This window comes from Patiria miniata, unplaced genomic scaffold (assembly GCF_015706575.1).
Source record: "Patiria miniata isolate m_02_andy unplaced genomic scaffold, ASM1570657v1 HiC_scaffold_2, whole genome shotgun sequence".
Classification (NCBI taxonomy): Eukaryota; Metazoa; Echinodermata; class Asteroidea; order Valvatida; family Asterinidae; genus Patiria; species Patiria miniata.
The window spans coordinates 11,713,807-11,974,737 of NW_024037058.1; the positions used below are offsets into that span (position 1 = coordinate 11,713,807).

At 39.9% G+C, this 260,931-nt stretch overlaps 6 protein-coding genes and 1 pseudogene across 12 annotated transcripts; 3 read left to right on the forward strand and 4 right to left on the reverse strand.

The window, feature by feature from the left end:
- Positions 1-1,166: 1,166 nt before the first annotated feature.
- LOC119726517 (pseudouridylate synthase 7 homolog) lies at positions 1,167-77,787 on the forward strand. 2 transcript variants are annotated; one of them, XM_038198239.1, is made up of 18 exons: positions 1,167-1,292; positions 3,575-4,412; positions 5,115-5,202; positions 5,914-6,012; positions 7,214-7,361; positions 23,937-24,051; positions 25,040-25,117; positions 48,063-48,128; positions 52,098-52,160; positions 53,273-53,398; positions 56,168-56,229; positions 57,541-57,698; positions 59,880-60,018; positions 61,613-61,732; positions 71,792-71,861; positions 73,152-73,211; positions 75,230-75,321; positions 76,185-77,787. In XM_038198239.1, exons 2-18 carry the CDS (start codon positions 3,592-3,594, stop codon positions 76,361-76,363), a joined length of 2,484 nt encoding a protein of 827 aa, XP_038054167.1. In that variant the 5' UTR covers positions 1,167-1,292; positions 3,575-3,591; the 3' UTR covers positions 76,364-77,787. The 2 variants fall into 2 exon arrangements, with proteins under 2 accessions (XP_038054167.1, XP_038054168.1); XM_038198240.1 differs by having other exon boundaries at positions 7,229-7,361.
- Positions 28,025-38,804, reverse strand: LOC119726516 (leucine-rich repeats and immunoglobulin-like domains protein 3). The gene is made up of 2 exons (XM_038198238.1): positions 34,824-38,804; positions 28,025-30,594 (listed from the first exon to the last, which is right to left on the reverse strand). Exon 1 carries the CDS (start codon positions 37,932-37,934, stop codon positions 34,872-34,874), a length of 3,063 nt encoding a protein of 1,020 aa, XP_038054166.1. The 5' UTR covers positions 37,935-38,804; the 3' UTR covers positions 28,025-30,594; positions 34,824-34,871.
- Positions 77,788-79,458: 1,671 nt separating the features above from the next.
- Positions 79,459-81,257, forward strand: LOC119726518. Of its 2 annotated transcripts, none has more exons than XM_038198242.1 (2): positions 79,459-79,600; positions 80,266-81,257. In XM_038198242.1, exon 2 carries the CDS (start codon positions 80,284-80,286, stop codon positions 80,806-80,808), a length of 525 nt encoding a protein of 174 aa, XP_038054170.1. In that variant the 5' UTR covers positions 79,459-79,600; positions 80,266-80,283; the 3' UTR covers positions 80,809-81,257. The 2 variants fall into 2 exon arrangements, with proteins under 2 accessions (XP_038054170.1, XP_038054171.1); XM_038198243.1 differs by lacking the exon at positions 79,459-79,600 and adding an exon at positions 79,888-79,971.
- Positions 81,258-83,364: 2,107 nt separating this feature from the next.
- On the forward strand, positions 83,365-145,606 carry LOC119726519. 3 transcript variants are annotated; one of them, XM_038198244.1, is made up of 49 exons: positions 83,365-83,476; positions 84,414-84,648; positions 85,321-85,393; positions 86,478-86,588; positions 86,995-87,119; positions 88,432-88,615; positions 89,530-89,932; positions 92,968-93,080; positions 94,232-94,357; positions 94,902-94,984; positions 95,624-95,735; positions 96,416-96,561; positions 97,777-98,050; positions 98,948-99,045; positions 99,948-100,046; positions 100,968-101,105; positions 102,953-103,067; positions 103,926-104,042; positions 106,270-106,470; positions 107,440-107,552; positions 108,043-108,133; positions 109,156-109,293; positions 110,306-110,452; positions 110,983-111,042; positions 112,533-112,687; positions 113,284-113,377; positions 114,681-114,826; positions 115,540-115,714; positions 116,667-116,764; positions 117,458-117,661; positions 118,711-118,932; positions 119,852-119,975; positions 120,880-121,145; positions 122,320-122,409; positions 122,792-123,033; positions 123,945-124,113; positions 124,989-125,052; positions 125,974-126,198; positions 127,080-127,328; positions 129,555-129,654; positions 130,349-130,505; positions 131,811-131,908; positions 133,126-133,274; positions 134,035-134,205; positions 136,197-136,292; positions 136,586-136,829; positions 139,472-139,498; positions 142,897-143,102; positions 144,381-145,606. In XM_038198244.1, the coding sequence occupies exons 2-49, from the start codon at positions 84,509-84,511 to the stop codon at positions 144,501-144,503; spliced, it is 7,101 nt and encodes a 2,366-aa protein (XP_038054172.1). In that variant the 5' UTR covers positions 83,365-83,476; positions 84,414-84,508; the 3' UTR covers positions 144,504-145,606. The 3 variants fall into 3 exon arrangements, with proteins under 3 accessions (XP_038054172.1, XP_038054174.1, XP_038054173.1); XM_038198246.1 differs by having other exon boundaries at positions 89,530-89,764; XM_038198245.1 differs by lacking the exon at positions 139,472-139,498.
- Positions 145,321-155,093, reverse strand: LOC119726520 (annotated as a pseudogene).
- Positions 155,094-159,888: 4,795 nt separating this feature from the next.
- LOC119726362 (scavenger receptor cysteine-rich type 1 protein M130-like) lies at positions 159,889-207,729 on the reverse strand. Its single transcript, XM_038198018.1, has 9 exons — positions 207,570-207,729; positions 200,140-200,201; positions 198,304-198,366; positions 197,460-197,573; positions 195,194-195,399; positions 194,106-194,238; positions 193,370-193,699; positions 161,285-161,596; positions 159,889-160,848 (listed from the first exon to the last, which is right to left on the reverse strand). The coding sequence occupies exons 2-9, from the start codon at positions 200,186-200,188 to the stop codon at positions 160,814-160,816; spliced, it is 1,242 nt and encodes a 413-aa protein (XP_038053946.1). The 5' UTR covers positions 200,189-200,201; positions 207,570-207,729; the 3' UTR covers positions 159,889-160,813.
- Positions 207,730-220,739: 13,010 nt separating this feature from the next.
- On the reverse strand, positions 220,740-235,512 carry LOC119726521 (scavenger receptor cysteine-rich domain superfamily protein-like). Of its 3 annotated transcripts, XM_038198247.1 has the most exons (10): positions 235,225-235,512; positions 234,655-234,707; positions 228,939-229,000; positions 227,046-227,108; positions 226,155-226,268; positions 224,376-224,581; positions 223,306-223,438; positions 222,564-222,893; positions 221,638-221,949; positions 220,740-221,190 (listed from the first exon to the last, which is right to left on the reverse strand). In XM_038198247.1, the coding sequence occupies exons 3-10, from the start codon at positions 228,985-228,987 to the stop codon at positions 221,156-221,158; spliced, it is 1,242 nt and encodes a 413-aa protein (XP_038054175.1). In that variant the 5' UTR covers positions 228,988-229,000; positions 234,655-234,707; positions 235,225-235,512; the 3' UTR covers positions 220,740-221,155. The 3 variants fall into 3 exon arrangements, with proteins under 3 accessions (XP_038054175.1, XP_038054176.1, XP_038054177.1); XM_038198248.1 differs by lacking the exon at positions 234,655-234,707; XM_038198249.1 differs by lacking the exons at positions 234,655-234,707; positions 235,225-235,512 and adding an exon at positions 232,450-232,835.
- Positions 235,513-260,931: the final 25,419 nt, after the last annotated feature.

The following is a 260,931-nucleotide window of genomic DNA, read 5'->3' on the forward strand; positions in this document are numbered from 1 at the left end:
GGCATGCAAATCGTCATTTGACCGGCGAAGCCAATTTTGGACCGATTTACTGGCCTGCACAAAATGCTGCAGCTATGGGTGCAGCCTTAACCCTTTGAAAATTCCCAGACACTTGTGCTAAGTACCCATACTTCAAAATTCTTTTACAAATACACAGATCTCTCACAGATTTTTTTAAGTTGCACTGAAAAATGATGATCAACATGTCAACCTTCATTTTTTTTTGTAAGTTAAAATTGACTTTTGGAGATATTTTCACCCAAAGAAGACAACCCATATCCCTCCTCAACATTGAAAAATAGCGCCACTTTCGAGCCCAATTGCATCCAAAATGCTCAGATTTGGGAACCCTAATTTTATGGATTTCAGCGAGAACTCTCTATTAAGACTATTTTGCTTATATAACTTTTATTCATGAGGATATATCGGCGGATTTAGGCCTACTATTTTACCGGTACGGTGTGCACCTGTACCCCTAGGTTCACAGATTTATGGGGAAATATGTTATTTTCATATGGTGAGGCTAGGTACTAATAACAGACCGACCATAGCCTTGTCCGAAATGAAGTGTGCCCATAGGAATGTTCTTTCAGATAATGGTATGGTCTTTCAGATAAGGTATTACAAATTTGCACTTTTTTTTATTTCTGGATGGAATTTGTGTTTATAAATCAAAAATGTGAACAAGTTTATGGGGAAAATAATATTTCAGTTTGATGAGGCTGCTGGGCAGTGGGCACTAATAATGCCGAACCGATTTAGCCTTATCCAAAATAAAATGTGCCCATAGGAATGGTATTTCAGATAGTGTGCTAAAATGTGCAAGTGTTTTGTTTATTTCTGGGGCCGGGGGAATTTTTGTTTTAAAGGTAGAACACGATTAAAACTTTGTACAAGTTTTAATGGAAAGATTTAGCCTTTTCCAAAATAAAGTGTGTCCAGTGGTATGGCATTTCACATGATGTACTAAAAACTTGCACTTTGTTTATTTCTGGGGAAGTTTTTGTTTTAAAGGAACGTGTTGATAAAAACTGTGCACATGCAGGGAAATATCCGAAAATATCGATCCCCCTTTGGTGCATGTATTTTAGATTTAATGAGATCGAGGCCAGCTTGAGCCAGATTCCATTCTCCATGGATCAGTGGAGGTTTTAGTCTGGTCTCTAGACTTCGCACTAGGTAAAGCAATCGAATGGTTCTGTTGACCTATCTAATAAATGTTCCAATTGAAACGTGTGAACGATCAAGAAATCGAGAAGCCACGTGAAGTTGAATCTACTTTTGTTGTTGTGGTATAGTATTATTATTAGTATCAATTATAAACTTTACAAGCCCACAACGTATATTTCCACTCTCCTCTAGGTGAATGGCAGATGCAATGTATTACTAACATGACAAAGGAAGAAATGTTGCAACCTGACGCCACTTACGTGTAGGCCTACGTGATTGCTTGCTTGCGTACAAAAAGTCAATAGGCCTACTCCAATAGTCACTGATCAGTGATCAGGATAGGCCTAGTCATCATGCTAGTGGAGATTTACTCCTAGAACTACGAGGCTCCACTCGGAGCCTCATAGTTCTAGGAGTAAGTGGAGATGAGTCAAGACAATTTTCTAAGTGCACAATTTTGTACCATGGACATAATGGAGGAATTGTACATTGTTGAATTTCCGGAAACAGGACAACTTGTACGCGAACCAACTCTTACGCGAGACAACTCGTACGCGGATTACTCAACTCGTACGCGAGACAACTCGTACGCCAGCCAACTCGTACACAAGACAACTTGTACGCGGGCCAACTCGTACGCGAATCAACTCGTACGCCAGCTAACTCGTACGCGGACCGAAATAAACAAATTTAAATTGAACGATGTTTACGATCGCCTAAAGTTTACCCCAAAACACATGCCATAGTTAACGATTTATCACAGTACGATTGTGTAACTGAATGACTGTGATTGTAGCCATATGTTTTTTCAACAATTTAAATTAATAAATGCCACGATGTACATGTGTACAAGTTCAAAAGTTTCAATGATACGAAAAAACATGATCCATTTTAATTGCGACCGATGTGTAGTGCAATGCCGTGGCATGCGCTTCCAACCACGCAGCTAGTGTGGAGAATTTTGTCAAGACATACAACGATTTGATTTACACATAGCGCGGGGCGAATGTCAGACAAGTCTACCGTTGAGACAACTCGACTCGGGACAAGCAGGCCTGGGGACAAGTCGACCGTTGAGACAACTCGACCGTTAAGACAAGTCGACCGTTGAGACAACTCGACTCGGGATAACTCGACCGTTGAGACAGCTCAACTTAATGGAAATGTATACACGTGGAGCGGAAAAAGTTGCATAAATCTGTGGCAAGACCAGTCCTGGGCGCGGGGCGGGCATACTCGATGCACAGAGGGCGCTCCGATCCGGTGGCCGTCGCGTCGGGCCGGCGCGCCCCGCCCGCAAGGACCGGGCCCAGCCCGGCATGCGGGCATGTTGAATGGCGCGGCAAGTGGGCGCACAGGCCCGGCACAAACGATGTCACCGTGCACGGTACGGCCACATTGACCGACCGGGGATGGGATAAGTGGGCGCACAAGCCCGGCAAAAACGATTGTACATAGCTCCCAAAACGGCGATCAGCCGCCGTCAAAATCCCTGGTTCTATCCCCAAAACTAGGCTCAAAAACATGCGAGTCGACTTGTCTTTCCATTTATCGCACATACGGTCAAGTTTCTCAACGGTTGAGTTGTCTCAACGATCGACTTGTCCCGAGTCGAGTTGTCTCAACGGTCGACTTGTCTGACCCCCCGCGGGGCCACTATAGCAATGTATTGTTGGAAGTCTACAAATGCAGCGGACATACGATTTAAATTCTCACTAGCGTACGGTGTGAGCAAGGATCGGACATCGACAGTGTGCGAGTAGTCCGGGAAAACAAATCATAACTTTCTTTTTATGAGCAAAAAAAGCTGATATAAAAATAAACTAATTGGGACCACTCAGTAACATTAAATTATCCCCTTAACTTCAGAAAAAAAGAATGTGCCGGACAACTGACCGACCCTAATTTCCTACACGCCCGAACCTATGGTTTCAGTAAAATCCCTTGTGCCACGGCTGCTAGTCTATCACGCGTACGAGTTGGCTCGCGTACAAGTTGGTCCGTGTACGAGTTGTGATGCGTACGAGTTGGTTGCGTACGAGTTGGCTCGTGTGAATTTCCTTACAAATCCACGCAAAACGTCGAAATGGTTGATCCATAACTCTGAAATTCTTTAGGACCATTGACATTTAGATCATGGGCCAACTTTTTGGGGGGGAAATCTGAGTTTTTACTCACCAGCCTTGCGTCTCCGATCCGACAAATGCATGGGTCATGTTCATGTGTGTGTTTACGTACGTTGCTAGTGCACTGATCTTCGCGTGACCTCAGCAGGTAAATCCCTTCCTATCCCACACCGATTTCCTGAAAGCTGGATCTACCCCCTGATGCTCGTACAAACAAGACAAAAAATTGAAAGTTGTTCATGACGATACAAGTATTTGTTTTCCTTTTGTATTGTTAGAAGCAACAGTCTGAAGCATGGCAGAGAGGCAGTCCATAAAGCGAGATCGTTCTGAGGAAGACGGGGCGTCAGAAGCAGAGGCTAAGTCGGGGCAGAGTGGTGGAAACCCGGCAAGCAAACGAGTCAGAGTTACAGAGGATCCGGAGCGCAAAGGATCACCTGTAGCTGACTCAACAACCACTAGCGTCCTTGATGATGAGGTGGTTCTCAGAGAAGAATCGGTAGCTGGAGATGGCCAAGCATCTTCTCTGCACACGAATAAGTCTGAGCCTGACGAACATGTACAAGAAGGGGAAGATCATCCAAGTAGCACCAGTGGGAATCAGGCACATGCATCAAACAAGATCTGGACTGGCACCGGTTGCAGTGTAGGAGATTCTATGTCTGCTGAGAACTGCCATCCGATGATCCAAAGCTACGGACATTGTGAGACTTCTGAGGCTGTGGCTAGATTACCAGTTGAGGGAGACCAAAGTGGTGGACCATGTTTAGGATCCAGCAAGAGTACAGCTGAATATGGTACAGAGAGACCCATGGAGGTTGCAGGTAGTAGCAGGCTCATCGATGCTCAGAGTGATGCACAAGCTCCTGTCTCCTCTAGGGATAGCATGAGCCCAGTCGTCAGGGATCCAGGACCTGAAGGAACCTCACAACCTCTCCAGGAAGTCTCTTGTGAAGGGGACTCTGCTGAAACTGTGGATGGACAAGGGGATGCTGATAATGTCCAGGCAGACACTGCCACTGAGAAAGAACCACTGAAGGGTCTGCGGGAGACTGATGTGGGCATTGTGGAATACATCAGCAAGCACAAAGGCTTCCATGGGGTCATCAAGCATAGGTTTGTAACTTGTTTGCATCCTGAGAACCATAATGATTAATACAAAACTTTTGCTAGCGCAAGCCTACCCTTAATGAATGAACACTTCCTGGCTGTCATTCTAACAATACACGCTGACCAATCATTTTACAACTTTTGGTCAGGCAACCACAGCAACTCAGTTAAACTCTATAAAAAGCATTGTGAGAAATATACCAAAGATGGGGGGGGGGTGAGGTGGACTCATGGCCAGTACAGGAATGGCCTGTACCTTATATACATGTAGGACTAGATTTTTCATGCAAATTGAACTTTGAAGTCAAACAAATTGAATTAGCTCTCGTTGTTCAGAGCTGGCCATTCATGCACTGGTGTTGGTAGCTGAATGCATCAAGTGCACCAGTTCTTTTCCACTTGATGCACTGAGTTGCATCTGGAATGGTAAGAATTAAGATAAATAACATCACTTTCCAGAACACCAACAGACATTTTCCATAACTCTCAAGTTGCTGAACTACCGGTAACTTATTACATGATACAAAAGTGGGCAATTTGACGTTGCATGTACGTTTAGACTCAGCAGCCTTCATGCTGTGCCTCACTGCATGTACATACATGTAGGAGTGACAGCTCCTTAATCTTTCCCCTGCTGTTTGTTCTCTATGTCCTCATGGATGTTTGCATTTTTCATTGACAGACATGTTGGTTTTATTTTTCCCAAAGGTATCAGGACTTTCTTGTGAATGAAGTGAACCAGGAAGGCCAAATAGTACATCTGACAGACATGTCATGCCCAGATCCTAAAGTAAAAGTAAGCCTTTCCTTCATCTACACATGCCGATCCAGCCGCACTTTCATGGATGAACAGGTGTACATGTATATGTACATGTATGTACTATGTGATGTGATAAAATGCAGAGCACTTGCATCATGTTGTGTAGACCTCAACATGTAGATTGTGACGGATTGACAGGTGTTGATTGACAGGTGCCTTGGCAGGGCGATGACAATCTTGATCTATAGTGCTGTAGATGAGGTACATACATGTACATGTACAGGTACTTGGTCACGGGTCCTCACACGTCTGTAACAAGTGAAGCACAAGTCATAAAGTCCCAAGTCAACTCATACAGTGTGTAAAGTACTCAGGTTTTTTTTTTTTGCAAAGGCAATTCTTTGTTATTGTTCATCTAAGTTGTCTGTGACTTGACTATTGGCTTGACTTGTGATTTAATTGTGATGCATGTATCTATCACAAGTGCATGTACCTTGACTACATGTACATTGTGTTGGATTAAGACTACTGAAGAGCAGCGTCATATGAACAGATAAAACTCAGACAACATTTCTGATGATTTTCAGACCACAGACATGACAGACTCAGTTCTGTTCCAGGATGCCTTTTTTTATGGTCTGTTTCTCATTATTACCATTGTGTATTTTCATGACAGCATAATTTTGAAAACACGTATTAATAGCATCACATTTGTTTTGTTTTGCTTTTTTTCTTCACGAACTGCAGATTCCCATCAATGCAGATGAAGTTCTATCGGCTCATGATCAGCAAAGATTACGGGAATTAGTAGAAACAACTGACAAGAAGGCCTCCCACTGCATAGAGGTATCGATGGCATGCTTGCACTCTCAGAAAATGTTAAAAAATTTTAATATACAAATACAGCATGGTTTGAGGGGAAGAAGTGGGAATTACTGGTCCTGAGGTGAAGGTCAGCTTGACTACCTCCCGACGCGAAGCAGAGGGAGGTAGTCAAGCTGACCTACACCGAGGGACCAGTATTTCTAACTACTTTCCAGAAATAAACCATGCTGTGTTTGTTTTACTACACCTCATAATTATTTAGTAGCCTCACTGCCATGTCGATAATGGCCTTCCTAGATTTTGCATCATTATTCAGCACAATTGAAGTTCTTCGTCACAGTATGAAATAGTCTGGTGCCAACACTCTTTAAAGTGTTTTTACTGCAGCAGTAACAAGGATAACAACAACAGACTGGTTCTGTAAAGATTACATGCCATAGACTAAGAGGCGGGTACCAGAGGGAACTTTTGGTGCTTGCAGAAAAAATTACCGCACGGCAGCGAGCTGGATACTCACCGGGATGACGTCACCTGGGCGCGTATCAATTTTACTTCCCGGACGCGCAGCGGAATCGGCCAATGATGCGCTCCAATTTAATCATGAATATTTATGAGGTGTAGTAATATACACTACTTAGAGTGCTTCATATTTATTTCGTAAACTAAATAATTTTGGAAGGAGAACAATGGCCCCTTTCACTTGCAGTTCCAACATACATTCTTTGAATGATCATATTTTTTTATTTATTTAAAGTTCTTATGGAGAAGGGGGTTGGGTGGGGGGTGTCTTGAAAGTGGTTTGGGGTGGGGAGAGATAGAATGCTATCACAGATTATAAATAATACTGCATTTGTGGAACTTTCCCCAGTCCAAGGCTTGAAGATGGATACATACCATGCCTCTGCTGGATTTGGGCTCATGTGAAAACTTAATTTTCTATTTTTAAATTTATGTCAGTGATACTGAAGTATACATCAACATGTACACCCTTTACTACACAAGACAGTCCTTTGAATGCGGGATTTACAATATTTTGCAATTTCCTTTAATAGTTTACCAATTTTAATAAATAGTGGTTTTTAAATTGGTACATTTGAACATGTATACACACATTCTATTCTAGCCTTTAATACAATGTAAATAAATGTCCCACTACGTAAAACCGAGTGCGCACCATGCATGATTTATGGAGTCAAAACAAAACATTTTAGTTATCTTTTAGCTGTCTGGTTTACAGGTTCAAGATTATGACAAGGAAAAGCGGCGGAAAGTCCATGAGCTCATCAGGCAGGACTATGAGACTCTAGAGAGCTGCACGCTGGATGGCAATGGCAAAAAGGTCATCAAGGTCACCAAGATCACTCGTGGAGGTAAGGCTGCATCAGAATGAAATGGCTACGGCTTGCGAAAACACTTGCTTATGAAAGCAGCCGAAGCCACTTCATACATGCATAGACATCAGGCAACTTCCCATAGGCTCATGTGTAATTTCATGCCGTAGCCAAGTAATTTGGACACGGTGTTAGTGTTTATGCTGTAGGCCGTAGTCATGTACATGTATCGTTTCGGTTTGCAGTAACACCATGTGGTAATAACTACTGCTTAGAAGATATTAGTTCTGAAAAGAACTTGTCCTGCTTATCATCAACTTTGCTAAGTAGTTTTTTGTTCTGTGCTCCTTGCATCGGCATCTGTGCACCTGCACCTGCATCTGTGCACCTGCACTTGCATCTGTACACCTCAGGCACCTGCATGAACACTCTACAGACTTGTTAGTGGCTGCAGTCTCCTGACGATGACTAGAGCAGGCTATTCGAAACGTTGACGATGACTAGAGCAGGCTAGTCGAAACGTTGAGACCAAAGACAAGTTCGTTTAGAACTTACAGCAGGACTGTTCTTAACAGAACAAAAAACTACTTAGCAAAGTTGATAATAAGCAGGACAAGTTCTTTTCAGAACTAATATCTTCTAAGCAGTAGTTATTACCACATGGTGTTACCGCAAACCGAAACGATACCGATACCCCACCATGCGAAGCCTCAAATCTTATATCATGTACATGTAATTTGGACACGGACTATTAAGACTGTCCTTTGACATACACAGAATATATCGTACAATTGGTGTGTGACCCCCAAAGGAACTGTCTGTGTGGGACATACCACATGTGTACAGTTTGCGTGAGTATAGCAAAAAGTAGGTCCGATGACTCATTTCATTCTGAAATTTTCAGCAGCCACTAACAAATCTGTAGAGTGTTCATGCAGGTGCCTGAGGTGTACAGATGCAAGTGCAGGTGCACAGATGCAAGTGCAGGTGCACAGATGCCGATACAAGGTGCACAGATGTTGGTACAAGGTGTGCAGGTGTCAGGTGTTCAGCGGTAGTGTTATGCTCATTAGTAGTCTCTGTCACCTTCATGTGGTCTTGGCCCCAGGCTGGATTTGGATTTATTTCCCTAATACATCCTGTTCCTAGCATGGTAAAGCCACCCTGGCAGTAGCTATTAACCAGATCAATCAAATCTAGTCTTGGGAACTTTGGCACCGCTGTTAAGAAAATTCTGAGCATTCAATTTTCATCTATAACACATCCTGGTATACATGTACCGGTAGGTACCTACCGATTTACATCGACATTTAAAGAAAAAAAACAACCTGTGGTGTCACATGAGTTGTGACGACGTCATCATCATGGTGCCACTTCAGTTATCACCTATAACCCATCCCTGTCTATGCACATACAAAGTTTCAACCCAATGGGACTTGCTCTTCCGAAGATATACATGTAGGGCCCCGGAAATGCAGGTATATTTTGGTGTCACATGACACACAATGACGTCGTCAGTTTATCAAGCATTAACGTTTGCCTGTACCCGTTTATTTTATCCTGCTCGTACATTGTTCAAGGATAATAGAGATACAGTGTTTTACAAGAAGCTACGTACCAAGGAGCTGCATGTGCTAGCACCTTCCCTTTGACCAGGTTTTGTTTTAGATTAAAAAAAAGAAAGGTTTATATTTTTTTCACGCTAGTCAGTAAAGACTATGGGGTGTCAAACAGAACCAGCAAAGGTTTGTTGGATCTTGGATAGGATTTCTCCTAAATACATGTACTCCATATTAGTTGGCCAGCAAAAATGTGGAAAAGTTCTCTAGAAAATAATTCATGGCATTTATTGGTAGTAGCTGGCATCCATGCTAGATCAATTCTTTTTAGAACATCATAATCATAATACGTGTACGTGACCAAAATGCGCATCAACTCTTAATACAGCGCGCGCTATATATACGTGTACGTGTAGAACGTTTGTATCATACACGGCCATCTTCGAGAGACCGGGGCGAATTGGTCAATATGCAAAGTCTGCTGTGTGACGTGTGTATGGATATCCGCTATCCAGTCTTTATATAGAGATCAGTGGACACACCCTGAGACTTATCATGGAATATGAATACTGCCCTCAGTTGATCAGATGAGGAAATGGATTTGGTGCAGTCAGATGACACAGTTTTTGGAATGTGCTCAATAAGTCTATTATGACCATTATATTTGGTAAAAAAAATCGGAGAATATATACAGTTTTTCTGTCAGTTGAATGAGCACATAATATTACGTAGTTATTTGTTGGACATGTTAGATAAGGACATTAAATGGAAAATTTACATGTAACCACAGATCAAAGGATAGCATTACTGTATGCATTTCTTTCTATATAGTGTGCACTCATGTAATTACATGTACATGTAACACTTGAACAGTATAAATAATACTCTTTTTCAATTTGGCTATTGTACATGTAGGAAAATGAGGGGTTGACTGTTAAACATATCGTCGGCTGCACCACGAACCGACGTATCGCATTTTTTTGTGTTTCGAGAAAAAAACGATTTAAAGTTGGTCATTATTTTGTAGGCTCATTCCATATACTCCCTGTGTAAGAATTCAAACTGTTTCGTTTTTGCGAGTAAATTATAGATTGAACTTTATTGTATGCAATCTGTGTGCATCTGAGTTCCTTTTTTGAGAAATTCAGTTCCAGAGTTATTTGTCATTTCGTGAAACAGATTTTTATCATGTTTATTCTATGTCATACAACGCGCTTAATAATGGCCGTGTGCCAGATACGGAGATACGTCGGTTCGTGAAACGCTAAATTCCAATTTTTCAAGTCAACGCGCCTTTGTGACGTCATAGCACTATGAGAATTAGCGTGTAAAGTGGCGTATCGGGATACGCCACTTCGTGGTGCAGCATTTTTCATTTTTTAGAGATACGCCACACAGTCTAATTAGTAATTAGCGTTCTTAGTTAATTAGAACTCCGATCGGAATAAAACTTTCTGAGAATGAGCACTTTGATGAAATAATAACGTTAATGACAAAAACTCAATTTGGCAAAAAATCGAGATACGCCGGTTCGTGGTGCGACCGACGATATGTACCATGAGTCAATGTATGTATACATGTTGCAAATATTTGAAAGAAAAACAAACAAAAACCAAACAAACAAACCAGACATTTACAGTATGTATGCTGGTACCTGTACCTTTACATATGCACATAAAACTCATACCAGTTCTCACATCTCTGTATATGTACCTGTACACATACCGGTATCTGTACATGAAAAGCATTTAGCCATAAGAGCCAGAAACAGTTCTTCTCATGCAATTAGTCATAGGAATCCTTGACCTTTTAAGTATGACTGAGAAACAAGTATGCACTTTTCATCAAACGGGCTTTGCATAATACGTGCATCTTATAGCCTATCGCAGTATACTTATTTAAAAGTTCTTACTGCAATGTTGTACTCAACAACTCAAGTCTTAATTATAAAAAAGCTCTTCCACTTCAGTGTGTCTTGTCCACAATTATGTTTGCTCTCCAGTTCACGTTCACTTTTCATGTGAACGTGGTGATATCAAACACTGACTAGTCAAGTCACAGACTCCCGTGTTGGAATTTACCCAATAGTTTTCTCCATGGTCGATTTAAACCAGAGATGGTCAAAATTTTTCATTTTATTACAAGTACCGGTATTATGGTCATCAATTCGTAATATTTTCAATTTATAAGCAGACACAAAATTTTGTGAAGTATTACAGTACACTACATGAATCAAGTTAAACGTATTCTCTACACAACAGTACAAGTTGTTCCTTCAAAGGCTGAGACAAAATGTACAGTGTATGTACCTGCATCTTAAAAATAAATAAATAAAGAGCCATGAATATATATGAGGCCCTTGAGAATTTTAAGCCTGTGGTCTTCAGATGTACCGTGCCGTACCGTCCATTTGCAGTTTTTATTACACATTTCAGAGTTAAACAGGGCCACTCCAACAGGACCAAGCCCTCGCCACAATTCATCTAAAAGTCAACCGCACATGTCGCAAGTCATCCAGTTGCAAGTCAAGTATCAATCAATTCAAATGAGTTCAGACAATGGCATTCTGTTTGTCATTGTTTGTCCAATACTTGTGACCGGAAGAAGCGTATCAAATTTGACATGTGATTTATGGTACTTTCAACCGTACTTGTGATTTGGATTGCGATTGTCTTAATCTATCTGCATGGGCGTCGCGAGGGGGGGGGGGCAAGGGGGGGGGGCACCCCCCCTGGAAAAGCAAGAAAAAAGAAAAAAGAAAAGAAAAGAAAAAGAGGCGCAAAGACAAAGTGGTGTAAATTTAATGAGTTGGGGGGGGGGGGCAAAATATCCCTGCCCCCGTCTAAAACTGATAAATCGAGAATGTGTTGAGAAATACAATCATTTTTTGGCCAAAATTTTTTTTTGCCCCCCTCTAGAAAAAATCCTGGCGACGCCCATGTCTATCTGTGAATTGAAGAAAAAAAATACCTTAACTCTCCTACCAACATACATTCTGTGCCAAGTAGTCCTTTCAGTCCAAATCAATCAAGTGACTGTTTTCAACAGTTAAGAATTCCTAGCCTACATAAAGCAATTTTATTGACTGGCCGTGACTGTTTATGCAACTCGATGCAGGTTTGCTTTGGATGTGGGTAATCGATAAAGCCAGCTGTGCCCACAACTTGCCTGCTTTGTCTGATCATGTTCTGTTGACTGAGTGTGACAAGTCACTACAGTGTTTGCTTGATATGATCTGACTGCTGGTGACTAGCCTGTGTTAAAGGTATAGCAGGGGCAGTGGATGGTAATTTTGACCGTCTGTGACTGTAGCTGGAGGGTTAAGTTTGAAAACGCACTACTATTTGCTCAATACGGTTTCAAAAAGGAAACTTTGTGAGTTTTTACAATTTATTGACATAACTCATTGGTTGTACAACAGAGTAGGGTTGAGAATACAGCGTACACATACAATGTGCACATTGCTGTGAGGTTGCTTGGTACCAGTGTTGTAGTCGAGACCGGATAGTCCGAGACCGAGACCAAGACCGAGACCTGAAGTTGCGAGACCAAGACCAAGACCGAGACCAGCCCCTTCAAGGCGGACCGAGACCGAGACCGAAATGGTCCGAGACCGAGACCGAGACCGAGACCGCGGATAATAAATAACAATAATCTAAATAAAAAAACAAGTCACTAATTACAGCTGAACAGTCTGTCCTTGAGATGATGATGTTGATGGGGATGTGAAGGAAGTGATTGAAAGCTAGGAATCACTTGTACCTGCTTAATTGTGTCATGCGAGTGCTCTTCATGTTTGCTTCATACCATAAATTACAACATGGCAACATATTTTGTTATTGTCAAAATCAATTAAAAAAAGAGAAACAACCTAATTTAAAGAAGGCGAAAACCTCATTTGATGAACTCGATATATTTTTTTTATAATATGCTTTTTTAAAAGCATATTTTTTTAAATATAATATTGTTTAACTACTATAAAGTGTCAATCTGATGAAGAAACTCTAACTTAGGAGCATGGCAATTTGTACTAGTTTTTTGCGATGTTGAAACTTGACAAAAGTAAAAAGTTAAAGGTGGATGTTTCATCTGTTATAGGAACTAAACTAAACTGTTACAGGACCCTAAACTCCACAGCCACCCCTTGGTTTCAGCAATGACTACTAACAGATATTTAAAAGCAGCTTTAATTTTACATTGGACCTCCTTGTAAACCTGATGAAAAAATAATTTGGAGCAAGAAAATATTGATTTATTTTTTAAAATTTCAGTCATGGAATATAGACTTGTACATGTAGACCCAAAAATTGAGAGGTGGTCGCCAGAGAGGCCTGGCTTAGGCTGAAATGTAATGCCACTTTATTTGTGTATAATGTCAATACCATTACATATACTATAGAAGATTGATGAACCATATTTGCCTGATCTATCTTCTGTTAATCTGCCCGCCGTCATCATCACCTATTTGAGAATGAGGCCGACACAATAGAAGGGCGCTGTCACAAACTGAATGTGGTGGGCGAGATGTACTTTAAGGATTCATGGCTGCGTGCGCACGCCTATTTGTGTTTTGTACCAGCGTATCACCCGCATCGGCTACTATGCCGGGCGATAATACTTGAATATTTTAGTAATTTACAAGTACAACATATTGCCAATATTTCACTCTTGGTTATTGTGATGGCCGTAAACAGCTTTTAGCGATTAATGGAACAAAAGTCTTCTCGACTCATGCAAACGCAACTGACATTTAGAAAGGAGACGAGGCTGGCAAATAGACTCTATTTTTGTGTGACTACGGCAGTAGCTCAACATGTTTATCACAGATGAAAAGATGAAAACATGGCAAGTCAAAAATAAAGTGACAGTATGATAAAAAAAGAAAAAAAGAAATGGCACCCTCCATATTTAAAAAAAAAATATATAATTTGGATAAAGAACATGTTATTGAGTAGTAACTCTGAAAATTTGCATTCTCTATTCCCAAGTCGTGCCTATTTTAATAAAGAGGTCACAAAATTCAGCTGTCCACCACTAATAGCAGTTTAACGGTCTACGAATTGATGAATATCCATTAATAAATATAATGAAAAAAAAAAACACGTTTTCCCGCCTCCACGAATATAGTAAAAATTGAAAAGGAAAATAGAAAAAAAATCACCAATATTTCTGGGGAAAAAAAGTTTAATTGTTTCCCATATTCAAAACAAAAAATCTGACGTAAAAATTATGCTTCAATTTTGATTCATAAGATTTTAATCTCAGTTGTATTTGGAATCAATGAGGATGGCTATAAAGTGCTTGTTTCAACAAACCATCCCACAGTAAAAACAAGAAACAAGAAAAGGAGCAATGGTTGTTGGACTATGCCTCACTCACTAGAAAGTGAAGAGAGACATGTCTATCATCATTACACTGCAGTCACATTTGCCCTCAACTGATTCCCTACTTTATCCTAAACTGGGGCCGGGGCGAAATCCGCCCCCTCACTTTTTGGCTGGTCTCGACTCGAGACCAGCCAAAATATCGAGACCAAAGGGGACCGAGACCAAGACCGAGACCACAGCTCCCGAGACCGAGACCGAGACCGAGACCAGCAAAAAGTGGTCTCGAGACCGAGACCGAGACCGGTCTCGAGACCTACAGCACTGCTTGGTACAGCACACCATCTCAAAATTCAGAAGGTACATGTATTTTGGGAACAGATTGAAACACTCTAGTTCTGTTGTGAAGCTACATTTGTACCTTGACAAAAGAAATATCTTTTTCACTGCAATTTGGACCGAAATACTGCAGTGTTTATAGAAATGTACATTTACGTATACATTAAGCTTGCATGATACGTTAACCTTAACTAAGAATTTCTTAAAACTGTTATGATTTCACGTAATTTGTTGACTTTATATACACAAAAACTCAAACCACATAAAAAATACATTTGTATGCATTTTTATATCGTAATTACAGATTAATTACAGTGTTGACTGTTACAGTTTTCACTTAATTTTGTTGACTTTATACATGTGCACAAAAACTCAACATAGACAAACATATCTTTTAATGCATTTTTATATTGTAATTACAGATTAATTACAGTTCACCGAAAAACTTTGTTGACTTTACACACAATGTTCATACATGTACAGAAAAACGCAAAGCACAGAAAAAAATACATTAATTATTATGCATTTCTATAAACATACTAATGACTACTGCAGCAAATTGCACTGATAACACATGTACATTTACATCATGTACATGTTCAATAAATTGACTGAATATCTACAATGTACGCTTTGGATTCAATTAATGTATTTACTCAAATAATTAAGAAAACGTAGTTTTTTTGTTTACTTTTTATCCCACTCATGTTAAAACTAGCGGCTACAACTGTATACAGCATTTCAAGAGAAGAATGTCTTGACCTCAGTTTTACCACAGTTTTTATTCGTTCTAATGTGTGCCTCATTATCCAACCATTTTTTTCGTCATCATATTATGTACATGTAAGAAGGAGGAATTTTACAAGGGACATGTACATGTACATGTGTAGAAATGTATACTGCAATGTATATATGTTATATGTTGAAAAACTCTGCCTTCTCCAGACCTTAACCCTAACAGAACTCAATCCATCAAACCCAAACAGCATGTTTTGTTGGCATCTGTCAGGATGGCTACAGTACCCCTAAACTGACAGTCTTTTTACATTGGGTTGACCCACCTCCAGAATTAAAGTCAGAAATATGTGTGTGCAGTTTCCGGTGTTGGAATTTGCTAGGATGGGTATGGTTCCTGGTAAATCATGCCAGGGATGAGTTAGGGTTAATACATGTCCATTTGTAGTTGGTAATGCATTCTTCTTTAGGTTCACAAAAGTACCCGGTAGGCCTATACTGTGCAAGTACATATCGGTACATACTGTATGTATGTTGTTATTTTTAATGGAGAGCGCTCTTGTGATTGTAGGACGTGTCTAGAAAATCTCTCTCTAAATTACTGCATTTTTCGGGATATTTGTACCTTTTCCCTCCAATTTTTTCGACTCAAATACTTTACTCTTTGCTGCTTACCAGGTTCTATTTATATTTGACCAAGATTTGATGGGTCATATAAGCCCTAGGCTTCTATTTGACCCTCAATTACAAGCAAGATTACAAGCAAGAATGGAAAGAATAACAATTCTGGAATAAAACAATCTTAAATGAAGATTGTTTTTTTCATATGATACACATGTCCCACCAAATGAGTCATTGTTAAGGTTTTTGTGAGCCTTAGCAAGTAGAAACACTTAGCAAGCAGAAAAAAACTTGTAATTGACCATCTTCAGAGTTACCAAAAGTCTTGGAAAAAAATGTAAAAAGTGAAATGGTAAAAAAAGAGAGCATAACTACATTAAGAGTGTAATGGGGTACCTAAATGTGACCCGCTCTGCAAAAATGAGTCACATGTCTCCAAAGCCACTTTTGAGCTAAAGGTCTTTGAAAGAATGTTGCACAGTGTTTAAGCAATTGGAATCCTCAACAGTTTGGTTTGATGAAAATGGGCATTGTGTAGAATTTAAAATGTTGAGGATTCCAATTGCTTAAACACTGTGCAACATTCTTTCAAAGACCTTTAGCTCAAAAGTGGCTTTGGAGACATGTGACTCATTTTTGCAGAGCGGTTTACAAATGTAAGACGGATCATTGAGCCTTTCTCCATGATGACTTGACCTATCAATGCCCAACAAAATTCCAAAATCCGTGTACCAGCGTACAGTTATATTGCATCTGTACCTGAAAATGTACATTTTTTAATGTGGCATTGAGGAGTTGCGCATGTTGCTGCACATGGCAGGGCATCAATGGATTGTATATTATTAGTGAAGCCTTTCTTACATTTAACCCAAAATATTTCCTTTTATCTCCTTGGCAATATGCCCATTCATGTTAAAGTTACTCGTAGAATCCCTGAAATCTTTACTGATTGTCCACAAATGTCCTCTGCGATTCCGAGGTGAATGATGAACTGCTGCTACGTGGCAACATGTCTTTGAAGTTGCATTTTTTGTTGTGCCCTTTACACAGCAGCAGCAGAAGCAGCAATGCAGAGTAGACAACACCAGCAGTTTGAGTTCCCTCCGAAATGGTTTGTGCGAAATGCTGTAAATCAGGCAGTTGAGGAGGCTGTTCCACAGGCCAAAGTTTAGGGTGCTGTAGTAGAGCACATCACTGACCTCCATTAAGTTCACATAGGCCATAAAACTGACCACCACAAACGGCAACCAGGTGACGTAGAATCCACTGTAGACAGATATGGATATTTTAGCCAAGGTGCGTTCGCTAAGGCGTCGGCTACGCCGCATGGACGACTGGTGCCTGCTCAGGATCTTGTCCCTTTGGAAGATGTGCCGCACGATGCACATGTAGCAGTAAAGCGACAGAAACATATTCGGTATGATGATGATTGTCATGATGTACAGGCAAGTGTACAGCACATTCTTGAAATCGTTTTCACAGTTCTGCTCGGGGTTGTCACTGGTAGCCAAGAACAGAGGGATATAGACAGGAACAAAGAGAAGAGTGCTCAGCACCCAGACAGCAACCACGGCTTGCTTGGCCCTGCTGCGGGTGATCAGCTTGTGGTAGTGGAAAGGTTTCACAACGGCAATGTAGCGCTCGATGCTGATGATGCTGAGAGTGAGAACTGAGACCATCAGGGCTATGGCTGGCATGTGGACCACCAGCAGACAGAGCCAATTGCTCATGTCGTACAGCTCCATGCCGACGATGCCCTCCAAGTGCAGGACGAACCACATCAGGCCGACCAGTAGATCGGCTACGGCCAGGGACTGCAGGAACAGCTGCATCTTGGTCAGTGAGCTCTGTATGCGCACGAACACAGCCAAGACCAGCACGTTACTGGTGATGATCATGAAGCTGGTGAACACCAGGATGAATCGGGAGATGAACGGCAACGGTTGAAAGTCTTCACCGTTTTCATACTCCATGCCACTTTCTGACGTTAAGTTATCATTGGTATCCATGCCTCGCTGTGGCATTTACTATCTCACCAGTTCTAACCTGCTGGAGAAGAGGAATTTCCCAATTAGGTTCTTATCGGTAATGGCCTTAATGCAGTTCCAGTCCTACATGTACGTCTAAGGCAGTTTGTGCGATGTAACATCATTCCAAACTAAAGATCTGCGTGATTCATCGGCAGAATTAAAGATATTAGACCAAATTTAAAAAAAGACGTCAATACAATAATTGATTTTTGTTTGCTCGCTTTTGCATACCGGTATATCTGGACCTGAACTTGTCCTTATCAGGTTTGGAATGCTCCAATCATATCACGATGGTTTTAAGACCAGCAATTTAATCAAAACCAATAAAATCAAGGTTGCAGTGTTACTGTGTATTGTGATTGCTGCATGCTGCATGTTTGTTTTTGATTTATTGGTTTTTTTTTTTTTTTTCACTTTTAAGCAAATAAAAGTACTCGTTGAGGGAATGAAAATTTCAGTTGCGGCATAAACTGCTGAAACAGTGCACATCCATGCAAATTAAATACATTTACATGTCTTGTTGCATGCGTGATAACCACCAAATGGAGGTGGTTGCACAGTATTGAGCAGAAGCAGAAGCAGTACACAGTAAAGAAGCATGGAAGCTCATTACTAATAATCTCCAAACTTGGTAAAAGATGGTTTTACATCTTCTGTTTTGAATTGAATGATGCTCAATACCCCATGCTCTACAAAAAATTGATTTCTTTTTTTCTCCTAAGAAATTTTCAGTGTGTACATGTTGTACGTACATATGTACCCGATATGTATGTTTTGCTTTAAAATTTTTTGCTTTAAAGGCTTTTTGGGTGTGGCACCTTAAAAAATAGATTTTTAAATTGAATTGATAATTTTCTAGCATTACATTAGTCATGTTAGTTATGAGCTTTCCAATTAGACATCGCATGGAAGAATCGGCCCATGACAAGTTATCAATTAATTATTTTCATCTTTTGCATTTAAAGCGGGATGCTCCTAGTTCACTCTAATAGTGTGCACAATTTCTGAACTGGAGCGGCATTTAAAACTACATGTACTTTAAAAAAAAAAACTGTTTAAAGGCCTGCACAAACAAACAAGCGAATTTATTTGTTACAGGACATTATATTCCTTTAAATTCCGTTAGGAAAAGAAAATCAAAATTTTGAAAAAGCATGTATACCAACTTTAACAACAAATCTACTATATTCTGCTGTTCGGTGTCGGCGACCCTCTGGAAAAAAAAGGGGCTTTCATTTTGCACACAAATGAACCCGCCCTGCGAGCAGCGAGTGCTGAATTTACATGTTTGGCAGCCAATAATTCAAATTTTGTGAAGAAGTAATTCAATAACTTAATGATGGTGGATTTCTTCGTTCAATTTCTCATTCCAAAGTGAATAACTTTAATATTGCTAAGAAAATAGCAAGTGAAAAAAACTCCCTTATATGTCTTTCGAGGTGCAACTCAAAAATAGCATGGGGAACGGTGCATCATGGGAAAAGGTTGGCACTTGTTTATAAACCATGGGCAAATTGCAAAAAAACACACCAGTAACCCGGTTACTTTCTATTTTTTAGCTCTGGCAGGAGCTTCTACATGTCACTTCGTGGTTGGTCGGTAGGTCCGTCCCCAGAAAATTGACCAAAAAACGAGTCCCTTAAAGGGAATATACATCATTTGCTTTTGCTGTAATTTTCAGAAATGGATGGAATTGTGGGGTTGGAAATATATAGCAAATGTAGTTACACTGACTTTTTTTGAGGTTTTGGGTTTGAAAATGCTATAAAAACCAAGAAAAGCAATCATTTTCCTGTAGTCTGGTTCCCTGACTCCATATAAGAAAAAACAGAGCAATTTATATACATTGGGGAATTGTAAGGTCAGGGAACCAGTCTAGCTGGCTCGTACCCGTTCATAGGTTTGTAATCGATTGCAAACAAGTGCGATGGTCAATTGGAGCCAGTATTTGAAAAAAAGCCAGTTTTTTCCAACGCTCATCGGCCGATCAGCGTTGGAAATTGATACAAAAATACCACTTTTCTTGAAAATGACAGTATACCAGGTGCCATGATTTTACAGGATGCTTTCCACTGTCATTCACTAACAGTCCAGCAAGGTATTTCAAAATGATTTGGTAGTTTTATTTTTTTGATGTTTGCAAATGTTGTATTTTCCCTTTAAGCTTCCCATAAAATATAACCACCAATTGGCCAAAAAATTTACCACATGCAATGCCGTCATCAGTAAATGCACTATTAGTGAAAGTTTTCAGAACACGCCCCTTTGTCTCGATTGATACGCATGCGCGTCTATTTTGCATATGGAGTGAGACATTCCAGAACCGAGCCAGAGCTTATTGTGCACTCGCGCTTGTTTTTAAATGGTCCCACAAAATTAAGATACGATCATACCAGCAGTGTTCAAGTTCCAAGTTTAAATTTACAAACCTTTTGTACATGCAATGTAAGTACCTTTCTTTGCTACACCCTTTACATGCATGTTTCACTCACCAGTTGATGCCAATATCATATGTAGCTGATGTACATATATCACAATTGTCCCGCTGATCTCCTTGGTCTAACGTGCTGTTCAATTGGTCTATAAAGTTGACAGTGTAGCACACACACATAAAGCACTTGCGTACCAGTACATCTAGCACTGTTCAGCTAAAGGCTTCAAATCAAGTTTTCCATGTGAAGAACAAGTTGCGGACAAAACAAAAGTGCCTTCAAGTAGGCCCGCTGTTAGCAAAACTTGGATGGCAAATGACATCGGTATCTGGGCAGTGATGATCTTTTAATACCAGTTCGTCTGACTGTTATAACATAAAAGACACGACTCTTACTTTACTTGGCAATGGATATATAACAATCAATCATGCAGTCCACATATCCATGGCAACAGGTGCCCGATGTGCTATTAGCAAATTTACTTTCTACTGTACATCACCTGCTTGGAATTTGGCGGGAAAGGTAGTTGCTCCCTGTGAAATATGCATGTTTATCCTTTCCACACTGTGTGCACTCATGTGTGCCAAGTTTCCTTCCACTCAGCTAGCCTCATAGAATAATGTATTAGTAATATTATCCACAAGGTTGAGTTGTGCTATGAATTTTTCAGAATAGATGCAATCATGATGCAATTACCGTCTCGCCATAGCATCACTTTGTGCTGAATTTGTCACGGAGCTCAGTTCGCTGAGGGATTAACCAACCGTAGTGGCTGGTGTTAATATGGGACAGGTTTCTTGGCAACTTAGGCTGTAGTAATCACCTTGAAAAAGAGGTGTTTTGATTGGCTGATTTGATCGTGTTGTGCGTGACTGTTGGCAAAGATATGGATCTCACTCTTTCTGTTGTTTTTCTGTAAGTTACCATTGATACAACTTGAACCAGGTTTCTGGAGCTCGAAGTCTTCCAACAAATTGTATTTGTTATCTCTTAATTTTTTTCCCCAGTTTTGTATGATTTGTACGTATTTTAACCAAAGAAAGCAATTTTTTTCTCCTAATTTTGGTGCCCTAAACCTTCCTTAAAATCCTTTTTTTTGGGGGGGGGAGATGATTTTTCACTTTTATTAATGCACAAAAACATCCACCTGATTCATTGTCAAGCCTCAAATAATTCATCACCTGTAAGTTATTATGAAGAGTTATTTTGTTGTTCAATGTTTCCTTGTATATAGCTGGAAAATTAAAATTAATATATATGAGATTGCATAAATTGAGAGTAGCACACCGGCAATATGTAAAAAGCAACTTAATAAACACATGAGTCAGTATGATCAAGACCCAAATTAAAGAAAATGTAAAAAAAATATGAGGCAAATTATCAAAACTAGTGCAAATGAGATATGTTATGGGCTGCTACTTTGGACATATGGGTGAATGTTTTATGAATCATTATCATGGTACCATTTTGAAGAAAAGTGCTAGCAAAGAACACGTGCTAAAAACACTCTGACCACGGTTCCATGGTTCCATAGATATGTAACTAAGAAAAGACAGGATAACATCAGTTAGGGACACAGAAATAAAAAGATAAAAAATAAATTCATGAAAATAACCAAATAAAACAAGTAATGTTATTAATACATTGATTAATTAATTACCAGGAGAAAAGATGACTACATAAAAAGGAACTAAGAATGATGATAACAGTACTGGGGAGAGGTGAATTGCAAAAAGTAAAACATTCAATAAATACATCCAAATGTTACAAAGAAATACCAACTTCCTTTGTGTACATTAACTACTGGTGCTAGAAAGAGCACGGGACACCTGCTTATGGAAAGAATGACGGGATGGTGCACCGAACACATCACAATTTCCCATGGAGCCCACTGTAGGTGGTAGAAATCCTAGAAAATATGAAAACATTTATTGCAATTCAACACAATTCATATTAAATTAAAGCTATGTATGCTAAACATTTCAATTACAATTAACACTGAGTATTGCCAGATTTAATGCAGAAAGCATTTAATCAACAACAGCCAATGTTGACATGTGTCCCAAATTCATGAAATGACCCATAAGGCCAGTTCTTTTCAGTAAATTGATTCCTAAGGCCAAAAAAAAAAAATAAAAAAAATAGTCGGTCTCGGGTCAGTGTGTCCGTAGATTTTAATCAAGCGCGTTAATTTTTTTTTTTTTCAAATTTTCCGCTGTTTGTTTTTAAAACATTTTGGAGGCAAAATCCAAGTCCTAAAAGTTGCCTTGGGTGTAAGGAAAATGTGAAGGAAAGCATTTTGTGTTTAGGGTTAATGAGGGGCAACAAGCAGATGTGGAGGCCATATGCACCAAGGCATGGGGAGAGCATCTACATTTATTTGGTAAATGAGGGGCACCAAGGAATGGGGAAGGGCACAAAGGCAAATGATGGAGGGCACAAATAAAGGCAAATGATGGAGGGCATCAAGGTATATGAGGACACAAAAAGCAAAGTACATCTACCGGTAGTACCCACCTTGTCTGTACAGTCCAAGCTTGTAAAAAGAAAGGGGAAAAAATGCATTGCCACATCAATTCCGGAACTTTGGTCTGACCAGAGACCGGCTTTTTTTTTTTTTTTGGTCTAACCAGGCCAAAGTGGATTTGATTCTTGGCATTTTAATGGATTTTCAATTTACATGTAGGAAGTGATTGTCATTGTGCTAGAGATGTAAGATTGATCTGACGTCTATGCATTAACCACTTATAAATGTAGCACCAAATCAGAGTGCTCCAATTTCCAGGATTGGTCTGGTCGACCTGTGTTACTTGACAATTGAATGGAAGTGGTGGAGGTGGAAATATTAGGCCCTTGTTAATGAAAATGGATAAGGTTGTTTCACTTTTTTATTCACTTTTTAGGTGGGACAATGTGGGAGGGGTAATGGGTGATTTGAAACAAGAACTGGAATGACTTTATAATTAGAATAGATTGCTGACTGTAATCATTTGATGCGATACAATTCATATTGATCTATAAATGCGTCAAAAGAACAAGTAACTAGATAGCACTCAGAGAGTGCAAACCTCTGCCGAGGCTAATTAATTCCCCAGCATATTGTCTTGTACACCCAAAATAAAATACTGGCATAAATGGTGAAGAATGCTTAAGAAAAATCCTGGATCCAGACCCAGATCCGGATCCCTTCCAAAATCTAATCCATTTGTACTTGTACTAAGGACCACCCCTAAAAGATTTTTTCATGCAAATCTGTCCAAAAACCATGATAACTCTTTGAGTTATCTTGTTAACAGACCAACCAACGCTGATGAAAAAAATAACCTCCTTGGCGGAGGTAATAAGTGGGGAATTTGAGGAGGCTTCTGCGATACAATGCACAAGTATTGTTGCCTCATGTTACTGTTTTTAAACCAAAACATCAGAAAGAAAATTGGCACATGCCCACTGGATCTTCATGTACATGTATAAAGAACGGTACGGTACATTTTACTTGTAGATGTATGTCCATGTTTCTTCTATTGCGAGAGATTTGAATAGAATTTGTTCCCTTTTGTTTTTGTTTGACTCTCAGGAAGGAAGCAGCGAAGCAACTGGGACAAAAGTCGTCCAAACTACTGCCGTTTTGTCATGCACAAGGAGAACATGGAAGTGAACGATTCACTAACGCTCATCAGCAAATACTCACAGTGAGTGTACTTTTTGAGTTTTTTTTTTAATTAAAATAAATGTGCATGTATTGTCAACACAGGGCCAACCAGGTACTTTTTAAAGAAAAGGGCCAACAATTTGTTTCTTGAAGTTTTGCAGAAATTATTGTGGGACTGAGTATACAGGGTGAGTTAAAAAAAACCGAAACCCAAATGGCAGGACTAATTATTGAATAAAGTTTCGCCTGTAGCACTTTCAAAATCTAGGATATGAAAACCCAATTGATAAGCTTTCTTTTAGTATAAGATCATTTAAATCACTCATGTACTTTTCAAGTTACAGAATTTTGACCACAAAAACTGTTTTTAAGTTCTGTCCACGGATCACAAAAAAGTCAGTGTTCTTTCAGCAAAACAAAAACAGTTCTCATATGGATGTATGTGAATTGTTTTCGTTTTGCTGAAAGAACAATTACCTAAAGTTTCTCTGTGATCCGTGGACAGAACTTTAAAATGGTGTTTGTGTTCAAAATTCCGGAACTTGAAAAGTACATGAGTTTGATTTGAATGATTCTTGTACATGTTGTACTAAAAGAAAGCTTATTAATTGGGCTTTCATATCCTAGATTTTGAAAGTACATGAGTGATATGAATGATTCTTGTACTAAAAGAAAGCTTATCACTTGAGCTTTCATATCCTAGATTTTGAAAGTGCTACATTGTACAGGCAAAACTTTATTCAAAAATTAGTCCTGCCATTTGGGTTTCGTTTTTTTTTACTCGCCCTGTATTTTCTGATTTGTCCATTTGAGCAAAAAAAGTTAAAGTCAATATTTGGAACATTTTAAAATCTGAGGCCTGGTTCCATACTGCATGTAAATGTTAAAAGTCCTTTGGATTTTGACATCACAAAACATTCACCGCAAAAGTCTCCAGAATGCCTAGCGACGTGAATGTGCTTGAAATGTGATAATTGCGAATAGGTAATACAATGTTTGATCCACTCTTGTCTTACTGTATCCCATAGTGTCAAGCACCAGTCCTTCGGCTTTTCGGGAACCAAAGACAAGAGAGCAGTCACGGTGCAAGAGGTCACTGTTTGGAGGTAATTGTTTTTGGCAGCGATAAAAAAACCTAGAAATGTGTTTGTCACATGGACAAAACACAGTTGTTTTGGCTGTTTAAAGTAACTCTGTGACATGTGATGACGTCTTCATGACGTCACTTTAAAATTTATCTGTAACACATGGTTCTAGTTTAGGTAAACATGTATCAAGTTACAACCAAATAGGACCTATAGTTCCATGACGTCATATGACTTGTGATGATGTCATCATGACGCCACTGAAAATTTCACCTGCAACAGATCCCTGTCTATGTACCAAGTTTTAACTCATTCTGATAGTTTCAACTCGGAAACGCATTGTGGACATCTCTATTTTCAGATAAAGATACAGTAGATAATAAATGCCATTTCAGCATTCCTAGTCGACACACCTGTTACACGCTAATATGGAGTTCATTGGGCTAGAAAAAAATTAGCTAGTTTTCATTGCGCGCATTGTAAATGGCCATAAGATGTAAATTTAAGACTGGAGGATTATTAAAGCAGTCCACATACATGTACATGTACAATGTACATGTGTAGGCATTATACACCATGTGGTGTACATGTACGTTAACATAAGCTTGAGAATCAGCATCAATTGAGTGCTTTGTACATTTTCATGTACAAGTGTATGTCGGGGATTGTGGGAAAACAATTCACACACATGTGATTTGTTTTCGTTTTTGCTGAAAGAGCACTTACCTTTTGGTGATCCGTGGGCAAAACTTTAAAACGATGGATGTGTTTGAAATTCCGTAACTTGAAAAGTACATGAGGGATTTGAATGATTCTTGTATTAAAAGAAAGCTTATAATTGGGCTTTGATATCCTACATATTGAAAGTGCTACATGCAGAATTTCACTGAAACAATGGTCCCAACATTTTGGTTTCATTTTTTATTTTAATCACCCTATATATAGGATGTAACTGCTAATGTGTTAGGGTTAGCACAAAAAAAGTAATGCTTAAGGTAGCACAGCTTTTCCGCAGTGTCATGAAATTGGATGTAGTAGATGAGAAGTCTATAAATGAACCATCATGGACTGGTCATCATGGGTCATCTGTCCGGCCAGAGGAAGGGTCATCCCAGGTTGTCACTGATAAGAATGGTCAACCCTTTAATAATCAAAATTTCCCATTTCCTGATTTCTCTAGACAGGCTGTGAACTTTTCAATGGATCATAATCGCAAGGGGGATGCTTCAGTCATTACAAGGCTATGATTGGATTGTTTTATTACTCACAAATTAAATTTGCAAATCGACTAGAAAGAAATAGTTGACATGTATCAGCTGACTGGCTAATTGTCGCCTATCAAGGGCGGATCCAGAACACAATTTTTTTTTTGGGGGGGGGGCCTAAAAAAGAATTTGGTCCCCAAAAAAGTGGGTCAAAAAACTTACATGGGGTTTGGTGGTGCGATCTGAGGCAATTTCTGACCACTTTTGACCAATTTCGCTCAGAGGAAAAGATGGTGGTATACGCGACATCACTACAAAAATATTGGGTTGGGGGTATGGCCCCCGTTGGCCCCCCCCCCCCCCCCCCCCCCCCGGATCTGCCGTTGCCCCTATCAACTGCACAGTGCCCGAAGAAAGCGTGAGTAATTCAAATTGCGTGCTCCCATGCATGCAAGTACTGTGCGATTGGTATTCCCTGCTAGTCGTTTTGGGCAGTGTGACATTGTCACTCGGCAATTTCCACTCGCGTTCTCTTTATATTAGCAACTTTTCAAACTGCAGCATTTTTCATAAACAGTTGTCAATGATGGACGATTTACAGTCTTTGGTAGCAAACGGGGTATCAAATGTAGCTAAAATAATTCCCCAAAGGTCTATATAAATTGTGTTATCATAAGACGATCAGATTCAAAATTATGACCCCTCCAATGAGTGTGGACTCTCTTTTTTTGCCGTGTTTATTACATTTCCATTGTAGGCTGTTCATTTATAACATTTATATTTTTTTAAGACAATCAGTCAATATCACCAGTTTTGAGTTTTATATCGTAATGACTTCCTTTGCGTATGGTCCCATAGCAGTGAATTGTTTTAAATAACTTCAATCAAACGATGAACAAATGAAAACAATCATTAATGTTTGAAACATGGCACCTACATGTTATGATCAGCTCAATTTCAGTATTGGGTGCATTCGAGTAGCTCACCTGGATCGACTCGGGTTAGCCCCGTGCCGTTCGATTAGCTGTGACGTCATGGCTCACCCGGGTCAGCCACCACAGACCCTACTCGTGGAGCAGAGTCTGTGGTGGGAATACGTCACAGGCATGCATTGTTCATTCTAAGAAACGGACAAATACATGTATGGCGGCCGGACAGCCGATATCTCAAGTGGACCCAAAAACAACTTTATTTGAAGTCCAAAGGTACTTATTCATTGAGTTCATTGGGACATTAGAGGCTATAGTTCCAGAGTTCCAGCCCAACTTTTTCAAGTCTTGCAATTGACTGAAAAGCAGTAAATCTCAAACTAAGACCTAGTCCAAAAAAGGGTGTTTTGTCAGTGCAGTGGCTACGGCCATGGCTACGGCCGTCACGTGAGGTCGTGATGGCCTGCGGTTGAGCGTTTGATTAGCCAGGCTGTCGTGGCTATAACCCATCTGCCTTTACCCGAATCGATCCTGGTGAGCTACTCGAATGCACCAATTCTTTCAATATAAATTTAATTCTCCATAAGAGGGATACACTCCATACCATTTACATTTTCAAAGTGCATGATAATAACTCACATGCTATTCATGTACTGACATGTACAAATATATGTAACTTATATATGCAACAATCCAATATGGAAGGAAGTCATTTGTGCCGTTCCTTGTTTCAGGGGTGTGAAATCTCAGCTTTAAAGCTAATTTCAGCTTTTTTTGTTTTGGATTTCAGCTTTTTTTCCCTCACTTGCTGTGTACAAAGGTATAGGAGATTTCCAAAGTTCAGCTTTTTTAACACTTTTTTCAGGTGTTTTCAGCTCTTTTTTATCAGTGGTCACTCTCACCCCCGTTGTTTACTCCTTATGACGTTAAACCGGACTATACATGTTTATGTACCAAATTAAATGTAACTTACACATACATACAACCATAGATAAAACTGTACAGTAGTGTTCAGCTATATGTTTATGCTCAGCAGGCAGTCTGTTTAAGTGCCGAAATATACAAGCATGGAATTTAATACACCTTGATATAATATTTATAGAAAGTAAGCAAATATTTTAACAGGTTTATTACAGAACCTACTCCTGGCAGGCTGAATCAATTCTTCATGAATATTTACAAATATTTCCCTTTCGTGGCAACCAGACAAATTCACTTGAGGCCAGCCTTTGTAAATCGATGCCTGTGTTGTATGAAATGCAAAATGGAACACATGTCTTTACACTGTAGCATTAAAACCATTAACAAAGAAAACAGGCTTCTTTTAAAACGTTTTCACAAAGTATTTTGTCATTAACACGTTTTGTCATTTACACGTATACAGCTGAATGTACCGGTGGTTAACCAAATTCCCATAAAACCAGAAAAATGACATGTATTCAATAGTATGACTGGAAGTTACTACAAGCAAATAGCGTGCAACTCACACCACATTCTTAAGCACTGAGATATCCTTACTGTGCGACATTTTGATTCATTTACTTTAATTTTTATTTTTGGACGAATGGAATCCTAGGGAGAGAGAGATGGAGGGAGTGATTCCCTGTTTGCAGGTAACGTATTAAGAAGTGAACCCTAAACCCTAAATTGCTACCCACGAGTACCTGATTCTACTCGTGCCAGGACGAGTACCGTACTCAAATAGATGAAAAACCACAAGTAGCATAAAGTACTCGCGAGTACTCGAGTACTCGAGTAATGGAGTTACTCGCCCAGCTGTAATTACAGAGTTACAACCCTCACAAATGTGCCTTAATTCCAGCTCCTGGTTTTGATTTGTGCTGGACTCATTAGATGCCGTCTGGCCCCATGCTCTACTGTACATGGGGCTTAATGGCCAACTATGTTTTGTGTTGGATTTTGGTGGTTTCAGGAAGGTAACCAAAAAAATAATTTTCAGAGAGTTAGTACATGTAGACACAAGAACGTACATAAGCGCTGTTCATCAGCCAATAATGCATCACTCTGCCAGTGCCTGAATCCATGTGTCATACAAATGTATGTATTACATGCACTGCTGTATGGTCTTCAACACAGCTGATGCATTTGGCAAGGTGCCTGTGTAAATCATTCATCGACTACACACATGTAGTTATTGATTGCTAAAGTCAAAATTTCCGCCAGACGGTGTTAATAGCTTCATGCAGTGGGAACCCATTGTTCACCTATATTGACTTAATTCAATGAACCAATCAGGAGTGAAATACGACAGGCCATATCCAGCTGTACAGACATGCAAATTTGCATTAATGACAAATTTCCTATATTATTCATTTTAAAAGGATTAGTGTGTCATGTTTAAGTGTTAAACTGATAACTTCCAGGCACTGGGTAAACAACATGTAGAAGCAGTTATAAGCTGATTGACGTAATTGCATCAGGGCCAGTACATGTGTGGCATGCATGTGACCTGATGACTGCACAGAATCGAAGCATTTACTTGTGGCTGCACTGGAAAATTTGGAACCCTACTCGGCTGTCAGAATATAAAATTTACATTTAAATTGAAATTTAAAATTACATTAAAAAACCAGGCCAACTATAGAAAATATCCTCTTTTATGTGTAACCTATCTTTTTGCACCAGTTTTATAATTCATGTAATTTGTAACAGGATTTAATCTTATAATTACGACGTTCTGCTTTGAATATCAACTCTCTTTCCTCAAATTGTGACATTATAGATCAATTGTTCTCTAAATTGCTGTCATAACCACATTTCAGGTGTGTTGCCCTTCTTCGCTACATCACACCTTTATACACACATTGAATGAATCACCATTTTGGGGTGACAACGGCACCACGATAAATAGGTTAACTTCCTTTGACCCTAGTTAGGGGCAGGCCAAGGTGTGCCCGTGGCCCTTTGTGATGAGCTGTCCAGGAAATGAGGCCGGTCTTCCCCAGCACCATCCAGCTGAGACCTGCCTCAGGATGCAGCACTTGTGGATAGTTGTTGTGAAGTGTCTGGGTTTAATAGGTCGGACGCCCGTATACTAAAGGAAACCGACTCACCAGTTGTCTACTGGTTTAAAACAAGTGCGATTGCACAATAATTAAGCTCTGGCTGTCTTACATGAAAGTCTATAACATTGACCGAAGATTGAACGATTGAAGACGTCAGACGTTTGTTGTTGGAAACATTCAGTCTCATTTCCACAAATTGTGACAGCAGATTATACAAGGGATGATGCATCAGATCCATTAAACGCAGGCATTACAATGTAGGTGTCACTGCCCATTTGTCTCTCAGTTTTCATCTTGAGAATTGATGCTGCAGCAATATTGGGAGCATCCGGAGAAATCTAGAAATGGCATAGATGAAATAATAGATGGTGGTTATACATGCAGTGTGCGTTTCAACCATTAGAAAATGGACATGTAACGCACGTAGCATTCCTTCCCATTGGGAAAACAGTATGTGTGTACCAAAAAGTGTATTTACATGGACTTCATCAAAATGATTTAAATGATTCTATCTATTATGATTATGATTCTATTATGATTCTTTTTATATATCGTTTTTGTACCGGTAGTTGAAAATGAGAAAATAACCAAATCATCCCCCTTTACATAATACAATCCACATCACAGTGAGCAATTGATTTTGCCTTTGAGAGAAGACCCTTTAATACGGGACATGTGATTGCGATTTGCACAAAGTCTACATCTGGTCACTCCAGTCGATGGAAAAATTGCTACATGTTTTAATTTCATTAAAAATCGGCCGTGGGACTGAAAAATTGAGGGCCTTTTTTTCATCGACTGTACATGAACATGTTGCCCTTAATCTTGTTCAGTGCACAAAACTATGTTTTGCAAGCAGTATGAGTTGAAACTGTTTCATAATGTACTCTGTGGTTCATTGATCTTGTTTTCATTTTTTTTCTGGGACTGGGAGTCATGACCATTAAAACTTGGCTATTAGCCACACAGTTACATGTAAATCTTTCTGGCCTTCTCGCTTATTCCTCTGTTTAAAGTGTGTGACTGAAGAAATAGACCTGTTATCAGAACAACAAGTAGATGTACATTCTTAAATCTGTTCAACAACTGGGTTTCATTTGTGGCACCTCAGTCTGAGAAATGTGTGCATACATGTACATTGTAAGTGTGCTTTGTTTTAATTTACAATTTCCTCATCATGTACAAATGTACACCATGCAAAAGTACTCTGTCAGTGGTTACAAGGGGGGAGTTGGGGTAGACCACTTGAAGGGACATTCAAAAGTATTGTATACAATTATGCCTGGCGCTCACGCGAAGATGCTATGGCTTTGTGTGCATTCCAAATAAAATAACTCGTGCGTACCTTGCGCCTTGTGGTCAACAAATGCATCTACATGTATTGTCTGTGCACGGAGTCCACTGTGAGTAATCGACATGCTGTAATAAGTTTGGTATTCCAACTGCGCATGCACACAATGATATGGGTCACAGGTATTAAATTCAGGATAATCGAATGCGCATCGAAGGCGTATGAATGCGCAGGGAGACGGGCGCAGGAAGCTTGCATGTTAATTACGAGCAGAATGGGTGTTTGCGTGAATCGCGCGACATCACGTCAGCGATTTTTTCCCGAATGACCTTTGACCTAGGCTAATACCGAACTAGCTTATTGACTAATATAACAGTGATGAGCTGAGTCCATCATAAGACCGGTCTTGAAGTAATCACTAGTCCTTACACAAGTTTAGTCACAGGTAAACAGGGGATGAACAGTAACAAAAGATTGCCTCTATCATGTTTATCACAGCTCATTTGAATAGCTTGTGACCTGACTTGAAATTGAAGGACTTATGAGGACTTTTGATGAACTTGACATCAACACTGACTGATAATGGTACCTGTGTAGAACAAATTTGTTCTTGCACATACATACATGTACCGTACATATATTTATATTAGCAATTTGGGCAATTCACAATGCATCGCGCCACCAAGAGTTTGCCACGGAGAGTTCATTTTTCCAAGTGCATTGTGGGAGATGGTCGACAAATTCGCAGCGCGGGACATTTGAAATGTTTTCCTGTCAGTACACTGCCAAAAATATATTTCTTATTTTGAGAAAAAAAAACTTAAAACAAGTTATTTTTTCTAGGGAGTGACACAAGAAAATATTTCTAAAAGGCCAATTCTTGTTTTAAGAAACTTGTTATTAGATTTTTTTTCTAGTGTTCTTGATTTAGGATAAATAATTTTCTTAACTTTTGTCAAAATAAGAAAAAAAATTCTAAACTTTTCTCAGTTATGTTTCTTATTTTAAAAAAAACTGCAAGAAAATTTTTCTTGTTACAATTTTCTAGGGAGTGGCACAAGAAAACCTCTTTCCTTTTCTTGAATCAAGAATATAACCCCTTCATATTGCAAAAAAAAATCTAGTTTTTTTTCTTGTTTCTTACTCAACTTTTGTCAAATTAAGAATATTTTTTTCTAAACTTTTCTCAGTTATGTTTCTTATTTTAAGAAAAACTGCAAGAAAATGTTTCTTGTTACAATTTTCTAGGGAGTGACACAAGAAAACCTCTTTCCTTTTCTTGAATCAAGAATATAACCCCTTCATATTGCAAAAAAAATCTAGTTTTTTTTTCTTGTTACTTTCTCAACTTTTAAATTTTTTTCTAAAGTTTTCTCAGTATGTTTTTTATTTTAAGAAAAACTGCAAGAAAATTTATATTGCTCAATCCACCTGAAATCAACTTTTCTCAGTTATGTTTCTTATTTTAAGAAAACCTGCAAGGACAATTTTCTTGTTACCATTTTCTAGGATTAGGAATGACACAAGAAAACCTTTTTCCTTTTCTTGAATCAAGACAATTAACTCCTAGCTGGAATTGTAATCTTGGGTGTTTTTTTTGTTTCTGCTGAGGTTTTCTTGGATTCCAAAAGAAAAGACATCATAAATCTTAGTACAAATTAATGAGAATTGTTTTCCTACTACAAGAAAACAACTTCAAGGCAAAGGTATGCATTCATCATAGCAGCAATGGATGCCATGAAGACATTGTGTTAATATTTAACAAATAAAAGTCCTTTGTTTCAGGCTTACCTTTTTTAATCACCCTGTATAGTTTGCTCATTTCAATAATACTATTTTCACCTTACATTACAACTTTATTTAAAAATTTTGTCACTGTCATAACTAGGCCAATATACATTTTTATTGGTGAACTTCAAACCTAGTTTTGAGCATTATTCTCCAAACTTAGATTTGCTTCTCGGGCAGAGCCTAATCGCCAAACTCAGATTCACTTCTAACATGGAGGAATAAGAACATCTAAAAATCAATTGTCATATCAGTGACTGCCACTTTATATGTTACTTTCTATAAAAGAAAAGGAATTGCTATCTCACTCATGCTTAGTGGGTTATGTGTGCAATGTTCAACATGTATTACAGTATGCATACATTTGCAACTACCGATCCGAAACTTACACAACTTTCAATCTTTTCAATCCTTAAACATCTTCAACAATAAAGTTCATACAAATAGCCATCCTTAATCTATGATAATTAAGTTAAAACATGACAATAAAACTAACATTTGTACATACCTCTGGCAGAATAAAAATGATGGAAATGATAAGTGAATGTTCAGGCCTGACAGCTGAAACAATACACTTTTAAATTTCAGTTGGCTACTCCCCCAACAGCGCCCTCTGTTGTTCTGGCCAAAGTCATACAATTTTAATTTCATTCAAGAAAAGTTTTCTTAAAATGAGAAAGTATTTTTTTGTACAATGCATCAACAAAGAACACTTGGCAAGAATAAATTTCTTGAAGTGTAGCATTTTTTGAAGACAAGAATTGTTTTTATTAACAGGAAATATTTTCTTAAAATAAGAAAATAGTTTGCAAATATGAGAAAAACACAGTTCGTAGTTCTTAAACAAATTTCTTATGTAAGAAATTTTCTTAAAATTAGAAAATGTTCTTGTAATGAGAATAATTTTGAGAAAAAAAATCTTAAAAAAAGATATAATTTCTTCAAGTATATTTTATTAAATATTTTAAGAAGTATTTTCTTGCCCATTTTCTTTTTTCTTACAAATTATCTTAAATCTAGAATATTTTTCTAATTTCAAGAAAAGTTTTCTTAAGTAAGAAAATATTTTTGGCAGTGTAGTTTTGTAAGCATATGATTCAAGTATCTGTTTGCTCTTTTCTTTTCTTTTTATTAATACGGTGTTGTTTGTATATAAGGCGGCAGAACGCTATGCCCCAATCTATAACAAATTAGCTCAAGCTGTCTACTGACACTCGTTCATATGGGCCATGTTTTGTCAACTGTAAACTTGAAAAATTGACTCTCCACGGCAAACTCTTGGTGGTGCACTGCATTGTGAATCGCCCGAATTCTTGTCTAATTTCACCCTTTGCAAAAGTGTGCCTATAATTTTCCACAGTACCTTCCCTCTATAGTGACCTCTTCTGAACTCTCGCTTGTTCTTAGAGTACATTATAAATTGTACAAAGACAATATCTAAGTTCACCACTGATTTATTGTTTGTGACATATCATACATGTACTGTACCTGGTTGTTTCTGCTGAGAAGCATCTCGCCATATATCCAACAGCCAACTCACATTTGTGTGTCCTGTATCTTAAGAGTTTTCCTCTTGTTGCCTTTGGGGAATAATTCAGGCTCCCCAGGCACAAAGTCCCTCAATGGTGCATCTCCTAGATGCAGGCTTTGTCTGGAGTCCATAGGATTCATGTACATTTGTCTATCAGGCAAGCCCTGGAGATCAATCAGCATGACATCGTCTGAGTTGCGGTAAAAAGAGGATTGATGAGATGGCATAGTAGTGCGCATGCTTTTTCGAAACACCTCTGCAACGGAGCTTGAGGGGCTCATGTTGGATTGCATCATTGGCTCATCGTAGGCATCTTTGTTGTGTCTCCTCTCTTGGATCTTCTGGTAGCCATATCCCATCAGGATGAGAAGGACAACAACTGCTAAGCAGCTTCCGCCAATGGTCAGAAATTGAGTGTTGAATATTGAATTTGTCCGCTGTGCAGCCTTCTGCGTTTCTGCCCAGATGCAGTCGTTGTCGCCGACTGTGCTCTCGCCACCTTGGTTGAAGGCCACCACGCAGATCTTGTACGACACGCCGGTCTCCAGGCCCTCCATTGTGTAACTCTGTACCGTCGGGTGTATAGGCACGCTTTTGACTACTGTCCGCTCACCTACAATACTGTAGAGAACACGGTAGCCTTGCACGTTTTGCATATCGGACCCCTCCCAGGTTAGACTGATATAATTCTTATTTGAAGCAATGACTGTCACCTCTTTGGGCATGTCAGGTTTCCGGTATTGGCAGAAATTGCCCCCATAGTTCTTTCGGCATATGCAGCCTGCCTGTCGCACTACATTCTGCTTTTCAAACTCACTGCTTTCCCGACTGACTATGCTGGTACTCTCCGTGCTTTGCTCGTTGGGCTCTTCACTGCAAGATCCCTCATTTTGGCAAGGGTTTGGGTTGCATGTGGTAACTGTCTCATTTTCTGTTCCTGGACCTTGCCCAGGCCACTCTTCATGTGGTGTCAGGTTTAAAGTAGTAGTTCCATCATCAGAATTGTCTGTGACTGGATCAATCCTTGGAGTTGTCACAGGAGTTGCAGGTATTCGCTCCAAGACCTTAATATTATAGACTATTGTGTCGGCACCAACTGTGTTTGTTGATTTGCATTTGTATGAACCAGCATCTTTCCTCTGGATGTTGTACAGAATGAGTGTGCCATAGTGGTTGGTCAGAGCCCGCACCGTCTGGTTCATGAGTGGAGGGAAGGATGGAGCATCCTCCTCATGCTGATCAGGGAACACCCATGTTAGGGTTGCAACCGCTGTGGGGATGAGATGGCAGTGAAGGTAGACATCCTCGCCAATGAACTTGGTGAAGTTTGCTATTTTCGGTTCAGTTGATATCCTTGGATACACACACTGGAATGGGTTCCTGGGACCGTTAATCATATCAATGAGGCGCCTGTTGTTGTACACTTGTGGGGCATAGCAGTAGACTTCATTTGCACGTTCCACATTCTGCCAGTTCTGTTGAAACCACTTTGCAAAGCTGATCAGATGACAGTCGCAACTGAGGAAATTACTGACGACGGTCATTCGGTCGATGCTGTCCATTGCACGCACGGCACCTTCCTCAATGGTATGTATCTGGTTGTGGTCGAGTGTGATGGAACGCAGTTGCGTCCTCCAGGAGAATATGCCGTTTCGCACAACTGGGATGTTGTTATTGTCAAGGCGCACCTCTTGTAGTTGTGGCATATTTGTAAAGGCGCCGTCCTCAAGCTCATCGATCACATTGTTTTGCAGGTGTAAAGTTGTGAGAGCATAGAAATTGGTGCCGTAAAATGGTGCATTGTTTATAGATTTGATTTCATTGTTAGACAAATCCAAGGTGGTTAGGGTCCACAGTGAACTGAAGGAATTTGGCTGAAGGGTGGCAATATGGTTTTCGGGAAGCTCTAGGATTTGCAGACTCGAGAGGTCTCGAAAGAGTGTCGCGGATATCTCGGGTAACCTGCTCTGTTTTATCTTAAGTGATTGCATTTTTCTCAAACCAGCAAAAAGGCCCTGTGGAACATGCTGCGCGTTGCTGATTTTTAAAGTTTCAAGGTTGTGCAGTCCATACAGCAGCCCAAATGGAAATGTCCCAATATGTGTATTGTCTGAGATATCCAAGATCCGGAGATTGTAAAGTCCTTGGAAGAGTGTAGAAGGGAGGTTGCGCAGGTTATTGGCATTCAAGTACAGATTTTCCAAGGAACTCAATCCGTGGAATGTCTCCCGGCTCAAATGATTGAGTGTATTCCCATGGAGGTCAATGGTCCTGATGTTGTACATTGCATTGAACACTCCTGGATAGAGATTCTGGAGTAAATTGTTGTTGAGTGATAGAACTTCCAGGAAAGACAAGCCATTGAAAACTTGAGAGGGAAGGTAGGAAATAATGTTGTCATTCAAGTGGAGGGTCCTAAGTTGCGGCAATTGATAGAATGAGCCAATGTTTACCTCACCGATGCGATTTTCCTGGAGGTTCAAGAACTGCAGATTTGGAAGTCCCTGCAAGGAGTTTGTGTACAACCCTTGGATGCGATTCTTCGCGAGATCCAGAATGCCCAGGCTGGTCAAGTTGGAGATGGCCTCGGGGACATAGACCAGTTTGTTGCTGGTCAGGATCAAGTGGTTCAAGTTCATGATGAAGCGGAAGGCCCTCGGCGTGATGTACGTGATGTCGTTCCAGCCAAGGTTGATGAAGGACAGCTTGGTGTTTTTGCGGACGTCATCGAAATACACACCGCTCAGGTGGTTGTGGGATATGTCCAGGTAGAGCAAGTCGTACAAGTAGTCAATATTATCAGAGATGTTGATGATACCATTGTGGCTCAAAAGGAGGACCTGTGTGTCACGGGGGATATTGGAAGGCACATCATTCACATTTCGGTATCTGCAGTCCACCTGCTTGTATACCCCCGGTCCCAGGGCGTACGTCAGCTCTGGAGTTGACAGCCGTGCACAGATACAAGGACAGTACCGTTGACCTGGCCATATTTGACCAAGGACAGTTGACACTAGGCCAAGTATCAAAAGTGCAACGGACAGACTCAAGTCTGTGAGCTTCGCCATTTCTTGGCTTTTGTCTTTCAAATGAACTGTCTGAAGTCTCTCCTAAATATTAGCTGCTTTTCCTTTGTAATAGTAGTTTCCTGTTCAATAGCAGTAATGACTTGTCAGAGTACAAGGCCTTTTTGGTGAGTCATCCACTGTAAGGTTGAGTTGACAGCTTGTCTGGGTTTGCCATTTGGATGAACGCCGAACTGCAAGAGAAAGAAAGTCACATTCTTATTTGTATGTACTAAAATTGTTTGACAAATCATATATTAAATGTAAAACATGTTTACATGTATATTCACTCAACAAATTAGAGGGACTACCAAATTGCCTTGTGCCCATAATAATTTGGTGTAATGTTTTCTTTAAGTTTTAGACAAAAGAGACTTTGTCAGTACATGTTAGACATGATTACTGAGAAAGGATTTGGCTTTTTGATGTTTTTTCTTTATAAATTGTTTTTAAGTGGAGAAAATAAGTATTAAACAAAAATAACAGCAATAAAAAGGCACTTGAAGCGAACTTTTTTTTCTGTGGAAGGCACTTCTGTTCATACACATTTAAATTTATATGCATTTTCCAGTAGGTGTGTTCACTCTAAGGACTGCAAGACAATGAGAGAACAATAGATTCTTTGTTGTCCTCGAACGTACACATTGATTCTTGAGAATGGTCCTCGAATGTAAGTCTGTGTACTTATATGGGAGAGTGTTGTACATTGTAATACAGGAACCGAGGGAAACACAATGCATTGTCCTCAAAGGCAGAGGTGAAGTACAACCAGCGACTGTACTAGTACTGTGTATTGGCACGCTGACTGTTGCGAGACTAAGGTCGCACAGTGCCATCTACTGCATGGAGTTTGTTGACCATGACTTCTTTTACTGACCTCTGCTGTTGACGTGCATAGAGCCCAATGACTAAGAGGGGGTTAAAATCCAGGTTTAAAGGCTTACAGATGTAGCATCCTTCCCAAGAAGCAACTCTCAAATCTCCATGTATATTTGGTGCAGCATTTATATAGCTCTCTCATTGGAAGCATTCTATTTATGTTGGGAATGTCTGATAAATGTACATGTACATTTATGTGATGACCATTTGGTGCTGTACATCAGTCTATATGAGTACTGCTGCTAGAGTTCAAAAGATTATGTGTCTCATCTGCTGGGCTTTAAGTTTGCTAAACGTTGTAATTAACATCCCAACTGATCTGAAGGCTGCCAAAGTTGGCTGGGGAATTTCACGTCATTGCTTAACTAAAGCCAGGAAAGGACTGTTGACACCCAAATACCTCGTACCTTGAACCCAAGACAATTCAAGGACTTCGTCCTCACACACAAGTGCAAATTAAATGATAAAACCACCACAGATGCGGATGAACAGTATTGACAGCACCACATCCTATTCAAAGCTGCAGTGGCTTTAGAGCTTCTCATCGCTGACCATCAGAAACATTTTGAGAAAGGAAGATTGTGCAGTTGTGCACAAAAATACGGAAATAGCCAGCTTGGTTATGTGCTATTTGGCTTATTTGCACACTATTCTGTAATATAGTGTTTATAATCATTGGATTTTAACAGCGTCCCCATTGAAAGTATGGTACGAGCCCCCCCCCCCCCCCCCCCCCCCTCGCCCCACCAATTGATTTTCAGAGGCCAAGTGTCCGGAGAAAAAAAACTGTCTACATTTCAATTTTTTTTGCTGATGATTACCCCCCCCCTCCCCCCTGCGAAATTTCCTGGATCCGCCCCTGCAAGTGCGCATGTTTGGAACATTTTCAACACTGCGCAATGCTAGCTTGATTGCGTAAAATATGCAGTTGCAGTTCTTCTAGAGAGATGGCCTCTTTTGTGAGCTAAAGGCTACAGCACCAAACCACGTGGTCCATCTCTAGGCATAGGAAGACCAGCCCAAAATGTGTCACACCCCACCTCCCAGATGGCATGCTTAGTTTTATGTGCGTGTACATGTAGCTTTCCTTCATCTAACATTCTCAATGGAAACCTTAACTTTTTTTGTAATGTGCTTATGATGATTGAATGTGATTGTAAAAAAAATGCCAGGAAGGAACACTAAGTTAATTAGTATTTCTTGGCCAACTGCATTTGGAGGAAGTCTTCATACTGGTGTTTGTGAGATACTACATTCACCTCGGTTTTTTTTTTTTTTTAACTTCAGCCATAGAGTAGAATACGTGAACATTTTTAGTGACTAGACAATGTTAATGAGAAAAGACAATACCGGTACATCTTCACGCACTGTACTTGACAACCTTACATGTATGTATACATAGGTCAGAGTTAAAGTCAGCTGTGCTTACTGGTATTGGTAAAAGCTTCTGACAGTCGGCTAATAAATACCACATCCTGGTTGTTAGCTTATTGAAGGTGTTGTTTAGTGGTCAACCGGCTTTGCGAAGGAAGGAAAGATCAAGCTTGTCGAGGAGGTCCCTCGAATGCAAGCTTTGCCCTTGAGCATGAGTGAGAACACTGATACTACACAAAGGTTCTAGGTCAAGAAATGAAGTGGTAAGAGGATATAGACCTAGGAGAGAATGGAGCTTTGTACCATTTTGACCATTGCCAGACAGGCCAAGATCTTATACATACGGTACCTATTGACCTTTTGTAGTTACTTCCTTTCTGCTACGAACGCCATGTTGTTTACATCATTCTTCAGTGTTCGTTTGCTCTTTGCACTGTCACCGTAATTTCACAGTAATAATGTCGGCCGATAAAACAGGTCGCCTCCAAAGATGAGGTTTCTTTTTTGTTCCAAAGACGACATCAGATATATATGTTTGTTATACATGTAACTAGAGTTTGTATTAACAAGAGCCAAAACCTGGACCATGAAGAAAGAGCTTCAAGATCGCCTTAATGGTACATGGCTTCTTATGAGGATGCAAAACATCTCATGGCGTGAGCACAAGACCAAAGAACAGATTTACAGAGACATTAGACCTATCGTGCTGAAGGTCATATCTGACGTAATATTTTGGAGACTTCCGCGCCCTAGATAGAGGATCAAGACTTTTCAACTATGTTTACATGATTGGCAGAGACAATCAATAAATTGAGGACTTTCCATACGTAATGAGGGATCAAGACACCTGGCGTGGCATTGTGAATGTGATCTCGGTTACGACCGCTAGATGATGATGATAATTAACAAGACTTGTCCATGGTCAGCTGGTCAGCATGTTAGACGGTTCAGCATGGTCAGCCAGGGGCAAGGAGACCGGAAACAACTTGGCCAGTCGGGGGTCAAGAAGGAAATTGCAAACAGCCCTTATGAATCATTTCTTGCTTAAACAGCTTATAACCTGTCATCCGGATCTCGACGCCTGAGGCCACTCTGAAAGAGGGACGTGGTGCGTAACTTCATCATGACCTAGCAAATTTGTCTGTTATACCCTCACCATCACAACCTGCAAGAAATCGGACATTTTTTTGTGATAATAAGCTTGATTTCAGCTGAGTGGAAACTGGTGCCACAGTACCTCATATACCCTCATCAGTTGGCTGTCATGATTCAGCCACAGCTTCCTCCGTAGTTCTCACATGTGCAATGCCCGAACACACTCCACAACCAACCAGTTGATTCATAAAACTCAGGAAATTCATCATAACTTTCTCCAAGACACAGGAATTGCACATACATGTAGAAACAATCTGCGAAGACTTTGCCGGGGGGGGGGGGGGGGGGGGGGGTGCAGTTACACTGTATTGTGGAAAGTGTACTCCTTACAAGTAGTGGAGCTGCCAAAATCATGATCACTTGCAAGTGTGAAAACATTGTTTTCAGACTCATTTAGACCCTAAATTTGAGTGCACCACATGAGTTTGACAACCTTGGCTTTGACGAGTAGTATTCACTTGTGGGAAAATAATTGAGTGTTGGCATACAGATGTACCTGTACATGTATATATGCCATCGCCCAGATGTTATGTACAAGTTCAAATGTTGTAGAGATTAGACACGTTAGAGAGTATATTTCCTTTGTGGGCTGCATTTTTTTCACGTACATATAAGTACCTTTTTGAAGAAAAACAGAAATACACTGTGTAATGTTGCTGGCTGCTGTCTTGTATTTCATTTCATTTTTTTTTCATTTCAGAAACATTTATTTCCACATGAATAAGCACTTTAGAAAACAAAACAATTGTTACATAAAAACTACTAAGTGGAGGCATTACACAAGAAGCTGGAGCTTATAAACGGAATGCCTTAAACACAACAAAAAACACTTTGCATGACTTTACCTGCACTACTGCAGGAATGTACATGTACATGCCATATTAGGCAACCAAATAATAAATGTATACATATATAGGCACACTACTTGTACATGTACATGTACATGTACATAGATGTCATAGATGTACATGTGTATAGATGTCATAGATGTAATAGATGTACATGTGTATAGATGTCATAGATGTACAGTACATAGATGTACATGTACATGTGTATGTACTTCTATATTGTACTTTGTGTTTGAGGCACGTTCAACCTATGTAAAAAATATGATGCCATAAAAACAAAAAAAATGATTTCCTATGCAGACAGACTTGATACGTCGAGTACTCTATCCCAGACCTCATGCTGGATGGGTGGACAACTTGATGACGTGGAATGTTCTCTCAGCTCATGATCTATTAAGGTCGCTAGACTGCTGAGAATCCAAATTTCCACCATTTGGAGGTTTATCATGTTTATAATCGACCCATGTATGACCACGGAGCACAGCCTTACTTTCTTCCTTTGATCATCTAATACACTTCTTTATTGTGTTTCAGTTGAAAACTAAGCTATATTACTAAAGCCTGCTAGGACTGCGGAGAATCCAAATCAACAATGTTTTTCATTGCCAATCCATAGAAACGGCCCTCTACGGGCCAAATGGCTCTTGGCTAAATACCAGGACATATTTCATGTATTTACATGATTTAGAAACAAAACAAATTTAAATGTTTAATAATAATAATAATAGTTTGGGAGGCTAATCATACTCGCAGCTGAGAAGCTAAATTGCAAAGGGCGCGGCTACAACGTGGTCGAGCCGCTGGCGGCGCCTCCAGCAACTAGCCACATCGACCCATGTACATGTATGACCACGGAGCACAGCCTGAGATCGAAAGTGTTTTATTTTTCCGGAGGAAGGAAAACCGGAGAGCCCGGGAAAATACCCTGATGGCAGAGGAAAGAACCAAGTCTACTCACATACATGTATGACATGTATGGTCCGCAGATTGGATTCGAACCGGGGCCACAGTAGTGAGAGGCGAGCACTTTACGCACAAGCCACCCATGCCAATGGCCTTGGGAATGAAAGAATAAAAAAAATGGATTCCATCTTATGTTCATACTTTCAGCTTTAAAAATATGCCATACATGTACATTAGCCAGACCTTACTGAATGCCTAACTGTTGCCTACCTGGTGTTTGACACAATGTATATAATCCATAAAATCCAATAGTCACAGCATAGCTAATGGCAAACACTGGTTGCAATATAAGTCTTCCAATTTTCAGGTTTGTAAAGTCTTTCCAGTCAGGCAGGCTCGTCTCTTACAAGCACAAGAGCGCGACTACATGGCCTCATCAGTATAGACTCCAGCTCTCTCAGACCTGCTGGTTTGCCATATCGCAAGGGCGGTAATGTGAGGATGAATCATCAGGCTATATATGCTCACCGATACAAAAACTACACTTCCCCTTACAAACTCTGGGGCAGGGTCTAAAACTCCTGGCTCATGAACTTGTGGAAGGGTTCAACTTCTGGTTTCAGGTGAAGTTGGGTTTGAAATCCATTTAAACATTCTGTAGCGAAGATCAGTCAAGGTTTGACTCTTCAAAAGATTTGTGTGTATCCTCAGCTAAGATTATTGTTCAGAATGGCTTTTGGGGGAAAAAAAACAGGCTTGTGATCGTTGATCTTAGCTTGACGCGATTAGTCACATTTTTGTTCGGGTATATGGTTGGCCATAAGGCTCTAAAATAGAACCTGACTTTTGTTGTATATGTGGGGGCGACCTCATGGGACTTGTCAGCCCAGGGTTTGAGCCTGGAAGCCCCGATGGATGGCAAGGAAGTCAGGGAAATTGGCTGATTGGCCGTGATGTGGAGATAGCGCCCCTAGATTTTATTTACCATGACCTGCTCCTGGGAATACAATTTGGCTGTTAGCTGGAGTGGGTATAGTTTATTCACTAGTTGGCCATATTAAATTGAAAGCGAGGCAAACTTTTTGATTTTTGGAACTTGCGAATAGAAATGAAAGTAATGAAATAAAGTTAATTACAAATTAATCGCATTCTGCTCTGATGAGTAATTTAAAGTTTGTGATTAGTTCTACGCTAAGGTAATACATTGCTTTTTCTGTTATTTTCAGAAATGGAGGGATTTGGAGGTTAGTATTTTATAGCAAACACTGTGTGCTCAGTGTTGTGTCGAGTGATGGTGAGAAAAAAATCACTCGGTGGGACTCAAACCCACGACCTCCTGCTTGCTAGTGCAGACGTCTTACCACTCCACCACCGAGCTTGCCGGGGTTGGCTGGCTGGTTCGCATCTGCAATAGCAGTGGGCATCGCAACTAAACTATTCATAAGATGGAATTTACGTAGGGGTGATGTAAATTCAATAATGGGTTTTGCCCTTCACCGATGTATTTTATAAACACTGTATACTCGAGTGTTGTGAGGAACAATCGCTTGGTGGAACTCAAACCCACGACCTCCTGCTTGCTAGTGCAGACGTCTTGCCACTCGACCACTGTGCTTGCCGTGGTTGGCTGGCTGGTTAGAATCTGTAGCAGTGGGTACCGCAACTAAACTATTCATAAGATGGAATTTGTGTTGTTATTATAGTGGTGTTCCCTAACGTGGCGCACTTTGACGTTTACATTGACTTTCCTCATAAAGTGCTGCCAAACTTCTTTGTTGACAAACTTCAAATTCATTTACCTTATTAATGCTTGCTATGTAACCTCTGTGAACAATTTCAGTGTCATGAAATTAAATCCGGAATTCAAAACGCTGGCATCCGGAATTTGGGCACAAAATGGCTGGGTGTTCCCTAACGTGGCGCGCTTGAATAAATCTTGGAAAATTCCAAATTAAATTTGAAGAATTTCTGTAAGGTTGATAAATTCTGATAAACCATTATGATCTCCACTTATATACCCAAGTAGAAGTTTGTCACAAAGTTGTTTTCTTATTTTTTGGGGTCATTTTCAAAGGGTTCACTGCACTTCGAAATAAAATCGGAAAATCACGCCGAAATACATTTTTCTTCTAACTTTGTAACAGGTGGATTAACTCGCAGATTTTGAACGGGAGTGTTTAGAAATTGATGAAATTTCATTTTCTGTGAAATTTCAGTTTCTGTGAAATTTCAGTTTCTGTGAAATTTCAGTTAAAACTTGTGCTGTAGCTAGGCGCTACAGGCAAAAAATCAAAGTGCGCCACACTAGGGGCTGCGCCACGTTGGGGTACATCAACAATATTGGTATCTTTACCAAACTTTCAAATCTTATTGGCACATACATGTAATATGACCATGGCATCATTGAAATCTCAGAGTACGTGTAGAAGTTGTGTGATTTCAGGTGGATTGAGCAATATGAATTAATGGAAACAGTCAGCATTCAATACATGCATGCAGACTCACTGTTGGCGTGCTTTTTAAAGTTGCTTTGCCATGCACACATCTTGTATCAATAACTACTTAAACCGATGAGTAAATGCAGCTGAAAGTAGGAAGGAGGGGATGATTAGGTCACAGTTGTGAATTGATTGATGTCAGATTCATGTGACCCAGCACTGGGGCCAGCAGTCAGATTGCCACTTTAAGTTTCATCGTTCTCATTAAAGGTGTATTTTTAAGTTTAAACTACAATTCTCATTATTACTTTTGAGCTGATTGGCTTAAAATAAGGTTTACAATTTCGCATTTGCAATAAACGACGCGACTTGATTCTTTCATCATTTTCTTTGTTGACCAACCACCAAGTGATATGTAGCAGCTCCTGCCAGAGCTTAAACAGAAAAAGAATCTGAAACCTTGAACAGATTCTTAAACCATTATACAGGGTGAGTAAAAAAAACCAAAACCCACATGTTGGGACCAATTTTTTGTGAAGTTTTGCATGTAGCACTTTCAAAATCTAGAAAATTCATAAGCTTTCTTTTAGTACAAGAATCATTCAAATCACTCATGTACTTTTTAATTTACGGAATTGTTAAACACAACCACTATTTGAAAGTTTTGTCCACGGATCACAAGAAGGTAAGTGTTCTTTCAGCAAAACGAATCACAAATCACATACATGTAGGGATGCGTGTGTGAACTGTTTTCGTTCTGCTGAAAGAACGCACACTTTTTTGTGATCCGTGAACAGAAATTTAAAACGGTGGCTGTCTTTTATAATTCCGTAAATTGAAAAGTACATGAGTGATTAGATTGATTCTTGTACTAAAAGACAGCTTATGAATTGGGCTTTCATATCCTAGATTTTGAAAGTGCTACATGCAGAAATTCACTAAAACAATAGTCCCAACAATTGGGTTTTGCTGTTTTTTGACTCACCCTGTATTAAAAGCCCTGACTATTTTTCACTTGAACTTTTCCTTTTTTCTTTGGACTTGTTGGAGGTCACTGTTTCAGTTTTTCTTAGATTAACTTGTGAACACCTCTTTTGATAAGTAAATTAGCTGACAAGGAAACATGGCAATGAGGATAACAAAACAAAAAGCTCTAGGCAAAAATAAGTCTTGAGTTTTCAATAACTTGAATATTGACGTCAATTAAACATCTGGCTTTATGATTTTTTTCTAAATTGGATTTTCCTGTGTCAAAATGGCGATTCTATCAAGGATGTTTCTGTCTGACCCCCTTCTTCTGACCCACCTAAACATGACAAAACTGGGTATAATTGATTGCAAATTAACTGTGTGGCATTTACACATAGTACGTATAAACTTGTACCGGTATGTACCACTAGATTAGGCAAAAACCTTCCGGCTTTTGCTTCCAGGGTTGAAGTCTGGAGGGGCCTGTGAGTCAGGCAGATTGAATGAAAACACAAAATGCTTAGAGATTTAGATTCATCAAGCGAATTCCGGAAAGTGTTTTAGTCAGCACAAATGTAGACTTACCAACAAATGTAGACAGATGAGTGCCATTAATTTGTGCTATGGACTCTGTGTACACCCCCCCCCCCCCCCACCAACGGCATTGCTAAGACGCTCACGCAAAGGTGTTAGTGGAATTACAGAACCATGTTCATATAACTCAAACCAGCATACGCAAGTGGTGTGTCCCTGCCCCTTGGGCTGTCTAAAGTTGTCGCGGAGCAACATTTACTGTTCATGAATGGAGTCTGTATTACCGCACAGCAGTATGGAAATAATACAAAGTTTATTTTTGCTGGTTTTATATTTATTAAATTCTTCCTTGGAGTGCTGTGGTCCAGTATATTTACAGTGTTCGACCGGTACATGGGTTCGAACCCTGATGGGGAACATGGTGCGTGTGTCCTTTGGCAAGACACTTGACTACAATTGTCTCTCACCACTCAGGAGTAAATGGGTACCTGAGGGTATACTAGGGTAGAGACCAGATTGCGTTGATTCGGCTACAAAAAAGTGGTCTCATGGCCTGATGAACAGGGGTAATAATAACTGTGAAGGGCTTTGAGACCTAGCTTTGCTGGAAAGTGCTACGTGTATATAAGAAACACACACATAACATTGTTATAGTGACACACATTATGTATTTTTTTTACCAATTTGTTTGTGCTGAAATATTTTAAGCTGAAAAAAAATTCATGTAATGACTTGATATTACTTTCAACCCAAGTTCTGAACCAAAATTTACAAGGTTCATTTGGGCCACTATAGATCTAGACTCAAAGCAAGTTTAAGAATAAAATCATGATAGGCACACTGTGTCATTGATGAGTACCTATATGTGTGTACATGTTCATGTTCATGAAGCTTTAGGAGTAATCCACGCCCTTCCTTTTGGCAAATTAATGATGCACTTTGGACAGTTTATAGATTCCCTGAACGTGACTCGGTCTCAAGACTCTAAATTGCATGTTTCCTTTTGTACTTTGTTTCCCACCCTTGTTCAGGGTTGAGGCTGAGAGGCTGTGCCGGCTGAACAGTGTCTTACGGGGCATCCGGTTGGGCAACTTCAGGTGAGTGTCAGAACCAATTACTCTACCTCACACACATTCATGATCGAGAGCCGAATATCTCACTGGTCCATTCACCATCACGTGCCAGATGCTATTTTTGCTGTTTACCAAGCGCGTGCGCGTGCGAGTATTCACGCACACAGTAAATACGCACATGTAGTACTTTGTGTGCGCTTTACGAAGCAATCGTGGAACTGTCGCACGGGTGTAGTACGCATGCGCAAACATTGCCCTAGCTACGCATGAAATGATGGCTGCACACAAAAATGGTACTTAGCGTTTTCTTGGGCTTAAGGATGTCAAACTGGAGAATATCGTGGACAATAAAGATGCCTCCTCTACTAATCAGTAGTCCACAATTAATGTGGTATAAACTCTTAGAAGTTACTGTATTGCAAAAGAAGTGAACTTTTCAGAGGTTGGGCAGTATTGTTCTCCGAAGATTTTATGCCGAGCTGCGTACTGCTGCAACGGAACATTCGGTAACTATATATAGGAGGTATAGTAAAACAAATATAACATGGAATATTTCGGGTGGATAGTCGATATTAGCTCCCCGATTTGAAGTTGACAACCTAATGCCCTCGGCTTCGCCTCGGGAACTAGTTTGTCAACTTCCAATACCTCGGGGAGCTAAAATTGACTATCCACCCTCAAACCATGTTATGTGTATAATGTGTTATTAGGTAGTCTTTGCTCAAGACTGGATTTCAGAATAAGTTCCTCTAATGCAGCCAGTCCATCCCTGGCATGCACAGCCAGGCTGCTGTGAGTCAAACAAATCTGGAAATTTAGGCACTCGGACTTAACAAAGTCCAAATGAACTACCTGTATGCTACTGTAAATGGGTGTGCTTGAGGTACATGTTATGTATGCTTTAAATTTCTGAGTTCCAGGTGCCAAAATTCCCAATCTAGACCAGATTTGATTAATCTTGTTGATAGTACCCTATGCCAAAGTCTTGGTTTCAAGAGTTCAAGACGTCCTAGTGGTGCGATGTTTTAGCACTCACTAAGCGGGCATCTTATTACACACGTCAAAAATAAGCCACAAACGACCTTTGGGAATCTAGTATTTTCTGCTCGGGAAATTTCCTAGCAGAATTGTCTGTGCATTTGCTGCATGACGTAGCATGTCTGGTTGCTGTACTGCAGTTTTCAAAGCTACGTGTTTAATACAGCAAGCATCGTTGGATCAGAAAGGTCGGTCTGTGTGGATGAAGCCATCAGTTTTGTAGCAAAGAAACTGGACCTTGAAAAGCTAAAATAATAATCATTAAATTGGTGCTCTTCCTCCATTTGAACGTGGCCATGATTCGACTGATCCGTACGGTCGACATGTGCTTACATGTGATGTCAATGTCATGTTCATGTACATTATATAACCTGACAAACTGTTTTCAGAACAATTCTTTTGTTTCCACTGGTACGCATGCACTGTTATTTTGCATATTTAGTCCTGCCCTATTGCAGTGCAAGATTCCTAAGATGTTCTTTGGTTCTTTGTGTGCAGTTCGTCGACCGAGTCAGGTTTCTGGATGGCCCTATGGGACCGGGAACGTACATGTACATGCTGCTGCGCGCGGACTTCTATTGTGAATTACCCCGCTAAGAACATCTTGCATCAAGACCACCTCTACCACTGTGGTCACTTTGCTGCATTACCTTCAAAGTCTTACGATGTTCACCCATTTCACAATAGCACTCCAGTGTTGCACCTATATGGTGTATGGCACACTGGTTTATGGCTATCCGCTCCGTTCACAAGTACCCCCTTACTGGCAAACAAAGTACAGTTGGGGGTGACCGACCGATGCCTGACTGAGATTTTACCGCGTTGCGCGGCCGTACCACTGCGTGTACATAGTACAAATCCCCTGGTGTACATTGCGTCACACACAAGGAATGGTGCGTGTTAACCAGCTAAATGTCCCGCCCATGGGACATCCTTGCTAGGTAAAAGGGCGCCCTCTTTCATTGGCACACGGAGCTCATAGCCCCCCTTGACCAAAGATATTGACTAATTGGGGAACCGCCAACATAGGGCTAGATAGCTCAGTTGGTCAGCACACCAGAAGGGTTATCTGGAGGTGGCAGGTTCAAGCCCCGCTTCAGTAAATTTCTTTGTTCATCTTTTCAATTGTTATAATTCGTCTAGTCACTTTCCTTGTGTGGCTCATTTGAAAATTCGTAATAAAAAGCCGTATTCTCTCCGAGTAATCCCGTTTGCTAATTCCCAGGTCTGTACCGTGACTTAATTTGGGCTTGATCCCTGGCTGCATGGCATACTGGTTTATGGCTTCTGACTAGCGTCCCTTGATATTGACTAATTGGGAAACCGGGGGCTGAATAGCTCAGTTGGTAAAAGCACCGGAATTAATGGTTATCAGGAGGTCGGAATTTCAACCTCTGCTCCAGTCAATTCTTTCCTTAAGATTTTAACAAAGTTTGATGTTTGCAACTACCAAAATATCAGTTCTGCATGACTCTAGCTTATTGCAGTTACATGTATTCAAGTCCCTTGACTAGAAAGTGGGTGTCACCATAAGAATTGATATACATGTGTACACTGCCTCTGGTGCAATGTGTCTGTCATGGCCTCTGACTAATCAGTGTCTGTTTCCTAAACTTGGTCATTTAAGTCTGGATGTTCAAGGCTGAATTACCCATAAGCTTGCTCAACAGTGTAGCTCATAGTGCAGGTCACTGAAAATAGTTTGGGGATCATTCACTACCGGTATACTTACTGTCCTTATTGTTATAAACAGTACTAACCCAACCCATCCCTTTTCATCAGTCATGTCAGTGGCAAAAGTGTGTGTCCGAATGGGTGAAGCATGAGTAAAGTACATGTACTGTACATGTAATGAATGACAGTAGATGGCCGTTGCCATTCAGAAAAAAAAACACATGCACAATGTGAATGTACTGTACATACAATGTACATGTATACTGCTGTTCAAATGGCAAATTGCACGATTTGAAGGTGACATCATCTGATCAATAAAAACAAAGACACGGTTTGTCTTGCGACATCATAACAAGAGCCAGGATTTAATTTGATATGTCATAGATCAAGCTCCTGCTTAAATTGCATTGATCAAACGTTGAGTGCATCACATCACTGTCAGTCGAATACTGGGGGATTTAAAATAGGCTGTCTTTCACCACTTCCCTTGCCATGCATTTGTATGTACAGTACAATGTATCAATCACCTCCAGTCAAAGCATACTTGTAGCTACATTCTTATCACCGCATAAAAAGACAGTCCACACTCATTGGAGGGGTCACATTTTTGAACCTGATCATCTTATGATAACGTCATCTATATAGACCTTTGGGGAATGTTGTTAGCTAAAATTTGATACCCTGTTTGCTACCAAAGACTGTAAATTGTCCAAGATTGGCAACGGTTAAATGAAAAAAGATTTAAAGATTATGCGTGGACTAATTAAATTGCTAAGCGTAACTTCACGTGCCCCTAACTGACCCCTATCGACTGCACATTGCCTAAACAAAGTGCGGGTAATTTAATTTCACGTGCACCGTGCGATCGGTATTCCCCGCTAGTCGTTTCGGGCAGTGTGACATTGTCACGCAGCAAATTTCCACTCGTTTACTCTTTCAATTTGCAACTTTTCAAGCTGCATCATTTTTCATAAACTGTTTGGTAGCAAACAGGGTATCAAAATGTAGCTAACGACATTCCCCCAAGGTCTATATAAATGATGTTATCATAGATAATCAGATTCAAAATTATGACCCCTGCAATATGAGTGTAGACTGTCTTTTTGTGCTGTGTTTGTATCAAATAAACAAGGGAACTGTTAAAAGCACTTGATTGATTTTGATTTCTGTGATGACTTAGCTGGGAGGGTTTTTATGCCATGTGTTCTTGTTGTGCACTGAGCTGACTTTGTGCCAAACATATCTTTCATATATATGTTGCTGCTTTGTTTGTGTTTTCAGATATGTGAAGGAACCGTTGACCCTGGGTGATCATTCAGGCAACCATTTTGTGATTGTTTTACGGTAAGGCGATGGGAATGAAATGTTCTCTCAGTGATTTACTGATATGTTCATATGCATGTACCTCATAATGTTAACTTGTTTATGTATAGTTTCAATTCATTGTGCCCTTTCTGTCAACACTTGAGTGTATATAAAAGAAAGTTTACAACATCCAGATCAGCTTTTCTCTATTCTGCCTTTGGTACAATCACCTAGCATGCATTGTACAGCTACACTAAAGGGCAAATTTGCAAAGGCATTTTTATAAGGGTCATTCTATAAAGTTAGGGTCCAAAGTGTGACATTTTTCCTGTACCTATTTATAATTTGCCATTCAAGCATCCTTAACCCTAACCCCCTAGTAGTTCATCAGGATTACCCTGCTAAATCCAACGGACTAAGTCCAACCAGAGTTTCCTGCTCAATCCACTGTGCCTTATTTTCAGTTGTCTGCTGAATCCAACAGAGTCCAACCTGGCGTTATAATGCGGTTCAGTTGCCTGCTGAATCCAACATTTTGCATCAGGAATGTACACCGTGGGTTTACTGCTCGATCCCACAGGCTCCATCGGGTATATGATTTAGTTGGATCCTGTTGGATTCAGCATTAAGAAAGACTTCAAAGATATTTTTACGAATTGTTGTTATTCACGATCACTCTTGGAAGACTGTTGCTTTCAGACTTATAAAATCAGAGATGTCAGATGCAATGAGGACAGGAACAAATTGACAGATCCATCATTGATATATCAATAGCAGTTATATATAACTGCTATTGCATATCTGGACATGGGCACAGAAGACCCTAATCATTCAGAACCTGAAATAATAGACACAAAAACTTGCCTGACACATAATTACCACATTAATTGTCTCATGCATGAACACAGCAAACACATAAAGTTGTTGATTAAATGTACAAGGTCCAATTTTTGAACTTTGGGCCCAGGGTTCCCCTAACATGTAAACCATGGGGAAATTTGGAAACACACTTTTTTTTTTCAACTTCAAATCCTTACCGTAAGACAGGAATTTGTATCCTGCGTAAGAGTTCACAATAGTGCATCTAGCTAAGCATATTTCAACCCCATTGTGTTTGGATTTTACATGTGTATGTTTTCTGATGTTTGCAGAGATGTTAATGTGTCTCAAGAGGAGATTGACCAAGCACTCACTTCCATGCGGGACGTGGGTTTCATCAACTACTATGGCATGCAACGCTTCGGCAACTCCCAAGTGGCCACACATTTGGTTGGAAGGTGGGTAGATATATACCAGAAGCAGGTCTACTCAGACCTAAACCAACTCGGATCCAAAGCAACTCGGACTTTAAGCAACTCAGACCCAAAGCAACTCAGACCGAGACCAACTGGGACCTGGACCAATTAACTCGGACTTAGGCCAACTCAAAACCCAGAACACAGAGACCTGGGCCTAATCGGACTCAAACCACGGCGGACCCAAGCCTTTTGGACCAATACCAAGTCAGACCAACAGTAGTCTTACTCAGCCCCAAACCAACCCAGACCCAAACAATCCGAAATGTACAAAGACCACCTCGGTCCGAGATCAAATCGGACCCAGATCAGAATAGAAACAGACCAACTTGGACACAGACCAGCTCTGAATGAGACCATCTTAAACCAGACCATCTGAGACCCAGAACATGTATATTGGAACCAACCATAACCAACTCTTCACTGTACATGCTTGTCTTCAAAGCAAGCTGCCTGAAACATGTGTGTATGCATGTATCTTACAACTTGTTGTTGGTGACTGAATAACTAACCTACATGTAGTGTGTGAGAGGAATTTCAAATAAGCAGAGGTTGTCAATTTGGGTTTTAATGATGTGTCTGTAAAATGTGTTACATGTACATGATGTAACAACACCCTCTTTTTCCTTAATAAACATATTACCATGTACGGATACTTTAGCACACACAAACACATGGGTGAATTTGTCTTACATCTTTTGTTCAGAGGTCCACACAGTGTCTTCAATGCCTGCCCACATATTCTTGTTCCATAACTGTGGAGGCTACACAGGCATTGTCCCATGGTACTATATACCGACGACACTATGGGGACAGCAGAAAGTCCCCATAACTCGGTCCCTAACAATAAAACCTTCCCCATAACGCAGTGACACACACCATGAAAAGGAAGAGGCAATCCATGATCGGCCAAATAGTGAGTACGTTGTTAAGACACATCAACAGCCTAAATTTATCATAACAGGCTTAATTTTATTGTGTTCCACAAAGAGGAAATGATGATTTATTCGGAAATCCCTGCACCTGAGGAAGCATTGCTTCCAGTTTTGATGACCACGGGTATCAAAATTAGAACTTTTGTCACATCTGGTCTTCGGGAACAGATGGTTTCTTGCACAATCACAGCCACCTGTTAAGGAGCTGATCTTAGATGATAACTGCAAGGCTGACAAATGCCAACGCTGTCAAAGGCATCTGTTGTTCTACTCAAGATGGATGGAACTTTGTCATTCCGTAGTGCTTAATACTGCGGAGTAAGGAAGGGATGGTGCATGTACATAAGGGAGGAACCCCTGTGTGGTACCTCTTTCTTCAGTGTTGGCCACCCAAGCGCTAGTCCAAATTAGTGTTGTGCAGACCCGACCTGAAACCGACTTAAGCTCAGATCGGGTCGTTTGTCCATCATTTCAGTCTGGTCCGGGGTCAGTTTCAGTGTTGCGTTTGCGATTTTCGAGTCGGGTCGGTTAAGCCATTTTGGAATGGCTTAAACCGGAGTAAACTGAAACAAACCAGAAAAAAAAAATGAAACAGTTTGGAACTTCACACGGTGCAATATTTATTGCAGAGTCGCTGTGCCCGGTACGACCAAAATGGTTTGCTGTATGGTATGATTCAGTTACTGAGAGATGACGATTAAGCTCAGGCACAAATAGTGTTCACAGTTGCCCTAGCCAGATATCAGGTTTTTTTATTTCTTAATTTTTGTCGGGTTGGTTGAGTTAGTTTTGGGGAGTTCAGATCGGTTTCGTGTTTCGGATCGGTTTGGCCTGGTCAACCAGACCCGATGCACAACTCTTATTCAAATCCAGGCTCTAGCAATAGATTAGATGAACAGTTACCCCCTCAACAGTGATGAAGAGGCACAACAAGTATGAGTACAACAATGTCATTGCCACTATGCATATGGGGTTTGCAAAGAAAAGTGGACACTAATACCGGATGTGCATAATTTAGCATAGGAACATGTATTGTGTCATGTACATGTACACTGGATGCTGGAGCTCTTGTAATGTATGTTATTAAATGCCGTCTAGCATTCCTAGTAAACAGTAAATAGATAACACAGTGCCAAGAAGATGAAAATGCAAACTGATTTCCCCAACCTATAGACACTGTACACTCATGATGGCCTCTCTTCAATGGTTAAACCATTGTGCATGCTAGTGTACAAAGCAACTTGGCCCAATTGCATGGCGCTGCATAATAATAGTTAGCAGAAACGTTGTGTTTACTGTAGCAGAAAATTGTGATAACCTTAAGCATTATTTCATGGCGTGGTTGTGCTGAAAGTTGCGCATGCATGGAGATTTCTATTGTTGTGTCACTGATTTCGGCAACTTTTTCCTCTGGGGTAAAGAGTGCTTTTGCTGTGCTTACTTCTAACGATCTCCATGAAAGAGACTGAGGCTGTGATGACAGAAAATGGGGTGCTTATAATTAGCAGCATCATGAAGTTATGTCCTGGCCTGTGACAGATGATCTGACCAATGGCTAGCACAATGCTTCCACCATTGAAGGGGGCCTTTGTGATAGTATGGATAGGGTGCCCCGATTGGTCTGTATCCAACCCCACCCTCCCTACTCAACCTTTGGTACCTTTCCAGCTCCCACAGAAAATGAACTGCAAGTTTTCCGAATTTTGTTTGCAAGTACTTTGTCTTATAATGACATTAACACTGGATGCCTTGATAAAGAAAGTTCGGACATATTCAAACATGTTTTATTGACAGTTCACCTCCCATTTCCTAACAGGGCTGTTCTCCTGAGCAAGTGGCAGGAGGCTGTGGATCTGATACTGAAACCGAGAGAAGGAAGTGAGTTTATACTGAGATTAAAGTTGGACCTTGGACTTGCGTGCAATGGTACTCAGAATTAATTGCAGTAACAGTGATACAGAAATATCAAGCCAACTCATCATCACCCATATCCCACTCAGAGTGGCTGCTTTGCTGTGTCAGTATGTCAGCGTGTTGTACAATATGGATTTCAGAAACTTTAAACAAAACTGCAACAGTCATAACACATGAGATTTAGACAGATTGAATCATCATTCATACATACCTAAGACAGTTTATCCATTCCTAGTGGTTGAGAGCCCGTCACGTGGCCGGTCTTAAATGGATGATAAAGACATGGCTAGCTGGTTTTAAAGACTTTTCCAGTGTCACATAAAATTTGGACTCCTAAAAAGCCAATGCCTCTTTCCGTTTTATCGAACCTTCACTATTAATCCTCACGTAGGCATGTGCAATACTACCAGTGAGTCAGAATTTTATAGTTCTAAATGTACAACGCAACGCCACAGGTGCATTCTGCGCGACATCGCGCGCGGCGAGCGTGGCAATCTCCATAAAAGGATGTGTTTACATCTTACTCGCCAGCTGGACACTCCATTATTTAGCTAGAGGTGTGTTTAAAAAAACATGAACTGAATTTGTTGAACAAAATCGGTTAAGACCGCTTGGAGTCTTATCAGCATCCAGACTCCAAGCAGTCTTAAACAGAGTGATTAAAACGTCCAAAGCATTGAAATTTCCAAGCATTTTTTTAAGCAAACTTAATCAATTGTTTAGCTTGGCAATTTTCAAATCACACACACTCATCAGCTGTTCAACTCTTTGTCGCAGGCTATAAAATCTTTAAATTATAAAATTACATCGTCTGTACCAAATTCTAGAATTCCACAAATTTGCAACAAAATCACAAGCAAGCTGTTCACAATTCCAAAATAACAGATAAGACACATATATTACTCCAAGTCAATTTATGAATTGTATGTATACTGTTAACGTACAGCATTTATAAAATTAATAATTGGTTATGACTTTATTTACAAAGGCTTGCATACAAAGGATTTTTTACAAAAAATGACCCTGTGAGAAGGTGCATTGATATCTATCTGACGAGTGCTCTCTTAAGCGTAGTCCATCATCAAGACCACAGCAAAACCTGTAACAGCAAAGACACTTGCAGGATGACCGACACGAAATGTTAGCTGTTGGGATCAATTCACTATTATGTAAAATTTAAAACAGACGCCTGTCGCACACAAAAACACGCCCACTGCAAAGAAACCTTAACGTTGACGAAATTCACCTGTTGCCTTGTTACTGTTGTACCATCAGACACCCAAGACAACAGGTGGCGGCAGCTGTGGATGGACACGAGAGATGCCAAGGCCGTGATGGACATCCTGCCCAAGCACAAGACCATCTCCATCGAGATGCAGCTCCTGAAGGCGCTCAAGGAGTCCAGCAACAACTACCGCCAGAGCTTGCTATGTGTAAGGTCGGGTCCATGGCTTTAACCAGAGTTTGCCATCAGATAAGCCAGTTCGGTATTCAACTGCGCATGCACACAGTGATATGGGTCACAGGTCATTCGGGATATTCGGAAGCTCATCGGCGCATGCATCACGCAAGGAGACGTTCGCATGACGCACGCGCATTATACTTAGGAGCAGAATGGCGTTAGCGTTACATCGCATAACATCACATAACATTGTGTCAGTGATTTTATCCCGGATGACCTTTGACCTGGACTAATTCGTCAAGATACCGATGTGGCGTATATCAAGTGCTTCGTAATAACGTTGCGAATCTCTTGTCTGGAATAACATGTAAAAATGTACATGTATGTTGTCTGTCTTCGACAATTCATTGGGCCCTTCCAAGTGCCATGGGGGAACAACATGCACTTCTCTCCGTACAACACTAGATGCACTAGCACGATATGTGACGGAGGGACCCCCCCCCCCCCCCCCTTTGTGTTGGTCATTGTGTTACCAGAATCTCAGGAATTCTTTTGAGATATCTAGTGCTAGTTAACAACAGTCTAGGGTTTGCATAGGGTATAGGGAGATTGAGGGGGGGTACCCCTTCGTCTCATATCGTGTTGGGTATAACTAGATGTTTCATCAACACGGGTATTGTAGCAAGTGCACACATACAGAACTTTAGTCTAACATTTAAACATAGTTAAATTAGTCAAAACAATGGGGCAGGGCATGATGGATAAGTCTTAACAACTGCAGTGGCGTAGTCTTGGCCCAAGACGTCAGTCATGAAGAGCGATAGTAACAATGTTGTGTGGAACCTTGCATATTTGATTTCTTACATTCTCTCACTAACGTCTTGGTCATTTAATTCGTAGCAAGAGGGGTGTTGCCATTTTATGTAAATAGGACCGCCTGTATAAATATGAACAAAACGGCAGTTCCCATTCACCGCACGTATCGCGAATGTTTACAGACGTACGTCGGGCGAGCCATCGAATCATTTTCTCGTTCCCTAGGAAAGCGATGATGCTGTGTCACCGTATAGCCCGTCAGTGTTTACAACCGTCTGGCGAGCCATTGAATCATTTTCTAGAAAAACAGAAAAAGTTAAACCGTTGATACGAACTGGCCAAGACGTTAGTGCGAGTAGGCCCGCTGGTTTAATTGTTGTGCCATTAAAGGGCCCACTATGCACCTTCCACTATCAATCACTAGCGCCTTGGGCCAAGACTACAGTGGCAAATGCTGGAAATAAATCATAAATATAGTGAATATCCTAGAAACTAGTGATTTCATGAAAGAAATACTACTCTTCTTTCTACCAGTGTCTCATGAGTGAAATGAACAAACGGTACGAACACATTATTTTGAAAATTAAAAAAACAAACAAACAAGTTTGTTCAGCCCCATCGCCAGGTCCGCTTATGGCTTTTGCCGATTGGGGGGGGGGGGGGAGTTGCTCGGGGGGAGTTGCTCGGGGGATTTTGCCCCCCCCCCCCCTTAGCGACGGGCCTGAGTTTGTCTCACTGTCGCTTGTTGTCTTCTCCAGGAAACCCTTGCAATGCCAAGAGCTTGGTTTTTTCAAATGTAAATTGAATCTAGGCTCTTTGAGTTGTAAACATTGCAAGTCTGTTACTGGTGCTCACTTGATTCAATCACATGTCTTTCCATCAAGTCTAGTCACAAGCTACTTTGAATGGACAACGTGTTTGACAAAGGCACTTCATGTTTATTGTTCCTACATGTATATACTTGCACTTGCAACTGGACATGTGAAAGGACTTGTGTGATTTACTTGAGACAAGGATCCTCTACACAAGGATAAACGACTCATCTGAGCTTTTGTACAAAATATACGGAACGGTTGTCTAGGGGCGTGGTATGCCGCGTCCGCGCATAGAACGATGGATAGAACATGTAGAATAATGTGTGCGCGCCATGATCGCCGACAGCTGGCGTCCTGACAGAAATTTAACCGCCGAAAGACTACAGTCGCACGCCGAGTCTCGCGCTCCTCGCATGCACAACACGCAAGTGTCATATCACGCCTCTAACCAGAAATTGGGGAAGTCGTTTATCCTTGTGTAGAGGATCCGTGCTTGAGACATATGAGTTGCGTGGACTTGAGATGGACTCGTGCTTCCACGCTGTATCTTACTTGATGGCTTTTCTGTTCTTACCACACAGATTCCCCGCAATGTCAGGTTGCTGTATGTTCACAGCTACCAGAGCTATGTATGGAATGTGCTGACTACGCGCCGCATACAGAAATATGGGTTGAAGGTCATTCCAGGAGACCTGGTCCTGTCAAAGGAAGACAAATCAGGTAAGAGCTGGTCTACTTAACCCATACAAATCAGGTAAGAGCTGGTCTACTTAACCCATACACAACGTTAGACACCTGTTGCGTGGAGTGCTGTGGCCTCGTGGTCTGGAGCATTGAATTCTTGGTACGCGGGTTATTCTGCAGGTTGTGGGTTCGAGTCCAGCCTGCGGCTATGGAGCATGTGTCCTCAGGCAAGGTACTTTGTCACTCATAGCTTCTCTCCACCCAGGAGTAAATGGGTACCTGTGAGGGCAGAGATGGTTAGTGTGATTGAATTAGCTTCCTTGCACCTACATGTAACAGGCAGCATCCAGCTGTATACTCCCCAGGGAGCTGAAATTGTATTTGAAATGTTTCATTGGCCCAATGACAATGAGCAGGGGTAATAATAATGTAAAGCATTCTGATCATAATCTCTATACAAAAACCTGTTATTATTATACGACTAAATGGCTGTTATTATTATACGACTAAATGGTACTTTGGCAATCATCGGATATTGTCACCGCCACCCTTTATAGGCAAAATGTTACCGTTGCAATAAGGTTATATTTGTTGCTCATTGTCTAACTAGTAAACATACCGAAACTCATGGAAAAAGGATGAGGGAATATTGGGTTAGGGCACATGTAAATTTGTGCACAAGTCTATGGGAATGTCTCCAAATGTCTTCCCAAATGTCCAGTCCAAGGTATTATTACTCATTGTTTGCATGTCACACCTTCTGCAATTCGAAAGAGCATTTAAGTACACTTTTACAAAACATTGCTTAGTAAAATTAGGTTACCGGCCAAAACTCCATGTGATGTACATTGCTTGTGACTGGTATTTAGCTGTTGTTTACTTAGCATAACAATCGCATGGAGTTTTGGCCGGTAACCTGATTTTATTAAGCAAGACGTTTTTGTGCTTAAGCAAATTTTGTGCTTAAGCAGCTCTATGAAATTGGCCCCAGCTGTACATGTACATTCAAGAGTACTGTACATGTACCATAAAGTAATGGCTTTTGATGAGGGTGGCTAAATAGCAGTACACTGTGTGTCAAGATCATATTGCAATAATCTTGTCATTTAACAGTCTTTGGATGCAAATCGTGAATGAAGAAAAGTAGATTTAAAAGGGGTTTACAATTCCGCTAACAGTTTTGAGGCTTGTGTTTGTACAAAAGATGAAAATAGAAAAAAGATTTGTCAATATTGTTGTTGTACACTCTGTCATAATTTCCACACGTACCTTTTATAAGTATACATGTATAAGCAATCTAAACACCCCCAAAAACGAAACTTCACACGCATTAGAGGCGTCAAAATTTGGAATCTGATCATCTTATGAGCTCTTATGACAAGCTCATCAGACAATTATCTTCCAAATTACGAGTGTGGACTTTCTTTTCTTAATCTTGGGGATGTTTAGTAATGTTTTGCTCCATAGTGCTTTAAAACTAGATGGGCCGGAAAAAAGAACAAAGCTGCAAATCTCACACTCACTGAATTCCTTCCCCTGATCTGTGCGTTGACTCAGGTAACTAACCAAATTTACAACATATCTGCAAGTGCCTTATTCCTCCACATTTGTTTCAATTTTGTCCCTGTAGTTGATGAGAGTGAGCACTTGCAGTCAGCAGTAGTCGACGGCGGTAACTTGGATAGCTACTCCATCCATGACATTGTGCTCCCGTTACCTGGTTACGCCGTGAACTATCCGCAGAATGAAGGTGAGTAACGTCCTGTGTGGCAATTAAAACCTGTTGGCATTTATATTAAACTGGGTCAAGTCGGTAATAGGACTTGATAATGATCAGGAGTTTCAATTCATTATTTCCTGCATTTTATTTGAAGGGACAAGAATTCCATTTGTAGTTCGAAGGATTTGAAATTTATCTCCTGGGGCACGGGCCTTGCCAGACCAATTTGATTTGTTGATGAGGGGGTTGGGACAACAAATGTGCGGACATTCCAAGGTGGGTAGTATTATTAGGTGCATAACCAGGTTGCATTTTCTGGGTGAAAACTGCACTGAATTTCAAACTATGGGGTGGAGTTTCAGAAGTGGAAGCGAGGCAGATATTCCATGTAGGCGGGAGTAAACGGCATTGAGCACAATGTTGAACTGTCCATGGTGGAATCTTTTGTCAACATTTCCCCTGAAATTACACTTAAGCTTCCTTGCATTGTGAGCTTGTTGTGAAATAAGTCAGTTACAAATTGAGTTCCAATTTTACTATAGCCCTAACAGTCCTGAATCCTCCAATTTTAATACGATTGTGTACACCCCCTAGGGAGTTAGGGTTAAAAAAGTGTCTTTCTATTCTGCTGTCCTTTTTCCCCCTTCAATTTGAAGCATGAACGGTCATTGCCAATGTACACTTAAAGAGGAAGGCCAAGTTCACTGCCCCATGAACCTAGACAGGGAACTATATAGAAAAAGTCTGTTACAGATGCATGTACATGTACTGGCACAATTGAAGTGACCATGTCTCAGTAACCCTAACCTCCCCAACTCCATCAAAATCCATCCCCCATTTTGGTGGATTTTGGGGGACTTGGTCCGGAAAGAATGTTGCAACCTGACGCTGCTTTTTTTCTTCATATATCATCTCAATGAAGGTCAGTCATTGCAAAAAAATAATGAAAAGACATGAATCTGGGACTGAGAAACATTTCCAATTTTGTTAGGAAATACTTAAAAAAATTGTCTTGACTCTCCATGGACTTTGTACACAACCGCTGATGTAGTGTCAGGTTGCAACACTCATTCCCTTGGTCCTGCAGGCCTGGTTTGACTAAATATTAATGGAGTATGATGGACTTGGTCCTGAAGGCCTGGTTTGACTCAGTATTAATAGAGTATGATGGACGTGGTCTTGGAGGCCTAAAGCAAAGCATACATTGGAAGCATTGTGATTGATGGATTTTGGCGGACTTGGTCCGTACTTGGTAAGTGAAAGACGGTAGGAGTTATGCTTAATTAACCTCCCTCTCTGGCTGGCAAATTCAACAAAGCGAACTCAGCAGTCCAAATAAATCAAGTGACTGTTTTATACTGTTGATTGGTCCCCTCTCACATAAAGCAGGATTGACTGGTTGTGATTGTTATGAAACTTGATACAGTTATGATTTGGCTGTAAAAGATCGATAAGCCAGCTGTAACTACTATTTACCAGGTTTTGTCTGCTGATGGAATTTGACTAGTCACTGTGCCTACAAGAAATACGATCTGACTGTTGGTGACATGTCTGTGTGTAAGGCATGCAAGGGGAAGTGGATTGAGTTTTTGATTGTCTGTGACTGATCAAGCAGAAAGAGGTTTTTATGAAATACAAAGAAGTGCAGTTTACAAATGACGGGTAACTTGCATCCTGAACAGTTGTTTGAAGTTTGATCCATTTTACAATTGATTCCCCCATCGAAAGTAGCACCACTACAGACTTCCTTATCATGACAGTTTAACAAAAACATTTGTCAGGCAGTGATACCTAGTTTCGAAATACTTTGACACATCTAACTAGCATTGTCAATGGTTGGAAATTCTCTAGGGTCCCTTGATATGAGTCAGCCCATGTTTCTCAAGGGACCCCGGTAAAATCAACATTCCCTGGGGACACAACATCTGGTCATCAGGTTTTTCCCAGGGTAGTTTTTATTTTATCAAACCGCATCATCCAGGTCATGCATACAGTTACTCTTTTGTGGAGGAAGGAAATCTTCAAATAGCTGCAGAAACCTTTATAGTACCAGGTGGCTTCAGAAATAGAAATCAAGTTCAGATCCAATAAGGGGATGTGTTTTTGATTCTGACCTGTTTGTAATATTGAATTTGGATAAAATGCGAGTTCCTTAGCATACACAACTTAACAAAATATGTCAGCTTCGCACTTTTATACAAGCTACTCAGTCTTAAGGTTGCTTCGGCCGATTGGCAACTTAATATGTAATACTTTATTGTGATGAAACAAGCTCAAATTGTCGTTACACGGACCTTTTGATTTTCCCGGATAAATCCTTTCAACACTACTACCGGTACATGTATTTATAAACTTGTTTTAAAGGCATATACAGTGTCACTGATTTGCACAGGCATTCAGATTGCCATTAAATTCAACCCAAGCACAATCTTAGGTTTAACGTGAAGTATGTTTTGGTTTCTGTACCATCAATCTCAACATCACTCAGAACTGGTGCATTATTGTAAATATACACAACGTACAGAGTCATTTCCACAATGCATAGTGAAGTAGAATTGGGTGAAAGGTTCAAGTTGTGATAACACACTGCTCGGTCCCACCAGGGCGCATACATGTACGTGTATGTGTTGTGCAATAGCCCTGCTTTGCCATAATAGTGCCTAAAGCTCCCTTGATTCTTGAAACAATAAACCCGCCAAAGTGGAAACAGAAAACGAAACACATTTTGTGTTTGGATGGGGTCATTTTGTCAGGTTCCATTATACTGAAGGCACTGGTGCTAAAAAGAAGGTTGTACCGTATGTAGTGGTAATAATTGGAGCAACTTTTTTTCTGCAACTTAGTTACCGGTAATCTAAATTAGTATGGATTGTATTCCCCCAAACAAAGTTACAGTAAGAAAAAGAGAAAAGTATTAATGAACGGTAGAGAGTAATTAACGCCTCAAAGGGAACAATAAGTATGTTTTAATCTGTTGATTACTAAAATACTCCTTGCAACTTACAATGTATACTCTTAGAAACTTTACTTACAATCTCATCGAGATTTCCAAGTCAATTTGTCATCAATGATAACACCTAAAAATCTAAACGGATCTACCTTCTTTACAGTTGTTTTATCCAGTAGAATATTTAAGTTTGATGAATTTTTCTGTTTTATTTCCCTGTTTCTGAAGATCACATAATTACATTTAGAAAGTGAAAAAAATAAACGGTTGGCTTTTAAAGGGAATATACACCAATTGCAAACATCGAAAAACAAAACCACCAAATTATCACAAAATACCTTACTGGACTGCCAGTAAATGACAGTCTTAAGCATCCTGTAAAATCAGGGCACCTGGTGTGTTGACATTTTTAAGAAAGAATGGTCGACCAATCAGCGTTGGGAAAAACTGAATATTTTTTGGTTCAATTCTGCTCCCAGTTTATCATATTTAGTCAGTCTACATTTTCTTTGCAATCGATTACACACCTTGAACAGAGACAGGCCAAGTGGACTGATTCCTTGACGTCACAATTCCCGAGGTCTAAAATTGCTCCATTATTTTCATCTTTAGTGGGTCAGGGAACCAGACTACCAGAATATGTTTTTTTTACCTATTTCTTCCCGCTTCTACTAACCCAAAACATCAAATAAGCAAGGACGGATCCAGAAGACAATTTTTTAGGGGGCCAACCCCCCCAAAAAGTGGGTCAAAAAATTACGGCGTGGGGTTCGGGGCCCGCTTAAGGGCCCCGAAAACTTTTTGGATTCTAGATGCTCTGTGGTGCGATCTGAGGCAATTTCTGACCACTTTTACCAATGTTTTTTTGAGGAAAAGATGGTGGTATACTCATTGCCTGCCTTTATTGCGACGTCACATAAAAAAAAAAATTGGTTTCGTTTTTTTTTGGGGGGGGGCATGGCCCCCTTTGGCCCCCCCTGGATCCGCCCTTGCAAACAAGTCAGTGTAACAATATTGCTGTAAGATACTAACCCCCTATAAAAATCCATCCATTTCTGAATATTACAACAAAAGCAAATGTTCTATAGTCCCTTTAACCAATAACAGATACTGATCTGTTTGTTGATTGACAATATTAGAGGGAAATAAGATCTTTGTTACAATAGAATAAACTAGCTACTTCCGCATACATGTATATGATATAAATGATAACAATTTTGATTATTGAATTATCATCAAGTTAGATTAAATAGAGCACAGGTCCCAGCAGAGAGCCCTGGGGTATTCCGCATAAGATATTTCTAAAAATCAGACAGGCAAATTTCGGAACCATACTGTTTGATATGATACTAATTCCTATTTAAGTAGCATTTGTAGACGTTATATATGAGTTGTCAGGGGTAAAAAAAAAGTTTTAGTGTAACTTGAGAATTGTATTCATGTAGCAAGATTAATAGATTTTTTTGTTGATCGTTTTTCCAAAGGTGATGTAGAGAACTTTATGATCTGAGAGCGACGTCAACGTTGTTGCTAAACTCTGCCTCATCGTGTCTGTAAAATATAGGAGAAAATACTTTTTATGACGTAGGATATATTAATGTTGAATTTTCCCATTTATTGTTATCATTTAGTCATACGGGAAATCTAAAATATTTTGTTCCAATTTCTTGGCTTAATGTATAAACCTTTCTTCGTTCTCAGAATGAACAGAATTCCTGAATTGTAAGGTCATGTCATAGTTTGCTATCCTGTGGATGCAGGTGTTATAACTGACTAACATTTTATGCAATAAGACACATCCTTTTTTTCAAATTCCCTTCAAAACAATAGTTCACAAAATAACATTCATTTGACCAGTCATGCAAACTCTGCAATACAAATTATTTACAAATTTTTAGCTAAAACTTTGATTTTTGCCTAAGTATAAATGTTGTTATAAAAGGCTCATCAGAATTCGACATTTAAAGGTAGAGTACATCACTTGCAGCCAGGGTAAGCCTTAAGGATTTTTTTTTGTATAGCAAAACTGCTATGCAAATTTTGATTTGCATAGCAGTTTACCAATTTTGCATAGCAGTTTTGTTATACTCAAATTTAGCCTCGGCTTTGCAATTACTATTTACCTGTCAGTGTCAGACTGTACAAATTACAAAGCAATAAAGAAGTAACTTATGTTAAGCTGTGAACTTAATGACTCATCAGTTGTCTGTTTATTTCAGGAGTTGCATGCTTGCTGGAATAACTTTCGAGTGAAAAAGCAATTTATTAACCCGGGCCATTCCTGGCCCGGGTCTAGATCCGCCTGTCAATTATTGGCAGTGTTTGCCTTGATACCGGTAGTTTTCGTAGTAGCCATATTTTCATCAATATGCTACACAGCGCACAAACGACAACACAGCTGGGATTTTCACGTTTTTAGTTCCCACGAATCCCACGTGCGTATCAAGTGATTTTCTTGAAGGGGTAAACCCGTTTTCCGTGTCGGCAAAATGTTTAAGATAAACCGACAAATATCTAAAGAATAGTGATGAGAAAAGGGCTCGATTTACCTGGGTGCACGCATGCACCAGTGCATGTACATGTAGATTTTAGCTTGTGCACGTAGCTTTTTCACTGAGCATGCACGACGTGCATGTAACTTTTTTAGCCACCAAAATACTCATTTCATGCATATATTTACCAGTGAGTGAGAATAAGAATAAAGTTTGTTGAATAATTGACCAGATAGTGTACAAACGTGTTATTTCTTTTATAAATCCATAGATTATTCCTCGCACAGTCGCAGCAGATTCAAAGTTACGAGGTAAAATCTCGACGTACGTCCTGCAACCTCCTCCGATCATGCACGTGATTTACCACGTGATAGATGCTGCGGATAATTTGGTATCGCACTGACGCTCCGGGCATTCCTTATGTCCGGATCATAAGTGCGATTCCAAATTATTAGCTGCGTTTGTCACGTGGTCTCGTTATTGGCCCATCAGACGCCGCCTGTTTACAAACTAAACACGTACAGATTTTATACAGCTGAACAAAATTGACGTTCTTTTTCAGTATTTAAGCTTAACTAAATCAAAACATGATGGATGTTTACCATGTCCGATAGTTGTGTAATTCAGTGGACCGAAATTTGGTGGCAAGTACACTTTGTGTCAACTTTTCATGATCAAAATGTTGTATAGCAGTTTTGCGATGCACTTTAAAAATTGCGTCGCAGTCGGCCTCCAATGTGTCGCAAATTGCGATGCGATACCGCTTATTGCGGACCCTGCTTGCAGCTATCCAAAAAGTAACTGACGAAATTATTAATGAAAATACTTACTTACTACTTACTACAAGCGTGCAGACAAACAGGTTTGGGGCCATTTTATTTTGGCCATTTTTTTAATGGAAATGACCATCATGTCTTCATTTTAATAGCGTAAAGCTAAATATTTTCAGTGTCATTTGCACCATATGCCACTAAGACCTTGTAGTTCAGGAATATCTTTAAATAATTTCAAAATGTCTCTCCAATTTAGAGAAATCTGCATTTGAAATAGTCTAAACTTTGGGATTATACACCTCACTGCATGTAGGTACACGGTACCAGTTTCGGGCAGGCGTTGAGATTTCAAATTCCGTCACAACACAGTTACAAAGTGACAGTTTTTTTATATCCTAGGGTCAGTTATTGTTCTGTTTCAAGTCGATCCTTTGCCTTGTGAATGACTGCTGCATGGTACAGTGTACATGTATTAGGCGAGTTTAATCTCAACTGTTTTGGGATAATAGGGGAACAGGACGATGTGAAAAAGTTACGGCCATCTTCACAGACCAGACGGCTGGAAAAACTATACAGTTGTTACCCCAGCGTGAAATGTCAAATTCTGATGTACTCTTTGTGCCTTGGGTTTCCCAGGCTAGTGTGTATTGTTCATAACACTGTTAATAAACTTTCTATTCAATTAAAAACGTTAACCTACCTGATGACTAAAGCTCTTCCCGCTTCCACACACTTCCATACTTTGCGCGGACGAACGTCAGATCCCCTGTCGTAGCCCGTATGATGATGAAGCTAGTATCTGAGACAGCGGTGATGTGGGCATCAGCAAATTCTCTGAAACTACCATCTTGTTTCAAGCCATAAGCGCTGACACTTACAGTTCCACTGCCTGTTGAGAAACGGAAATAGTCTCTGCTTTCAATGATCGTTTGGCTCGTTCCACCTCCGGGGTGTGTAAGACGAACCTTGACTGGTTGTGGGGTGTCATTTGCGATATGCGTGTTGTCTTCCGACTTCACACCACTGACAACAATAAGGATAACACATATGGCTGTTTTTACTTTTGCTGCCATTGTACTTAATGGTTAATTGTTAATTCCAGTGATTAACGTAAAGTTGACGGGAATGTATGGATCTGATATGGTTTGAGCTCTCTGATGTTGGCCTTTTATATCGGAACTGATTGAAGAGAAAGTGAAAGGGTGTAAATGAAAATGAAATTTGAAACGTTGACAATGCATTTCACGTGACACTGTCATATTCAGGGGAAAAAAATCAACTGTAGGCGTACATGTAGGTGAGCTGCCTTATCACACGAAGATAAGTGTGATCACACATGTCACATGATGATAACATGGGGATTTTGCTCATTTAAAAGAAATAATCATTTTTTGGCCACTGCTCTCTCAAACATGGTCCCATCGTGACCTGTTTTCACTTTTTACCATCTTGATAGAATGGGTAAAGAAGAAGAAAACATGGTTGGTCCCAAGCTTATCCACATTTGTGTTATCGGGGGTATATTGCTTTGAGGACACCCCCACGCCTGTGACTTTGCCCTATTTGAGGACAGAAATGAGTTCAAAAATTCATAATCATTCTTAAGATACACTCTTTCTTTGTCATTTAAAAACTGCCTGATGAGACCACACACTTTGATTTGAGTGGTAGATAAACTTTCTGTCTTGAAAGTTGGGCTCACTATAGCCATTTTTGCTAAACCTACCCCTAAATAACTCTGTATTACGGCTGTGTGGGATGATCACAAGAGGATGATACTAATTATATCTGAGGTGACCAGTGTTGACGTCCATTTGGGTTTCCAGCTCTTGCCTCCAAGTTGATTGAGGACTAAGATACATTCATCAGGCTGGGCTGAGCTAATCCAGGCAAGGTCGAAGGAGAGCCCATCTCAGTGTCCACATTCATAGCCAAGGTTTAGGGCAATTTATAGGGCTCAGCTCTACGTCAAAGGGGCTTCTCCAGCCTTGATAAGTAAATCCTAGTAAGCATACTTGAACGGTGCAAGACAGCCCTTTTCTAGGATCACAGCCACTGTCTATGTCCATCCAGGGATCAACACTGCGCCAAACTGGCTACACCTACTATGGACAAAACCCTGGTAATCACACCAAGGCAGTAAATGATGTTAGATGCTACTGGCAGTTTTAATTGATGTGGATGTCTGGCTAATTGAACACCAGATAAGAAGGTCCATGATGCCCATGGCTGACCTTAATGCATCAGTTGCTGGCTCGGACTTGACCTGATTTTTTTATGAGTCTGCTTGTCCTTCATATGTACTTGTCTAGTCGTGGCCTACATGCATGTACCGGTACATGTAGGAACAGTGGTCACACATTCATGAACTGCAGTGTCTCTCTATAATTAGATTGTCGGGAAAAACAGCATACACAGTTGTGAAGTATCCTTTACAAACTGTTGAACCCCAAGGCAGACTCTAGGTAGGTGCTAGGCACTCTTTGGTTGCAGACCAGTAAATAAACTGCCATAGACCCCAATGATAAATGCCCCCACTTCAGAAATTCAGGAAAAATACTAACAACTCTCCAAGGTGTTCAAGACACACATCAAATTAAAGCTTATTTCATCATCTTTCATATTCTATTCAATATTCTGATGACTTTAAGGAGAAATTTCCATCCGAAGATGATCACCATGTAAAATAGTCCTGAAGCGCATCGCCATTTTGAAAAATGATGTATACACTCCACTGCAAAATAGAGCGCTTTTAGGGCCCCAATTTCATCCAAATTGCACAGAGCTACCGGTACAAGCTCACAGTCCTGGGCACGGCTTCCAACCATAGTTTTTACAAACCCGCAAGTTCATGGCCCGAAATATGCTCAAATACCAAAGAATTTGAGGGCATGCAAATCGTGGCATGCAAATTTTGGACCGATTTACTGGCCTGCAACCCTAGAGACCGATATCTATAGCAATCTAGTACTTTTTAGTGCAGACATACCAGTAGTATACTGTATCAAAATGTATTTCTGACTGAACGAAACAACATTGCCAGAGGTCACTCGGAGCTACATTTGGGATAAAACTTGAATAAAACTTGGCAGTGCGTTTTACATACATTATACCATTCATCTAAAGTTAAAACAAGTTCTTCAAGACTACTTAAGTTTGCAGTGTTGTAAAATTAAAGAACTACATATTCCATTTTGCAGAGTCTTGTAAAATTTAAGAATTATTCCATTTTGCAGAGTCTTGTAGAATTTAAGATTTATTCCATTTTGCAGAGTGTTGTAGAATTTAAGAATTATTCCATTTTGCAGAGTGTTGTAGAATTTAAGAATTATTCCATTTTGCAGAGTGTTGTAGAATTTAAGAATTATTCCATTTTGCAGAGTGTTGTAGAATTTAAGAATTATTCCATTTTGCAGAGTTTTGTAAAATTTAAGTATTATTCCATTTTGCAGAGAGTTGTAAAATTAAAGAATTATTCAGAAACCATACATTCAAGTATTCAAATATTTCATTTAGGAGGTATTTTTGAAAAAAAAAGCTTGTTTTAAGTTCATCTACATAATTACCAGGAAACAATTGTTCTCAAACAGTAACTGTAGTTGTGACTGTCAAACTGTTTATATTGCCAATAAAATATATTAAGTACCGATGCACAATGAATCACACTCAGCATAGTGCCACTCTTTTAACAGTTGCTGCCAGTCGTAAAGCCGAAAAAACACCGCCTTGTGTTTTTCAGAAAGGAAATGCCAACATGAAGATTGTGAACAATTAGGCCCTATCATTGGATGTGACAATCGCTGATAGACAGAGAGACATGTATGACTACAAGGATATCATTAACTTTGTCTAATAAACATGCTATGATTCCTTGCAGTGGGCGACTGGTACCAGGAGCTGCTGCACAGCGACGGCCTTGACATTAAGAAAATGAGACATCAAATCAAGTAAGTCCTTCATCTGTTCATGCACATCAGTCTGCAATGATCAGAGGGACATCTTATTAACAACCATGTGGAAATGAGTCTGCATGCCAGGGACAGTTGATACTTGGGGGTATCAACAGGATGTTCAGTTGGTTTAGCCTTACTTTTTTGGTAAAATAAAATGGTAAATTAAAAGGTCAAAAGATGAATAAACACATACTTTCTTTGTGTACATCTGCATGTACTTAGCCCACAAAAGTAAACACCGGGAATCTAGCTTTTAGGAAAGGGGGGATTTATATGAAGGGGGGGGGGGGGCCTTGGGTCAATGCATCCCGAAAGTGCATCCAGAAAATTTCGAAATTTAGAATGCTTTCTCCTGCAGTTTAAAGCAGTTTAAGAATAATTTTAGGAATTAGTGTTCCCTTTGTTATTGTTTGTCCCATTTTACATGTATGATTTTTATTTCAAAATGTCTATTAATCTTTGACAGATTTCGAATCTTTTTCAAAGGCTGGGGCTCAAGAAATAAATATTGTTGCACCCGCTCTCTGTCTCTTCCCATATTTTGTGTTCATTGCAAATTTGGGTTTGGGTTACCTTTTTTGTATCAATTTCCAACGCTGGATAGCTGTTACGTTGAGGTTTCTGTCTAAAATAACATTACAGTTTTTCTCATGAATATGGACATTTGCATCGGCATAGAAATCTCAAATGCCCCAGTATACCTTTTGAAATGGTCAAATGAAATATGAAAATAGGGCAAATTGGGCCAAAAAAAGATACATTTTCAAAGATTGCATGTTTAATAAAAATAACTTACATTATATGGGCCCTTTAAAGTTTAAAGAACAATGCCAACAAATGTGTTGGTTGTGGGCTTTGCCAGATGTTGACCTTTGACCCAAATGTAACTGCACTGACAATATATGACAAAATACATTTCCAGTTTGCCTGTTGGAATGATGTTTTTCCCTTTCCCGTCAGGATGTTCACCGATGTTGCAGTGTCCTCTGCTCCTGTCACAGCTGGAAAAAATCCATCTCCTGTTGCATATATAGAGTTTATATTTTCACTATTTAGTCAGCATCTTTTCTGGTTTTCATCCTCTTCTCAACCATTTTGAGAGGTTTAAAGGAGTTAAAATTGCTGAAAGACAAATCCATAAAATAGGATCAGCACATCCACCCCCCCCCTCCTTTTTCTATCTTCCAACACTCATTCCTAGATCTCCCTGGGCGTAGCAGTGATTATGTTCTATTTGATTGGACGACTAATTGAACTTTCCGTCCTGTTTCCTTCTCTCCCCAGGGACTTCTCATTATCTGGAACATACAGGAAGATGCTGGTCAAGCCAGCCAATGTTTCCTGGTAAGCGCCAAGCCTTGTTATATAAGTTTCCTCCCATTGAATGTCAATCTCACTCTGTTGTGCCAGTTATGCCATCTTGTGCAGGTTTCTCCAATGGGTCACACTCTAGTTGCACATACATGTAGTGCAAGTGGTTTTGTCTTCTGAAGAACAGGTGAAGTGGGTTCACGCACAGTGACCAACTACATATGTTTGTTTGTTATTTGTTTGTTTGTTTGTTTATTCGGCAATTCGCCAGGATTACCCAGAGGGGTCCCTCGGTAGAAGATGTGGAAGGAAATTACAGTTTTAGTAGCGGGAGGAAAACCCCAGAATGATATTCTAGGGAAACCTACGAAATCAAGTAGGATCTGAAAACCAAATCCACATGTTGGCCCAGCTGGGATTTAAATCTGGGCGACAGCAGTGGAAGGCGAGGAAAGTACCACCAGCTGAACCTGATCCCCCATCAGTGTAATCAGTGTGATAATTAGTACAGTAATATGTGTACATGCAAACCTCTGACATGGTTCATTGCAAAAGTTCTTATAACTTGTAATGTTAAAGCTATAGTCCATCATTTGCAGCTATCCAAAAAGTGACTGACGTAATTAGTGTTGAAAAACATACTCAGTTGAAAGATAGTAAGGGGACTAAACTTCTTGTGAAATTATTCTTTCTGGCATGCTGTCATTTTGAAGAAATCAGCAAAAGAAGGCCTTTCTTAAGACACACCATAGGAAATTCAAATTAGTAGTTCGTTTGTTATTCGGCGAAGCACGGGCAAGCAGTGGCACGACGCACATGCGCGCACTGTTGCTTTAATTTGTCGGATCAGTGCGCGACATCGCGTAGCTGCATTCGACTCGGTGAGAACGTGTCTCGAACGCTGAATTCAGGCCCAATTCAAAACATGATTCAGCAACTTTTGATTTGAAATTGAGATCCTAGAATACTCTTTTTCTCCGAATATACGGCTGAAGCTGAGCTGAAAGTTTATCAGGTTAGTTGTTCAGCATCCTTCTTCAGATTTCGAGTACGTTTGTTGCTTCAAACGAACAAAATGCACAAAATTTCAAATCAAACGAACAAAAAGCACCAATTCCATATGATGGACTTTACCTTTATAGATGGAGAAATTTCATTGGTTAGAATATAACATAGTGTGTTTCAGATCGACGTGCTTGTATGACCACTGAATGGACTTGTCAAAAAAAGGGGGGAAAAGGAGAAGACTCATGTACCCAGGGTAAACTTTGAAACAGCCAACTTACTCTGGAAAGCTCGGACAAGTGTGTACATTTGCCTGCAATTGGGGACCCCCTATTGTCCCTCTTTTGTTTGTACTCTAACGTTTTAGGAAGGCCTCCCATATGTTTTTACATGAATCCAAATTGGGGACCTCTCGGGAATTGGGGACCCTATTGTCCTCTGTTGTTCAACGTCCCCTATTGAATGCAGAAACAAACTCAGTGATGGAAGGGTTGACACTTCTGCACCAATTATCAGGATGTCATGGGTTCGAGTCCAACCTGAGCCAACTTTGGAGTTGTATTAAAGGAATGTACATCATTGGCTTTTGCTGTAATTTTCAGAAACAAACTATATTGGGGATTAGGATAATAGATCAAATATTGTTACACTGACATGTTTGAAGTTTTGTGTTCGAAAATGCTGGAAAAACCAAAAATGTTCAAGTAGTCTGGTTCCCTGACTCCACTAAAGATGAAATGGATCAAAAATGCCGGAAAATTGTAAGGTAAGGGAACCAGTCGACCGACCACCGTTAAAAATGTATACAAAAGTACCATTTTTCCTGAAAACGACTTCACACCAGGTGCCATAATTTTACAGGATGCTTTAGACTGTCATTTACCAACATCCTAGTAAGGCATTTCGTAACAACTCGTTAGTTTAATTTTTCGATGTTTGCAAATGTTGTTTTTTCCCTTTAAGAAACTGAAGCTGAAGCCGCATACCAATCCTTGGGTAAAGGAAATCCCCATAGTTTACTACATGAGATGATTATTCTGTTTCAGGTCAGTCGTACCATACAGCGATGCCACCATCCCATTAGTGCAGTCAGACTTGGACAGACTGGAAGGCAAAGAACCACGAGCAGTTGAATCAGGTCAGTGATGATTCATTGGTCATGAGACCCGGCCACTAACTTCCTCAACACTCCCCGAAAAAAACGCCTTCGGTTTATTAGGGAAACCCTGCTTTAATCTTGATACGATAAAAATAGAAATGCCGCAGGGAAAGATGAAAAGATCAGTTTTCGTTCAATGTGTCAAGCTGTGAATGGACGTGTCTGCAAAAAAATCGGGGGCCAATCTCTTCATAGATTTCCAAGTACAGAATAAAAAAGTAAAAGTAATCTATTGTAAGCCAATATGGCCAATTAATTGGGCCAGCATTACACGTATCTCCAGTTGTCTTGGCATGAAACATCTACTCCTGTTCCCCTGGATGGGATTCCAGTCCATTGCAGGTTACTCCCCAGCTAATGCCAGTACTTATTCATACTCCTGGGTGGAGAGAGAGATCGAGGCAAGTGTGGTTAAAGTGTTTTGCCTGAATATACAACATGTGGCCAGCAGCTGGAGTCAAAAGCCTGATGACCCTCTGATCATGAGCCAGGAACCCTAACACCAAGGCCCCCCAGCACAAAATAAGCCTACAATTATCTGCTCAGCCTATGACAATTTACCCATTCCTATTGGTCGAGAGCCCGTCATGTGGCTGGTCTTAAACGATTGATAAAACACCGGCTGGCTGGTCTTCAAAACTTTTCCAGTGTCACATGAAATTTGGAATCTATGAAATCCGGTCCATTTCACCCCTTATTGGTCCATTTCGAGATATGATGGACACAAAAGGAGGGCGCTATTTGGATTGGTTAGACTAATTTGTTTTTACCAAAATTTACCAACTCCAGTGTCAGTCATAAAAAAAAGTTTTATACTTTGTATGTTTTGTCCCATTTATCAGATGGCAAACTCAGCGCCCTGAGACTAGAGTTCACCTTGTCCAGCTCCTGTTATGCGACCATGGCAATCAGAGAGGTCCTTAAAATTGACACCTCGGCGGCTCACCAGTCCACTCTGAATCCTGTCCAACAGACAGAACCGAGCAACACCTCCGTTGATATGGCAGAGGCTGATGTGTGATGACAAAAATATTTAGTTTAAGAATCTATGCATGGAATGATAGAAGATGCATTAAAAAGGGTAACCCAAACATACACAATGTATCTATTTAGCATGACAAATCGTCAATGACACCACGAAGTAACACTCAAGTGGACTTGAGTTTGCACCACGAGTGGGTATTTTACAAAAACGAGTGATATTTGTTTTTACGAACTGTGCGCTGAATCGGTATTTTTCATTTTCAGGAAATAACACTCGTCTTTATTTCACCAGTTAGAAGGTTTTTTATTTAAAAATTGTCTGCAGTTCTACAAGAATGCGGATTAATTACATTCCTGTCAAACGTTTTAAAATGTTTTTATTCAAATAGTTTTTCTGTAAAAGTGTTGTAACTTTGAAAACGAAATCCGTTGGCGCTAGTGTCCGATGTGCGTGCACGCACACATGAGTGTTACTTCGTGAAACTAAAACTTGCCATTTAGCCGTTTTCACGAAGTAGCACATCTGTATACGTTGGTATTTCTCCGTGGTGTCGGTATGATTGCTCTTATAACTCTTTGGTGCTCGGGTAAGGTATCAATGGAAAGCTGTAGTAGACCGACCTTTCTGATGCAATCACATTTAAGGTACTCCAGTTTATAACTTAAACATGCTAGCAAGTTATCTTTCGATTACTTTGTAGTACCCTTTGCATATCCATTCAATGTCATTTGCTTTGCCAACTCATTGCTAGGATTTGGATGTTTTCGTCATTTGCTGCAGAGTTTGCTAAAATACACCTTTTTTTCATTGGACTTATGTTTATTTAAGCATGTCCATCTATCTCAAGATTATATACAAGCCTTTTTGTAAAAACTAGAAGCGCTGGCAGAGACATCATTGCCTCAAAAAATAGACTCAATAAAGCTATTATAAAGTATGATCTTTAGTGTTGCAAGTGACCCCTTAGGTTCAGGTCGGGTTTTTGGTTCGGGTTTGGTTCGGGTTTGGTTCGACAGCAAGTAATAAGAAGAGAGGGAGCATACCTGTTATCGTCTTCATACATAAGACTACCGTTTTATGAGCCTTTTGTGTGCCCCAGTCCCATGCCAGAATTGATGGTAATTGAGAACGCGCATGAGGCATTGCCGAACCGTTTTTTCCCCAAGTTGACGCGACGTCAGCTGCAAGTGTTTGGCCTCCAGTGCAAAATTGTGCTTAGACTGGTTTCCACCAAATATGTTGATAACCTTTTTTGAGCGGAATTAACTTTTATGCGATTTGGCATTATATTGTTTTTAAATTGAATACGTGGAATGCTGTATGTTAAAGTGATATTCATTTAATGGAAACATTGTGCCACTGATACCAGATTCGGGGTGAAAATCATAAACGTTTAAAGAACTTGTTATTTCTAAGTGGTTTCAATTTAATAAACATCAATATCCATACATTCCTTGAAATTGTTCTCCGAGTAGTGTGTCCATTTTTATGCAAAAATGTTCTGACCGATTCAGTCTGGCGTTCCAGAGTCGTGCCTAATCTAATAATTCCGAAGATTTGAATTTAGTTCGACGTTTGAAATAATAAGACTTGACTTCGTGGAGAGCCAGACTATTGCTGTCATTCGGGACGTCTCCGGAGCGTCTTGGTTTCAGAGATACCACCGAAGTCATCGGAAAATTGTGCAAGTCTGAAACTAAAGTTTGTGGGTTGTTGACTTGATGAGTCGCTCCCTGTGTTTTTCTGGGTTCGGCACGACTATGGAACACATTTTGAAACGTGTGTGGGGTAATACTTGTCCTTATATAATACAGGGTGAGTAAAAAAAATAGGAAACCCAAATGTCAGAACAATTTTTTAATGAAGGTCTGCATGCAGCACTTTCAAAACAGGATAAGAAAGCCCAATTCATAAGCTTTCTTTTAGTACAAGAATCATTCAGATCACTCAAGTACTTTGCAAGTTACGGAATTTTAAACACAAACACCGTTTTAAACTTCTGTCCAGGCACGGATCACAAAAAGGTGAGTGTTCTTTCAGCATAACGAAAACAATTCACATACATCCCTATACGAATTGTTTTCGTTTTGCTGAAAGAACATAAGCTATATCAGCTTCGGTCCAAAAATTGGGCCACCGGTATCAAATGATCGAAAGGGGCTGGCAAGGTATGCACATCTAGAGTTGGAAAATGTGTGATACATTTGTAGCTTTGCAGTGTGAGCGACGGCAGTTTTTTTGGTGTTATCACTTTTGTTATTTTTTCTTCAAAGTTGCCGCCAATATGCTCGTTACCGGATTTTTCTTTTAAGTGAGAGCGCCCAAAAAAGCTGCCGACGCTGCAATGCTATCACATATTTTCCAACTCGAGGGGTGCATACCTTGCCAGATATCACAATGAGCATTATTCCCCTCATTTGATACCGAACAAACCCCCGGGCTGATGGCCTAACACTTAATAATTCGAACGGATTTTCAATTCCAATCTTGGGTGTCGGCAACACTCTGAACATGGCTTACATTCACATTTCGCGCTCAAATGAGTTTTTTGTCTCGTTCAAAAGTGAATAAGTTTGATATTGCTATAGGAAAATAGCTATTGAAAATGTAAATCTATTTATCGAGGTGAAAATTCGAAAATAGGAGGGAATGTTAATGCATCAGTGAAAAAAAATCCGCACGCGAAACTCCACAGTCACGGAAATAAAAGTAACACGTCTGTCATATAATACTGCAGACTGAAGAGTCCTGGATATACTGATGGATGTGGCCGGCGGGATTCGTCTGCTGAAAGGAACTCAGCTAACACCTCACCTTGTAATTTTCCTTTAAAAAAATAACAATACAAATATCTGAAAAGAATTCGCAGCGTAATTTGCGGTATGTTTTGTTTTCATTTCAATTTCGCTACCTTCATCATCGTTCTGAGATGCACAACTTTGGATATCCATGCGACTCCTTTTGAAAGGTCCTCAACAATTATGTCCATAAGATATGCATCGGTACATCAGACCAAACCCTCGTGACTTATGTTCGGAATGTTTGGCTCGCCTCCAGGTGGCAAATGAGACTGCATACTCTAGATTTTTGTCCACAATCTTAGAATAGTATAGTATCAAAGTGTTACGTAGTGTTTTTGTGTTTCGTTGTCCACCATTACATATGGTGGCGCCTCAAAGAGTACGGAGTGCATTGAAGTTACATTTGCTTGGACAAGCTATTATAGAAGCACCCTCATCAAGGAACTGGCCTATTCTGTTGCTGTCTAAATTGGTAAGACTTTTAGTTGTGCTTTGGAGAAGTTAATTGGATATAAACCAAGATAATTATGACATAGATTTCAACGTTATACTTCAGCCTCTGGGGGGATTTGAACTTGCCAATAGTTGATTATGTTTCATGCGAGGACCGCTATATGCCGAGTGTATTAACTTTCTTGACGCCTTCCGAGATTTCTTATTATTGCTTGAACGAAGGCCATTGTACATCTTAATTGTTGAATGACGTTACATCATTGTTATTATTTAGTCAATTGGTTACATTTACAGCATTTAAAAGAACGGCAGTAAAGTCGAGCTGCCACAGTAGCCGAGTTGCCACAGTGGCCTATAGTGGTTAACGAGATGAGCTGTAGATGAACCGAGGTCCCGTTCGAATCCTGCTATTCTGCTCCATCCAACTTCATCGATATTTTTTATTGAAGGGGGGGGGGACGAAAACCTTAGTGTCTTGCATGTTGTGATTCTGTGAAATTCTTGAAGTTGAACTATTTGTACGTGGCTTAACCCATCACATACGGGAAAGAGATATGCGTAAAAGATGCCGAATGCAGTGGCGTGCCGTGCTCCATTCGTGCAAAATAATGTCTAGGAAAAACAATAGCGTGACGTCACAGGAGGGTGTTAATGAATTCTAACTTTGTTGTCTTTCTTTAATAGGCATAAGTGGGCTTCACCATGGCCGTGATTGCGCGCTTTAGTCCTGCTGTGGGCTTTGCCATTCTCTTGCTGACTGTCACAGTGACTGACGCTAATTTGCGCTACCTCCGCACCGTGGCCTTCTCGGCACAGCGGACCCAGCGTGTCCTGCCCACCACGCCCGAGCAGGCCATCGGCCTGTACAACCGGGTGGTCCGACCGGACGCGAACCACTTCGACGAGGACAGCGGCGTTTTCACCGCGCCCATCAAGGGCGTCTACGCCTTGGCCTTCACCTTCCACGAGGCGCTCGATGCCTCCGACCCAGCCAGCTACATCAAGCTGGTCAGGGAGTCGTCTGACGGTGGGTCCGAGACTGACGTAGTGGCTACCGAGAGCTCACCGCCCCCAGCCTCCGGTTCGTCCATCTCCGTGCCCGGTGCCTCCGTCATGCTGGAATTAGAGAAGGGGGACAAGATGTACTTGGCCACAACCGATGCAATAGACGCAGAAGTCAGCCAGCCTATCTCGTTCAGCGGTTATCTATTGACTCGAATTGTATGAAGTATAACTCTGTAATGACATGATGGATGCAATCACAGTTTCAACCTTACTATCAGAAATTATAAACATGCCGAAAATTATTGTAATTAGATGCCTGATAACAAAACACCATTTCGTTATTGTTTCTTGAAGAGAGTTTGCGTACTATTCATGTTATTTATTATAAGACACAAATAAAAGAAAAAGATATATGCATTATGTGACGTATTTCTTGTTTTTATATTGGAGGGAATAATCAAAGGTGAAACCGTTATTTATTCATTCTTTTTCACCTTGTATCGCAAATATTGCTGCTGGAAAAAAAGGCGAGTACCAATGTTTTCTACAGGATGGGCTGCTTCAGTTTTGGGATTAAACTCGGGAAACCCTGCAGAGAACTATTTAACACTCGCATAAAATTCCAGCCTTGTTTTCTTTCAAAATAAAAAAATGAAATAGACATACTAAAACGACACTTGGTCTTTATTTAAACAAGGTCTTCCCTATGAACTTTCAAAGGAGACATTAACACCCTCGGACGATGGATGTGAATGGCAAAATACATCTCCGGCCCTTATTAGAATTCGTTAAGCTGATGCGCATGCATGGTGGTTCCCTCAACATTGACATGACGTTGCCTCTATCATGGAGGAATTATGCCTTATGCCTCTATAATAGCCACCAAAAGATATGGCCAATGAAGGTTTGGTTCCCTCGGCTCCAAGTACCGCCCCCGGCATCAGTCAGCCCGTTTTAATCCTATAGGGAGCGACTGGGGGGGGGGGGGGGGGGGGGGGGCTGCGCCCAATTTCTTCCGGGCTGAAAATGTAGACGGTGTTTCACCGAACACTCGGCCGGCCTCCGTAAATTTGAAAAACCGGGGAGGGATGCAAAATCATTACTAACATTGTCGTAAAAGTCGGTATCTTAAAATTTCTATGCAAAACCCCCTTCACCGGGGGTTGTGCAAAAAATATCAGACGGTTGTTTATTACTACCCGTCGCACTCAATTATTTTGGCAGCGACCGCAAGCCCCATTTTAAAGAATAATAAGATAGACAACTTTTACGACAACGTGGTAGTATTAAAATGTAAACTGTCGTACACCCCCCCCCTTCTGTAGCTGCGCCGCTAGCGTAATTTTTATTCCCAGGACGGTTGCGGCCAAGTCATGAATAATTCAGTAGTTTCGATGTTTATTCATGAACAGAACAATGATATCAAGAGCATTATTGTTATTTAGTCAACCAGTTACATTAAAGTTTATTCATGAAACAGAACAATGATATCAAGAACACTGTTGTTATTTAGCCAACCAGTTATATTAAAGTATTTAAAGAACGTTGTCGAGCTACCACAGTAGCTATAGCGAGATGAGCTATGGACACAAAGAGCCCTGGTTCGAATCCACGTCGTCGCTGATCATTTTCATTGACTATTTTTCTTCTCTAAATTTATCGTTGAGATAATTTTATTAAGGGGAAAAAAGAGATCGAGAACCGAAGAATATTGCAATGATTCCAAGGAAAAACTGAAGTATGTAAGACTTGGCCCCATCTCTCCTAGGATAAAAATACGCGCGCCGTTGCCCGCACACACGCACACCCCTGACCCAAACCTTCCGTATGCGTAGTCGCCTTTCAACTTGACATATTGCACCGACCAGAAGTAGTGATGCTGAGTTCGTCTTCTAACCGGGCATATCTTATTCGGGGAAAACAATCCTGATCGGTTCAAAGATAATACATACACCGTGCTACTCAAACAATGTTGTTATTTTTTAATTTCAATGTGCATGTTTGGTTTTAACAGAAACTTTACTCTGATTTGGGGCGTCTACAAGGCTTTGAAAAAGGAAATTATGATTTTCATTTCAAACACGCGCCGTGCGAGGGCCGAATTAACGTCTGGAGCCAATAATTCAGTTGTGAAGAAATAATTCAAAACTGAACGTCGGGGATTTTTTTCGTTTGATATAGGCCTATCTTATTCAAAAGTGAATAACTTTTTCATGATATTTCTTTGAAAATAGCAGTGGAAAAAAACACATTTTTTTCGAGGTGAATAAATAGCACGCGGAATACATCTTTTAATTCGTTTGAAAAAAAAGAAGAAGAGTTCGGGCTACCCCATGCCTCGCGCCTCGCCTCTTTTTTATTATAAGAAAATCATACCGATAATTCCCCCGCTCACCACTGAATAATGTTTGGTTGTAGGCCTACTTTGAACAAATTTCTAGTTCAGGGGTTGGGGGGGGGGTGGAGTAATCTTTGGGGAAAGTTTTGCGGGCCCAGAAAAAGAGGTAACTTTATTTATTTATTGGTTTATTGATATACATGACTGTAGGCCTATTGTTATTTCGGGCTCTTTTTCCATACTCGCACCGTCATTGTTGGTCACTCAACGGACACAATTACAAGCGCCCTCGCTTAAATTTCGAAACGATAAAAGTAGGGCAAATGAAACCGGAAACAGTCGTCGGGGAACAGGTTGTTATCGTAAGTAAGGTAACTTAGGTCAATTTATGTATTGGGGAGTGACAGCGATTCTCGGTACCAGACTGGTTGCTAGTGTAAACTACGCATGTTCAGATCAATTCCTTATCGAACAACAAGTGTACCGAACAAGTGACTTTTTGATTTGCCGTGAACAAGTTTGCTACTCAGTACTGTCATCTGGCAGATACAGGTGAAGAAACGAGTATTAATTCACGAGGACCGCATTTTTGATATAACATGACATTGATAGAGTCAATTGTATTTTTTTTATGCGGAAATTTGTTGTTATTGTTAATGTTACAAATGATACGCCGCCATGCACACCACGTACGGTACGGTGCGGAGTTCATGTGTACTCTACTGTACGTGTGTGGGCAATGGGAATGGGTAATCATGTAGTTACGGGCCCGGTTCCTTATGGTTTTACCATGGAGGAGGAGACGAAATCAACTTTCAATTTATTTGACTTACTGAACTAGTTTGCGATATTAAGATTGCAGTAGGTTCTAGATAGGGCATAGTTTTACTTTTGAATTTTCTAGGGAAATTTGGAGGATAAAATGTCGATATATAGGCCGCGTGCCTGTATCGATATTTTCAAACTCTATATACTATAAATTAAAAAGTGGAAGGCTGAGGTGGGATAAAAGAAGTGGGCAAGGAGGAGAAATTGGTTTATTTTTTTTATTTGGCCGAACCACAACGTGAAATTTTACACATTGGAATAATTTACGTGCTTTAGTCGAAGTAACTTTGGCCCAACTAGTCGGGTGAACTGTCCGTCAGTTTTTTGTCTTAAAAGACATTTCTAAGAAGTTATCTTTTGAATATGCCTCCATAATTGTCCCATTTTTTATTTGTGTCTTACATTTTATTCTTGTATTTTATCAAACATCTTTCTTATGACCTTCTATTATAATTAGATGAATGTACTTTGCAGTATGGAAATATGTGTTGAGATGAATTAAATTTAACGAGTTCAGCTGCTTTGCTGTAAGTTAGGACATGTTGAACTGCCCCCCCCCCCCCCCGACACAGCCTCATCCCCCCACGTAAGTGAACAATGTAACTTGTAAGTCTTCTTCTAAAAGGTACTGGTACACTAATCATAATGCATTCACTTACAGAGCAAATAACAGGAGTTATGGACAAACTTTGAGCTTCGTATACATAGCGCACCGATCAATGTTGTAGCCCTACCACCCTGCTTTCTACACACACTATGTCTTCCATGGAGCTGTACCAGGTGGGCGGGACCGAGAAGATCCGGAATTTGGAGGAGGGACTTGCCAAGGAGCTGACGGACCTCCAGAATGACATCGAGGAGAATGAGATGATTGGGGGCTCACACAAGACTGCCAGGTAATGCTTCCAATAGCAGTAACTAATATACCGAATATTGAAATACAATATATTCGATCATCAACAGAATATCTGAGTGGCATTTTTTAATCAAGTTATCAAAAAATTGTGGGCTGTCTCAAGGAGATGATGAAAAACCTCCAGGATGTTATTTTTAACCATGCATGTAAGTTCAGTGGTTTATTGTTTTGTCCAGTGCCAATTTTGTGAAAATTGGCCCCTTTCATGCATGGTTTGACAGTATCACTGGGGATTATAATCTGAAATTCTTCTTTAGAATATCGTCCATTCCACTAACTGTCTCAATTCTCTCTGCAGGCATAGGCGAAATCCCATTCACGTTTGCTGGCCAATAATTGAATTCTAAATCATTCGAAGTGAGACCACCCTGTCTCATGCATGCCAAGCTGCTAGCTTGTTGCATAACGACTGTCAACATGCTGTGATCAAGCACTGAACACACACTTGCTGCATCCTATCACAGCTGCTGCATTATTTATTGATATACATTTTGTACATGCATGTACATATATACTTCAGTTTTTCTGTTTTGTTGATGATGTCGTGTTCCTTGAAAGTGCAGTGCTTTCTTCAGATGTGTTTTTTTCCTATAAAACAACAGTGTCTGAAGGGCATGTACATCTACATAAAGTTTTTGTATTTGACTTATAGCTCCGGCTCCTTGCCAAAGGGAACTGACCATTTTCGAAAGCAGAGAGAGTTGGTTATCAAGAGAGCAATGGAGGTAAGTTTAAAGGGACACTAGGTCCTGGAACAACCCAATTGGGCTACAAAATGCGCTTTGAACGAGATTATGTTAACGGGAAAGAACATTTAAAACTAGGATAGAAACATCCACACAACTATCCTTTAAAAACTGGGCGTTTTTGTGTTATTCCTGTATTATGCGTGCGAGAACGAATTTCGGGGTCCACTTTTGCGACCCCATAAATTCGAGCCGTTGGGATGCTAGTTGTGATTTATTCGTACGCGTAAATTGTTTGCCTTTTGCGGACGTTGAAGAAACCACAATTTTTTGCATTGGTGATTGGTCACCGCTGTTCCCGAGACACACAAAGTGTATATCGTACACTGTATAAGAACGACACAAAAAACGTATTCGTACTCCGTCGTGTCCGATGTAAACAACCGGTTTTTTTTTTTGTCTTTTCTCGGGAACGGTAAGTCATTAGGTTGGTTTCCTTTCAACCACATGTTTGAAATTGGATAAGTAAACAATCCAAAACATGACATTTTGGGGGATTTCAGGACCTAATGCCCCTTTAATTCCTGAAAAGAGGCACTCAAATAGTAGACTTGTGTGTAAAGCAATTGTGGAGATGCTGTCAGAAAAATATTATGTCAGTTTCGACGATTTTCTCTGCCGTCTCCTCCTTTTTCAATAGTCATAGCTGCTCCAAGCTGGCGGTGTTGTGTAGGCGCTTGCCGACCGCCTTCAGGTTGTTGTCGAGAACGATTGCTAGTGTGGTACGAGGGCGTCCTCACCAACCTTCCATGCCTGCTTCTGTGCCAAAGTACTCATGGATGAATTTCTGAGTTGACTTAGTACACAAAAAGTACAATTAGCAAACCAATACTTATCAAGAAAAAGGAATTAAAAGTGCCATGTAAATGTTCAGATCTTGCACCTCTGCAATTTTTTTGTCATGGATCCCTTGTTCTCAATGTCAAGTTCTCTCACAGCCCATTTCTGCCCCAACTACAAGTCCGATATGAAATCAGCACAGTCTGTTGCAAGCATGTGCATGTTCGCAAAGACTTTACAGTCTTAACAATCTGTGATAAGTTTTTTAATTGTCTTGTTCTAGGTGAGCGAGGCCCTCCCTTTGGTCATCCAGGCTGCCGTGATGAAGGAAGAGATGGAGATCAGTCTACAGAAGGAATACACTGAAGACAGTCTACCACTCATCTTACACCAGGTGGGTTCCCGGACTTTTTTTTAGGGGCCTTGACAAGAATTATGGTTTGACTTTAATGTAGGACATATTTCAGTCTTTCTGGGAGTTAAATTGCGGGCAAAGGGAACCTACATGTATGTCTACCATTGCTTACGCTTCAACCACTCGAGCTTCGCCTAATGCATGATGCATGCCAAGTGCAAGTACATGTATGACACTGGTGCATTGCAGATTCATTTTGACGATAATCTGATGCATTTTTGCTATGAACTCAATATTGAAAATTTTGATATTGTGATACATGTATGATTAAAAAATTGGCAATATTGATATCGAAATAATATCAAATAATTGGGTAATATCGATATATCGATGGTGCTTTTTAGCAGTTACTCAAAAATTGGGAATTTGTTTTCTTGTTCCACAGCATTTCTGTGATCGTATCCAGCAGTTAGTCCAGTGCAAACACATGCACGTGCTGCGCTGGAAGAGATTCTGTGAGCACACCAGTGCATTGGAGGCCCTGTACGCACCATACCAGAAACGATTAGCGTAAGTCCTATTTGAAAATGTCTGTAGGTCAATGTGTACCATTTTTGTTTTACTGTACAGGGTAAAAAAAACAAAAACCCAAATGGCAGGACCAGTTTTTGAATGAAGTTTTGCCTGTAGTACTTTCAAAATCTAGAATATGAAAGCCCAATCAATGAGCTTTCTTTTAGTGCAAGAATCATTCAAATCACTTGTATACTTTTCAAGTTATGGAATTTTGAACACAAACACTGTTTTGATGTTCTGTCCACGGATCACAAAAAAATGTAAGTGTTCTTTTTGCAAAACGAAAACAAATCACATGCATCCCTACGAGAATGTCATTTATCATTTCATGGTCCTGCCATTTGCGTTTCATTTTTTTTTTACTCGGCCTGTACTTTTTAATAACACAAAGTATGCTAAGTGCTGAAACGTGTACATGTTCAAAATATAGAAATGAGAAGTGTTCAGAGAAGTTATACTGACAAGAACTTCTCTTACAAGTATAAATCGGTTACATTGATCAGCAGCCATCTTTGATAGGATAGGGCTGTCCATTTCTGAATATATTAGCATTTGATTATTTGAAACTGCATTTGACCGAATATTCCATTGTTCGAAACTCGCTGATCAGGTTTTACATTTGCCAGCTGCAACAGCACGTTGCGCCGGTCAAAAGTTGTACGCAAAGCGCGCTAGTTAAAGTTTGTGTGCTGCATCATTATTATAGGCAACTGGAGTGTTTTGCCATAGGCCCAAGTATGTTGTAATTGTCAAGGGCTTTAACCAGTTCGCGTCAGATGACGTGTATACCCGCAAAGGTTTTGCGGTATTCGGAACGGATGACTGATCAACACGCAGGGAGCGAGGCCGGAAAATATCTGTCTGCAACCTGCTCACTGCGCTGGAAATAAGAGGTCAAGTGAAAAGTAATCCTGCGCCTTGTTCCGTTCTTGTCAAAATAATCCCGGCGTGAACTGGTTAACACGCTAAGAGGATGGAAACAATGTACCGTCGTTGACCAAAAAGTTACTGTCGACAAAAAAATGGCATCTGAAAGTAAAGCGCCACAACTTAACAATTAAATTAATATTACAGTCGTGTGTGTACGTGCGTAGTTTTTATTTTTTTTCTTAATATTGGAACTGGCAAAGAGCTATTTGAATATTCTATTGATTATCAAATCTTCAAATATTGGGTATATTCGGGACAACCCTAATCTTTGAGGTGCACGTATTTAAATGCGTATCTGTTTCAGTAGAAAGAATCACATTATATCAAGTTTATGAAGAAACCCCTTTTGTTACTTCAATTGTTTTTTTTTTTCCAGGGAGATAATGGCCGAGTATTCTGATGCGATTGCTCGTTCTCGCCGCCTGTCGATAGCCCACGAGGCCTACCTCATGGGCAAAGTACCAGCTCACAATCAGATCACTGAGGAAGATCTGGCCATCTACACACGCTGGCTGACGTGCCATCTGCACTCGGTCAAGAAAATACATGCATACCTCCGGGTAGGCTCAACATTGTCTCACTTATGGCTTTAAAGATGATTTGATATGTTAGTTTTTAATTAAGTTTTTAAGTTAACGTATGCCTGTAGATCATTTGAAACCCTGAAATTTGTTTGAGACCGGGGTTTCAGAGTCACAATGAGCCAAATGGTATAGAGTGACTAGTTGACCCTAATAGATTTTGTTTTCTTACAGGCAAATTCTGTAATTTATATTCATAAATACCTGAGACAGTTTACCCATGCCTATTGTTTGAGAGCCCACCACATGGGTGGTTTTAAACCGCTGGTAAAACACTGCTGTGTTCTGTGCCACATCGCTCAGTACACACCGTGTGCGCCGTGCACACGCCAATTTCCTTAGGAGGAGATTTTTAGCACTATGAGCATGAATCACATGTTATAGACATGGCCAGAAGGGTGTTCACAAAACAGGAAGTAAAATTGTTGAACAAAAAATTGGAAATTTGTGAATTTTTGAATTGTTTAGAGCTTTTGACCAAAAGCTTAGTTATGAGGTACAATGTATGTAAAAAAAAATTGAAGTCTGTCATGAACCAATATGGCCCATCAGGCCGGTGTTTATCTCCGTTTTTAGTTGCATGAAAGAACTGAGAATATTTCTACTCCCCCTGGATGGGATGCTAGTCCATCGCAGGTTACTTCCCAGTGAATGCCGGTACCCATTTGTACACCTGGGTGGAGAGAGGCACTTGGGGGTGAAGTGGCTTGCCCAAGGACACAACATACGACCAGCAGCTGGATTAAATATATGCCTGGCTTGTATTAAACAAGTATGTTGGAAACCGGCTAGGGGCCTGGTCGCGGGAAATGGCCCTATCCTTGGGCTAAGTGGTACAGGTATTTACAGGTTGTACTCATTTTCTTCCGTCTTTTTTCCCCCTGTATGTCAAGGTTCTGGAGTGGCTTCCAGTGTCTCACAAACACGAGTCCCTGCCCCATCCACAGCAGCAACATGTTCAGGATGCAGGACAATTAGACCCAGAAGAGGATGACCAGAACCTGATGACGGCCCGGACATCCCGGTCCCAGTCCGGGACCGTCCCCATCATACAGAGCCAGGGCCGCTGGTCCATCTTTGACGGCCGCATGTCGCTGACCGAGACCTCGGCTGCGCTGTCCAGCATGGGTAGGCTGTCCCTCGCTGACCAGTTCCGACAGCCGTCCCCGCTTGTAGAGCAGTCGGAGTCGGACGGTGCCAGCGACACCGCCTCTGTCACCTCCTCATCTGTTAACATGGGCGGCACTAACACAGTACCTCATACTGCACGGGCCATTGCTGCTGCCTCGGCCGCAGGTCAGATCAGTAACATTCACAATAGAGCAGTGCTGTAGTCCAGATATTTCCAAGACCTTTCCGGACACTCTCATTTTTTTTTTATCAATTATGTCAATTTTCACAGAAGCCAAACCAAGCCAAATAAATAGTCTACAGTGTTTAATTTTTTGATGAACTATATGATGAATTATATGTGGGCCATTCCATAACTTTGGGGTCCACTTTTTTTCCTGTCCGTAGTCTGTCATGATTTCACAAGGCTGATGCACACCTGCATGCTGTCATCCTCCAAAAGCAATTTTTAAAACAAACTACCTATCCAACAAACACTGTAAAAAATCATTTGAAATCATTCATAATGATACTTGATGGCAAGTTACAAAGCACCAAGGTACAGAGGTTGAATCTTTGCACATGCTGTAAAAAAGTGCTGTTCAGAGTAAAAATCGCACTGAGACCATTAAAGAGATCCATTCTCCTTCATATTGAATGTTTCTTTTACATCTCACGTTTAATGTTGATACAGTCCAACTCTTTGCACGTGCATAGGCAAAACATTGAGAGTCTTTTGTCTTTGAATCAAATCAGTGTTCAATCATAGGCATTTATGTGAGGTCTTGGAAAAGTTCTGCGCTACAACACTGCAGCAGAGCTGTGTGTAACTCGCCGGAGTGCTAACTACTGTCAAGCCATATTGGCACATTTTTGTCAGTTTGTGATTCAAGCAAATAATGTTTATCACTTGTCAGAATTTGTACTGTTCAGTGTGCTTTACTTTTCAATTTAAGTGGGTCTTTCAAAACAAAATCTTTCCTGATTTGCATCAACAGTCAGTTATAAAAAGAGTGATGTTGGTTTATGTTTTTATGTGCATGAACTGCAATACCAGTTTGGTGGAAGGCGAATGAAAAATTCAGAGTAAACCAAATTCTCTCGGATGCAAATATCCATCATGAAACAAAAAACCCAATCGTGTAAAAAAGCTGTTTGCAGCCATTGGTTTTTGACCACTCAAGGACTTTCGTAAGTTACATGCAGCTTTGCGATAACAAGTAGGGCCAGTTGTACAATGCATGAACCAAATTAAGATAGTTACACAATGCTAGATTGCTCCCCCAGAAAACAACTTTGTTTAAAAATCATTTTTAAGTAGATAAAACATTTGCTTATAAATGAAAACAAAAATGACATCCTCAAATCCCTTTTAAACTTTTTTTCACGGGCAAATGAAATCAGCTTTTACATATTCTTGCGATAGTTGTTTGTACAACTGGCTCTATAGAACACTAATTAAATGTATATATTCATATTTTATTGATTAGGGACTTTAAAAAGTCACTTTCAACAATAATACATGTATAATACCATAATGTCTAGTTGGAATCAACTAATATGTAAATTTCTCCTAAATATAATTATGATCACGTGACATATAATTGGACTAACTCACAGAAAACTCCTTTTTTTGTACTTGAAACCAACAGTCTTTTAACTGCAAAAGGCAAATGAGGAAAAACATAAAAAACTGCCAACAATTGAAACATGTTTTAATAAAGGCATGTAAGAACATCTGAAATTATCCAGAAACGTACCTACATATTTAACCCCCCAAAAAATCATTGCTGTGAAATTATCGTGCATGAAATGATATCATTTGGAAGAAACAATCGTTGAAGGTGTTTGTTTTTTGGGGGGAAAGTGTGCCAGCGAGCACAGTTTTTTTACATGCATTTAGCAACGAAGTCCAGTTAGGAGACCCTTAATATGTAGACATTTTTTTCTGTTTTCTCAAAATGTATTGTATCCACTGATCTGAAAGTTGTCAGTTATTATACACCCTTCTTAAGATTTTGAGCAATTTTATTGCTAAAAAAAGAGGACAAAAATGCAAATGTCCTTTAACCATAACTTTACTGTTCATTTTGTAGCACTGCAAAGTTCCATTTCATCACTGGTAGCCATTAGTATGAGGTGTATTTTAAAGGAGCAATTTCACTTGGAGGCATATAAATGTATACCAGCTCCAGGAGTACAAGAGATGTGTCCAGATCTCTATGCAGTTTCGCAGTGCGAAAATTATCTCGTGTTGGAAAATCACCGTGTGTACATACAGAACATCAATCCAAAGTTTCTACTTGTAGCAAATCAGTGACCTCACATCAATTGCCTCATCAACGTATAGGATTACATGTGTGTCCCATCTCACATGCACCACTGAACGTTTAGTACAAACTGCACTGAATCATTTACCTAGCAAAAATACACCAGTAGCAAAGTGAAAAAGGCATTTACTTTAAAGAAAAAAAAAAGAGTTTGGGGTGTTTGACAGTTCATTTGTTTTTATTTGTTTTTGTTTTGTTTAAACACCTGTCGAATGATGCCTGACAATTGACAAAAAAATTCTAAACTTTTATACAAAATCTGTCCGTCAATTTGGGTATACCACACTGTACTCAGTTTAGTCATGGTGGTGGAATAATGTAACAAATAACAACATGAACACCTACATTGTATGTACTTAAACCATAAATTAATCTATGTTTCTCCAGTGTAACAATAAATTATTCAGTTAATCATGTGTAGCAAAATGTACTGATGCTAAAAATTGACCTGGGCTGTTTGATATGTTCCTTGTGATTGCAGCTTGTATTTCAAATGGAGCTGTATCAAACTGAGAGATTCTCACAAACAGCAAGAAGCAACAATAGCCTTTCGTTGCGAGATTTCTCAAGCCCATATAAACACTGAACAGTTGCTCACGCAAATGCTGCCCCTTTTGTGATAAAAAAAAATGAGCAACATGGTAATAGAATAACACAAAATTAATGACGTCACATAAATTTGACAATGACCATTGTATTCAATATTCAGTTTAGCCCTTTACGGACATATCACCTTTATATTGTAGGCCATTTAAATTGCGGCATCCGAGACACATTTTAACAAAATGAATAACGAATTTCCATTGCATGACATATAACTGCGATGGAATGCACACATGGCACAGGAGAAATATCCATTGTCAATCATATTTTCTGTTTGTACCTCATTAGGGGGTGGGCCAGCCTCCAACACCGACACGCTAGGCATACCGTGTCATGCCACAGACATGGACCGCATCAAACCAGTACTGGAGTTTCTCATGTCCTGTTACGGCATCCATGCGGTGAGTAATAGCTGGGCAGCTTCTCTGAACTGACATTGCAATGTTTGATGGGAGGGAGTATAGCCTTGTCTACAATGACACATCACGTTTGTTTTTTTTCGTCATGCACGTCCATGGTTTTTTTTCAAATTTTCCGCGTTAGCTACAACAGTGCCCTCAATTGCTGCACCGCCTAAAATTTTCGTTTAAAAACAGGTTTATGTTGTTCTGAAAGTGTAGCAGGGCTTGTTTTTAAAACATTTTGGAGGCAAAGTCCAAGTCATGAAAGTTGCCTTGGCTGTATGGGAAATGTGAAGGAAAACATGTAGGGTACCTAGGCAAACGAGGGGCACCGAGCAGATGTGGAGGACACCTAGGCATGGGGAGAGCCGGGCCTCTCCTGACGAGCAACTGCCCCCCCCCCCCCTCCATTGGCAAAAACCATAATTAAAAAAAATTATATACAAGTGTGCTTTTTCTTGTAGTGTGCCCCCTGGTTGTACTGTGGCCCCCCCCCCCCCCAATGCCCGGAGGTGGTGACGGTGCTGATACATGTATGAACTGGTAGGCTTGCAGCAAGCTTGCATACATAATGACAAGCTTGCGTATATAAAAGCAAACTTGCACAAAGCTTGCATTCATACTGGTAACCTCGGAGCATCTTGCTGTACATACTGGTTGGCTTGCTGCAAGCATGCATACATAATGACATTCTTGCAGCAAGCTTGCATACAAAATTGCAGCAAGCTTGCAAATACAAATGTAGGAAGCTGGCAGCAAGCTTGCATACAATTACATACATGTACTGGCAGTCTCGGGGCAAGCTTGCCATACATATATATTGGTAGGCTTGCTGCAAGCTTGCACACATCATGACAAGCTTGCAACAAGCTTGCGTCCAACTTGCTGCAAGTTTGTATGTACACAATGAAAACCATCAACTTCGTTGAGCTTGTATTGATACTGGCAAGATTGCAGCAAGCTAGCATACACACTGGTATGCTTGCACATGCAAATTTGTTTGCTCCATACCATCATCAAATTGTACTGTAGCGCCAGGAATTTTTTTGTAGAAATTAAACCATTTTAATAGGCAAAAGTGCTTCTGAGAATGGTGTTATCATTCTGAGCATTGCCTATTTGTTGAATGTATTTTATTCTTCTATGAACAGAACCTAGATAGAATCAACGGTCCGTCAGATGAAATGGAGCTGCTATCCCATGTCAACCGGCGCTTCAAGACTGTATTTGCCAGACAGGAGGAGCAGAAGACATTTCCTACATATGACAAGCTGGAGGTAAGACCTACTTGTCTTGTAACTTCCATCATGTTATGTTTGGAATGATCAAAGTCGTCAATTTCATTTTTACTTGACAGTCATAAACTCCTTGCCCAACAGTACAGGTGATTTTGTAGGATTTTCAAACAGAATCATCTTCAAACAGAAAACAGAGATTACAAGAGATTGGATTTGTTTCCAGACTTTTGTCAGTAATGTCAAAAAACATGAACCACTTTGACCAGAATTTATTCGGTTAATTTTATTGATTTGTGTGTTTTGAATGTCAATATTGAAAGTTGGTTCCTCTAACACTGTGAATTGAAAAAAATGGGAGTGGAAGCCTTCAATTGCCATTAATGAAATTGATTTATTGTAATAAGTAAATATTGTTTAATTCTGAGTTCCGGTCCAACCTGAATGTTTATGCATTTGTGAATTTTGTTTTTTACAAGCTCGTAAAAAGCAACGAGCAAATTTGCAGTGAAGGCTTCCCAACAATTAACTGCAAATTTGAATCACAACCTCAATTTTATTTTGGTTTATTTTTCTTTGTTTCCAGATGGGTAATGAGTCTTGGGGAGCTGATGTTTCCAACCACGCTCTGATCAAGGAATCCAACTGGCTGCCTTTCATTAAACTCAAGTAAGGATAGAAATGACGGCTTGTGTGGCTGTGCATGTCCACTTGGAAGAGAGAGGGAATTATCACATTATTGAAAATGCACAGCCTTGTTTGTGAAAGGTCAGATCAATGACAGACAAAAGTGCCCACATTTGCTGATCCAACTTGCACCTAACACATACAAATGAATGTTTTGAAAATGTATGCATTTTTATGTGGGGGAAAAAAGTTTAGATTTGTTCTTGCTGGTTACTTCTGGTATTTTTTTGGTCATTTTGCTTCATTCATGTCATTCTTTGTTCTAAAAAAGGGAAAAAATGTGTGCTTGGAAGGTGTTGAACACTAAGACTAGTTTAAGACTGCCTATACGTGAGGATTGTGAATGTTCAACCAATAAAATGGTAAAGGCACTGGATTTCATAGGTGTCAAAATTCCATGTGACACTGGAAAAGTGACCAGCCAGCCATGTCTTTATCATCTGTTTAAGACTGGCCACGTGGCGGGCTCTCGACCAATGGGAATGGGTAAACTAGCTGTCCTAGGTATTTATGAATATAAAGTAAAATGAATCCTAAACATTTACCCTCTTCAGCGTTGTAGGCACGTAGTGCATGGAAAGCATTAAGTTAATTGTGAAATGTCTAACTTTTTTTATCCAGAGCTAAGAGAGACCCTAAACAGGAGAAAATGCTGACCAAGCTGCGACACCTAGGCAATGTGGATGAGCTGCTCAGAGCACAGAGCCGGTTCTTCTCAGTCAGTGATGTCAACGTGAGTACTTTAACTTGGTCAATTTTGTGGTGAAGGTTTATGCTTTACTTAAAGGTAACGTCCATCATTTGTAATTTCTGCATCATGCTCGTTTGAAGCAACAAAAGTGCTCAAAATCTAAAGAAGGGTGCTGAACAACTAACCTGATGAAGTTTCAGCTCAGCTTAGCTGTATACTCTAAAAAAAAACAATATTCCAGGATCTCGATTTCAAATCAAAAGTTGCTGAGTCATGTTTTGAATTGGGCCTGAATTCAGCGTCCGAGACACGTTCTCACTGAGCCAATTACAGCTACGCGATGCGGCGCACTGAACCGACAAGTTATAGCAACCCAGCGCACGTATACATCATGTCAACGCTTGCGTGCTTGACCGAATAAAAAATGAACTATTAACGGAAATTTCCAACGATGCATCTGTAGAAAACATTGACGAGTTGTTTCATGACTTGTAATTTTGGAATTCCTGAGGTTTTCCCACGAAGGTGTTTTTTACCTGTTGAAGAAATATAGAACAAGTGAAATTGATATTTTAAGGGGTGCCTTCAGGAAAATACAAGCATTTACCATAGAGTCTTCTTTGCTCAGCCCTCGGCAACCTCGAACCCTCGCTCTGCTGATTATTTTGTGGATTTTTCATTTTCCCCCCTTATTTCACCGCTGACTACTCTTGACAATGCAGAAAGTTCAAGATGCTTTGAAGGAGCATGCCGTTGCCGTCCGTGACCCGCCCCCTGTGCAGTCAGTATCAGTGACCTCGCATCGAACGACCCTGGACACCAAGAACGTGTGGAAACAGATATACACCAGCCCAGATCTATACAACAGGTAATAAAACGGGCCACTGATTTCCACTTCACTGGAAATAGAGTAGAATTAAACATCTGAACATGTCAATTGCATGTATGTTTATGTACATTATTTACCGACATTGGCACACTAGACGAAAAGGGTATTGCAAACCCGTTAGGCCAAAAAAAAAAGGCTCCGGTTTCTGGTATGGAGCTTGTCCAAAATGTGGTGCGGCGACGCGGCTTTTTTACCCGACTTTTTTGCTTCAAATGTCGGCTGATGACTGCAAATGGTGCCCGACTAAACTTAGTGCAGATATATGGGAGTCCAGAGAGGCCACATAAAGCTTATTCTCGATCATAACCCCATCTAAAAACACATATAAATTGCGCAGCAGTAGAATTCCAGTCAAACCAGTGAGTTTGGCGGTTTTGAGACATCATCTTTCATTAAAAAAAAAACTTTTTCATTTTGCCGACGCGCATGGCTACGACGACGCGCGCGCATACCAGAAACCGGAGACTTTTTTTTTTGGCCTTAGCATCTATACTACATTGAATTACTTTTTATTTATCAAATTATTAATAATAATAATTATAATACTTTTTATTTATTCTATTTTGAATCCATAAAACTATGTAGTGCTGGAGCGATTTGGGGCATGGGTGTAGTACGCACGTGCAAACGTCACACCTAGCGCTACACATGAAAAGATGTTTGAACACTGAAATGTTAATCAACGTTTTCCTGAGTTCAATGATACAGGGAAAGTTAACTGGAGAATATTGTGTCTAATAAAGATGCCTCCCCTACTAAAAAAAAGTTGTCCACAATTCGGGCATATTTAAACTCTCAGGAGTAAGGTGCTGTATTGCGAACTAACTATCCTTTTCTGAGATTGAGCAATAATATTCTTCTGAAGATTTTATTCCCGCGAGGTGCATTCGGCAACTGAATATGTATGAGGTAAACAAGTATAACATGGTTTATCTTGGGTGATGGACAGTCGACATTAGCTCCCTTCCGTATTGGAAGTTGACACTTACCATGCTATCAAAAAAATTTTTGCTACTGGTAACCCTGTAAGTACAGATCTAGTCTTAAGTTATGGGATGTATGCATGCACAGAAACTAAATTCCTCACTAACTCGGGAAATATGCTAACTGTGAGCGCGGAATTTTCTGCTATAGTCAGCGGGTATTTGTATACATGTATAACTATTTTCATTTCCATACCCTGCTTCCCAACAGCGCTGGCCCATCTGACGACATAGCCCTCACTGACTTTGATGAGAAGGACGTGGACAACGTCAACCTGAGCTCAGGCTCTCGCTCCAACAGTGCCCTCGCCTCCTCCCGGCGACGCAAGAAGGAGGACACCGATGAGTACGACTACGCCAGTGCCTTGCAGCTGCTGGGGCTTGAAGAGGACGATAGTAGCCAGCAGGATCCCACCGTTATCCAGGGAGGCTATCTGTCCTTCCTGCAGCTCAGACACCTCAAGATCAAAGATCTACAGAGGACTGTGAGTAGGAATGCATGTTCTTTTTACCATCCTATCCCCCTGTACTTATTTACCATCCAATCTACCTATGAGATAATGTCTGGTGCTATGGTATTCGACTCATGTCCCATGGTACATGACTTTGAAACCTGACGAGGAACATGCTGCATGTGTTTTTGGGCAAGACACTTTACTGCAATTGCCTCACTCCACCCAGGGGTATAAGAGGGTACCTGTGAAGCTAGAGACCAGATTGCGCTGTTCGCAAGTTGCTGCAGAAATTTTGTTTCATGGCTTGATGAACACGGGCAATAATTGTCAAACGCTTTGTGACCTTTGCTATGAAGCCAATATTGATAGATACCTTATTATGTAATGTCTGTAATCTTTGACAAATTTAATTCTTTTCAACTTGTATCATTTATATTAACGAAAAAACTGCTATATGTTTTTTTTTTATTTGTTGCATCTGTTGCCCTCTGTGGAAAAAAAATCAGGTTGTTTTTGCCCACAAACAGATGTGCCATGCGAGTATACTTGATCCTGGTCAATTCTGATAGATGCTGGGCAGTATCTAGTCTTCCTTGCAAATACTAAATTATCATCTGGCCGCAAATAATTTGAAATCTGTAAAGTAATTATTCCATAACTAACTGCGGGCTGATTGTTGTTCATTCCAAAGTGAATACATTTCGTTTTTGTAAAATACAGAAAAATACAAATTTAAAAAATATATATATAATAGGGGATGTAGCTCAAATTCAATGCCAGTGTAAAAAAAATATATTGTTTGAAAAAAACTTATTCCAACCCGTCCATAAATGAATAAGCACAAACATTTGTAAGTTAGCGGAGGTTTGTTTTCAATCTCTTCTAGATGAATAAATCAGTTTCTTTTCTTTTTTTCTACTATGCTAGTGTTTGAGTATTCTAAACTACTTCCGTTCAGTGGAGCGTACTCTAACCATAAATGATGGTGGGTTGTCATTGGAAGGAAAGCAGCAGAAACGCAACAGGTAACGACTACATTTCTCTTTATACTCATCTAGCCTACATGAGTGTAAATCAGTCTAGGTTTTTATAATCATTTCATTAGGCCCCCAAAACAGTCTTCGGTTTCTGGTGTAGAGCTTGCCCCAAAAGTGGTGCAGTGACGTGGCATTTTTTTTTTTCCTTCAAACGTCAGCTGATGACTGCAAAATGGTGCCTGACTAAATTTAGTGCAAAAGGTATTAAGTTTGGCCTTATTGTAATTTATGCGACAGACTGCTTTGAACATTTAAAAGGAAGCCAAACAATAAGGAAGCCAAGAGAACCTGAAGAGAAACTGTAGTGGTGAGAAGATTTTGTTTATTGGAGTTGAAGGGTGTTTTGGGAACATTTTGCAAATTGGCAGTGCAGTTTCTTGCAATGCAATTGCAAATTTGTGTTTGATGGGAAATAGAGCATTGATGCTGAATATTGATATTTTTGATGCAGAAAAGAATATGACATTTACAAAATATAAGTAAAGTGACAATGTCTTCATTTTTTGCAGTCTGTCGATCACATACATAAAGTGAAACTTTTTAATGGAAATTGAGCATCCCTATATGTCTCTGTTGTGTTAATTATAAAATTTAGGACCAATTTGCATATTTAAGTTGAGTGTAATAAAGCTGGTTAAATGTGGGTGGCACTTTGATTCATTGTAACCCTGTACGTCTTCGAAATCCATTTCGCTGTTGTCCACAAATGCGCATTCGTTGCACATTAAGAAAATCGAGCTTTCATGTTTGAAAGTGGGCTATACCCTCAATACCATTATAACCATATCAATCCAAATTTTGAAATTGATCAGAGTCTTTGATTTCTGCGGCTGCCAACAACTTTTGCAAGTAGTTGTTGAACTTTGTGTTTTGTTTTGACTGTTTTTTAGTAAGCAGAACCACAAGCAAGGCGTGAACGATGGTGGCCTGGGAGGGGGTGGCGGGCTGGGTAGTCATGGTTACCTGCACTACACTCCGGCTGAGTTCAAGTGAGTCTGACCTTAAACATAAATTGATCAAATAGTTGGAAATCGAATCACCATTAAAAAAGAAAAATAGAAAGATGCTTGGTTCAGATGTCTTTACCCATTAAAAAATGTTTTACATTGTGTCGGCCCTCATTCAATTGTGTCAGTACTCTGTCAGTACTCTGTCGGTTATGTTGTAACAAGATCGGGACTCGGTCATGAAAAAATTTAAATGAACGGATCAGAGTCGTAGCAAAGTCGTACCAAGTCATAATATTCGGTTCGAGGTCGATTGGGAGTCGTAGTATTCGGGACAACATCGCAGTACATTCTGATCATGGTCTGCAGACCGGAGCTCAGAATAAAAAATGTGAATTTATTTGGCGGCACATTTCCAACGTATTTGGTACGATTTTGTAGATATTTGATAAGTTTCATGGTCTTGGCGGGGTCTTGGTCTTTGGTCTTGGATGTGTGACCTGATGTCTAATGGGTTGAGAATGCATTTCAAATTCTTTTCCTTAGTCTGTTTTTGAATGTTTAAATTTATTTGCATTTCATATAAATGTATGTTTAGATCAAATTAAAGATTTTAAGCATGTTATTGGCAACTCTAGTTCTTTTACTTAAGAGAGTTGCATTGTGCCATAAAAGCCCTTTCAAAAATGTTCTGCATTTACTTCCTCTTTCTGTGAGAAATTCCAGAATGGATAGTGTTACTACAGCGCCCCAACTAAGTTTGGTGTCCGCAGACTATATATAACTGAAGCAAATTTGAGATGTGCATCCATGTTTTGGCCTGGTTCATCAAACATCTCTACATGAAATAAGACCTTTTAATGAGTTCCTTCGCTTTCATAAAATATCCTTCCCGATGTGTATGGTACACATCATTGTTTATCTATATTTTGTTTACTATGTACATATATTGATATTATTCAGGTTGAGTGAGTCTGAATTCATGGAGTTCTCAGAAGTAGAGAACCACGATGATTTCTACTCCTTTGATGAAGGCCGGGTGCATGTGCAGGATCAGCGAGGGTACTACATCATCTACAAAGCAGCAATGGAAGATTTCAAGTGAGTAGATGAGGAACTCCGGACTGAAAGTGTGTGAATGTCATAACAGACTTACTTGGGGAATGAAATTAGAAGCCATTTTGTGAAGCAGAACCACGTGTGCGACAGTCTTAAAGACTAAGTTAGTGCACATTTTTTTAACCCTATTTTGTCGGAAATAGAGTGCATGCGTACTGTCTGAGTGTGAAACTCGCGAGCCTGGTTCCACCTCAGAAAGCGGCTGTCACCGAATCAGTCTATATTGGTTAACTTGGTTCACACATGTACTTGTATGGCATAAAATTAGAAGCCGTTTGTGAGGTGGAGCCACGTTTATGCACCCCCTGCACGCAGTCTTAAAGAGAAGACGCGTGTACACTTTGGTAACCCTGTTGGTTGAAGGAGCCCAGTGGCGTAGCCAGGAATTTTGAAGTTGGGGGGCGCTGGGGGGGGGGGGGGGGGGGGGGCTGGAACATTTCATGGGGGGGCGTCAAGCAGGGGCGTCAATCGCTTCTCAAAGGTGGTGGGGGGAGACATACCTTGATCATAACTGATGCAAGCGCGAAGCGCGAAGCCCTTCCGGCGTTGGATTCTAGATGTTCTGTGGTGTGATTTGAAGCAATTTCTTACGACGTTCCTCCATGCTTTAACTAATATTTTCTTGGCAAAAGATAATTATTTGAACATCGAGGTTTGAGACATTGAATCAGCTATCGGTATTCTGAGCTATTGGCTTGGGGTTCGGGGCCCGCTTAAGGGCCCCGAAAAAAATTGGATTTTCGATGCTGTGTGGTGTGATCTGAGGCAATTTCTTACCACTTTAACCAATAATTATCTTAGCACAAAAGATAATAATTTAAACATAATTTTCGAGGTTTTCTCAGCTAAAGGCATAAGAAAATTTTTAAGAACATTGTTTTCGAGGTTGGAGTCATTGAATCAGCTACCAGAATTCTGAGCTATAGGCGTGGGGTTCAGGGCCCGCTCAAGGGCCCCGAAAAATTTTGGATTCTAAATGCTCTGTGGTGCTATCTGAGGCAATTTCTGACCACTTTAACCAACATTTTCTAAGCAAAAGATACATTGAAGTACATAATAGGGCCCATGGCGTCATGTAGATCAATGATAATTTTTTTAGAAACTCAAAATCTCAGTGGGGGGGCGACTGGGGGGGCGACAAGGTTTCATGGGGGGCGGTCGCCCCCCCACGCCCCCCCCGGTGGCTACGCCACTGAAGGAGCCCAAAGTGCCTTCTGACTACCTTAGCGTGACTCGCGTGAGCCTGGTTCCACCTCAGAAAGTGGCTGTCACCGAACTGGTCTATATTGGTTAACACACGTATGGCATGAAGTACACATGATTAAGTTTCATCTGAATGTGCACATAGCATCTACACATGGGTGCCTAACAAACAGTGCATAGACTGTCCAACTCTTTTTTATTGCCAGCATTGAAAGCATACCAAGCATAAAGCACGGGTTTCTTCCCTCTATCCTTATAAAATATACAGCAGTCTCACTCATGTGTGATGCGATCGAGCTATCTGAGTCGTTTGTCGACCCTGGTCAATATTTTTTTTTATACAGAGCACAATCTTAACATTACTGCTGTGAAAACTGTATGCGGGTACCATCTTTAGATACAAATTTATGGAAGTTGGAACACCAAGAAATGTGATGAAGTGAAGTGATGAAGTGGTCCTATTTTGGCCTGAATTTCCAAATGAAAAAAAATTCCCGACAAACGACTCGTGTAGCCTGATCGCATCACATATTTTCACGATGTATTTTTTTCACTTAATTTTTTTTAAGGCAAATGGAGAAAGATGTCAAATGGGTTTAGGATGCATTTCTAATTTTTTTTTAAAGGCAAATGGAGAAAGACCTGCTGTTGATTGCCACTTGCTTCATAGAGAAAGATCGGGAGAACAGAATTGGCAAGATAGGGCTGGGTAAATCTAGCTCACAGGGCCGCAGAAAACAGGTATGATAATGTTGTGCTGCACAAAGTTTGTATTATCACAATGTAAAAAAAAGCAAAAGAACTATACGGTCTGCTAGTAAACCATTCGCATAATTGTATACAAATTCAATGAATTTTAATACCTCATCCATAGATCATGTGTATCTTGATTGGCTGGAACCACTAGTGTTTTTTTGTCTTTATGCACATTAAATATACATGCTGTTGTACTTTTCTGACACAACAGATGTTGAGTACAAACATTTTATCAAGGATAAACTTGGAAAAGTACAAGTGAAATTCCAACGAAATTCAATATTAAAAACAAATTATACATAAATGTGTATTAGTTTTCAATATCTCTATTAAAAACTGCAGAATCTTGGTAGGGTGTTTAACAAAAAATTGACAACTTTAAATTGTGGTATAGTGAACCTAGCCCCGAGGTGATCTGTAAAGCATTCTTGATTTCCTTTGGTGAAGGCTAACCAGTTTCCTTAGGTAAAGGTAAAGAGGGACGAACCTGTGTTTACAGGAACGGAGTGCCCATCTCCCTTTCAAAGCGATTGGGCCAGACTCGAGTCCATGAAATGCTGCTGTGGGGGGATCGCCACCTCCTCCACAGCGAGTCTGTTACCTTCCCAGTATTGAATAATGCCGGTACCCATTTAACACCTGGGTTGAGAGGAGTTATTGAAGTAAAGCGCCTTACACAAGGGCACAACACGCATGGCCACGGCGGGGCTCAAACCCACAACCTCACTATCATGAATCCTGTACCCTACCGCTAGACCACACGTGACCTCTTTGGAGTCTATAGTTGAACTATACCACTCGAAGCAGTCAATATTTATGTAGTGTCCCTCATGTATTAATCAGTCCCAGGCAGCCAGTGACGTGGACCTACCCAGCTATGGCCATCAGCAGGTGGATCGGTTTGCCGTCCTGCTGGACCTGTGGTCTAACGAGACAGCCTTCCTGGAGAACAAGAGACAGGTCAGTGGCAGATAGGGTTTAACCTTGTACTCAGAGTCTAGTTTAGCTATATAGTCATATCAAAAGAACCCTGGTTGGGCACTGCATTAACAAGGAATTTTATAGGGCTGTATGCTTTATTGACAATATATGCAATATTAGTTATCGACTTAGGTCACATCGGCAAAAGACTTGGTGTAGGACTCGGATGCATTATTTCCCAAGAGAAATTATCATTTATAAACGTACTTCTGATGTTTATTCTCTGAAAGTAAAGCAACGCATGGCAATGAAATTTTTAATGCACACCTTGAAAATGTGCCTTTGCATCCCATTAAACTGTATTTTCATTTTGCCATTTTCATTGGTACTTTAATGCCTTTTTGTTTTTATGCTTATGCAAATTTCTGTTTTCATGAGCAAAACTGTGATGTCATTTCAGGCAGAAACCTCAATGTTACAGCTATTTCAGCACAAAAATTTGCAAGAAATTTGGACACTTTGCCGTCGTAGATTTGTTTTCTTTGATGATTTGTTGTTGTGTTAGTACATGGTAGTATTAACCAATGAGCAAACCTTTCTCACAAATGTTTTCAATGAGCAAATTTTGGGTTCAAAATTTAAAAAGAAAACCCCTAAACTGAACAGTGTCTTCCTGAAATGACATCATAGCAACACCACCCTCAGTTGTCTGGAAAAGCATGGAAAATGTTTAAAGATTTGCATTTTTCAATAAAATTAACCAAAAAGGGATGCAAAATAGTTTTACATTTAACCAGTTAATGCCAGATTTATTATGACATTGACGTGACCCAGGTGAGAGATTATATTTCATGAACCTCAACGCCAGATGGTTTCAGGCCATGATCTGCGGGTAGCTCACCCTGATATTTCCGGCCTCGCTCGCAAAACTTTGCGTGTTCACATGGCCTCAGGCACGAACTGAAGAGGAGTAGAAAGTTGCACAAAATGTTTGCCTAAGAAATATTAATTGCATTAAGCACATGAACAGTACTTCACCAATCTCCAGGTGGTGTTGCAAATAATGTTTGTTATTAAATGCACCCTTCCCCAATTCCAGCACAGTGCATCACTTACAGATCGCTAACATGTATGTGTGTCCATGTCCGTGCATGTGTATTTCATACAAATATGGCTCAGACAGAGACTTGAATCAAACGATTGGAGACTCAAACTCGCAGTAAATCCAAATGACTGAAAGCTTGGACTGGGACTCAACTGAAGTGACAGTTAAAAGTAGTTCTCAATTGATCTGGCCTGATCCTTCAAAACGATGAGTCTGATTACAGAACTGAAATAGAACAATTTGTTCAATGGTGCAACGACAATTTCCTTATGCTAAACGTATCCAAAACAAAAAAAGTTATTTTTGACTTTCGTAAAAAACAACATAATGCCGGTCAAGTTAGCATTAGAAATGAACAAGTGGAAAATGTCACAGAGTACAAGTATCTTGGAACAGTCATTGATAACAGGTTAAACTGGAACAAAAACACTCAGAGAATGTATACCAAGGCAAACCAGAGGCTTTATTTTCTCAGGAAGTTAAGCTCTTTTAATGTTCGTGATTCAATTTTGCTTTTATTTAACCAGAGTGTTGTCCAGTCAATCATTTCTTTAAGTTGCATTGTATGGTACAATAACTCAACTGTAAATAACCGGAAAAAAATTGAGCGGATCACAAAAACTGCAAGAAAAATAATTGGTCTGGAAGTGAAACAGGTGAACGAAATTGTTGAAACAAATTATCTCACGAAACTGCAGACTATAACTCAGGACCCAACTCATCCTCTGCATTCATCTATACAGTCACTCCCATCAGGAAGATTACGATTGCTCCCCACACACACAAACCGGTTCAGATTTTCTTTTTTACCTAGTGCCATTCACCTTTATAATTCTAATTTTATCAGATAAATACTGTTTGTTTGCAATGTTTTTACAATTCAGATTAGACCTTTTTAAATGAATAACCTAGCATGTCAGCATGCAGATTTGAATACTTTTTATAACAATATAGCTTTTTGTTTTCAAGCTTCTCTTTTTTTAAAGTTGGGATTTTTGCTGGTGGTTTTATACTAAATATACTGGTAAATCTTAAGTGTCTAAATATATGTATGTTGTTTTTATGTGCACATTGGGAAGAAGAATTTCACTTTTAAAGTCTTTTAATTGTGATGAAATAAAATATTGTATTGTATTGTATTGTATTGTATCTTGCTTGCAGTTACTGGATGTTTATTTAGAGGCCTACCAGCACGTCTTTGACATGCATGAGAAGCGCTCCCTTGCACAGGTCATCACCAACATTGCCTACCAGCGACCACGCTTTGACCTGAAGGCTGACTACTTTGTGCGCACCTATCGAGCCGAGTGCCGCTGTTTGAGGCTGCACTGCGCTCTGATCAAGTCAGTGCTGGATCAACAGGTAAAGGCAATATGTTTCTGTAATTATGGCATTAAATTAGTATTTACAAAAATTGAATATTAATACTTAAAGCAATTTTAAAGTAACTGATACGTAACTTTATGGTGCTGTTAGACGATTTGTTTAAGGTGTCATTGGTTTTAAAGCATCTGAGCCTATTAGTCTCCTTAACCATGTTAACTATATGACATTGGCCAAAACATTTTATGGAATTTTTTAAAATTTGTACTTTTATATTAACTCATATCTCTCTTTTAACTCTTTCAGTGCCCGCGAAATTTGAAAAGTTCGAGCGTTTTTGTTAATTGTTCGAAATTCTGTAAAAAAAAAAGTAAATAAGTTTTACTCACTAAATTTGTTGTTGTTGCTCTCTGGTATATCCTTGATATATTGGAAAGTCAAAAGTAGTCACAAACATAGTGATACACCCTGAAACACTGGCCTGAACACAGGGGAATTCCGCACTTTTTGCAGAAAATACTTGATTTAGTGCTGCGCCCTCTCGCAAGAACTCGAATGAAAAAATAAATACAGGTCGTACATGCATGAAAATGGTACCATTAGAAAGAGCGAGAGCGCCCCCTTTTGATAACATATTTACTCTACCTCGTACATGTACGAGGTTTGGCAATTTTAAGTACGAACATTTACAACATTACCTCGTACATGTACGAGGTTGGCACTTTTGTACTAACAAATATACCTCGTACATGTACGAGTTTGGCACTGAAAGAGTTAAAACCGTTTTAATGTTTTCCAAAATTGGATGGGCATATGAAGTGCATCTCTGTAGTTGGGTGTACAGAAGTAAATGCAGGTGGGCAAATAAAAAAAGAAAATAAGTCTAAAATTACGGAGGAAAATGCCCATCTACTGTTTAGGGGACGTGTACTAAATGCATTGGGCCCTTACAAGTTGCATGTACATGCTGCCATTGCTTTTTTTCTGTTGTGTGATTTTGTGCTACAGATCAGTGACCAGCGGGAGTACATCCAGAAAGTCTGCCGAGACGGTGAGCAGCATCAGACCGGGATGCCGTTCCGCATCATTCCAAAGCAGCCGGTATCCATCAACATTAGCCGGTAATCTTACATTTGCACTGAACTCCAAGTTTGCAAATATTAACTCTTTATTGGTGGTAGAATTGACAAAAAAAAGGGGAAATAATGTTGGTCAATGAGGAAAGCTATATTTCTGTATACTTGTGTTACAGTAATCAATATTTGTGCAATTTGTATACTCTATCAAATCATTTGGAATACCGGGTACTCTACTAAACCATATCATAATTTCCTTTGGTAAAATTTTCATGACATGCATGAAATTAGTTTTACAATCTCATGAGATTGTGAATGCATTATAGTCGTTATTTTATAACAAGCAGTGCAACCAACCTCTAAATTTTTATTCCACCAGCTTATTCCGACCATTGTTAATAAGCATGATAAGTATGCATTTGATGAAGGATAACCAAAGTATACTTGAGCTCTATCCTTGATTAGACTTGCACATTCCAAACTGTCCCTGAATTTATGTCTGTTTGCACAACTTGGCTTTTGTTTTGACTTGCAGGTCAGCACTACAGTACGTGTATCTCCTAGAATTCCATCCAAGCCTTGCGCTGGCAAGCCGAGTACCACAGGCTCTTACACAAGCATACAATGTAAGCTTTCGGTTGCCAGTAAATTTTGTTATGGATTTTCGGGGTTGCTAATAAGCTAAATCACCATTTCACTCAAACATGTGGCACCTAAACGATGCATTTTTCCCAGGAAACAATACATGCCATCATGCAGTCTTAGTCCATGCAGCCAGCATGTTCATGTGGGTTTGTTTATCCAAAATGCTGTGCCACAATACATAGCAAGCACGAGATGTCCAATTGACTTAAATGAAAAACTAAACTGAAAAATTTAATCTCTGATTTGCGGACAATGTAATGAACATAATTGTCCGAAATACAAAGTATCATGTCATTATTTTGAAAATGAGATTTCAAGGGCGCATTATTAAGCCTGTATGCACTTCTGGCCCTATCAATATAGGGAAAGGTACATAAATGCAAGTTCATTCATGCTATTCATGTATATTTTTGGAAGCCGCTATAAGGAACACAGCAAGATCCACAGAAATTGTTCATAATAGCGATCATTCGGTGTAGCGATTTTAAGCTGAAGGTGTTCCAGTACTCACTTTTCAATAAATAGCGCCCTTCAGAACTTCACCCTGCATGCACGCCCTGGTAGTTACTGAAAGACGACTTTGAACACGTGCCGACTATTGAACCATGTAATTACACAGTTTTTTAGCTTATACTACCTACTGCAGTGGGAGGCTTTCCCCTTCTATTCCTTTGGGAAATAATAGCCACATGTCGCTCTTCTGTTGACATTTCTCAACAACAATGTTAGGTACATTTTGCATACAAAAATTGGGAGCCCAGGACAATGTTTGGTATAGCCAAATGTTCGGTATAGCGGTGTTCGGTATAGCGGCGTTCCACTGTAGTACCAAATGGCAATGGCAAAAATTAAATGATCTTTATTTTGCAAATGCAAACTCACATCCACTTGTCCATGTTAATGGACGGCAAGTTTTGCTCTTTGAATAAACACTTCGAATGTAGCTTGAATTTTCAAGAGTAAAAGTCCAAGATGACAGAACCATCCCCTTTTACCATTGCAGGAACTGGTGCACGCCCATCAGCCCCGTTCTGTCACAGAGAGCATCTTGATTGAGAAGAAGATACTGGAGATTGCGCAGAGAGAGTGGGAGCATCTACAGCCCATAGGAAGTGCCTTCTCCAATCAGATACAACGAGATGTAAGGGATAGACATATTACTTATAAGACGATCTCCTGTCGTTGGGCTTAAGAAGGGAGAACTTTTTTATAATTAAAGTTGCCAGCTACAAGGTCCAAGGAATATCTAGGTGACAGCTGTAAACTGAGAAAAAAAGGAAGAAAGATGCAATTAAAAGCATAAAGGATTATGTGATTGTCATGAATTTTGTTTGTTTCCAATAATACCACCCAAAAGGAGATAGTCCAAAACCTAACCTATTGAAATTTCAGCTCGTGAATATGACGCTTTTAACACTGAAAAACATGCACAATCTGTAATCACAAAACACTTTTTAATGCAAAGATCAGTCAATTGACCTATCACCGTTTGTGACTTAGCCACGCACCTTAGTCAACCCTATAGAGTTTTTGTACGCTAACTTCTGTTGGCCTCAGATTTTGCGCGTTCAGCGTCCATTTGTATATCATGTAATTGGACAATATTTCACAAGCTGCGTTGACCCGATTCTAATGCAATTCTACAGCGATAGGTCAATGGACTGATCTTTATCAACTACACTTCTTGATTTTAAATGACGGCAAGCAAGACAGAATAATTTCACAGGGTGTTTAGTAGCAGTGGGATTGTTAATCCAAGTAAGCTTGTGATTTTTTGGGGGTGGTATGTTTGGGATTAACGCAAATGATGAAATGCCTTAAAAAAAAAAAAAAAAAAAAAAAACAGAAACAGGGACAAGTACACACGGACAGTTGGACCAACACTGAACCTTAATTAGCATGAAAACTTGCAGATAGACTAGAACAGTAAATATTGAGAGAAACTGAAACGTTGCTGAAAAACCAAATGATAAGCAAGCTATATTAGATATTTATTATTTTACAAAACTTCAATAACTTGATTTCATGGTTATTATTTAGATATGCGTGAACCACATCATGACAGACTATCTCTACGACTCTTTAGATGTGTCACTCTTGCGTGTTCAAATAACATTTTCTAAGTGCTGTGAAACTCTCATCTCCCCATGCAGTTGTTTGCAGATGTGTACGCCGAAGACCCCTCCTTTATGTGTGAGATCAGCCAATCAATGATGGCCTCTCTTGATGCTGCGGCAGGCAGGCGGACACCAAAAGAGAGGAAAGCTGATTTGCTGAAGATATGGTCCAGACTTTTGGAGGTAAGGCTTACCAGCCAAATCAGAGTAGATGCTCTGATGTAGATGTTGTTTTTATACACCAGATTAAAAAAAATCAGTGTAGGGAGTCCTGATTTTGTTCGGGGGAGCATAGTGAGATATTCCAAATCCAGCTATTTACCATATGCTACGTCCTTGGGCAAGCCACTTCAATTATTATTATTATTATTTGGGGTGGGGGCTAAGCATCCTTACTCGCAGGTGAGAAGCTAAACTGTGAAGGACAAAGCTACAATGTGGTCAAGCCAAAAGCATGTAAAGGCGCACTAGGCAGCCACCATTCAACACATGTATGACCACGGAGCACAGCCAGATCCAAAGTGTTGCCAAAGTAATCAACCATTAGGCTTGGAACAGACAATAGTTGAAGTAGATAGTTTTAATGTCTCACGTGTGACCGTATTTTTTTTTACATATTTAACTGCATGTCACTATGCATCCTGAAATGTTCCGGCCCTGTTCTGTTACATTTTCATCTATGGAACCGGTCTGTTTGTTGTTTTCTTTTGCAGACAATCACCTTGCGACACAGGCTAATTGAAACTGCAAATGAAACGGAATTGCTGTCAAAGGTAAATAACCACTTCACTTATGAGATTTTTCAGATTTTTGTCTGAAATCAGACTTTTTGAATCTGAGACAAAGACATTATTATTATAGAATGCATTTTTCAGACATTTCGTCAAGTTTGAGACTTTTTTGTTCAATGACAATCTCATCACTGACACTTCTTCCGTGCTTCATATTTGCCAAGCCGTTCAAATATAGAACGCACTGCAAGCTAGTTCATTTCAGTAAATTTTAAATCTCACAATATTTAACAATTGTGGACTGCTTTGATGTGGGATATGACGTTTTTAACACCCGAGGGGCGCATACCACCCAAGGGTACTACGCCCAGGAGGGTTTAAAAACGGCATATCCCACATCACAGCAGTCCACAATTGTTTTGTTATATAGTGCCAATAATTTCAAAAGATAAATGGTTGTAACTTGTGTGAGAAATAAATTAAATCACTGCGATGTAACCTTTGACGTCCTGCCAGACATGAGACTGAGCGTTTCACTTTGCAGTTCTCAATGCGCACAGCTAGCGTGCGGGTAGGTTTTACAAGCGCGTGCAACGTGCGCAATGAGCACAGTGCGATATCACCATCTGTGTGTGACATGCATTTTTATTGTCCATCATGTCCATAAACATGGCCATCCTAGACCAGTGAAATTACAGTTTCCAAGCACAATATGACAATATGAAATATGACAATATGAAATATACACATGCGTGACTGAATGTGTACTTCCTACATGCAGAGTTCTGAGGTGAATGTTAGAAGCACGAAAGTAATTGATCACAGATCAAGAAGATTTATTGATAAATTTTTCAACAGCGGGCAACTACCTATATTCTGTCAACCATATCCAGATTTTACAGTTCATTGTGTTTGATGTTTTCCATTGCGAGCCAGGTTGTGATCAATATTCAGTGATCGTCCTATGTGTATGTGCCATGGCGCATATTATTAGTATCATTATTATTATTTATTTCTGGTAATGATACCAAGGATTCCTCAAAAGCGCCCAAGGCACTGTAGCTCGCAAGCCTGAAGAAATCCATAGAGAGAAGACAATGAGAAGAAATTACAGTTTTAGGGGTGGGAGGAAAACCCCAGAAGCATATCCTGGGGAAAACCCACCAAATCAGGCAGGGACTGAAAACCCAATCCACATATTGGCCCAGGCGGGATTCGAACCCGGGTCACAACGGTGGAAGGCGAGGAAAGTACCGCTACGCCAACCTGACTCCCCAGGGCAAGCAGTCAGCCTTCATAAAGTGTTGCTGAAATGTTCTGATATTAAAACCGTGCATGAATGTTTCAATTTTATGAACATGTACTAAAATTTGGCCTGTTTTCCCACATTGAAAATATGCCATTGTTGGTTAATATGGTATGATGCATTGTGGAATCTGGACGTTTGGGGTAATGCTTTTGTAACGGCTTAGAGGTTACTTGTTCACAGAGTCCGGCCGGCCATTCTATACCTTTCTTCTAATACGTTACAGCTTTACAAGGAGCAGGCTGCCGATATGGGCTTTGACTTCTGCCATCTGTTCTTGAGATGTGTTCAGTTTGAGTTTGCCTCTCACAAGGAGAACGCTGATCAGCCCCCGCCGCTCTTCATTACAGCACTTCATGAAGACGACACAAATGTTGACAGGTAAAAGGAGAGTGATAGATAGAAGGCATTGGCTTATCAACTAGGAGTATTAACCCTAACACTCCCAAATGCAACACAGTGCATCAGGTTCAATGAAAGTCTGTGGGACCTTGCTGGATTGAGACATTAACACCAGTGCATGTAAATGGCAAATCCTGAGACAATGAGAGCTAGTCCCATTGAACAACGCCACAGTTGTATCCTGCTGCATTTGGTGACCACAGACTCTGAGGCAGTTTGGGCTTGTGATTTTTGACCTGATGGATATTGCTACACTAAAGTAGGAAAGTGTCATTTTGACAAGTGTTGCATGCTGCTGCATATAGCAGGGTTTCTATCCAAATTACCCTGGGGGTACCAGTAGGGTTAAGGGGGCTAAATCCCCATGTGTGTCCATGATTTTGTCAACAAGCCCACAATACCCTCCTCCCCATTTGTTTTAATTTGGTGCCAGAATGCAGACTTGCACATGATTTGTACGTAATGATATTATCAAAGTGACATGTTTCTGATATATGCCGTATATTTTATAACAACTTATGAGTGGTTTTTCAAGTCTTATTAAAATGTCTAAATTGTTTTATTCTGTGCTGTAGATATGTACCTTCAAGTTTATTCCTGGCTATTCATGAGCTGGATGAGAAACATGTTGGGCAGTTCAGCTTCCGTAGCAAAGACGGCTTTCTCAAGGTACAAAGACCCCGTAGCTAAGCCTCATTGTCAAATGACAAAACATACATGTACGCCACGGTTTGTACATATTAAGTTTAAAGTTCATGCAATCTTGTGTACTGCTTACGAGCACATGCTGAGTTGAATTTCACATATCCTTGACTCATCATAATTGGCGCAGGTTATGCTTGCAACGCGTGCGCGTTGCCCAACGCAAATTGAATGCGAGTGCATCGAAATAGGACAACGTTGTTTTAGGAGCTATGTGCCCCTCCGATGTTAAAAATGCCATAACCCACATCACAGCAGTTAACAATTGGCAATTGATAACTTTCTCTGAAAGTTGTATCTCATTTGCTCATTTGAATCAATTCCTTGATGAAGGTCGGTGTTCTTAGGAAATTGCTGACTCTTTTCCAGATAATCAGATTACATTAGTGACTGTTGCACGAAGTCAAGAGAATCTCTTCAAATTGTTCAAAAATGCAATAAATGTCATTTTGTTACCTCGTAGAATCCCACCATCTCCTGGTTGCCAAACGTCAGTTTCAGTGACTGTTTTACACCATTTTAGACTACAGTGAAGAGTGTAGTTGAGAAACAGCTGTTATACTCTTTGTATTCTAAAAGTTGTTATAACCGTGCAGAGAGGTTTTGCTATGTTTTTCACATTCATTTATCACATGTTGAAAATAAACTCTTCACATTCACAACAGACAATTCGAAATAGAAAAAAAAAGACTTACGTCCTCTATTTAACAATTGTTGACAGCTTTGGTGTGGGATATGACGGTTTGAACACCCGAGGGGCGCATAGCACCCAAGGCGAAGCCGAGGGGGCTATGCACCCCGAGGGTGTTCAAAACCTCATATCCCATATCACAGCAGCCAACAATTGTTTTGTTACACCTCTGTCTTGGATTCTTTTGATTTTGATGTAAAAGTAACGAAAACAAACAGCAGTAAAAACAACAATCATGACAATCAAACATCAACTCACACTCATGTCGTGTACTCGAAACAGCTGATCGTCTGCTAGTTGGCTGCTCCCATTCATAGGTGAAAATGTCATGAAAATAGCGTTGGTACCAACGATATAAGCATTTCACACCATACGTACAAGGTCATAGCACACTCCCTGTGGGATATCACGTACGTGATATCCCACAGGGAGTGTGTTATGACTTTTTATAAACTTAACACATGATCATTCTAGGCCAATGGAAATATAGTATTCAAGATAGAGGTATAACAACGCAATATGGCACTGAGTACCAATCTACAGTGTAGTTGCACACATTTGCCTTTTGCTTCTCAACAGCTCATGAAGGGAAGTGCTCTGGAGAACCTCCAGGCTGTCCTGATGGCCCAGGTGGTTCATAAGAATGCCGTCTTGGCTGCCGTTCAGCAAGGCAGCGTCTGCTCTTACTTCAAGGAAGAGGTACCAGACAACGGCCCCCAGGCAAGGTAGGTGGGAAAGGGAATTGCTGTAACTCATTTTCAACTACTTCGCCCTGGCTTTTGTAGAATATACCTTCAAAAAGCATCCTTGTGGGAGTAAAACTGCTTTACTGTTGCAGGCTTAAACTGCAGCAGTAAAGATCTTGCAAGTCAATATACTATTAAACAGTCACAGCAGATGAATTGCACAGTGCATAATGTGAGTACTTAATCACTCTGTTGGAGTTTGACTTTCTTTATCACTTGATATACAAAATGCTTTATTTACAGGACATTGTGTAAAATCACTTTGTGTTGGCTGAATTTCATCATCACGCCATTGAAGTCCACCTCTACAAATCTAACACAAGTCCAGTCACAAGTACATCACAAGTCATTGAAAAATTTTGGTCACAAGTAAAATGGTGTAATTAACCAAGATTGTTTTTCTCAAAGTTCTTGTTTTTTTTACATGATTGTGGACTGCATGACTGGTATGTTTGACTTGTGAGGACTTGTGAGAACTTGTCATGCTTGTGATAACTTTTAAGGGCTTAACTGCCTGTACAAATATTCCCAATAGGTAGTCAAGTCAGCCAACACTACTTCAGGACCAGACGTTTGCACTTCTTCTTCTCAAACCGTGTTATATTTTGAATACTACTGCCCCTCAAACCATGTTATGTTCGTGTACTGCCGCACTTCGAGGCATGTTATAATTATTTTACTTTCCTCTACAGTGGTAGGAAGTCTCCCCAGAATGCGCGTAGTGATCGTACCAGTTCCGTTCTGACCTCTCAGAACGCCACTCCCATGGCCACCACCACATCGGTCATCTTCGCAGCCAAGCTCAAATCCTCCATGGAGAGTCACAAGAGATCACCAGAGGCGTTTGTCTCCCTGCAGCTAGAAAAGGTATTAGTCGCCAAAAGACATTTGTGGCTTTGCGGATAGAGGTCCAGTAAGGAGCAGAAACAGCTAAATTGAGACATACTGAATGACATTCAATGGAGCGTGAACATGTGTTATAGGGACATGAGATGATTGCACCTATGGGCTATTATAAGATGAGGCTGAAACACAATTGGCAAAGAAGGTCATTTTCATTGACTTTAAAGAGAACTTGCCAGAATTTAAGTTTACTTTTAGGATTTTGCTACAAATCTGAGAATACTGAAAATTTAATTTTCGAAACATTTATACAGATCAGAGAAAACTATTCTTGCTTCACAATTTTTATTCTCTTTGGTTGGAAACCCTGTAACACTTAGTGTTGTAGTTGGGATTAACTGTGTTTAACCCTTAAGTTACTGTAGCTGCTGGAACCGCCCTGCCTATTACTGCCTGTAGCGCCCGAAACTGTTCGAGCACTCTATGCTGTTACTGATTCTTCAGTGAAAAAAACACAATTGTAATGCATTGTAGTACAGGTGTTAATAGGTGAAAGAGTTAAAGAACTATAGCTATAGAATTTAGGCCTTTTTTTGGCAAAGATTTAGCTCCAATTTCAAGTATAGATTACAACAATTATTCCCCTACAACGTAAAAGAGTCGACCATTGGTGACAAATTTGGAATCAAGTAAATGGGGGGGGGGGGGGGGGGGGGGGGAAGGCCCCCTTGGCAGCAATTGGCCCATCCAACGGCAACAGCCATACACATATGTTTTTGTGGTTTTTTTGGTAGTGGACTCCCCTAGTTGGTGCTATGCCCCCTCCCAATGCTTGGAGCTGGCGACGGTGCTGCAAAGAATGTCTGTGTTACAGTTGAATAGAATGTGACCCGACTTGGGACTGGACGACTTGTATTGACTAGTGACTGACTCAATTACTAGGCTGATTTTTGATCACCCCCTCTGTCGCAAATAGACCCCATCCAGGGACGTGATGCTGAATGCGTTCTTGTCCAAGAAAGCCAGCTTGGGCACCATCATGAAGAACCCAGAAGAAGTGGAGAAACTCAAACGGTAAAAACTTCTTTCTAATTCACCGAGAAAATCTGGTACATTTCAAAATCCTACATGAGTAAATGAAGGTTCCACACTTGGACATTTTCAAAAAATCCTTTGAAACAAATTAATTATTATGAAATAAAACCAAGGATTCCTCATAAGTGCCCTGAGCGCTTTAAGCTTGCAAGCCTTAGTAATCTGTGGAGTGGCGACAAATGAAAAAGTGTTCAGTTTAAGAGGTGGGAGGAAGAACTATTCCAGATTAATATTCCTATGAAAGCCCCTGAATCAGGCAGGGACTGAAAACTCCATCCAAGTACTGGCCTAGATGTAATTCACAAAAGTGTATAAGGCAAGGGAAGCATCACAGCAAAAATTGACATCCCAACAGGAATATTGGCTCAAGTTTTGGCATGCTCATGTGTCAATTGTAACCCACCCACCCCCTCCCAATTCCGCTTAGATTTTCACACAAATGTTTAACCCTTTCGTGCACAGATATTTTGAATTAGATGCAAAGATTATAACAGTTCGTGGGTAGTCGCTCAAAAAATTCAATTGTTTTCTCCCAACATGTGTTTCCAATAATTGTCTTAACACTTTTTCTGTGGAAAACAAAAATTTAAATGTGGAAAGCGAAAATTAAAAAAATTGTAAGAAATGTAGTTTTGTGGTGAAACTCGTCACTGTTGTTTTTGTGTTCTCCAGGAATCTGATAGCGGATTTCTGTCGGCGGTTCATGCGGCGCATGACCCAGTACTCCCTGCGCGGTCAGATCATTGCCTACCTGAACAGCATTCTCTTCCTGCTGGACAACTTCCCCAGTGTCCGCAATGGCAGCTTTGTGGTGGGCATGCCCAACGAGAAGAAAACTGCTATGGATGACAAGAAGGGGCTAGTCACTAATCCAAGGTAACTGATTATTGACTAGGTGCAATATCTCTCTTGAAACAATTGAAAGGCATCAGTCTAGATGAAAAGAGAGAAAAAAATTCAGTTGATGGAAAAGCCATCCTAAAGAGATGTGTTTGGAGTTTCTGTGTGAAAAGTGTGGTATTTTTCATGTCTCTGAGATCATGTGGCAAACGGTACCCCCTTACTTGGTTGCAATGAGAGACTTTGCAGGGACTTAAAGGCATTGCCCACGTGTATCTGGCGCTCATAAACATTTTTAAAAAAGGAGTAACAAAAAAACAAATCGAGCATGAAATTTAGTTTCCAGTCCCGTTATTTTATCAAGGAAATAGAACATACCTTTTTGGGACTTGAGTCACCCCGTCAAAAATGCTCTCACTGCCAAGGGGTACCAACCGAGGGCATTCATGATCCCTAAAAAGAAACTCTAAGATGACCACCAATGTCAAGCAACAACCTATGGCCATTCTTCCATACATCCGAGGTCTGTCTGAACAGCTGGAGTGTGTGTTTTGTGAACATGGTGTCACGGCAGCACACAAGCTGTTTAACAGCTGTCGCTCCCTGTTGATCAGCCTGAAAGACAAGAATGTCGTGTGATGGCTGTGAAGACACTTATATCGGTGAAACAGCTCGCACTCTGCAGACCCGATACAGAGAGCATACCAGTAGGTCAGCCCCCTGACAGCAGTTGGTGAACATATATCCACCCCTGGACATAGCATCTCCGTAGACAATGTTAAGTTCATCGCTAGAGAGGATGACCCTCTGGAAACGCAAAATCCGTGAGGCAGTAGAAATCGGCAGGCACAGGCCCCATATCATATGAACAGAGATGGAGGGTATGAGCTGCCCAATGTTTACGATCCCCTGCTGTCGTGTGACCAAGCTTGATCGTGAGAGCCTCAACAACGCCTGTTGATAAAGACATTGTAATGGTGTCGCAAGCTCCTGATACGAGCTCTGTAACTCAAGTCCCAAAAAGTTATCTTCTATTTACTTAGCAAACACAAAGTTTACCCCAAACCCTAATAATCCTTCAACAGGGATCTCAAAAAGCGACCTAGGCGTCTCCTTTCGGCTGATGGCTCCACACTTCTGAATTTGTGGTTCCTCCCACACCACACGGAGGTCTTGCACATGTTCAAGACCCTGGATGAGGACACATGCGCGAGGGCCCTCACTCAGTGCCTGCGGGTCATCGCATCGCTGCATGACATACTGCAATACCTGTGTGCCCACTCCAAGCTGGGAAGCTCCAATGCAAGGTATTGCCATTTTATCATTACTGAGTGCACTGCGCTTTTGAAAGTGGCTACTAATTTGCCAATTGTGACCCATTTCTATTTGTTTGTTGCAACACTTCAGTGTTTGTTCATTTTGTTTGACTGTTGTGCCACTTACCTACGTGTCTTAACGTCTTAGTCAACTCAGGAGTAAACAACCAAGGCACTTTCCATTTACCACTGAATAATCAATGAAAGCTAAGAAAAAAAACTTTTGTTGTTTTTAATAACTTTCGTATAATTGAAAAAAGTTTTGACAGGGTGAATCCTGCAACTCCGTGGTTAAACATAAAGATGATTGACTTGACCAATTAATTTTATTGATCAACTGATCTACCTCAAAGCTGTAAAATTTTAGATCAAATTTATACAATTTACAACCAATTGTGCTCAGCATTTGTCCATAATTATGCACAAAGAGGTAAAGCAGTATTGTTCTTAACAAACATGTGTTCCATGTCTTTCCGCATGATGATCAGGCACATGAGCATTTCACTCAAACAAAGATGCTTAGTATACATGTGAAAAAAATAAGTCAAGCACAATTAACATTGTGCGCATGTAATGTATCCTTGTGAGTCACAGTGCCATTTTCAATACATGCTAGGATACCATTTACATACATGTGTCTATTGAAGGAGCTAGTATTGTGTATATAATTATGTAAACACGAATCCACTGTAGCAGTGCTTACAAAAAATTAAGTTGAAAAAAAGAAAATGACTGGAGGGAGGTTTGAACCTGCAACCTTTTCAATACTGTACCTGTGCTCTACCAAAAGCTGTCTGGTACGTGTTGGCTGGAGAGCTCAGTTGGTAAAGAGGTTCAAACCCTGCCCCAGTTAATTTCTTTGTTCAACAGTCACTTAAAATACCAATGATTAGTTCTTTTGCTCGAATAGGCTTGGGTCTGATAAGCAAGAGTATGTGACAGCAGACTGGGGTGGCACTGAAGGCATATCAGCAGAGCTCAGAGAAATCCAGAAACAGATCAACCACCTGGATAATCCCACTGATCCGCAGGAGGTACGGTATTTGTCTTGGGGACAAGTGCTGTCATATAAAAAAGTTAAATTATAGGAAAGCCAAGGTGAAATCCACTAGGCAGTGCAACATCAAGACATTAGGCAAAAACTAAAACCTTTACTTTTGTTTGTGGTTCCATAACCGACCCTATTTTAACGACCCAACTCTAAAAATATTTATCGGCAAGTAAAAAAATAGTACTTTGAAACACATTCACATTGTCTTTTCTGTGTTATCTCTGTCGCTACGGCCAGCCGCTGGCAGCGGCACAAAAAAAACTGTACATGTCATATAGCAAGCCGCTGGAAGCGGCTCGGCGATGTCACTGTAAATGAACAGGGGTATATCCCCATGACGTGCCTTATTTACATAATTTATATCCTATAACCTCTGACCCTAGTTTTAGCCGCTGCCAACGGCTTTCCGTCTCGCCGGGAACTGCTGCAGGTTATGTTGAGCAGGTTGTTTACGGAGAGACATTTAAAGATGGCGGCGTCCACATCGACACACAGCGTAATTTCCAGCAATTTATTACGTACAAACGTGAAAAAAATCGGGAAATTAAGTTCTGTAGCGAAAGGGTTAACAGAAACACTTCTCCCTACAACCTTTTTTCCCCATTAAAAATGGTCATAATATTTCTGCTGCCAGTATTTGTTCCTTTGCTTACTCACAGCCTCTGTTTTACGAAGGAAACCTACTTTTCCCTTCCAAGTAGGGACGAAAAAACAAAATCAGTAGAACATGTCTCTGTGTTTACCCCCGTATGTCCAAATTCAAATGAAAGCCAGACTAAGTGTTATACCAGAAAGAAGAGCTAATGTTATGTGCCCTTTTTAATGCATATGAAATGCTATGAAGTTAAAACAAAATTCTCAATGCTTATTTCATACAACATCACTAGGTGGCTGATTTTCTGTCACTGCGACGCGACGTCCTCTTCCTGGAGTACGATGCCACCATGAGACACTCCCTCCGCGAGACCTTCCTGTCCATGGGCAACCGCTCGGCGTACCAGAACAGCTCTGACAGCATCTTCTTTGCCCTGGCTGGACTGAGTAACATCCAGATGCCCAGTGTGTTCAGTGCCTACCTGCCGGTGCCGGAACCCCTACAGCCTAGAGACTGGAAGGCCAGTGAGCTTTTCCCATGGAGGGCTCACCTCGGAAGGTAAAGGGAGGATTCATGAGGAGGGTTATAGACTAATTTGATGAACAAAATTAGAAGCAATTTTTGAAATGGTTTTTAAAGATGAGGCACGCACGCAGTTTGGTAAAAGTCTAATGGTCGAAGGAGCTAGGAGTGCGTGTGTAACTACCTGGTGCCACCTCGGAATGTGGCTGAAACCTGATTAGTCTTTAGACTAATTCGGTGACAGGCGAGATGCGCTCGGGCTCCTTCGACCGAAAGTGTTACTAAAATGTGCGCGTATGCTTTGGCTTCTAATTGTGTTCGGCGGATTCCAGTATAGACTTAATTGGCTACCTGAGTCATTACTGAGGTGGAACAACTGATGAACTCTATATTGACTCCATGGACAAGTATCCTCTCAACGGGTGCAAATGTAGAGTCTTGGGAGACCATTGGGAGTTATGCAAAAATGCTATTGACTTGTGCACCTTCACAATAAAACTAGTCATGCGTACTTTGTGCCGTACACATGTGAAAGAGTGCATGCACGTGGTATGTCCCCACTAGAGCTTCGAAAAGTTGTAAAAAAGCACCATCTGTTCGTGCACAGAGCCTTTACTACACGATTATGGTTGCCAAAATGTATGTGCCTATAAATGCATTTGAAGATCTACTTGTTAAAAGGAAGTTACTATGTACAAACATGCTTGGTTATTTCAACTGCGCATGCGCACAGTGATATTGGTCACGGGTCATTCAGGATAGTCGAATGCTCATCAAAGGTGCATGAATGCGCAAGGAGCCATTCACATGACGCTCACAGAATGGGCGTTCGCGTACCATCGCGTAACATCGTGTCAGCGATTTATCCCGAATGACCTTTGACCTGGCCTACTTGATCGAGATACCGAACTGGCTTATTGTATTGTTTTGAATGGACTGTTGGATGAGAGATTTTATTTGTTTGGTGCCTTGATACCCTGGGCAACACTCGGGGACTGCTGATACATTTTGATTTTCTTTCTGCCTGTGTGATTTTTCGTATTCTAGAACAAAATTACTAGAAAATGATGTGCAATTCTCCTAAATATTTGCAGTGAAACCAACTGCTGTTGATGCATAAACTATGAATGGATAATGTCAACTATAAATCACAAACATTTTGATTTGCTTGCCTGATCCTATTGCATCAATCATTACATAATGTTAACAGGAGAGGACCATTTCCGCTTCGTTTCTGGCAGTGGCAGCAGATTGAGTTCAACATGCAGCTCAGTATGTCCGCACTCAGAGATGTAGACAGGTAATTACGAACTCAATGCAGTAATGGTAGAACAGATCATTTGCAGCTGTCTGAAAAGTATTGAAAAACATACTTGGTTTAAAGAAAATGGAAATTAACTGCCAGTGAAATTATTCTTTCTTCTGTGCTGTCATTTTGAGGAAAACAATTGTTTTCCTCAAACCGTCAAAAAAGTCAGTATAACAATATTTGCTTTCTATTACCAACCCCCCAAATCCATCCATTTCTGAAAATTACAGCAAAAGCAAATGATGTATATTCCCTTTAGCAATGGGCAAAGCTTAAAAAAATCAGACGAGCCCAATTGTATGTCACACAAGTGACCGAACAATGGCCCAGAAGTTGTTTGTAATTGGTGTCATTATGTTAACCATTTTCACAGGCATGTTGCTCATGGTGAGATCCTAGGTGTTTCCTTGCTGATGGAGGACGTCCTGCAAAGCGGACAGCAGGACATCAGCATGGTGCCTGATGACAGCGATGATGAAGCAGACAACCCCAAGCCTGCCGCTGGTGGTCAGGGCAAGAGCCCTGCCCGCTCCCGACCCCGCAGCGCTGCCAGTGCCAAGTCAGGGATGTCTCGGCCTGGGAGCGGGACGGCCAAGGAATCCTCAGGGCAAGAAGGTACAAAGAGTTGATTCCACCTGCTGTGTGCAGACCAATAATTCTAGGGGCTGCAAATGATACATTGTGTACCACATATAATGTGGATATGAAATGCCCAAATAGGTATCATGATAGGAAGTTTGCATAGCGATACATGGCTATGAATAAACAAAAAACAGAAGATAGACTACTTAAGGCATCGGAAGCCAAATTTGTGGACAACACATCTTGTGATAGTCAACAGCTTTGCCTTTTATCGTTGAAATATTTAGATACATATCATGTAGTGAAAATTGTATGGATAGCCCCTAAAGATTTGACGATTTCCTTTACAGACTGAGCAATGCAACTATTATGTTTGGCTTTTGCATGCCCAAAAAAAAGCAAACTTTGTCTTAGTCCATTTTGATTGGTCTGTAAAATGTAAGTGAAAGGTATGATATTTTACTTAATCCAGAAATGTCAGTGCTAGTTAGGATATGATTCAAATCAGTCAACTCCATGGTCATTTTTTTCTTAAACATCTGCCTTAGTACGCAGAAGGTTGCGTGTTCAAACATATTTTTGAATTTTGATCTCACTCTTTATTGAGAATTCAATTTTTGTATAGCTATGTCAGTAAAGGGTAAAACTTGATAATAAATAAACGTTAATTAGAGCATAACAGTGTGAGGACCCGGTCTTCACTGTGTGATAATAGAGTGGCCATCCCCCAACCCGGTGATAATTATCACGCAGCGAAGTCTGGGTCCTCACAATGTATATATTTCCATGATGCTGGATCAGTGCTGGTTCAGGGGCCATTTATTCGCTTTTTCTTCAAGCCGGTCGTTATATAGCATGTTAATTCACCCCCATGTGATCGAGTCTTGACCAATCAGAAGCTATTAATTCTCCAAAGTAATTTATTATTTTTTTTCACAATTCAGTCATTTTGAAGAAGTCCTTGTCCCGAACCACGGAGCCCATCAAGGCGTACTCCTTACTGAAAGACTTCCTGTTACTATGGAAACGGCTGGAAGTCTTCAAAGCAGAGTGGGGTCAACGCAAACTGGGTCAAGAAGAGATCAATGCACCAATGCTGTATAGAAAATTCTGGTGAGTGTAAAAAAAAAAAAATTGGTAACAATATAAAACAAGTCAGATATATTATAGGTTCGTATGTTGGACATATTGGTGAAAGTTTCATGTATATCCATTGTACCATTTTGAGGTAAAGCGTTAGCAAATTAACACACGCTAAAAAACACCCTGACAAAGGTTCCATGGTTCCACAAATGAAATTGCGTACTGATGAGACTGCATTTCAAACAATGCAGTCACATTGTCTGAAATGCAGTCACTGTAAGTGATTTCAGTAAATTTGTTGAACCATGGAACCGTGGTTAGAGCGTTTTATAGCATGTGTTCTTTGCTAGCGCATGGTACAATGGATTTACATGAAACTTTCCATGTCCAACATACCAGCCTATCACATATCTCATTTCCACCTGTTTTTGATAATTTCAATGTTTTCTTTAATTTGGGTCCAGATCAATCTGACTCGCCCTGTAGTGGACATTTTCAGCTTAGGGATTAAGAAAATGTGTCGAGATTTTAGCAGAGTGTGTCTTTCATTAACCTTCTTATTTCAAGTTAAATTGTTGTCTGCATTCATTACTATAATTGTTTATAACTGTTTACAACTTAAGTGTGAATAGAGGACCTTGACCAAATGGACATGTTCGTCAAATTTGGTTCACTTTTGTATGTCAAATTTCTGACAACAGTTTAATTTGCAAAACAGTTCAGGATCTAGTTTTTGTGTTTGCTGGCGATGATCGTTATATTCTTGCACAAGTGATACCACTTCATCTATTGAAGCCATGCATGTTGACTCTGCAGACGGTACATCTTACAGTAAAACCAATCTGAATGTTCGGAATCCATAAATTGTAAAGACAATTAATAGCATTGTATTTGTTGAATTACAGCAAAATGTACAAGACGGACATCCTGTACCCAGTCATCAGAATCATTGCCAAGCGATACGGAGAGGTGACAAATCTGCTTTTTTCTTAAATTTTATTCCTTAATTTGTGTAAATGTTTGTGTAAATGTTAAAAGTTATAAGGATTGCATACTCTGAATTTCTTTCTTCAAGTCTTAATTTTGGTACCGGTATTTTACTTGGAACAAAAATGGAACATTGTAAATGGCCCCCTAAAAGAGAGAGTAAAACATTCATGAATAAAACACACATTGAAAACTGGAAATTTAAGATTCACATACCTGCTCTCCCAAATGAAATTTCAGTTGTGCCCATTGCTTTGTCTATTAGTAGGCAAATAATGAATGTTTATGATTGCAGTGGTGAGAGTATTTTCATGATTTGAAAGATCGAATGTTCCATTCAACGAGGTGAAGCAAGATGATTACAGAAGTTTAGTACCTTCACTTAAATCTACAATGTGAACAATGTAAAAAAACATTTTTTGAATTGAAGCAGCATGTAAAATGACGTCAAATAATATTGGAAACACGTCCAGTTATAACCCCCAAATGGCATTGCTGCAGTGCCCTCATTCAACCAGGAATATGGCCTATTGTGCGGGCAAAATGGCAAAAGAAGATTAAGTACGGTCAGTCTTTGCACTCAACCTTGGTGTGTATTGATATTACATCTTTGAAGTGTTAGATCTCAAACTACTGAGTGTATATACTCAGTGAGAGCAAATTCAAAATAAATTGTGACATCACGGCAATTATTTGTGCTGTGTGTTCACAAATGTTGAACAAACTTTGGTGAATTTCCGACTGCAAATGTTTCCTGGCGTCAAATTCGCTTCACATTCGTTAATTTGAAAATAGGCCTGAATGATGTCCGAACATTTTTAGTCATTCTTTTAAAAACTCCATGGAACAATTATCAACCTCTTTGAGTCCATATGCCATGCCGTGTTTTCATGTTCTCATCAGGTGGACCAGTACGAGGGCATGGTGTCGGACTCAGAGCCCATCGTGGCCCCCAAGGGGGCCTCGGAGATGGAGATCCGGGCCAAACAGCTGGTCAAGCTACTGGACAGCCTGGAGAATCACATGATCTATGAGCTCAGGAGGAAAGTCGCCAGGGAACACTCGCTGGTGCTGGCAGAGAGGTCACGGGAGGAGGGGAATCTACCCACAGATCTCTGGAAGAAACCGGTCAGTAATTACTTTTTGTCCTCAAAATGTACTCAACTGTAATCAAAAAAGAGGTTGCTGCCAAATAACTTGGCAATAAATGGCAACAACAAACCGCGTGATCAACAATTTCAGTTTCACGAACTGACACCCGGTAGTGGGCGCGTACATTGGACACTGATGCAAAATAGAATGGTTTTCGTTTTCTAAAACTAACACCCAAGCATGTTGCGGAAATACAGTACAGAGAAAAACGTTTTTGAAAAGTTTGACATGAATTTAATCTATCCATATACTTTAGCTCACACAAAAATGTAATTAAAAACCGTTTTAACTGGTGAAATTAAGATCAGTGTCTGTTCATGAAAATGAAAATGTACAGAGAGGGCACCGGAAGTGCCACACTGTGCCAGTTGTCATTTCGTGAAAATGAAAGTAACCCGATTCTGTAAAATACGTTGGTGTGCCGCGCAATCACACGCAACAGAGTTGGGGGTCACATGAATGTTATTTCCACAAATTCAGATAAATTTCTCACAGAAATTAACTGCTTTCGATCAACTTTTAACCAATTAGCACCTGGACGTCATTGTATTACACTGCATGTATTCAATGAAAAAATCAATAAAACCCTAGAGTGCTGGGGCGGTTTCAGGCACCACGGTGATTAATAGGCTGGGTGGTCTCGGGCGCTACAGCGACAAAAGGGTAAGGGGAGGAATTGATAGTGTTAAAGCTTTTCATAGTATTATACATAAGCACCAGAAACACACCAGATCTGCAAAAAAAATATTAGCCACCCTTGGTGTTTATAGTCTTATTCTACTCACTCAAAGAACCTGCCAACTTCCTCTTATTGCCAATTTTACCCTCCTCCCCCATGCCCCCCCCCCCTTTTGCAGGCAATCAATGAGCGCTTCACCTTCGCCAAGCCGCAGATTGCCGAGGATTTTGCCTGGTACCTGATGGAAGTGGGCCAACGCCGCGACGAGGAAAAGACCCTAGTCTTGTCTTACGACCAGCTGAATGTTGCCCTCGCCTCCCTAGCCACAACCATCATGACCAGGGAAAGAACCAACTATGAGAACTACTCCATGTTCTATGAGAATCTGCTCAGACAGCACCATCAACTGCTGTACCAGAGAGAACAGGTGAGGGGGGAGACTGTGAAATTCGAGGTAAACTTGAGGTTAACCTGGTTTTGGGAGGTTTAACAGGGTTTTACAGGGTATTTGAGGGTTTAAACTTGAGTTACATCTGGCTTAATTTAACATATTTCCCTAAAGATAGTTATTATTCCTTTATTATTAGTGAATAAAAGTATGGGGTGAGAAGTTCCATAAAAATTGCCCTATCCTTGATGTTTTTGTTAGTACATATTGTGTGCGTTCGAGTAGCTCCCTCGGATCGGCTTGAGTAAAGGCAGACGGGTTAGCCACAACAGCCAGGATAATTGAACCCTCAACCGTGGGATGTCACGATCCTCACGTGAAGCCCCTAGCAGTGGCCGTAGCCACGGATAGTTCGGATTGGGTCTTAGTTTGAGATTTACTGCTTTTCAGTCAGTTGCAAAACTCAAAGCCTCAAAAGTCGCAATGAACTCAATAAATGGTTACCTTTTGCCTTTAGACTTGATATAAAGTTAATTTTGAAGTCTGCTTGAGATTTCTGCTGTCCGGCTGCCATAATTGTCTGTTTCTTGGAATGAACAACGCATGCGTACGTGTGACGTATTTCCACCACTGACTTTGCTCACGAGCAGGGTCTGTGGTGGCTGCCTGGGTAAGCCCCGAGAACGACGTCAAAGCTAATCAAACGGCAGGGGGCTGACCAGTTACAACCCGGGTGAGCTAAACGAACGCACCCATTAAGAAATTGTTCATTACTTATCGAGGCTGAAACTGACACACAAAGTCATATCAGTATATCACATCTCCAATTGGAGTGTAAGTTATAGTGAAGCAGTCACCAACATTTATCAAATGACCAAAGTTAGATGGTCTCTCAAAGATATGGACTTTCCATTAGTAGAAAGCTATTCGGGTGATTCACAATGCAGTGCGCCACCAAGGGTTTGCCACGGAGAGTTCCTTTTTCAAGGTCACGGTCGACAAAACATGGCCCATTTGAACGAGTGTCAGTAGAAAACTTGAGCTAATTTGTTGTAGATTGGGGCAAATTAAGCGTTCTGCCGCCAAACAAAGAAACTCCATAAAACGAAAAGAAAAGGGCAAACAGACACTCGAACCATACGCTTACGAATTTTCTGGCAGGAAAAACTAACAATTTCAAATGTCCGGTGCTGCGAATTTGTCGACCATCTCCCACAATGCACTGGGAAAAATGAACTCTCCGTGGCAAACTCTTGGTGGCGCACTAATTGTGAATCGCCCGAATTACTTCTTGGAAGTTAGGGACAAGTATGAAACAAGAAACATGCCTTTACTCACTTTATTCAGCATACATGCATTTACTTCTAAACCCGCAAAGTCATGAATTTCTATACACCTGTGGACAATGCTTTGTGTTTCCCTTTGTCCCTGTAATATAACACTCTCCCATAGAAGCACATAGCCATATGATAGAGGACCGTTTTCAACAAAAAGTCCCAAACGCTCGAGCTGAAAGGATCTTTTGTTCTCCCTTTGTGTGTCTGTCCTCTATCGTAAAGCCATACATGTACATCAGCCCTTGCATTACATTTTTCACCAACACCACGAACTGACACTCCAGCGCATGAGGGTGTCAGTTCGTGAAACCACGTAATCAACAATTTAGCTTTCACGAACTGACACCCAGTAGTGCGCGAGCTGATGCAAAATAGGATGATTTTGGTTTTCATGAACTGACACCCAAGCATGTTGCGGCAATACCGTACGGAGAAAAATGCTTTGAATTGTTTGAGTTGAATTTAATCCTTCCGTATACTTGTGGGCTTACACAAAAATTTAATTAAAAACCATTTTGTTTGTGAAATTAAGGTCAGTGTCAGTTCGTGAAAACGAAAATGTACGGAGTGCGCACTAAAAGTGCTACACTGTGCCGGGTGTCAGTTCGTGAAAACGAAAATAACGCGGTTCTGTAGAATACGCGCGCGTGCCGCGTACTCGCGCACAACTGAGTGTCAGTTCGTGGTGCCGGTGACGATTTTACCACACTGTATTTACTTCTCGTTGAATAAAAAAAAAACAATATAAATTGCTGCCCTGGGCGGTTTGGGACGGTATAAGGAGTAACAGGCAGGGCAGTTTGGGGGCGGTACTACATGTTACCTGCAACGCCCCTAGCTACCAGTATAATGTTTTGAATGCCTTTTTTTATAACCAATTTTCCAATTATCACAGTTTTGTGTGATCTAATTTTTGTTTGTGTTGTAGGAAATTGAGCAGCTGAAGAAGGCATGTAAAGATGCCACAGCATCAGCGTTGGTGGATGTGCAGTGCCAGCTGGCTGATAGGAGCCATGAGCTGATACTCGGTATGTAGGTCATTGGAACTAGTATCAACAGTCACTCTATGCCATGATTCCTTTGAGCCAGGATGTACAGGACACCAAGCGTAATATCAACCCAATACATTTACTCCATAACTCCATATATTTACTTCTTTTTGAAAATGTTAGTGATTACATGAACAATTTCAACTTCACCCTGCAAGCCTTTGTAGTTACAGAAAGACGACATTGAATACGTGCCGACTATTGAATTATGTAATTACACAATTTTTTTTTAGTTTACTACCTACAGCAATGAGTGGCTTTCCCCTTCTATTCCTTGGGAAATAATAGCCACTAGTGCACTAGTTGCTCTTCTGTTGACATATTTCCAACAACAACTTTCTGTACGTTTTGTACACACAAAATATTACGGGAGCCAAGGACGATGTTCAGTATAGACAAATGTTTGGTATAGCGGTGTTTGGTATAGCGACGTACCACTGTAGTAATATTAATATTGTTAAAAAGTATTCTTAAAAAGAAACATAAAATATCTAACACGTGCTTTAAACATCCAAATTACCTATAAAACTTTTAGAAGATTATTAAAAAGTATTAGAGTGGAGCACATAAAATACAAGACATAAAATGGTTTTGCAGGGAGTACAAGGCTTTGGGGTAGTTCATTGACTAAATGAGTCAACACTGAACTGTTCTGTTGTCCTTTCTCTACCAGAAATCACGGCTCTCCGCGCCAAGATAGCCGAGATGCGCGAGTTGTCTTCAACTCAGGAGAGAGATTTGAGAGAAAAGATGAAGGAAGAATATGACACGTTGGTGCACAGTCTCTTTCAGGGAGCCTTTTCACTCAAGCACAAGTTTGACGAGTTTGGGTAAGGCGAGCCATCAGATAACAGACCGTTCGGGTACCGGGTCCGGTATGCTAATTTCTTTCACCCCAATCGGTATGAAGCCAGAAGCCACCCGGTCACTGAAGCGTGACGCCCCAATCGGTCCAAACTGGTGATTCAGGGTTTCACAATAGGCAACATAAATTGAAGTCTAGCCATTGTTGGAGGATTATTCGGCCAGCTGGGATTACCAGCGGCAACTTCTTTGAAGCTCATCACAGTCATTGTTGCCTACTGGAGGATTAGCGCGTCACAAATTGGTTCCTTTGTGATGAGCCAGAGCCATGGTGCAGAAGCCTGGTGGAGTTAATCCAGGCCGATCGGTTCCATGCAAGGTCCCAATCCCTTCAACATACTGGGCGGGCTCAACCCCGAACGGTCCAGGGAGGGATTCTAATTTGAGGGCTCGCCTAAGACGAGACAGTGCCCAAAGCAGTGCTTAGTTTGTTTATCATATAACTTTCCTTTCTTGTTATAATTGAAGGCTATTTCTACATCATGCTGTTTTGCCCTTCACGTCAGTTTTTTGGGCTGCTCTGGCTATATCTAAAATGAAGGCATGACCTAGGCTGTATGCAGTAATACAGGTTCCAAGTTTGTGGCGTGGACTTCATCAGTCTGTGAAATCACAGTCCTCTGTGAGCGGATTTAAATTCAGTGCCAATTGCACAAGTCGTCAACGTTTTCAGGAAGAGCCACAAATGTGGATTTTGAAGAAGTCCAAAATTTCTCCTATTTTAAAACTGCAAAAAATACTACTTTGCAACAACTTTGTGCAGTGAGGAAACCTTCACATGATTCTATGAGAGCTGAATTTTTACGTGAACCCTGTAATTATAATTCACACGAAAATCTAATTTTACGCCTTTTAATGCAATAGGTTTTGTACGATTTCAAGGGGCCGAAATGTTTTTGTCTCTTCGTGAAAACGCAAAATGCAATTATTGAGATGTCTGCCCCTTGCATGATTAATGTATTTGGAAATTAATGATGTTTTGCTTACAGAAACATGTCAAAATGGTTAAGTACAATGGTAAAAAAAAATCAAAATCAAAAAATTGTTTATCTTTGATATACATGTATGTGTCTCTTCGTGAAAACGGTGACTAAGTGTCAGTCCCAATTTGATGTCAGTGGTCCTTTCCAACTCTCTCTTTGTAACCAATGAGGGGTACTTGTACACGGAGTGCATTATGTATCCCTTCTTATACATGTACTGATATAATTTTCCCCATTATTGATGGGTTGACATCTTTAATCTTATGGCCATTGTTTTTTTTTCAACAGATTGCGACTGTACGATGAAGCGTTTGGCATCGTCGGTGAGGTGCGACAAGAGGCCATGGAAGCCATGAGGAAATTCACACCAAGAACGGCTGAAAAAGGTAAATACTAAAGGCTATTCCTTACAATGCCAACACTTATCTCCTGAGTGCCCCCTATTGTCCGATTATCATTATAAAAACAAAAAACCCTTTGACAGCCTGGTGCCGCAGTCATGAGCCTGGTCATGCTAAGGGAAACTGCAGCGAAGGATTAGTGACTAGATGCACTGCGTTGATTATCACTGTCCCATTGAATTTATTTAAGATCGGCGAGATGAAATAACGTTGGGTTGAAATCCTTACAAAGGTACATTGATGGGTGAAGCTTAAGTGCTTTGCCTGAATAGAAGACAGGAGCATGATACCCGTTTTGGGACAAGAGATTTGTCGTTGACAAGCTGCAGTGTCCGTAGTTTTGAAAAGATGTCGTTGTAAATGGGTTGAGAACAATGCTTTTGCTCACATTGGGCCAGCCAAAATTGTCGTTATAGCCGGAGTCTCGTAATGTCCGTCCAGTAATAACCAAAAATTTCCCCCATAGTAATGTACAGAAATTGATTGAGATTGGGATAATGTACTTGTTACATTTGGGATGGCATTATGACCAAGCTCGTTATAACGGGAGTCAACTGTATATCCATGAAAGGACTAATCTGAAACAATTGGCAACCAACGACCAGTTTGGATTCATGTCCTGAAGATGTTCAGGTTTTTTATCCAAACCTCGGCTGAGCAAGGGCATATGGGTCCATTCCAGGATTATGTAATGTCCGAGCTTTGAAGAGCTCAGTGAATAAACCTGAACATGTATTTTTTAAATCTTTTACATCCGTCATTTAGTAATGTTCAAAGAGATTCCACACTATGAGTTCTTGATCATTTCTTATAATCATTAATTAGACATTATGGTTAATGGACATAATTAGTGTGCATAATCGTCCAATTTGAACAGCACCCCCATCGAAAGACAAGTGTCCAGAGAAAAAAAAAACCTGTCTACATGACATCACAGAAGGGGAGTGCCCTTTTCACGAAATTTCCCCCTCCCCAATAATTTGTATGCCCCTGACCATGTCAATTTTAAATTGCTGCATATTGTAAAACTCATTGTCTTCAGCACAGAAGGCATGTATAATGAATAATAATTTGGGAGGCTAATCATCCTTACTCGCAGCTGAGAAGCTGAATTGCAAAGGATGCGGCTACAACGTTATACTTGAATATAACAATTGCGCCATCTCATTTTGCCATACCCCTTACTTGACATTTCTTTTCAGATGAGTCGGGGATAACACTTAACCAACGCCGCGCTGTGGAGCTGCAAACACTACGTCATGAGAAGAACAACATGAGTAGACTCCTACTCAAGATGAGGGCACTCACCAACTGGAGGCTTACCAACATGAGACAGCATTACCAGGGAACGGTGAGTTCAGGATTCAAAGATTATGTGCAACAAACTGAACCCGTAGCCTACCCAGTCTAATGCCAACCCCAGCCCCCAATCCAATCTGCCCAAATATCCAACCACCATCTCTCCATCCAAGCCCAAATATACGCCATCACAAGACACCTCAAACACTTCAAACAACACGAATGTCCCTTATACCCTCAACAACTTCCCTGATGATCAGGACTCTATCAGCCTTAAACCTGCCCAACTAATGCTCCAACACCCATCTACACCAAAACAACCCACATACTCCCGACACACACCCAAGTGTGTAAACCCCTTCAATCATGGACCCCCTATTGTCCCTCTTTTGTTTGTATTTTTTTAGGAAGACCACCCCCTATTACAAAAATCTAATATCAATGGGTTAGCTGTTTTCAAAGGGGACACTTTTGACTGGGGCTTCAACTAGCATCAGATAACAGAATAAGGAGTTGTTCATGCCTTTTCGCGAGATGGACATTTCATAATATAGCTAGAGGGGTGTTTCGAAAAACGTGAAAAAAAAATTGCTGAACAACATCGTTGGAAAGTTTCAATTTTTGGTTTGTTTTGACTCATGGACCGAAAATTTTTAATTTTTGTTTTTGACCCAAAAGGTATTTGTGAATGGGAATAAGTATGTGCTTGGCAGGTTTTAAACACAATGTTTAAGACCGTATGGAGTCTGAATGCTGATGTAATTATCATCATTTATTCCCGTGGTAATGAATGCTGTTCTCTCTGTCACCAGGCTGATGCCTTGCAGCATGAGGTGGACCGATGTAAGAGGGAGTACCTGACCATCAAGATGACAGCCGAGGAGGAGGTCATCCTCCTGAGACAACAGCTGACGGCGCTACGGAAGGCCCTAGCTACCTCCGATAAAGAGCGGGAGACTGTACAGAAACAGCTGGGTAAAGAGGTAGGAAACGAACTCTGATTAGGGTATTTTGTGTCTAGGTCCAGGTTTTCAAAGCTGCTTCCCGTATTACTTAAGAGTTTATGTCGTAATCAAAAAGTGAGCGAGATTATCGATTATTTTATTAACCTAACGTCCTAAGGGCCCTTTGGGGGTCAAGGACCAAATACTGCAGAATTCTACATGTGCTGTGCACTCTTGTATGTAAAGAATTGCATACTACAGGTTACTACTCAGTAGTATTTTGTAGCTTTGAGTGAGGTTAGGGTTAGAGTAAATATCAAGTGGTGTTTTGATTGGTTAGGCCAAAAAAAAAAATTTCAGTCTCTGGTCAGACCAAAGTTCCGGAATTGATGCGGGGACGCGGCCTATTTTTTTTTTCTCCTTTTTTTTTTTTCTTCAAGCTTAGATTGTACAGACAAGGTGGGGTACTATTTTGCTTTTTTTGGTGTCCTCATGTACATTGGTGTCCTCCATAATTTGCCTTGGTGTTCTCGATCATTTGCCTTGGTGCAATTCCCCATTCCTTGGTGCTCTTTGTTACAAAAAATTGAGGTGGTGCGGCTGTTGGAGCTACCGCGGAACATTTTGGAAAAAAAAAGATTGACGCGCATGATTAAAATTGACGCGCGCGCTGACCAGAGACCGACATATTTTTTGGGGGGCCTTAACTTCTTTTTATACTCGCCTTCAAATGATACCCATTTTCAGACTGGCTTCCAGAGTCGTTACCAAACCAAATAGTAGTAGGAGTGGCTTTGGTTTGCTCAAGTAGATTTTGCTTTCAGACATGCAAATTTCAGGTATTTACTTTCCCTTGATTAGACTTTTGGGTCATTCTAAATGGCTGCAACAGGCAATCGTTTAACGTAGTCTATTATGAACTCTTTCAAACTTCAACCTTTGTTGCATACTTAATTCAAATCTTCATAATTTCCGTATCCTCTTTGAGTGATCCCCATTTGCTATTTCCCAGGTTTCCAACAATGCTAATGTTACTTGCATTGCAAATTGGGGGTGGTCCGTGGCTACATGGCATACACGGGTTTAAGGCTTCTGACTAGCGCCCCTTGAGCAGGAATATTGACAAATTGGGTCACTGCCAACGTATATGGCTGGATAGCTCAGTTGGTAGAGCACCGGAACGGTAAACTGGAGGTCGCAAGTTCAAGCCCCGCTCCAGTCAATTTCTTTCTTCAACTTTGAAAAAAAATGCTATAATTAATTCACCTAGTCAGTTTCCCTTTGTGGAGTATTTGAACATTCTTCATAATAATTAGTGTCGACTCTGGAACAAAACTCTGGAACAAGTTTCTGAAGAGTATTTGTGTCTTGGAAGGGTCTCATTATCAATGTGACATGAAGTTTTCAAAGGAAATTAAATTGACAATTGGGTTGTATATCGTACAGCGCTAGTAAATTTCGTCACCATTTTCACGAAGGGACGGGCATGTCAAAATTGACAATTTTTTCGATTTCAAGTTTTTTCACTATTTTGCTTTAAAACATGGTACTTAAGCATTCTGACATGTTTCCGTAAGCAAAACATCATTAACTTCTGAATAACATTAATGACGTCAGGGGCAGGCATCTCAATAAGTGCATTTTGCGATTTCACGAAGAGACGCGAACATGCCTGCGCCCTTGAACACGTACAAAACGTATTGCACGGAAAGGCGGTAAAAGTAGGTCAACGGAGATTTTGGATTTCACGAAGGGACGAGCATCTTTGTTACATTCTCAGCTGCGTGCGCGTAATCGAACACGCGCGCTCTTCCCTATGGAAAAGCACATAAAACAAGAAGGGCGTAAATGTGGAACAGTTGGATTTTCGTTTCCACGAAGGGACGGGCATCTTTGTTACATTCTCAGCTGCGCGCGCTCTTCCCGTCCCTTTGTGAAACCGGTGACGAGTTGATTGCCCAAATGTGAAATTTGGATGTCTGTAGTACTGTAGAAACCAAGACTTTTGTTTATTTTTGTGACTTTATCAGATGCGCATCAAACAGGAGAAGCAGCATAAGTTGGAGCAAGAAGCCCGGAGTGCCAGGCAGCTTGAGGCGGCCAGGATCTCCAATCTAGAGAGAATGGTAAGACTGTAGATATCGCACTGTTTGCACACAATTGTTTTGCTGGCCAAATTATCCATGGCCACATGGCACATGTGGGTTAATGGCTTCTGACTGAAGTGCCTCATGAACTGAGACATTGACATATTGGGAGGCTGCCAACATTAGGTATGATAGCTCAGTGTGTAGAGCACCAGTAGCATGTTCCAGAGTGGCACATTCAAATCTTACTACAGTCAATTTCTAAGTTTAACCTCATACTGAATATATGTATGCGTATGGCTTCCATTTTGCCATCCTTCTCGCACTCCCAGATGGACGAGATTGATGACAAGGAACTACGCCTGCGCATCCTGTCAGAGGAGTACGACCGCACCATGCGCCTGTACCAGACCACCCAGGAGAAGGCCCGCAAGGAGGTCCACCAGATCAAGAACCGGTTGGACCACGAGCGCAGCCTCAAACTCGACGCCTTCCAGCGAGTGGATGACCTGCAGACGCAGGTTTACGACTATGAGGTTGCGGTGTCAAGCATGTCCAGGCCCTACACAGCAATGAGTGAGTGCTCGTATACTAACTCCATTGTAAACTCTTTGAGGGAAGACTAACTTCCAGATATTAGGTGTAGGCCATTAAAATTTAAATTTACTGCAGGCTCCATGCATAATGAATTAAAATTTTTATTAATTTATTGATGCCTACTTAAAGCCCCGGTCACACATTCATGGTTGGAGCTGCGAATATCCACAGTTTAACAAGAATCAATCGATCACGATGAACCATCGAGATTCGTGGAGAAATTAACTTTCTAAGAATGCACTACGGTTCCAGGACGGATAGCCACGACTGTCCTAAGGTTTCTTTACGAATACACCACGGTTTGTCGAGAATATTGATGGATTGGTAAATAATATCGACGGTATTATGACGTTAATGCCACGGTTGTCTGCGATTGTACCACGGATTACCGAGGTTCTCCTACGGCATATTCGTAGTACAAGTACCTTGGCAGAACCCTAGCATATCCGGGCCTATCTGTAGGACATTTGTAGCGAATTCGTAGAGATTTCTATCACGAGTGAGCTACGAATCTCAAAGAATTTGTACGAATAGCCACGAATAACACTACTAATTAGTACGGTTGTCCTACGGGGGTCTACCCAATGTTCCCCAATACCTATGTTCCCCAATACCGATGTTTCCTGAGATCCGTAGGATTAGGGTTAGGGCTAGGGTTAGGGTTAGGGTTATAGGGTAAGGATTTTGGGAAACATCGGTATTGGTGAACATCAATATTGGGGAACATATATAGGTATGCACCCGTCCTAACGATGTCCTACGGTCGCACTACGGATTGATTTTCATGACGATTCATCACAGAAGTTTGGAACAGTTTAAAACTTCCATAGCCCCTCCACCAATACCCAAGGGAGATGACGGATAACCACGGAGGTACTAAGGATGAATAAGGTACTCCCACGGTTTATCACGAATTTTAAACCGTGCATATCCGTAGCTCCAAACCGTGAATGTGTGACTTGGGCTTTAGGGTTCAACATAGTAGAAACCATGCATGGACCTGACCAATCTGTCTTTATACATGAACTGACCATTTTGGTAAATACTGATTCAAATGAGTTTATGAATGTGCATGAGGTAGTTAATACGGTATCATCTTTAGTTTTAATCCACAACTTCAAAATGTTGATTTCACGGACAAGGATTGTACGCTATTTGTTTATTTACAGGGATGGACAACTAACATGGACTTTATATATGTGACATTTTGGTTCATTGGTTGTTTTATATATTTTTATTGGAATTTTACAGTTGGCCAACATAGGGCTTGATAGCTCGGTTGGTAGAGCACCGGAACAGCAATCCGGAGGTTGCAGAGCTGTTCAAACCCCACTCCAGTCAATTTCTTTGTTCAACTTATATTTCTTAACTCGGCCTGAATCTCTCTCCCTATATGTCAGAGTTATTTTTGTATTTGTTTCCATTTTTATAGAGTAAAAAATTCATCTGCACAGGAGCAGTTTTGTTTGCTTTCTGAATGAACTCACAGTCACTAGCTTATAGCAAGTACACATAGTCATGCTTGTTTAAAGTCGGCAGTCTTACAGATTTGTCGACATTCCTCACACATGCACATATGGAAGCTATCATGACATGCCTTGTATAGGATTTTGGAGGGACTGTACAGTTGACCACAAAGGAAGCTACTTAAGAGACTGGTGTGAATTTCAAATTTACAAAAACATTTTGTTGATTTATTGAACAAGTCTCCTACATTGGTGCTCTTTGTCTTTTTCAATGGACACGCAGGGAGACCATATACAGCGCGTCCCAAAATACAGCGCGTTCCAAAAATACAGCGCGTCGAAAACAAACTCAACCAATTTCAAGGAAAATTGATGATGCGGTACATCAGATGCAAACTCAAGTCACACTTTGAGCACACTTTTTGAATAGGTAAATATACTTGCATTTTGAAAGTGAACTTGAAACGAAGAAAAACATTGTGAATTCATGTAAGGTGTATAGTCTACCTGGATTGAAAAGAATAGGAAACAGCAACGAGATTGTTACATCAAGAACATGATGAATGATTTCCACATTAGATAAAATGCGCATGATTGCTTTTCCTTGATATCGGTCGAGTTTGTTTTTGACATGCCTTTATTTGAACACAAATCTTTTCAAACCCCTTTTGAAAATCAAACCAACACTTATCAGGGATAAAGTAAAAAATAATAAGCTTTAAAATGATATAAGAGTAATGGCGGTATGTGTTTCCGCGGCGACGCTAGAGCCTCGCAAAATGATTTGCAGATAGTTTGGGACGTGCTGCACATGCAACAACCACAATACAATCCTTACAACTCCAATTCCTTAAAATACCACAGTCAAGATGCTGTCCATCAAAACATATATATATATGTATTGTGTGTAAAATTTGAATGAGCGCTGGACTATCTTCCAAAATCTATTGTATGATGACAAGGTATTTAGAGAACATGTGCATGTAGTAATACGGTTAATTCAAGTAGAGCACACAGAGCCAGACCCATTTCGGTAACGAGACATTCAAAGCACTTTCATCAGTTTTGAAACTAATGTCTGCTTGATTTGTAAACAATTGTCCTTCATCTCTCCATTGTTTGACTCAATGCTCATCCATGTCTGCGACTCGACAGGTCTTTTTACACCACGTCAGCTGCCTCGTGAGTAGACTTATTAAAAAGAAAGCTGGTCTTTGTAGAGTTTGCTCAAGCATTGCACCCTGTGGAACCACGCTGTTTTTCAGAAAATGTTTTTTAAGAGGGATAGCTGGGGATGTAGGATACTTGAATCATTCAAGCCAGTGCATTATGCCCTCTCAAACTTCAAAATTGAAAGAATGTTGCATCCTAACGCCACTTTTTTTTTTCATCTCAAAGAAGTGCAGTCATTGTAAAAATGTTAAAAAGACTTGAATCTGGGACTGACAAACATTTCCAATTTTGTTATAAATACCTTGAAAATGTACTTGACTCTTCATATACTTTGTACATGACCAAAGAAGTGGAGTATGGATACTGCATTTTTTTCCCATCAAATTTTGGTGTGTGCTTGCTCGCTCAGATTCACTGCATAACAAATGCTTGAAATCCCTGGATGTGAATTTTGTGTTTTAAACCAATTTGACAAGTGTTTTCTAATTTCTATTTGAACAGAAGCCAAAGTACACTGTTATTATAGATTTTAAAGCAATTTTTGGAAATGATTTCTAAATTGATGACAAAAACATATATCCTCTAATCCTTCTATGCAAAAAAAAACATATCCATGGCATTTCTTTCAAAATTGAACAAAAGTTCAAACTGCATGCTTACTTCTTTTGAAAATGTGTTTCTGCTGCAGTTGCAATTACATCAATGCTTATTACTAGCAGGAAAAGCAGAAGAATTAACCACTCATGGAAGGATGGATCTGTCTTAAATCAGGGATTAACGAGAATTTGTGCATTGACGATCCAGCAGTGGTTCTTTGAGATACAAGGAATACCCCCCTCCCCCAACCAAAAAACCCTTGTACTCACTGAAATATATATTAAGATCTTGTACTGTGTTCTCATATCTGTGAATTGCAAAAGCTTTCCAGCTCCAGGAAAACCAGAAATTTTAATCAGACACCAAACATTTCAAGGGATCAATACCCAAATGAAAAATACTTAAAAGAAGTCATATTTTGAGTCAGTATTTGAGAGCAAGTTCAGCCTTATCTCCAAGTTGAATGACTAAATGCATATGTCTGAAAAAAAATGCATGTGTCTAATAAAAATGGAAACTTTGGAAGGGAATTTGAAGGCAATTTCTGTAAAAAGAAACATGGCTGGCGAAAAGTAAATGTGGCCACGGGGGGCTTGCTTGGCCTGCACACGACACGTAGAAAACACATCGTACACAGCACAGTATAGATAGGCTCAATCTAGATTAGTGCACATTATCACTAAAGTATCTTCATCACACAACCGGTTCTGTTGATGGAAGTGCTTTTGGAACAAGCTGTGCAAATGGTAGCTAGCTGCTAAATGGTTTACATGTTCCAAAGTCACTGATCAGACAGAAATGACACACAGTTTGCAATGTTACCATTTTGATAGAATGTACACAAAACATACACTATTGTGTGCCAGTCGCCAGTATTCATGGTACAATACATGAAACAAGCATGGAGGCATGACAGCAGATGCCGAAGGGCTGATTTTTTTTTTTTTTGAAATTTTTTTTTCTTCATTTCAACCAGTAGAGAGATGTTATAGCATATCGATTGGGATTACCAGTCACACACCACTGCCTTGTTGGAGAACTGGCTGTCACAGAACACATATGATCAACACTAACCCTATCATCGATAAACCATCATTCTCATTCTCATGAACACTGGGTTCTCAAATGATTTGTTGGGTCATTTGTCCTAAAGCTTTCAGCTGATTACCTTTCAGGGGAAGCTGAACATGGATTAAAAACACTTCTAACAACAAATCCATACAAAAATTAAACCAGCAGTTGACTATGCCAAAAATTGAAAGAATACTCAACAAAATGGTGACATTTGAGAACCCAGTCTTTCCAACCATCACAACCATTGCTAATATAATAATTAATCCAATCAGTTCTAGTTGATTCGGCCAATATACGTGTATTAATGTTAACCTTTAATAAACATTTTTTTGCCATGTACTAATCCATTAATTCTCATGTCTTTTACCATTGTTTTGTTTTACAGCGACAGCTAAAACAATTGCAATGATAATATTGGATGTGATTGATCATTAACTAACAAACTTAACAGTCATGTCAACCCCATAATGATTGTATTTATATTCAGAACATGAAGTTGGTGGCAGTTGAGCAATCAACGATAAGTTGTATTCAACTACCGGCAATGATCGAGTGCCTATCCATGTTTGGACTTTTCTTTTGGCAAATAGTGTTGTAGATAACATATATGATATGATTATGAAAATATGAATATGAAAATATGAATATGAAAAATAATTCCTGTTAATATAGCCTTAAGTAAGATTTGAGGCTTTGCATGGTGGAGATACTAATGAATGAAAGGTTTGCGGAAACACCATGTGCGAGTAATTTCTCAACTAAGTGATGGTTCTGAAAAGTACCAGAATGTATCCAATTAAGGAGACATTTTTTGTCATAAGTTATACGTTAGGGAGACACTGGACATTAAGGAGACATTTTATAATTCATACAGTTATGAATATAAGACAACTTGCTTTTGGGAAAATAAGCAAATTTTGCTTTTGGCTGGAAATACCGGGGCTGAAAACCTAATTTGCAGAAGAATTGTGCATGAAAAAAACTGCTGCTACACAGGAATGATCATCAGCGTTCAACTTTAAGACCTCAAACTAAATGACCAATAGTGAGTGTACTATACAACACTGTCTTCAACGGACCAGACATGATATACAGGAATCTAATTCAAAAAGTATCCCGCCTTAAAAAACTAAAATTGGCAAAATAGGTTTGCACACTACGTCAAGGGTCAAAGCTTTTTCTTAAACCTTAGGTTGAACTTAAAACCCAAGCATTAGCATTCAGGCTCTTGATTCCATGATAGTGAAGATGGAGCAAACTCCTTAGTTGGTATCTTTCAAGACAAAGCTTCAAAATTTTGAGGCACAGCTTTGAGTCTGCCTTTGATGTGTTTCAAGCAGCTCCGAAAGAATCCTAATGCCAAATAGTCTGGTGCCTGAAAATCAAAAGACAGCAAGTATGCAGACAAATCATGTGACCCATCCCTTCTTTGAAGTTCATCCAGGGCCATTTCTCAAACCTCTGTGTTGTTCCAGTTTATCCTTGGTCTAGAACTAGTATTTGGCTTTTAATGTTTGAACTATATATATCTCGAATCCAAACCAGGGCTTATTATCATTCAATTTGATTTTCCTGTGGCATAAAATGATTAATTTGGCTAGAGTCTCCAAAAGCAGGAATCTCTGGAAGCAGAAGCTATACTTGAAACCATGGTTTAAGAAATGCCTCAGAATTAGCATGCATGTGAAAACGTGTGTTCACTGTTCACCTGTTCTATTTTAAAATGTTTCAAACAGCAATGAGATCCAAGTCTAGATCCACCACCGCGGACAAGCGACCCAAGAGTCACAGAGTGACAAGCAGTGTGAGCGCCAGTACAGGGGTGTGGCCTCCTAACACCATCATGCCGCCCAACTACCAGCAGAGGTCAGTCACCCCTGACCCCTGGCCCCCGGTGGCCAACAACGAGAGGTACGACCGAGTCACACAGAGACCCAAGACGGTGAGTATCGGATGGGTACTGCACTTGGATTTCAATCCAGTGGTGGAAGGTTCGATTCTAGCTCCAGTCACTTCATTCAATGCATTGCGCATTCAAAAAGGATAGTTTGGAGACTGCTCTGGACAGTTCAACTTGATATCTGCTGTTTTTGATTGAGAAGTTAGGTGAAAGAAGTTTTCCTTCATTTTGTGTTTTGATTCCTCTTGCAAATGATAGATCCATTAAGCTCCTTCACTGTGATGTTGCGACTAATCACAGTCGCAAATCTCTCGCAATAGCACTGAGTCATAATGATATTACACTTGTGCGATTTCTGGTATGCGCGCGTCGCCAGAGCCTTTTTCAATGTAAGGTGATGTCTCCAAACCGCCAAACTCAATGAAATCCTGCTGCTGCACAATTTTAACATGTTTTTTAGATGGGGTTACGATCGAGTGTAAGCTTGATGTGGCCGTCTCTGGGCTCCCATATATTTTGCACTATTAGTCGGGCAACATTTGCAGACGGTGTTGTAACTTTGTAATTGTGCTTCTGGGAGCCAGACTGAGAGAGCAATGATCGTGTATCTGGAACCTGAAAATGCTTTTTAAGTAGCGCAATATGTAAGGGAGCAGACTAATGACCAGCCTGGCAGCTCGTAGAGATGAGTGGTTCATGCACGATGTCGCCAGCGCTGTATGGTCTAACCGTTACCGTTTTCTCTGATTTTTGTCTTGACTATCCAAATTTCATGTAGAATGTTCGTGTCAGTCGAGATCGTAAGTGGGTGCAAAATTCTCAAGCCTTATGGCCTTACTGAGGTCACCCTCCAGCTTCACCCCGAAGGATATTTTTGAGAATAAGGGGATCAAAGCTTCATCTGCAACATCAGCCGACATTTGAAGAAAAAAAAAAGTTGGGGGGAAAAAAAGGCCTGCGTCGCCGCACCACTTTGTGGCCCGGTGGCAAGCTCCATACCAGAAACCAGAGACTTTTTTTTGTGGCTTTATGGGAGATGAGAGCCACCAAGCTCCTATAGAAGAGCACACATGTATTGACAAAGCCTGACATCATTATGACCCGGGCCTTACTGTGCATCCAAATGTCTAACTAAAGTTTGGCGTGCGTGCACATTGTGATGGACGTGGCTGGAATATGCAGTGACACTAGAGAGGCGCACATGTTGTTGCCTTATAGTCTTAAGGAAGAGTCTATTCTTCTTGTAATTTTAAACTATTCACTTCTTCCGTTGTTTCCATCTTTACATGTTTTTTTTTCTTTTTCTTTTTTTTCTGGCAGGTCGGCACCAGGCTGCGCAATCGCATCGCTGACCAGCTACTGACTAATCTGGAACCCAATCACCATGAGACCATCATGCACCTGCAGACTGAAGAGCAGCAACATCAGAAGTACAAGCTGTGATGACACATTCTAACATCTTCATTACCATAACTAGGACCACAGGAATACAATCTTAGAATGAATAATCATTCCCTTCCAGTAATGATTTCAATAAATCAAACGGCAGATATATTTTTGTGTTACCTAATCAACATGAAAATAGTCATTATTTATGCCGCTTGGTCGAAGTATCTTTAAAGCAAATATCTATGAAAATTTAAATCCACCAGATGGAAGACTTAAGTTTGTGACCACCATGACATACATTTATTTATTGATAGAAATGATGAGGAGTTGATTAGGCCTATATAATAGTAGAAATCATCCCGAACGAATTTAACTTTAAAATCTTATAAGATCTTCTTAGAATCTTGATTCTTAACAATCTTAAGAGCGAGTAGGAATTTGTAATATTCTTACAAAGTGAGTAATAATATGGTAAGATTCTTATGGATTGATGATTATGTTTTTAAAACAAATTGGCAAGCGATTGAATCTTTAATAAACAGCTTTAATAAGTGCAACACATTGATTTATTAACTTCGAGCACCTTGTGTAAGTTTGATAACAATAATGGTTGTGAAAAATAAATCGATGTTTCTTGCATAACAAATAAGCCTTCAAAAATATGAGTAGGCTAATACTAAGTGTGAATATTCATGAGTCATGAATTTGTTTTGTACTTAAAAATATGACAGAGTTTTGATCAAAGAAGAATATGTAAATATTTTGGTATAAGATGCAATTTTGACTGTAGATTCCAAGATTGAAGTATTCATGAGAGGCTATAAAGAATGTAAGATACTTTTATATATTCATAAACAATACTACAAAGCAGTTTCTGCCATACGCTGTATTAAAACATGCCTTTTATTTTACTACACAATGTACATGTACTACACAATGTACATGTTAATGCTTTTTATCATGCGTTTCGTTCATGCCAATTGAAAAACAAATTTGAGCAAGAGCAAATTATGACTGAAAATTAATCAAAGTAGCATAGTGTGTCTCTTTCACTCTTTCAGCACTATTGATTGTAAAATGCACTTGTTTTCTTTTGTAACAAAAAGAACCGATATCCGTCCTAAAATAAAAAAGTCAATAACATTGTATTGAGTGAATTTCGTTTTTCTCTGTTTTCCTTTCTTTAAACCCTATCAGGTCAGCGTGAAATTTGGTGAATTTTCTTAATGATGGGACTCGTTCGAGGAGCTCATCCGGATCGACTCTGGTAATGTAAAGCCAGACGGGTTATTAGCGAGGAGAGTTGTGCTAATCAAACGCTCATGCTGGGACCATCATGATCCTAACGTGATGGTCTGTAGCCGCGGGGGGAACCATTGACAAAACGCCCATTTCGGACTGAGTCTGACTTTGAGATTTACTGCTTTTCCGTCAATCGCAAACAGTAACAAAATCGGGCTGGAAATACAACCTTTAAAGTCGCCATGAGCTTAATAGGCCTATGCTTAGACTTCAAATAAAGCTGATTTCTGGGTCCACTCCATATTTTCATTATTTGACCACCATAAATTGTCCGTTTCTCGGAATGAAAAACGCATGCGTGTGACATATTTCCACCACTGACTCTGCTCACCGAGAATGGTCTGTACGTGGTGGCTGACCCGAGTGAGTCAGGAGCCCCGACAATGATGGAATGGCAAGGGGCTACTTACCCGAGCCGACCCAGTTGAGCTAATCGAACGCACCCTTTATTAGGTGTCAAACAACTTCTGTGGGATTCTATGATTACCATGCCCAACAATTTATAAAATACTATTACGTACACATAAAATGTTTATTTTTGTATTCAGAATATGGAAATGTGCAGTTTTGTGGGTCAAAACCATGTTTTTTTTTGCACAAAAAAACCCGTTTACGTATCTACTCTAGATTTAACCTGAATAGTCATGTGACCAACTTCAATGCATGCTTGGCCAACATGGCCCCCATTATCGCGAAAAGCTGCTTTTATTTTCGCCTTTTCGCCGCCAAGTTTTGGGGAATTTAATACCCCAAAGTTTATTTTCATAAAAAAATGCTACATCCCCATATTAAGCAATATCAACTTTTCTTTTCTGCCAATTTTGGTAGATAGATTCAACTTTTGTGACAAAATGAAAACAAGTGATTTTGCACCAATATTTGTATTCCGCCCTCTAACAGCAACTTTGGATGCCAAACGTTTATTGATTGAATGAATATTGACCTCAAGAATTGTTGAATCAAATTTGGAAGCATTTGATTGAAAACCAATATTCCTGCCAAATTGAAGGGAAATCGGCTCAGACAAGCCGAAATACCATGGACTATCTTTTAGGGCATGCTACGCCCCCCCCCAAAAAAAACAAACCCTGATTAAGTGACAATCTTTTTGTGTTGCTCAAGTTACTAACTTTCTATAATGAGACATCAAAATTAATAGAAATGGCCCAAGATGAAGGTGATTACACTACGAATTAAGTGATGCATTTAATACACAACGGAGTAACCATACACATGCACATGTAGTCTATAAGCAGGGCTATGGCAGGCACTGCGTGAAGCTGGTTGTCAATAGTATCGTCACTCAGGGGTAGTTTCTTCAGAACCGCTAGTTTCTAAAACAACGAAAGTAGAGACAAACCAATTCAAATACAGTTCTCATTATCATATTCACAACAGACTAATACACCGACCTTAACAATTAGAAGCCATTAAGGTGGTGATATCACGATCTCACGCGCAGGACGAGCACGTGCTCTTAATAATGCTCCTCTGACCAATTGGGTTCCCAACATGCGCGCACCTCACCTGACAACCACCTTGATGAATTTGTATAGACTCATTGTGTGACACTTGATTCATCATCAAAATGTTTGATTCTAATTCTAAAACACAGATTTCGGAAATGATCAACCTAGTATTTTGAACTCGGTGAGACCTCCATGGTTTTTGCGTATTACATAGCCTTTACATTCCAGCGGCTGCTTTTAGTTGGTTTAAATTGTTTCAGTGTCTGTGCTATGCCTGTGATTGCCAAGCAGAGTGGTGCGTCCCAACTTATTCAATTAATTTTACGTTGTTTTATAAGATAACCAAAAACTGTCTGTGTTCCTACCGACAATGCAGATGACCCCGGCATCTCGGCTGTGGCTGCAGGTAGATGCTGTCCAGCAGAGGGACGGGCAGTCACCGAGTCCCTCCTCCGAGCCGGTACAAGCCACGCCCTCCATATGGACCTGTCCGCTTCCTTCCCCGAAGTGCGCTCCGGACTTGGCCTCCACGGCGCCGTTGTACCCGAGTTGTCGGCAGACCACCCCGGCATCAGTGACGTCCCAGCCACGGTCGCAGATCGTTCCCCACGTGTCGTTTCGGAAGATCTCCACCCGGCCACTGAAGTCGTTGGAACCGCCCTCCAACCGAACAGTGTCTGTTTCAAGTACGATTCAGGGAATGAATAAAGCTCAGTCAACATGACATTAGGAACGGACTCGTGTTTTCTACAATGTTGAAGAAAACTACACCTTGACCCTTTGCATGGCAGCCATCTTTGAGGGAAGTTTTTTTTCCCCCGCTTACTAGACTTTTATGCTTCATTGTGCAGCTATACATAAAAACCCCGGCCGTAATAGTTAGCCACATAATCTGTGCGCTACTTCAAATTATCTTAATGCAATGTCGGAACGGAATTTTTTTTTTAATGAATGCTTGAGCTAAGTTAAGTTAGAATTTAAAAAAAGGAGCTGGAGGAGAAGGAGTACAAGTTAAAGCAGCAAAATAATATAGCTCGCAAGAAAAACAAACAAAAACGGGAACATTCCAACAAGAAAAAAAATAGGGAAGGAAATTATCGGAATCCAGTAAAAAATGGAGGAGTGAACATGATAAATTAAATATATATTACTTTGACGTATTAAATTCACCAAGGATTAAAAAAAACAACACGCATATACGAACTAAAAGCTAATATTTAATTTATCAAAACACAACACGCATATATGAACCAAAAGCTAATTTGGATAACAAGAAGAAACAATTTCACAATCAGTAGGACTAAAACTGACACCTACTTAAATTGGGTTGACAAACTACTCCGGCAACGTTTGAGCTTTCACACTGCTGGTAGTTGGTGCAGACAAACGGGCAGTCGACCAGTCGGCTCTCCGTCCCCTCACAGGCGACTCGGCTCATCATGATCGGCAGGTCGCCTCTCCCGTATTCTGAGGCTGTGTTGGCCTGGATTGCAGCACCTAGGTCCAGCTGACGGCACACCGTGTTGGCGTCGTTTATCCCCCCCAGTCATTACCGCACACCGCTCCCCAGGATTCTGTATCGCGGTGGTAAATTTCCACTCGGCCACGCAACGCATCAGTGCCATTCACCAACCTCACTGCACCATCCACTGGTTATGTATAATTATATACATAATAAGTCACGATTACATGATTGTGTATATACTACCAGATCAACTCAAAACTTTGCAAGCTAAACAAAAATCTAATATAAATGATAAATAGCCCCACTCATTATTTCAGATATAGCGTGGTATGTGAAAGAAGGAACCCCTCCTCTTATTGCGTTGGTCATTGTGTTACGAGAATCTCAGGAATTCATGTGAGATATAATAGGGGGAATGTGTTAGGTAACAATAGTCTAGGGTGTGTATAATGGTATAGGGAGATTGAAGGGTGCCCCTCTGTCACATATCGTGCTGGGTATACATTATTTTGTCTGATCTCAAATATAATGCACTTAACGAGGGGCAAAAAGAAGACCACATACTTTCAGCGAACGTTGTTGTAAACAAACCTTGATAATTTAGTTTGAATGTGCATACAAAGATATCCTGCAGATAGAATAAGGATTTTATTTAACAAGGCTTTAATTTGAAGGAAAAAAATCTCATCTTGAGGTCGGGCTGTCAAAAGCCATGTCTAGAAGATCTTTAAATCATTTTTGAACGAAATGATGACTTTGCTCAATGTGATTTTTCTAACGAATCAATAGCTTTCATTAAGTACCTAATTGGCATCCGAATACCTCAAACCTCACTCTGTAAATTGTGGAAGTCCAGGACAGGGGTAGTATGCGAATAAACCTTGCTGTGGGTACCACAGGAAAGGTGACATTCGTCGGCCGATCACTGCTCAAGGTGAACTAAAAAAAAAAAAAAAAAAAAAAAAATTAAAAGCAGGATTAGAGTGGAACTGTTCGGAACATGTCGGTACAGAAAAACATACATATTTGTTGCATATGATGGTGTTCCCTCATAGGCATTCACGGATAGAGCTTGGAAAATAGTTTGCCTTTGGTTGACTATATCGCTACAGTTACCATCGACAATAGTAATTTAGTTAATACAGGTTTCGCGGTTGCATTTTACCAGTCTGACAGGAACATAATCATTATTTCGATCCACAACATCGTTGGACTGGATTGTGTTAATGTCTGCTTCAAATTTCAACCAATGGATATCCTTTTCGCAGACTGATGATCCACGAATTTAGTATTCTAATTAGCCCCAGCTTCGGAACGTTCGTCTCAGGTGGATACTCTGCTTTTTTTCCCATTCGTATTAGCGCTTCGGTCTTTTCCTTTATCATTCCTGTCATGCATGGTGATGGAGGAGATTAAAGGATGAAACTAATGGCACTATTTTAACTGAAGATAAAGAGTTGAAACTTTGTCACAAATCATGTAATCATTAAAAAAGGAACAAAGACAGTCATTTCAGAACATATAGAGTACCTTGTCACTAATGGAAAAGTAAGGTAGCACTTTAGTGAAATGGATAGAGCTATAGAAACGTCAAGTTTTAAAGAAATGAGGGGGAAAAACTTAAAGAGTTTCAAACTGAAATATCTTGTTTCCAATTTGGAAATATAACATTTTTAGGCCAACGATGCTGTGGAAAGCAATTAATAAAGATGACTGAATGTTTGGAAAGCGCTCTCTGTAACTCACTCTGATTGCTCCACCGCCAGCATTGGCTAAACTCTGCCAGTCATCTGACTCGGCTGTGAGGCTGTGCTGAACTGAAAATGCCTGGACATAATAAGCGGTTCCTGTGTAGTGTCCTTGCATGGTGAGCCCGGTAACCACCGTGGGTTTACCCAGGTCAACCTGGATCCACTGGTCTGCTGGAGTGCTTGGTAGCCATCCTTGGCTTCCTGTTGGACATGATAGAATGGTTTCATTGTTATTGTTATGGGAAATGTGCCAATTTGAAAATAATGCGCAAATTCAGAAATATCACGAACAATCTGGAGGCAGAAATCTGTGTTTTGACGTATACATTGTGGAAGCGGCGAGGAGGAACCCTGGTCGGAGCATTTCAGCTACGATACGTCGCATTTATAATTATATCAACAACTATGGTCACTAGCAAGGTCTTGCAGAAATTTTGAATGTAATTCAGACGAACGTCGTTTTTTATCTAGATATAAAACAATCAATCGGTAATTTCACTACGCGGTATATACCGCGAGGTAGCGCGAGCGAAAACCGCTGTGCTGATGGAAACTGCTGCAGATTTTCCAAAATAAATCTGCATTCTGATTAATCACCGCTTGGGTGGTTTATATATGGAGCTTGGTCATATCTTTACCTTTCACTAATCGTAAGCATGAATTTGCAAAGTTCCGAGGGGTTTTCCACCCAACTGTTAATACCACGCGACACCGCGCTTCCAGTATAAATTTGCCCTCATGCTGGAGTTTTGCGTAATGAAACAATAAAGCGAGAATCCGTGTTAGCAAATCCACTGAAAGACAACTTTGGCCCACTAATTTCATGGCTATGCTAATCACCTAAGTCTATGGTCACCATTCTGTGCCTACAGCGTTATAGTATCACAAAACTCTGCGTTAAACCTGCGAGCAAATAGTCCATAAGAAGCCGTGTGAAACCATAATTTTCTCACCGAGTCATGTTTGCGCTTTTCTTAGCTTGAAATTTTCTGATATATATATAATCTTTGCTGCCGTTAAGCAGCGCCAAGTAATTGGGCCCTAATAATACAGCACTGCTGGGATAAGCAAGGAAGCATGGGCAGAAAGACAAATGACTAAATTCACCATTAGGCAAGAAGCAACTGCATACAACATAATATAATCATATAGGCTTACCATAATATAAAAACACAACATAACAGGGCGAGTCAAAACGAAAGTGACCGAGTTAGAAAAAAAACCCAACAACACTGATTTGGCTCGCTCCATGTTATAAAAATAATATATTTATATGTGAGTTCATTTTTTTGACTGATAACGGGGAAAATGTCGCGTCATTTGCATACTCTAATCACAAGTTATCACAATTTTAATTGAAATACCCCAAAATTCAGCACCACTGATCATGTACCGATACGCATTGAATGAATACCGTTTGAAATACGGTAATCCATGGGGGTTTTCCTACCTCCATGAATGAACGAAAACTTGCACAGGAAAACAGAAAAATATCAAAATCAATCATCATTTGGAGGAAAATACTTGATTTGTTTCTAATATGCAAAACACAAGTCTGACATAAAATAATTTTTCAGTCTTGAGTCTTGACTCAAATTATTAAAATATCATTTGTATTTGAATGCCTGTGTGTAATCTGAGGTTCTCACTCAACTGATAGCTTCAACGCATTTAGCAATTCACGGTCGGCTGTAATGTATGCATGTATGCATATTAGTTCTGACGGTATGGATCAATTTCAGTAATTCTTTTCATGAGTGGAAGACATTGCTCGTTTAATGCGCTAAATTGGTGTATAAAATATGATTGCTTTATAAGGGGGAAAATAATTAATCCAGGTCACTTGCTTTGTTACTCACCCTGCATCGATACAGGATTGTTGTTTATAGAAAGGATGCGATACCTACCTACATTGAGTCGAGCGTCGCTTGGGAGATAGCTACTACTATAGACGGACGACGCCGTCATGCTGCTATCAGGGAATCTTCCGTCTTCGAGCCCTAAGGCCTCGGGTCTGCATGGTGCTAATGAAATAATAAGGAATTTATTATTAACAAATTCAGCAGGTTAAATCTGGACTTAATGTCACTCGATCTGCACTGGCGTCGCTGGTGGTGGATAATCCTCGTATTGGCCCAGAGAGTAAGGTTTTGGGAAACCTTAAGATTTAAGGACAAGTCACTGGACAGTCGTGGTGCCAGATGAAATGAGCATGCGAAATGGGAATTTAGGCCGCATGCGTATCCCGTATTCGTACTATTTCGAATGGTCAATGATTAGTATTATCATACGCTGGGTTTGCCATGTAATTGAAATCGAAATACACTCATATTGGGGTCGAGGATGCACAACTCGTCCCCCATGTAATTGGAATACCACGTGGGACGGTACGTATGCGGTAACTGTGCATATCGCGGTGCGTGGGGGACCAAATGGTTACTGGTGCTTCACCATAGGCGTAGCCACCGAAGGGGGGGGGGGGTAAGTAAGGGGGTATTCCCCCAATATTTTGTAAAGACTGCCCTTTTCCATTCAAATGTCCCTTTTTCCATCTGCGCTTACCCCCCAATATTTGTAAAGAGTGACCTTGTTTAACATTGTGCCTTTTTTCAGAACAAGTGCCCTTTAATTGGCCAACTATTTGATTTTGCAGAGCCAAATTGTCCGGATAAAAAAAACCCAAATGTGTCAACATTTCAGCACCGGTGTGCAAATGCCCTTTTCAAGAATTTTTTACCCCCGGAATAAATATGACCTTGTTACGTCCCTGTTTACCATATTATTTTGCTCCTTTATGTAAAAAGGCATTTTTTTCTTTTATTTTACATTTTTTATTTAAATGCTTCCAAATTTGGTAGAAATAGTCTTGTCAAGTTTGATCACTTCACTGACTTTGTTTGGATAAGGTCATCATGTTTAACCGAAAATCGGCTCATGTGATGTACTGATTATTACTGCTTGGTGTTTGTTCATCCTGCATTGTAGCTAATCACGTGACCATGAATTTTAGTCTTAAGCTAATATAATTGGTCGAAGTTTTTTATTCATAAATTGCACATTTCCAATAAAAAGGACCAATGTTTATAACTATTTTAAATCAGTTGACACGGCAACCATGATGTCCACAGAATTATTTGGATACCATAGTGGCCAAAATATGAGTAGATTTCATGGCGTTCCGCGGCAATTACAACGAGTTTTGGAGGGGCACATTGCGCCCCCACTCCCCGGTCCTGAAAGGGCTAAGATATTGTCTCCTTTCAGTTTAATGGTTGGTAAATTACCTGAAGAAAGTAAGTGTCCAACACGGGTAGGTCCCTCGCTGATAGGGTGACAGGAACAAAATTCTGTAAATCAATGTACAAAAAATAAATCATGCATGATTGGTACAGCAGTGTGTGTACGTAGTTCAGGCATGTTGATAGCAGACTGTTGAGAACTGGTACATGGCTTGCCTTTCATCTCTGTGACTAGGGTTCGAATCCACCCATGAACGCCAACAGGTGAATTGGGTTCTCACGCCCCTGCCTTAATCTTTGGACTTCCCCCGAAAAACTTAATAGAGTTTTCCTCCTACGTCAGTCTTCAACGGAGCGTTTCTTTATCATTTTCTCTTTCTAAACTTCTTCGGGCTTGTAATATCCAACACCGGCGCATTTTTGGAATCATTAGTTTCATTTTTAAACCCCCCCAATAAATTCTTCAACAAACGTATTTACATGCATATTCATCGAAGATACAAACACGAGGCTGCCACTACAGGTTTTTATTTAGAACTTGCAAAACACCGGATGCAAATACGACCAAAAAACACCGGTATGATAAGCGCTCATTTGCTATCAAGGTATAGGTAATTGCGGATGAAACATCGTTTAATGTTTGGGGATGAAAATCAAAATAAGCAATATTTGACGCATGTAAAAGACAGGAATAGGCATGTGTTTGGGTACATAAATTCGAGAAAGACGAAACAGTTTCACTGTCTCATGAGTAGACCCTTACGGTCCATTGAGCTTATCAAGCATACTTTTTTTTTATATTCGGACTAAAATAATCACTCCCAATTTGAAAGCTAACCTTTGCTTGCTATTTGTTTTTCAAGGAGAAAATGTACTGTAAATCGATATGTAACTCTATGAAAAGTAATGACAATTATCATCGGAATCAACAGCAGTCATATAATGCTTTTTAATTGGCATAGTTTTAAGCATGTTATTCACAGCTGGACTTTTCGCCCTTCATCAAGCGTTTTTGAAAAGTTTGAGCGCATGACATCAATGAAATCCTCACGGAATATCGCGTCGGTAAGAACAGGAAAACCAAACTTATTCCGGTCACTTATTGGAATTTTTTTTTTCTACACAAATTGCAACACATAAGACCAACAAGGATGAGGAATTTGTCTATAAAAAGAAAACAATTTACACAAAATTAAATCAATGTTTTTTGACGAAAAATGACACCATTAATTTAATTTTATGAATTTGTGATTGTCACTTACGGCAAAGTATGGTGAGCACAAGCACAGCAAGGAACCAAGTCGATGCCATCGTTGCTGTTTATCTAACGATGTTGTAAAGTTTATTCGCTCAGACAATCTCCTGCAGCAATTGTCTCACGCGATGGATGCGGCACGACACCGATGATCGTCTGGGCTCTAACACTCACAGTGCGCGGTGTTAGGCCAAAAAAAAAATAAGTCGGTCTCTGGTCAGCGCGCACGTCGATTTTAAGCATGCGCGTCGATCTTTTTTTTTTCCAAAATGTTCCGCGGTATTTCCAACAGCGCCCTCTATTTCAACACCTCCTCAATTTGTTTTACCAAAGAGCACCAAGGAATGGGAAATTGCACCAAGGCAAATGATCGAAAGCACCAAGGCAAATTGTGGAGGACACCAATGTACATGAGGACACCAAAAAAGCAAAATAGTACCCACCTTGTCTGTACAATCCAAGCTTGAAAAAAAAAAAAAAGGAAAAAAAAAAGCCGCGTGGCCACGTCAATTCTGGAACTTTGGTCTGACCAGAGACCGAATATTTTTTTTTTGGCCTTATATAGAGTCGAAGTGCCAATAAATAACCTATGAACATAACATGAACACAATCTCTCACGCCAGGCAGAGTTCCAAAGTTACAAACATCTGTCACGTATACACTAGCTTGGTTAGTCTGCGTGCAAGACGTCCATTATATGCTCCACACAACATTCTGATAATTCTGCGAATGATTTTATGCTGTGCATAAATGACAAATCGTTAATGTGTAAGAACAGCTCGGCATCCAGCGTTTGGCATAAAAGACTAATAACCCAGTGAACTTAATTGGCATGCCAGGATGTTTACAGTTTAGAGCGTCCGGGTTTAAGATGTCCCGAAACAGATACTTAAGTGGATGTGGATAAATTTCCCCCGTAAAGTTTACAGTCAAAATTAGGACGCCCATTATTACTTTCGAAAATAATCTCAAATGTTGCGAAGACATGAAATAGAAAACTAGCAAAAGTATTATTATTTAGGGTGTAATGACTGATAACAGTTTGAGGTTACGTCCCAGAAAATTTGCTCTTGTAACACTACCTTCTGAGTTCCTGTATAGGGTACTAGGTTCTTGATTCAAGAGAGTCCAAAACATCATGGGAGAGAAATCAACGGAAAGACTTTCAAAGATTTGACTCAGTGGCGTAAAGTCATTTACACAGTGGTTTAAATCAGCGCTGGCGAACGGGGGTCGGGGTGGGGGTGGGGGGGGGGGGGGGAGCAAAATCCTGAAAGTGCCCGCTCGTGGAAATTCGAAAACCTGGGGGTGGGGGCTGCATGGTACTAGGCGAGTTGTATATGATGCATACGTACATCTGAAGCCCGGTTCATACTCCACGCGAAAGCGAAAGCGAACGCGAATTTGTGACGTCATGGCTAGTAATCGCGCTGCGAATTCGTAAAAGTTCAACACATTTAGGTCTAAACTCGGGCGAATTTCGTAGCGAATGTTTCATGGCGTCAAATTCGCTAATTCGCATTCGCTTTCGCATGAAGTATGAACCGGGCCTTATGCAAACTGGCGCGCATATCAAGACAATTCTTTAAATCTGTTAAGCCGTTTGCTCTCCGTTTTCAGTGCTATTTAATGCATTTTGCCTGTTAGTAGTTATATAACTTAGCCTTAAAATGGGCATTTTTTGTTTCTTACCACAAAAATGGGGGGGGGGGGTGGTTTCCAATGGCCCTTCTTCTGTTGAAAAAGTGTGTGTGGGTGTGTGTGATGGTGTGAGCTTGTCTTACATACGCAGTCGAACCATATGTTATATTTGTATAATTATTAGTTCCCTCGGTGCTGAAAGTTGACAAACTATAGTTCCCTCAGCGAACTTCCAATATACCCCTGGGAGCTAATATCGACTATCCAACATCAAACCATGTTATATCTGTATACTGTTTAATCAAAAATTCCCCGTGTGAAGGAAAATTACCTCTTTCTTAAAGTGGACATTTTCTTTAGATTTTTTTTGTCATAAGCTGAAATGAATTTCCCCGCTTTGTTTTGAGGATTCTGTAGATAGTAGCCACTCCATATCACGATACATCTATGCAGTGTCTGCTACAACGAGCTACACTTTTACAGCAAATCACTTAAATGTACATGAAGTGCCTGTACTTCCCCAGAATGTTGTCCCAGCAACAGCGCCCTCATGTGCCAGCAAATACAGTTAATATTATAAATGCTCGGCGCCCGCGAATCGAGGGCGAAGATAGGGACTTATCTCGAAATAAATATGCACGAGAAGAGAGAACTAAGCAGTGAAGAATGTAACGGCCATGCGCTGTTTCAGCTTTGATCGTTAAAGGCCCTGTCACACTGTCTGCGATCTTATATGCACTCTCACTGCGTCCTTGAAAATTAGCTGGGGCGTAACAACAACTACTAGGTCGCAAGATGGGCGCCAGAGGGTCTTAATGGTCTCCAATGAGCGCAAAGGTCTTTGAACATGCTCAAAACAATCGCAACACCTCTGCGCTCTGGCCAGGGCGCCGTAATGACGCAACTTGGGCGCTGTGCAAGCGTGAATCGTGCGACATTGAAATGGCATTGAAGTAGCTTAGGCGCAAAGCAGTCGACGTAGTCTTCATAAGAAAGTAACTCGACTGCGATGAACTTGTAGAATAATTTTTTTTAAACTAGACTTTGTATTGACCGTTTTGTCGTGGTATTTATACAGTGCAAGTGACGTAACATGAGCGTATTTTGGTCGAATAGAGAGCGCGACGCATGCTACGAGGATGTATCAACAGCGAGCAGAGCGTAATTTGGGCGTAGTGACAGCGCAGCGGCAGCGACTAGATCGAGTAATTGAGCTTGACAGGGGCGCATAGAGAGCGAGTTGAACGCATCGTAAGCGCAGTAAGAGCACAGTATGAGCGTAGCTTGAGCTTCTTTGAGACAAAAAGTTGTCATTTTCTTGCGTCCTCGCTTCGATGGTTAAATTTATGAATTATTTTTTGTCGCCGTAAGGTCTCCTATGAGATCGCATATAATGTGACAGGCCCTTTAGCCAACTCGATCTCTGCAGATCTAGCGACTTCAATGCGTTGTGCATAATACGTGAATCACCTCCGACACATTTTACCCCAACCAAATGATTAAGGTTGTTTACCGCGAAAATAACACATCTTGATTTGGAATTAATTTGTTAAAAGAAAATTGCTAGCTCGCCAGAATTAGAAAAAATAATCATGGTAAAAACAAATAGCAGGCTGAAGATTTTTTTTATTTTTAAAACGCCTAGTTCCACTGTAGTGCAATTTTGAGCGGCATTAAAAGTTCCACTAAAGAGCTCATGACACGAGTCTTACTTGGGAACATATTTGTTTGTGTGTGAAAACTCTTTTCCACTTTTTTGGTTAATTTTATTGAAAAGTGAACCTTTCTAAACTTTTAATTTTCCCATGCTTTTTCTGACAAAATAATGAGGGCGCTGTTGCAGTGATGCCATTTTAGGAAGACACTTTTCACTTACTGGGTTTTCTATTCAAATTATGAACCCAAATATCTGTTCATTGAAAACAATTGTGAGAAAACATCTGTCATTAGCTTACTTTAATGTACTGAAACAACAACGAATCACCAATGAAAGGAAATTTTACGACGGCAAACAAATGTAAATTCTGACACATTGTGGTACTCAAATACCTGTGTAACATTGAGGTTTCTGCCTAAAAAAACCAACAAAACAAAACAAAATCTTAAAATGGCAAAATGAACATTGAAAATAATGTTCAATGGTTCCATTTGCCATTGCTCATGATGGTGGACAATTCATGATCGACTTGCCGGTAGGTCGGCACAAGGCTCGGCAATCGCAGTGCAACAGAAGTTTGACATGCGTGCACTTAATGAAATTGTGAATGACACGGCTGGAATAATGCAGTATAGCACTGGAGAGGCGCACATGCTGCCAACATTAATTTTAAGAAGTCGTCTGTTGTCTTGTAGTTTCAAATTAATTATAGTTTCAGACTGAACTTCTTCCATTGTTTGTAATTCTATTTCTACATTTTTTTTTTTTTTTAAATTATTTTTTTTCTGGCATGTCGGCACAAGGCTGCACAATCGCATCGCTGACCAGCTACTGACTAATCTGGAACCCAATCACCATGAGACCATCATGCACCTGCAGACTGAAGAGCAGCAACACCAGAAGTACAAGCTGTGATGACACATCCTAACATGCTCATTGCAATCAATATGACAAGAATACCATCATTTCTTAAAATGATTAATCATTCCCTTTGAGTAATGATTGCAATAAATCAAATGGCTGATTTATTGTTGTCTTACCTAATCGACCTGAAAATTGTCATTATTTATGCCACCCGGTCCGTATCTTTAAAAGCAAAAATTGATAAAAATTTGAATTCGCCAGATGAACACGTTTTTAACTATCATGACATATTTATTGATCAAAATAACGAGGAATTGAGTATATATTGAAACCATCCCCTACGAATTTAACTAATAAGATCTTATAAGAATCTTAAATTTTATATGAATCGTATACGATTCTTATAAGCGAGTAAGACTCTTATGGATCGATTGATGATGATATTTTCAAAATGAATTGGCAAGCGGTGGAATCTTTAGAAGATTACCAACAGCTTTAATATTAGTGCACATTAACTACAAGGACCTATTGTGTACGTTCAGTGGCGTCACCAGACTTTTCAGTCTGGGGGGGGGGGGGGGGGGGGGGGGCACGGGGGGGGGGCACCAGCATTTAATGGGGGGGGGGGGCACTTAGGTGGATACGGATCGCCGTCCTGGGGGAGGGGTCTAAGGGGAGGGGGTGCCCCCCTCCCCTTTGGAAAATTTTCGCATACGGAGGATGGGCTAGATGCAAAATGGTGCCACATTTGATGCTAAATTCGATCTGAAGATATCTCAAGAAATTGCTATTTTTGAGGTAATGAGGCACGTGCCCCCCTGGCCCCCCCTTGGCGACGCCACTGTGTACGTTTGATAACATTAATGATTGTGAAATATAACTCGATGTTTCTAGAATAACACATAAGCCGTCCGACATGAGTATTAGTTTTTTGAATATTCATGAGGTCATGATTCTTGTTGTATTCAAAATAATTGTGACAACGTTTTGATCAGAGAGGAATGTGTTAATATGTTGGTATAAGATGCAATTTTGACTGTAGATTCCAAGAACAAAGTATCCACGAGAAGCTAAAGAGAAAGCAAGATATTTTTATAATTACATTCACAAACAATTACTGCAAAGCAGTTTCTGCTACACGTTGTATTGAAACATGCCTTATATTTTACTAAACTGAATGTGAATGTTTTTATCATGCGTTTTGTTCAAATCGAAAAACAAAATTGAGCAAGAGCAAATTATGATGTAAATTAAACATAAAAGCATACTGTGTCTCTTTCTATCCAAAGGTGTGACCTACTAAGTGAAAAGTACATGTGCTTCGGCCATTAGCACTATTGATTGTAAATGCACTTGTGTTCTTATGTAACAAAAAGAACCCAAATCCGTCCTCGATAAAGGAAATAAAAGGTAAATGTCATTGTATTGAGTGAATTTCGTTTTTCTCTGTTTTCCCTTCTTTAAACCATATTAGGTCAGCCTGAAATTTGGTGAATTTTTCTTAATTATGGGAGTCGTTTGAGTAGCTCATTTAAAGTTACTAGACATCAACATTAATTTAAATGGCACAAAATGAAATTGATTACACCACGAATTAATTGATACATTTTAATACACAACGGAGTAACATTTATACCAAGCGTATGCCACAATACAGGTAAATGTAGCCTTTAAGCAGGGCTATCACAGGAACTGCATGAAGCTGGTTGTCAATAGTCTCGTCACTCACTGTTGGTTTCTTCAAAACCACTAGATTCTGAAACAATGAAAGAAGAGAAAATCCCATTCAAATACAGTCCTAAATATCATATTTACAACAGAAAAAAATCCGCCGACCTCAATAATTAGAAACCATTAAAGTGGTTATATGACGATCTCACGCGCAGGATTAGCACGTGATATTGTAATGCTCCTTTGACCAATAGGGTTCCCAACATGCGCGCGCATCACCTGATAATCACTTCGATTAGTTTGTATGGACTCATTGTGTGACACTTGATTTATTATCAAAAGTGTTTGATTAGGATTTTAAAACGCAGATGTCGGAAATGATCATCCCAGTATTTTGAATTCATTGAGACCCAATGATATTTGTGAATTATATACCCTTTGCTGCTTATAGTTTGTTTCGTTGTTTGTGCTATTTTTAATGTTGTTTCTTGAGATGAATCAAAAGCTGTCTGTGTTCCTACCGCCACTGCAGATGACCCCGGCATCTTGGCTGTGGCTGCAGGTGGTTGCTGTCCAGCAGTGAGATGGGCAGTCACCGAGTCCCCCCTCCGAGCCGGTACAGGCCACGCCCTCCATGTGCACCGGGCCACTTCCTTCCCCGAAGTGCGCTCCGGGCTTGGCCTCCAAGGCGCTGGGGAACCCGAGTTGTCGGCAGACCACCCCGGCATCCGTGATGTCCCAGTCACGGTCGCAGATCGTTCCCCACGTGAAGTCTCGGAAGTTCTCCACCCGGCCACTGAAGTTATTGGGTCCTCCCTCCAACCGAACAGTGTCTGTTTCAAGTACGATTAAGGGAATGAATAAAGCTCAGTCAACATACCACATGACGACCTTTTGTTTCATAATGTTTAGGAAAAACAATCCTTTCCGTACAGTAATTGACCCATCGAATGGCAGCAATCTTGGAATTAAGTGCTTTTCCCGCTTATTAACCATTCATGCATTCATTGTTATCAATTGAAATTTAAACAAGGCCAAAATCATGCAGTTTTATGAAAAAATGTGTTCGCTACTTCAAATTATCTGAATGAAATTTCGGAACCTGACCTTTTTTTTGATTTATATGATTGACCTTAGTCTACATTTCCAAACAAATAGCTGGAGAAAAGGGAGTAAAACGTTTGAGGTGACAAAATATTACATAGCTCGCAAGAAACACAATAACAACTAGAGCTTCGCGTTTGTTGTTACAAACGCAGAGTGGTCGGGCAACAAACGCAGAGTGGTCGGGCAGGCAATCTGTTCATTTAACACTGCCGAGTTGAGTTATGAATATGTTCATGTAAGAACAAAGGATCACGAAGTAAATCCTTTCCAGTACAATCAATTATTTGGTTTCAAAATGCATCTTTAACGGTGTGATAAAGTTTAGTAAACATTCTGTGTACTCATACAAGTTATTTCTGGCTTGATGATGTCATTATTCAAAAACGCGGGGAAGTGGATACCGATTTAGTACGGAGTGGATAAATGTTCGTTGTGAAGCTAAATATCGTATAAAAATATGGAAAATATAACTGTATGTATTCAAATTCGTTTTCAAATTCTCATAGAAGTAACTGTCCGTCCGATGACGTCATGAATTTGGAACCTTGCCAAATTATCTGTGGCTAATCAAAGAATATCCAGGGGCGATTTGGTAAAATTTGAACCGATCGTTTTCAAATTAAACTAGAGATGAGTTTGTGGACAAACACAAGCTGTTTCGGATATTCGAAATACTCTGTGCACGTCATGAACAATCAGTGACGTCACTAAAAATGTCATCTATAACAGCACATTATATGTACATGTCAAGTTATAACCAAATCGAACATGTAGGTCTGTAAATATAGGCCTATAAAGAACAAAATGCCCCTTTAAGGGACGTCACATGACATTTGATGATGACATCACATTAATTTGTCTATAACCCATCTTGGCATTGGTACGATCACGAATTTCTTCTAGGACCATCTGTGGGTGGTAGTCTAAGTGTGTACCAGGTCTAACGTCGATCGCATAATTTACAAAAGTGCCAATTAAAAGTAGAGTGTTTTAAAACGTGTACAAACCCTATGGGGAAAAATGCATCTTTAATGTGATGTAACCAAACACCTGATGACGTCACAATCACGAATTTCTTCTAGGACCATCTGTGGGTGGTAGTCTAAGTATGTATCAAGACTGAGGTCGATCGGATTTACGAAGGTGCCAAAGTGGAGTGTTTTCAAATGTGTACAAAACATATAGGGAAAATGTGCATCTTTAATGTGAAGTAACGTGACACCTGATAACGTCACGATCACGAATTTCTTCAAGAACCATCTGTGGGTGATGGTCTAAGTGTGTACCAAGTGTAACGTCGATCGGATTTACGAAAGTGCCGAAATGGAGCGTTTTAATACATGTACAAACCCTATGGGGAAAAATGCATCTGTAATGTGACCTAACCTGACACTTGATGACGTCACGATCACGAATTTCGTCTAGAACTATCTGTGGGTGGTGGTCTAAGTATGAATTAAGTTTAAAGTCGATCGGATTTACGAAGATGCCAAGGTGGAGTGTTTTAAAACGTGTACAAAACATATAGGGAAAATGTGCATCTTTAATGTGAAGTAACGTGACACCTGATGACGCCATGATCACGAATTTCTTCAAGAACCATCTGTGGGTGATGGTCTAAGTGTGTATCATGTGTAACGTCGATCGGATTTACGAAAGTGCCGAAATGGAGCGTTTTAATACATGTACAAACCCTATGGGGAAAAATGCATCTTTAATGTGACGAAACCTGACACTTGATGACGTCACGATCACGAATTTCGTCTAGAACTATCTGTGGGTGGTGGTCTAAGTATGAATTAAGTTTAAAGTCGATCGGATTTACGAAGATGCCAAACTGGAGTGTTTTAAAACGTGTACAAAACATATGGTGAAAAATGCATCTTTAATGTGATGTAACCTGACACCTGATGACGTCACGATCACAAATTTCTTCTAGGACAATCTGTGGGTGGTGGTCTAAGTATGTACCAAGTTTGAAATCAATCGGATTTCAAAAAGTGGCAAACTGGAGTGGTAGAAGAAACGTGTGTTAAACCTATGGAGAAAAAGTCTGAAAAAGGAGAAGGAAAAACTAGAGGTCTATGTCTGATTGCAACAGAACATAGGGCTTTTCCGCATTATGATTTTTTTTAATCAATAATATGCCCTGAATATGCATGAACATAAAATCTGTCAAAGTTAGCCGAAAATCGGCTAAAACGGTCACTGTGGACAGGATTTGACCTCGGCAATACGATGTATGTGCGTGTGTACAAGGTCTTTGCTTGGACAAAGAGTGATCTAAATAAATTACTGACAAATATTTTTAAATTTTTTGATGATGTCATCCTGACGTCACTGCGAACTTTGCATACTTCTATGATTAACTACCTACCCACCAAGTTTCATGACAGTTGGACCTTTCCTTATATGAAATTAGAAAAATCGCATTTTGATGACGTCATGATGACGTCACACATTTTTCAAGTTTTGTGCGAATAGCTATTACATAACAGACCAAATGCAAAAAAGAATTTTGCATTTTGCATGTTGCGTTCGGGAGATATGGCTAAAAGGTCCAAAAAAATAAATATTCATATAAAATCTCAGGATGACGTCATCATGACGTCACCTCATTTTTAATCTATAACACATCCTGGTATAGCCACATACCAAGTTTCAACCCAATCAGACTTACATTTCTGTAGATATAAGACTTCACAATATGTACGTAAATTTTCAAAAATCAATAAAAAAAATTAGGTGATGACGTCATCGTGACGTAATAGTCTTGGCATAATTTTTGCATGAGGGTCTACCTTGGCTGTAACTTTGATGACGATTTCAGATCGCCAAGTTATAAAAATGTTGGCTTGAAAACGTGTACAAAGTCAATGGGTTAAAAATCCCACAGCAGAAAAACTGCACCTTTAAATACGTGATTTGCCTTCAAACTGAAACATTTTTATAAAATATTACTTGATATTCTGACTATTGGGAATATTTTCAATCAAATGGCAAACGTAAAAAAATACGATTTCTTTTTCATTCTCATTGTAATTCTCGGCCGAAGTTCAGAACTACTCAGTAAGATATATCAGTGTTGTATAGGAAAAGACTTGTAGAGAAAGCTGTGTACAAAGTCTATGAGAAAAATTAATTATTCATGAATCCATAATAAATCACTTGATGATGACGTCACCATGATGTCATAGTCTTGGCATAATTTTTGTATGAGGGTCTTCCTTGGCTGTAACTTTGATGACGATTCCAGATCGCCAAGTTATGAAAATGGTGGCTTGAAAACGTGTACAATGTCAATAGGTTAAAAATCCCACAGCAGAAAAACTGCACCTTCAAATGCGTGATTTTCCTTTAAACTGAAACAATTTGATAAAATATTCCTTGCTATTCTAACTCTTGGGAATATTTTCAATCCAATGACAGGCGTAAAAAAAATACGATTTCTTTTTCCTTCTCATAGTAATTCTCAGCCGAAGTTCAGAACTACTCAGTAAGATATATCAGTGTTGTATAGGGAAAGACTTGTGGAGAAAGCTGTGTACAAAGTCTATGAGAAAAATTAATTGTTCATAAATCCATAATAAATCACTTGATGACGTCACCATGACGTCACTCTTCGGGACACATCTTGGCTATAGGGACTATGCTTATGCCAACTTTCAATGATATCTTACAAAGATAAATGCCAAAAGTGCTATAATACGTCCCTGTCTATGCGCATGCATGAACATAAAATCTGTCAAAGTTAGCCGAAAATCGGCTAAAACGGTCACTGTGGACAGGATTTGACCCCAGCAACACGTGCGCTGCAGGCTGACTGACATACGATGTATGTGCCTATGTACAACGTACGTGCATGTACATATACATTGTGGACGTCCTGTCCTGTGCATGTTTTGAAGCAGAGGTATTGTCAACGTGAAGTTTTAAGCGTGCGCAGGGTGAGTTCGAGTTCGCTTATCGCCTCGAAACTTTTAAATGTTTTAGACCTATTCTTCAATCGACAATTAAAGTAAAAACAAATATAAAAACTGCCATGGTTGATTTTTCAGGAATTTTCAAATGAAAAAGGGTCTTTTTATTATGACTTCCGGTCTGATGACGTCATTCGCCTAAAACTTCACACACGTCTTAAGTGGGCCAAGGTCATCATATACACCAATATTTAGGCGATTCCGACAAACTTCGCCACAGACATCTATTCAAAATACATTTTTGCTAATTTTCAACCTGTCGCTAGAGGGCGCTCGAAGATTGCATGACGTCATCGGTAGATGATTTGAAGAATACTATCGGCCAAGAGACTAACACCGTTGAAAGCAAGTTCATTTCTATTACCACTTTCAAATAATAAGCCACTTCCGGTTTGGGCCTTTTTCGACCGGAAGCAAGGGTCACGTGATTGTACGCACACTGAATGAAATGAAGACCTCAACCTACTCTACCACCCGCCGGCAACAGAATGCTGCGGACGCGTACGGTTGATTTCTTATGCATTTTTAAATATTAAAAGTGTCACAATTTAATTGCCTATAAATAAACACAGGATGACGTCATCATGACGTCATCATTCCACAATGGTGTTTGAATTAGGGTCTTTGCTTGGACAAAGAGTGGTGTAAATGAATAACTGGCAAACAGTCAAAAATGCCCTTTGAAAAGCGACAATTTTTTTAAAATTTCTGTGTACAAAGTCCATGGGAAAAATTAAATATTCAAAAATCCGTAATAAATTAGTCGATGACGTCACCATGACGTCACTCTTCGGGGCACATCTCTGCTATAAGGACTATGATTATGCTAACTTTGAATGACGTATGACAAAGATAAATGTCAAAAGTGGCACTGAGAAAAAACGTGTACAAAGTCTATGGGATTTAGGCGACAAAAAGAAGAAGAAGAAGAAGAAGAAGAAAGAAAAAAAATGAGAACAAAAAGAAAGGCTTTTCCGCTTTTTTGCGGAAAAGCCAAAAAAAAAAAAAAAAAAAAAATCTTAACGAAAACAAGAGCTGTTTCGGTGTGTAACCGAAACAGCTAACTAGAAATGTGTTTGTGGACAAACACAAGCTGTTTCGGATATTTGAAATACTCTCTGCACGTGATGAACAATCAGTGACGTCACTATAAATGTCATCTATACCAGCACATCATAATACGTACATCAAGTTACATATACAACCAATCGAACATTATAGTTCTGTAGATGACCTATAAAAGAATAAAATGTCCCTTTAAGGGACGTCACATGACATTTGATGATGACGTGACCATCTATGGGTAGTAGTCTAAGTGTGTATTGTACCAAGTATAAAGGCGATCGAATTTAAGAAAGTGCCAAAGTGGAGTGTTTTAACACGTGTACAAAACCTATGGGGAAATTGTGCATATTTAATGTGAAGTAACGTGACACCTGATGACGTCACGATCATGAACTTCTTCTAGGACCATCTGTGGGTGGTGGTCTAAGTGTGTACCAAGTGTAGCGTCGATCGGATGTACGAAAGTGCCGAAATGGAGCGTTTTAAAACGTGTACAAACCCTATGGGGGAAAGTGTATCTTTAATGTGACGTAACCTGACACCTGATAGTGTCACGATCACGAATTTTGTCTAGGACCATCTGTGGGTGGTAGTCTTATTATGAATTAAGTCTAAAGTCGATCGGATTTACGAAGATGCCAAACTGGAGTGTTTTAAAACGTGTACAAAACATATGGGGAAAAATGCATCTTTAATGTGACGTACCCGACACCTGATGACGTCACAATCACGAATTTCTTCTAGGACCATCTGTGGGTGGTGTTCTAAGTATGTACCAAGTCTGAAATCAATCGGATTTAAAAAAGTGCCAAAGTGGACTGGTAGAAGAAACGTGTGTAAAACCTATAGAGAAAAAGATGGAAAAAGGAGAAGAAAAAGAAACTAGACGGACGTTGTGTTTGTAGGTAAACAAACACCGAGCTGTTTCGGTGTTTTTTCTGTCTTTGAATGACGAACCCAGAACCTTTGTGTGGGGATTCCAAGTTTTTGCCGTGTGTGCCAAGTGTGTGAAGTCGATTTGTGTCAGACGTCCTAAATCCACGTGGTTCAATGTGTGCGCAGTCCTCTTTTCTTTGCGTTTGGGAACGGGTGCGCGTGCAAAGCGTAGGTGGGTGATTCCATAAATTTAGGGTCCAATTTTGGTGTCCGAGTTACATCTGACTTGTGTAAGATTTTGTAATTCAGGACACATGTCTCTGATTCTAAGAGTGATTATGTAAAGCAAACTACCTGGTAAACAAATGAAAAATAGTGTGAAGTCATTTTTATTGACACTTGAATGGCAAACAAGGATGATTTTTTCCCACATGGTAGGCAATGGGCATGGTTGTGCAATGGGTGGGGGTGCTTCTATGTGAATATTGTATTCTTTACATGTAGTTTACTAAGTACCTCTGATTTTTTTTAAAATGTTATCAGCCTGACTGCCCAAATCATCACTTGGTATCCAGTTTTGCCCTTCTCTGATGATATCCGTTCATCCCCGCCCCCTGCATTCGTCACATGACTGTCTCCTTTTACCTGCACACATTGATTCCTCAGATTGTATGTAATTTTGCCCCTCGAAATATAATTCTGACAATCTCGAACGTTTCATTATAGGTAGATCATTTAAAACACTAGAGGACAGCAAACAACTTTAACTGTGACACAGTTGTGTGCGAGGTCTGACAAGAATACATCCAAAATCAAGGCGAAAAAAGCTGAGCATTTCACGACATCATTATCAAATTTCTTAATGTTTGTACATCTTACATCCTGGTATACAATGTAGACCTACTTACATGTTTATCGCAGGTCAAATCCCAATCCGACGTATTGTTCAGACATTATTGGCCTCAGAAAAAAATGTCCCTTTAATGTGACATCACTTCCAACGAGTTGACATTATGATGTCAGTTGAATTTTAATCTTTACCACACCCCGATTTCGGAACATATCAAGTAACAACCAAATCAGATGGAAATCCACCATTTTAACGACACATCACGCGACATGTAATCAAATCATGGAGATATCGCAGAAAAAAAGGCACCACCAAAATTGGACCTATTGTTCTATAGCTATACGTCTCAGACATACGCCCTTTAATGTGATCTCAGATGATATGTAACGATGTCATGACGTCATCTTGACCTATTTTCTGGTATACAGTGTACAGTATAACTAATCCAAGTTTGTGTGAATACAAAGTTTCAGCCAAATCGTAAGCATATACATCTGGAGCCATGGGGATGGAAATGATGCAAAGTCAGGGTGCCCTCACATGACAGCAAATAAAGTCACAAACGTGTACAAACCCTATGGAAAAAAGAACGTGTACAAACCCTATAGAGAAAAGAACGTGTACAAACCCTATGGAGAAAAGAACGTGTACAAACCCTATGGAGAAAAGAACGTGTACAAACCCTATGGAGAAAAGAACGTGTACAAACCCTATGGAGAAAAGAACGTGTACAAACCCTATGGAGAAAAGAACGTGTACAAACCCTATGGACAAAAAAAATCCCCTTTAATGTTACGTAACTTGACACCTGATGACGTCATGATGACAATTTTCTTCTAGGACCCTCTCTGGATGATTGTCTAAGAATGTACCAAGTCTGAAGTCGATCAGATTTACAAAAGTGCCAAAGTGGCATGGTAGAAGGAAAATGTGTACATACCCTATGGGCGAATTGACTGAAAAAGAAAAAAAAAAACTAGAAATGTGTTTGTGGACAAACACAAGCTGTTTCGGATATATTTGAAATACTCTGTGCACATGACGAGCAATCAGTTACGTCACTGTAAATGTCATCTATAACAGCACATTATAATACGTACATGTCAAGTTACAACCAAATCGAAAACATTATAGTTCTGTAGATATAGGCCTACAAAAGAATAAAATGCCCCTTTAAGGGACGTCACATGACATTTGATGATGACGTCACTTCAGTTTTCATCTATAACACGTCCCTGTGAATGTGCATACCAAGTTTTAATCCAATCAGACTTGTACCTGTACTTCCGAAGTTATAGCGATTCGAAGAAGTGCTCATTTAATGTCACGTCACGTGACACGTGATGACGTCATCATTACGAACTCACTGAGGACCATCTTAGGCAGCTGCTTTTACTAGTGTCTGAAGTGTAAAGTCAATCAGGCATATGGAAGTGGAAAAGTGTATGGTTTGAAGAAAAACGTGTACAAAACCAATAGGGAAAATGTGCAACCTTAATGTGAAGTAATATGACACCTGATGACGTCACAATCACGAATTTCTTCATGGATCATCTGTGATTGGTGATCTAAGTGCGTACCAAGTGTAACGTCGATCGGATTTACGAAAGTGCAGAAATGGAGCGTTTTAAAACGTGTACAAACCCTATGGGGAAAAATGCATCTTTAATGTGACGTAACCTGACACCTGATGATGTCACGATCACGAATTTCGTCTAGTACTATCGGTGGGTAGTGGTCTAAATATGAATTAAGTCTAAAGTCGATGGGATTTACGAAGATGCCAAAGTGGAGTGTTTTAAAACGTGTACAAAACATATGGGGAAAATGCATCTTTAATGTAACGTAACCCGACACCTGATGACGTCAAGGTCACGAATTTCTTCTAGGACCATCTGTGGGTGGTGGTCTAAGTATGAATCAAGTCTGAGGTCGATCGGATTTACGAGGAGGCCAAAGTGAAGTGTTTTAAAACCTTTACAAAACATATGGGGAAAAATGCATCTTTAATGTCACGTAACCTGACACCTGAAGACGTCACGATCACAAATTTCTTCTAGGACCATCTGTGGGTGGTGGTCTAAGTATGTACCAAGTCTGAAATCAATCGGATTTTAAAAAGTGCCAAAGTGGACTGGTAGAATAAACGTGTGTTAAACCTATGGTAAAAAAGGCTGAAAAAGGAGAAAAAAAAAGAAAAAAAAAGAAAAACTAGAGATGAGTTTGTGGACAAACACAAGCTGTTTCGGATATTCGAAACACTATGTGCACGTCATGAACAATCAGTGACGTCACTAAAAATGTCATCTATAACAGCACATTATACGTACATGTCAAGTTATAACCAAATCGAAAATGTAAGTCTGTAAATATAGGCCTATAAAGAACAAAATGTCCCTTTAAGGGGCGTCACATGACATTTGATGATGACATCACATGAATTTGTCTATAACCCATCTCGGCATTGGTACGATCACGAATTTCTTCTAGGACCATCTGTGGGTGATAGTCTAAGTGTGTACCAGGTCTAACGTCGATCGCATAATTTACAAAAGTGCCAAAGTAGAGTGTTTTAAAACGTGTACAAACCCTATGGGGAAAAATGCATCTTTAATGTGATGTAACCCAACACCTGATGACGTCACGATCACGAATTTCTTCTAGGACCATCTGTGGGTGGTGGTCTAAGTGTGTACCAAGTATAAAGTCGATCAAATTTACGAAAGTGCCAAAAAGTGAAGCGTTTTAAAACGTGTACAAAACCTATGGGGAAAATGTGCATCTTTAATGTGAAGTAACGTGACACCTGATGACGTCATGATCACGAATTTCTTCAAGGACCATTTGTGGGTGATGGTCTAAGTGTGTACCAAGTGTGACGTCGATCAGATTTACGAAAGTGCCGAAATGGAGCGTTTTAAAACATGTACAAACCCTATGGGGAAATAAGCATTTTTTATGTGACGTAACCTGACTCTTGATGACGTCACGATCACGAAATTTCTTCTAGGACCATCTGTGGGTGGTTGTCTAAGTGTGTACCAAGTATAAAGTCGATCAAATTTACGAAAGTGCCAAAAAGTGAAGCGTTTTAAAACGTGTACAAAACCTATGGGGAAAATGTGCATCTTTAATGTGAAGTAACGTGACACCTGATGACGTCATGATCACGAATTTCTTCAAGGACCATTTGTGGGTGATGGTCTAAGTGTGTACCAAGTGTGACGTCGATCAGATTTACGAAAGTGCCGAAATGGAGCGTTTTAAAACATGTACAAACCCTATGGGGAAATAAGCATTTTTAATGTGACGTAACCTGACTCTTGATGACGTCACGATCACGAATTTCTTCTAGGACCATTTGTGGGTGGTAGTCTAATTATAAATTAAGTTTAAAGTCGATCGGATTTACGAAGATACCCAAACTGGAGTGTTTTAAAACGTGTACAAAACATATGGGGAAAAATACATCTTTAATGTGACGTAACCTGACACCTGATAACGTCACAATCACAAATTTCTTCTAGGACCATCTGTGGGTGGTGGTCTCAGTATGTACCAAGTCTGAAATCAATCGGATTTATAAAAGTGGCAAAGTTGACTGCCAGAAGAAACGTGTGTTAAACCTATGGGAAAAAGTCTGAAAAAGGAGGAAAAAAAAAACTAGAAATGTGTTTGTGGACAAACACAAGCTGTTTCGGATATTTGAAATACTCTGTGCACGTGACGAACAATCAGTAACGTCACTGTAAATGTCATCTATAACAGCATATTATAATTATACGTACATGTCAAGTTACAACCAAATCGAACATTATAGTTCTTTAGATATAGGCCTATAAAAGAATAGCGATTCAAAGAAATGCTCATTGAATTGTCATGTCACGTGACACATGATGACGTCATCGTTATGAACTCACTGGGGACCATCTTCGGCTGCTGGTCTTACTAGTGTCTGACAAGTGTAAAGTCAATCAGACATATAGAAGTGGAAAAGTGTTTGGTTTGAAGAAAAACGTGTACAAAACCAATAGGGAAACAATGCATCTTTAATGTGACGTAACCTGACACATCATGACGCCATGATGACGACTTTCTTTTAGGACAATCTGTGGGTGGTAGTCTAATTATGTTTCAAGTGTAATATCGATCTGATTTACAAACGTGCCAAAGTAGAGTGTATTAATAAAACGTGTACAAACCCTTTGGGGAAAATGCATCTTTAATGTGACGTAATCTGACACCTAATGACGTGACGATGACGACTTTCTTCAAGGACCATCTGTGGCTGATGGTTTAAGTGTGAACCAAGTGTAACATCGATCGGATTTACGAAAGTGCCGAAAATGGAGCGTTTTAAAACATGTACAAACCCTATGGGGAAAAATGCATCTTTAATGTGACGTAACCTGACACTTGATGACGTCACGATCACGAATTTCTTCAAGAACCATCCGTGGGTGGCGGTCTAAGTATGAATTAAGTTTATAGTTGATCGGATTTACGAAGATGCCGAACTGGAGTGTTTTAAAACGTGTACAAAACATATGGGGAAAAATGCATCTTTAATGTGACGTAACCTGACACCTGATGACGTCACGATCACAAATTTCTTCTAGGACCATCTGTGGGTGGTGGTCTCAGTATGTGCCAAGTCTGAAATCAATCGGATTTTTAAAAGTGGCAGAGTGGACTGCCAGAAGAAACGTGTGTTAAACCTATGAAGAAAAAGTCTGAAAAAGGAGAAAAAAGAAAAGAAAAAGAAACTAGAGATGTGTTTGTGGACAAACACAAGCTGTTTCGGATATTCGAAATACTCTGTGCATGTGATGAACAATCAGTGACGTCACTAAAAATGTCATCTATAACAGCACATTATACGTACATGTCAAGTTATAACCAAATCGAACATAAAGGTCTGTAAATATAGGCCAATGAAGAACAAAATGCCCCTTTAAGGGACGTCACATGACATTTGATGATGACATCACATTATTGTTCATCTATAACCCATCTTGGCATTGGTACGATCACGAATTTCTTCTAGGAACATCTGTGGGTGGTAGTCTAAGTGTGTACCAGGTCTAACGTCGATCGCATAATTTACAAAAGTGCCAAAGTAGAGTGTTTTAAAACGTGTACAAACCCTATGGGGAAAAATGCATCTTTAATGTGATGTAACCCAACACATGATGACGTCACGATCACGAATTTCTTCTAGGACCATCTGTGGGTGGTGGTCTAAGTATGTATTAAGTCTGAGGTCGATCGCATTTATGAAGGTGCCAAGGTGGAGTGTTTTAAAACGTGTACAAAGCATATACGGAAAATGTGCATCTTTAATGTGAGATAGCGTGACAACTGATGACGTCACGATCACGAATTTCTTCTTGGACCATCTGTGGATTGTGGTCTAAGTATGTATTAAGTCTGAGGTCGATCGCATTTATGAAGGTGCCAAGGTGGAGTGTTTTAAAACGTGTACAAAGCATATAGGGAAAATGTGCATCTTTAATGTGAAGTAGCGTGACAACTGATGACGTCACGATCACGAATTTCTTCAAGGACCATCTGTGGGTGATGGTCTCAGTGTGTACCAAGTGTAACGTCGATCGGATTTACGAAGATGCCAAACTGGAGTGTTTTAAAACGTGTACAAAACATATGGGGGAAAATGCATCTTTAATGTGACGTAACCAGACACTTGATGACGTCATGATCACGAATTTCGTCTAGAACCATCTGTGGATGGTGGTCTAAGTATGAATTAAGTTTAAAGTCGATCGGATTTACGAAGATGCCAAACTGGAGTGTTTTAAAACGTGTACAAAACATATAGGGGAAAATGCATCTTTAATGTGACGTAACCAGACACTTGATGACGTCATGATCACGAATTTCGTCTAGAACCATCTGTGGGTGGAGTTCTAAGTATGAATTAAGTTTAAAGTCGATTGGATTTACGAAGATGCCAAACTGGAGTGTTTTAAAACGTGTACAAAACATAAGGGGAAAAATGAATCTTTAATTTGATGTAACCTGACACCTGATGACGTTATGATCACAAATTTCTTCTAGGACCATCTGTGGGTGGTGGTCTAAGTAGGTACCAAGTCTGAAATCAATCGGATTTAAAAAAGTGGCAAAGTGGACTGGTAGAAGAAACGTGTGTTAAACCTATGGAGAAAAAGTCTGAAAAAGGAAAAAAAAAAAAAAAAAGAAAAAGAAAAAAAAAATCTTAACGAAAACAAGAGCTGTTTCGGTGTGTTACCGAAACAGCTAAAAAAAAATCTTAACGAAAACAAGAGCTGTTTCGGTGTGTCACCGAAACAGCTAAAAAAAGAAAAAGAAAAAAAAAATCGTAACGAAAACAAGAGCTGTTTCGGTGTGTACACCGAAACAGCTAAAAAAAATCTTAACGAAAACAAGAGCTGTTTCGGTGTGTACACCGAAACAGCTAAAAAGAAAAAAAAAATCTTAACGAAAACAAGAGCTGTTTCGGTGGGTCACCGAAACAGCTAAAACTAGAAATGTGTTTGTGGACAAACACAAGCTGTTTCGGATATTTAAAATACTCTGTGCACGTGATGAACACTTGATGAAGTCACTTCGAATGTCATCTGCCAAGTGAAAAGTCAATCAGACATACAGTGCCAAAGTACATGGTTTGAAGAAAAACGTCAGTACAAAACCTATGGGGGAAAATGCATCTTTCATGTAACGTAACGTGACACCTGGAGACGTCACGATCACAAATTTCTTCCAGGAATATCTGTGGATGGTGATCTAAGTATGTACCAAGTCAGAACTTGATCAGATTTTCGAAAGTGCCCTAAGTGGAGTGTTTTAAAACGTGTACAAAACATAAGGGGAAAAATGCATCTTTAATGTGACGTAACTTGACATCTGATGACGTCAAGATCACATTTTGCTTCTCGGACCATCTGTTGGTAGTGGTCTAAGTATGTATCAAGTCTGAGGTCGATCGGATTTTCGAAAGTGCCCTGTGTGGAGTGTTTTAAAACGTGTACAAAACATATGGGGAAAAATGCATCTTTAATGTGACGTAACTTGACATCTGATGACGTCACGATCACATTTTTCTTCTAGCACCATCTGTGGGTGGTGGTCTAAGTATGAATTAAGTTTAAAGTTGATCGGATTTACGAAGATGCCAAACTGGAGTGTTTTAAAACGTGTACAAAACATATGGGGAAAAATACATCTTTAATGTGACGTAACCTGACACCTGATGACGTCACGATCACAAATTTCTTCTAGGACCATCTGTGGGTGGTGGTCTAAGTATGTACCAAGTCTGAAATCAATCGGATTTATAAAAGTGGCAAAGTGGACTGCCAGAAGAAACGTGTGTTAAACCTATGGAGAAAAAGTCTGAAAAAGGAGAAAAAAAAAAAGAACTAGAAATGTGTTTGTGGACAAACACAAGCTGTTTCGGATATTTGAAATACTCTGTGCACGTGATGAACACTTGATGAAGTCACTTTGAATGTCATCTGCCAAGACAAAAAAAGTCAATCAGACATATAGTGCCAAAGTATGAATTGAAAAAAAAAAGTGTACAAAACCAATAGGGGAAAAATGCATCTTTAATGTGAAGTAACCTTACACCTGATGACGTCACGATCACAAATTTCTTCTAGGACCATCTGTGGGTGGTGGTCTAAGTATGTACCAAGTCTGAAATCAATCGGATTTATAAAAGTGGCAAAGTGGACTGCCAGAAGAAACGTGTGTTAAACCTATGGAGAAAAAGTCTGAAAAAGGAGAAAAAAAAAAAGAACTAGAAATGTGTTTGTGGACAAACACAAGCTGTTTCGGATATTTGAAATACTCTGTGCACGTGATGAACACTTGATGAAGTCACTTTGAATGTCATCTGCCAAGACAAAAAAAGTCAATCAGACATATAGTGCCAAAGTATGAATTGAAAAAAAAAAGTGTACAAAACCAATAGGGGAAAAATGCATCTTTAATGTGAAGTAACCTTACACCTGATGACGTCACGATCACAAATTTCTTCTAGGACCATCTGTGGGTGGTGGTCTAAGTATGTACCAAGTCTGAAATCAATCGGATTTATAAAAGTGGCAAAGTGGACTGCCAGAAGAAACGTGTGTTAAACCTATGGAGAAAAAGTCTGAAAAAGGAGAAAAAAAAAAAGAACTAGAAATGTGTTTGTGGACAAACACAAGCTGTTTCGGATATTTGAAATACTCTGTGCACGTGATGAACACTTGATGAAGTCACTTTGAATGTCATCTGCCAAGACAAAAAAAGTCAATCAGACATATAGTGCCAAAGTATGAATTGAAAAAAAAAAGTGTACAAAACCAATAGGGGAAAAATGCATCTTTAATGTGAAGTAACCTTACACCTGATGATGTCACGATCACGAATTTCTTCTAGGACCATCTGTGGGTGGTGGTATAAGTGTGTACCAAGTCTAACGTCGATCGGATTTACGAAAGTGCCAAAGTAGAATGTTTTAAAACATGTACAAACCTTATGGGGACAAATTCATCTTTAATGTAACATAACCCAACACCTGATGACGTCACGATCACAAATTTCTTCTAGGACCATCTGTGGGTGATAGTCTAAGTGTGTACCAAGTCTGACGTCGATCGGATTTACAAAAGTGCCAAAGTGGAGTGTTTTATAACGTGTACAAACCCTATGGGCAAAGTGCATCTTTAATGTGACGTAACCCAACACCAGATGACGTCACGATCACGAATTTCGTCTAGAACCATCTGTGGGTGGTGGTCTAAGTATGTATCAAGTCTGAGATCGATCGGATTTACGAAGAGGCCAAAGTGGAGTGTTTTAAAACGTGTACAAAACATATGGGGAAAAATGCATCTTTAATGTGATGTAACCTGACACCTGATGACGTCATGATCTCAATTTTCTTCCAGGACCATCTGTGGGTGGTGGTCTAAGTATGCACCAAGTCTGAAATCAATCGGATTTTAAAAAGTGGCAAAGTGGACTGGTAGAAGAAACGTGTGTTAAACCTATGGAGAAAAAGTCTGAAAAAGGAGAAAAAAAAAAAAAAGAAAAAGAAAAAAAACTAGAGCTGTATGTCTGTTTGCAAACAGAACACAGGGCTTTTTCGCATTTTACAAATATTTGTTTCGTTTGTCCTTTTGCAGTCACTTTTCTGAGTGCTTTATGCAGTTAAAGGTTGTTCAAAACGCTTAGAATAATTCCTAAAGTATAATTTTATCAAATGATGTCACTTGCCCTGCAATGACGTCATCCTTAAGACCCTTCTCGATGCACATTTTGTCATTGTGATTTTGGTTTGAACCAAGTTTAATGTCAATCCGGTGAAATAAAGTGTGCAATTTGTGGAAGCACAATACAATTTAAAATATCTTAAAATTATAAAAACCAAACGATGACGTCATCGTGACGTCACTTTAAACTTTGTATACTAGTACCATATTTACCTACCCATTAAGTTTCATGACAGTCGGACCTTTCCTTATATGTGTATTTTGAAAATCGCATTTTTATGACGTCATAATGATGTCAGATATTTTGTTCAAAATGTTGTGCAAATACCTTTTACCTAACAGACCAAATACACAAAGAATTTTTAATTTTGCATGTTACGTTCATGAGATATGGCTAAAAGGTCAAAAACCTCAAATACGCATATAAAATCTCCGGATGACGTCATCATGGCGTCACCTAATTGGTTTTTTTACCTATAACACATCCCGGTCTAGCCACATACCAAGTTTCAACCCAATCAGGCTTACAGTTCTGTAGATATAGGACAACATAATATGCACGTAAATTTTCAAAAATCAATAAACAAAATTGGGTGATGACGTCATCATGACGTCATAGTCTTGGCATAATTTTTGTATGAGGGTCTTCCTTGGCTGTTACATTGATGACGATTCCAGATCGCCAAGTTATAGAAATGGTGGCTTGAAAACGTGTACAAAGTCAATGGGCTAACACGTGTACAAAGTTAACGGGCTAAACAAAATCCCACTGCAGAAAAATTGCACCTTTAATTTGTAATTTGCCTTTGAACTGAAACATTTTTATGAAATATTACTTGATATTCTGACCCTTAGGAATATGTTCAATCGAATGACAGACCGAAACAAATACGATTTCTCTTTCCTTCTCATAGTAATTCTCGGCTGAGGTTCAGAACTACTCAGTAAGATATCAGTGTTGTATAGGAAAAGACTTGTGGAAAATCCCACTGCAGAAAAACTGCACCTTTAAATACGTAACATAGGGCTTTTCGGCATTATGATTTTTTATTATACGCCCCTGACTATGCGTATGCATGAACATAAAATCTGTCAAGGTTAGCCGAAAATCGGCTAAAACGGTCACTGTGATGTGGACAGGATTTGACCTCGTCAACACGTGCTCTGCAGGCTGACTGACATACGATGTACAGTATGTGCGTAACGTACGTGTATGTACATGTACATATAGACGTTCTGTGCATGTTTTAGAGCAGAGGTATTGTCAACGTGAAGTTTTAAGCGTGCGCAGGGCATGTCCGAGTTCGCTTATTGCCTCGAAGCTTTGATATGTTTTAGACCTACCCTTAAATCGACAATTAAAGTAAAAACATAAAAACTGCCATGGTTGATTTTTCAGGAATTTTCAAATGAAAAAGGGTCTTTTTATTATAACTTCCGGTCTGATGACGTCATTTGCCTAAAACTTCGCACACGTCTTAAGTGGGTCAAGGTCATTATATACACCAATATTTAGGCGATTCCGACAAACTTCGCCACAGACATCTATTCAAAATACATTTTTGCTAATTTTCAACCTGTCGCTAGAGGGCGCTCGAAGATTGCATTACGTCATTGGTAGATGATTTGAAGAATACTTTTAGCCAAGAGACTAACTCCGTTAAAAGCAAGTTCATTTCTATTACCACTTTTAAATAATAAGCCACTTCCGGTTTGGGCCTTTTTCGACCGGAAGCAAGGGTCACGTGATTGCACGCACACTGAATGAAATAAAGACCTCAACCTACTCTACCACTTGCCGGCAACAGAATGCTGCGGACGCGGACGGTTGATTTCTTATGCATTTTTAAATATTAAAAGTGTCACAATTTAATTGCCTATAAATAAACACTGGATGACGTCATCATGACGTCATCATTCCACAATGTTGTTTGAATTAGGGTCTTTGCTTGGACAAAGATTGGTGTAAATGAATTACTGGCAAAGAGTCGAAAATGCCCTTTGAAAATCGACAATTTTTTCTTAATTTTTGTGTACAAAGTCTATGGGAAAAATTAAATATTCAAAAATCTATAATAAATTAGTCAATGACGTCACCATGACGTCACTCTTCGGGGCACATCTCTGCTATAAGGACTATGACTATGCTTAATTTGAATGATGTAAGACGAAGATTAATACCAAAAGTGGCACTGAGAAAAAACGTATACAAAGTCTATGGGATTTAGGCGACAAAAAGAAGAAGAAGAAGAAGAAGAAGATACAACTAGAGGTCTATGTCTGTTTGCAACAGAACATAGGGCTTTTCCGCATGATAATTTTTTTTTATCAATAATATGGCCTGAATAAGCATGAACATAAAATCTATCAAAGTTAGCCAAAAAATCGGCTAAAACGGTCACTGTGGACAGGATTTGACCTCGGCACTACCATGTATGTGCGTGTGTACAAGGTCTTTGCTTGGACAAAGAGTGATCTAAATAAATTACTGGCAAAGAGTCGAAAACGCACTTTGAAAATCGACAATTATTTTTAAATTTTTGATGACGTCATCGTGACATCATACTAGTATGATTAACTACCTACCCACCAAGTTTCATGACAATTGGACCTTTCCTTATATGAGTTTTGAAAAATCGCATTTTGATGACGTCATGATGACGTCACCGTTTTTCAAGTTTTGTGCGAATAGCTATTACATAACAGACCAAATGCAAAAAAGAATTTTGCATTTTGCATGGTGCGTTCGGGAGATATGGCTTAAAGGTCAAAAAAAATAAATGTTCATATAAAATCTCAGGATGACGTCATCATGACGTCACCTTGTTTTTAATCTTTAACACTTCCTGGTATAGCCACATACCAAGTTTCAACCCAATCGGACTTACATTTCTGTAGATATAAGACTTCACAATATGTACGTAAATCTTCAAAAATCAACAAAAAATTAGGTGATGACGTCATCGTGACGTCATAGTCTTGGCATAATTTTTGTATGAGGGTCTTCCTTGGCTGTAACTTTGATGACGATTCCAGATCGCCAAGTTATAAAAATGGTGGCTTGAAAACGTGTACAAAGTCAATGGGTTAAAAATCCCACAGCAGAAAAACTGCACCTTTAAATGCGTGATTTTCCTTTAAACTTAAACATTTTTATAAAATATTACTTGCTATTCTAACTCTCGGGAATATTTTCAATCAAATGACAGGCGTAAAAAAATACGATTTCTTTTTCCTTCTCATAGTAATTCTCAGCCGAAGTTCAGAACTACTCAGTAAGATATATCAGTGTTGTATAGGAAAAGACTTGTGGAGAAAGCTGTGTACAAAGTCTATGAGAAAAATTAATTATTCATAAATCCATAATAAATCACTTGATGATGACGTCATCATGATGTCATAGTCTTGGCATAATCTTTGTATTAGGGTCTTTCTTGGCTGTAACTTTGATGACGATTCCAGATCGCCAAGTTATGAAAATGGTGGCTTGAAAACGTGTACAAATTCAATAGGTTAAAAATCCCACAGCAGAAAAACTGCACCTTTAAATGCGTGATTTGCCTTTAAACTGAAACATTTTTATGAAATATTACTTGCTATTCTAACTCTTGGGAATATTTTCAATCAAATGACAGGCGTAAAAAAATACGATTTCTTTTTCCTTCTCATAGTAATTCTCAGCCGAAGTTCAGAACTACTCAGTAAGATATATCAGTGTTGTATAGGGAAAGACTTGTGGAGAAAGCTGTGTACAAAGTCTATGACAAAAATTAATTATTCATAAATCCATAATAAATCACTTGATAACGTCATCATGACGTCACTCTTCGGGACACATCTTGGCTATAGGGACTATGCTTATGCCAACTTTCAATGATGTCTGACAAAGATTAATGCCAAAAGTGATATAATACGTCCCTGTCTATGCGCATGCATTAACATAAACTCTGTCAAAGTTAGCCGAAAATCTGCTAAAACGGTTACTGTGGACAGGATTTGACCTCAGCAACACGTGCGCTGCCGGCTGACTGACATACGATGTATGTGCCTGTGTACAACGTACGTGCATGTACATGTACATGTACATTGTGGACGTCCTGTCCTATGCATGTTTTGAAGCAGAGGTATTGTCAACGTGAAGTTTTAAGCGTGAGCAGGGTATGATCGAGTTCGCTTATCGCCTCGAAACTTTGAAATGTTTTAGACCTACCCTTCAATCGACAATTAAAGTAAAAACAAATATAAAAACTCCCATGGTTAATTTTTCAGGAATTTTCAAATGAAAAAGGGTCTTTTTATTATAACTTCCGGTCTGATGACGTCATTCGCCTAAAACTTCGCACACGTCTTAAGTGGGTCAAGGTCATCATATACACCAATATTTAGGCGATTCGGACAAACTTCGCCACAGACATCTATTCAAAATACATTTTTGCTAATTTTCAACCTGTCGCTAGAGGGCGCTTGAAGATTGCATGACGTCATCGGTAGATGATTTGAAGAATTCTATCGGCCAAGAGACTAACACTGTTAAAAGCAAGTTCATTTCTATTACCATTTTCAAATAATAAGCCACTTCCTGTTTGGGCCTTTTTCGACCGGAAGCAAGGGTCACGTGATTGCACGCACACTGAATGAAATGAAGACCTTAACCTGTTCTACCACTTGCCGGCAACAGAATGCTGCGGACGCGTACAGTTGATTTCTTATGCATTTTTTAATATTAAAAGTGTCACAATTTAATTGCCTATAAATAAACACAGGATGACGTCATCATGACGTCATCATTCCACAATGTTGTTTGAATTAGGGTCTTTGCTTGGACAAAGATTGGTGTAAATGAATTACTGGCAAAGAGTCAAAAATGCCCTTTGAAAATCGACAATTATTTTTTAATTTCTGTGTACAAAGTCTATGGGAAAAATTAAATATTCAAAAATCTATAATAAATTAGTCGATGACGTCACCATGACGTCAATCTTCGGGACACATCTTTGCTATAGGGACTATGCTTATGCTAACTTTGAATGATGTATGACAAAGATTAATGCCAAAAGTGGCGTTGAGAAAAAACGTGCACAAAGTCTATGGGATTTAGGCGACAAAAAGAAGAAGCCAAAAAAAAAAAAAAAAACTAGAGGTTTATGTCTGTTCAATCAACAGAACATAGGGCTTTTTCGCATTGTTGATTGTTGTTGTTGATTGTTGATGTTGATTGTTGATTGTTGATGTTGATTGTTGATTGTTGATTGTTGATGTTGATTGTTGACGTTGATTATTGATGTCGATTGTTGGTGATGTTTCTGATGATGATTGTTTATGTTGGTTATTTATGTTGATTGTTGATGATTGTTGATGTTAATTGTAAATTGTTGATTTTGATTGTTGATTGTTAATGTTGATGTTGATTGATGATTAGTTGATGCTGATTGTTGATGTTGATGTTAATTGTTGATGTTGATGATGTTGTTGTTGAATGCTGATGTTAATTTTTGATATTGATCTTTGATGTTGATGTTGTTGATGATTGTTGACGTTGATTGTTGATGTTGATTATTTATGTCGATTGTTGATGATGTTTCTTGATGTTGATTTTTGATGTTGGTTATTGATGTTGATTGTTGATGATTGTTGATGTTAATTGTTAATTGTTGATTTTGATTGTTGATTGTTGATTGTTGATTGTTGATGTTGATGTCGGTTGATGATTATTGATAGTTGATTGTTGATAGCTGATGATTTTGGTGTTGATTGTTGATTTTGACTGTTGATTTTGATTTTTGATTTGTTATTGTTGATTAGTTGATGGTGATTGTTCAATGATGTTTATATGTGTTTTCAACTATCGCATTTTTGATGACTTCATGATGACGTCACATTCTTTTCAAAATTTTGTGTATATACTTATTCCCTGTCAAACCAAATACAAAAAGAATTTTGAATTTTGCATGTTGCGTTCGTGTGATATGGCTTAAAGGGTCCAACAACTCATAAAATCATATAAAATCGTATGATGACGTCATTATGACGTCATTTCAATTTGTACCTATAACACATAGGTACCGAGTTTCAATACAATCAGACTTACCGTGCTATAGATATTGGGCTTTGAATTATGAACTTTTAAGATGACGTCACGTGACCCATGATGACGTCATTATAACAATACTTGGCGGTGCTCATTATTCTTTTGTGGACTTAGCCTGTACCAAGTTTGAAGCGACTTGGATAAATAAAAGTGTTAAATTTCGTAATCAGAATAAAACTGTAAATATTTAAAAAATCGTTAAAAATCTGTCGATGACGTCATCGTTACGTCATTCCATATTTTGTGCACTGGTACAATTATCTACCCACCCACCAAGTTTCAGTACGATCGGACATTCCCTTATGTGTTTTACAAAATCGCATTTTTGATGACGTCATCATGACGTCACACATTTTTCAAAATTTTGTGCATATACCTATTGCTTAACAAACCTAATACAAAAAGAATTTTGAATTTAGCATATTGCATTCGTGAGATATGGCTTCAAGGTCCAAAACGTCAAAAATCGATATAAAATCACACGATGACGTCATGATGACGTCACCTCAATTTTTATCTATAACACATCCCGGTCTACCAATATACCGAGTTTCAACCCAATCCGACTTATAGTTCTTTAGATATAGGGTCCTAAAGTTTACACATTTCAGATGACGTCACGTGGCCCATGATGACGTCATGATGACGTCACTTTTCCATGCACGAGTTCACTTTGGGTCTTGACTCTGTGCCAAGTTTCATTAAGATTGAAGTATGTTCAGGGTCAAAAGTGGGGTCCAGAATCAAACATGTGCAAAGTCAATGGGATTTGGGATAGAAGAACAAGAAGAAGAAGTAAGAAAAAAAAATCAGAACAGAAACAAAGGCTTTTTCGCTGATGGCGAAAAAGCCAAAAATGAGAACAAAAACAAAGGCTTTTCCGCAACTTTGCGGAAAAGCCAAAAAAAATGAGAACAGAAAGAAAGGCTTTTTCGCAAAATTGCGAAAAAGCCAAAAATCTTAACGAAAACAAGTGCTGTTTCGGTGTGTCACCGAAACAGCTAAAAAGAAAAAAAACTAGAGCTGTATGTCTGTTTGCAAACAGAACACAGGGCTTTTTCGCATTTTACAAATATTTGTTTCGTTTGTCCTTTTGCAGTCACTTTTCAGAGTGCTTCATGCAGTTAAAGGGAAAATACAACATTTGCAAACATCAAAAAATAAAACTACCAAATCATTTTGAAATACCTTGCTGGACTGTTAGTGAATGACAATGTAAAGCATCCTGTATGATCATGGCACCTGGTATACTGTCATTTTCAAGAAAAGTGGTATTTTTGTATCAATTTCCAACGCTGATCGGCCGATCAGCGTTGGAAAAAACTGGCTTTTTTTCAAATACTGGCCCCAATTGACCATCTCACTTGTTTGCAATCGATTACACAGCTATGAACGGGTACAAGCCAGCTAGACTGGTTCCCTGACCTTACAATTCCCCAATGTATGTAAACTGCTCTGTTTCTTCTTATATGGAGTCAGGGAACCAGACTACAGGAAAATGATTGTTTTTCTTGGTTTTTATAGCATTTTCGAACCCAAAACCTCAAAAAAGTCAGTGTAACTATATTTGCTATATATTTCCAACCCCCCAATTCCATCCATTTCTGAAAATTACAGCAAAAGCAAATGATGTATATTCCCTATAAAGGTTGTAAAAAACGCTTAGAATAATTCCTAAAGTATAATTTTATCAAATGATGTCACTTGCCCTGCAATGACGTTATCCTTAAGACCCTTCTCAATGCACATTTTGTCATTGTGATTTTGGTTTGAACCAATTAAATTTAATGTCAATCCGATGAAAGAAAGTGTGCAATTTGTGGAAGTAGAATAAAATTATAAATATAAAAAAATTATCAAAACCAAACGATGACGTCATCGTGACGTCACTTTAAACTTTGTATACTAGTACCATATTTACCTACCCACTAAGTTTCATGACAGTCAGACCTTTCCTTATATGTATTTTGAGACATCGCATTTTTATGACGTCATAATGATGTCAGATACTGTTTTCAAAATTTTGTGCAAATACCTTTTACCTAACAGACCAAATACACAAAGAATTTTGAATTTTGCATGTTACGTTCATGAGATATGGCTAAAAGGTCAGAAACTTCAAATATTCATATAAAATCTCCGGATGACGTCATCATGGCGTCACCTAATTGTTTTTTTTACCTATAACACATCCCGGTCTAGCCACATACCAAGTTTCAACCCAATCAGACTTACAGTTCTGTAGATATAGGACTTCATAATATGCACGTAAATTTTCAAAAATCAATAAAAAAAAAATTGGTGATGACGTCATCATGACGTCATAGTCTTGGCATAATTTTTGTATGAGGGTCTTAATTGGCTGTAACATTGATGACGATTCCAGATTGCAAAGTTATAGAAATGGTGGCTTGAAAACGTGTACAAAGTCAAAGGGCTAACACGTGTACAAAGTTAACGGGCTAAACAAAATCCCACTGAAAAATTGCACCTTTAAATTTGTAATTTGCCTTTGAACTGAAACATTTTTATGAAATATTACTTGATATTCTGACCATTAGGAATGTGTTCAATCGAATGACAGCGCGAAAAAAATACGATTTCTCTTTCCTTCTCAAAGTAATTCTCGGCTGAAGTTCAGAACTACTCAGTAAGATATCAGTGTTGTATAACAAAAGACTTGTGGAAAATCCAACTGCAGAAAAACTGCACCTTTAAATACGTAACATAGGGTTTTTCGGCATGATGATTTTTTATTATACGTCCCTGACTATGCGCATGCATGAACATAAAATCTGTCAAAGTTAGCCGAAAATCGGCTAAAACGGTCACTGTGATGTGGACAGGATTTGACCTCGGCAACACGTGCTCGGCAGGCTGAATGACATACGATGTATGTGCGTAACCTACGTGTATGTACATATAGACGTTCTGTGCATGTTTTAAAGCAGAGGTATTGTCAACCTGAAGTTTTAAGCGTGCGCAGGGCATGTCCGAGTTCGCTTATTGCCTCGAAGCTTTGAAATGTTTTAGACCTACCCTTAAATCGACAATTAAAGTAAAAACTAACATAAAAACTGCCGTGGTTGATTTTTCAGGAATTTTCAAATGAAAAAGGGTCTTTTCATTATAACTTCCGGTCTGATGACGTCATTCGCCTAAAACTTCGCACATGTCTTAAGTGGATCAAGGTCATCATATACACCAATATTTAGGCGATTCCGACAAACTTCGCCACAGACATCTATTCAAAATACATTTTTTAAAATTTTCAACCTGTCGCTAGAGGGCGCTCGCAGATTGCATGACGTCATCGGTAGATGATTTGAAGAATACTTTTAGCAAAGAGACTAACACCGTTGAAAGCAAGTTCATATCTATTATCATTTTTAAATAATAAGCCACTTCCGGTTTTGGCCTTTTTCGACCGGAAGCAAGGGTCACGTGATTTCACGCACACTGAATGAAATAAAGACCTTAAACTACTCTACCACTTGCCGGCAACAGAATGCTGCGGACGCGTACGGTTGATTTCTTATGCATTTTTAAATATTAAAAGTGTCACAATTTAATTGCCTATAAATACACACCTGATGACGTCATCATGACGTCATCATTACACAATGTTGTTTGAATTAGGGTCTTTGCTTGGACAAATATTGGTGCAAATGAATTACTGGCAAAGAGTCAAAAATGCCCTTTGAAAATCGACAATTGTTTTCTAAATTTCTGTGTACAAAGTCTATGGGAAAAATTAAATATTCAAAAATCTATAATAAATTAGTCGATGACGTCACCATGACGTCAATCTTCGGGACACATCTTTGCTATAGGGACTATGCTTATGCAAACTTAGAATGATGTATGACAAAGATTAATGCCAAAAGTGGAGGCCAGAAAAAACGTGCACAAAGTCTATGGGGTTTAGGCGACAAAAAGAAGAAAGAAGATGAAACTAGAGGTCTATGTCTGTTTGCAACAGAACATAGGGCTTTTCCGCATTATGATTTTTTTTAATCAATAATATGCCCTGAATATTCATGAACATAAAATCTGTCAAAAGAATTTTGCATTTTGCATGTTGCGTTCGGGAGATATGGCTAAAAGGTCAAAACAAATAAATATTCATATAAAATCTCAGGATGACGTCATGATGACGACACCTCATTTTTAATCTATAACACATCCTGGTATAGCCACATACCAAGATTCAACCCAATCGGACTTACATTTCTGTAGATATAAGACTTCACAATATGTACGTAAATTTTCAAAAATCAATAAAAAATTAGGTGATGACGTCATCGTGACGTCATAGTCTAGGCAGAATTTTTGTATGAGGGTTTTCCTTGGCTGTAACTTTGATGACGATTCCAGATAGCCAAGTTATAAAAATGGTGGCTTGAAAACGTGTACAAATTTGAAAATCCAACAGCAGAAAAACTGCACCTTTAAATACGTGATTTGCCTTTAAACTGAAAGATTTTATCAAATATTACTTGATATTCTGACTCTTGGGAATATTTTCAATCAAATGACAGGCTTAAAAAAATACGATTTCTTTTTCCTTCTCATAGTAATTCTCAGCCGAAGTTCAGAACTACTCAGTAAGATATATCAGTGTTGTATAGGAAAAGACTTGTGGAGAAAGCTGTGTACAAAGTCTATGAGCAAAATTAATTATTCATGAATCCATAATAAATCATTTGATGATGACGTCATCATGATGTCATAGTCTTGGCATAATTTTTGTATGAGGGTCTTTCTTGGCTGTATTTTTGATGACGATTCCAGATCGCCAAGTTATGAAAATGGTGGCTTGAAAACGTGTACAAAGTCAATAGGTTAAAAATCCCACAGCAGAAAAACTGCACATTTAAATTAGTGATTTTCCTTTAAACTGAAACATTTTTATAAAATATTACTTGCTATTCTAACTCTTGGGAATATTTTCAATCAAATGACAGGCGTAAAAAAATACGATTTCTTTTTCCTTCTCATAGTAATTCTCAGCCGAAGTTCAGAACTACTCAGTAAGATATATCAGTGTTGTATAGGGAAAGACTTGTGGAGAAAGCTGGGTACAAGTCTATGAGAAAAATTAATTATTCATAAATCCATAATAAATCACTTGATGACGTCATCATGACGTCACTCTTCGGGACACATCTTGGCTACAGGAACTATGCTTATGCCAACTTTCAATGATGTCTGACAAAGATTAATGCCAAAAGTGATATAATACGTCCCTGTCTATGCGCATGCATGAACATAAAATCTGTCAAAGTTAGCCGAAAATCGGCTAAAACGGTCACTGTGGACAGGATTTGACCTCAGCAACACGTGCGCTGCAGGCTGACTGACATACGATGTATGTGCCTATGTACAACGTACGTGCATGTACATGTACATGTACATTGTGGACGTCCTGTCCTGTGCATGTTTTGAAGCAGAGGTATTGTCAACGTGAAGTTTTAAGCGTGCGCAGGGTATGTTCGAGTTCGCTTATCGCCTCGAAACTTTCAAATGTTTTAGACCTACCCTTCAATCGACAATTAAAGTAAAAACAAATATAAAAACTGCCATGGTTGATTTTTCAGGAATTTTCAAATGAAAAAGACTCTTTTTATTATAACTTCCGGTCTGATGACGTCATTTGCCTAAAACTTCGCAAACGTCTTAAGTGGGTCAAGGTCATTATATACACCAATATTTAGGCGATTCCGACAAACTTCGCCACAGACATCTATTGAAAATACATTTTTGCTAATTTTCAACCTGTCGGTAGAGGACGCTCGAAGATTGCATGACGTCATCGGTAGATGATTTGAAGAATTCTATCGGCCAAGAGACTAACACCGTTAAAAGCAAGTTCATTTCTATTACCATTTTCAAATAATAAGCCACTTCCGGTTTGGGCCTTTTTCGACCGGAAGCAAGGGTCACGTGATTGCACGCACACTGAATAAAATGAAGACCTTAACCTGCTCTACCACTTGCCGGCAACAGAATGCTGCGGACGCGTACGGTTGATTTCTTATGCATTTTTAAATATTAAAAGTGTCACAATTTAATTGCCTATAAATAAACACAGGATGACGTCATCATGACGTCATCATTCCACAATGTTGTTTGAATTAGGGTCTTTGCTTGGACAAAGATTGGTGTAAATGAATTACTGGCAAAGAGTCAAAAATGCCCTTTGAAAATCGACAATTATTTTTTAATTTCTGTGTACAAAGTCTATGGGAAAAATTAAATATTCAAAAATCTATAATAAATTAGTCGATGACGTCACCATGACGTCAATCTTCGGGACACATCTTTGCTATAGGGGCTATGCTTATGCTAACTTAGAATGATGTATGACAAAGATTAATGCCAAAAGTGGCGTGTAGAATAAACGTGTACAAAGTCTATGGGGTTTTGGGAAAAAGAAGAAGAAGAAGAAGAAGAAGAAAGAAAAAAAATCAGAACAAAAAGAAAGGCTTTTCCGCAACAATGCGGAAAAGCCAAAAAAAAAAAATGAGAGGTTTATGTCTGTTCAATCAACAGAACATAGGGCTTTTTCGCATTGTTGATTGTTGTTGTTGATTGTTGATGTTGATTGTTGATTGTTGCTGTTGATTGTTGATTGTTGATGTTGATTGTTGACGTTGATTGTTGATGTTGATTATTGAAGTCGATTGTTGGTGATGTTTCTGATGATGATTGTTTATGTTGGTTATTGATGTTGATTGTTGATGATTGTTGATGTTAATTGTAAATTGTTGATTTTGATTGTTGATTGTTAATGTTGATGTTGATTGATGATTAGTTGATGCTGATTGTTGATGTTGATTGTTGATGTTGATGATGTTGTTGTTGAATGCTGATGTTAATTTTTGATATTGATCTTTGATGTTGATTTTGTTGATGATTGTTGACGTTGATTGTTGATGTTGATTATTTATGTCGATTGTTGATGATGTTTCTTGATGTTGATTTTTGATGTTGGTTATTGATGTTGATTGTTGATGATTGTTGATGTTAATTGTTAATTGTTGATTTTGATTGTTGATTGTTGATTGTTGATGTTGATGTCGGTTGATGATTATTGATAGTTGATTGTTGATAGCCGATGATTTTGGTGTTGATTGTTGATTTTGACTGTTGATTTTGATTTTTGATTTGTTATTGTTGATTAGTTGATGGTGATTGTTCAATGATGTTTATATGTGTTTTCAACTATCGCATTTTTGATGACGTCATGATGACGTCACATTCTTTTCAAAATTTTGTGTATATACTTATTCCCTGTCAAACCAAATACAAAAAGAATTTTGAATTTTGCATGTTGCGTTCGTGTGATATGGCTTAAAGGGTCCAACAACTCATAAAATCATATAAAATCGTATAATGACGTCATTATGACGTCATTTCAATTTGTACCTATAACACATCCTGGTCTACCTACATACCGAGTTTCAATACAATCAGACTTACCGTGCTGTAGATATTGGGCTTTGAAAGATGAACTTTTAAGATGACGTCACGTGACCCATGATGACGTCATTATAACAATACTTGGCGGTGCTCATTATTCTTTTGTGGACTTAGCCTGTACCAAGTTTGAAGCGACTTGGATGAATAAAAGTGTTAAATTTCGTAATCAGAATAAAATTGTAAATATTTAAAAAATCGTTAAAAATCTGTCGATGACGTCATCGTGACGTCATTTCATATTTTGTGCACTGGTTCAATTATCTACCCACCCACCAAGTTTCAGTACGATCGGACATTCCCTTATATGTGTTTTACAAAATCGCATTTTTGATGACGTCATCATGACGTAACACATTTTTCAAAATTTTGTGCATATACCTATTGCTTAACAAACCTAATTCAAAAAGAATTTTGAATTTAGCATATTGCATTCGTGAGATATGGCTTCAAGGTCCAAAACGTCAAAAATCGATATAAAATCACACGATGACGTCATGATGACGTCACCTCAATTTTTATCTATAACATATCCCGGTCTACCAATATACCGAGTTTCAACCCAATCCGACTTATAGTTCTTTAGATATCGGGTCCTAAAGTTTACACATTTCAGATGACGTCACGTGGCCCATGATGACGTCATGATGACGTCACTTTTCCATGCACGAGTTCACTTTGGGTCTTGACTCTGTGCCAAGTTTCATTAAGATTGAAGTATGTTCAGGGTCAAAAGTGGGGTCCAGAATAAAACATGTGCAAAGTCAATGGGATTTGGGATAGAAGAACAAGAAGAAGAAGTAAGAAAAAAAAAAATCAGAACAGAAACAAAGGCTTTTTCGCTGATGGCGAAAAGGCCAATGAGAACAGAAAGAAAGGCTTTTTCGCAAAATTGCGAAAAAGCCAAAAATCTTAACGAAAACAAGAGCTGTTTCGGTGGGTCACCGAAACAGCTAAAAAGAAAAAAAAAATCTTAACGAAAACAAGAGCTGTTTCGGTGTGTACACCGAAACAGCTAAAAAGAAAAAAGAAAAAAAAAATCTTAACGAAAACAAGAGCTGTTTCGGTGTGTAACCGAAACAGCTAAAAAGCAAACACTATTTTATGTGCCGCTAGGGGGCACCCTTTTGGATGATAACGTCATCACACTGTTTTTGCGTCTTACATTTCTCACTTAACACTTTCATACATTTTGTATGTGTGTATTAAAAAGCTCCCACTTTGGGGTTATATGACGTTTTTAGTGCACTTCCGGTAAAAAATTGCTTTGTTTTGATTTCAAGGTAACTTCTTCATTTTGAATTCACCTAACTTTGACCTTCCGCTAGCCCCGGAAGGAAGAATCAAACGACTCAAAAATGTTTAGGCCTGTCAAGGTATTGTCCATCAGAACACAAAATATGAACGTGATCGTTCATTTTGTTCATGAGTTATAATTGACGGAAAATTGTAACATTTTGACCAAAAATCGCTTGTAATTTGACACCCGATGACGTCATCGTGACGGCAGACTAATATGCACCACTTGGGATGATGGTCGATATATATTGAAAGTTACAAATTCATATCATAAACTGTCTAGGAGATAACCCGTGGAGAAGTATTCTCCGGAAAAAAAAGAAAGAAACAAAGATTAATCGCAACAAATCCAAAGAGTGGTCGGGTTGTGCCCGACCACTCAAAAACGGGAACATTCCAACAAGGAAACACAAGTATAGTACAGGGAAGGAAATTATCGGAATCCAGTGAAAATGGAGGAGTGAATATAGGCTAATCATAAAGTACTTTGACATTAAATGCACCGAGGAATAAAAAAAGGCTAATGAGCCAGACATTTAATTTTGATAAGAAAAAGGAACAATGTATTCAGGCGGACTAAAACTGACACCTACTTTTTAGGTTGCAAACTACTCCGGCAACGTTTGAGCTTTCACACTGCTGGTAGTTGGCGCAGACAAACGGGCAGTCGACCAGTCGGCTCTCCGTCCCCTCACAGGCGACTTGGTTCATCATGATCGGCAGGTCGCCTCCCCCAAATTCTGAGGCTGTCATGACCTTGGTTGCAGCACCGAGGTCCAGCTGACGGCACACCGTGTTGGCGTCGTTAAACCCCCAGTCATTACCACACACCGCTCCCCAGGTTCCTGTTTCGTGACGGTAGATTTCCACTCGGCCACTCCAAGCGTCAGTGCCATTCACTAACCTCACATAACCATCGGGGACTGTAAAATAATTTGCCATTTTGAATTAAACTATAAGAACGACTGCAAGTTTAAAAAGTTAAAAAGGTTAAACTATCAATCAATTGTGATATCAGCTTCACTCGTTTTCTTTTAGTTGATCTAAAAAAAACAACGTATACAATGTAACGGAAAAATCAAACACTTTCATAGAACTTCAGGACATTTTGTTGTCGATTAAAAAAACATTACTGAATTAGTTTGAATGTAAATCGAAATATCCTGCAGATAGAATAATTTAATAAAGCTTTAATTTGAAAAAAAAATCTCATGTAGAGGTCGGGCTGTCAAATGTCATGTCTTAAAGATCTTTAAATCATTTTTGAACAACATGAATGACTTTGCTCAATGTGATTTTTCTAACGAATCAATAGCTTTCATTAAGTACCTTGGCATCCGAATACCTCAAACCTCACGTAGTAATAGGAATCTTCCCAGGCCAGTGGTAGTATGCGAACAAACCTTGTGAAGGGTACCACAGGAAAGGTGACATTCGTCGGCAGACCACTGCTCAAGGTGAACTAAAAATAAAAAAAACCAAGCAAAAGCAGGATTAGAGGAAACTGTGCAATTTTCATTTGGAACATTTCGGTACATGCCGGTACAGTTCTAGGTAAAATATATTTGTTGCATAGGATGTTTTTCCCTTACATGCCTGCATGGGTGAATCATGGAAAATAGTTTGCCTTTGGTTTGCTATATATTGCTTCAATTACCATAGACAGTAATAAGTTATAATAATTTAATACAGGTGTCCCATGTACATTTAACAAAAAATTATGATAAAAAAAGATCGGAACATATATCATCATTTCGATCCACAACATCGTTAGACTGGATTGAGTTAATTTCGGCTTCAAATTTCAACGAATGGATATCCTTTTCGCAGATTAATTAGCCCAAAGTTTAGTACAATTAGTCCTAACTTCGGAACATTCGTCTCAGGTGGATATTCTGCTTTTTCCCATTCGTATTAGCGCTTCGATCTTTTCATTCATCATTCCTGTCATGCATGGTGATGGAGGAGATTAAAGGATGACAATAAGGACAGGCGCGGATCCAGAGGGAGGAGGTTGGGGGTCAAACCCCCCCCCCCCCACCAGCTCCGTCCCCCCCAAAAATGTAAAAGATTTTGACACATATCATGTAATTATTTTTAAAAAAGGAACAAAGACAACAATCTCAGAACCTATATCGTTTACCTTGGAAAAGTAAGGTAGCACTTTAATGCAAGGGTTTGAACTATAGAATTTTAAAGATTTAAAGAAATGGGAGTAAATAAACCAAACAAATAATAATTATTGCTTTTTTCAATACAATGCAAATCTCCACATGTTGTATTTGCCAAAATTACAACAGAGTTTCAAACTGAAATACCTTGGTTTCAATTTGGAACTAGCATTTTTAGGCCAACATACTGTGGAAAGCGATTGATAGAGATGACTGAATGTTTGGAGAGCGCCCTCCGTAACTCACTCTGACTGCTCCACCGTCAGCATCGGCTAAACTCTGCCAGTCATCCGACTCGGCTGTGAGGCTGTGCTGAACTGAAAATATCCTGACATAAAGACTGGTTCCTGGGTCGTATCCTTGCATGGTGAGCCCGGTAACCACCGTGGGTTTACCCAGGTCGACCTGGATCCACTGATCTGCTAAAGTTGTTGGTCTCCATCCATAGATTCCTGTTGGACATGATAGAATGGTTTCATTGTTATCGTAATGGAAAGTGTGCCTATGTGAAAATAATGCGCAAATTCAAAAATAACACCTACAATCAGGAGGCTAAAATCTTCTTTTGACGTATACATTGTGGAAGCGGCGAGGAGGAACCATGGTCGGAGTAAATTTCAGCTACGATACGTCGAATTTCGTCGAACAAATACGGTCACTGGCAAGGTTTTGCAGAAAATTTGAATGTAATTCAGACGAACATAATTTTTTTTTATCTAGATATAAAACAATCAATCGCCAATTTCACTACGCGGTATATACCGCGAGGTAGCGCGAGCGATAAACCGCTGTGCTGGTGGAAACTGGTGCAGATTTGCCAAAATAAACCTGAATTCTGACCAATCACCGTTTGGGTGGTTTATATATGGAGCTTGGTCATACCGTTATCTTTCATTAATCATCAGCATGAATTTGCATAGTTCCAAGGTTTTTTTTCCATCCAATTGTTTATTACCACGCAACGCTGCGCTTCTAGTGTAAATTGGCCCTCATGCTTGAGTTCAGCGTAATAATGAAATTATAAAGAGAATATCTGTGTTAGCAAATCCACTAAAAGAAAACGTTCGCCCATTAATTCCATGTTTATGCTACTGACCGAAGTCTGTGGTCTCCATTCTTTGCCTACAGCGTTATAATAGTATACGAAACTGCGCTAAACCTGCGAGCATATATATAACTGCATACAGCATAAATATGATAATATCGTTCCATTTAATAAAAAGTATATAGTAATAGCCCTTTATACAACGCCTGAATAAATCCCTGTCATCTGATTGGTGAATTGTAGATCACGTGACATATTATTATTCGGTATAATGCACGGTGCGACCATGCGTTATACCCATGCGTTATACCGTTTCACTTTGCGCTTGTTCCATGACGCGGTATTTGCGTGCAAAATGCATGCTGGTGTGCGCGTTCAGCGTAGCGCGTATTGTTCCAAAGAGCCAGCCTTACAGCGTTGGGTTCAAAAATTTTCGTGAAGGGGTAGTTCAACATCTTTAAAATCAAAGCAAATTGTAGTTTATAATTTACCAATCAAATGACGAGAATTTATTCAGGTGTTGTATCAAACAGATAACGAATGTTTTACGTTCGTGCGATGGAAAGAATAATTTCATTCGGTGACAGATTGAATGTTCTATTCCACTAGAACTTTCAATCTGTCACCTCATGAAATTATTCTTACCATCGCACTCACAAACATTCGTTATTTGTATAATAGTACATGTTATATGTCACAAGTTATCTGTATTTTAATTTAAATACCCCAAAATTCAGCTATGTACCACTGTTCATGTACCGATACGCATTGATTCAATACCGTTTGACAGAGTTGTAATGACTCGAGTCAATGACTCGACTTGAGTCCGACTCGCGTCATAATTTTTGGTGACTCGACTCGACTCGAGTCCCTATGGGTCAATGACTCGACTCGACTTGAGTCACTGCGAGCAAATGACTCGAATCGAATCGAGTTTCTCATCAGAATGACTCGACTCGACTCGAGGAAATCTAATAAGACTCGACTTGCCCAAGAAAACAGACAAATATCACCATCATCATTTGGAGGAAAAGACTTGACTTGTTCCTCATATGCATAACACAAAGTCTGACATAAACTAATGGCTCATTCTTGAGAGTCTTGACTCGAGTCTTAAAAATATATTTAGTATTGTCTTAAAAATATATTTAGTATTTGAATACCTGTGAATGTGTAATCTCGGGTTCTCAATCATCTGATAGCTTGAATGCATTTAGCATTCATGGACAGCTGTAAAAAGTGGGTTCTTTTTAGTAAAACGAGTATGCATAGGTTCTGACAGTATGGATCAATTTCAGTAATTCTTTTTTTTCATGAGTGAAAGACATTCGTTTTATAATACGCTCTATTGATGTATAAAATGTACTTGCTTTTAAAGGGGAAAACTGATTAATCCAGGTCACTTTCTTTGTGACTCACCCTGTTTTTATGGAGAATTGATGTTTATAGAAAGGATACGAGACCTACCTTCATTAAGTCGAGCGGTGCTTGGGGAATAGCCACTATAGTAGGATGATGCCGTGAGGCTGCGATCATGGATACGTCCGTCTTCCATCCCCAAGACCTCGGGGCTGCATGGTGCTAATGAAATAATAAGGAATCAATCATTCAGCAATTCAACGGGTTAAATCAGGACTTAATGTAACTCGACTGCACTGGCGTCGCTGGTGATGGATAATCCTAAAATTGGGCCAAAGTAAGGTTTTGGGAAACCTTAAGACTTAAGGACAAGTCACTAGACAGTTGAGGTTTGTCTGTCGGCGCCCCCAATATCTACTTGCACAGTTAAACGTTACTTGTTTAATCATCATTTTTATGAAGTGAAAATCAAATGCATATTGTCCATTGTGTGCCAGATAAAAATAATCATTCAAAATAGGGATTCAAACCGCATGCGTATCCCGTCTAGGTTGGAAATGTAATGGGAACCGACGTACACTCATTATTGGGGTCGAGGATGCACAATTCCCCCCCCCCCCCAAAAAAAAATATAATTGCAATACCAAGCGTCGGTACGTGCGCGGTAGCTGTCCATATCGCGGCGCGTGGCGGGCGAACGAACACAACCCGGCCAATACCGACTTGATTTCAAGTCTTGGAAACCGTTCAGGCTCAGTGAATGGGAGACAGGCAGTAATGAATGCCTGATGATTTGTTTGGATACCCATATTGGCCTGTCGAGCATATTTAATTTCATGGCGTTCCGCGGCAATTACAACGACTTTCGCATGGGCACACTGTGCCCCCCCCACCCCGGTCCTGAAAGGGCTAAGGTATTGTCTCCTTTCAGTTTAATTGATTGTTAAATTACCTGAAGGAAATACGAATCCAACAGGGGTAGGTCCCTCGCTGATAGGGTGACAGGAACATAATTCTGTAAATTAATGTAAACAATTAAAAAATTAGTCATGATTGGTGAAGCAGTGTGTGTGTGTTCCCAGTTCAGGCATGTTGATAGTTCGTATACTCGGCTGGATCAGACTGTTGGGCAATAGGACCAGGCGCTGATCCGGGAGGGGGGGGGGGGGTAAAAAAACACCACCCCTCAGCTCTGTCAATTTTTTTTTCTTCATAGAAATTCCTTAAAAATAATGCGAAACGCCCCCCTGCTCTCACACCCAAAATATATTATACTGGTAATAATGTCCGCCTGTGCACAACATTTAGACAGCGCCCCTACTGTGAAAATTCCTGGATCCGCCCTGGGTACTCGCCTTTTATCTCTGTGACTAGGGCCACCCATGAACGCCAACAGGTAAATTGGGTTTTCAAGTCCTTGCCTTAATCTTTGGATTTCCTCGGAATTAATTTATAAACTCAATGTATTTTATACTCGGGCTAAAATAATCACTGCCATGTTGGAAACTTACCTCTATGCTTGTGATTTATTTTTCAAAAAGAAAATGTACTGTAAATCGATATTTAACTTTATGAAGATCAAAGTCAATTATCATCTGAATTTAATAACGACAGGCGCAGAAGTCTTTATACTAGTGCTGTAGTACTCGTACTCGGTACTCGTACTCGAATACTACTGGAGTCCTTTTTTTGGAGTTTTCGTTCTCGTACTCGTACTCGAATGTCAAAGTACTCGTACTCGAAATGACGGTACTCGTAGTCGGGCAGCAAAGCACTCGTACTCGACATGTCAAAATTTTACTCGATCATCAACGTACTCGTACTCAAATAGCAGTACTCGGAAAAAAAATGTTATAGCTTTACTACTACGGCCGTATTTTATCAATACTTTCAGTTAGAAATGGTTGATTGGCTTGCGGAGAAATCAAAGTTTCCTGACTTTCCTGTACGCACGTCCGGACAAACACAACCAACAGCTAGCCATGAGTTGGTCTGTATATCGGTCTGACTGGGCCTTGGCCAATTACGCACAATGCACAATGAACCATTTGCAGTATGGGCCCCTAGTCTGGTTCCGGCGTCAGGCCCACAGACACACACAGGCCTAGGATTATCACGTCAGGGAAGCAGATTATGCGTAGTGCACGTACGTTACCACGAATCTGCCACGTTGCACGTTGTGCCGTCCACGTTCGCTTGTCAACAGTTGTCGGCCTCTGAATAATGTGTGGCAATTTTGTGACCAAGTTGTAACTTGTTCGTGACGAAAATCACAAAATATCTCGTCTGTATACAAGTACTCGTACTCGGAAGTACTCGTACTCGTACTCGGAAGCACAAGTACTTGTTCTCGGAGACCTCTACATGTACTCGGAAGTACAATTATTCGTACTCGTACTCGGCAATCTAAGTACTCGGTAGTACTCGGTACTCGGAAAAAAGTACTCAACTAAGAAGTAACTACAACTGCTTTATACATGTATACTGGCATAGTCCTAGTGATGTGCCTGATTAGTTTAGGCATGTTATTCACAGCTGGAAATTAACTTATCACCCTTCATCAAAAGTTGTTTTATCGAATTGATTAAGCGCATTAAGCATCCAGTGAATTCTCCATGGAATAGCGTCGGTAAAAACAGAAAGACCAAATTAAATCCTATCACTTTTTGGAAAATGGATTCTTTCTATACAAATTGCAACACAAAAGACCAACAAGGATGAGGAAAATAACGGACAATAAAAATAAAAATATTTAATATATTTATGAATTCTTGATTGTCACACTTACGGCAAACAATGCTGAGCACAAGCACAGAAAGAATCCAAGTCGATGTCATTGTTGCTGTTTATCTGAAAAATAAATGTTGAATGAAGTTGATTCGCTCAGACAATCTCCTGGAGCAGTTGTACCACGAGATGGATGCGGTACGACACCTTTAGAATCGTCAGTGATCTTAGCTTCCCCATCATATTCGCACGCAGGGCCAAAACCACAAGATAATTCTCTGGAAATATTTTCAATTGCATGTACTGTGTACGTGTACATGTACTACATACCCAAATAAAATCTCTAGTTGATACAATTTAAAATGCTAAGTAATGATGGAATGGTGGACTTCTTGTTTCTATAAACAGTGATGGTTGATGATCTAAGCTCTCTGCTACACACACTTTCCCTAAGTGGTGGCAGCATGCCTCTAAATCTTTAGGGTTAAGAAGTTTGTTACCAAACTTAAGCAGCAGATCCTCCCTCCAAGATTTAAGGGTAGGCAACCCAAGCACGCTGAGTACTGCGGTGTAAGAGTCATAGCCATGGCCAAGAATTATACGCACTGCACGTCTCTGTATATTTCCAATGGCATCACTTTGGCGGACACTAATAGAACTGTGCCAAACCTGACTAGCATACTCTTAAATGGACCTTATGTAGCCAGTGTACACAGCAACCATGTGAGAGGTGGGTATATTAGCCTTCTTAAGAATACACAAAGTGTACAACCTACGGGATGCCTGAGAGATTATGTGGTATGCATGTCCTTTCAAGTCATTTTGTACAGTAACACCAAGTAACTTCATAGAGGTCACAGGGTTCAATGCTGCGGCATCAAGTTTAAATAAGGACCTAGGAGTGTCACGCTTCAAAAAACTTAATATCATGGTCTGACATTCAGATGGCATTGGAAGTACATTGTTGTCATAACACCAACTTGACAAGTCATCAAGATAGTTTTGCATGTGAGATGGTTGACCATGCTTCACTACTTCACATATAGTTAAATCATCAACATATTTCCAATGTCTACAGTTTGCAGCTGATGCACAATTAACCAAAATCAGAAACAGAATGGGACCCAATTTGGTGCCTTGAGGAACTACGCAGGAAATACCCTGAGTCGTTGACAAAAGGCCGCAGAGTTTAGTATTTTGGGTGAGGAAGCTGCAGACAGTGGAAATGATAGAATGTCTATACTCCAAGTTCAATGAGCTTTCGAATGACAATGTTATGGTTTACCCGATCCAAAGCCTTCGTAAAATCTATGGCACATTGCACAAAGGCTAGCAAAATGACCAGGTCTATCAAGTCCCTCATGCACAAAGTTAAGCATGTCCACGCGATAGTGCACAGTGGAGCTGCCTTTGATTGACATCCAGCTTTGAAGAAATGTCTTCGAGGATCCACTTTGCGAGAAAGGTTTCAAACACTCTTGCGAAAATCGGTGTGAGGGATATTGGCCGAAGCTGGTCGAGGCTTGATATATTCCTCTCCTTAGGAATGGGCACAATAGTTGCTGTCTTCCAAACGGAGGGAAACTTTACTTCGAGTAGGAAGGCGCGGTTGTACCAGCAGGTGAGAGGGTCAGCCAATTCATGAGCAAACTCGATCACTGATCAGTCGTACTGGCAAATGGGTGGCCGTCTTCGGTTGGCTTCAGACCCTTGAGGGTCTTAAGCACTTGGCCCCTGTATATAAGAGAGGGTGGTGACCTGGCTGGTAAATATAACGGTAAAGCTTGGAGATCAAGGGCAGGCAACTGATTGCATGTATCAGCGAAGTGGCAATTGATGGTTTCAGATATAGTTTCTGGGACGACGTCAGCACAAGGGATCATGGCACTTTGAATTTGTCCGTGCTATTCGCCAGGCTGGCTACACTTCGTATGTTGGACTGTGTGCTTATAGATCTCACACACTAGGCAGTCCTAATTTTCCGCTGTATCTTGTTACGAAGTGAACGCAAATTGTCCATGTTACCACTTCAAAAGACGTGTTGTCGTTGTTTAACTAACTGCTCCAAGCGATGTGTCCTCCAAGGTTTGTCATTTTTCTGCAGTGTAGAGGTTAACAGTGGAAAATGGAAATTGTAGGCATCTGTAACTGTAGTCAAGGAGTTTCCCACTGAATCAGTACATGAGTCAGTGAGTGTGCTGTTCCAGTGTCGTAGTCGACTATCCACTGACCAAACGAACTCACCGAAGAATCTCTGTAGGGTCGAAAACTTGTTGCGCCCTTTTTCTGTTGATGGAGTTCGCAGACCGCCAAGAGGAGGTCACAGCAATGATCACTAGCTCCCAGAGGTGGGAGTCTCTCAGGTTCCTTGAACAGGACAGGACAATTGGTGAAAATATTGTCCAGGGTAGCATTACCACGATTAGGGAATGAAATCAATTGTGTCATACTCAAGTTAGCCTCGATTGGGTCACATTTCAAGCCATTAAAATCACCGAAGAGGGCAATTATTGCTGACATATGTCTGACGCACGAATGTGATCTACAGCGTTGCATATGTGATCCAGAATCTCACATTCATATTTGAGTTAGGTTGATAGTAGATGACACCTATGTACAAACTTGCCAAACTTGAAATATATAGATCCGGTACCGCGCAGTGCTAACTTGGCAGGCGAAAGGACGGTCGACACTGGGGGTTTTGGGGAGTTGAGCCAAGGCGGATTCAGAAGATGTTTAGAGTGTCAATGATCCTGGTTTCAGATACTTCAAAATTACCTGATCGATTGTCTCATTAATGCAGATGGTATGCACGGCCATCGCTGCATGTTTACGACGCAAACTACCTTAAGTACGTGACATAATTGTAGCATCCAAACACCCACGTTGAATATATAATAATTGTGAAGCCACATATCACTTCCAGGCTAAACAATCTGTCTCCATCCTCCGATTCTATACTTAGTCAGGTGGCATAATTATGGCACTCGGTATTGTGACCGACTGGTTCAAAGCACCAATTTCAGATAGATTCTTACAGCCCTAAAGATATTTAGAAGGGGTGACACCTGAAATTCTTTTGGGAATTAAGGCTACCTTATTTGCATAAATTGTTAATTCCTGCCGTGTAAAATATTTGTTCGCAAATTTTGGAACATTTGAATTTTTTTAATTCCTTGAAAAATATATTGTGGGGATTCTACTTACATATCCTTACTTAAATAACATTTTCTTAAGCATATCAGAGATCGGATGATTATGAGGACATAATAAAAATCCAAAATGGCTACAATTATGCCCTAAAATTGCGCCTTTTACCCTTTTGCTCAGATGTCATCAAGTAGTTTTGCCTAACGTCGGTATTGATGGGCTTTAAATTAAAAAAAATACTTACTGCCAAGGTTACCCTAAAACAAAAATAAATGGGAAATCATGTGAAAATGATAATGTCTTCATATTTAGCCCAACAATCATTAGAAAGGGAAAATTAGGTGTCCGTAAATTGGGCTAAATATTAGGCTAAGGGTTGCGTAACGTGGAGAACTTGAACAAAGGCATGAGGGGCCATCCTCGCACAGACTTACTAAGATGGAAACCAGTCCATCGTCGGCCTGGCAAGCAGCTCACTCACACCGGTTGAGCAATGATATGCGCAGATTGAACGCGAAGCACTCTCAGTCACATGGGGACTTTGCACTATCATTTCTACCTATTATTGTTATAACTTTGAGGTTGTCACATGCTACAAACCGCTTGTGACACTCTTCAACTACCCCAATAGCAACCACCCATGAGAATTGAACGCTGGATCCTGAAACTGCAAGAATACAGATTCCAAGTAGCATATCAGCCTGGTTAACTGAGCTCGGCTGACTACCTCTCCAGACATCCGCTTCCAACGACCAAGCCAGCAAGCCACGAAGAAAAAAATGGCAGAACAACGTCAGCTTCGTGACCAGAGACTCCCAAAGACTCTCATACTGAGTGAAATATAAAATGCAACTGAGACTGATCACGCACTACAACTCTGAATCGAAGCCCTGAAAAGGAACTGGAAAACACTCATGAAGCAGGTCGTGGATCCTGACGCCAAAGGCACGCTGCAAAGCATGTACACAATACGCGACGAACTGACAGTTATCCCGAGAAATTACCTGATCCTACGGTGAAACTGCATCGTCATCTCCACTTCAGCCTAAAACCATGTCATCGAACTCGCCCATGAAGGACATCAGGGCATTTGAAAAAAAAAAACTAAACAATTGCTCAGGAAATCGGTATGGTTCCCTGGCATTGAAAAGCTGATTGAACGCAAAATCAGCCAGTGCATTCCATGCCAAGCAACATCGTCCAGCACATACGTGAGCCACTGCAAATGTCTACCTTGCCAGCCGGTTCCAGCAGGACCATGGCTTGAAGTCAGTGGGGATTTTGCTGACTTACCTTCAGGTGAATACCTTCTTGTTGTAAGAGATGTTTACAGCCGCTATCTTGTGGTCGGAATTGGAACTTCGACTTTCGTCAAGGCTGTCATTCCCAACTGGTTGCCATATTCTCACAATTTGGCGTTCCGCAAATTGTCCAGTCGGACTTCATTAAATTTGCAGCATATCTCGGGTTCAAGCATCGCCGCATTACACCCTTGTGGCCTCGAGCGAACGCTGAGCTGGGTAGAGCGATTCATGCGAACATTGAAAAATATATACCGCATCGCACATGTTGAGCAGAAAGCGTGGAAACAGAAACTCCACAAATTTCTACGCAATTACCGCGCCACACCACACTCAACTACAGGCTCTTCACCCGCCAGGTTCCTGTTCGGACGCCCCTTTCGCACATGCATCCCTCAGACACACATCATAACGGACGACACTGACCACGAAATTCTCGAACTCAACATGAAAAAGAACGCTGAAAAACACGATGTCAAAGAGACACAAGCCAATTTACTCGCGGATATCCAGTTTTGGAGAAGCGTGACTGCTTCATCAGATAGCAGCCAACCCCGTATGACACGTATGACCGGTTTTGCAAACACTGATGCGCATGCATCTAATTTGCATATTTTTCCATATTAGATCACGCCCCATTCGTTTTCGTTTTCTGTACTCTCGAGGTACCGATACTGCCAGGTTGCACGGACGGTGCCGTATGCCGTCTTCACACGTTACCCGGCCACCGTGGGTTGTACCACTTGGTAGTTGTTTTCTTAATTGTGATAAGAATGTAAACGAGCTGCGCATGCAAATACGCTCTTTCAAACCATTTCCCGGGCAGGAAAACAGTAAATCATCCTTTGTGAAAAGGAGCGGTAAATAGTCACCTTCTTGTACTATTGCTGGACCGGATGAGACAAAACTTGAGGGAAATCTTTTAAAAGTTTCGGCCAACGCAAGATCATATTCAAATAAATCGCCGCCACTTTAAACCTTTATTGAAATATTTATGTGAGGTGAACACACCTAATTTTCTTCTAATTTAAATATATCATTAATTACCATCTTTAAAAAAATGAATAAGATACAGTACAGGTTCTCATATAAGAACAACATTCGAAACGAATATTAGTGTTTTAATTGCGAAGTAAAATACAGTATAAATTAAGTAAAACGTAAAGCGCATAGGAAAAAAGATCATTGCTATTGGCCAACAATAGTGCTTGTCAAAGTTGCCAATGAGACATCCACCGAATGGCTTCATTTGGAATCGTTCACAATTGAAAACAAATATTCTTTGAGTTGTTGTGGTATGTCTCTAAGTTTGTATGGTAATGATTGCGTCTATGCATAATTCCTGCTTTTCAAGTTGGTCCACTGTTTGTACATCGCAGATACATCTAACAGGGTGTGGTTGAAATAAGTTACTATTGGTTATTATGTGACTTTATGTTGTTATGGTAATGATTGCGGTTATATCATAGTTCCGGCTTTTCAAGTTGATCCAGTGCTTGTAAGTCGCACTGTCGCAGATATATATCAAACAGGGTGTAGTTGAAATCATTTTCCATTGGCTAAAACATGCAATGTGACTTTATGTTGTTATGGTAATGATTGCTTTATGCATAATTCATGTTTTTCAAGTTGATCCAGTGTTTGCACATCGCACTGTTGCAGATACAGTCAACTTGGTGTGCCTGAGATCATTTTGTATTGGTAAAAACATGTCATGTGACATTATGTTGCCATGGCATTACTGACGTGAATGCGCAATTGGGTTCCCGTGTTGACCTGTATAGGGCCAGACATTTTTATGGGTAGAAATTGTCTAATATTTACGTATATCGTGTTGCTTTTGTCGTGAAGGCAATGCTCACTTCAAACTCAAAATTTGGGATTTAAGTTTGATGTTGCAGATGGCAACGGTTTAGAACCTTTCAAAAAGCAAACTCGGCTCATTTCGCGGTCATCTACTATAATAATGTGAGTCGATCAGGCAAGAATCAATGAAACCTTTTGTCATTGTGAAGTCGGGTTGAAAAGTTCTCTACCGGTTCCGTAATCAAAGTTTCTCGTGGGTGCCGTTCAAAAGTCAAAGCAGTAATGACCATGAAGAGTGAAACGATCAAACAATTTGTGAGGTCCAGTGGTTAAAAAATTAAATCCCGAAAATTAAAAGGAAACGATTATCACTGAAACCTGTTAACATGCACGCTAGCTTAAAAAAAAGAAAGAAAGATTAAAAAAGGTATAAAAATCAACCGACGGTTTGCAGGTGGCAGTTGGCAGTTGGATTTTGATGTATATTTAAACGGTACAAGTTTACACTAAAAGTTGAAATCACGTGGATGAAAAGAAAATGCGTCAGTGCTGTAACATAATCATCGGACATTTAATAGTTATTTCACTTTCTAAAACGTTAACCTCGGTGTTAAACAGTATTTCAGTCTGAGCGAATATAAAATCCACCGGTCTGGTCTTTGTTTAGGAGGGGGGGGGGGCTTTATATTGAAGCGATAAACACCGAACGTTTGATGCATTTCACAACAAATTTATTAACTTCTTGGAAAAATTTAAAACATTTGCTAAAAAGGGAACAACTGATGGTTTGTGGATAAAATGTACAAATGTTATACATGTATTCAACGAACTCATGCGTAATCACTTGGTTTTGCTGTCACTTACCTTTTTAAGATTAAATCTTGAAAACACTGCAAGAAGATTTGTTGTTGAAAAGCCTAAAGTAGAAAAAAATACAATGAATTTACTTCTCACATACTGACTACAATAAACATATGATCTCGAATCCGTTTTGTGAGAAATGTCGTTTCGAAACCCCATCAGACAACAAAACATTATCTTGTGTTTGGCTCAAAACAATCTCAAATACAGATTCCTATTTCAAAACACATTCTGAAGAACGCTATACTGGCATTTTTTCCCAATTAACCTCCCGACACCTGTTAATACGCGAATAGGTGTCGGTCGTTTGTTTGTTTCTTAATGGAAATACTAATAAGTTTGTATGAATTTGACATCATCAGGCGAAACCTACATTAACACAGGCGATCGAGATGTTGTTCGACTCCTCTCAAAGAAGGCTCTTGTCCTTGACTGCTTGTCCACGTCCTTCTAATAACGGACTGAGTTGTTTGCAAAACCGCCACGAATGATGTCTAGATGGAAACATCTAGTCATCCTAAACCGGTCCACTCTTTTATAGTCATATAGAGAGCACAAATCCAGGGGCCGAAAAGTACGGGAAATTACAGGAATGCTCAAAATAGGTGCGCCTGTCAATCTTTGCCATCAATCATTTTATCTTGCATTATTTTGCTCCATGCGTGCGTGACCGTTTTGCCAACTGCACTTTCAGTATTGATCCATGTATTTTTGAGAGTGTTTTGTTTTTCCGATTGTAAAGTAAGCTGGGAATTTCCAGATTAGTTACACCAGAAACCATGTAATTGGGTCAGGGTTGTTTTGCGTGTTTTATAAAACAATCAAAGGGAATTATCCATGCTTGGCAAGAGCAGGATTATTTCTGAGAAACATTGTACTGTCTGAGGTATTACATTTATCATTTATATAAAGAAAGAAGAGTAAAAGACCCAACATGGAATCCTGTGTCCAACCCCACAGGTATAATGACTCGACTGGTAGAATTTATAGAGGGAAATGATACATAGTGCTTTCTGTTACACAGATAACTTTCAGTAGTTCCAGGGCTGTCTCGCACACCGTAATTAGAATATTGTGACTTGGCGTTTGTGTTACCATTTCTTGACTTGGCGTTTGTATTTCCATTTTTGAATAACAACAATGGAACATAAACGGGTGTCGCCATTACGGTTTGCGGTTTAAACAAAATTACCCAAATAACCATTGGATCAAGGCGGGAAAGCTATCCAGAGTTGCAATGGTCAAGTGTGGTGGACATCATCTGACACAAATTGGTAGAGATGTTTATTCGGTTTCGGAAAATGCATATGGGTAGTAAATATATTCGTTTGATGTTTCAAAATACATTCTGCTTTAAAATGCATTAGATTGAAAGACACAGTTTATAAAATGTCGTTTCGATTAAAACGCATTTTGCAGCCCAATTGGGCGTGTTCCTGACTGTAATATTCCTTTATCTTGAATCGATAGTGCGGTCGTCTCGTATGCCAGCCGTTCTAACCCCGTCCAGAGCCTAGTAGCTGCTTGGCCTGTCACCATAGTGTTTCATCCCCGCTACGGCCCCGCTGCCCCCCCCCCCCCGACATAAGCAAATAGGGTGTACGCTTTGAGGTTTTGAACTTTACTTCCCTATTACACGAAAAAAAAACATATCATAGAAAAAAGAAAAAAAATGAAACCGAACCTTATGAAAGTTGGACTTTATTTCCCTTTAAAAAAAAATCCTCCAAAGCTGCATATTAGTAAAAAAAAGAAGATAATGTGTGGATTCGAACTCCCATTCTCTCTCTAAAATAATCATCCAAAGCCTCAGATTAGAAAAGAAAAACAATTCGTGACGGGTACAAAACGGTGACATGACCACACACCGCGATGATTCCTCGCGACTGAGCTATCGCACTGCATGCTCGACAAATCCTGGGGAAAAAATATATATACCTGCGTACGTATCATAAAAGCATCGCATATGGCGCATTACAACCATGTATAATGAATAAAGTTTGGGAAAAGATAATTCGCCTACCGCCACGCCCGGCCGTCTCTGTATAGCGATAGCCCGTACTGTTCCCGCTCTGTTTAGTTAGTGATAATATGCTGCGGGTTTGTAATTTATATTTTGCCCCCAAAAGAGAACGTTTGTCCAAAGTTCTCTTTTAATATACAATTTTAAATTTTGATTGGTCATCTTTTGCAAAAAGTCTCAATATATGACTATTCTTATTTTACAAACGTTTCTACATGGATGTCCCAAAAAAGAAACTCAGCGAAACTGGGCAATCAATAATTGTTGTACTTTTTTAATTCCGGCTCAAAAACGATGCCCCGTATACGCTCCTTTGAATACACAAAATTGCATAAGTCAAAGATCATTTTTGGACAATAAGACAACCGACTATGAAAACCATGCGAATGCAACTCTCTCTTTAGGGGTTTTTCGAAATCTTTGCTTCGTCTTCGGCTTCGGCTTTGCTTCCGACTTCTGAATCACTGAGAGGCAAACTAAACAAAAATATTCCAACTTTTGGCTTCACATCAACCGATTGAATGTTCATGAAGCATAACAGGCACCAAAGTATTGCTGGAATTCCAGAAATCGGGGCCTAAAATCTCCCTAAGCCGAAGGCGAAGCCGAAGCCAGTCGTTTCAAAAACGTTCTTAGCCTCATGTTAATTCGGGCTATTCACAATGCAGTGCGCCACCAAGAGTTTGCCACGGAGAGTTCTTTTTCCCAGTGGATTTCGGAGAGATGGTCGACAAATTTGCAGCACGGGACATTTGAAATTGTTAGTTTTTCCGGTCAGTAGTTTCGTATAGCCGCTGTCACACCTTTGCGTTTCCTAATTCCTTATGAGTTCCTTATCAAATTTTGTAATACGCAGCCGTACGCTCAATTAACGTCGAAATGTTTTGATCACTTTGACTTATGTGCGACGCACATCTAGCGTACAAGTAACGAATTCAGCGCATCCATTGCGTATGAGATGCGTATGTATTGCGTATGCAGTGCACAACATTATTTTTCGGGCTGCGAATAGGTCTATATGCAGTGCGCATGCCGAGCGTATTCCGGACGCATCCGACTTATGCCGACCGCATGCTTGACGCACTTCGGAGCGTATTCCCGCCGCATTTCCGCCGCTCGCCGTCCAGCGTGCGTTGCTTCTGCGCTGCAAGTACGCTATGTATACGTCCAATACGGGCGTCACATATATGCTGACAGGGTGCGTCACGAACACATAGCGTACTCGTAACGCGATCGACCGATGCGGGACCGATGCGCTGCGTATTTATAAATTATGACCTGCGTAACAGCGTACGCAGCGTAGTTTTGTGCATGCCCAAAACTATCCTGCGTACTGGGCCGTACCATGCGTATATCTGCGTACATGAAACCTACACAAAACGATAGAGAAGCATATGAGGTGCGTATTGTGCGTACGACTGCGTATGAAAAAAATGTCAATGCGCAACTCATAAGGAATTAGGATACGCAGAAGTGTGACAGGGCCTTAAGCGCATGATCCAAGGATCTGTTTGCCCTTTTCTTTTCTTATTATATCAATATGGTCTTTTTTGTAAGGCGGCAGAACGCTATACTATAATTCATAATATATTAGATCAAGTTGTCTACTGACAATCGTTGATGACTCTCGTATGAACTAAATATCAGGGGATGCAATTAATGAACTCATAACGCAGTTATGTATCATCTACATCAGTTCCGCAGACGTCTGTTCGTACCGGCACAAGCCTAAACCCTGACTGCAGCGCAACAAAGCGCCGGTCTCGTGGTAGCGAGTACACCGAACTAAAAACTGCCTCTACTGCTTGCTCTGTCGAACTGCGAAACATAAGACAGACAGCCTTACTCAAGACACCACGAAAAGGTGTCATTAAACACATAAATGTAAATGTTGGGCGATATAATTCCAACACAGTAAATCTAAATTTGAGACGAGCTTGCGTTTACGGAAACATTTTACTAATGTGGCCACATATACAATACAATAAACACTGATATAATTTGGGTAAATTCCGGACCATCTTTTGGACCTTTTTTATATAATTGTTTTCTTTTGCGAAATAACTAACGAAGGAACTGAAAATAAAAAAGTTGAGTTCAGTGCAATTTGTCTGTTGTTGTAAGATAAGACAGAGTTAAGTTTTTGTCTTATAATACTAAGCTTATCGATTCTGGCCACAACATCTGTTACAAACGTAAACTTTATTTTAATCTTATAGAATTCCGTTTAATGTATCAGTTGTTTGAGATAGACATAATAAACTTAATTGGTCTTAATCTTACAATAATGAGCTTGTCTGATTCTGGCCACAACATCTGTTACAGACGTAAACTGTAATCTTTGGATTCAGTTCAATGTATCAGTTGTTCTGAGATAAGACATCATCAACTTTATTGGTCTTAATCTTACAATAATGAGCTTGTCTGATTCTGACCACAACATCTGTTACAGACGTAAACTGTAATCTTTGGATTCAGTTCAATGTATCAGTTGTTCTGAGATAAGACATAATAAACTTAATTGGTCTTAATCTTACAATAACGAGCTTGTCTGATTCTGGCCACAACATCTGTTACAAACGTAAACTGTAATCTTTGGATTCAGTTTAATGTATCAGTTGTTCTGAGATAAGACATAATAAACTTAATTGGTCTTAATCTTACAATAATGAGCTTGTCTGATTCTGACCACAACATCTGTTACAGACGTAAACTGTAATCTTTGGATTCAGTTCAATGTATCAGTTGTTCTGAGATAAGACATCATCAACTTTATTGGTCTTAATCTTACAATAATGAGCTTGTCTGATTCTGGCAATAATATCTGTAGAAAGGCTTTCCTATTGAAACGTGAACGCAGATTGCATGATCATTTCCGATGTCGAAAAAACAACCTCAAGAAATGACATCGAAAGTTAGCAAGGTCATATGTGACATTAACATTTTTTTTTAAGGTACCAACTTATTTTTTCCCGGGTCTCACTATCAGCCTGTATGAAATTACATCCTGCGGACGAGCTTTGTCAACATATACTTCATAGTTCCTGGTCAAAAATTCGAATTCAAGAGGCTCTGTATAAACATTCATGGGAGGCGAGAGAAGCCGCATTTTATTCGAAATTCAATCCAACACAATTCACATTGAGAAGATAATGACAACACAGATTCTTAAGCCTATCTGGACTTGGATATTCTGGGTCTCCTTGGGACTTGGTTGATGGTTTGAATTTGCAGATGGAATAAGTATAAGCATTTTATTTTTCCTTTTTTTGGGGGGCGGAGTGATCTGATTTAATCAAGGCATTGAAGAGATTTTTGTGCATTGACGATTCATACCCAGTGGGGGGGGGGGGGGGGGGAAGCAGGGGGGCACTTTGCCCCCCCCCCCCCCCCGGCTGATATTTTCGCCAATGTTTTTTTGTCAGCAATGATTTAAATAATGTTTATAGAGTTCTTCTGACATCAATCCCACTAAAGAAAACCTGGTCAACAACCATTCCAATGCGCCGTGAAATGTCCATATAATATGTAGTATGCATAATAATATGCACTTTTGAAAAGCGCCCCCATTTGAAAGAATAGTACCAGTCCCCCCCCCCCTCGCTTTTTGATTTTACGGAGGGCAAGTGTCCGGAGAAAAACAACCATGTCTACATTTGGGCGCGGATGTGCGGTTGCCCCCCCCCCCCGACATCAAAAGCTGGAAACGCTGCTGACTCGTAGCTGTGGTTCTGTGCAAAATAAGAAATAACAAACCCTCCTGACTCGTTGAATGATGTAATACGATCAATGTTTCCTAATCTGTGACTTTATTTGTACTCGTCATACACATTGGTTCCTACCGTTTTTAAAAACTTTCCAACCTCAGGAAAAGTACCAGCAATTTTACTGAGTCGTAATTCAGAAATCATACATCTCAAAGGATCCATAAACCTATATACCAAATGGAAAAAATACTTTCAGGGACAGTCAGTTTGAGAGCATGAACCCCTATCTCCATATTGAAGGACCAAATAGCAGCTTGGGACTAGACTTGACATCAACTCTGTAATTAGTGGATTTAATCGCGTCCGCTGCGCGCGACTGCCAAGCTCTGTGCCGGGGGTACAACGTACCGCATGCTGTCCTAGTAGCGGGGACGCTACGTACATTTTCGACCCCATGCGTGTGCGATCCCATGAGACTGACCATGCCGCGCGGCAGTCCATGACTTTTGCATGAATGTTGTAGCGCTCACGTTGCATGAACGGCGGTGGTATGATGACGGACATAAACCACTGAGTCTAACGACTTCAAGTCTACTTGGGACCAGAATTATCTAGACATTTAAACAAGAGAAATCCAAACAATTTCTGTAGGACGAAATATGCCTGACCAATTATTAGGTAAGTATTTACCTTACCCCAAATGTTTTGTGAAGATTGCCCTTTTCGATTCACGGTGCCCTTCTTCTCACCAACGTTTACCCTCCCATATTAATTTGTAAATAGTGCCCTTTGTTTAACAACTACCCTTTTGTTTTAAACAAGTGCTTTTTTGTGTGAAACAAGTGCCCTTTTTTCAACAGCGCCCATTTACGAAGTGCCCTTTTTAGAATTTCGCGCGACTGTCAGCAATAGGCCTTTTTTTCTGTTTGTAAACATTGCCGCCAATATGTATGGGCTGCCGTAAGCGCATAAATCGAAGCCGTGGTTGACAACATAATTTTCCAAAAACGTCTTCATAACACCATCAACACAAAGTAAAAAGGCATGACGTGTAGGAATTATTTTGTAGCTTTGTTGCAGATATTGTATTTTCAAGTATCAAATGATACTTTGATGATCTGTAATAACTATATTTCATTTTTGCAGTGTTGGACCTTCCATAGTTTTGTTTTGCAGGCCGTGGTTGGCAAAAATGCAGTTTGCCAACCAAGCGCACAAAGGTATATTGTGCCCCCCTGAAAAGCGCCATCTATTGTCCGAAAGTGTGCATGATCGTCCGGTTTTGAACAGCGCCCCCATTGGAAGATGGTACCAGGCCCCTACCGCCTTCAAACTTACTCTCTTGACTGTAAATATGCCCAAAATTGTCAACGCCTGCCAAATCACGATATGTATGCACTCCATTCTTTTGCTATTAAAGCATTCTATGGGCCATGTATTTGAGGGTTTGTAAAAAAGGATAGAAACCGTGATGAGGACTGCGACATTATATATCTGTGAAACTTGGATCGTAATTTGCTCCATTTGGCAATGGAGAGTAAGCGTCATGTTTCCAAATGGCGATGGGCTTCATGACTACTTTTAGGGTTGATCATTTCTGGATTGAATTTTCTACAAAACGTCATAGGATTAACCCGAGTGTTTTTTCTCTTAAAATCTCTTTTTTTTCAGAATAATTTTTACATTTGGAAAATCTCAGCTCATAACATGATTGTAAAATTCATATTTAATGTTTTCAGAAATTTTCGTGAGTTTAGAGGTCGTCTGTAACTTGTTGAAATTATGTGACATTGTTTTCGGCTGATCAACGGGTGCGGAATGGTGCCATCCGTCGTTTGTACGATTTCAGAATAAAATTTTGGTCCCGTACGCATGCGCCAAAAAACTAAGTGGTGGCACTGGTGCACAAGTATTTTGGCATGAACATACGTGTGGTAATATTAAAGGCTTCATGGAAGAAGTTACTATCAATTTAACTTTATGAAAATACTAAGCGCCCTTTTGCTGAAGTTTGTAAGCGCCTCCCCTCAATTTACGGTGAATAACTTCTTAAAGGTGAACGCAGATTGCTTGCTCATTCCTGCTGTCGAAAAACAACCTCAGGAAAAGACATCGAAAGTTTGCAAGGCCATTTGCCAAATTTTAGAAAACTTAAACGAATATTTTTTTCCGGTTCTCACTACCAATCTGTATGAAATGACACCCCACGAACGTGCTTGTCAACACGAACTTCGTAGTTCCTGATTGGAACAGATTTCGAATTTAAGAGGCTTCCTCTGTATCAACAGTCATGGGAGAGGAGCCGCAATTCACTCGAAATTTAATCCAACGAAATTCACATTGAGAAGATAATGACAACACAGATTCTTATTAAAACCTATCTGGACTTTGATATACTGGGTCTCCTCGGGACTGGGATGGGGGTTTCAATTTGCAGATGGGATAAGTATATAAGTCTTTTTTTGGGGGGGGGGTGATGTGATTTAATTAAGAGATTAAAGAAAATAGTGACGATTCATAGCTGCGGTTCGGTGAGAAACAAGGAATAAGAAATTCTCGTGACTCGTTGAATTGTGTAATACGATCAATTTTTTTTTTCTGATTTGGGACTTTATTTGTACATGTCATACACATAGGTTCCTGCCTTTTTGAAACTTTCCAACCTCAGGAAATGTACCAGCAATTTTACTGAGTCGTAATTCAGAAATACATCTCAAAAGATTCATAAACCTATCAAAATTCTCCCCAAACAATCTTTCCGTGATGGTCAGTTTGGGAGCATGAATCTTTGTCTCTACATTGAAGGCCCACAAAGCAGCTTGCGACCAACAATTATCGGAAATTGATAAAAAAAAAGAAGAATTTCAAGCAATTTCTGTGGAAAGAAATATGCCTGTGGCCACTTGGGCTTAGCATGCACACGGCATGTAGAAAGAACATTCTACACATACTTGTGGGATTGGATTAAGGAATGAGACCACTCGAGAAGTTTACTAAACGTGTGCTGCTTCTGTGATGAACATGACCTATTGAACTTATGCATTCTACGCTACGGTCGATTGAGGGCGAAATAACAGATACTACATCAACTTCCAATACCGAGGGGAGCTAATAGTAATAAAGACTAACCACACGAAATGCTATACCTCATACATATTCAGTTGTCGAATTTTCCCTTTGCAGTGCGCACCTAGCCTCGCCATAAAATCTTCGGAAAAACTTGTCCAGCTCACCAGAGAAATACTGCTTAACCTAATAAAAGTTCAGTTCTTTTACAATGTACAGCATTTGGGACACTTTTTTTTTTAGTAGATGAGGCATCTTCATTGTCAACAATATTCTCCAGTTTGGCATCATTGAGCTTTGGAGAAAGGCTGACTTATGTAGGAAACCGTGCCTGAGCAAGGGCGACCTCATTAGTCCTTTGCAATATTATTATGTTGATGACGTATTTTTGGTGACCTTTGTGCTTCCCGCGCAAGGACGGTTTACATTCATCTTCAATAACACGAGAAGCTAGTCCTTAGGTCCATCTTTCACAATTAAATTCGGGATTATTGTATAATTTTGACCATGTTAATATTTTATACATGTAAGTCCAAGATTATTGTTTGTAGGTTCATTGTCTGGTTGAACAATTGTCGAGGTGTTTGCCTTATAGCATATAAATATATTTAGACGAGTGATTTGGCAGCTCCTCGAGATGTATACTTTTCTCGGTCTTTTTCTGGGAGATATCACGGCCACATTTCTGTCTCCGTGTGTCAGCATGGCTTTGCTATGACGGCCATGTATTCTACGGGTAGAGCATTCCCCTAAGAAACCCCCAGTGAGTATAATAATATTATATTTGTAGGGATTATAACAGAAAGTGAAGTTTGCTTAACGTAAAAGTTTCTCACGTCTTTGTGACATGTTGAACGGCCAGTGCGTGTAGTACAGTTACCATGTATTATACACAGTGTGTATTGTATACAGTCGCAGGTGTGCTTTTCTTTACCGAGCTGTTTTATGTTTCGTTTATCCAGGCAATGGGGGTTTTTCATTCTGGTACAACTTGGAGTAAATAAAAGTGCTAATCGTCTAGTTAACTAAAGTCGGCTTCTCAGAGTGACCTTCATTTTGGCTCTGCTGATCATCCTTTTATTCTGCCCCTGGTGCTCGTCCTCTTAAACTAGAGGGCCGGCTTCCTTGTTGCCGTCCCACTACACTTACATTTACGCATGCCGATATGGCGATGTTCGCGCGTGCGTACTACACCCGTGCGACAGTTCGACAATTGCTTCGTAAAACGCATGCGTATTGGACTGTCGCACGGATAATGGAGCGATAAACTACTACGCTTGTGTAGTTTACCCTGTGTGTGAATACTAGTGCACACGATCAATAGACAGCAAAAATAGCGGCTGACACGTGATGGTAAATAGAACATTAAGAATAGACCTAAGACCTAATGACGTAATGGCTCTGTTTACATATGCGCTTTCCTATGGGAGCAAAGTCGTGACGCCAGACAAAGGATGGTCCGTCTACCACATAGGAAAGCGCACATGTAATCAAAGCGTGCCATCATTAGGTCTCAGGCCTATGAAAATGGATCAGGTATAGCAATATTGACTATCCACCGTCGAACCATATGTTATATTTGTATAATTATTAGTTTTCTCGGTGCTGAAAGTTGACAAACAATAGTTCCCTCGGCGAACTTCCAATACCTCCGGGAGCTAATATCGACTATCCAACATTATACAAATATAACATGGTTTGAGGGTGGACAGTAGATATTCGCTTCCCGAGGTATTGGAAGTTGACAAACTAGGAGGGAACTAGTTTGTCAACTTCCAATACGAGGGGAGCTAATATCGACTGTCCACCCGAAATAAACCATGTTATATTTGTTTTACTATACTTCATACATATTCAGTTGCCGATTTTTTTTTTATATATGCACCTTAAACAAAATTCGGGGAAACTTGTACAGCTCACCAAAAGAATATTGTTGCTCAACTTCAATTACTAGTTCGGTTCGTTTGCAATAAAATGCAGTTACTACAGTTGTAAATACAGTTGTTTGTGTACAACTTTCTTTTGTACAGGAGGCATCTTTACACGGTCCATAAATTTTCTCCAGTACGGCATCATTGAGCTCTGGAAATTAACATTTACGCGAACCGTGCAACCATGTATCTCTCCTGGGCGATGTTCGCGCGTGCGTATTGCACCCGTGCGACAGTTCCGCGATTGCTCTGTAGAGCGCATGCGTAGTAGACTGTCGCACGGGTAACCCATGCGACAGTCTACTACGCATGCGTATTTACCCTGTGCGTGAATCCTCGCGCGCGCGTTTGGTAAACAGCAAGAATAACATCTGGCACGTGATAGTGAATTGACCAGTGAGAGTTCGGCTCTCGATCATGAGTGTGTATGAGGTATAGTAACAAACCATGTTATATTTGTATATTGTTTAATCAAAAATTCCCCGTGTGAAGGAAAATTACCTCCATCTTACAGAAGACATTTTCTTTAGATTTTTTGTCATAAGCTGAAATGAATTTCTTCGCTTTGTTTTGTGGATTCTATAGTAGCCACTCCATATCACGATACATCTATGCAGTGTCTGCTACAACGAGCTTCACTTTAATTTTACAGCAAAGAGTGGTTGGGTTGTGCCCGACCACTCAAAAACTTTAAAATGGCAAATGAATATTGAAAATAATGTTCAATGGTTCCATTTGCCATTGCTCATGATGGTGGACAATTCATGATCGACTTGCCGGTAGGTCGGCACAAGGCTCGGCAATCGCAGTGCAACAGAAGTTTGACATGCGTGCACTTAATGAAATTGTGAATGACACGGCTGGAATAATGCAGTATAGCACTGGAGAGGCCCACATGCTGCCAACATTAATTTTAAGGAGTCGTCTGTTGTCTTGTAGTTTCAAATTAATTATAGTATCAGACTGAACTTCTTCCATTGTTTGCAGTTCTATTTCTACATGGTTTTCTTTGTTTCTTGTTTTTTGGGGTTTTTTCTGGCATGTCGGCACAAGGCTGCGCAATCGCATCGCTGACCAGCTACTGACTAATCTGGAACCCAATCACCATGAGACCATCATGCACCTGCAGGCTGAAGAGCAGCAACACCGGAAGTACAAGCTGTGATGACACATTCTAACATGTTCATTACCATAACTAGGACCACAAGAATATTCATTCCCTTTGAGTAATGATTGCAATAAATCAGATGGCTGATTTATTTTTGTCTTACCTAATCGACCTGAAAATTGTCATTATTTATGCAGCCCGGTCCGCATCTTTAAGAAGCAAAAATTGATAAAAATTTGAATTCGCCAGATGAACAGGTTTTTAAGTACCATGACATATTTATTGATCAAAATGACGAGGAGTTGATTATATATTGAAACCATTCCTTACGAATTTAACTTATAATATCCTATGAGAATCTTAAATTTTATATGAATAATTATATTCGATTCTTATAAGCGAGTAAGAATCTTATGGATTGATGATTATATTTTCAAAATGAATTGGCAAGCGGTGGAATCTTTAGAATTTTACCAACAGCTTTAATATAAGTGCACCCATCCATTTATTAACGACAAGGACCTATTGTGTAAGTTTGATAACAATAATGATTGTGAAATATAACTCGATGTTTCTAGAATAACACATAAGCCGTCCGAAATGAGTATTAGTTTTTTGAATATTCATGAGGTCATGATTCTTGTTGTATTTAAAATAATTGTGACAACGTTTTGATCAGAGAGGAATGTGTAAATATGTTGGTATAAGATGCAATTTTGACTGTAGATTCCAAGAACAAAGTATTCACGAGAAGCTAAAGAGAAAGCAAGATATTTTTATAATTACATTCACAAACAATACTGCAAATCAGTTTCTGCTACACGTTGTATTAAAACATGCCTTATATTTTACTAAACTGAATGTGAATGTTTTTATCATGCGTTTTGTTCAAATCGAAAAACAAAATTGAGCAAGAGAAAATTATGATGTAAATTAATCATAAAAGCATACTATGTCTCTTTCTATCCAAAGGCGTGACCTACTACAATTTTATTAATTGAAGTGAAAAGTACATGTGCTTCGGCCATTAGCACTATTGATTGTAAATGCACTTGTTCTTATGTAAGGGCCCTGTCACACTTCTGCGTATCCTAATTCCTTATGAGTTGCGCATTGACATTTTTTTCATACGCAGTCGTACGCACAATACGCACCTCATATGCATCTCTATCGTTTTGTGTAAGTTTTATGTACGCAGGCATACGCATGGTACGGCCCAGTACGCTGGATAGTTTTGGGCATGCACAAAACTATGCTGCGTACGCTGTTACGCAGGTCATAAGTTATAAATACGCAGCGCATCGGTCCCGTATCGGTCGAGCGCGGTACGAGTACGCTATGTGTTCGTGGGGGATAAGCGGTTCATACGCGGTAATACCGCTGACCTCCCGGCACGCACCCCGTCAGCATATGAGCCGCCTATATTGGACGCATACATAGCGTACTTGCAGCGCAGATACAACTCACGCTGAACGAACTCATAGCGAATGCCTACGTATTGCACGAATGAGTACCGCTCGTCTTGCGAGCGGGCAGCGCATTGTACTTATTCGTAACTTATGAGAAACGCACAGATAGCGTACTTGTGCACTGCAAACGCAACTCATACGCATCTCATACGCAATGGATGCGCTGAATTCGTTACTTGTACGCTAGATGTGCGGTCGCACATAAGTCAAAGAAATCAAAGTTTTTTGACGTTTTAAGCGTACGGCTGCGTATTGAAAATTTTTGATAAGGAACTCATAAGGAATTAGGATACGCAAAAGTGTGCCAGGGGCTTAACAAAAAGAACCCAAATCCGTCCTCAATAAAGGAAATAAAAAGTAAATGTCATTGTATTGAGTGAATTTCGTTTTTCTCTGTTTTCCCTTCTTTAAACCCTATTAGGTCAGCCTGAAATTTGGTGAATGGGAGTCGTTTGAGTAGCTCATTTAAAGTTACTAGACATCAACATTAATTGAAATGGCACAAGAAGAAATTAATTACACTACGAATTAATTGATACATTTTAATACACAACGGAGTAACATTCATACCAAGCGTATGCCATAATACAGGTAAATGTAGCCTTTAAGCAGGGCTATCACAGGAACTGCATGAAGCTGGTTGTCAATAGTCTCGTCACTCACTGTTGGTTTCTTCAAAACCACTAGATTCTGAAACAATGAAAGAAGAGAAAATCCCATTCAAATACAGTTCTTAATATCATATTTACAACAGAAAAAAATCCGCCGACCTCAATAATTAGAAGCCGTTAATGTGGTTATATGACGATCTCACGCGCAGGATTAGCATGCGATATTATAATGCTCCTTTGACCAATAGGGTTCCCAACATGCGCGCGCATCACCTGATAATCACTTCGATTAGTTTGTATGGACTCATTGTGTGACACTTGATTTATTATCAAAAGTGTTTGATTCGGATTTTAAAACGCAGATGTCAGAAATAATCAACCCAGTGTTTTGAATTCAGTGAGACCCAATGATATTTGTGTATTATATACCCTTTAGTTTGCTGCTTATAGTTTGTTTCGTTGTTTGTGCTATTTCTATTTTTAACGTTGTTTCTTGTGATGAATCAAAACCTGTCTGTGTTCCTACCGACAATGCAGATGACCCCGGCATCTTGGCTGTGGCTGCAGGTGGTTGCTGTCCAGCAGTGAGATGGGCAGTCAACGAGTCCCCCCTCCGAGCCGGTACAGGCCACGCCCTTCATGTGCACCGGGCCACTTCCTTCCCCGTAGTGCGCACCGGAATTGGCCTCCTCGGCACCGATGTAGCCGAGTTGTCGGCAGACCACCCCGGCATCCGTGATGTCCCAGTCACGGTCGCAGATCGTTCCCCACGTGAAGTCTTGGAAGATCTCCACCCGGCCACTGAAGTAATTGGGTCCTCCCTCCAACCTAACAGTATCTGTTTCAAGTACGATTCAGGGAATGAATAAAGCTCAGTCAACATACCACATGACGACCTTTTGTTTCATAATGTTTAAGAAAACCACTCATTATCCGTACAAAAATTGACCCATCGAATGGCAGCCATCTTGGAATTAAGTGCTTTTCCCGCTTATTAACCATTGATGCATTCAATGTTATCAATTGAAATTTAAACAAGGCCAAAATGGCAGTTTTATGAAAAAAATGTGTTCGGTACTTCAAATTATCTGAATGAAATATCGGAACCAAACCATTTTTTGATTTATATGATTGACCTTAGCCTACATTTCCAAACAAATAGCTGGAGAAAAGGGAGTAAAACGTTTGAGGTGACAAAATAATACATAGCTCGCAAGAAAAACAAACTCAAAACGGGAACATTCCAACAAGGAAACATGAGTACAGTACGGGGAAGGAAAATATCGAAATCCAGTTAAATTGGGGGATTGAACATAATCATAAAGTACTGTGACATTAAATGCACCAAGGAATAAAAAAAAAAACACGCCTAATGAACCAAACATTCAATTTTGATAAGAAAAAGGAGCAATGTATTCAGTTATAATCAGGCGGACTAAAACTGACACCTACTTTTTAGGTTGCAAACTACTCCGGCAACGTTTGAGCTTTCACACTGCTGGTAGTTGTTGCAGATAAACGGGCAGTCGACCAGTCGGCTCTCCGTCCCCTCACAGGCGACTCGATTCATCATGATCGGCAGGTCGCCTCCCCCAAATTCTGAGGCTGTCATGACCTTGCTTGCAAAACCGAGGTCCAGCTGACGGCACACCGTGTTGGCGTCGTTTATCCCCCAGTCATTACCACACACCACTCCCCAGGTTCCTGTTTCGTGACGGTAGATTTCCACTCGGCCACTCCAATCGTCAGTGCCATTCACCAACCTCACATGACCATCAGGGACTGTAAAATAATTTGCCATTTTGAATTAAACTATAAGAATGACTGCAAGTTTAAAAAGTTAAAAAGGTTAAACTATCAATCAATTGTGATATCAGCTTCACTCGTTTTGTTTTAGTTGATCTAAAAATAAACAATGTATACAATGTAACGGAAAAATCAAACACTTTCATCGATCTTCAGGACATTTTGTTGTCGATTAAAAAAAAATTACTGAATTAGTTTGAATGTGAAACGAAATATCCTGCAGATAGAATAATTTAATAACGCTTTAATTTGAAAAAAAAAAAAAAATCCAATGTAGAGGTCTGGCTGTCAAATGTCATGTCTTAAAGATCTTTAAATCATTTTTGAACAACATGAATGACTTCGCTCAATGTGATTTTTCTAACGAATCAATAGCTTTATTAAGTACCTTGGCATCCGAATACCTCAAACCTCACGTAGTAATAGGAATCTTCCCAGGCCAGTGGTAGTATGCGAACAAACCTTGTAAAGGGTACCACAGGAAAGGTGACATTCGTCGGCCGACCACTGCTCAAGGTGAACTAAAAATATAAAAAAAGGCAAAAGCAGGATTAGAGTGAAAGTGTGCAATTTTCATTTGGAACATTCCGGTACATGCCGGTACAGTTCTAGGAAAAATATATTTGTTGCATAGGATGATTTTCCCTTACATGGCTGCATGGGTGAGTCATGGAAAATAGTTTGCCTTTGGTTTGCTATATATAGCTCCAATTACCATAGAAAGTAATAAGTTATGACAATTTAATACAGGTGTCCCATTTACATTTAACAAAGTTTTATTATAAAAAAAAAATCGGAACATAATCATTATTTCGATCCACAACATCGTTCGACTGGATTGTGTTAATTTCGGCTTCAAATTTCAACCTTTTCGCAGATTAATTAGCCAAAGGTTTAATACAATAAGTCCTAACTTCGGAACATTCGTCTCAGGTGGATATTCTGCTTTTTTGTTCGTATTAGCGCTTTGGTCTTTTCACTCATCATTCCTGTCATGCATGGTGATGGAGGAGATTAAAGGATGGAAATAAGGACAGGCGCGGATCCAGAGGGAGGAGGTTGGGGGTCAACCCCTCCTCCCCCCACCAGTTCCGTCCCCCCAAAAAAATGTAAAAGATTTTGACACAAATCATGTAATTATTAAAAAAAAAAGGAACAAAGGCAACAATCTCAGAACCTATCGTTTACCTTGGAAAAGGAAGGTAGCACTTTATTGAAAGGGATTGAACTATAGAATTTTAAAGATTTAAAGAAATGGGAGAAAATAAACCAAACAAATAATATTGCTTTTTCAATACAATGCAAATCTCCACATGTTGTATTTGCCAAAATTACAACAGAGTTTCAAACTGAAATACCTTGGTTCCAAGTTGGAACTAGCATTTTTAGGCCAACGATGCTGTGGAAAGCAATTAATAAAGATGACTGAATGTTTGGAAAGCGCCCTCCGTAACTCACTCTGATTGCTCCACCGTCGGCATTGGCTAAACTCTGCCAGTCATCCGACTCGGCTGTGAGGCTGTGCTGGACTGAAAATGCCCTGACATAATAAGTGGTTCCTGTGTTGCGTCCTTGCATGGTGAGCCCGGTAACCACCGTGGGTTTACCCAGGTCGACCTGGATCCACTGATCTGCTGGAGTGCTTGGTTTCCATCCATAGCTTCCTGTTTGACATGATAGAATGGTTTCATTGTTATCGTAATGGAAAGTGTGCCTATGTGAAAATAATGCGCAAATTACAAAATAACACCTACAATCTGGAGGCTAAAATCTTCTTTTGACGTTTACATTGTGGAAGCGACGAGGAGAAACCATGGTCGGAGTAAATTTCAGCTACGATACGTCGAATTTCGTTGAACAAATACGGTCACTGGCAAGGTTTTGCAGAAAATTTGAATGTTATTCAGACAGACATAATTTTTTTTATCTAGATATAAAACAATCAATCGCCAATTTCACTACGCGGTATCTACCGCCAGGTAGCGCGAGCAACAAACCGCTGCGCTGGTGGAAACTGGTGCAGATTTTCCAAAATAAACCTGCATTCTGACCAATCACCGCTTGGGTGGTTTATTTATGGAGCTTGATCATACCGTTATCTTTCATTAATCATCAGCATGAATTTGCATAGTTCCAAGGTTTTTTCCATCCAATTGTTTATTACCACGCAACGCTGCGCTTCTAGTGTAAATTGGCCCTCATGCTTGAGTTCAGCGTAATAATGAAATTATAAAGAGAATATCTGTGTTGGCAAATGCACTAAAAGAAAACGTTCGCCCATTAATTCCATGTTTATGCTACTGACCAAAGTCTTTGGTCTCCATTCTGTGCCTACAGCGTTATAATAGTATACGAAACTGCGCTAAACCTGCGAGCATATATATAACTGCATACAACATAAATATGATAATATCGTTCCATTTAATAAAAAGTATATAGTAATAGCCCTATAGTGCATGTTATATGTCACAAGTTATCTCTATTTTCATTTAAATACCCCAAAATTCAGCTATGCACCACTGTTCATGTACCGATACGCATTGATTGAATACCGTTTGACAGAGTTGTAACGACTCGAGTCAATGACTCGACTTGAGTCCGACTCGCGTCATATTTTTGGTGACTCGACTCGACTCGAGTCTCTATGGGTAAATGACTCGACTCGACTTGAGTCACTGCGAGCAAATGACTCGAATCGAATCGAGTTCCTCATCAGAATGACTCGACTTGACTCGAGGAAATCTAATAAGGCTCGACTTGCCCAAGAAAACAGACAAATATCACCATCATCATTTGGAGGAAAAGACTTGACTTGTTCCTCATATGCATAACACAAAGTCTGACATAAACTAATGGTTCAGTCTTGAGAGTCTTGACTCGAGTCTTAACATATATATTTAGTATTGTCTTAAAAATATATTTAGTATTTGAATACCTGTGAATGTGTAATCTCGGGTTCTCAATCCGCTGATAGCTTGAATGCATTTAGCATTCATGGACAGCTGTAACAAGTGGGTTCTTTTTAGTAAAACGTGTATGCATAGGTTCTGACAGTATGGATCAATTTCAGTAATTCCTTTTTTCATGAGTGAAAGACATTCGTTTTATATACGCTCCATTGATGTATAAAATTTACTTGCTTTAAAAGGGGAAAACTGATTAATCCAGGTCACTTTCTTTGTGACTCACCCTGTATTTATGGAGAATTGATGTTTATAGAAAGGATGCGATACCTACCTACATTAAGTCGAGCGGTGCTTGGGCGATAGCTACTATAGACGGACGAAGCCGTGAGGCTGCTATCAGGGATACTTCCGTCTTCCATCCCCAAGGCCTCGGGGATGCATGGTGCTAATGAAATAATAAGGAATCAATCATTCAGCAATTCAACTGGTTAAATCAGGACTTAGTGTAACTCGACTGCACTTGCATCGCTGGTGATGGATAATCCTCAAATTGGGCGAGAGTAAGGTTTTGGAAAAACCTTAAGACTTAAGGACAAGTCACTCGACAGTTGAGGTTTGTCTGTCGGCGCCCCCAATATCTACTTGCACAGTTAAACGTTACTTGTTTAATCATCATTTTTATGAGATTATTTTACAAAACCACATACATGCATTTTTGCAAATTCAAAGTGAAAATCAAATGCATATTGTCCATTGTGTGCCAGATAAAAATAATCATCCAAAATAGGGATTCAAACCGCATGTGTATCCCGTCTAGGTTGGAAATGTAATGGGAACCGACGTACACTCATTATTGGGGTCGAGGATGCACAATTCCCCCCCCCCCAAAAAAAAATATAATTGCAATACCAAGCGTCGGTACGTATATACGCGGTAGCTGTCCATATCGCGGCGCGTGGCGGGCGAACGAACACAACCCGGCCAATACCGACTTGATTTCAAGTCTCGCAAACCCTACAGGCTCTGTGAATGGGAGACAGGCAGTAATGAATGCCTGATGATTAGTTTGGATACCCATATTGGCCTGTCGAGCATATTTAATTTCATGGCGTTCCGCGGCAATTACAACGACTTTCGAATGGGCACACTGTGCCCCCCCCCCACCCCGGTCCTGAAAGGGCTAAGGTATTGTCTCCTTTCAGTTTAATAATTGGTAAATTACCTGAAGGAAATACGAATCCATCAAGGGTAGGTCCCTCGCTGATAGGGTGACAGGAACATAATTCTGTAAATAAATGTAAAAGTAAAAAAATCAGTCATGATTGGTGAAGCAGTGTGTGGGTGTTCCCAGTTCAGGTGTTCCCAGTTGATAGTTCGTATACTTGGCTGGATCAGACTGTTGGGCAATATGACCAGGCGCTGATCCGGGGGGGGGGGGGGTAAAAAGAAACCCACCCCCAGCTCTGTCATTTTTTTTTTCATAGAAATTCCTTAAAAATAATGCGAAGCGCCCCCCCCCCCCTGCTCTCACACCCAAAATTAATTATACTGGTAATAATGTCCGCCTGTGCACAAAATTTGGACAGCGCCCCCGCTGCGAAAATTCCTGGATCCGCCCTGGGTACTCGCCTTTTATCTCTGTGACTAGGGCCACCCATGAACGCCAACAGGTAAATTGGGTTTTCAAGTCCTTGCCTTAATCTTTGGATTTCCTCGGAATTAATTTATAAACTCAATGTATTTTATACTCGGGCTAAAATAATCACTTCCAAATTGGAAACTTACGTCTATGCTTGTGATTTATTTTTCAAGAAGAAAATGTACTGTTAATCGATAAATAACTTTATGAAGATCAAAGTCAATTATCATCTGAATTTAATAACGACAGGCGCAGAACTCTTTATACTAGTGCTGTAGTACTCGTAGTCGGTACTCGTACTCGAATACTACTCGAGTCCTTTTTTGGAGTTTTCGTTCTCGTACTCGTACTCGAATGTCAAAGTACTCATACTCGAAATGACGGTACTCGTACTCGGGCAGCAAAGTACTCGTACTCGACATGTCAAAATTTTACTCGATCATCAACGTACTCGTACTCGAATAGCAGTACTCGGGAAAAAAAAATGTTATAGCTTTACTACCACGGCCGTATTTTATCAATACTTTCAGTTAGAAATGGTTTATTGACTTGCGGAGAAATCAAAGTTTCCTGACTTTCCTCTACGCATGTCCGGACAAACACAACCAACAGCTAGCCATGAGTTGGTCTGTATATCGGTCTGACTGGGCCTTGGCCAATTACGCACAATGCACAATGAACCATTTGCAGTATGGGCCCCTAGTCTGGTTCTGGCGTCAGGCCCACATACATAAACACAGGCCTAGGATTATCACGTCAGGGAAGCAGATTATGGGTAGTACACGTACGTTACCACGAATCTGCCACGGTGCACGTTGTGCCGTCCACGTTCGCCTGTCAAAAATTGTCGGCCTCTAAATAATGTGTGGCAATTTTGTGACCAAGTTGTAACTTGTTCGTGACGAAAATCACAAAATATCTCGTCTGTATACGAGTACTCTTACTCGGAAGTACTCGCACTCGTACTCGGAAGTACTCGCACTCGTACTCGGAAGCACAAGTACTTGTTCTCGGAGACCTCTACATGTACTCGGAAGTACAAGTATTCGTACTCTTACTCGGCAATCTAAGTACTCGGTAGTACTCGGTACTCGGAAAAAAAGTACTCAACTAAGAAGTAACTACAACTGCTTTATACATGTATACTGGCATAGGCCTAGTGATGTGCCTGATTAGTCTAGGCATGTTATTCACAGCTGGAAATTGACTTATCACCCTTCATCAAAAGTTGTTTTATTGAATTGATTAAGCGCATTAAACATCCAGTGAATTCTCCATGGTATAGCGTCGGTAAGAACAGAAAGACCAAATTTAATCCGGTCACTTTTTGGAAAATGGATTCTTTCTACACAATTTGCAACACAAAAGACCAACAAGGATGAAGAAAATAATTGATACAAAAGTAAACCAATGCTCCGGACAATAAAAAATAAAAAATATTTAATATTTTTATGAATTCTTGATTGTCACACTTACGGCAAACAATGCTGAGCACAAGCACAGAAAGAATCCAAGTCGATGTCATCGTTGCTGTTGATCTGAAAAATAAATGTTGAATGAAGTTGATTCGCTCAGACAATCTCCTGCAGCAGTTGTACCACGCGATGGATGCGGTACGACACCTTTAGAATCGTCAGTGATCTTAGCTTCCCCTTCATATTCGCACGCAGGGCCAACACCACAAGGTAATTCTCTGGAAATATTTTCAATTGCATGTACTGTGTACATGTACATGTACTACATACCCAAATAAAATCACTAGTTGATACAATTTAAAATGCTAAGTAATGATGGAATGGTGGACTACTTGTATCTATAAACAGGCTCACACTTAGGTACCTGCATGCCAGTGATGGTTGATGATCTAAGCTCTCTGCTACACACACTTTCCCTAAGTGATGGCAGCATGCCTCTAAATCTTTAGAGTTAAGAAGTTTTTTACCAAACTTAAGCAGCAGATCCTCCCTCCTAGATTTAAGGGTAGGCAACCCAAGCACGCTGAGTACTGCGGTGTAAGAGTCATAGCCATGGCCAAGAATGATACGCACTGCACGTCTCTGTATGTTTTCAATGGCATCACTTTGGCGGACACTAATAGAACTTTGCCAAACCTGACTAGCATGCTCTTAAATGGGCCTTAAGTAACCAGTGTACAAAGCAACCATGTGAGAGGTGGGTATATTAGTATATTTGTACAGTAACACCAAGTAACTTCATAGAGGTCACAGGGTTCAATGCTGCGGCATCAAGTTTAAATAAGGACCTAGGAGTGTCACGCTTCAAAAAACTTAATATCATGGTCTGACATTCAGATGGCATTGGAAGTACATTGTTGTCATAACACCAACTTGACAAGTCATCAAGATAGTTTTGCATGTGAGATGGTTGACCATGCTTCACTACTTCACCTATAGTTAAATCATCAACATATATCCAATGTCTGCAGTTTGCAGCTGATGCATTATTAACCAAAATTAGAAACATAATGGGACCCAATTTGGTGCCTTGAGGAACTACGCAGGAAATGCCCTGAGTCGTTGACAAATGGCCGCAAAGCTAAGTATTTTGGGTACTTTCAGTGAGGAAACTGCAGACAGTGGGAATGATAGAATGTCTAACTCCAAGTTCAATGATCTTTCAAATGACAATGTTATGGTTCACCCGATCAAAAGCCTTCCTAAATCTACGGCACAAAGGTTAGCAAAATGACCAGGTTTATCAAGTCCCTCATGCACAAAGTTAAGCATGTCCACGAGAAAGTGCACAGTAGAGCTGCCTTTGACGTTGCCATACTGATTGACATCCAGCTTTGAAGAAATGTCTTCGAGGATCCATTTTGCGAGAAAGGTTTCAAACACTCTTGCGAAAATCGGTGTGAGGGAGATTGGCCGAAGCTGGTCGAGGCTTGATATATTCCTCTCCTTAGGAATGGGCACAATAGTTGTTGTCTTCCAAACGGAGGGAAACTTTCCTTCGAGTAGGAAGGCGCGGTTGTACCAGCAGGTGAGAGGGTCAGCCAATTCATGAGCAAACTCACTGATCAGTCGTACTGGCAAATCAGAGGGGTGGCCGTCTTTGGTTGGCCCCTGTATATAAGAGAGGGTGGTGACCTGGCTGGTAAATATGAAGGTAAACCTTGGAGATCAAGGGCAGTAGATGTAGTTTCTGGAGTCGACGTCGGCACAAGGGATCATGGCACTTTGAATTTGTCTGTGCCATTCGCCAGGCTGGCGACACTTCAGATGTTGGACTGTGTGCTTATAGATCTCACACACTATAGGCAGTCCTAATTTCCCGCTGTATCTTGTTACGAAGTGAACGCAAATTGTTCATGTTACCACTTCTGAAGACGTGTTGTCGTTGTTTAACTAACTGCTTCAAGCGATGTGTCCTCCAACATTTGTCATTTTTCTGCGGTGTAGAGGTTACCAGTGGAAAATGAAAATTGTAGGCATCTGTAACTGTAGTCAAGGAGTTTCCCACTGAATCAGTACATGAGTCAATGAGTGTGCTGTTCCAGTGTCGTAGTCGACTATCCACTGACCAAACGAACGCACAGAAGAATCTCTGTAGGGTCGAAAGCTTGTTGCGCCCTTTTTCTGTTGATGGAGTTCGCAGACCGCCAAGAGGAGGACACAGCAATGATCACTAGCTTCCTGAGGTGGGAGTCTCTCAGGTTCCTTGAACAGGACAGGACAATTGGTGAAAACAATGATATTGTCCAGGGTAGCATTACCACGATTAGGGAATGAAATCAGTTGTGTCATACTCAATTTAGCCTCGATTGGGTCACATTTCAAGCCATTGAAATCACCGAAGAGGGCAATTATTGCTGACATATGTCTGACGCACGAATGTGATCTACAGCGTTGCATATGTGATCCAGAATCTCACATTCATATGTTGAGTTAGGTTGATAGTAGATGACACCTATGTACAAACTTGCCAAACTTGAAATATATAGATCCGGTACAGCGCAGTGCTAACTTGGCAGGCGAAGGGACGGTCGACACTGGGGTTTTGGGGAGTTGAGCCAAGGCGGATTCAGAGGATGTTTAGAGTGTCAATGATACTGGTTTCAGATACTTCAAAATTACCTGATCGATTGTCTCATTAATGCAGATGGTATGCATGGCCATCGCTGCATGTTTACGACGCAAACTACCTTAAGTACATGACATAATTGTAGCATCCAAACACCCACGTTGAATATATAATAATTGTGAAGCCACATGTCACTTCCAGGCTAAACAATCTCTCTCCATCCTCCGATTCTATACTTAGTCAGGTGGCATAATTATGGCACTCGGTATCGTGACCGACTTGTCCAAACCACCAAACTTGGCAGATAGATTCTTATAGCCCTAAAGAAGATATTAAGAAGGGGTGACACCTGAAATTCTTTTGGGAAGGCTGCCTAATTTGCATAAATTGTTAATTCCTGCCGTGTAATATATTTGGCAGAATATATAATGGCAGAACAACGTCAGCTTCGTGACCAGAGACTCCCAAAGACTCTCATACTGAGTGAAATAAAAAATGCAACTGAGACTGATCACGCACTACAACTCTGAATCGAAGCCCTGAAAAGGAACAACTGGAAAACACTCATGAAGCAGGCAGTGGATCCTGACAACAAAAGCACGCTGCAAAGCATGTACACAATACGCGACGAACTGACAGTTATCCCGACAAATTACCTGATCCTACGGTGAAACTGCATCGTCATCTCCACTTCAGCCCAAAGCCATGTCATCGAACTCGCCCATGAAGGACATCAGGGCATTTGAAAAAAAAAAATAAACAATTGCTCAGGGAATAGTATGGTTCCCTGGCATTGAAAAGCTGGTTGAACGCAAAATCAGCCAGTGCATTCCCTGCCAAGCAACATCGTCCAGCACATACGCGAGCCACTGCAAATGTCTACCTTGCCAGCCGGCTGCAGCCGGACCATGGCTTGAAGTCAGTGGGGATTTTGCTGACTTACCTTCAGGTGAATACCTTCTTGTTGTACGAGATGTTTACAGCCGCTATCTTGTGGTCGAAATTGTAACTTCGACTTTCGTCAAGACTGTCATTCCAAAACTGGATGCCATATTCTCACAATTTGGCGTTCCGCAAATTGTCCAGTCTGACTTCAGTAAATTTGCAGCATATCTCGGGTTCAAGCATCGCCGCATTACACCCTTGTGGCCTCGAGCGAACGCTGAGCTGGGTAGAGCGATTCATGCGAACATTGAAAAATATATACCGCATCGCACATGTTGAGCAGAAAGCGTGGAAACAGAAACTCCACAAATTTCTACGCAATTACCGCGCCACACCACACTCGACTACAGGCTCTTCACCCGCCAGGTTCCAGTTCGGACGCCCCTTTCGCACAGGCATCCCTCAGACACACGCTCTTTCAAACCATTTCCCGGGCAGGAAAACAGTAAATCATCCTTTGTGAAAAGGGGCGGTAAATAGTCACCTTCTTGTACTTTATTGCTGGACCGGATGAGACAAAACTTGAGGGAAATCTTTTGAAAGTTTCAGCCAACGCAAGATCATATTCAAATAAATCGCCGCTACTTTAGACGTTTACTGAAATATTTATGTGAGGTGAACACTTCTTATTTTCTTCTACTTTAAATATATCATTAATTACCATCTTTAAAAAAATGAATAAGATACAGTACAGGTTCTCATATAAGAACAACATTCGAAACGAATATTAGTGTTTTAATTGCGAAGTAAAATACAATATAAATTAAGTAAAACGTAAAGCTCATAAGAAAAAAGATCATTGCTATTGGCCAACAATAGTGCTTGCCAAAGTTGCCAATGAGACATCCACCGAATAGTATGGCTTGATTTGGAATCGTTCACAATTGAAAACAAATATTCTTTGAGAGGTATGTCTCTAAGTTTGTATGGTAATGATTGCGTCTATGCATAATTCCTGCTTTTCAAGTTGATCCACTGTTTGTACATCGCAGATACATCCAACAGGGTGAGGTTGAAATAATTTACTATATTGGTTGAAAACATGTTATGTGACTTTATGTTCTTTTGGTAATGATTGCGGTTATATCACAGTTCCGGCTTTTCAAGTTGATTCAGTGCTTGCAAGTCGCACTGTTGCAGGTATATCAAACAGGGTGTAGTTGAAATCATTTTCCATTGGCTAAAACATGCAATGTGACTTTATGTTGTTATGGTAATGATTGCTCTATGCATAATTCATGTTTTTCAAGTTGATCCAGTGTTTGCACATCGCACTGTTGCAGATACAGTCAACTTGGTGTGCCTGAGATCATTTTGTATTGGTTAAAACATGTCATGTGACATTATGTTGCCATGGCATTACTGACGTGAATGCGCAATTGGGTTCCCGTGTTGACCCGTATAGGGCCAGACATTTTCATGGGTAGAAATCGTCTAATATTTAAGTACATGTATATCATGTTGCTTTTGTCGTGAAGGCAATGCTCACTTCGAACTCAAAATTTGGGATTTAAGTTTGATGTTGCAGATGGCAACGGTTTAGAACCTTTCAAAAAGCAAACTCAGCTCATTTTGCGGTCATCTACTATAATAATGTGAGTCGATCAGGCAAGAATCAATGAAACCTTTTGTCATTGTGAAGTCGGGTTGAAAAGTTCTCTACCGGTTCCGTAATCAAAGTTTCTCGTGGGTGCCGTTCAAAAGTCGAAACAGTAATGACCATGATATAAAGGATTTGCAGGTGGCAGTTGGCCGTCTGCAGTTGAATACAGGAGTTGATACTGCAATCAATGATTTTTGATGTATATATATTTTTTTTAACGGTACAAGATGACACCAAAAGTTGAAATCACGTGGATGAAAGGAAAATGTGTCAGTGCTGTAACATAATCATCGGACATTTAATAGTTATTTCACTTTCTAAAACTTTAACCTCGGTATTATATAAAACAGTATTTCAGTCTGAGCGAATATAAAATCCGCCGGTCTGGTCTTTGTTTATGAGCGGGGGGGGGGGGGGCTTTATATTGAAGCGATAAACACCGAAAGTTTGATCCATTTCCCAACAAATTTATTAACTTCTTGGAAAATTTAAAACATTTGCTAAAAAGGGAACGACTGATACTTTGTCGATAAAATATACAAATGTTATACATGTATTCAACGAACTCATACGTAACCACTTGGTTTTGCTGTCACTTACCTTTTTAAGATGAAATCTTGAAAACACTGCAAGGAGATTTGTTGTTGAAAAGCCTAAAGTAGAAAAAAATACAATGAATTTACTTCTCAAATACTGACTACAATTAACATATGATCTCGAATCCGTTTTGTGAGAAATGTTGTTTCGAAACCCCACCAGACAATACATTTATAGCGGTAGGAATGCGTCAAAACATAATCTTCTGTTTGGCTCAAAACAATCTCAAATACAGATTCCTATTTCAAAACACATTCTGAAGAACGCTATACTAGCATTTTTTTTCCAATTAACCTCCCGACACCTGTTAATACGCAAATAGGTGTCGTCGTTTGTTTGGGTTACACCTCTATGTTCCGATACCCCTATGTTCCGACTGCACATGTTCCTATTCCTAACCCTAACCCTAACCCTAACCCTAACCCTAATCCTAACCCTAACCCTAACCGGGAGTAACACAATCTAGGTTGTCGGAACATAGGGGTGTCGGAACATAGAGCAGTCACCGTTTGTTTGTTGTTTCGTAATGGAAATACTAATAAGTTTGTATGAATTTGACATCATCGGGCTTACATTAACACAGGCGATCGAGATGTTGTTCGACTCCTCTCAAAGAAGGCTCTTGTCCTTGACTGCTTGTCCACGCTCCTTCTAATAACGGACTGAGTTGTTTGCAAAACCACCACACATGATGTCTAGATGGAAACGTCTAGTCAACCTACCGGTCCGCTCTTTTATAGACATATAGAGAGCACAATTCCAGAGGCCGAAAAGTACGGGAAATTACAGGAATGCTCAAATTAGGTGCGCCTGTCAATCATGGCCATCAATCATTTTATCTTGCATTTGCTCCATGCGTGCGTGACCGTTTTGCCAACTGCACTTGATCCATTTATTTTGGAGAGCAGTGTTTTGTTTTTCCGATAGTAAAGTAGCTGGGAATTTCCAGATTCGTTACACCAGAAACCATGTAATTGGGTCAGGGTTGTTTTTTGCGTGTTTTATAAAACCATCAAAGGGAATTATCTACTTGGCAAGAGCGGGATTATTCTGAGAAACATTGTACTGTCTGAGGTATTACATTTATCATTTATATAAAGAAAGAAGAGTACAAGACCCAACATGGAATCCTGTGGTACCCCACAGGTATAATGACTCGACTGGTAGAATTTATAGAGGGAAATGATACATAGTGCTTTCTGTTACACAGATAATTTTCAGTAGTTCCAGGTCTGTCTCGCACACCGTAATTAGAATATTGTGACTTGGCGTTTGTGTTACCTTTTCTTGACTTGGCGTTTGTATTTCCATTTTTGAATAACAACAATAGAACATAAACGGGTGTCGCCATTACGGTTTGGGTTTTAAACAAAATTACCCAAATAACCATTGGATTAAGGCGGGAAAGCTATCCGGAGTTGACATGGTCAAGTGTAGCGGGCATCATCTGACACAAATTGGTAGAGATGTTTATTCGGTTCCGGAAAATGCATTCGGGTAGTAAAAATAAACGTTTGATGTTTCAAAAATACATTTTGCTTTAAAATGCATTAGATTGAAAGACACGGTTTATAAAATTTCGTTTCGATTAAAACGCATTTTGCAGCCCAAATGGGCGTGTTCCTGACCGTAATATTCCTTTATCTTGAATCGATATTGCGGTCGTCTCGTATGCCAGCCGTTCCAACCCCGTCCAGAGCTAGTAGCTGTTTGGCCTGACACCATAGTGTTTCATCCCCGCTACGGCCCCGCTGCGATTCCCCCCCCCCAACATAAGCAAATAGGGTGTACGTTTTGAGGTTTTGAACTTTACTTCTCTATTAAGCCAAAAGAAAAAAATATTCGGTCTCTGGTCAGACCAAAGTTCCGGAATTGACGCGGGGACGCGGCTTTTTTTTTTCTTTTTTTCTTTTTTCTTTTCTTCAAGCTTGGATTGTACAGACAAGATGGGGTACTATTTAGCTTTATTGGTGTCCTCATGTACATTGGTGTCCTCCATAATTTGCCTTGGTGCTCTCGATCATTTGCCTTGGTGCAATTTCCCATTCCTTGGTGCTCTTTGGGAAAAAAATTGAGGAAGTGCGGTAATAAAGGGCGCTGTTGGAGCTACCGCAGAACATTTTGGGAAAAAAAAATTGACGCGCATGATTAAAATCGACGCCCGCGCTGACCAGAGACCGTTTTTTTTGGCCTTACATGAGAAAAAACTTATCATAGAAAAAAGAAAGAAATGAAATCGAACCTTATTAAAGTTGGACTTTATTTTCCTTTAAAAAAATTCCTCCAAAGCTGCAAATTAGTAAAAAAAAATTATAATGTGTGGATTCGAACTCACATTCTCTCATTAAAATAATCATCCAAAGCCTCAGATTAAAAAAGAAAAACAATTCGTGACGGGTACAAAACGGTGACATGACCACACACCGCGATGATTCCTCGCGACTGAGCTATCGCACTGCATGCTCGACAAATCCTGGGGAAAAATATATATACCTGCGTACGTATCATAAAAGCATCGCAGAGGGCGCATTACAACCATGTATAATGAATGTAGTTTGGGAAAAGATAATTCGCCTACCGCCACGCCCGGCTGTCTCTGTATAGCGATAGCCCGTACTGTTCCCGCTCTGTTTAGTTAGTGATAATATTCTACAATTTTAAATTTTGATTGGTCATCTTCTGCAAAAAGTCTCAATATATGACTATTCTTATTTTACAAACGTTTCTACATGAATGTCCCAAAAAAGAAACTCAGCGAAACTGGGTTATCAATAATTGTTTCATTTCGGCTCAAAAACGATGCCCTGTATACGCTCCTTAGAATACACAAAATTGCATAAGTCAAAAATCATTTTTGGACAATAAGCCAACCGACTATGAAAACCACGCGAATGCAACTCTCTCTTTAGGGGTTTTCGAAATCTTTGCTTCGTCTTCGGCTTCGGCTTTGCTTCCGACTTCTGAATCACTGAAAGGCAAACTAAACAAAAATATTCCAACTTTTGGCTTCACATCAACCGATTGAATGTTCCTGAAGCATAACAGGCACCAAACTATTGCTGGAGTTCCAGAAATCGGGGCCTAAAATCTCCCTAAGCCGAAGGCGAAGCCGAAGCCAGTCGTTTCAAAAACGCTCTTAGCCTCATGTTAATTCGGGCTATTCACAATGCAGTGCGCCCCAAGAGTTTGCCACGGAGAGTTCATTTTTCCCAGTGCATTGTGGGAGATGGTCGACAAATTTGCAGCGCGTTAGTTTTTTCCGGTCAGTAGTTTCGTAAGCGTATGATTCAAGGATCTGTTTGCCCTTTTCTTTTCTTATTATATCAATATGGTGTTTTTTGTAAGGCGGCAGAACGCTATGCTCCAATTTATCACATATAAGATCAAGTTGTCTACTGACACTCATTCAAATGAGCCATGTTTTGTCAACCGTAAACTTGAAAAATTGACTCTACACGGAAAACCCTTGGTGGCGCACTGCATTGTGAATTGCCCGAATTGTCAGAGGCACCTTCAAGTTGTTATGAACTGAAGAGATGGAAGACATAAACCAAAAATTATGTCACCCTGAGTGCTGTTTCCCGCCAGCTTTATTTTTGATGACTCTCGTATGATCTAAATATCAGGGGATGCAATTAATGAACTCATAACGCAGTTATGCATCATCTACATCAGTTCCGCAGACGTCCGATCGTAATGGCACAAGCCTAAACCCTGACTGCAGCGCAACAAAGCGCCGGTCTCGTGGTAGCGAGTACACCGAAACAAAAACTGCCTCTGCAGCTTGCTCTGTCGAACTGCGAAATATAAGACAGACAGCCTTACTCAAGACACCACGAAAAGGCGTCATTAAACACATAAATGTAAATGTTGGGCGATATAATTCCAACACAGTAAATCTAAATTTGAGACGAGCTTGCGTTTACGGAAACTTTTTACTAATGTGGCCACATATACAATACAATAAATACTGATATAATTTGGGTAAATTCCGGACTATCTTTTGGACCTTTTTCTTTTTTCTTTTTTTCTTTTGCGAAATAACTAACGAAAGAACTGAAAATGAAAAAGTTGAGTTCAGTGCAATTTGTCGGTTGTTGTAAGATAAGACAGAGTTAACTTTGTCTTATAATACTAAGCCTTTCGATTCTGGCCGCAACATCTGTTACAAACGTAAACTTTATTTTAATCTTATAGAATTCCGTTTAATGTATCAGTTGTTCTGAGATAGACATAAAAAACTTAATTGGTCTTAATCTTACCATACTGAGCTTGTCTGATTCAAGCCACAACATCTGTTACAAACGTAAACTGTAATCTTTGGATTCAGGTCAATGTATCAGTTGTTCTGAGATAGACATAATAAACTTAATTTGTCTTAATCTTACAATAATGAGCTTGTCTGATTCTGGCCACAACATCTGTTACAGACGTAAACTGTAATCTTTGGATTCAGTTCAATGTATCAGTTGTTCTGATATAAGACATAATAAACTTAATTGGTCTTAATCTTACAATACTTGAGATTGGCTGATTCTGGAAATAATATCTGTAGAAAGGCTTTCCTGTTTAATTGACAGTTGCTATGCACAGTCGATTAGATTTACTAATTAATATTATTAACTTCATTATTGCATTTTCTCTTTAATGACTAATCATGCTAGAGTATGAATGGCAGCATATAGTACAAACATGTACTTCATAAGTAAGCAACAAAGTCCTGTAGTTAAGCTTTAGTTATCATCCATACTCTTGATGCTATGATGTCTCTGAATCCAACCCATTAATCAGCCCCACAGGATTTATGACACAATTTGAAACTCTGTTCTCCACTGCGTGTGACAAGGGTATTTGTACTTTGGTTTGACAAGGCAGGCGCGGATTCAGGGGTGCGGGGTACACATATCCCCCAGCTCTGTCAAAAAGTTACTTTTTTTTCAATAGAAATTCATAAAACAATTCATAAGCTCTGACAACCCCAAAACAATTATACTGGTTTTAATATAGCCTACGCTATAGTGCACTAAATACGGACAGAGCGTGCTTGGTTACGGGGGCATTTGTACACTATCCTGTAAAATAGTGTTAATAATAATCGTCAGATTTGAACAGCGGCCCAAATGAAAGTATGGTACTAGCCCCCCCCCCCCCACCCCCACCTATTGATTTTACGGAGCAAAGTGTCCGGACAAAAAAAAACCTGTCTAAATTTCAGCATTGATTTGCTGAAGAACCCACACCCTGTAAAAATTCCTGGATCCGCCCATGCAAGTTCCGTGTATATTGTTAGATTTCTTCATTTAATAGCTGTTTCGGTTTAAGTCGAAACAGCTATAGTTTTTGTCATAAGCTGTTCCCAATTTCAATTTCTTTTGGTAATTTTTTTATTTTTATTTTATCGGCTTTTTCGCATCACTTCGTAAAAAAGGGCACTCTTTACAAATTATGAGGGGGGGGGGTAAGCCCGTTGAAAAAGGGCATTTGAATGGGCAAAGGCAGTCTTTATAAAATATTGGGGGGGGGGTAAGTACCCCCTTACCCCCCCCCCCCTGTCTACGCCTGTTAAAACACAAATACCCGTCTCGCTTTAACAAGATTGTGCACCTTCTCGAGATGGAAAACTACCCTTCGAAAGCACAAATTGTGCCCCGCTTGCTCGAAAGCACAAATTGTGCCCCTGTTCATGTGGTTTTACATTGCCTTTTAATTTAATTTTATATTTATGTCTAAAGATGTAAAATAAACATTGAAATTGTGCCCTCTCTCCTCAAGCTAGAAAACTGGCCACTAAAAATACTAGTGCTCGTCAAGCGAATAAAAAGGTCACATGAACTGGCAATCAAACGCAACAGTGCCCCTTTTGCGATAAAAAAATGTTTTTCTACATAACTAGGTAAAAGAAACACAAAAGTGACCATTGCGTTTGTTTGGAGATTTAAGTATTGCCACTCACAATACAGACGGCCGCTAAAACTCAGTATTCTAGTACATTTTCTATGCATGGACTGGGAAGTGTGAGGCAGATTGTCAAAACCCGTTCTTGTTTTGTTTTTTGTTGGGTATTTTCCTTTTACGAGTCAGTCTAGTCACGCGTTAACTTTCTCCGTTGTAATGACGAATTGGACTTCCCTCAGTATCGGTCCCGCGCGCGGTCGCATTTCATATAAAAGCCTTCAACAGCATTCATGAGCATTCAAAGCACCAGGCGTTGCGCACAGTACTGTGAAATTGGGACAACTTATGTTACACCTGAAACAAAATGCAGGTCATGGTTAGTGACACAGAAACGCATGTACAATTGGTATGTTTGATTCAGAAAATGAGTAGAAACAATCGACATTCAGTATAGACCAGAGTAGTCAGATAGAGAGAGTGAGAATGCTAAATGGATGAGGGGTAGACCGATGACTTGATCCAGGGTAGCCGATACATCGGTGAAATTTCAGTTACCGATTGTCGGTTTCAGCCATTCGGCAAATTTGCTATTATTTGTCAGTGCCGAAATCCACAAGCCCCGTGGAGCTTCAGTCCGATATGGTATAGCAGCACCCACCCATCCTGTAGCCGTTCCAAACCAGGACGAAGTTTGTCACTGTCGTCAGAGCAGTGTTGCTAGACGGTTGCGTTTTTTCTCGTTCTTATAAATTGATTTGCAAAGATTTCCATTCGCAGTTTTTTAAAATTATATTCAAGCTCTTAGCTCGTTTCAGTTTTGTATCATTTGTATCTTAGAACCGAATAGTATTTTCAGTTTCGTTCTTTGATTTAGTCCATTTTAATTTCGTCTTTAATTGTGTGGGATTATAATGATGCCGAAATAATAATAATAATAATAAGAATCAAAGAAGAACGCTGCTGCTGCATCGGGGCAGGTTTCCGAGGCGAGGAGGCCACGAGGAAGGCCTTGTTCTTCTACTTCTAGGCCTAGCCTACGCCGATCGGGGGCTGCCGTCACTAACCCCGTGAATGAGACTCTGATGATGCAGGCGCCGACGTACGCAGTCCCTGCCGCCCCATTAGATGGACTGCTACATGTTCAGGGATAGAGGCCTGCCCAGTGCTACTGCACCGCCTGGAGCTCCGGGGTTTGGTGAGTCCGGTGTTGATAATATTGTTCAGTTGCCTGCAACAATCTCCCTAATCCTCAGGTTATTTCCGTATAGTTGTCCCACTTTCTCAATGCCCGTGACTTCACTTCCTATGGCGCTAGTACTAGTGTAAGTACCGCGGCTGCGCATAACTATACACAACGCTATAGCGTTTGTGATGAGCTGGGGATGGGGATTTCTAAACCAATCCAGGAAAAAATTTGGAACGGGGACTTCATCGACTTTGGGTCCCTTCTACGGCCGGCCCGTAGCGGTATAAATGCTCAAAATGACTGCGTGTTCATGGTCGGTACGCACGAGTCACCTGCTTGGCAAATTCGCCCTCACGCTGCTCAAAATATTCGCAAATATCCGAAAAAAGTCGGATATAAAGTCGGTTTCCGCTTACAACCTGTTTACCCAAATGACTTCAATTTGTTAGGGTTCTGCTTTAATTGGTTTTCTACTATGATAAATGTATGTCCATGGGCTGTTCAATATCTTGTGTCACATTATTCGAAAGGTTTAGCACTTTTCTTGAGTATAGTACCCGCAAGGTAGCAGGAACTGACAATCTTCTTCACTACCTTGATGATTTCCTTTTTCGTTGGGAGTGCAGACTCCAGTGATTGCGCAAGCGCCCTTAAAGGGACACTGCGTCCTGAAATCCCCGAAAAATTGTATGTTTTGGATTGTTTACTTATCCTATTTCAAACATCTGGTTGAAAGGAAACCAACCTAATGCACAATATGTGATTTCTTACACGTCCGCAAAAGGCAGACCCTTACGGCTGGAACTAGCACGAACAGCCCGACTTTTTCGGGTCGCACTTAATACCGGCGTACCATATAGGGATAAATTTTAGGCCCACTGTTATTTATTATTTATTCAAGCGACCTACCGCTTTGTATCCCTAGCGAGTGTAATTTGTTCATGTATATCCACATTAGTGTGTAGTTCTACCAGTGTTGATGAAATAGAAAACAATTTGAATAGCCTACAGCCCTAGCGATAATTCACGATTGGTGACTCAGAAAAACAAACCTACAATAAACGCCAGCAAAACAAAATCCATGCTTATTGGAACTAAAATAAAAGTCTGCAGTACTGACCTTAATGTCAGTATTGCTGGTAGTCCAGTTGTAAAGGTGAACTCTTGTAAGTGTCTAGGTGTTATTATTGATGACACTTTAAGTTGGGGCCCACACGTTGAATACGTGAAGAAAACGGTTTCCTCTAAACAAGGTATGCTAATTAGAATCCGCGAGTATGTTCCCCAAAGCAGTCTGCACTCTGTTTTTGTTAGCTTAGTTATGCCATCTTTAGACTATTGTAGTACTGTAAGGGGAGGAAGGTACACATCACAAGACAATATTCTTAATAAATGTCTGAAAAGAGCCGCGCGGATAATCCTGAAGTGTGCATTCTTAACTCCTTCAGCCGATACGTTTGCTAGTCTTAATTTGATGTCATTTGCTGAAAGAGTCGAGTATAAAAAGGCTATTCTTGTTTACAATTGTATAAACAAAATAACTCCTTTGTATATGACAAAGATGTTTACGAAAAATGAGACAATCCACTGATATGGCACTGAGGATTCCTTTTGCAAAAAAAAAACAATGTTCCTTTTACAAAAAAAACCATGTTATGCCTCAAGATTTGCTGTAACTGGTACAATCATATGGAATAATTTGCATTTGCAGTTGAGAACCATGACTTCTCTAACCTCATTCAAATCTGAACTGCGTAAAACGTTCAGTCAGTAATAATATTTCTGCAAATAATTATGTGTGTATTTGTCGCTGTCTTCTCTGATTATACAGATCTAGATATGTGCTGATCTAAGGAGCCGGATGGTAATTTCCCCGTGTTTTCTCCCAAAAGGTTTTTTTCGCGAGGTTTTCGCCCCTCCCGTAATCAGCGAATAGAGTTGTAGCAATATTGTTTTCTGGATGTTACAAGATAGATCCAAATTTTCGTGTTCACTGAATCCACTTTATAGTAAAGCATTCACACTGTACAGGTAGTTATAATAGTTTTAAAGATATTGTATTTATAGTATTTGCTTAACAACTATAGGCCTACATTAATCAAATAATGTTTTATCCCATTGTATTGAATTTTATTGTATTCATAATGTATTGTATAATTATACATGTTTGTAGTCATCATTTTTTGTATGCAGGGCCCAGTGGAAACCACTTTTAATCTGTTTGGGCATACCCTGGGTAAATAAATGTACATGTAATAGGTAAATAAATATATGCTCTCTCCCGCTTTCAGATGACCAGAATTCGGCAGCTAGCGCCCGTGGCAGACGCCACTATTGCTCCCTTGCCAGCAGACCTTCGCAGCAACTTCTATTCAGTTAGAAATGCACGGTCTTTTAGTAGATTCTGTCGCTCCCCGTACTCATTCAGTTTACCATGATGATCGTGCAGATGGTTTATTTTACGCCATGGCCTCACTTCTGATTCTCATCCATCGTTACATCAACTCATCCAATTTATTGCATTTATGTCCATTAACAAGAGTCCCCTGATACAATAGCGTCTTATGTTTCTGGCATTGCTTCCACATTACGTCTATACAGTTTGCCTGACATTACTCAGCATTGTATTGTCAAACGGTTGTTGGATGGTTGTCGGCGGCGAAACAGCAGCCGTGACACACACCGTCCCATTACATTCGATATTCTCCGCCTTATTATTCCGGCTTTGCAATCAGTTTGTGTAAGTCAGTTTGAGGCATTGCTGTTTCGTGTTGGCGAACTTACTGCGCCAACTCGTAATGCGAATTCACCTTCAAGACATTGTGACGTTTCTCTTCGACATCTCCCATCTGGTGATATTAAGCTCACGGTTCTCTAAGACCTATCAGTATGGGAATGGTTGTGTAATTTGCATTCCCACTGTGTCAAACGGTGACATTTTAATATGCCCCGTGCATGCCACTACGCAATACTATTTGCGTGACAGCCCCCAGCATCTTATCCATTTTCTATCCCACTTTGATGGTACACCCATGACTCGCTCTCAATTCACAGCAATTTTGAGGCGGTCCCTTACTTTCGTTGGCATACACGGTTTCCGTATCACTTCCCATTCCTTTCGTATTGGTGCAGCCACATCGGCGGCTATGGCTGGCATTCCCGAGCATGAAATACAGAGGATGGGTCGTAGGCAATCTGGAGTGTATCGCTGTTATAATTATTCACATTACCCCACAACTTGTTCAATAATTACTATATTATAATAAACCAGCTCCTGTTTGGTATTCAATTATCTCATTTGTGCGTTAAGATTAGTGTATTTTCTTTGCATATTGTTCTTTTACTTTCATGAGCCATTATATGCAACCCACCTACGAGCCATTGGTGTGGGTCGTTGGAGATTCCATCGTCCACTGGACTGGCCGGGCTGCTGCTTCTTCAGCTGGGGGACTCTTGAATGACGTGGCTACTATCCGTTCCACCTTGCTACACCGCTGTTGGTTGACCGAGCAGACCAACCCAGATTACATAATTATCCATGTAGGAGCAAACGATCTGGGGATTCTCCCCCCCCCCAAAAAAAAAAGCCACACAGGGAACGATTAACAGCATGCTTACTGGACGCGGTCTTTGTTGCCCCGCACCATAATGTGTTGGTCGGCCATCCTGCCGCGCGTCAACTACCCCGGGGCAAACCGCCAAAACAAAGTCAAGCGAGCCCAAGTAAAATGTAAACGCTTTTTTTATCATGTGTTTTGTTCGTTTAAAATTGAAGAACAAAATTGAGTAAGAGCAAATTATAAATGAACGTTAATCACATAGTATATCTCTTTCGATCCAAAAGTGTGACCTACTTCAGTTTCATTAAATGAAGTGAAAAGTACCTGTGCTTCGGCCATCAGCACTATTGATTGTAAATACAATGTCACGTCACTTGTTTTCTTATGTAACAAAAGGAACCCAAATCCGTCCTCAATAAAGGGAATAAAAAGTAAATAACATTGTTTGTAGTGAATTGCAATTTTCTCCGTTTTGCCTTCTTTAAACACTATCAGGACACCATGTGGTCCCATCGTAAACAAAACAAAACGTCTTGGCTGATCAGCATAAATTTGTTGACTTTTGCTAACTCTAGGGTTCGTTCGAGTAGTTCACCCAGATCGACTCGGGTAAAGGCAGGCGCACTCTCAGAAAAAAAATACACACGAAGTTGTGTAAAATTTAACCATGTTCTGTATGTACTATACGAACTCGCTTGCAATTGTGTAAAAAGTTACATACTGCGTGTTGGGTACAAGTTTTCTTGACAGTTGTGCAAAAATTTACTTGATGTATGTGTAAATATATTTACACATGTATTAATTAAAAGACAATTAAGTAAACTTTACATAACTTCCCGGACTGTGCAGCATACCACAGCATATAGCTATAAGTTGGAGAAACCAACAGGTCTTTGAAGTTAATAACATTTTCCCCAAGCTCTTTATAATTGTCATACCGTCCCCAATCCACAGCAGTTCTTGGAAACTTTGCAAGATAAGATACAACAGTACATGATGCATATCAAACCCATGGCCCACAGCTAGCTCGGCCACGGCGAGTATGCATGCGTGAATGTACGTGTACATAGGCCGAATACAGGTCAACTCGTACGCGAACCAACTCGTACGCGACTAACTCGTACGGGACAACTCGGGAAAGAATGTTGCAACCTGACGATACTTCAGTGGTTGTATACAAAGTCTATGGAGAGTCTAGAAAATTTTCTAGAAAGTATTTACTAACAAAATTGGAAATGTTTCTTAGTCCCAGATTCATGTCTTATCATCTTGAAGAAAACAACAGCGTCACTTGCAACATTCTTTCTACAACTAGTACATGGACAAATTCGTACGCGGTCCAACTCGTACACAGAATTAAACTCGTATACAAAATTATATGTAGTCGGCGATTCTTGACTATGTAGGCCTACTGGGAACGGTGTATCGTTTAATTTCTTTAAATTGGCTAATTTTGGCCGGCATACGAGATGGCTGGCGTACGAGTTGGCCCGCGTACGACACGTACGAGTTGTCTCGCTGCGAGTTGGTTCAAATACGAGTTGTATAATACGCGCAGTGGCCGAGTTAAACACTACTAATATTATAGAATATCCTGGGGGTTTTATGGTACAAAGTGTCCAGGCATTTCTGGGGCTTGGGGACGGTATAAGAATCACAAGAGCTTTAGAAAATGTTACCTTTAAAGACCGAAATTAGCTGCAGGACATCCCCTCGTTGTTTCAGACGTCACGGTGTACTCCATCTTCACTTATGCTGTGCTGTGCTAGCTGCATCGCGTCACTGAGTGTACGTTTTTACCTTGTTTTACTGAAGTACGTTTGACCTAATTACAGTACGTTTGTACATAATTAAGGTAAACTGACTGCTTTACTTTTTCAATATGTTTTTTTCATTTTACATGTTTTCGAGGTACTTTTTTTCCCGGCGAATTTTACCGAAATTGTGTATTATTTTACATAACAATTTTTACCTAATTATTTTGACATATCTTTTTGAGAGTGCGGGATCGCCAAGGGGGTTGTGCAAACACGGACCATCATGATCCTCATCGACTGCGGTCAATCGCAAAAACAAAGTAACGAAGTCGGGCTGGAATTAAAACCTCTAAAGTCGCAATGAGCTCAATAGGCCAATGTTTAGGCTTCACTGTTCGACCGCCATATTTGCCCGTTTCTTGGAATGACCAATGCATGCGTGTCACGTATTTCCACCATTGATGACTCCGCTCCACGAGCAAGGTCTTTTGGGGCTGACCGTCGGGTGAGCGCCGAAAATGACGTCAGAGCTAATCAAACGGCACGGGGCTAAACCCGAGTCGACACAGCTAGGTACGCTAATTGAACGCACCCTTATAATTGTCAAAAAAGTTCTGTAGGATTACATGATTACCATGACAAGCAACTTAAATGTACTAGTACAAACAAAATGGGCGGGAAGCAGTCTATGTGGGCTCAGACAGATAGCGGTATATATTTTTTAGCGCGAATTACTTCCGCTATAGATGCTTCTTGCAAGGCTTTTTGCATATGATTTAAAAAAAATCCCGTTGCACGTCTGCCACTCATTTGTTTTCTGCTCACTACATACATATACAGAACACCAAGGGATGATTCGAAAGAGATCCACACGTACGGTGCTATCGCACTGCACTTATTGCGAATTATTGCAGGATGGTAAAATTGGCAAATTTTCAATGTGGCCAGATATCACCCCTTATTGAACAGTCGATGGAGAAACAGCAATACGATTTTCTCTCAGCCCGGTTCATACTCGGTTCAAAGCGAACACGAATCTGTGACGTCATGGTAAGTATTTGCCCTGCGAATTCTCAAAAGTTGAACACATTTCAACTCGGGCGAATTTCGCAGCGAATGTTTCATGACGTCAAATTCGCTTCGCATTCGCATTCGCATGAAGTATGAACCGGGCTTGAGATTTGAAAGAATTCGCACCTGATCAATTTGAAATACATCCAAAATGGCCACCGTGAGTGTTAAATGGTATTCCATTTCCATCATCGTTCCGATTGCATTCATGGGGATGTTAACGTAATGATCACCCAAGTTTCAGTAGTCAACAGATGTGTGGGTTTGTCGATTATGCTTTGGCTACTCCAAGTTTTAATCAATCCATCGCGAAGACACAGAAACTCTGCTTCAATCTGTGTCTTGATCATCCCAACTGCAAGTCTACTAACTACAACTTGAAGACACGGCAGTGCACAATCAACAATGTATCGCACTTGGGCGGCACTCAGGGGCTGAAGAGGGCATCTGGCAGTGTCTACGCTTTCAGTGAACCAACTTTAAGCAGCTTTTCAAAGAATCATGATGTTTGAGGGAAATGATTTATGTGGTCGCATAAATTAATTATTGACTTTAAGGAAACATGCAGGGGAAATTCAGCTCGTCTTGTTTTCATACATCTTACTATGTGTTCTTAAAATATACAAGATCTTAAAACTTGTTTTCATTGGAAGTGACAAGAAAGTGGTAATTTTTCAATTATTAGCAAATCCTTTCATCAATACATGTAAGAGGGCGCTATTTTGCTTTTGCTACCCAAGGTACTCCTTGCACAAGTGCTTATGAACAGTACAAAAATAAGTCCTTCAAAATTACCCACAAAACAAAGTTTTGAAGAAATACTGGCCATTACTATTGTCCAACAAACAAGCTGTTTAACATGATAAACAAGTAAAAAATGCCACTTACTCCAAAAAAATGAAGGCCTATATATACATGTATGTACCAAAAGCTATAGTGATACTACTGTTCTGCCTTGAATGACATCACGCTCATGAATATGGAAATTTCATAAGCATAAAAACTAAAATGTTGAATTTTCTCCCTTTTGCTGCTACAAAGGAAGTGGAATGTCATAATAACATGGCAAAAAAGCTGTTTTAAAAGTTTTTAAGTCATACAAATCCTATTGCATGTTTCATTTAACACTATCTTTTGGCACTCATGCAGGCATTATAGAATACATATGCAGTAACGGTGTTTTTGCTATTCGAACGGCCGAGTTGTTTTTCAGTCTGGAACAAGATTAATTTTGTGGGGACACAATACCAGTATCATAATGTGCGAATGCTAGTTTTCTATACTCCATTTAGCAAGAAATAGTTTAGAAAAGTGTTTGATGAGTAAAGTGAGTTTTTCCACTGGTTTTTCTTAACTACAGGAAATCAAAGGAATGGACACGCGTGCACAATATCTCCGAGACACATCCGACTATCTTTGAAACGAAAGGCCTTAATGTCGAATATGAGAGTTCATCAAATACAAACAGCGCCCTCAATAGCCCCAACATTACTTTATCTCAAAAAGTCCAAAATTCAAGTGGCCAATAACAAGAGGTACGACCGAGCCAAACAGAGACACAAGTCGGCGAGTATCGGCTGGGTATAGCACTTGGATATCAATCCAATGGTTCAAGGTCCAATTCTAGCTCCAGTCACTTCAATCAATGCATTACAAAATCAACAGGCTAGTTTGAAAACTGCTGTGGACAATTCAACTTGATATCTGTTGCTTTTGATTGAGAAGTTAGGTGTAAAATGTTTTCCTTCATTAATTATTTTTTTTCCTCTTACAAATGATGGACACATTAGGCTCCTTCCCCGTGACGTTGTGACCAATTAAAGTCTCAATAGCACTGAATCATAATGATTTGTCACGCTTTGTTTATACAAGCGGTTTTTTATGGGAGCCAGATGGGGACGAGAGCCAGCAAGCTCCCATGGAAAGACACACATGTAAAAATATCATGACGTCATTTTTGTCCCGGTCTATTGTTCAACCAAATTAATGACCAACACAAGTCTGATCTGAATGCACTTTGTGATGGCGCGGCTGGAATATGCAGAGGGGCACTTGAGAGGCGCTCATGTTGTTGCCTGCATTGGTCTTAAGGAAGATTATACTGATCTTGTAGTTTTAAATTATTCATAGTTTCAGACTGAACTTCTTCCATTGTTTCTAATGTCTACATGTTTGGTTTTTCTGGCAGATCGGCGCCAAGCTGCGCAATCGTATCGCTGACCAGCTACTGACTAATCTGGAACCCAATCACCACGAGACCATCATGCACCTGCAGACTGAAGAGCAGCAACACCAGAAGTACAAGCTGTGATGACACATTTTAACATTTTCATTACCATAACTAGGCCCACATGAATATAATCATTTCTTAAAATGATTAATCATTCCCTTTGAGTAATGATTTCAAATCAAACGGCTGATTTATTTCTGTGTAACATAATCGACCTGAAAATCCTAAAATTAAACGAAATGAAATTGAAGTTTGATTGGGATTCCATCGAGTGATCGATAGAACCGAGGGATCACGTGAGATAGCGCGGCGTGACCAAGCGTGTTCATTTTTTAACGGCGAATACATTATCCCCCCCCCCCCAACCAGGGTGGGGCCATTGAATATAATTATGATTTATCATTTTGTGGAGGGCACGTGATCCCTCGGTTCTATCGATCACTCGATAGAATCCCAATCAAACTTCAATTTCATTTCGTTTAATTTTAGGATTCTACCTCGTTCTCGATATTCACCTCGAGACCACGTGAGATTTCAAAGCAGGATAATGCATGAGCCAGGTACAGCGGAAAGAAGCTTTGTATTCACACAACTTCATACTGGTTCAGTTCAGCAGAAATCTTGCTGCAATGTTTTATTGAATTCACCTGCTTTTACTAGCATTTCTCGTTCAGTGCTTTTGTTACAATTACTGTTTTTCATCACTCCACTATATTAATCTCTCAAGCTTATTGAAGCATATACTAATTACACATTCTTACAATAACAACACCGACAACGTTATTATGCAAACATTCATCATGAAGGTTGTAAATGTGTTTTCAAATAAATAAAACTGCATATTAAACAGACTTTTTGGACTGTATAATATTATGCAAGGAAGTAATTCTCTACAATTGAAGTACAGCACTGGCAAAAGCCTCAGTTGCTGGGATGACAATAGCTTTGTCATAGTACTTAGCAAACGTGCTTTCTGTGCTCCAGCCTGCTGTTTTTAGTATGTCATTTATAGTAACATCAGCCCTTTTTGCCGCAGACACTACAGCTGATCTGGTACTGTGTGGTTTGAATACTGACACGTCAATGCCAGAGTTTGACAATACTTGTTTAATCCATTTGCTTATTGTTTCCTTGGTAACCTTTTTATGAGGTTTAGAATGAGAAATAAACAATTGACTTTCCTCTCCTCTGAGAGGCCTTGTTCGGCGTAAGTACTCTTCCAGAGTCTTAACTACACATAGACTTGTATCAGTCAATAAGGCTTCAGAATAACCTTAACATTGGGCAGACCTGGACGGCTCTGCTTAAGTATAGCAAAAAAGAAGGTATAAACCGAATCAGTTACTGTCATATTCTTAATATCCATCAAATGAAAAGTTTGGCATCTTTGTGCCGAGACCAAAGCAATTAGAGTAACTAACTTAAATGTCACTTCTTTTAAAGTCAACCCCTGTAGTGGGTAAAGACTCTTTAAATATCTTAGGACGATACTTACATCCCAAACCTCTGTATATTGTGTTTGGGGCGGTCTTAACCGAAATACACCTCTAAGAAATCTGCAAATTAAAGGGTGATTACCAACAGTAGTGGAATTATTAGTCACTACCGTAGCTGAGAGTGCAGACCGAGCGGTATTAAGTGCACTATAGCCAAGGCCAGAATGGTATAATTCTGCCAAAAAGTCCAAAACTGTGTTCACAGGGGGACATATTGGATCAACCTGTCCTTGACGACAGAAGCGAAGCCATCTTTCGAGGTAGCCAGAGTACTGTTTTCGGGTTCCCTCTCGCCATGAGGCCATGAGGATTTCGGTTGCTTGTTGAGAAACATTTTGCATTTGGAAGGATTTCCTGATAAGTGGCAGGCAACCAGCCGAAGCTTGTTCCGTAGAGGATGAAGTTGATCGCTGCTTGGTAGGGTCATCATATCCCTTTGTCTTGGCAGCAGTACTGGCTTGTCTACTAACATCGCCATGAGCTTGGGAAACCACGATTGGGTTGTCCAGAAAATCAGCACCCCTTCTGCCTCTTCTTGATCTACCTTCTGAAGGGAGGAAACGCATAGAAAAAATAAGGTTTCCATGACACTGAAAAGGCGTCTACAAAGAGAGCGCCCGGATCTGGCCTCCATGAAACATAAGGCAAGATTTGTTTATTTAGTCGGGATGCAAATAAATCAATTGCTATATCGCCCCAAAGGGATTGAATGCGATTGAAAATCTTGGGTTTAAGCATCCATTCAGTCCTATCATTAAATAATCTGGACTGCTTATCCGCAGCAACGTTCTGCGATCCTGGGAGATAAGAAGCAGATACCCATATATTCTGATCTATACACCAAAACCAAAGTTTTTGTGCGAGTTCATTACATGGCTTAGATTTTATACCACCCATAGAATTTACATAAGCAACTGCAGTGGTATTATCCATCTGGATACGCACATGGACATTCCTTGACGAGGAACAAAAGGAACATAAAGCCAAGTATGCTGCTAGCACTTCAAGATAATTGATATGCTGAGTAGCCTCAGTGGCTGTCCATTTGCCTCCTGCATGGAGTGATTTATGGACCGCACCCCAACCAAGTTTGGATGCATCTGACTGAATAACCAAGTCTGGCTCTCCATGAGAAATTTGTTTGACACTGCCCCCTATATTAGTAAGCCACCAGTTTAACTCTTCTTTGGATTTCTCAGACAACCGCATGAGCGCAGAGAAATCACCTTTGCTGTTTTGCAAAGCTTTTATTTTGTCTGTTTCAATGCTCCTATAGAACAATTGTCCGTATTCAACCCTGAAAAGCAGGCAACTAGGACGCCAATAGTGGACGCAACATCCTGAATGGTAATCAGGTTTTTGCTTAACACAGATGTAATTTGGTTACAGACCTTTTCAACTTTGCCAATTGTTGGTTGAATAGTCATACTATTTGAATTCAGAATAAATCCCAAGAATGTTAATTGTTGCGTTGGTTCGAATACGGATTTGTCGGGGTGGACTCGGAACCCCAGATTGGTGAACAATGAGGCTGAATGCCGAACATTTTCGGTACATTCTTCTTTTGTGTCTCCCTGTAAGTAGGAGTCATCAATATAACCAACTGATAAAAAGCCCTTCTTTCTTAGGGTTGAATAAACTGGCTTCAGCAGTTTTGTAAAAATTCTTGGGGCTGACGCTAGGCCATTTGGCAAACAAGTAAATTGATACAATTTATTTCGCCATGAAAACTTTAAGAATTGTTGGTGCTCTTGGGCAATTGGCACCGAATAATAGGCATCTCTTAAGTCAATAGAGGCCATGTAGCAGTCGCGTTTCATTAGTCGCACTGCAGAGACTAGTGTATCCATCTTGAAATGATGATAAGCAACTGATTTGTTAAACTGTTTCAAGTTCAAAATCATTCTATAAGTGCCGTCTTTTTAAGTCTGGGGAAAATTGTGGAGACAAACTGTCCCTTTTCATGGAAGGAATGTTTTATAACACCCTTTTAATGAGCTTGTCTATTTCCAAATCAAGACTTATTTTCTCCGTCTCATGAAAATTAATTTCTGTTGGCGGCCATATTTGAAAAGGGCGGCACCCTTCCTCGAATTTAATATGGCAATTTTGAACCGTATCAAGAACTTGCTTATCTGAGGTAATATTCCTCCAAGACGAAATAAAGTCCTTTAAACGACCTGCTATATTGGCTTCTATTTGGCATTGATTTGAAGTTTGTCTTACCTCCTGTTTTACTTGTTCTTGTTCGACTGCTTGCCGCTGTGCCAAGATTGGCGGCTGTTGTACGGGCGGGAGTACAAAAAAACCCTGCCTGCAGCGCCTCTTGCGCCCCGGTACTGGTGGCCACCTCTGTCATATGACCTGTGCCCCGTCCGACCTCTCGCACGTCCCCCACGGGAACTGATTGCCAATTTTAAGCCAACCTTATTCACTTCTGACATATCTTTGACTTGTTTGGGTAGGTCATCCCCAAAAAGTTGTTCAGTGAACTGAACAGTAGTATCACAAAGATGTTTAAAATTCGGATTAATATCTTGCTTGATAAATTCCCTGCGTCGCATATTCAACTGATAATTGGCATTAGCCATTAGTGCGATCGCATCTGTTGCATTACGCAGCAGTGGTTTTATGTCAAGTTTATCAAGCTCCTTCTTTTTGGATGCTTGAAGCAGTTGTTCCGAAAGCTGAAGCACAGGTACAACTGACTTAATGACGGATGTCTGAATTTTTTGAAATTTGACATCCTGGGAGCGGGTACTGCTCGACATATTGTCCCAAATGAGTTTGTTCACTTTTGTTGGGATCACCTTTTCACAGTTCTTTGGTCTGTTATAGGTTTTATACATGTCTTTTACTTTGTCGTCGGACAATTTGTCCCGCATTATAGAGTTTGCAATTGATGCCAACTGGGCATGTACTGCATCAGAAGTTTGTTCATGTATCTGAAAATCTTGTACAATATTTGCAAGTAACTCGTTTTGTTCAGAATTATTTTCTGGTGTTGCAGCAGTTGTGCTGGCGGTATCAGGGTTTGTTTCCTCAAGTAGTCTTGCAACGCTAGACTCATGGTCATAGTGGCTAGTATTTCCACCATCCATTTTTCGCCGTTTCGGCGACACTACTTTGTGAGCAGATTCGCTCTCAGCCTCGTCATTAGACTGTGGCTGCACGGCCATGAACATTTGGGTAAATTCTTGGAATTGTTTAGTGAAGCTTGTCTGCATTGATTCCATTGCACCTTTCATCATTTGGCCTAAAGCCATTATGTCTGGGGAACATTTTTGTACAGTTTCGGAATTATCCAACTGCGACTCGTTCGTGTTCTCCTCATAGCTTCGTTTTTTATTCTGAGGAAACTTCCCTCTTTCACTAACAGTATTACCTGTTTTTGTGCGCCATTCCTGGCCACCACCAGGCTGCGCGGGTGGAAACCCAGAGAGCCCGTCAAGAGACCCTGAGCCCCGAGGACTATTCAACTTACAGGATGGTGAGAGGAGAGCAAACAGATCTTCATCCTCCGGGCTCAGGGTCAACTCGCCGTGCTCAGTCGGTTGTCCAGCCATGCTGTGCGTAAAATATAGAAAACTATTCGCCACGGACAATAAGTCACGTCTGAACGTCGCGAGGTTCAGCAGCACAATGAACACGCTTGGTCACGCCGCGCTATCTCACGTGGTCTCGAGGTGAATATCGAGAACGAGGTAGAATTGTCATTGCAGCTGGTCCACTATCTCTAAGAGCAAATATCCATACAAATTAGAATTCGCCAGATGTAAGAATACGTTTTTGACTACCATGACATATTTATTGATAAAAAAATGATGAGGAGTTGATTACACATTAAAATCATCCGGTACGATTTTAACTTATATGATGGTATAAGATTCTGATAAGAATCTTGATTCTTATAACAATCTTATAAGATTCTTAAAGGTGAGTAACAATATGGTAGATTCTTGTAGATTGATGGTTATATTTTTAAAATATATTGGCAAGCGATGGAAACTTTAGAATTTTACTAACAGCTTTAATAAGTGAAACACTTTGATGTATTAACTACAAGCATCTTGTTTAAGTTTGATAAGAACAATGATTGCTAAAATAGCAGTGTAAATATTCATGAGTCATGAATTTGTTTTGTACTTAAAAATATGACAAAGTTTTGATAAAAGAAGAATATGTAAATATTTTTGTATATTTTGGTAAAAGATGCAATTTTGAATGTAGATTCCAAGAACAAAATATCCACGAGAGGCTATAGAGAAAGCAATATATTATTCATAAACAATACTACAAAGCAGTTTGTGCTATACGCTGTATAAAAAGATGCCTTTTAATTGACTAAATTGATTGAATGTAAATGCTTTTATCGTGCGCTTTTTACATGTAAATTGAAAAATAAAATTGAGCAAGAGAAAATCATGAATGAAAATTAATCACAATAGCACAGTATGTCTCATTCGATCCAAAAGTGTGACCTACTTCAGTTTTATTAAATGAAGGGAAAAATACCTGTGCTTGGGCCATCAGCACTATTGATTGTGAATGCATTTGTTTTCTTATTTAACAAATAGGAACCCAAATCTGTTCTCATTAAATGACATAAAAAGTCAATAACATTGTATTAAGTGAATTTCGTTTTTCTCTGTTTTCCTTTCTTTAAACCTTATCAGGTCAGCGTGAAATTTGGTGAATTTTCTTAATTATGGGATGCGTTCGAGTAGCTTATCCGGATCGACTCGGGTAATAAAGGCAGACGGGTTAGCCAAGAGAAATGTGCTAATCGAACGCTCAAGCTGGGACCATCATGATCCTAACGTAATGGTCCGTAGCCGCGGGGAAACCATTGACCTAAAGCCCTTTTCGGACTGAGTCTGACTGAGAGATTTAATATTTTTCCGTCAATCGAAAAAAGTAACAACATCGGCATGCTTGGCCAACATGGCCGGCTCCCACTGGCGCGAAAAGCAACTTTTATTTTTACCTTTTCGCCTCCAAGTTTTGGGATATTTTTTATAAAGTTTATTTTCATAAAAAAATGTACATCCCAATATTATGCAATATCACCTTTCTTTTCTGCCGATTTTGGTAGAAAGATTCAACCTTGCGACAAAATGACTAAATGATGTTGCCCCGAATTTTGTATTCCGCCCTCTAGCGGTAACTGTGGATGCCCAAACGTGTATTGACTGAACGAATATTGACCTCAAAAATTGTTGAGTAAAATTTGGAAGCATTTGATTGAAAACCAATATTCCTGCCAAATTTCAGGGAAATCGGCTTAGACGACCCGAAATACCCTGGTCCTGCATAAGGTATTAACCATCTTTTGGGGCATGGCACGCCAAACAAAAAAAACAACAACAACAATAACCTAAGTGGCAATCTTTTTGTTACTAGCTTACCTAATGAGACATCAAAATTAATAGCAATGGCACAAGATGAAGGTGATTACACTACGAATTAAGTGATACATTTAATACACAACGGAGTAAACATACACATGCACTTGTAGTCTATAAGCAGGGCTATCGCAGGCACTGCATGAAGCTGGTTGTCAATAGTATCATCACTCAGGGTTATTTTCTTCAGAACCGCTAGTTTCTAAAACAACGAAAGTAGAGAAAAAACAATTCAAATACAGTCCTAATTATTACATTAGCAACAGATTAATCCACCGACCTTAATAATTAGAAGCCATAATTACGGTGGTGATATCACGATCTGACGCGCAGGACGAGCACGCACTCTTATTCCTTTGTCCAATTGGGTTTTCAAACATGCGCGCGCCTCACATGATAACCATCTCGATGAGTTTGTATACATTCATTGTGTGACACTTGATTTATCATAAAAAAATGTTCGATTCTAATTTTAAAACACAGATTTTGGAAATGATCAACCCAGTATTTTGAATTCAGTGAGACCTCCATGATTTTTGCGTATTACATAGCCTTTAAATTCCAGCGGCTGCTTTTAGTTTGTTTAAATTGTTTCAGTGTTTGTGCTATGCCTGTGTTTGCAGAGCAGAGTGGTGCGTCCCAAATTATTAAATTAATTGTGTGTTGTTTTATAAGATAATCAAAAACTGTCTGTGTTCCTACCGACACTGCAGATGACCCCGGCATCTCGGCTGTGGCTACAGGTGGATGCTGTCCAGCTAAGGGACGGGCAGTCATCGAGTTCCTCCTCCGAGCCAGTACAGGCCACGCCCTCCATGTGGACTTGTCCGCTTCCTTCCCGTAGTGCGCTCCGGACTTGGCCTCCACGGCGCTGGGGAACCCGAGTTGTCGGCAGACCACCCCGGCATCCCTGATGTCCCAGTTTCGGTCGCAGATCGTTCCCCATGTGTCGTCTCGGAAGATCTCCACCCGACCACTGAAGTCATTGAGTCCTCCCACCAACCGAACAGTATCTGTTTCAACGATTCAGAGAAATGAAGAGAGCTCTGTCAACATAACATGGCGAACATACTTCTGTTTCATAAAAGAGTCTTAAGAAACCGCTCCTTGCCCCTTTGCATGTCAGCCATCTTGGAGGTTAGTGTTTTTCCTTTTAAGGAGGCATTCATTGTTATAGATTAAAATTAAAGAAAGAAACGGCAACACTAGCTGCTTGATGTAGCTTGATCTGCGCGCTACTTCAGATGATCTAAAGGAAAATGCCGGAACCGAATTATGTTTAGGGAATGCTTGAATGGTGATTGTCATAGCTGGAGGAGAGAGGGTAAAAAGTTTGAGGCGTCAAAATGATAAAAGCGGAGAAAAAACGGGAACATTCCCACAAGGACAACACAAGTACTACACGGATCAGGAAAGGAAAATATCGGAATCCAGTTAAAATTGTAGTCTATGGAATATGATATGCCAGCAGATTTGGCGACTAATTATAAAAAAATAAGATTGCGTCTTGACCTCGAGATCCTGACCATTCAGCTGACGTCTTCTATATCGTATCTTCGGTAACCCGTTGTTGTATTATACAAACATGGCATCCAACTTGGGCAATAACCAGCTTAATTCACCTTTCTGATGGAAATGACGTCACAGTTTCTAAAGTGTACTCCAATTGGATGGCGGGCAGGCTCTCATAAAAATTTGCCTGTTAGGAGATATCAGACGTGCGACAGTTTCTATGCACACGTGAATATCTGATACTCGGACTATAAAAAAAACAAATTGACAAAAAATATAAGTAAATATGGATAAAGGGATGAAAAAAAAGAACACGTGTATTTATATATATGAACCAAAGAGTACATTTTGAAAAGAGGAAGGAACAGTTTCACAATCAGGTGGACAAATACTGATACCTACTTAGTTTGGATTTGCAAACTACTCCGGCAACGTTCGAGCTTTCACACTGCCGATAGCTGGTACTGACAAACGGGCAGTCGGCCAGTCGGCTCTCCGTCCCCTCACAGGCGACTCGGTTCATCATGATCGGCAGGTCGCCTCTCCCGTATTCTGAGGCTGTGTTGGCCTGGATTGCTGCACCGAGGTCCAGCTGACGGCACACCGTGATTGCGTCGTTTATCCCCCAGTCATTAGCGCACACCGCTCCCCAGGATGCTGTATCGCGGTGGTAGATTTCCACACGGCCACTCCAAGCGTCAGTGCCATTCACCAACCTCACATAACCATCTGGGACTTTAAAGAATTCATTTGAATCTATCAGAACGACTGGAATTTTGAAAAATTAAATCTGTTGGAACTATCAGTTTCACTCATTATTTTATTTGAATTTAACGTGGGTGTGTACGTGACTAACATACCAGATTCCTTCATCGAAATTTCGTTTTGTTTGTTATGATCCGAAAAGCTTAGTGATTTAGCACATTCTGCAGGTGGAACAAGGATTTATTTCGCAACGCTCAATTAATTTTGAAAAAATGTCCTCTGTAAAGGCTGTAACATATCATGTCTGAACGGAAATGTTGTTATGCCAATGCCTTATGTCAGTTTTCCTACGGATGAAGAGCTTTTGTTAACTACCTTGCACTTGGCACCCGAATACCTCGAACCTCACTTTGTAGTACTGATTAGTCCAGGCCAGGGGTAGTATGCGAATAAACCTTGCTGTGGGTACCACAGGAAAAGTGACATTCGTCGGCCGACCACTGGTCAAGTTGAACTAAAATGAAGCAAAAGCAGGATTAGAGTGGTAATGATAACAATTCAGTTTTCATTTGCAACATTCCGACACCTGCCCGTACAGTTCTTTATACAACTACAAAACATGTCTTCCTTATCAGCGGATACCGCGTGGAAAACAAATTGAGAGTTAAACCTTTGGTTGACTACTGTTAGTTTCAAAGTGTACTTTATTGAAGGGAATCTCTTTTCATTTCCAGCAGTCTGAAGCCCCATTATAAAATAACAAATGAAAATGAAAATAACAATAATGAATACAAATAATCAGGCAATCTGGCTATGTGTTATTTGAAAAGCTGTTAAAAAAAAACAGAATGCCACATTTTTTACGATAAAAACGGCGTATAACAACTAGTAGAGTCCCAGAAGATGCGAGGATGTTGCCTGTCATCATATATAAGGTATTTATACAGATAGTATACATCAACTCATGATAAACTCATTGCAATAAACAAAAACTATAGACAATGCGCACTTGACATCATTGCATTTAGCCATCTATACGGGTGCAACACTAAATAGGAGATTCAAAAAAATATGAGAATCACACAAAATGAAAACACACGCCCGAATACAGGGTTCCATTAAAAAACACATCCCAATAGGAATATGCCTTTAGGTCGATCCGCAAAATCGTTGGAACGTATTGTGTTTACTTAAAAATTCTGCTTCAGATTCCAGCGATAGATATCTTTTTTCACAGTCTAATTAATTTAGTATCTTAATTTGTAGTAGTTTCGGAGTATTTGCCTCACGTGCAGATTATTCTATTTTCATCCATAAAAGCACTTTCGTCTTTTCACTCGTCATTTCTGTCATGCATTGGCACGACAGAACAGATCAAAGGATGAAATAATGACCCTTTTAAACTAAAGACGAAGGGCTGGAGGTATTTTACAAAACCTGCAATCATAAGACAATCCAAAGAC

Excerpts from the sequence above, each read along its gene's own strand:
- LOC119726517 (XM_038198239.1), top strand. The coding sequence starts at position 3,592 with ATGGCAGAGAGGCAGTCCATAAAGCGAGATCGTTCTGAGGAAGACGGG. Across the intron at positions 24,052-25,039 it reads CTCATCAGCAAATACTCACA|TGTCAAGCACCAGTCCTTCG; the intron begins GTGAGTGTACTT and ends TGTATCCCATAG. Across the intron at positions 75,322-76,184 it reads ACCACGAGCAGTTGAATCAG|ATGGCAAACTCAGCGCCCTG; the intron begins GTCAGTGATGAT and ends CCCATTTATCAG.
- LOC119726518 (XM_038198242.1), top strand. The coding sequence starts at position 80,284 with ATGGCCGTGATTGCGCGCTTTAGTCCTGCTGTGGGCTTTGCCATTCTC.
- LOC119726516 (XM_038198238.1), bottom strand. The coding sequence starts at position 37,934 with ATGGCGAAGCTCACAGACTTGAGTCTGTCCGTTGCACTTTTGATACTT.
- LOC119726521 (XM_038198248.1), bottom strand. The coding sequence starts at position 228,987 with ATGACATCGACTTGGATTCTTTCTGTGCTTGTGCTCAGCATTGTTTGC. Across the intron at positions 224,582-226,154 it reads CACCGCTCGACTTAATGTAG|GAAGCTATGGATGGAAACCA; the intron begins GTAGGTATCGCA and ends CATGTCAAACAG. Across the intron at positions 223,439-224,375 it reads CCGACGGTGGAGCAATCAGA|TTCACCTTGAGCAGTGGTCG; the intron begins GTGAGTTACGGA and ends TTATATTTTTAG.
- LOC119726519 (XM_038198244.1), top strand. The coding sequence starts at position 84,509 with ATGTCTTCCATGGAGCTGTACCAGGTGGGCGGGACCGAGAAGATCCGG. Across the intron at positions 98,051-98,947 it reads TCAAAGATCTACAGAGGACT|TGTTTGAGTATTCTAAACTA; the intron begins GTGAGTAGGAAT and ends CTACTATGCTAG. Across the intron at positions 99,046-99,947 it reads AAGCAGCAGAAACGCAACAG|TAAGCAGAACCACAAGCAAG; the intron begins GTAACGACTACA and ends ACTGTTTTTTAG.
- LOC119726362 (XM_038198018.1), bottom strand. The coding sequence starts at position 200,188 with ATGACATCGACTTGGATTCTTTCTGTGCTTGTGCTCAGCATTGTTTGC. Across the intron at positions 198,367-200,139 it reads TGTGCTCAGCATTGTTTGCC|AATTATGTTCCTGTCACCCT; the intron begins GTAAGTGTGACA and ends ATTAATTTACAG. Across the intron at positions 195,400-197,459 it reads CACCGCTCGACTTAATGAAG|GAATCTATGGATGGAGACCA; the intron begins GTAGGTCTCGTA and ends CATGTCCAACAG.